Source organism: Copadichromis virginalis, linkage group LG7, assembly GCF_057382275.1.
Source record: "Copadichromis virginalis isolate Kocher_CV1m ecotype Utaka linkage group LG7, C_Virginalis_male_GT1.1, whole genome shotgun sequence".
Classification (NCBI taxonomy): domain Eukaryota; kingdom Metazoa; phylum Chordata; class Actinopteri; order Cichliformes; family Cichlidae; genus Copadichromis; species Copadichromis virginalis.
Genome location: NC_140624.1, coordinates 16,355,394 through 16,594,231, shown reverse-complemented (window position 1 = coordinate 16,594,231; position 238,838 = coordinate 16,355,394). Strand labels below are relative to the sequence as shown.

General features: G+C 40.7%; 7 protein-coding genes and 1 long non-coding RNA gene across 11 annotated transcripts in view; 5 read left to right on the top strand and 3 right to left on the bottom strand.

The window, feature by feature from the left end:
• Positions 1-29,549, bottom strand: part of reln (reelin) — a 105,696-nt gene extending 76,147 nt beyond the window's left edge. For all 4 annotated transcript variants that reach the window (XM_085462180.1, XM_085462181.1, XM_085462178.1 and 1 more), the window contains exons 1-2: positions 29,022-29,549; positions 5,566-5,673 (exon numbers count right to left, since the gene is read on the bottom strand). In XM_085462180.1, coding sequence (XP_085318306.1) covers positions 5,566-5,673; positions 29,022-29,274 — 361 coding nt within the window. In that variant the 5' untranslated portion in view covers positions 29,275-29,549. The remainder of the gene's footprint in view (positions 1-5,565; positions 5,674-29,021) is intronic.
• Positions 29,550-72,197: 42,648 nt separating this feature from the next.
• Positions 72,198-99,984, top strand: LOC146704800 (LHFPL tetraspan subfamily member 3 protein-like). Its single transcript, XM_085462177.1, has 4 exons — positions 72,198-73,497; positions 91,920-92,156; positions 93,991-94,019; positions 96,779-99,984. The coding sequence occupies exons 1-3, from the start codon at positions 73,071-73,073 to the stop codon at positions 94,005-94,007; spliced, it is 681 nt and encodes a 226-aa protein (XP_085318303.1). The 5' UTR covers positions 72,198-73,070; the 3' UTR covers positions 94,008-94,019; positions 96,779-99,984.
• Positions 99,985-103,446: 3,462 nt separating this feature from the next.
• LOC146704799 (uncharacterized) lies at positions 103,447-107,024 on the bottom strand. Its single transcript, XR_014921219.1, has 3 exons — positions 106,799-107,024; positions 105,537-105,659; positions 103,447-104,274 (listed from the first exon to the last, which is right to left on the bottom strand). It is a non-coding gene; the product is annotated as an uncharacterized LOC146704799 (long non-coding RNA).
• Positions 107,025-107,610: 586 nt separating this feature from the next.
• Positions 107,611-115,037, top strand: LOC146704798 (tripartite motif-containing protein 14). Its single transcript, XM_085462176.1, has 7 exons — positions 107,611-107,915; positions 109,616-110,559; positions 111,910-112,005; positions 112,922-113,170; positions 113,273-113,295; positions 113,656-113,810; positions 113,949-115,037. Exons 1-7 carry the CDS (start codon positions 107,666-107,668, stop codon positions 114,491-114,493), a joined length of 2,262 nt encoding a protein of 753 aa, XP_085318302.1. The 5' UTR covers positions 107,611-107,665; the 3' UTR covers positions 114,494-115,037.
• Positions 115,038-133,260: 18,223 nt separating this feature from the next.
• On the top strand, positions 133,261-176,491 carry LOC146704797 (tumor protein p53-inducible protein 11-like). Its single transcript, XM_085462175.1, has 7 exons — positions 133,261-133,437; positions 166,801-166,938; positions 171,307-171,365; positions 171,523-171,571; positions 171,896-171,992; positions 173,460-173,561; positions 174,065-176,491. The coding sequence occupies exons 2-7, from the start codon at positions 166,810-166,812 to the stop codon at positions 174,196-174,198; spliced, it is 570 nt and encodes a 189-aa protein (XP_085318301.1). The 5' UTR covers positions 133,261-133,437; positions 166,801-166,809; the 3' UTR covers positions 174,199-176,491.
• A 1,332-nt stretch (positions 176,492-177,823) lies between these two features.
• cd82b (CD82 molecule b) lies at positions 177,824-201,567 on the top strand. The gene is made up of 9 exons (XM_085462174.1): positions 177,824-178,002; positions 186,321-186,393; positions 187,465-187,537; positions 192,177-192,301; positions 194,091-194,165; positions 195,684-195,779; positions 196,554-196,727; positions 198,055-198,138; positions 199,590-201,567. Exons 2-9 carry the CDS (start codon positions 186,331-186,333, stop codon positions 199,665-199,667), a joined length of 768 nt encoding a protein of 255 aa, XP_085318300.1. The 5' UTR covers positions 177,824-178,002; positions 186,321-186,330; the 3' UTR covers positions 199,668-201,567.
• Positions 201,568-219,583: 18,016 nt separating this feature from the next.
• On the top strand, positions 219,584-221,961 carry LOC146704795 (uncharacterized). The gene is made up of 2 exons (XM_085462172.1): positions 219,584-219,761; positions 220,398-221,961. Exons 1-2 carry the CDS (start codon positions 219,640-219,642, stop codon positions 221,635-221,637), a joined length of 1,362 nt encoding a protein of 453 aa, XP_085318298.1. The 5' UTR covers positions 219,584-219,639; the 3' UTR covers positions 221,638-221,961.
• A 49-nt stretch (positions 221,962-222,010) lies between these two features.
• Positions 222,011-224,327, bottom strand: LOC146704794 (uncharacterized). Its single transcript, XM_085462173.1, has 5 exons — positions 223,522-224,327; positions 223,277-223,389; positions 222,912-223,069; positions 222,689-222,821; positions 222,011-222,615 (listed from the first exon to the last, which is right to left on the bottom strand). The coding sequence occupies exons 1-5, from the start codon at positions 223,658-223,660 to the stop codon at positions 222,157-222,159; spliced, it is 1,002 nt and encodes a 333-aa protein (XP_085318299.1). The 5' UTR covers positions 223,661-224,327; the 3' UTR covers positions 222,011-222,156.
• Between the last annotated feature and the right edge of the window lie 14,511 nt (positions 224,328-238,838).

The following is a 238,838-nucleotide window of genomic DNA, read 5'->3' as shown; positions in this document are numbered from 1 at the left end:
GAATCCATAGGTCCCTCATCCTATTCATGTAGCCCCTTCCGCCGGGGTTACTTGCGTAGTAGCATTCCAACAACGCCCTGTTTTCGTCCCTTGCCCACCGATGCCTTCTTGTTCCAGTAGCCCACTTTTCGTCAGGGTGCCCTGGTTCCTCAACACCTGACGCGGACCTTGTTGATCCGGGCGACGTCCGAGCCGGCATGCCTTCATATTTATCTGTCTCGCTCATGTCTGCGGTAGGCTTGCTTAGCATAGGGGGTCTAGCCTTAGGACCCTTACTGGATACAGACGCCCCAGGCAGGAATCGAACTTGCGATCCTCTGTTCCAAAGGCGTGTAGTTTAACCACTACGCTATCCAGCTGCTTGGTACCAGGAGTGGTACATATATATATATATATATATATATATATATACACATATATATACATATATACATATATACATACACACATATATATATATACATACACACATATATATATATACATATATATATATATATATATATACACACACACACACACACACACACACACATATATATATATATATATATATATGTGTGTGTGTGTGTGTGTGTATATATATATATACATACATACATACACATATGTATATATACATACACACAGACATACACATATATATATATATATATATATATATATATATATATATATATATACACACATATAATAACTGGTTGTGACACCAGAAGAACTGCAATCGAGTGTTTGTAATCACTGTCTGTGAGTCTGTGGAGGAATCTTGGCCCACTCTTCTGTGGAGAATTGTTTTAATTCAGCCACATTGGTTGGTTTTCGAGCATAAACAGCCTGTTTGATCAAATTTTAAGTTGAACTGTGACTATGTCACTCCAAAACATCCATTATATATTTTGATTCATTCACAGTTGAACTTGCTGGTGTGGTCTGGCTCACTGTCCTGCCACATAAAGTGAGCATGAACTAATAGATGGACATTCTCCTTCCTGTTTTTTTGGTATAGGGCGGAAATCGTGTTTTAAATGAAGTCATCCAGGTCTTGAAGCAGCAAAGTAGCCCCAGACAATCACACTACCACCACCATGTTTAACTGCGGCTCATGTTCTTTTTATGTGTTATGTGTGTTTCATGGCAGATGTGGAGTGAGTCAAACCTTTCAAGAAGTTTTTTTTTTTTTGTCTTGTCAGTCTACAGAATAATTTTCCAAAAGTTTTCGGGATCATGTTTTTTGAGAGACGAGACTTTGTGTTTTTTTGGTAAACAGTGGTTTTATCCCCTGTAACTCTCCCGTGGAAGTTATTTTTGCCCAGTCTCTCGAGTGAATGATGAAAACTGACCATAACTGAGGCAAGTGAGGCCTGCAGTTCTTTAGATGTTGTGTTTAGATGTAGCCGTCCTGGATGACTTGCTCATGCACTCCTGGACTAATTTTGGTAGGCCGGCCACTCCAGTTGAAAACTGTTTTTCTCCATTAGTGAATAATGACTTTCACCATGATTCCCAAAACCTCAAAAATAGCCTTGTAACCCTTTCCAGACTGATAGACATCAGTGAAACTGTCAAATCTCTTCTTGAGTTTCTTTAGATTGCAACATGAAGGACTGCTTTCCGAGATCTTTTTGCCTTCTTTGTTTTGTCAGACATTAAACACGCCTGAGTGTGGCTTTAGAAATTGAGCTGAGCTTTCCAAAAAAAAGTGGTTAATCACAGTTAATTCATGATTTAGCAAGAAAAGCCAGTAATTTCTTCCACACAGGGTCAGAGAGCTTTGGATAGCATTTTTACTGTAAAAAACATAACTGTGCACGTTCTATTTATTTTTGTCCAATGTTAGTTTTGTGTGATGATCTGAAACATAAAAGTGTGTGAAATATGAAAAAAGAAAAAGGAAATGAGGAGGTATGTACACATTTTTCCACTCTCACACTCATTCCTCAATCTCATACACTTTCTCAGTCCATTATTGGCCGTGTTGCTCTAAATGTTCAAAGCTCTCCTTTTCCTTCAAGTGCCTGTTCATCATTGTGATTATAAGTTATCCGGACACATTTAGAATGAATACTTGCTCTGTCTGTCTTTGTGTTTGAATGGATAATGATGTGATGGGAAACATTTTACTATCAGGGAATACAAATCAGACCACATGTGACATTACTTTCCATCCAGGCTCTGGCCTATGGGTTTTAATATATCACCTCATTACTGCTATGTGACATGTAACAGCAAGCAGATTTTATGATACATGAAACAAAAATCAAAATTATGACAATATACTTCCGTTATTGGTTTCATCATTTAATCTTTCTGGTTGCCAAGCTGAAAGCTTCAGAACGCCAAGAGGGCGGATTGGAAAGAAAGACGTCTTAATGGAATAAATGTCAAAGAAAGGAAAAACACTGAGGAGTTGGAATTCTTCGGCTGCTGAGTCCAGACTCATGTTGCATTTCTGGCAGTGTGTACAGACATCCGTTTTGACCACGTTACATTCAAACATGCATATAAAGTCTCCATGTTTCACTCTAAAGTGTTTCAAAAAGTCTCTAATGAGTACTTGGGTTGTCAAAATCGACTACAAAGTAGACTCAAATGAAGCTGCACGTCATACCTCATCCATTAACTGTGAGTTGTAAGTAGTTGAATCCCAAAATGAAATGTCAAGTCTTTCCTCTCAGCTTTGGCACCTTGAAATAAATGCACCCAGACTAGTTTTGCTAGCCTGTGATCGCTACATTTACGAAAACCACAATTAATTTGCACTCCCGCGTTCTCCCTGTATTTAGCAGGCATGGCTTCCAAAGCACAACATTGTTTTTAGCTCTAGTTCATCTGATTCTGCACTTGCCACAGCAGAGCAGTTACAGCATCGTAAAGGTCTGTGGTTAGCCCGCCAGCAGCAAGTAGAAGGTCGCTTGCCTTTAGGGAGTGGAGGAACCAGCCTTGAGCAACTTGAACCACAACTCAGCGCAGCAGCCGAAAACATGGCATTCCTTAGACTACCTTAAACTGCCCTGCCGACTGCTTCCCCACACATCGGTTACAGTAATTTGACAAACAGTGGGCGACGCTGCAGTGAAAACCCTCAAACTAAAACATATGTGCTACAAACGAATTGCAGTGCTCTTTGAACTACAAGTGGAGTGGAAGACAACATAATGAAAAAATCACTGCTGTCTTCATGTTATGGTGTTTGTTTCTTAAAGTTATAATTGTAACAGATCAACAAAAAGAAAAAGGAGTGATAAACACACACACACACACACACAAAGAGAATTGATGAAGCATGCAATTCCGTCATGCTCACATCCACACTGTTTTTATGACGTGTAAAAAGCAACAAAGGATGACACAGAAGACTGAGGGGATTTCTCTCTGTAGAGGCTATTGGGCAGCCATCGTGTCTGCTTCCTACCACAGCTTTGACCACACCAACCACTGGACATCCCAAGGCAGCGAGTAAAAACACTAACCTCTGTGTCCACAGCTCCCTGACTTTGTCTATTTAGTCCACTTTACATCTTTTTTAAAACCATTGATTCCTTCTTTGTCTCTCTCTTAGGATCTCTTTGTTTTGCTCTTCACCTCCAACAACACAAACACAGCCAAAAACAAAAAGAAATCTTCTCTCACGCTTCATCTTAAGCTGCCGTTTCAGTCTTTCAGTGATTTATTAGCGATCTTCTCGCTACAGTGGTTTCATTCTCCCTGTGCTATAGTTCATGCTAGTTGCTGGACTGATACATCTGCCAACCACATGTTCCCCCCAGCCAGCCAACACTTCACTTCAGCTGAACAGTTGGACTGTGTGTGTGCTCTTGAGTGAAAGTTGGTGGTATTTCTATTGAACGTGTGCATACGCATGTTGCAGTCCATTGTGTAACCGTGTCCCCCACGTGGCTTCATTCAGAGGGATTAGAGCCCCACCTTATCCTGCTCATAAACACTATGTTCATAAAACTCCCTGGTGGAGTTGCGTGACCCTCTTGCGCTCAAAGGCACATTTATATTTGTCACAACACTGGACATGAAGAGGCATCACACTGTATTATTGTTCCACTGCATTATCTTCAAAGCATTTTGGGAAAACGCTGGCTCTCTGTTAAGTCACCAAGTTTCCATGAGCTTATTAATAAAGGACGTTCTCTTTAGGAGAATGTCTTCAGCCCTTCCAACGCTGAGCAGCCTTCAACGGCTAAGTGGACCACCATGTTCTGCAAAGTTTCTATCACTCGATCATAAAAAAAATCCCAGTGTACCTCAAAAATGCGCAGAAAAATTAATCGAAGGGAAAATAAAACCATAAATCTATTAAATCGTCATTCAGAATCTCCTCTATGACAAGACTGCTTTTGCATGTGCCTGCTGCTCCATGGAGTCCTGAATCCCACAGTGGGAGGGGTGGCTGGAGAATTAGAGCAGAGAGACAAAGTGCAGAAAGCTCTTCAGCTGAGGACCAAATGTCTAACTGGCACTGCGAAACCCAGACAGATTACACATGCTGTAACGGAAGACTTTGTAGACTTACTTAAACACACATCTTACAGAAAGTCACCGTTCCACAAGCTGCTGCCTATCAGGGTAGGCGTATCCTTAAAACTTTTCAAGTAATTAGAGTGAAGCTAAGGTGACGCAATCCGTGCTTGGATGCCTCCCCAGTAAACAGAGCTGCCAAGAGTGAAGAACTGCCCTGGCCAGAGTGAAGTCAAAGTCTGAAGAACAGTGGAGTTAGTCAGGATAAGGGAGCCCACTGCGCAGCAGTTCTGGGACACTAGCCCTGTTCTCTAAGGAGTTCTTTATAGCTGTTCCACTGCACCAAAAGAGCCCCCATCCGTGCACACAAGGGCTCCATCCGCAAATACTTCATCTGAGTCTACAAATCTTGGTTGTGTGTCCAAAAAAGAGTTGCACTTAATGCATTTCAGTTGCATGCTTACAGTGTAATTCGATTACAGTTGTCAAAAGTGTAAAGACTTATAAGTTTAGCTTTAATCTTTTAAGGATAAAGAGAGATTCAATTTGTATCATTAGAGCAGAGCATGCAGACAATGCAAAGGAAAGGCGGACAAAGAATAAGATAAGTTGTTTGCAAACTTCATCCAGTTTAATAGCAACATCTACCACCTAAACTGTTGCTATATTTGCATCTCTGGATAAAAAAAATTGTAAATCAGCCCGTCCACTGGGCCTTTACTCCAACATTTGGCAAGCTGGCCTGGTGATCACTTGTTATTTTAAGTTTAATCTTTTAGAAAGCTCTACATTTGCTGCTTTGCTCTTCATATCTATCTCATATTCAGTTTTTTTTTTGTTCTCTCAAACATCAATGAAAACCCATCTGACCGAACCCTTGATCACATCATCCTGACTCCTCATCCATCACGACCTGTCATAACCGGAGAAGGGAAGTGGCCTTAGGCTGAGTCTGGGAACGGATGTGGATCACTGAGCTGGATCGTAATACTCCGTGGTCCCAGCAGACACTTCTCGGGGTATCTGAGGGTTTGCTAGTACTAAAAAGCATAATAAAAAAAAGCAGCTTGTATTGGCAAAAGAAACAAGACTCACCAAAGCCAAAAGCAGCTGGAGCAGGAATGGGAGCCGACTGGACTGGTGTTGAGGTGTAGAGGCCAGTCACCAGGAGACCATCGAAGGATACACTGGTGGAGATGGTTACTGAAGAGAGAGAGAAAAAAGGAACATGCTTACTGCTGGTGAAGCTGAGAGTTACTCCCAGAAACATTTTAAATATAATGCATCCAGCTGTTATTTGTTTCACCACCCCTGTATTAACACCTCAAATGAATACAGGAAGATGAACTGTGAACGCCGATTAGGTGTCAGAGATCGCAATTACTAAGTTGCATTTACGCTTCATTTGCAGGCTAAGCAGATAATTAGCAGGCGTGATGTACGTGTGTGGACAGGATGTTTGGAAGTATGTAGAGCAGCTCACTAACGTCCTGCTGCTAATCACATCAGGTGTTAGCACATGGAAAGGTAAACTGGCCATTAAATGGGATGCCAACAAGACCAAACACCCTGCAGGAGGAGAGGAGAGTGCATGGAGGTGTTAAAGCAAAATCTAGAAGGTCACTTGCACACATATATATATATATTCAGACAGAAGTAGAAGCATTATTAAAACATGTGCTAAACCAGGGTATGAGTTACTTTAAAGGTTGCTGAACCAGAAAACAGCAGAATATCCCCACCTCACCTTTTACAGAGAAAAATGGTGGCAGAATGTAATCTACCTCATCCTCAACAAATCACAGTGCTTTAATCAAAGCCTGTCGTATTGACAACCATATTAGAACAGACTGATGAGCTAATTGGCTGTAACCCTGATAGCTTTGCTAAGCCTTTATTCTTCCCAGCCCACCACAAACAGCCACAGATCAGAAAACTCCCGGGAGTGTGTTATCCAGCTGAACACATCTACAGCTCAGTGCAGCACGTTAACTATTGATCCACCCGGTAAACAAGGGCCCTGAGTGATGGGACCACAGAGTCAGCTGCATCACTGGAGGAAGAGGGCTCAGTCACTGGACTGTTTCCAGCCAGACAGAGCAGAGTACAAGGAACAGCCCGTGGCTCAAAGGAGGAACACACACACCCCACCAAAAAAAAAAAAAAAACAGAAGACAAAACCATTTTACACATCAGGGAATAAAATCCTTTGCGGCTGAGAAAGATGAAGGCATTGTTGTTTCCTGACCCTGGAATCCCCCTGCTTATGGAGGAAAACTGAATGGGAAAATGAGGCGACACCCACAGCGAGACTGTGTTTTAGTAAGAATAGCAGCATGTCAGTTGGGTCTCAGGGTGTTCATTCTTCTGGGTTTGGTGCGTTACACTGTGGAATTCTGGGCAGAGCTGACTCCTGTGTGGCCCCGTCTGCCTGCCTGGCTGTCTGACTGGGCGACTCCATTAACATGTCCTCGCACAAGACGCTTGTGCGTGTGTCTCTGAATGTGTGTGTTCGCCGCATGTCTGTGTATGTCGGACGTGTTACACCCTGTCTTAGGAGCAGAGTTCAGTCCATCTCTTCCCTCCCTTTCTCTCCTCCATATCAAACCCTCAATAATTCATCCCACAACACTCCTTACTGTATCCGGACGTTTCCTCCTTTGTTTTTCTGTCGTAACTTTTGCACAGGGATCCAGCACTCCACAAGAAGTATATACAGGGTTTACTAATAGTATACACACTGTACATACAACTTCTCTCTGCTCCATTACAGTATAAAACAGTCGGTTTTGTACTTTTTTATGTTGCTCTGATGATTTCTCTGAGAAACATCCACTCAAGTAACAGGATCTAAAGCTCATTTCAAGGACTTCCACTTTTTTTTCCAGCTGCTGGCATCTCCTCACAGATAGGCTTTTAGTTCCAGTTCTGTGACACACTGTTTCTCAACTTGTCGCAATTTAAATGTAATGAGTGAGCCTAATTTGGGTTGAAAGGGTTAATGTTATGAAAGGCCTATTTTAAAGCAAACCATGCAGGTAACTAAGTATTTTGTCATGGTCCCCTTGGTCTGCTTTTTGAGTCGCTTTACACTTTTTTAAATTTAGTTTGTTTTTCTAGTGCTTGAGGTTTTTAATTATCGTTAACTTGAGTTTTTGTTTCCTGTTTTGATTTCTTTATTATTCCAGCATACAGTGAGTCTTTGTTCTTGTTACTGTAGACAGCGTGTTTTGGTTCATGTTCTGTTTTTTATTCGTTGTAGTTATTTTAGTCGCCTCAGCTTTTCTTTCTCTGTTCCTTCTGTCTCATCTTTCTGTTACTGTTTCTGTGGCTGTTATTAAGATCTAGTGTCAGTCTTATCTCTGTGTGTAGCGTCTCGTCTCTGGATTACTTCCTGTTTTACTTTGACGGTTAGTTATCCTTCATGTCCTGTGTTAGTTCCACTTCCTGTCTTCCCCCCCCCCCCCCCCCAATTTGTTTTCAGCTGTGTCTCGCTCTCCACCTGTCTCAGTCCTCCATGTATATACACAGTTGTGTCTTACCTTTTGTCCCTTTTTGAAGTAACATATTTTCCAGAGGCTCTCTCTAATCCCAGCCCCAATTATTACTTTTGGACTTCTGTTTGTTTCTCTATGGTTTTGTAATTTGGGACTTAATAAAAGGTTTGTTGTTCTTGTTATCTAACTCTTGGTGCCTAAACATAACCAAATACTTTTTGCTGTCTAAACCTAATCAGAGAGTAAAAGCAAAAGTTAAAAAAATAAAAAGAGCGATAGACTGAAAACAAAACTAATTAGAGAGTGGAGGAAAAAACAAAGTGCAAAACAGACAGCTCACAAACCAGACACAAACCACCGTCTCCAGTGATTTAATTCACTGCCAATTCGCCAACCTCCAAATGAGGATTTTACCGCCCTATAAAGAAGGAAAATTACGTCTCAGCGTCCGCTGAAGCCATCGGACTGCACAGCTCTGCAACCCCAGCCGCATCTGATGGAAAGACTGTGATGCCCTGGGATGAGAACGCGCTCAAAATGATTGCGTTATTGACACTTCCTACATAGCAGTTCATATTATTAATTGTGTATGGAAGAGTAATTTTTTTATAGTCCCTGTCATCCACTCCACTTTGCAAACTTCTACAGCACAGTGTAAACAAGATATAAAAACACCAGTTACGCTTTATTTCTATTTCACACTTGATGACTGAGTGGTTTTTTCATGGTATCGAGATTTTGTTTATTTGTCTTGACCACATATCTGCATGAATGTGTATGTGTAGATACTGATTTGTTTGTTTTATATGTCAGAAATAAATGTTATCATGGTCGCAAATATTAACCAGTCAAAAGGGAGAGCTGTCTGCAGTCCCTCCTGGTCAATATAAAAAGCCTTACACTTAAAATATAGACGATTGCTTTTTTTAAAATTTAATATTAGAAATGCTTGGTTGTCCACAAAAAGAAAAAAAAAATAGCTGGCTCTAATAACACTCTGTGAGCAACAAGTAATTTCCTTTTGCTTGTCTGCTCTGAGCACTGCCAAATTCTATCAGCATGTACAGCGTGTACACGAAGCTGTATTTTGAGAAAGATACATATTTTGCTTGGCAACAGAAGCATTATCATATTCGCTCCATGTTGCTCAGTGCACCTCTAACACATCCCTATCTGCAGAATGCAAAGAAAAGGTCTTTCTTATTAAAAAAACAGAAAGAAAGAAAGCAAAAAGCAGTTATCATGTTCATACTATGCATAAATGTCCTCCTCATTTGTGCTATTTTTCTATCCCTCCACGAATACATTACCCATTCAACAAATCCGTTCCACTGTGTGGTTAAGACATGTTATCAGTCTTTACATTATGCAGTATTGATCCAAGGCCATGGCATGAAGCAGTATTTAATGGAGTAATGACTGAGTTTAATGGACTAAGTTGGACCAGGCTCAGTACGCACAAAACGCTCATTTCTGCACTTCCATTGACCTGCATCACCAAGGTTACGCACACTCCATTACTCTCCACAGACAACTTTACATGTGCTGCACAAATACAGCAAACAAAAGACTTTTTTTCCCCCTGCCTTCATTGTGCCGTTTCTCTCTTTAGCCGCGCTTTACACCTTTCCTACAGCTTCACTCCCATTGAGGAATCGCTGTAAAAGAAAAATCCTCTTCCCTGCACTTTCCCCATCAACTCCTTTCTCATGCATTTTCTGCTCCCTCGCAGCAGTGTACCTCTGTTTGATGTAGAGCATGGGGTGGGGGAGAAAGAGTGGAGAGGAGGAAAAACAAGAACAGGGGTGAAGAAGGATGGAGAAAGAAGGGGTACTGGAGTGGCCCGTGGAGAGCAGCACTACCTGATCAATACAAATCCAGGATCTAAATTATTTAGAAAGGCCTCTAACAACCTTCTCTCACTCGCCTGTGGAATGCATCAGACAGCTGAGCCAATCAGATCAGATCAGATCAGATCCAATCACCTGTGGGGCTGCTTCACTCACGAGCACACACACAGACACGCACACAGATCTAAAGGGAGGCCTTTGATGGTAGCCTTAACATTCTTGTCCATACTTCATTTCTGAGCAATGTTCACTTGGCCGAGGGGGATGAGAAGCCATGAGGCGGGCAAAAGAGGTGAAATTAATACCAACAGTCTCATTCAACACGTAGGCAGGTTCTGTGTTTTTGGGTATGTATTTTTCCATGTGCATTGTTTCCTCACATATGAACAAACCAAGTGTCAGGCTAGTGCTGTTCATGCAAACTTCTATATTGAACTTTAGGCTTTTTCCTGTAGTAAGGACTAATCTTTGGTTTACATGTCAAGTGCACACTTAAAAAAAAGAACAATACGTGTGTGTTAACTCTGTAGTTGCTGTATCAATTTTGACTGCTAGCTTAGTAAATGGGGATAGGTCAGTAGATCTTTAGCATGCTTTAGCATGTGTCTGAGCAGTTTCTGCTGTGTGCATGTCCTCGCTCAATCCCGTGCAGGATACAGGAAAACCCTGCCTTAATGTTTTCTTTTGCTAAACCTTTGCTATTTAATGCTTTACAACAAGTTGGTATTTTACAGCATGTGGGCCGGCCGCTACTTGTTTTTTAGTGCTTCTGTTCTTAATTAAATTTTGGTTATGTGATTCTTGTTGTGTTTAGGAAAGAAGAAGAAGGTTTCTACAGACAAATGAGCTACTAAACATTAACAAGGCCTGCATACGTTGGTGAACCTTCATGTTTCAAATTTCAAGAGGCACACGCTAGGTCCAAGTGTCATGCCTGCAAGTGCTCTTGACTTAGATCTTGCAAAATCCTCATTACACTGTATGCATAGCACTCATACCCACATACAGATTCTCATATTTTATACTGGAACACACCACAGAGCACATCTCTTGGCCCTAAGCCAGTATGTAATATTGATGGTGCGATGTGGTATGCCTCATTATAGACACACACAACCGTGCTACCGCTCAACTATTGATGGGCCCAGGGCTTTCTTCACTTCCTGGAATCCACCAGGAGTAATGTTAGGGCACGAAGTATCAGAGCACCACACAACGCAACAAAATACACATCCTTTGCTGACAAGTCTCTCAGAGATCAAGTAGGCACACACACACACACACACACACACACACACACACACACACACACACACACACACACACACACACACACACACACACACACACAGAGAGAGAGAATGATGACTAACTGGTAATGTTAAACTAATCTTCTGTGACAGTCTACTCTGCAAAAATATGTTCACGAAAAACTGCGAGTAAATAAAAGAAAAGCCTACTTTTCATTTAAATGTATGCATGTGCTAAACACTACACTACTTGTTCTGTCTGAGCAAATCTTGGTTTGAATTTGTATGATTAATTTTTCACCTAGGATTCTCGATGAGTTCTTGTAGCCAGCTGCTAACCAAGAACAACAGGGCTGCATTATCATATCGCCTGAGTGCATTACGCTCTCCTGAATCCTATAAAAGCATTCTCAACGCGGGAACAACAAGGCACTGGAAGAAGACAGTGAATAGGTATTTACATTTTACAAGATACTACAGTATGGTTTTACACTAGTCCCAGAGGTGTGCTATTGCCTTTAGACATGACTGTAACGGTGCTAGACAAAGAACCTGGTTTTTTCCCCCTATATATAGTACAAACAGTGAGAGGAGAGCCATGAATGATAGAAGGTTTGGCCAATTCCTTGAGAAAAAAAAATGGGTGTATTAAGCTGTCAAACACAAACCAAATGCTCATGTTGGAAATTCCAAACTAATGTGAACGGATCACTGTATGCTGGGTCAGCAATTACAACAGGGTCCAGAAAAATAGCACCCAGTGGCATTTTAAAAGCCATGGTAATGTCTCCTTATGGTGCAGCAAAGCATAATCGGTACTGTACTTGGCAACATGTGGCATGAGCTCATTCTTAGAAATAAAGAAAAAAAAGTATGGGAAGGGATTAAACTAGAGCTGGACAGGAAGTCCTGGAGGTCTCAAAGAAGACCTGACTTACATCACGGACAAGTGTGTTTGCATTGAAGTGGCTATGTGGTTGGCATGGCCTGAACAGCTCCTTTCTGCTCTTTGTGTACAGACACACCCACCAGTCTTTAGCCTCACCCAATTTCACTTCACTTGCACAAGTCTCAAATAAACCTATTGAAAATACCTAAAATGGAAAGAAATGACTTTAGAAGGAGGTTCTGACAAAATCTGATACAGCTGCTCCCTTTTATGCCAGGGGCTGAAAGTACAGCTTAAAGAAGCAAGAGTCTGAAAAAGTCATTTTAGCAAGACATCAGAGTACAGACAGTGCAAGAGAATATATTATCAATGAAATTCCCTCCATCCCAGGAGGATGCCCTTTTTGTTTCCAAATGGATGGAGGTTTTCCTGGCAACGATCTGGATAAAGATAGCCGACCATCTGACCCATATCCCACTGGCAGACACACACGTGCCCCAGAGAGGACCAGGAAATGGAGGCCAGATCACAGGGAAGCTATAGTTCCATCTGTTTCCATGGCCATGCCAGTGTCGGGGTGCCACTTCACTCTGAGCTTCCTGAAATGGTTCAAACTGTCAGTCACCTGACCGTGACACCATGAAGGATAGGTTGCTGTTACCAATGACAATGAAGAAAGCAAAGATTGGAGCTTTAAATGGACAGCGTGTTCGTGGCCATCTGAATTACCCAAGTCTAAGTCTCTCCTTACAGCTTCAGAAGATTGTGTGGGAAGTGTGTTTCTGCACATATATGTGTCATGTGGCGTTCGAGTCAGGTTTTAGAGGCATCATTCCATTGCGTAACCTTCTGGCACCACCCTGGCCTGCTGGCACCACCATCTGCTGCTGTGAAACACTAGATCACAGACGACCTATCAGCCACAGAGCTTCTACAGGTCTGCTTAACTACAACATGTATAACCTTTTCTGCAAAAAGGCTCAGAGAAAGCAGTTTTTCCTCTTGGGAGCAGGATACGTGTCCTTTCATGATCACTGCCAGAGATAACAGCCAATTTCTGTTCTCGATCCAGTTTCTTCTATTGAGGTTCTACTCTGTTTACCAAAGAGGGGAGCTGAAGCCTTTACTGCCCGCCTAACTTGGCTTCACCCCTGCAACAGCCGTGGAGAAAAAACAGGAGCGAAGAGGCAGTTCTGTCACAAGCATCCTGTTCCTCACACATAATCTGCCTCACAATCACACTTCATTGTGCAGCTCTCATACAATGCATACAATGTTCACTGTGAAAACATGAGCAGGTGTGTACGGGATCCACCAAAAGGATCCTTGGTAAATTATTTTACAATAATCGAAGGTTTTCACATTGTAATATTTATGTTTCTACTTTAGGGGCTTTTCCTTTGTTAAGTACCACTTCCACCATCTGTAAGTGTTTTATGTCCTTTTTATTCGTGGTGCTAAAATGCTTACACTGGACTTAGAAGGAATACACAACCCCAGTGGGAAGGCATGTCCACCAATCAGCGAGGCAAAATAAGTCATGACAGAAGAGACTTCATAGCTTAGACAACGCAAAGGCTGTTCTCTTTACCTGAGATTAGCTTTGATAGCACATCATCTCTCTGAGCTTTTAACATTATTCATTATTTCATTGTACAGAGGCCTCAAACTGCACGCAGATCCCGTATCATTACCCAGCTCTGCTTTGAGACTCATAATTGGTTTTGATAGGTTGCACTTCTGTTACCTGGTCTTCATCTTGTTAAGAAATTTTCATATGATGAGAAGCATGAGATAAGAAAGTGATTGTATGTACAAGGGGAAAAAAATGCAAGAAATAGCCTAATACAACTGTAACCTAAAGCAGCAGGCAAGTGTTATATAAATATAACTGCTAAAACAAAATCCAAAACATTCGCCATGAAGGGAATGTTGTTCAGCGTCAGATGCATAATTGGTGGTTGCTATAAAGGGTTATATTGTAATCGGGTTCAAGAACACCATGATTCTTTCCCTCTGTAGCGTGGTGGCTGCCAGGACTGGAGAGTGAGCTGTCCTTATGATCAACACCATGTGTTCTGTAGACAGAAAAAAGCTTCAGCTATCCAGGCCTGACAAGCAAAGCGTCTTCCGTCACTTGTCAAAGCCATCCTGAACATGCAAACGTGACATGAAAAGCCAAGGTGATCAAAATGCTAATCATGAAACTGACAAAATATAATCACATTAATGTTGGTAAAATGTTACAGAGGGAAGCTGCGACTGCATATGCCTTCCAGAGAGAAAATCCAAGGAATGCAGGAAAACATTAAAAGCTGAGTTAGCCTGAAAAGTTGGGTAAAACCCAAACCACAACTTCTTGCATATTGCTGAGACACACAACACACACTGACAAATCTGTACTGTAATATAATCCAAACTTGACTCTAAACTCATCAAAAAGACACCTGATCGTACAGTAATCTGCTTTCACAGCAACATACAAACAAATAGTAACCACAGACAAAAACACAGACCAAATCCAGACACTGGACATGCACAGCACTGTTGCATAACTCCCTTTCCATCTCACCTGCTCCACTGGGAGCTACCCTATAGGAAAAAAGGAAGGAGACAATGAGGGCCAAGCTGTGAACTGTTAGGCATAACGTCAATGACAGTTTTGATGTCCCAGTCAGGGACACCAGGTTGCTTTGTTTAACCCTTGTATGGTGTTCGGGTCTGTGAGACCCGTTTTCAGTTTTTTTCAAAAGAAAAATTAAACAATTAATTATTTTTTCAACCTGAAATTCATTGGCTTTGGCTTATTTTCTGTGAAGAACATAAATCCGAACAAATTTTCAATGGCCTCATACTGTACCTCCCCCCACACATTTACATTACATACAAGGTGTTCGGGTCCACTGGACCCAGGTCTAATAAAAGTGTTGAAAGTGTAGGTCCTGTGTTCCCACACTCTGTCTTCCTCCTTTCTGGTGCTGCTGATAGTGTTTTCTTCCCCTCCTGCTCCCCCACAAAGTTGCAACATTGTTGAAAATTCAACTATCAACACCGTCTGCTCTTACACCTCACACATTTTACCCTCTTTCTTGAGGGATCCAAATTTTATTTTCTCATACCCTGTCCCACACTGGCAAATTAGGGGCATAAATATTATAAATAAGACTTTGCCAGTGTGGTTCTTTATCACAACTGAACAAGATGGCAAAAGATGGCGAGGGCCATCCAATTGATTTTGGAAGAGAGAGGGGCTTTTTATAACATTTTATAAAAAAGAAAAAAAAGAAAAAAGAGAAGCACATTAATTCATAAATGTGATCTAACAAAGGTAAAGGGAAAAAATTAACCATGTTTGCTGTTCATATGGTTTGTAATTGGGATGAAGTAAACATCTGTTGAGTAATTTAACATAAAATTGTTTGATAGTGTTAATTTGGAAAGCCAAAACTCTAGCGGGTCCACCAGACCAATGAACACTGGCTGAGTAATAAAGATATGAACACCACACAAGGGTTAAAAGTTGTTTATCACATTTCCACAACTGGTTTATCTCCCACAAGGAGTGTAAACTAAACTGTTTCACAACTGAGTCATCTGTGCCAGGAAGGCATCTGTCAAAGCAAGGCCTTGAGACTTTAGCCCAACGTAGAGCAGGGATTTAGATGGGCATTTAAAATGACAGAGACTAAAACTAATGACTGAAACATTTATCTGTTTTGTTTGGCCTACCAAACTACAACTTTTTTTGACATGCCAGGAAAAAAAAGTAAAAATTATGAAGCACAAACTTTGTACTCTGTCCAGTCAATCAACCAACCAATGGTTGAAACACCAAACACCAAACCTCACATCAAATGAAAGTTAAAGCATTTCAAAGGCTCTAAAATTTCCTACAGGCCTGCATATCCAAAACACTTCTGTCTTGCATCAATGCATCAATATAAGTGACAAGGTGGTAAATCCAAAGTAAGACAACAGAATTTGTAATGTATGTGTGTTTTGCACTCTTTGGTGTGAAGATGCTTAGATTTGGAAATCAGTATCTCAATCTTCATCATTAAGTGGAATCAATTACAAATGAAGAGAAAGAAAAAAAATACTTTCCTGGGTAATAATTTCCTGGGTTCAGTACAGATAGCGCTATAAACAATGTATGTGTCAGGACTATTGGAACAGTTGAGACACATTTTTTCTAAACACAGAGTCTATGTGGCTTCTAAACCCCAAAACACGTTGCGCCAAAAATTAGTCCACCCCAAGGATCGTGTCTGATTTATACATCGGGGAAACCAAACAACCTCTGGCAAAGTGGATGGCACAACACAGAAGAGCCACCTCGTCAGGCCAGGACTCTGCAGTCTATTTACACCTACAGGCCAGTGGACACTCTTTCAAGGATGAGGATGTACACATCCTGGACAGGGAGGAACGCTGGTTTGAGCGAGGAGTCAAGGAGGCCATTTACGTGAAAAGGGAAAGACCATCTCTGAATCGAGGAGGGGGCCTAATGGGAACATATTTTGCAATCTTACAATGCTGTGATTGCAGCCATTCCCCAACTCTCTGTGAATGGTACTCATGGCCATTGATCAGTGGTCTTTGATCAGTGGTCTTTGATCAGTGGTCTTTGATCAGTGGTTGTTGATCAATGGTCATGAGAATTTGCATATTAATGATCAAGGAACTGACCTCACAGCCCATTGTTCCTTCAGTGGGCTGGTTTCAGTCATTGTACAAATGTACTGTTTATAAGGTTGTTGAAACCTGTAGTCGGCTGAGACTGAAGAAAACGCTACATCCAGATGAACAGAATCAACCTTTTGGGATGTACGCAAAGAGTCAGGTAGTGAAAAGTTTTATTTGAGAGATAGTGTGCTGTTGGAGACACACAACACAGACTTCACTTCACTTTCAAGGAGACAAATAGACAAAACCTTATAAATGCCAGTGTCTTGGAGCCGTCATGTTTTATTAAAATGAAATCACACTGCTTATATTGAATTATTTCCAACTGAGATGAAATAGCCTAAAAAGTGAATATTTTCATATTGTTTGTGAAAAAAAAACTTTTTAAATAAAATCCTGCTGTTTAGTGTTTCCCTGAATTTACATCCTCATATTTCCAACATTACATATTCCAGACTCACTAGGGCTTATGAGATGAAAGAGAATAAGTAACACCAGGTGCACCTGCCCTCGTCTTAGCCATCCTCATGGGCTGACACATCAAACTGCAGTTTTTAATCAGGCTATGAACGTGGACTTTTGAACAGTTTGAGCCTCATCAACAGAAAAAAACCACAATGTGCCCACTTCATGTTGAACTTCAGCTGTTATGACTTCCAAAAAGCAGGTCAGCTCTCTGTCCATGCAAAATTCATGGCTTTTAAAACTCAGAGTTTTTACACAATACAGTTATGTCTTCTAGGGAAAGCTCTTGACACAGAGTGATGGAAAGTAACAATGGGATATTTTATTAACCAAGGCCAGGATAAAAAATTATGTATTTTTATGTTTTTAATCTGATGCACAGAATTCGTCTACAATGGCTCTTTTTTTCCTACCTGTGCCTGTAATACACTAACCTAGCTTTTAATGCCTACTGCCCAGGAACATCTGGACATGGCTTTCTGAAAACACAGCTGTTCTGCTACTACTGCTACTGTACTACTACTGGATGCATGTGCACACAGGAGCTCAAAAACAGTATGTATACATCTGTGCTCCGATATGTGCACACAGGAGTAACTCACACACATGCTTAGTGTATTCTCGGCTAACAGCAGTCCCGACCATATTCCTACTATCACAGATTTAATAGCGCTAATATGAATAATGGAACTGTCATTTCACAGAGGTTCACTTTTCATCCCAGCTCTGTCACTACATCTTAGCGTCTTTTCCACACCCACTTTTCCTACGCCTTTCTGCTTACACAACATTTTCCTCTATTAATAACACTTGTTCTATGTATATACTTGGGAGATCGTGTTTATTTTTTAACTGTGAGTTATTTTGTAGATTATGCTTCTTTTATTCAGAACAGCAGTACATTACATAACCATATGCTTCGTCAACACGTCGGCTTATCCGTGATTTTTTTTATGGATCAAAACAGTTAGATTTATAATGACAGTCATCAAAAAGTGTCCTCTGAACCTACAGGTCTCTTCCTGAAAATATACAAGTGCACACAGCCAAAAGACAACATGATAGCTGTTATTCATCTGGCGAATATGAATTCCAATTGTCAAAGTCTTTCAAGAACTCAAAGACTTCCTGGCAGCTGGAAAGGAAGTGCCACGCTATTTTGCTCTCAGCTCCCTGCTCTTTCTTGGCGTGAAAGTTACAAATTATGGCCAGCTAAGTGAAAAAGTACTGACATCAGTCAAAGTCTGACACGCCTCTGTAGCTTTTGGGTATGAATGCTTGGTGGAAGGAGAGTGGCACGCTGGTGGGGAAGGGGCTTGCATAGAGCAGAGGGGATGATTGATTTCTAATTAACAAGCTGGTTGCCATAATGAAAGACTAGATGGTCTCTACTGGCAGCGGATCAATGGGGAGTGCTTCCTGTGACATCCAGTCTTAATCACACCAGCACAGCTTGCTAAGAATGCACTTATTGCTGAAAATTAATGCTTTCATACTCTCACCATCTCCCCTTTCTCATCCCCACCTCTTTTCTGTCTTAACTTCCACCTCAGACCTCTGCTTTCACTTGATAACAGGGATCACTCAATTACTATCGCTCTGCATGTGACAGTGACGTGCAAATAAGCTAATGTGTTGAGTCATTGACAAATGCGATGTCTGTGTTCAGACAAAGTGGAATGTGCTAAGCTGGTGCAATAGGTATCTGGTGTGTTTGCAACCATAAGTATTTCGGTTAAATACGGTATTATGAAAACAAGTCTAATATTCCAGTCTGCGGTAATTTAAAAGTGACAGTATGGCTCTGTTTCTGGACCTCCCTGCCCTTCCACACGGAAAGCTGGAGAGCAGTAGAGACACCGAGAACAGAACACAGGATCATGGACTAATAAACACTAATGAATGATTAAAATGACACTTTTTAAGTCAGATACAGCACGAAGGAAGGAGCTCTGCTAGGGGTGGGCTGCAAAGTGGCTTGCAGATACACAGCAAGTTCAAGCAGCTTAAAACAGCTTAGATAAAATGCTCTACATGAATTTTGCATACAAAAGTATTACCTGAACTACCAGCTCATGTGGACTGACACTGAGATCAGCTGGTCTGATTTTTGGGCCCTCCAAATAAAAAACACTATGCCACATTTCTGAGTCATGTCTTCTTTCCCTGTGGCTCCAAATCACCCCCAGCTAGCTACGATCCACTGAATGAGAGTCAGGAAAACAAGTATTTCCCTGGGATTTATTCTAACTAACACGTTATTTAAGTTAAACCTATTATGATTATTCCACTGAGTGAACACATACGATGTAAAAAAATAAATGTAATCTCGAGAAGGAGCTGTGGCTTCGGGAATGCTAAAGTTGTGTTTACCGCGAGTTCACACTTTCACTTTATTTATTTTTTTAAATGAAAAATACAAGGGTGAGAGAAACTGTGTCTTTTTATTGGATATTGTCAGTCTCCCTCGAGTGCAGCAAGTCTGGAAGGTGAGGTCTCACTTAATCTTTAGTTTAGACCTCTATCATTCTTGATTTCAGTTCCCGGTTCTCCCTGACAGGCAAGATACAATCAAACACCTGATCCACAGGGGTGTACGACACAGCTCAACTGGGTATTCCTTGGCAAAAAGAGACCTTGTTTTATCTTTTGAAAAAAATATGTCACTGGCTCATTGATATTCCATGTTTTACAGGCTTCTTATCTACTTGGACAGATTTTAAAGACATTCTTTTCTTAAGACTTCTTGAGTAAGTAATGACTAAAAGTGATCTTGGATTTCAGAAATGTAGCTGATGAACCACCAAAAGCAAAAATAGATGTTTGTTGTTGGGGTCCACAGGAAAAAGCTCTGAGGAAGTTTCAATTTTCCTGAGTCAGAACTCACACATGGCGTAATGGAGGCTGGAGGTTTGAGGTTGCATATTTGGGAACAGCGGGGAAATGGGAAGCATTTTCAAGGACGGAATATGTGCTTTTCGATGTGCCGATCTGTAATCTGTTTCTGCCAGCCTGCTGTGTTTTTCTGGGCAGAGTGGGATAGTCGTTTGAAGGAGGCTGATGCTGAATGGGTGGGGGGGAAGGGGCCAGGGCTGGGACTAATCCGCCTGTGCCACACGGCGTGTGCCCAGCACCCAGCCAGTTGCACCAAGCCGCCTCCTCTGTAGTGGGCCCATTGGAGCGCTACAAGTCCCTCTGAATGCTATCAGCACAGACGACACACTGCCCCCCAAGCAGGGATTACAGTTTTCTCAATGAAGCTGCCAGGAGGAGGGTCTAGAGCAAAAAGAGAAGTAGAAGAAAGAGGCGGAGGTGCACAGTGCTCCATCAGCAGCCTCCTTTCTCTTAAAGGAAGAGGCCATTGGCAAAACTGAGAGCAGTTGGTAAAGGATCCCAAGAGAACAACAGAAGGATTCATCACTTTTCTCATCCAGTTTTGAGCCACTTTGTACCCCTTGATGAGAATCACCAACACTGTTGTGAGGCAAAGTGGTAAGGGGGAGTTTGAATAGACACAGAGAACTCTTAATGCCACGTGTAGCCCTGTTATCTGAGACTTGAGAAGGAAATAACTTTGTAAATATATTTACAACCACATGTTAGTTGAAAGTGAACATCAAAGAGGCAGAGGAAAAGGGAAAACTGGAGTGTGCAATTATAAAATAATACAAATAATTTGAATAGACTGCAGAAGGGTGTGTCACTCATGTTTTCTATTAAAACAACTTGAGCAGTAAATACAATGCGGTTGATACTCTCCCTCCCTCAGGGTTTCGAGTATTTTGGCTATTTGAGTTGACGCTCTGTTTCTCATTATACTTTATCATAGAAACTGATACATGCAGCTGCCCCAGGAAGTATTTACGCAATTGAACTTCACTTCTAAGACACGAGATAATTGCATTCGACGACAACATGTGAAAGCAAATGGCATTTGTGTTAAAAAATGAACAACAACTGTGAATAAAAAACATTCTGCACAAAGAAGTTGTGCAAGAAGTTAAATGAGAATAAATAGAAATAAAACATACAAAGAGGGTAAAATGTTTTGTCATCCAATACCAATGCCACTAAAGGCAGAACGGAATTTCAGTCAATCAGTTTGACTGGTTGACGTTCAGCTGAAACAGTTGCGCTGAAAGTTTTCTCCATGTTTTTTTTCTCCACAGTATACAATAGGTGCTCGATGGAAATAAAAGACTTTAATTTTCTCCTCAGCAGGGGTATGCTGGAAACCCTTTCTGCAAAAACCCCCCCCAAAAACCCAAGTCTCTCACTTGAATAATTTTAAAAATGATTTAAATTTATATTCAAAAATCCCCAACGCACTTCAGAGTTTTTATGAATTCATCAGACTTTGACATTCTCTCTACATGTTACCAGATTTCTTTCCTTTACTTATTGTTCAAAGTTCTGTGTTTTTGCAAAGGTAGTTTTCCATTCCTTGAGCATGGTTTCCAAAATGGGACTTGTACCCAAAATGGGTGTAGACAGGGGATAAAGTGGGATTTGGTATATCGGAGAACCCCCATATTGGGTGTAGCAGTGCAGGGAAAAGAGTACATAAAAATAAGTCACATAATAACTTGCATTGTGAGTTACTGTAGATTTCTCTTTGTGCACAGGCTGTCATCAGCTGACCTGCTACTCTAATATTCACTGTTTTTTTGTGGATTAAAGGCTGATTTCCAAACCCTTGACCGTATAATGTTTGTATAAAAGGTAAATTAGGTGAGTGAAACTAATAAACATCATCCCATTAAATATTATATATAATAATAATTGCTACCTTTGATGTAACCATACTGAATCACAGTAAACCTGAAACACTGTTGCAAACTAACCTGAATATCCGGCAATAAACTGCCTGGTATTTTCTTTGAATAACACAAAATTATTATACTTCAGTTTGTGATGTTTCACAAAATGGAAGAACACAACTTCAGTAACGTGTGCTGTACACATCCAATATCCGACTTAAAACCTCGAAAATGAATGAGGACATTAAATAGAAGCTTCACATTTCCTCTTTATCAAATTTCACGTGTTGAGCAGTTACTTCTGAAAGCAAGCTCTCTCCCATCTCTCCACTCCTGTCTTACATCTTTCTCCATTTCTGACACTGTCACATTTTCATCTCCCCGGAAAGTACAACAGCTGCTGATTTAGCTGGCAAAAACGTTGCCCAGAAAGTTTGTGTGTCTGGTGATATTTAGAGCTGCTCGAAAATTACATGACATTTAATAAAAAAAAAGAAAAAGAAAAAAAACTGTACTCCATTTATGCTTGTTCCTCTTCTGTGGAGCTAGCTAGTTTCTTAAGTATCTAACTTTCCTCACATCTGCACCATGAACACAGGGATGAGATGAAAGAAAGGATGTGTTGAAGTTGTTAGGAGGCTGTGGGATGTCACTCTTGTCTTATTACTGAGTAAATATCTCCAAGACATAAAAAAAAAAAAACCCTAATTTGACAGTAACCAGCCTATCAGAGCTACAGGTTTATCAACTGAAGGTGCTGGAGCATCCGCTTTAAATCTTAGATGTAGGTCTAGCATGCTAGTTTGGGTGGCTTGGATGCTTGGAAGACATTTTGCTCTTTATTTACTGCTTAAGAATCAAACATTGAACATGTTTGATTCTTCCTCTGTGCTGTCAGAACCCACAAACCCTCTTGCTAAACAGATCTATGGAACTAAAATTGGCATGTTACTCAGTGCACAAACTTTTCTACTCCACATGAACTAGGAAAAATAAAGAAGACAGCATATCCGAAAAGGACTAGTATGCCAGCATTTTAAAAGAATCAACAATGACTTATATACATAAGACACCAAAAACTTCCAGATGAAATCAGAGCAAACACATGCAGAGAATTGTGAGCTGAAGCGACACGCTTTGTGTCAAAGCAAACATAAGAAATCAAGTTTACAAGTAACATGGATAAATAAACTTTTTGTGCAAATAGAGAAAGAGGGACGCTATTTTACGCAGTTTTAAAAATGAAGCTGCTCTGCTGCAAAATGTCTTTTGTACTTTTTTCTTTTCCTTTGTCCTAATTCTTACATTAAGAATAATGACAAATTAGACATGCCTGAATGCGTTTTTAAGCAAATAGCAATCGTGTTCACAAAGTACAGTCATTGTCTTCCCACACTGTGGCTTCCATTAGCTTTGTTTACTGCTAAATCCTGAGAAAGTCACCACCAAGAATGCTGCTAAAGTGCATCAAAGGTGGAAAAGCTCATAATGTCACTATAATTGATGTGGTTTACGTTGGCTGCAAAATGTGTGCCAGGAGTGGAACATGCTGGTATTTGTGCTTTCTAAAACAGAAACCCACACACTTCAGAAACAGACACATGGGAAATGCACTATTTGAGGACACGTTAGGACAACGGGAGTCTAGTTTCTGCACATCACATCTCGTATTATCAACATACAGACACTCCAAATCAGCCCCCCCTCTGCCTCCCAACAGACAAACATGCACTCTAGCATCCTGAAAATCCTTACAGCCACTCATCTGCCCACTTGTGAAAGTTAATGAAAACACAACTCACATGTGCTTGTTAGGAGCTTTCTTGTTTTGGCTGGAAAATGAATCCGTTGAGGAAATTGAAAATAAAAGATGTAGCAGTTCTGTGCCGCTTGGCCAGATAAGACTGGCACAGGCGCGCACCTCTGCCTGGCAGGGATCCACTCACTGCCTTCAATTTTAGTTTTTCTACCACACCTGGCACCACGCTGGCATCATTCTGGCACCAGCCAGGCAACGGCTAACAATGTAACTGCTATCTAAGGAGATTTTCTGTGCTCTGATGCAGTAAATCAATTTTCCAGAAATGTAGCTTATAGGTGGCATCTGCGCCATCTCAACTATCACGGCTTGAATTTCTCTGCTGCAGCCTTTCATTGACTCTTTATGAGAAAAAAGAAAACAAAGGCGGCAACAGAGAAGTGTGTTTGTCGCTGCAAGTTTATTATTATTTCTGCAATGTCATGCGTTTGTACAGTATGTTATAATAGCTTAAGAACATTAATAAGGAAATATATTGGCATAGCAATTTAGCCCATGACAGCAGGAAAATACTAACTTATGTTGCGATGTCATTTTGTAACACCGCCACAGAGAATTGTAATAGCCCGCTGATCAGGACATTTGTGTTTAGCCAGCGGAACATCTGACCTGTCTCTATGTCATGATGGATCACCCACCAAGAGCTGAGTGCTGTGCACACAGCCAGGCGTGCATGTGTGACAAAGGGAAGATTCCCAATGAATATCCATTCTCATTTCTCGCCCATCTGCTCCTTGATATAAAGGAAACTGGCATAACTCAGAAAGCACAATGGTTTTTAAATGGTTCATCATTCAGTGTCCACAAAGACAGAACACCCAAACACACCCAAAAAAGCCCATACAAACAGTAATACACTTGACACACTTCTCTCTACCCACTGAAGTGACCTATTCAAACACAGCAGCAGGAGGCAGAGAGGCTGAAGGGCCGGGAAGCTAATGAATGCACGGGTTTGGACCACTTGAAAGTGCTTGTGCTGTCCGCATGTTGCTTTTTGCTCACAAGAGAGCCCTATTAAACCATTAGCCCCTCGCCCCTCACTTCTTTCCCCAGTCTTGCTCACGTTTACGCTGTTCCCAAAACTGCATAAAATCTAGGACAGTCTTTAAATGGTTTGCTGACCAAGGTTTCTTCAAGTTTTCTTAGTCTTGTGAAGTGACACATACAAAATATTACATGTAAGGGGAACAGAAATGTAAGGTGGACAGAAAAAAAAATGTTCTAATCTAATCTTCCCAGGAACAGAACTCTAAACAATGCAGCACTGACAAGAAGTGGTCAGAGGTCAGAAAGCAGACACTTAACAGTCCTCAGAGGTTAAGTACTGCAGAAGGTGCTGATGACATCCAAGCGGCTGCCATAGTCACAGCAGATTGATGTCATTTGGCCATTCAATCTGAAGCCGGCGCGTGCCTGTTTGGATAGTCTAAAGATGGGCCCTATGTTTGCAAGACATCTTTCTGGGGGTTTACTAGCATAATGTGATGTAGGCAAGATAATATTTGCTTTTCTACAACCCTTCTGGGGCCTTGTTCTTGTGACCTTCAATTCAACATGTTGTTCTACAGACATCAGTCAACAGCACACTTGCAGAAAAACTCCCCCAACCATGACGAGTAATCAACTTTGCAGATAGATAATGGCCTCTTTCACTTTGCGAGGCACAATGAGCTGTTTCTGGCGACTGACAGGAGAGCGGACAGAGCAATTCACTAAGCCTAATCTCATAGGTTATCGTGGCATGAGCTGATGGCATTTTGTGAGGATGAATTTATCGCCAAACTCCCACTAAGAATGTCATTTAGTGGCAACGTCCAAATCTCCTTGAAATGTTGATTGTTTCTCTGGCTTTTTCAATCATTTGCACATGGAAAAGGTCCACGGACTAAACCATAGACAGATTAGGAAAGGCTGTTTCAGCATCTACTGACAACTCCTTTTCTAAGCAGCCGTCTTGTTTTGCCCCTTCCTCCTCCTGAGCGACACTGAAAAAGACCATTGTATGGGCTGTTTGGAACCTGCATGGTTGCGTGAGTGGCTCAGTGCTTCACAATGATATCAAGAACTGTGCATATAAAAGCAAGCTCTAGACAACTCACTCACACTTTCAAGTGGCACAAACAAAACGCAGATGTCCATACGAAAAGTCGTGGTACGATAAACATGACTGTGGGGTTTTTTTCCAAGAGTGTACGGCCATTAACACAAACAAATTGGTGCAAACACCTTGACATGAAAAAGACCCCAATCAATCTCACTGGCCCCATTTCTACCTATATACCTCCATTTGTCTGGCTGTTCTCTGCTGACTTTCAGAGGACACCACACAGCCCTTCTGTCCCCTCGCCAATCTGTGCTTTCTAATGAAGACCCAAACGCTCCACGATCCGGTGAAATGATGTCCCTTCAGTTCCGGATTTAAATCTAATGCTCTGTTTAGATCAAATCTGCCTGTTCCTTTTCTTCTCTCTGCTGTGTCACCGTGTTTTCTTAATGTTATTGTTCATCTGTGAAGACGAACACGCAAGATTTCCACAGCAGGGTGACGAGAAATGACAGAAATGCAAAACAGCTTTCTCTGATTAACTGTGTTTAGAAACCGTGCTCTGGGTTTTGTATTCTGATGTTGCTTCTTATAAACATGTGGTTGCTGTATAGAGACCGTCGCTGACTCCCAGAGCAGTGTTAAAAGAGGCCAGGCGGCAAATGAAAAAAATGTTTTAACATCATTGAAATAAAGAGAGCTGCTTCCCGAGTGTATCAAGAGTAGTTCAAAAGGGTCATTTGGTTATTTAGAGGACAGCCTTAAATCCCAGTGTGACCTCACTTTTTTTTTCTTTTTTGCTTCTGTCTCTTTATTAAAAGATAAGGCTCTACGTAGGCAGTATGTGCACACTTGGCTTCCATTTGTCTGGAATAAGAAGCGACCCTAGAGTCTGAATGTGAGCAAACAAATCTCAACAGACCTTTTCATTTCTCCCCTTTTGTTTCCAAGCAGTTCAGAAAGTCCCAACAGTGCTGTATTTCTGTTTTGTCCACAATGACCCTGCCAGTACACCCACCCTCTCAAACATTTCTCAGCCTCTCTTGGTCATTTCATTCTGATAGCTAAACACCGTAATCTTGTCTACACATTCAAAAGTACACTGCCCACACATGGTCTTATCACTCAAAAGCAACAGAGAAGCAAGAGGCAGTGAGGTCAGGTTGGAAACTCAATTACTGTGCGGCCACACTGAATCTTCCTCTTGCTCTGCGCCAAACGCTGAGTTAGATTTCTGAAACACTCACCTCCTGTCTCTTTTATAAAAGATCATCTATCTCTTTCCTTTTCTGTAACTTTACCTCCATCCACTAACCTCTACCTCTTCTCCTTCACAGTCTTTCTTCAGTTTTCTTTTCTACAGCTTCTTCAACAAGCATACAGCCAGAACCTCGAATACTTTCCACCCCCATTTCGTTCAATAGTTATATCACACATTGCTTTAGAAGATTAAACCAAAATCTAATCCAAAACTAACGTTCAAAAAGCACAGAAAAACAGGGGAAAAATATAAACCACTTAAATACACAAGCTTATTCCCAGAAAACACTTTGCCTGCTCTATCATATAACGAGAGGATGTCATTTTTTTGTCTTTTTCTATCACTCCACATTTAGCAGGGCATGCAGACAGATGCCCGTCCTCAGTCTCACTGCTGTGTATGTGTAGCCCCTCAAAATCCACTCAATTCCTACCACGATGAGCCTGGCAATGGCTGTGGTAAGAACATGCAAGGCTGGCTGTAACCATCAAGGTTTGAAAAGATGAGAGAGGTGGAAAAGAGACGAGACTGGGATTGCTCACGATTGCACAACTATGCACACAGCCAGCAGCATTTCACTTGCTCGCTTGCCATTTTTCCCTTCCATCCCCAAGCAAACTCAGTCAAAACCCTGGAAATGTAACAATGACCTGCTGCCATGTGCCAAAACATGGGACAGAGGCGGGGGGGGGGGGGGGGGGGGGGGGAGAAAAAAAGTGAGCAGCTTGGAACCCTGTCATTTTTCTGTGCAAGCCCTGCTGCTGGTATCTTATCGGCTCAATCCTCTCATCGTCATTTAAATCTCCCCCTACTCCATCCGATCCCAGTCTTGGCCCTATTTAAATCCCTCCCTCCTCCCAGTCCACCACATTTCTAATGCTAATTATCTAAACCTCTCTGTGCGCGCTTTCCCTCCCATCCACCAGCTAGTTATTCAAATCTCTCCCCACCCACTCTCCCTACAAGCCCGGCCCCAGTTAAAGGTGCTTGACTGAAGGGCTGATCCGGGCTGTTATTTTTCCGACATAGAATAATACTGCTTCATCCTTTCCTGATCTGTTTTCCTGCCCTTTTTTTCCTTTCTTCATACAGTTACACAAACTCTGAATTGAGAGTTAAGATAACTGGATTCCGTCGTCAACAATAATGTATTAAATTAAATCAAATACATCAGCAAAGTGCACGCAATGCATGTATATTTAGGAAACCGTATATGGTGGACACATTAAAATGTGCATACATCAATTCTCTGTTAAGATGATAGCTGCGTGGGAATGTAACCTTAGTCGGTCTGTGGTGGCCTGTTAGGGTCACCGTCCCCAGTGTTAAGTAAGGCGAGAGCGAACGAGCAGAGTTTGGGGAGGTCAGAGGGGATCTGCTTTCCAGGACCAGGTGCCGGCACAACAGTGTGGGAAAGGGGACACAAGTATCTGTCTCCTCTTCTAGTCGAAGCACGATTCACTGATTTCCTAATCTTTTCTCCCTATCAGTCAGAGCATCTCTTTCTGTGGTGCTCCGTTTTGTCCATTCGCACTCGCAGCCTTCACACTCTCTCTCACTCTCATTCAGTTGGAGGGATCTCGCCGTTAGTCCTGTGGAGAAGCCACCTACACATGGAGCATTGGGATCAGAGGAGTCCCACTCAGCATCACTATTTATTACAGTTACATAAATGCTGGTTTCCAACAACAGCCACCTCACAGAACCTGTTAACTCCCATGTGCACACGCAACAGCCGCACGAAACACCTGCACGAAAAGGAATTAACTGCACCCGCAGTGTGCAAAATTCTTGTTCGATAAGTTCGTTGTATGTCTTACTGCAAAGTGCATATTATGCATATTGCATTTTTGTAGAAATGAATCATCAAAAAGAGATTTTTTTTAAAATACACAATTTTATCAATTCAAAGCATTTCTATTTTACTGATTCCTTATTGACATCAACATTGCTGAAACAAACACATCCCATTCTCTTTTCCATGCAGAATTTTTTAAAAAAGTGGACACCTTAGGGGGTGTGCTCACCTTGATACTCCTGTCCAGGGGTGTAGGTGGTGGGGTTGCCTGTAATTTGGAGGGTGAGAAGCACCTCTCCCCCACCTTCTGCTATCCCGGCTCCCTCCAGCTCACCGTGGTGGGTGCACAGGAAGAAGAAGGGGTTGAAACGGGGGTAGAAGCTTGCAGGGGGAGCCCCGAAATCCATGTTGCTGCTCCCCAGGACGAGGGCAAGCAGGGCACAGCCTAAAGCACCCCCAAGAGAGGCCCGCGCCATGGCCATCTGCCCTCACACCACGCGAGGGGCTGAGGGAGTGAAGGTGGGTGAAGTGGCAAGGAGAGTGATGGCTGGGAGCAAGGGAGGCGCGGGTAGAGCTCCAGAGGACAGGTTTGGAGTCCAGAGATGAGTCGAAAGTCCAAAAGTGTGTGGGTGAGAGTGTGCACGTCTTGTGTGTGCTTGTATGTGCAGTATTTCTGTGTCTGAGTGTGTGGGCTTGGTCGTCAGGAAAACTGCTCTTCTTTTTCCTCTCCCTGTCCTACCTCCACTCTCGGGGAGTTCAGAGCTTCGCCTGTGCTGTCCTGCTCCGGCGTTTAAATACCTCACCCCCTCCCTCTGTTTCCCTCTCTCCTCCCACCCTCCCTCCCTTCCTCTCTCTGTCTCTCGTTCGCTCCAACACCAGCTCCACGCGTGCTGTATGCGCTCTACAAGACGGCCTCCCTCCTCTCTCTCATCCAGCTCTTCTCTCCTCCCTCTTCTCCGCCAGTCTATCACTCTGAATTTTTCCTTAATCTCGTTCTCCCCCTCTCTTATCTCCTCCTTTTTACCTCTCACTAAACCATTCTGTTACTCCATATTGCACTCTTGTATCCCTCTCTGGAGACCTTGGCGGCCTTATCTCTATGCATCTGTTAGTTTCTTCATCCCTAAGCAGCCCTCTGACAGATCCCTTTCACTCTTCTCTTCCTTTGTCTTTTTGCCCATCCACCAGACTGTCTCCTCCTCTCCCACCCACTATCACACCTCCTTTCTCCCTCCCTATTAAGCTCTCTTCACCTCCCTCTCCTTCCCTTTCTCTCTTTCTGCTGTTCTCCCACTTTGCCCCTCAATCTCCCTCTCCTTCTTCTTTCAAACCTCTACCTCTCCGTCTCTTCTCTCATCTTTAGAAGTGCTCGGCATTTGTTTTTCTTCTTCTCCTCTGTCGCTTTTTTTTCATGGGTTTTCCATGAGAATCTCCTTTTCCACAAGATTCTCCAACTTTTTTTCCCCTGTCAGACTAGCCCGCGCCACCGTTCCACCCTGCATTACTCCACCACCAGCTGATGGATAAGTATTCGTCCAACACATGCATATCTTCCCTTTTCACCTGCGAGTAAATACAAAGAACCTGTATTACAGCCATGCGACTCTCTTTCTCTGCCCATCTCTCTCTTGCTCTGTGTGTAAGTGATACACTTTGCACCCCCCACCACCCAACAAGCATTCCTTCTTCAGACCTTGTGGAGACAAAAACATTTTCCAGATATATGACAAACACATAAAAATTGTCTCAGTGGCCGCACAGTTCCTTTCATGGCACACGGCCAAAGACAAAACAGACACATGAAATAAATTATTATCAAAAGGGGGGGGTGGACGTAAAGAAGCTGTTGTTACCACCAATTATTTCCTCTGGTGTTTCTCTTTAGCTGCCTGCTGGGTTTGTGTTGCATCAGTTCCTATTGCAGACATAAACACTCCCAAGCCAGCTAGGTACACACAGACACACGCACACTCACACTCAGCAGCTTCATGTCCAAACAGCCTGACTGACCCACAGCAAGAACGCACAACCAGTCCTGCATGGGCAGCTGCTTTCACAGCTTAAACGCTGCACCAGACACACATATGTATGCACATATACAGATACAAATACACAGTTGCACAACGAATCAAAATGCACTAAAGAGTACTCTTGTTTACAGACAAACACACAAAGAAATATAGTAAGTGGTTCTATCAGTTTCTTGTTATCTCTATGTTGATATAATGACTTATATTTGGCTCTTGCAAAGTTATTCACCTGCCAGGGCAGCTGCAGCTCACAGACCAGCTCCAGTCAGCGTGTTTATCCACATTGCAGTCCAGACATCCAAGACGGCTGGGCAAAAAGACAAATATTATGCAACTGTAAAGGGAAGCTTCACTCACTTTGTGGATTTCTATTATAGTGGTCAGTCTGATTTATAATAACTTGTGAAAAGTGCCAGACAAAACCACAAATCCCAGAGAAGCTTCAGCTACACTTACATCCAGCCTGATAATGAAGGAAAACATGACATGGTGTGAAATAAGCTTAATGCAAACTGTACTGTCAAGCTTGAACAAAAAACCCTCTTTCTCTGTTAAATTCAGTGCTCTCCTCGCCATTTTTTTAAAAACTTTTTCTCTGTCAATACTCCACTAAGCATAGTTCATGCTATATGAGATCATGTGTTTGAGTTTTAGTTCTTTTTTTAATGCATGGGCAAATTATAGAGACTCTCTCTCTCTCATAACCATTAAAAAACTCTTAGAGTGCTGTGGAGTCACACACAAACACACATTTCCCTCATATAGGATCCAAGATAATCATGTGACCAGACTGCTGGGACAACACATTAAAAGGATGACTAAAGTGCATAGCAGCAACTTTACCATGAACAGGTGTACTGTAATGCTTTGTTTTGACACGTTCACCGCAGAACTGCGATGGAAAACAAGTACATCGGGACAGTGCAGGTAGTTACTGGACGGCAGCAACTTTTTAGAAACAGCGTGTGCCCTCCCCAGATTCTTTATAAGGTCAGCTCGGCGGACCTGTCTGCCGAGACTGGAGAGTGAGATCAGAGGTTATCACAGTCCTATGCTGTTCCTCTCAAACAGTCTGCAGTTGCCCAACAGCTCTGTGTTGGCTTAATGAAGCACTTTTAATTAAACTAAATGCATTAAGTCACTGGTGGGATTTCTTTTTAGAACTTAATTCCTTAAGTGCAGTTACAGTAGCATTTTGCACAAAATGATGCTTTGCTGTAGTTCCAGCCTGAAGTATGCAGTGAAAAATGTACTCCTTAAGTTTATAGTTTTAAGAAAATAAAATATTTGAAAAGTCTGAACAAGAGGTGAAAATTGCTCCCAACGAAAGCCAAATCGGTTTGTACTGCTGCGTCACTTGGAACAAGATGTTGCTTTTGAAGTTTTCGAGGAATGGACAACAGAAGGAGGGAATCGCACAAAACCAAGAAGAAACCAAGAAAACATCTTCTGGTTTCCTCAAAGAAGTTCCAGTAAAGCATCAGCGGGCCAGGATGGGGGTAACAGTTTGGGGTAAACAGAAAACTGTAAAGTTCATGAAGTGTAACCTCTTTATTTGGTTTATATAAAAACTTGTTTATATCCTAGATGGATAATGCAACACAAATAATTAAGTAGACGGCTGCTCTTTCCACAGTATAGTTTACATGACCGGTACACTGACGGCCCACGCAGCTCATTATTTTTAATTAGCCCCACTTATTTAGACAAAAGCACAGTGTGCGAGCCCTTTCATTCATTTCACTGCGACGACTGCATTGACACAATGGGTTTGCTGATGCAGTGGACTCAAGGGGGAAAAAAATCAGTCTAGCCAAGGCACCAGACAAAATTTTCCACTGGTACCACTGGTCCTACAAACTTTCTCAGTTGAGCACACCATCTTGCTTTAAGTTTAAAATCAATTTTTTATGACAAATTATTATAAGAAACAGAAAAGAGACTCAACACTTTGTGGTTTTGTCGGGAGTGAAGTAGAGAGGAACTCAAAATTTTGGTTGACGTATTAAATGATGATGTATTGAAGCTTAAAAGTTTAAACTATGTTTTTATGACAAGGAGTTTAGCGATAGCAGCTCCCTCTTACTGTAATTACAGGTACTACAATAGCTGTTGTGGTTGAAAACATAGACTGTACATAAAAGATCAACAACAACAACATCAGCTTTATATGCAGAGTTAAGTCAATGCAGAAGTGCCTTAAACCTGCATTCTTATTAACAGCCAGAAGGGGGCGACTCCTCTGGTTGCAAAAAGGCTTGTGCAGAAGTTTAAAGCAAAATTGCCCTTGGATGCCTCGCTGTATGACTTAAAACTTTCCTGTTGATTCAACTGGTAGTTTTAATTCACATTTAATACAATGTAATGTTCACCTGCTAAATTAAGGTCATACTTAAAAGGATGACACAGCATAGCATGCTTTAGGGCTACGTTGACAACTCGCTAGTATATGAGAGCCCGTCTAAATAACTGCATACTTTAGGTATAAATTGTGTCATAGTTCATCCTAAACACTGACTACCTTTCATGAAAAAAAGAAACAAACAAACTCATACTCTCACAAATACATCTGCACAAAATGAAGAATTTAACTCATGACTAAAATCAGAGCGCTCTAAGACAGAATGAATACTTGAACAAGTGTTTCTGATGCCGGTGGCGCGCTCGAGGATAGCCATTTGTTACCTGTAGCAGGCTTTAGTAACAAACACTCACACCCCTGAACCTGGTGATCTCTCCATATTCCTCATGTAGGTCCTGTCCTACATCTATTACACCGTGGCTATTGTACAGCCCCTTCCCCTATGTGCACACACAGACGTATTAATACACAAAACACACACACACACATACACAGAGTGCGACTGGGGGCTATCGTTCTCCATTATGAAAACTAGGTCGGGGAGGAGTGGGCGAGTAGAGTGGGGCAGTAATTATTTTTATCATTATTAATTTCCACCTCAAGCTTGCGCCGGGGCTTTTTTGTCTGCTTCAATCTTCATTTCAGCCCCCAACATCCACACATGCACACACCACCATCACTACCAGTGTCTTTGAAAAGGCTACGTGCCAAACAAGGCAGAACAGAGCATGGGGGCACAAAAGAGGAAAAGAGCTCAAAGGGATAGAAAGAGTTTGACAGAGAGCGAGAGGGGCGACAGGGGAAGCCGGAGGGGTCGGACGTGTCGCCTCATCACTCACCGGACCCTAATTTACACTAACAGGTTGTTTACTTGATATGGCGAATGATAATAAAAGCCTGGGTGTTGGATGAGGGGAGAAGGCAAGGAAAGAGAAAAATTGAAAGCGAGGCCCTGCGGGAACACTTCGGCGCTGTGATGGCTTGCACACTCCAATTAGTCCCATGAAAAGCTTCTCTCCCTAGAAAGGAGTTAAGGAAGGGGTGAGTTGCTCATTGCGTAAATAAAAACAGCCATATTCACCCCAAAACTCTCTTGCTGGGCCACTGCACAAGGAACAACTTCACTGGTTGTTGGGACTCAGCCGTGGCCACGTACAATGAAAACACAGTTTTCAAGTTTGTGTTAGGGTCCCTGGGTCGTTGACCCAGTGTTTTGTGTTTTTGGTTTTTTGATTTTGTTATTTCATTATATTCTAGCTTTGCTTTACGGGTTTTAGGATTATTCTTAGTTAAGGTTCTCTGGGTGGGGTTTGGTTAGAGCTTTAGTGTTCTGGTTTTCTGTCTGTGTAATCCTTAGTTGCTGTCTCCCCTGTCTGCTATATCCCCGTGTCCAGTCAGGGTCTGTGTCTGCCCTGGTTCCACGTCTCTGTTCCCTCTGTTGTAGTGACTGCATGTGAGTCTGTGTCTTTTGTTCAGTCTCTGTTATGTTTCCTGTTTTACTTTGAAAGTCCATGTCTCATGTTAATGTGTTTGGTTTTGCTTCCTTTGTCTCATTAGGCCTGATTTGCCCCAGCTGTGTTTCCCTCCTGTTACTCATTCCCTGATTGCTCCCTCTGTGTATTTTAGCCCTGTGTTTCTCTGTGTCCGTGTCGCGATCTACCGTTTATTTTGCTGTGTGTTTTGTCATTCCGCCGGTGTTAGTTTAGTTTGATTTTTTCCAGTTATGTTTGAGTTCAACATTAAAGCTGCTTCGGTTTAAGTTTGTCTCTGGAGTCTGCACCTTGGGTCCTATTCCTGTCTGCACACAGCCGTCACTTAACAGTTTGTTTTGTTAATGACACTAAATTTGTTATTTGTACTGTACGTATTACACGTAGGTTCAGCGACCACAAAAAAATAAATAAATAAAAAACAACCAAAAAAAAAAAAAACGCTGCTGACACTCACTAAATAAATGAATGACTTGAAATGCACCTTTAACCATACATAGTCCATAACAGTGTGCAAAGACTGCAAAATCAATGTAGTGATTTACTTCTGCTCCAACTATAAATAAATATTAATCAATTTAAAACTGTTAAAAAAAGCAGTGTTTTCCTTTGGATCATTTGAAGGTCTAGTTCTGTTACTGCTGTGTGCTGTAGTATCTATTTCCATCTATCCATCCAACTTCATCCGCTTTATCCGGGGCCGGGTCGCGGGGGCAGCAGCCTAAGCAGAGAAGCCCAGACCTCCCTCTCCCCAGCCACCTCCTCCGGCTTTTCCGGGGGAACACCAAGGCGTTCCCAGGCCAGCCGAGAGATATAATCTCTCCAGCGTGTCCTGGGTCTGCCCCGGGGCCTCCTCCCGGTGGGACATGCCCGGAACACCTCACCCAGGAGGCATCCTTGTCAGATGCCCGAACCACCTCAGCTGGCTCCTTTCGATGTGGAGGAGCAGCGGCTACTCTGAGCCCCTCCCAGATGCCCGAACCTCTCACCCTATCTCTAAGGGAGAGGCCAGCCACCCTTTGGAGGAAGCTCATTTCCGCCTCTTGTATCCACGATCTCGTTCTTTCGGTCACTACCCACAGCTCGTGGCCATAGGTGAGGGATTTCCATCTATTCTATACCAATCATCCTCATGTAGTCTTTGTTATGCAGGTCAAATTTATGCATCTCTGATAAAATTCAGCCATCTGATAGAAAATCTTCCTCTTGATTTTTTTCGCCTACAGTAAAACTTTTTATTAGACTTATCTTTGGTGCAACACTTGAAATATTATATGTGTGAATGTGTGCGTGAATGGGTGGATGGATGACTGGATATGTAAAGCGCTTTGGGGTCCTTAGGGACTAGTAAAGCGCTATATAAATACAGGCCATCTACCATTATAACAGGGTCTCCTCCTGTCTTTTCATAGAAGATCAGATTACTACGGTTTTCTCTATATTCTTATAAGATCTTTACCTTACAAAATAAAGCACCTTGAGGTGACTGCTGAGCTGAACTGAATTGAAAAAGTTAATCTTGTATTTCATTATAGTTGTTCATTGCACTGGGTTGTCAGAAGTTACGTGATTGAATCGGTTTATTTGTTTGCTAGCAGGATTATTCTTTACGTTATAGATGGAATTGGATTAAAACTTGATCAGTGGAGGAGGTTGCCTCAACATCATCATATCAAATGTAAAGCTTTGATATGGATCTAGATGCAGGATATTTTGTACCATTCTGAGATAGCGTGCCCACTGGACACTTTATTTATAACATCTTGTTCCTACTGGGTTGGACCATGTTTTGCTTTCAGAACTGCCTTACTTCTTCGTGGCATAGATTCAACAAGGTGCTCAGAGATTTTGGTCCATATTGACATGAGAGTATCACACAGTTGGCTGCAGACGTGTCATTAATACATCCATGATGCAAACTTCCAGTGTCGTCACATCCAAACGGAGTCCTCTTTTGGACTGTCATCTAATTGCTGTGGAGACCATTTGAGTACAGTAAACTCATTGTCATATTCAAGAAACCACTTTTTGATGATCCCAGGAGATCAGCAGTTTCTGGAATACTCAGAGCAGACTGTCTGGCACCAACAACCATGCAATGTTCAAAGTCACTTGAATTGGATTTTTGCCCATTCTCACGTTGGGTTTGAACTTCATCTTGACTATTTCTACATGCCCCCCTCCCCCCAAACAAAACTGGGGTGCTGAAGTAGGTAGTGGGTGTATGTATAAAATCGAAATAAGAAAAATCATATTGATGTTCTTAAGAAAATTTCACAAGCTAAGCTAGCTAGAGACAACCTTTTAGATCTAGACATTCATGCGCTCTCTGCTTTAACAGATGAAGGCATTAAATACTCAGATTTTGTGTTCAGACACTAAGACAGAAGTTTTCCCTCTTAAAATCAAGCATAAGTCCTCATGGCTGCTAAAAACAAAAAAAATCCCATGTCCTCTGTCCTCCACTCCTCAATTAGGACAAAAATCTCTGGAAGTGGCTACACTGACACCTTGATGAATGAGTAAGCCATGCAGAGTAAGTACAGCATCATCCTTTAAACGACAGTGGGATCAACATTCCCCACATTCTATGGTTCTCTTCTACCACATAAACAACTGAAAATCCAAACTCAAACCTGCTGTTTGGACAAAGCGAGATAAAGGTTGATGTATAAAAACTCGCTTTAGTGAAACATCTGTTCATGGAAATGTCTGCAGACACAATGCGTTAACAATTATATGTAGTATAAAAGTGACAGGAAAAACAAGAAAAGCAAAAAAAAGATCTTCGACAAAAGAACTCTGTTCATTCACACAGTTCAGGGGTGACTCAGTTGTTTTTGCTTTCCACTTTAGGGCCACATTAATCTGCCAGCAACCAGTGGAGAGTAGCAGAATATGTGTGGGACTCTGTGAGGCCATGTTACAAACCAAAACACTGGACAGAACAAAAATGAAAAAGAACGTAAAATGGTATTTAATTTGTTATGGTTAAAAGCAAGTAAACATCTAAGACTAATTATTCAGTTATACAAGAGTAGGTTTTGAGACTAGCTCACAGGTTCCTAGACTGTACACCATGGAACTTATATCAAAGTACTTCATTTGAATTTCCTGTTGTGCCCTTTCTCCAGAATTTCTCTTTCAATACTCACATGTGAACCAGTTTCCATGAATTCTCGTTGAAGCATTATTAGCCAGAAATACAGTATGCACTAGTTTTTGCGCTGGCACTCAGCAGAGTTGTTTTTCTTTGCGAGAAGAAAGCCCAACACTGTTGCTACCAAGGTCAAGTGCATTTTCAAGCTAAACGACCGGCACAAACATTTTTCTTTTTTGTTGCATGACTAAAAACCATGTTGGGGAAACATGCAGGTATTGCTTTGAACTTGTGTGCAGCCTGAAGATCATTAATCTAAAGCAGCTTTCAGTTTTGGACACCTGTCATAGCTCATCTGACTTTAACAGTGCCATTTGCAAACCTTAACCTATTTTGAGCTGGGCTTTTATTTTTCTTGTAATTAAATTATAAGAATTACCAAGAGTATCCAACATGAAATATACAGATATGATGTTCTTACTTTTAAACAAGTTACTGGTATTAAATTCCTCATGGTAGTTGTTTTTATTTTTTTGAAAAATGACAAATGAAGTATCAGCAATTAGCAGGACCCTGAGAGATGCTGCTGGCCCTTCAGTTGATCCATCTACCGTTCACTCAAGCCTCATCTCAAATGGTCATTCTTAAGGAAGGGAAATTACCCAAGAACTGGACTGAAAATCAGTGCTAATGCGCCTTATATAGAGTGACAAATCCAAAATTTAAAATCTGTTTCAAATTGTCATCAGTATGTGTAGACGTGGTCAGGAGAAGGGTACAATAGTGTGTGTTTATAGCCATCTTTGATACGCCGTGGAGGCTCTCAGCTTGGGCTTCATTTCAGGAAGCAGTGTTTGGGATCTTGCCAGTCCTGAGATGAATACAGAAAAATGCCATGAGAATGTGATATACCATGCAAAACCATCTGGAAAGCATTTGATTGAAGCAGCTTTGTTATCATTGTGTTGCTGAAATATAAACATATCGCTAATGCAGTCAGTCATGGATTGGCCTCCCCAGAGCCCAGACTTGGCAGCGTACATCCAAAAAAGAGCTTTGATTGTCCTTTCAGAAGCCAGAAGATCTCTTCCTGAAGACTATTTAAAGAAATTGCGAAGAAGCTTGCTTCCAATGGCAGAGACCTTTTGCTTGTCAATCACTTGGCAAGCAAAAGGTTGCTGGTTCGCTTCCAGCTGGAGACACAAATCCCCCTTGGGGTTGTGTCAGGAAGGGCATCCAGTATAAAATTCAGCCAAATCAAACATGCGACCCCTTGTGGCAAGGGAGCAGCTGAAAGTAAACAACTTCTACAAGAAAGCATGCCTAAGGGTTCAGGCTGTGAAGGATGAAGGATAAAGGTGGTCATACAAAATATTGACGTTTAAGCTCATTAGAATGAAACTCTGTTTTGCCTTGTATGTTTCCACATCTTTAAATAAATTGTTGTTCCTATTTGCCATATTTTAGGAAAGCATGAAGAAATAAGGTGTAACTAAAGACTTTCCCCCAGCACTCTATGAACCACATTATGTGTATGTACACATATCACTGAGCACCTGAGGTGTTTAGAAATATCAACATTTAAAGCTGAGTTTAAGATTAGAAAATGCAATGAAACAATTAAAATGCAAATTTCTTAGGAACATGACAATGATTTTATCTGTTAGATTGTATGTTGCAAGTTTTTAATTAATCAAAAGAATATCATCACAAGAGTCTGTACCCTATATAACCCTTGTTAATTTTTAACACTCAAAGCAGACATCGGTTGGTGTGTTTATAATGTAATTTTCCAATCATGACAACAGTAAGATACAGTATTTTTTAAATAATTGCACATCAAGCATTTGCTGCTGAGAAATGTGAAGAAAGGTACGTCAATTTGGCTTGAAAGACATCACAGAATGAAGGTACATCACAGTGATTAGAAATCAAAGCTTTAAAAGCCTTCAAACATATGCTCCCAGTCCTGTAAAACTCATACAGAGATGCTATAAACCAAATAAACTGTCGTGTGCAGCACATACTGCACGCAACTAATTCAATGGTAAATACTGGTGGGGATAATAAATGCCTCTGCTTCAGTTTGGAAATATTTGGGGTTTAGATCAAATAACACACATGAGCCAGCCTGCTGCATGACAGCACAGACCATTTCTGGCAAACGCTCCAAGTTACTGTTTTTCTTTCCTTTTTTTTTTAAACAAGCAACTTACTGATTAGTAGAGATTTAAGAAAACCGTCAAAAGACCTGCTACCTTAGCTAAAATGCCTTTAACTAATAATAATTGAATCTGTGTGCATTTTCATACTTAAATAAAAGGTAAATGTGTGGCTGTACTCATGGAAAATAACTTTTCCGCTGATTTGAAGTTGTGTTTCTGGGATCTTCATGAATGGTAAATGTAATAACTGCTGTCTGTACTGAAGCCTGACGGAAATATTAAAACGGCTAAGTGTTTGGTACTAAGAAGGTAGTGTGCAGTAAGGTTTTACAGCTTTTTGATGAAAGCAGTGGTTTTCTGCAAATGAATGCTGTGAGAGTGATAAGAATGACTCATAGCAGGTTGCAAGCTGGACAGCTTAATGATGCAATGTTGCAGTTTTTGGCATTAACTGCAGGAGCTTCGTTCCACTGAACAAAATCCACACAAAAAGAAATGTCAAAGAAAAATAAATGCAGGTGCACATGTCCCGATGTCCTTTTTCTGCACACTTTCTAGCATAATGCCATCCCGCAAATTTGCTTTAAATATATCAAATAGTCAAACACTGGGCTGTCTGCGTTGAATACAGTCTTTATATATCTGTGAGTTTAAATGGTGGAGGCACATGGCTTGGCACCATTTAAGTGTGATACATTTTTCAATAGCTGTGAGTCATAGTTCTTTCTGAGTTCTGAGCAAGGCAAAGTGCGTCGCTCGGGGCTGCCTCCATCTACAGACCGTTAGCTTCGTACTTCTTTTGCATTTGTTAGACGCAAAATCTGTTCTCCAAACTCCTCGCTTTCAGTTCAGCTCCCAGTTCACTGTCATCACAGCAGCCCCCTCCCTTCCTGCAGTCATGGTAACGGAGCTGTGAAAGAACAAGCTGAGGAATATGAGGCATGGAGGATGACAGACACATGGCCACATTGTGACAGAGACAGACGAAGAGAATGCCGAGTGGTTTGACACCACAGACAGCGATTTCCCCATCCTGACATCCAGCATGCAAGCAATTAAGAAGGACATGAGGCAGAAGTTATGTGGGACACAGCAAGTCGAGAAAAACAAGATTTCTAGTATTTGCAAGGCATTCAGCAGCAGAGTGGAAGTTCTTGCTGGACACAGATTTTATTGTTTGGAGGCGAATCCGTGTACTTTAGGGTCCCGTACTGTCATTCCTTCGTCTGTTGCTGAGATCAGACTTGTTCACTGTACAAATAAGATCAATGAGTCGACCTCCTGGCACAAGCTTTTCAGAGTCTAGAACTCAGGAGAAAATAGGCTATCACCATGGCTGAAAATCAATTTGATAAATGATAGAGAGGTGTTCTAGCAACTGAAATCCTACACGCAGGCCATCAAAAAGCCATCTCTCTTCACATACATTCTTATGGCCTAATAGATACAGTATTGATTTTAGTGTGGTTGGTGGAAATGCCAATGTGAACTTGTAAAAAAAAAAAAAAGTAAGACAAAACAGCTCTTGTTCTCACTCCGTGGCATAATCTGAGCTGTTTTCGGGCACTGCGCTCTTCAGCAGCTAGGATAAGTTGCTTCTGCTTGTGTGTGTGAGAGCTGCACAGCATGGCTGGCACACACATAATAAAACAGATCTATTCCAAAAGATACCATTCATCCCTGGACGGCCAGCACAGACTCTCACTTCTTACAAATAAACACATATGCAGTGATAACAGTCGCATGTAGCAGTAAACACTGTTGAGATACGCAAAAAAGTCTTACTCACACAGCATTCGCACACATGCACAGTCAAACAAACACTGGCAGTAGTAGTAGAGGTGTAAATGTGCATGAGCGCACATACACACACACACATATTTGCACTTGCAGATCCACTCACATTAGAAACACAGAAGAAGGCGGGAGGAGGGGGAAGGGGGCACTGAGGCCACAGAACATACAACAAAAAGCAAGCAGACAGCCTTGAGCTATGAGCGCAGCTAAATAAATAAATAAATGAAAATCTCATTTTAAACCAGAAGCTTCGCACCCCCTCTTGGAGCCCACTCCTCCTCCTCCCAGCTCTCCTCCTTTTTCCTCCTCCTCCTTTCCATATCCCAGATCAAGGTTTCATTCTGAAGAAGCACAAAGACTGGCTGCCCAGCATCCATCTCTTCAACTCCATCCATCCCACCTATCGTAGGGCTCCAGAGACATGGATGTGCTGGCTCTGCTTTCCATTTTCTTCCCCCCTCCACAGGATGAGCTCTGACAGTACCCAACGACACCAGAATCTGGCAATCAACCGGCAAAAGCGCCAGAGGTTGTCAGACCATTGTATCTGTTTGTGTAAATCTACTGTAACAAATGCACCTGGCTCCATTTTATAATCCAGAGTTTATGTCAGGCTTCGTGGCAGGTAGGATGATGCCAATTAGAGAAAGGCATGGCTGTCAGGGGAAGCACATAGGTTTAGCCTGCTGAGACACTACAGCATACTAACTGATTTAAGCCAATTTGTCGCCATATCCATATTGTGCTTGACTGTGCAAACAAACAGATATAAGTAGCGGCTGTGGGCATGTGGATCTGTGGGTGTGGATGCTGGAGAGACACAATAGATGGTTGTTTTGGCGTATAAACCCCACACAGATGGATGAACATCCTGCTTTGGATTGGTTAAACCAAACGTACTGAGGCAGACATGACACAATATCTTTTAAACTGTGCACATACTCCAACTGTCAACAACTGAAGAGGGACCAGGGATGTGAACAATCAGTCGACTAGAAGCTTAAGCTCCCTTCACTAGTCGGTACCAGAAATACTCATTTGTTCGACTAATTGCTCAGATTTCACAAAACGAGCTGTGGGATGTCATGCAGTCACTTACAACAATGTCTTCCCCTTTCTCTCGGTGATGAAATATTCTAAACAAGCAAGGTGGAAAGACAGATGACATCTTGTAAAACCTGTGTGGTTTGGCAGTATTTTGATCTAGAAAAGAAATGCTTGGGTCTAGGCTGTGTCAGGCTAGAACCACTGAACCAGAGCAATCTGTCACCCACATTCAATACAGCCGTGTGGACACTATCCTGCAAGTAAAGAAGGCTGCTGGTGGCAGCACACTCGCCAAGCCAAAATGACATGTGCAATGATACAGACAGCAGACAGCTCCATACATTTCAGAGGCATTTTAAATATGATTTGATAACAAAAGGGTGGAATTAACAGAGTGAAATGGCTATGCACACAATACTTGTACAAAAGTAATTACATTATAGTCTTAATCATTTCTCAAACATTTAATTGATAATGAAATTAGTCACAAGGAACATCCCTTGTATGGAGAGGAGGACAGAGTGAGCCAGATGATACAGATGATAATGTGACCTTCATCTTTGTCACTATGAATAGAAGGAGGAACCCCTGTGGCCTTAATTATATGGGTCAGCAGACCAGGAGCTGGTGGTCCCACATTGGGGGTATCAACAAGTCAAACAAATGCAGACATACACAGAGAGCGAGTTGATTCGAGTCAATCAACGATGGGGCCCTGTTTTAAGAAGAGAAATGCAAATTGCAAATACAACACACACACATGCACACAGTCAAATGAATGCATTTCCTCTCATAATAATGACGCATTCATGAGCATTTTACAAGACAAAATGTTACAAAGCAAGACAGGAAACAGAAGGAAACCAGCGGCCTTTGTTTCCTGACTTTATATTCAGCTTTAGAATGATGTTGTGCACTCGATGTTTACTCATAACAACCAAGGACAATCGTTTATGTGCAACGCTGTACCAATGACAAAGAGAAAAGTGCTTCTTGCACACCTGCTCCACCATCATCATGATGGCTAGAGACTGTAATTAACGGCGAGGTTTAGGCGTACGTTACAATTAACACATCCATGCAGATATGCACACAATTTACACAAAATATAATGGTCCATTGAATCCTCCACTGTAGGTCCTTCAACACAGTGTTCCGCACACTCACTGATCCAATTACAGGTCAGAGGTCACAAGACGGTCCCATCCTACCACAATATACAACAGGACCTCCCCCCACTCACTTCTCCCCATCCTCCCAGCATTCCCCTCATTCATTTATCCTCCTCTCTTCACACCCTTCTGCTCAGCTGTCATCTCTCACTTCGTCTCCTCTAAATGGCTATTGACTGTGCTCACAGGGCTGTCGTTCTTTGTCTGTCCCCCATCACAAATGTGTCTGCCAATCACTGGCTCACTGCTCTGAGTGATCCTATATCTTATAAAACAAAAACAGCACTGTTGCTTTCATTTAAAAAAAAAAAAAAAATCTTAAATCTCTTTTTAAAAATTTTTTAACTTCTGGCATTCCACACTGCTCCCAGTGTTGTTGCTGCAGTTCCTCAGCTAATCTATTTTCTCTGTGGTTGCCCTTTTCTCAATGATTGCCCTCTCTCCGAGCTTTCTCTCCTACGCTCCTCCACTGTTACTCGCTTAGACTCGCTCCTACTCTCTCCTTTATTCTTTCCTTATTCTCGCTCCCTATCACATGTTAAAACTCTAGCTTACGCCCTAAGGGAAGTTCTCCCTTTCAACTCACTGGACCCAGAGACAGGAAAAAGCTATTCCTCCCTACACCGTGTGTCACTGCACTGTATCTGTTTCTGGTAACTAGCTGGGTAAGCCGATGTCATCATGTTACTGTATCACTGTGTCAACAAAAGACTGGCTTTATTGTACATTGTATGTAAAGATTAATCTTCAAACCTAGGCCAATCTGGTATTTATTACCTCTGCAACAAATCATATGTGATTGGTTGAGTTTGTCTCCTGGTTGTTAGCAAAATTATTCAGAAAGTTCAATGAACGTGTTGCCATTGATGGGGCTTAGCCCATCGTTTGAAGGTGCAGGTTGGGGTAAACCTGCAAGACAAGCAAAATTCAACTTTAAGCCCATTTTTTTCCAAACATATGCACTTTGTTTTGTAAGGAAAATTGGAAAAAGATGCAGCATATTGGATTTATAATGCAATAAAGTCATTGTCATGCTGAAAAATAAAGCTGTTGCCAATCAGGCACTTTTCAGACAGGTGAATCAAAATGTGAAAGCACTTTTCTGTGTTCATAATTCAATTACAATAATTACATTTTGACAACATCCACAACACGAGCACCCCTCACTAAAAACTGAACCAAACTTTTGGGTCTTTCACTCTGTTGCCACTGACTTCCAGTTCTTGTGTAATTTTCCCTTCCTTAATATTGGCTGCCCTTCCATTGACACCAAATCCAATGAGGCTTCAGTGAATAGCAGAGGAATCAGCTGAAGGGCCAGATACATCTCTGTCCGGTGTTGGGATTTTTTTTTTTCTATTTTTCCTATTTCTTACAGACATGACTTTCAAAAACTGTTCATCTTCCGTAGATAGTTTTTAGGCCTGTCACTTCTTCTTTTTGTCCTCTACTTGTCGATTTTTAAGGACACAGTGCAAAATGCTGAGATATGTCAGGTTTGTCTCCTAAAATCGCCTGACTGGTGCAAAAGAATACTATTTTATGCCTGCCAAACTGTTATTGTTGCCATATTTTGTAGATTCAACATCGATAAATGGAAATAATGTGTGTAAAATAAACACTGAATCCTTTCTTGAGTTAGGTGCATTTTTTTAATGTTTGAAATGATTCATGGGTCAGCATGAAGTAGAATGACTGGTATTAAAATTTGTGAAAAAAGCAGCCAAGACCACTTTAAAAAACAAGTCCAAGAAAGTCTGGCTCCTTGGAAACAAAAAATAAAGAAATGACAGATGGCTCGAGACTTTTGTACAGAATTGTATTAAAATGAAATAAGAAAAAAAAATGGGACACATTCATTTTGCAGTTAAAAACAGCAAACTAGCTTGCATGCTTGCTGATCCACACAGGTATGCACACATGGGTATTCACAGACGCGGACTAAAGCTTTCTTGGCTGCTGCCTCAAAGCACACTGTGCGCTGTCTATCTTGCGTGCTGCACAATATCGTTTATTATTTAGTAAATATTGATATCTATGACTAGCTAGTTTATTGTGATGGTGCTTTGTTTTCTCTATTATTATGTTGCTCTTTGTTGTTTGCTGTCTCCTCTGTTTGTTTTTTTTGTTTGTTTTTTTTTTTTTTTTCTCCATACAGGTGACCCAGGAGTTCTTTTTTTTTTTTTTTTTCCTCTCTCTCTTCCCCCCCCCCTCTCACCGTCTCTTCTCCCCTTTGGTTTTCTTTCTTCCTCTCCCCCTCTTTCTCTCATTCATTCCCCCTGTCCTATTTATATAAAAAAAAAAAAAAAAAAAAAAATGACAAAGGATGAACTGAAGCTCTGCCATCACGTAATGTCGCATACTGCTGTTTCTGATCTCATTTAAAAAAAAAACAAAAAAAAAAAAAAAACAGCAAACTAACCCAGATATCCTTCTGGAACCAGGTATTCAGTTCATGCTTGTTATGGTCTTTTCAGAGGTATACACTCTCAGACTCATCTTGTGGCTTAATAAATATTCTAACCTAAGTGTACATTACTTTAAACAAGAGATAAGTCAAAACATAACAAATTCCAAATAACTGGTGGCAAAACCATCTACAATCTTGGGTAAAGGGACCTATAGTTTGCCACAAAAAGGCTACAAAAACCATAAAATTTATTTCCTCCATACAGACAACCACACACCCCACAAAGACAAGGTCATGCCTCATTAATCCATCACTCCAACAAGCTCCCCCATCAGCCTCATTCCTCTCCTCCACCACGCACTTGCTACATATCCTGCACGAGTGCCCGAGATTTACAGCTGCTCTGGCTCATGGGCAGAGGTTTGGCTGATATACAGTGAGCAGTGAAAGAAGAAAAAAAATGGAAGAGGCAGAAAGAGATGAGAACTGATATTTCAGCCCTCTAATCCCTCGGCACCTCTGCTGATGAGTTTTGCTCTCCTGGCATTAGTTTAGCTCAAGCACAAAAACTCATCACCTCTCTGGGCAACAGCAAAGGTAATTATGACTAATGAAGTGCAGACTTTTATGGCCAAACATGGGCCTAACTGCATTTGTGCTCATAATGGCATACAGAAAGAGACACCCTCTGCTTCACTGGCATAAACATTACGCAGACGCAGAATCAAGGTCACCTCAGCAGATTAGCACAGCCTGTAAATGAGTTCAATTAAACAAGTTGCTAATGGCTGTCAGCTAATGGCCAAGTTATACCCTGGCAGCTCAGTGACAGCCGATGCAGGGCAAAGACTTTGCATAAGCTACAGTGGGTGGCAGCAGGTCCATCTACGGATAGGCCTATGAAGTACCTTTAGATATTGAATATTTTATATCTTAATATAATTTGAATGAAACATTTATTTGATATGCTTTACAGTCCCTGAATATTACACAGAAGAGATTTAATGAAATATTTTGCACAAGTGGAATAACAACGTGTCAAGTGCTCAGAAAACAGGTTAAAAAACAACAACAAAACCAAAACAAATGACTAATTCCACTTTAGACAATGAAAAAAAAGAGGAAGCATTTTAATCATCTAAAAATCTAGTTACAATAATTAAACATGAATAATGAGCTCCTCCATAATTAACCTGCTCCCCAAGCTACACTCCTCTCTATTAGAGAGAAGATCAACACAGAGCACCAGAGACAGAGAGATATGAAGTGCTCAAACAACGATGAGTGAGATCAAACCCATTTGCTTGGACCGGGATGGAAACTTTCCGTGCAATTAAACCGCATTTCCAATCATGAATTGGGAAAAGCGATCTCATCATCTGCAGAGGCGGATAGATTACGCTCATGAGACTGCGCGGTGCTGTCACAGGGCCAAACCAGACTAACTCACCCCAAACTGCCCCTTTGCTCGCCATCATTTACAACCAAGCTATTTACAAAACCATTACAGCGTGCTATTACACTTGACGTCACGGCTGGACGTTCGACCTGGAGCGTCATGTGGAGGTGAGGTTAGAATGAAAATTTAAGAATCATCCCCGTCCTCAGAGTCGGAAGCAAAACACAAACACACTATGGTAGCGCTCAAGTGAAGAGACTATTTTCTCTTTAAAAGAGATAAGAACCAGAAATCTGTCCACATAATTATCAGCGAGGCCCCAACAGAAACAGAAGTAATACCTCATATGCACAAGGGAAGCAACCACATAATGAGAGGTTAAAGGTCAGCCCACACACAGGAAGAGACAAATCACTACTTAGGAGCCAAATTGTGTAAGCAGCTAAGATTATTTAACCCCAAAACAAATCTAATATATTCTGTAGACTTTCACACATATTTAAAAAGACATAGACTGCTGAAAAAATTACATTACAAAATTTTTTTTTTTTTTAATCAGAGTATAGCATCGAGGCAGTGAAACAGCAGAATAATAATGGATTGCATTTTTATAGCGCTTTTCGAGACCCTCAAAGCACTTTACAATTCCACTATTCATTCACACACTGGTGGAGGCAGCTACAGTTGTAAGTAAGTAAGTAAAATTTTATTTATATAGCACATTTCTAGATAGAGATCACAAAGTGCTTTACAAGATATAACAGATTAAAAAGACAAAATACAAACAAAGTTAGCAAAAGGCAGTTTTAAAAAGATGTGTTTTTAGTTGTAGCCACAGCTGCCCTGGGGCAAACTGACAGAAGCGAGGACGCCATATCGCGCCATCGACCCCTCTGGCCAACACCAGTAGGCGGTAGGTGAAGTGTCTTGCCCAAGGACACAACGACCGAGACTGTCAGAGCCGGGGCTCGAACCGGCAACCTTCCGATTACCAGACGAACTGCCAACTCTTGAGCCACGATCACCCGTAGAGGCAGAGGATATTGTTAGTTAGCTATAGTTATGTTAATGAAATTAACAACAGGTGCAGGAGGGGGACAACTATGAGACAGCCCCCACAAACAGGTGGAGGCCACTGACATTTTTTTTCTTTTCTGGGTTTATTATAACATTATAACATTTGGCCAGGGTCAGTGTCACTGGTAGCAGGAGGTGATACCTGAGAGGTCACACAGGTAGTTCACCTGTGAAAAGGATTTATACCACAGCCTGGCCCCCCACGCTAAAGCTAACAAAGCATCTCTGGGACACCATGTTGCACCTTCGACTGTCCAGGTGCTCAGGGATGCCTTGGCCCAGATCTGAATTCATTTTTTTCATTTAGTAGACTGATCAACTGCAAAATTTTCACAATAATTATAAATTTTATAAATTTTATACAAATACAATACACACTCACACGTGACTAAACTGTTTTAGCTGAGTCACGTGTGAGTGTGTATTGTATTTGTATACAATACAAAAATATTGTATTTTTGTATTTGTATTTTTCTAAAATACAAATGTTCCACCTCCCAATAACTGTAGAGTGGTTATTGACCCTTGTCCTAGAAATTCACCTCTGGTACTTGGCAAGCGTTCGTCCAAGCCACTGCAGTGTGGAAGCAGACAAACTTATCCATACCGTTTCAGTTTCATCGCTTTGGTGGTGCCAGGTTTCAGTAATATACCCCTTCAAGGAGATTTTAAAAAAAAGTACAGTGGCTCCGTGTGGAGGCACTCTGTGTAGAGTTTTGGGTCTCATCCAACATTATTCCCCTGCTGCAGAACTCACTCGATAAAAACTGGCCTCCTTACCACAGCTGACAAACCGCCCCAGTCTGAAAATTTCTCACATGTGGGAAATTTTGGGTCACATTCTGAATGACATGCTGGATACAACCTGCAAATTTCAAGGTTGTACACAAAAAGAGGTGAGTTTAAAGTAGCAAAGGTTCATTTATTTTTTACTGAACATCAAAGAAGGGATTTCAAATTGGATGGATGTGGAGGAACAGGAAGCACCACTCTGTGTTCTTGTCCTCCCTGCTTCTTTCCTTGGTTGCTTATTGAGGCCAAGGCAGTGTTGCTGCACACTGGCTCAGCAGCAGGCCTCTCAGAATGAGCAGTAAAACTAACCACCAGTGGGAGGTTAAGCTACTCCAGTGTCACTCAGGCAACCCGCGGTGAAGCCGACACACTTCCTCTGCCAAGGACAAAAAAAAAAAAAATGTTTCCCAACTTGTCCACTGAGGTCTGAGTCTCAAGCCATGGATGAACAAGCTGAATAAATCATACAAGTATGACTGAGAGTGTGTACACCCAGAAAGCCTGAAGGAACAACAGAGTGGGTTCTGAGCTTCTTTCATATTAGCAGACTGCTGGCCACATGGCTGGGGGAGCTGAGCCCTTCGAAGCTCAGGCTGTTGTGAGAGAAATACTGAATTATGCATCTGAGAAGGGAGGGGAGATTGGTTGCTGGCTCCGATACCACCCCCCCCCCCCCCCCTTTCTTCACCTCCTTTCCTATTCACTGACAGATAGATGAGGGCATCTCAATGAAGTTTCGCAGGAGGTCAGCTCCTCAGATTCAGCACTGACAGACAGTGGGGGGCGTGTCCCTGTTTCCCGTTTTCTGCACCATTTCACAGAATTGGGAGAAATGCCACTCTCCGCCCTCTCATCCGAATGGGGCGGGCAGGTGGGGAAGGTTCCGTCGCCTCCAGCAAAGATGTATGCTCGATGACACACTGATGACACATTTGCGCCTCTGAAATCGGCCGAGGGTGGTTATGAGGTACGCCGCATCGATTCTCGGTGGATGAGGACCATCTCCTGCCACACCCACAGTGAGCAATGGGGTCAGGAGGTCACCCTTTTAACTGCCTGCCAAAAATCAATTCCTTATTAGAACTTCATTGCCATGGGAGAAGGAACGAAATGGCGCTAAAATGAAGACAGAAGACATTCACCTTTGTCAGATAGGATTATGGATGTTCTCTGGTTCCCCCCTGTTGTTATAAAGGAATCTCAGTGGTTCAGTCCCTCTTTCATTTTCTGGGCCTATACTGCTCCTCCTCCTCTTCATTTGAACCTCTTGCTCCTTGTCTCTTGACACTTCATTGCCAGGCTGCTGGTTCTATTTCTGTCCATTGCCGCAGGCTATACATTCTGCATATTGTGTGTGTACAGATATCCACATATGAAACACCTGCTTTCTACACTGTATTCAGCACGAGACCTTACTGCAGCACGTTTTGGGTTTTTTTTGAACTACAAAAAGAAGAAATCTCTTTTACAGCCTGGTAAACTATTAATTATTTTTATAGATAAGGTGTGTAGCTGAAAGACATGAGTGATTTTTCTATTACTCGTCTTGATTGATCATTGTTTGTCCATTAGTTAGCTTGTGAACCACACTGTACACCACAATCCTAATGTCCTTCAGTTCTGCTGCCTCTGGCTAAATGGGGTTTACACAGAGACACTGTTATAGATGAGGGTCGGTCCCTTAATGGATCCTCTTGACTGTCATAACCAGCCAAGGCCTGTGGCGGAAACTGCCTTCAGTTTGAGTCCTGAAACTAGAGCAATGGACCCCTCCCTGCCCCTGTCCTCTAGACTACCTCGCTGGGCTTGATGGATGGATGGATGGCAGTCAGCGATAAGCTGTGCAAGGCAACTAGAAACTGCAAAGCAACCAACATTAGAGGACCAAATAACAAGCATATAGCATTCTTCATAAGTGCCACCAATGCAGAACAGACAGGATGTCACTGTGGGAATCGTTACTGATCACACACTCACATGTAAACTGTTGCATATACATTACACACACACACACGCATAAGGCATTAACTTCACATTTGAGATTACAGTAATGTATATTACATCAATTTGCCCAGGGTGGATTTATAAACAACAAAAAGATGTGGCCAATCTGTAAACACAATAAGCTCAATGAGAGCATAAATATAGATGACATGCTCCAGGCTCCATGGTGAGAATATATGACCCTCCCTCAGGCTGTAGGCCTATTTGTGCTTCTTCCCCCACCTTGAGCTTTCCAATGTACATATGTATGGAAAAGGATGGAGGAGGACACACTGACGCTTCATCCATGGACTCAAATTTATGATCTGGATAACCAAATGAGAGCAGTTTACCCAACTGGTTCCACACTGGCAACATATATCTTTCACTAAGCTCGCTGTGCTGCAGCTATAGAATGCATTACATGCTCTCTTTTCTTTGCCTCGGGTTGCTTGTCTATTGGCTGTCAAACTGCAATGAGTGATGCACCGCATGCAGACATCATGAAAATATGTTCAGGATTTTCTGCATTTTGCCAAACCATAAATCCACTTCTCTAGTTGTTAGTAGCAAACAGCCAAGATGGAGTGCAAGCAGGACAACACCTTAACATATATAATCCCATGATTGTTCAATTGTTTTTCCTAATCATACTTACTCCCACTCTCCTCTCGCTTTCCTGTCTTCCTGGAGCCAACCAGCAAGGCATGAACTTGTATGAGTTACTCAGTCGCAGGTATGTGTGTCTCTTAACAAAGACTGTCGCCATTTCATAGAGCTGAACTCGACTTGGTTGATATTTGATTTGGTGAGAGAAGAGGTGAGAGTGGGTGCTGGGAGTGATGACAGGAGAGAAACATGGTACAACACATTCTAACGCCAGAACACGAGGGTGAGGTAAATTTCATCAGAAGACGTTCCCAGACTTTTTGAACTCCAGCTGTCCACATGCCTGCCTAGTTTTTGTGACCTCACTGCAGTGACTACAGCAGGTCTGCAGCTGTCCAACAGACGATAATCCAGGCTTAAGATGTTTTATGGACGCAAATATAAACATCAAACTGATAGACACACTTCCAGCTGTGGAAATGACATCCTGTGCCTTTAGGTTTACACAGATATCTCTACTTAAGAGTATGTTGATGACAGACCTGTTCCACTAAGTGTGACAATCTGAAGTTTGCCATGTTTCTTTTCTGCCACTTGGAGAGCTTTCTGGTGGTAGAAAATGCCTTTTAGAGACATAGTAAAACTGTTTTTCTACAGATCAAATACCAGGTTTTAGTGTTTCATTAAATAACCTAATGAATCCAAAGGAAGGACACAATTTGCACTGCATGCAAAGACAAAAAGCTCTGTTTTTCAGAGCTCCACAGAAAAAAATATATCTAAATGTGGGGGTTGAATAAAATTTTTCCCACCTAGCGTGGACATGGTTGAAATTTGCTGATAAATATTAATCCAACAGTTGGAACGTAAATTTCCGGTTCTGATTGTGTAGGTAACTCTGAAATGTATTTAGCACCCCATAATGTGTCAAACAACAGCATCCCATTGCAGTGTCTTGTTAGTCACTCCAATCCCCTACATTGAAGTTGGGACAAATTTAACTCAGGACGCACCCACTTTGCGTCACTAGGAGTTATTTCACCCGGCTTCACTACAAGTTGCCCCCTTTCCTCAAAGGTGACATCCACAGTCACAGTCACTAGCTGTTTCTTCTTGAGTGGACTCCCATTTAACTGTCGAAAGATTTTTTCGGGGGATTTTTTTGCGATTTCTGTTGAAAACGGGATTTCACTCCATGATTTTCTTCTTCGGTCTAGCGTCATCTCGTGACTTGGCGTGTTGTGTCCTGCTAAAAGTTTACCAGTTCGTATCGCTCAGATGATACATTTTTTATACCGGGCATTAAAAATTCAAAAGATCTGCTCCCCTTCTTTATTCTGAGACCCAAGGAAAAAAAACAAGTCTCAATAATGGATGAGAGAAAGGTTTGCTAAGAAAAGAGAGCCAGTACGGTGCGATTGAGCTGAAGGGAAGAGAGAGCGAGAGGTATGATGGGAATGATGTATGTAAGTAACTAGCAGAAAGGATAGAGACAGATTGAGAGGAAAAAGAAGCTGCTGACCTGCAGTTTATAGACAGGAATAGGAAAGGGGACTGTCTAAGTATGTGCAAGGTGATCTGACCTGGTGTGATGAAACCTTCTTGTTCCACATGCAGCCTTTATCCATAGGTACATACAGCTGACTGCTCCCACTGCTTGTCTCTTAATCAGTCATGCAGCAGGTGTGCAACATTAAAAAACACACATATGTACACACACATATAGAGAAATACGCAGAGTTCTCATCATCTCACCTCGCCACAGAGAATGCTGTATTTATCACTATAAAGAAACCTCCATTCAAGGGCTTGTATATCACAGAAAAACATTAAAAATCCCGCTTTATTACAATCCTGAAAGCCAAATGCAATAATTGTCAGAGCCTCGTTGGTTAGAGTAGATGGAGCCCCTCCACGCAAATGTAGAGAGCTGATAAACAGCAGTTGTTTCGCAAAATTGTCCGTCTCTGGAAGCGCAGATAATCACAGAAAACAAAACTTTTAGTTAAAAAAATAGAATCGCTTCCTTCTTTTTCTTTAACAGTCAATAACAGCAAACATCTACTGTGAAAATGCCAAGTTCCTTCATCTCTATCACTTAACTCTCCAGATGGAGATGTAGACGTTTGAACTGCCAAAATCTGTGCAAAAGACTTCTCATTATAATAATGCAAGCAAATAACAAACAAAAAAAAACTCCCAAGTGTTTGTGCTTTGATAGATCCAAAAAAATGCTGCACTAGACGCAAAGGAACATAAAGGCAATATTACAATCATATATTAAAGTGGCAGAAAAGGCCTACAGCAAATCGAGCAGTTTTAAGAACAAATAAAAAATACACCTATGGAGATGAGCGCTATTTTATAACATCCCTCTTGTAGCCTACACTACAAACAAAACAGTGACGCTGAGATTACAAAGGCTTCTCTCGGGATGCCATCTAGTGGTACATTACATGACATACACTCTGTTGTTTTTGAAGGAATCCAGAGAATTGGAGTTTGGAGATACTGAATAACATGCACTATTTTCCTGTTAATTATGTGCTGATGTCTGTGGTACTATGGAAGATGCTAAACCTATAGTAAATGGCAACAGTGTCCTAAGGGTTGAGCAATTAAATTTCCCATACAAACACCCATCGTTGTACACGTCACGTTTACTCTGATCAACCGCAATCAGTTAAGAGGTAACAACACTGATAACACCTCTTCTATATCAATCTTACCCTAATTCATGAAACTCAAATCAATTTTAATTTAAAAGTGCAAAAATAGATTTTTTTCCCGCACATACAAAAGCAAACTGCACAATCATGAGCACACAAACACACACACCGATGTTGCGAGACTCATTAGTATGGCACAGAGTGTTATCAGTCTAATGAGACCAGTGTAAACATTTTAATCAGAGGGAGACAGCGTCTTGGAAGGCAGACTCCCTCATCACACGAGGCAGCGAAGAATGGTACGAACATATTTAACCCGTAAAGTACAACCAGGCCACATCTTATAACTGTCAACAAGTCCAACAGAAAAGATGAAACCAACAACACCAGAGTACACCTGTCATTGCTTTTCATTTTCCCTACCACGTCTGTCATCACAAAGTAAATTAATTCCAAGTAAAGTCAGAACTTTATATATAAAATTCATGCATATCTGACAACATAGCAGATGCACACGCTCTCACACGCGTTCCTCGTCTATAATCATAAAATTCCAACACCAGCCAGAATTAGACAGCACCCCCCCCCCTCCTACCAACAGTCCCTCTCATTGTGTTAATGTTACTCCCTCGCCAGCTTTCATTTCGGTGTTTTATCTTTTGTTTACTGGTGTTTTTTGTTTTTTTCTCAGCGGCTCGGGGAAGCAAAGTGTTGGCAGTAGCTCAGTTTGATCTGCGGTCGTGGATGAAAAGAGCCAGTGGGGGAAAACAAGGGCATTTTGGAAATATAAAAACACTGCCATGTAATTACAATAAAAATACATAACTATGAGTCCTGCTGACAGCGAGGGAAAGTGCCAGTGTCAGCATTGTGATGGTAAACAGTCTGTGAGGGAGTGTTTGTGTGACACAGTGGGGGTCACCTCTACAACAGACTTTCAGCTGAGAGTTCGAAAAGTCTGGAAACTTTTCTCAGAAACCAAACCAGCTATTTTTTACATTTATTTTTATGTTGAGTGGACAGAAAGAAAATTAAAACACAAAGAAAACTGATTTGCTGAACATTAATGATATTTTGTCTCACAAAGTAGATAAAAGCAATTTTTTAAGATATGTGTTTTTATGTAAAGTAAAAAAAATCTTCGGGCCACCATTTCTTTCTTGTTATTTTTCTTCCCAGTAGCCAGAGTTTCCTGTCATTTTTAAAGTGGTCTTGAGCAATGGTTTCTGAAGGTCTTTTTCTTTGGACACCGGCTGCTTTTTCACCCAGTTTCAGTTTCCAAAGGAATTTTTTTGTTTGTTGGAAAGCCACACAACACTGACCTATGAATCATTCGAGCATTAAACAAAAAAATTTACTCTGGGGATGAACTGATGTTGTGTCTACACATACAGGATGCGACAACTTTCCCTTTTCTTAAATCTACAAAAAATGCCAAAGAAAACACAATTTGACAGGCATAAAACAGTGTTTATACACCAAAAAGTTGAATCACAAAGAGCTATTAGCCAAAAACAATAGACTGTGCAGTGTGTCCTCAAAAAAATCTGAGGAAAATGGACATGTGGAGGACAAATAAAATAGCAGGAATAAAAAAAAATATCTACAACAGATGAACAGTACCTCTTTAAGAAATAGGTAACGGGATCTGAAAAATGCATCTGGCCTTTCAGCTGATCCATCTTCTGTTTGTCAAACTCTTATCAGAAATGGTCTCAGTGCAAAGGGTGGCTGTCAAGAAGCTATTCTTAAGGAAGAAAAACAGGGGAAAAGTCTGAGATCTGACAAATTACGCACGAACTAAACTGAAAATCAGTGGCAAGAGGACTAATAGAGCGAAGAATCCAAATTTTACATTTTTGGCCAAATTAACATGTATGTAGGAGATGAGGAGAAAGGCACAACAGCGAGTGTCTACAACTATTTGTAAAACACGGTCATGTGTCATGGTTTGGGGCTACATTTAAGTCGGTGGTGTTGGGAATCTTGTCAAAATTGATGGAGTGCAGTAAAGTACCATCAGATTTTTGATTCAGCATGCAGTACCATCTGGAAAGTGTCTGATTGGCAAAAGATTCATGTTCTAACGTGACAATTATCCCAAACACACTGGCAATGCATACCTGGATAGAAAAAACATGATTCTGCCCATAAAACAGCAATATATATATATATATATATATATATATATACACACATACACATACATAACACCCAGCACGCCCCTGCGGGCGGTTTATCCTTCAAGCTCGGGTCCTCTACCAGAGGCCTGGGAGCTTGAGGGTCCTGCGCAGTATCTTAGCTGTTCCCAGGACTGCGCTCTTCTGGACAGAGATCTCCGATGTTGTTCCCGGGATCTGCTGGAGCCACTCGCCTAGCTTGGGAGTCACCGCACCTAGTGCTCCGATTACCACGGGGACCACCATTACCTTCACCCTCCACATCCTCTCGAGCTCTTCTCTGAGCCCTTGGTATTTCTCCAGCTTCTCGTGTTCCTTCTTCCTGATATTGCTGTCATTCGGAACCGCTACATCGATCACTACGGCCGTCTTCTTCTGTTTTTCTACCACCACTATGTCCGGTTGGTTAGCCACCACCATTTTGTCCGTCTGTATCTGGAAGTCCCACAGGATCTTAGCTCGGTCATTCTCCACCACCCTTGGGGGCATCTCCCATTTTGACCTCGGGACTTCCAGGTTATACTCGGCACAGATGTTCCTGTACACTATGCCGGCCACTTGGTTATAGCTTTCCATGTATGCCTTGCCTGCTAGCATCTTGCACCCTGCTGTTATGTGCTGGATTGTCTCTGTGGCATCTTTACACAGCCTGCACCTGGGGTCTTGCCTGGTGTGATAGACCCCAGCCTCTATGGATCTTGTGCTCAGAGCTTGTTCTTGTGCTGCCATGATTAGTGCCTCTGTGCTGTCTTTCAGTCCAGCTTTGTCCAGCCACTGGTAGGATTTCTGGATATCAGCCACCTCCTCTATCTGCCGGTGGTACATACCGTGCAGGGGCCTGTCCTTCCATGATGGTTCCTCGTCTCTCTCCTCTTTCTTGGGTTTCTGCTGCCTGAGGTATTCACTGAGCACTCGGTCAGTTGGGGCCATCTTCCCAATGTATTCATCCTGGACTGTGGTGCTGACACTCACCAGTCCCCGGCCCCCTTCCTTCCGCTTAGCGTACAGCCTCAGGGTGCTGGACTTGGGGTGAAACCCTCCATGCATGGTAAGGAGCTTTCTTGTCTTTATGTCAGTGGCTTTTATCTCCTCCTTTGGCCAGCCTATTACCCCAGCAGGGTACCTGATGACGGGCAGGGCGTACGTGTTGATGGCCCGGATCTTGTTCTTACCATTCAGCTGACTCCTCAGGACTTGCCTGACCCTCTGCAGGTACTTGGTGGTTGCAGCCTTTCTAGCGGCCTCTTCATGGTTCCCATTTGCCTGCGGGATCCCCAGGTACTTGTAACTGTCCTCTATGTCTGCAATGTTGCCTTCTGGTAGTTCAATCCCCTCAGTTCTGACTACCTTCCCTCTCTTTGATACCATCCGACTACACTTCTCCAGTCCGAACGACATTCCAATGTCATTGCTGTATGGCCTGGTAGTGTGGATCAGTGAATCGATGTCTTGTTCACTCTTGGCATACAGCTTGATGTCATCCATGTACAGGAGGTGGCTGACAACTGCTCCGTTCCGTAGTCGGTATCCGTAGCCAGTATCCGTAGCCAGTCTTGTTAATGATCTCACTGAGGGGGTTCAGGCCTATGCAGAACAGCAGTGGGGACAGAGCATCTCCTTGGTAGATCCCGCACTTGATGGTGACTTGTGCTATGGGCTTGGAGTTGGCCTCTAGTGTTGTACGCCACATCCCCATTGAGTTCCTGATGAAGGCTCTTAGGGTCCCATTGATCTTGTACAATTCTAGGCATTCCAGTATCCAGCTGTGGGGCATTGAGTCATAGGCCTTCTTGTAATCAATCCAGGCAGTGCACAGGTTGGTCAGTCTGGTCTTGCAGTCTCGGCTGATTGTTCTGTCTACCAGTAGCTGGTGTTTTGCGCCTCTGGTATTCTTGCCAATTCCTTTCTGTGTCCCGCTCATGTATTGACCCATGTGCCTGTTCATCTTAGCCGATATGATGCCTGACAGGAGCTTCCATGTAGTACTGAGGCAGGTTATTGGTCGGTAGTTGGAGGGGACCGGTCCCTTCTTGGGGTCCTTGGGGATCAGGACCGTCCGGCCTTCAGTTAGCCATTCCGGGTGTCTTTCGTTAACTAGCAGCTGGTTCATTTGTGCTGCCAGACGCTCGTGGAGTGCAGTCAGCTTCTTCAGCCAGTAGGCGTGAACCATGTCGGGCCCTGGTGCTGTCCAATTCTTCATACTGGAGACCCTTTCTTGGATATCTGCCACTGTGATGGTTACTGGACCCTGTTCAGGGAGGTCGCTGTGGTCTGCCCTCAGATCCTCTAGCCACTGAGCATTGCCGTTATGGGTTGCGTCCTTCTCCCATATGCTCTTCCAGTATTGCTCCGTCTCCAGCCTGGGTGGTGCTGTTCTCTTATTGTTCCCTTGCCACTGAGAGTACACCTTTGCTGGTTCTGTGGAGAACAGCTGGTTTATTCTCCTGCCTTCGATCTCTCTGGTGTACCTCCTCAAGCGGCTGGCCAAGGCTGTGAGTCTTTGCTTGGCAGTTTCCAAGGCCTCAGGTATGGACAGCTTGCTGTATTTCTTAGGCACCTTATTTGTCGCACCTTTCTGCACCTCCGTTAGTTGGCTAACCTCCCTCCGTGCTACTTTGATCTTGCCCTCTAGCCTCCTTCTCCATGGAGGGTACTGCCCCTTGTCGCTGTTCAACTTGTAGCCAAGCATCTCACTGATCACTGCTGCCGTATTGTAGATCAGCTTGTTAGTGTCGGTAATTGTGGTTGTAGGTATTGCCCGTAGTGCTGCATTAACATCATCTAGCAGACCTTCTGAGGGTACTTCACGTAATCTTGGTAACCAGCTACGGGGATCCAGGTTTCAAGCTTGGCCATGATCCTATTTTTCAGGTCAGTTCCTCTCGCACGCAACGATCCTTCTCCTATCACACTTGGGGCTATGTACCCAATCTCGGGTGGGGGTGATGATATCTCCCCCCTGACCTGGCGTCCTGACTCCTCCTTGCCGTAGCATTTGTGTTGTACCTCGTCAATCTCTAGCTGTGAGAGCAGTCCCTTCTTTCGAATGTTGGAACACTGAGCTACTAGTTGTTTCGCCGTCATTGTGGATGTTGGGTATCGAAGAATCCATAGGTCCCTCATCCTATTCATGTAGCCCCTTCCGCCGGGGTTACTTGCGTAGTAGCATTCCAACAGCGCCCTGTTTTCGTCCCTTGCCCACCGATGCCTTCTTGTTCCAGTAGCCCACTTTTCGTCAGGGTGCCCTGGTTCCTCAACACCTGACGCGGACCTTGTTGATCCAGGCGACGTCCGAGCCGGCATGCCTTCATATTTATCTGTCTCGCTCATGTCTGCGGTAGGCTTGCTTAGCATAGGGGGTCTAGCCTTAGGACCCTTACTGGATACAGACGCCCCAGGCAGGAATCGAACTTGCGATCCTCTGTTCCAAAGGCGTGTAGTCTAACTATATATATATATATATATATATATATATATATATATATTAGAGATGGCACGATACCACTTTTTTATGTCCGATACCGATATCATAAATTTGGATATCTCCCGATACCGATATGAATCCGATATAGTGTTTTTTAATCAACAAAACTGTTTTTTAAATATCTTGCTGCATTTTGTATAAGTTCATACTCAAGTTTAAAAAAACAACTACACTAAAGCTATTCTGTTATACCTGTATGCAAAAAAAAAATTTTCATAGTTCAGCAATACTGATCAATCTAATAAACTTAAACCTACACCATCCTCCCTATTCTGGTATTTTAAAGAGTACTTAGCATAAATATTAAGCAACCTAACTAATAGGGTTCCAACTCCCAGCAACAACAAAAATAAATAAATAAAAAATAGGGAACCACCCCTCACGCTCCACCTCATGATGCTTAATCGACGTAATCAACCTTAATTTGATGCAGTGTGAAAAAAAATGCACAGAAATCAATTATTTTTCAAGAAATATTAAATAGATTCAACATCTTTCTTCAACAAAATTGCAGACTGCACAGATGGTACCTTCCCAAAGGAAAAAGTACTATAGCTTACTAGGGTATATATATTAAACTTAATAGTCACTATATACAGTAATGGACTTCTATTCATTTTGCATCAAATTAAAACTTTGGGTGTCAGATAATTATTTATTAAAAGCTAGACATTTTAAATGAGAATAAGAAAGAAAAGTATGTCTTTGTGCCCCCTTTTCCCTGTTAATGCCCTATCGGCCCCCCTGGCTAAACTTTGCTAGATCCGCCCCTGCACAGTTACCAGCGTCAGCTATGTAGAAAAAGATCCTCGAGTAGAAACTAATATTAAATACATTCTAACAACAGCTGATCAAGCTTAAACGTGCTGCTGTTGTTCAGCCGCTGGTTTCCTCTTTCTGGTGCAAAGTGGGCCAAAAGCAAACTAGAGACACGGACTCGCGACAGAAAAGCCGATCAGCTGATCGTTAAGCAGTTTCATGATCGAAGTAGCAGCAGGAGAGGCAGTCGCTCGTTAAGCTTAACGCAGGAATGCTTTACAAACATTCAGAGATGGACTTACAAACTTGCTTTACTTCTCTCGGGATAACTTTGTCGGAGATGAAATGCCGGGTTGCTAGCGAAGCTCCACATGCTATCCAGACCACCACAGGTCCCGCATGCCACAGCCGCTCTATCACGTGATGCATACTGCTCCGACGTGCCAACGTTCTGAGGTGAGTTACGGCGTGTTGCAAGTTTTGTGAGGTGCTTTCGTGATATTTAATGGATCGGATTACATTTTTTATTTTTCTCCGATATCCGATCCAGTAATTTAGGTCAGTATCGGACCGATACCGATACGTAATATCGGATCGGTCCATCTCTAATATATATATATATATATATATATATTCCCTTCGAGCTCAGCTAACTCTGTCTCAGACTGACCAAATCAGAGACCAAACAGCAGTTTCCAGTGGAAGAACCCACAGTTGGAAGAACCCACACCAGAGATGGTGCAACAGGTCAGGACAACAAGCAGGACAATTTGCTTTGTTTTTTTTGGCTCAGCACAGCACATCCAATTCAGAGCAAATGACTTTGAGTGTTTTGTGCCTGCTCACAGCAAAACAAGAGCACTGGAATACTGTCCAAAATAGTCTCAGCACAGGATTTACGCAATGAAGTGGACCTGTCAGCAGTGACTGCAGCACCGCCGCAAGAGATCATGAACATGTACTATTCCCAGAATAAAGATGATAAGATAAACATTTGTGACTACGCTTAAAAATAACAAGTAAACAACATCAGAAAAAACAAACTCAATTCCTGGAGAAAAAAAGAGCTTGTGGGATGCAGAGGAGAAGCAGCAGATGGAGGGAGAGAGAGACTGAGACACGGGAAGACTCTTATCGAGAATGGCGCCATTGTGGGTCGACATTTCAGAAAGAGCTGTTTGCAGCCCCGTATCACTACACAACAATTAAACATAACCATAATGTGCTCATATGCCCTGAAAACAACAACCGCCCAACGACCAGTGCTTATCTCAGCATGCCCAGGCTCTCTCTTTTTGGCATTCACTCACTCTCTCAAACATGCAAACACAGACACACACACACACACACAAGCCTATCTTTCATCCTAAAATTGGATGCAGATCTCTCTTATCCTCCACCAACCATTCTTTCTCTTCAACTCCCACAGGCACTGTTCCCAGCCTTGCCTCTAAGTTCTCCCCGATTTCCAAGCCAACACTGACCGATTCACAGTCATAACACACTTTGCATCCTTTCCTTTCTCTACCTTGTCTCAGCCCACTTTCATTTTTCATCTAAAGTAATCTAATTTAACTGCGGAAGCCTTGTGAGTAGCTTGACTTTTCTCAATACCAGACAATTCTGACCCTGCGAGCATCCGAAATTGCATGTTTGCTTTGCACCACGTGTCCAAAATCATGTTAATTGTGATGTCAACACCCTGCAGGTTGCTACAGTACTATTAACTGCTCTGTGTTGCAGATTATCATTATGCAATGGAAAGGAAAGTCAAGTCTGGTACCAAATAATTTCTTTATTCCGATATTGTTCTGCAGCGCACCAGGCTTAAAGAAGCGCCATGGCCCAGAAGGCACAGAGCACGAAGGGCACGACCTTTCTATCTGAGCCACAACTCTCACACAGAGCAGATGATAGATTACAAGAGATTAGTGACATCATAAATCATCTTCTAGAGAGAGCTTCATAAAGCTTGTCACACAAACAGTTTTGCACATTAGTTATTCTGTATTTGAGCTCTGGCAATAATGTATATCTGCAATCTCTGAGTCTACCGTGTGCAGCTATCTAATGCTAGGCTATACTGATCCCTGGTGGTGAGAAGAAGTATTGCATCAAGCTGCAGCTGATTAAAGATCTTAAAAAATGTTTGAAAATCTCTTTAGAACATTTTAGTATATTTATATTCAAATAAATATATTAAATCTAAAACCCAACACATTTTTACCTCGGAATGTAATTTAAAAAATAATGGTCAGATTTAGAAACAGTAGGAAAGCACTATGTTTGGCTATTCTTTCTACAAAGCTGTGAAAAAAAATACTTTCATCACAAACGGAGAGACACGTCAGAAATGGTGTAATTGTTTTTCAGCAGTTCGTTTAAAAAAAAACAAAAAAAAAACATGACACTCTGAAGGAAGCTTCCAAGGGGAGCCTGATGACAGAGGTTCTTAAAACAGCAGAGCCAGATGAAGAGAGCACAGGAGCGGAGGGAGACTGATTTACTTTATAACTCTTCCACAGCCCTGTTAATCTTACCCCTCTTTTGTGATTATATGCCCCCACCCCGATTAGTCTCACCTGCGTGGCCTTCCACATCTGTCTCCTATTAGCCAATCACTGCCTTTTGCTTTTCTCCAGTAAAGCTTTCCAGATTTTTATTTTGTTCCCTGTTTCGTGAATTGTTTAAATTCTCATGATTCGTCTGCTCCCACTTCATTGTTAACACCACTGTGTGCCTCCTTGCCTATAAATTAAAGATTTGTCTCGTTAGACACCTGTGTTTACAACTTCAAATATCAAAATAATTGCTGCGATAAAGGGCTAGCTTAATGTGATTTGTTTAAAACTGTGTTCATGTACTCCAGCATAAGAGACTTTTTCTATCAAACTGTCAGAAATAGCACTAAAAGAAAAGTCTTGTGTGTTTTTTTTAAAATTATTATTATTTTTGTCAGCAGACTAACATGCGAAACAATAAATACATACATAAGGGTACCAGGTAATTAACTAATACATGTGTTTTTCTTGCTCTAAAACGTCCGGCCAACTCTTAATTCGGTTGTTCTGAAAACCAGCAGCTGTGGCTTAAATCTGGTGTGGTGGAAACACTTGTCAGCATCCATTAATTAGGCAAAAGAAACAAACTTGTGATACTTACCTTCACAGGCTCTTTCCACGGCTGATGAAAATCATGATTGACACGTTTTCATTCGCTGAGTTAGCTTAAATGTTTGTTTTTCTTTTTTTTAATATAAACTCTGAAACGTCGTGCAGGCTTGACAACACTTACCTGCATTGTGGAGACATTTTGGACACACATTTCCACTGTGGCACAAGCGATTATCCCTCCCTTGCTAAAAGTTAGCTAAATGCAGTCGTTTCCATACTGTGGGTGGCGCCCCTGCAGATGGATAAAAAGCTGAAAACGCCAATTAAAAATAGTAAATGCATATTTTTTACGTAATTAAAAAACGTTTACTAAAAATTATATTGTACAGTATTATAATATGCGCAAATAACTCCAAGCTAAGCTTTGCTCCAACCAGTCCGCTCGAAACTTCAGTGGTACAGCAGGGCTGACCTACGCTGCAAATTCCCATCCTCAGCACACTTAAATTGTAAACATTTCTTACAAAGCAATATAAAAATTAGGCAAATCACGGTCAATTGTACACAATATGAGAGAATGGCAGTTAAAATTGGCAAATACTATGTCATGTATGCAAGACATAATACTATACTATAATACTGCTTTTTTATTAAAAAGTGCAATAAGGCATTCAAATGTGTGGGTTAAAACTGGTGAGATGTTCAAGCCTATATGAAAGCAGATGGTGACCTGTAACATTAAAATAAACCGTAGCGCTCAGCAGAGATACGCGTTACTGTAATCTGATTACTTTTTTCAAGTAACGAGTAAAGTAAGGGATTACTATTGCAAAATCGGTAATTAGATTACCGTTACTTTCCCGTAGGAACGCTGCCTTACTGCGTTACTAAAACCATGATTTTTTTACGAGAATGTCTCATGACAGTGACGTAAGCAAGTGTGCCGTTGGTGACAACAGCTGTGTGCAGATCGACAATGGATCATATATCTGTGGGAGAGAGTATGAGCGTGCAGCGTTTAAAGTGTGGAAGTACTGACCTTACTTTGAGTTTGATTCCATAAAAAGTGAAAAAAACATTAGCATCCATCGTGCGTGGGAAGAAAACTTTTTACAGCAAAAAAAACTCCTAAACTTCCAAGCAAGCACCGAGTGCACAACGACATAATGGGAAACTCACAGAGAAACTCGCGGATTCTTCAACTGACCGCGGCACACCTGCACCAGGGTAAACCTCCGCCTACCCCCAGTCCTGCTTTACAGGTGAAAATAGAGCGACAGGACCGCTGAGTCTTTGACTTTATTTATTTTCTGCTGTGTTTTACTTGCATCTATTTGAAAGAGTGTAAACACAAAAAATATTTTATTTTATGTGCTGGAATGTGCAGAAAATGTCACGATCTGGTACAGGGATTCAAACGCAGAGCGGTAAGGTATCTCCAAGGTGTAGTTTATTTACAGTGCCAGTGCAATATATGTACAGTGAAGGGATCCAAAACTCCGGGGGAATCACAGGGTAACTCGCTCACGTCTTCTTCGCTCACACTCACACGCGTTCCCGCAGCAGGGAGGTCGCAGGTCCGGGGGGAAGATCTGAGGCAGACGAGAAGGCAGGTCACCAACTAATCACAAATATGAAGCACAAGAGCTGTGAGAACACTAACGTTGGGGGTACAATCATCCAGCAACGAGAGGATCTGTGTTCCAGCCTCAAATAGTGCTCCCGGTGATGATGGGTGAGTGTTGTCAGGTGTGTGTGTGGGCCAAGGGCGGGAGCCCACAGTGAGCTCCGCCCAGGCAGAGAGGGAGAGAACAGAAACAGCAATTGTAGCCTTGTGGGGCCGACCGGGCAGGCACGGAGACCATGACAGAAAATAGGTTTAAATGTTAAACTAATTTATTCAAGTCAGAGAATGTTGCATATAATTAAATTTTTGCTTGATGCATAAAGTTAAAAGATTAAAACTGATAAAACAAGTTAAAAAAAAGAGACTTTTCCATTTGATTACATTTTGTATGATGGATTATGTAGAAAAAGTAGAATTGGGCTGAAAGATCTATCGCTTTATCACCTCTTCAGGTTGTAAATCGTGTTTTTAAAAACTAACTAAGTAACTAAGTAATTAATTACTTTTGAAAACAACTAATCAGTAAAGTAACAGGATTACTTTTTGGGGGGAGTAATCAGTAATTAGTTACGGATTACTTTTTTCAAGTAACTTGACCAACACTGGTGCTCAGTAGGAAATAAGGACTGATTTAATACAGGGAGTGCAGAATTATTAGGCAAGTTGTATTTTTGAGGAATAATGTTATTATTGAACAACAACCATGTTCTCAATGAACCCAAAAAACTCATTAATATCAAAGCTGAATGTTTTTGGAAGTAGTTTTTAGTTTGTTTTTAGTTTTAGCTATTTTAGGGGGATATCTGTGTGTGCAGGTGACTATTACTGTGCATAATTATTAGGCAACTTAACAAAAACAAATATATACCCATTTCAATTATTTATTTTTACCAGTGAAACCAATATAACATCTCCACATTCACAAATATACATTTCTGACATTCAAAAACAAAACAAAAACAAATCAGCGACCAATATAGCCACCTTTCTTTGCAAGGACACTCAAAAGCCTGCCATCCATGGATTCTGTCAGTGTTTTGATCTGTTCACCATCAACATTGCATGCAGCAGCAACCACAGCCTCCCAGACACTGTTCAGAGAGGTGTACTGTTTTCCCTCCTTGTAAATCTCACATTTGATGATGGACCACAGGTTCTCAATGGGGTTCAGATCAGGTGAACAAGGAGGCCATGTCATTAGTTTTTCTTCTTTTATACCCTTTCTTGCCCATCAAGCCTCACTCTCATTTCATCAGTCCATAAAACCTTAGAAAAACCAGTCTTGAGATATTTCTTGGCCCAGTCTTGACGTTTCAGCTTGTGTGTCTTGTTCAGTGGTGGTCGTCTTTCAGCCCTTCTTACCTTGGCCATGTCTCTGAGTATTGCACACCTTGTGCTTTTGGGCACTCCAGTGATGTTGCAGCTCTGAAATATGGCCAAACTGGTGGCAAGTGGCATCTTGGCAGCTGCACGCTTGACTTTTCTCAGTTCATGGGCAGTTATTTTGCGCCTTGGTTTTTCCACACGCTTCTTGCGACCCTGTTGACTATTTTGAATGAAACGCTTGATTGTTCGATGATCACGCTTCAGAAGCTTTGCAATTTTGAGACTGCTGCATCCCTCTGCAAGATATCTCACTATTTTTGACTTTTCTGAGCCTGTCAAGTCCTTCTTTTGACCCATTTTGCCAAAGGAAAGGAAGTTGCCTAATAATTATGCACACCTGATATAGGGTGTTGATGTCATTAGACCACACCCCTTCTCATTACAGAGATGCACATCACCTAATATACTTAATTGGTAGTAGGCTTTCGAGGCTATACAGCTTGGAGTAAGACAACATGCTTGAAGAGGATGATGTGGACAAAATACTCATTTGCCTAATAATTCTGCACTCCCTGTAAGCACCATAAAGGTGCCAAAGCACTTTCTCAGCCTCTAAACTCATTTAGTAAGGAATTCGTTACTGTGTAAGCATTTTTAATACTACTTTAATAACTGCCAATAATTATTTTGACTTTTTCCTCTTCTATCATTATTTCCAAACTAACTTTAATAATTTGTTGCTCTAAATCTTTAACATGTCTTTGTTTGTCACGTTCTTTTCTTTTTTTTATTGTGGTTTTCTCCACAATATTGTAGTCTGGACATTACGTGGTCAAGCTACTTGAAGTAACTTTTGTTGTCATTTGGCACTACATTAATAAACTTGAATTGAACTGAATTGAATTGAATCTGATTTGATGCCCAACTGCTTCAACTATATGTTACAGACTTGAATTTCCGATACTGTTCATCTGCTGCACAAAGTCTTTGTTGTTGTTGTATTAAGACAATTCATTTTTTGTCTTTTCACTCATGAAGAATGTTGATGCATAAATATTATTTTAAGTCTGTCAGACGGTGTTATTTTTGGCATTTTCCATAGATTCAGTTGGCAAAGAAATGGGAATAAATTATGTGTTTCTGCAGTTCCTAAAGGTACTGGACCTTTGCTAAGTTTTTTTTTTTTTTTTTTTTTTTTTTTTGTGTCAATACAACAAAACTTCAACTGATGAGTTAGGTGCCTTTTTCTGCTTGAGTCATTTATTGGTCAAAGTTAAGTGGTTTACTGAAAATCTCCAAGTGTCCAACTTTGGAAGACCTGCAGAAAGCCTGGAAAACTATTGGGCAAGACCAGGTGTACAGTATTTTATATCATCTTAAAAGGAAAAGACTGTGGTACAGGAACTAAAGTGGACGATGGGCAATAGCATGCTGGTGTTTCAACTTTTGACTTTAGGTTCAAATTCAACCTTCAATTTCATGTCAACTGTGCAACTGTGAAATGCTCTTACTGTGTTCATTTATATATCCTGGTGTTGAGTTTTAAGTTCAGTTTCTGGTTTATGTCTGCCATTAGTTTCCTTAATATTTCTTTGTGCTTCCCTTTGTCTTATGTATGCCTTGGTCCACCTGTGCTTAATGATCATCTGTTAATATGCATCGAGGATTGAGAATTAAATATTTACATATGCTAACATCGTTATTTCTGTTGTCCCGTCTTAGTTTTGCTTCCTCTCTGTCCAGTTCAACTTTTTACAAATTTATATCAGATTTATCTATGTAACACCAAATCACAACAATGATTACCCAAAGGTACTTTATATTTTAAGATGAATACCCTACAATAATATAGAGAAAACAGAAAAACAACCCAACAATCAGGTGACCTCTATGAGCAAGTGTTTTGGAGACAGTGGGAAGGAAAAACTCCCTTTTAACAGGAAGAAACCTCCGTCATAACCAGGCTCAGGTAGGTGCAGACGTCTTGCATGACAGAGAAAACAGTTGGGGGTGAGGGGAAGAAGACAGAACAAAGACATACTGTGGAAGAGAGCCTGGGATTAATAATAACTATTTTTTAAATGAAGAAAGGTGTGAAAAAGGTGAGTGAAGAAGAAACAGTGCATCATGGGAAGCCCCCAGAAGTTGTGCCCTGCTGCAGTGTAAGTGAGGATTCAGGGCCACCTGATCCAGCCATGACTACATGTGCTAAATAACTAGATATGAAGAGGGAACGATTTAAGCCTGATCGAGAGGAGGTAGAGAGGATGCCTGTCCCCCAAATCCAACCTGGGAGCTGGTTTTCAGCTTGTTCCCTGTGTCTGGTCTCATATAGCCCAGTCTTTCCTGGTTCCTTTGTTTGGTAACAAAACAGACATCTGTTTTGTTCCCCTCTTTCCTTCAGCCAAGTTGTTTCTGTGATGGGCTTTGGATTTAATCTCTGCAGTGTGCTTTTGGCTTCTCTTTCCTGCTTTTAAGTCCTCACTACACAATGCTCTGACATTATGCTGCTGTGAATGTGTAATTTAAGTGTAATTTCTAAAAAGAACAAAACCTGAAGTTTAGCCGTTTATGCTGTATGCAGTTTTATATATGTAAAAATCTCTCAATAAAACTTTCAAGAATGCATTTTAATCTTAACAAAACATTCTTCCATCATTGCTTTTAAATCTCTCTGGCATCCATTCAGAGGATGCCTGCGTTAGGCTAATGCATCCACGGGATATGGAAGATGAAAACACATATACTCACTGTTCATTTCACAACAGGTGGAAAATGCACAGATTAGCTACAAGATTAAAACCACCTACATCCCCTTTGTGCTACTGAACACAGAGTATGGACAGGAGATCTGCACCAATATTTCTGGAGGTGGTTTTAGTCAACATCTATATGTATTCCAAGATTTTTCACTCAATCATCATAATAATGTAAGACTATCAGTTTTATTTACTTCATCTGTCAGAGATTTTTATGTTGTGGCTGAATTATGTGTTTTGCCTTTTTGTAGGAATAAAACATCAGCGGGACGTGACACCACTAATGTCATGAGGCAGCATCTCAGCCTGATGAATGCACAGCGTTCCGTCTGTGCTTTCAACAACTCTGCATTTAACAGTAAATCCTTTAAACATTAATCCCTTAGCAATGTGCAAGAGAAAACATAAATGACCATGATTTCTATGCAGAATGTAGCTTGTATTGGAGAATGACTTAAAATGCATTCATGATAGCTGTGTTAAAGTGGTAAAGAAGTGCTAATGTATTTAATTCTACTAAAAACCAGAGGCATAAATGCATAGATCATAACATGGAATATCTACACTAGTCTGAGTTGTTGTTTGTTTGTTTTTATTTTTTGAACCTGGTAGATTTTATTCATTGTTTTTTTTTTTTTTTTTAAATAAAAAAAATTGCATAATTTAATTTCACTGCATTCATGTTATTTTTTACTCTATCATTAGAGTGCTGTAAAAAAAAAGTGCCCTCTTCCTGGTTTCTTATTTTCTGCATATTTGTCACACTTGACCTAAACAGAGTACACTGTAAACCCAAATACTCAAAGTAATTAAATAAATTAAGTAATGTAACCTTTTTTTTAAACAGGCCTACTAGCTCAAATAGCTTATGCTCATCTAACATTTTCCTCCATTTGAAATAGTTCAACTTATTATTTTTGATCCACTCTGATCAACAGTTATTTTTGCATAATTTCATTTTACTTATTTATTTAAATACCGTGGCAGTCATATTTGGGAAGTTTTGATTCCTGAGGTCGATTTGACCCTAAACCTGAAAGTTATTAAATTGTTTTTTTTTCCCCCTTCTTTTTTGCTTTGTTGTTTTGGGTTGCATTTTAGGTTATTGTAGTCAAAAGGTGGATGTCAAATATAGTCAAAATATTGGAGTCTGGATAAGCTTCACCTTTTAAGTTCATCAGCTTAAAAAACCTGAAGAAGCTCTGCTAACTTGTTCAGGTTTACAGTGTAGCTTTGCATAATTCACAGTTCAATGTAAGCCTCATAAACCTTAAACTAGACCTTGATGTAGCCCATCAATTCATCCACTGTCTAAAAATAAACTCCTTTCAGCTTCCTCCCTTCAGGTCAGCTTTCTTCTGATTGGTTGTTGATTGGTTTGCTGAATAGGTGTGTGGCCTGTTGTGCTGACCATAAGAAAAGAAAAGAAAAGAAAAGAAAAGAAAAGAAAAGAAAAGAAAAGAAAAAATGATCATGTTTTGGCTCACAGGGATGATTTTTTCATAGGCTGACCTCTTTATTTGATAATTCTGCCAGGCTTATTATAGGTATCCAACAATATATGACACACATAGCTTGCTGTGCATGTTGCTGCTCATTTTAGTTCCACAGCGGCATATTTGAATTGTTTTAGTTGCTTACTTGCTTTGTTTTGTTGTTGTTGTTGTTGTTGTTTTTTGTCTTACCCTGAAACTACACAAAGGGTGGTGTTAAAAAAAACCCATCATGGCAATGTGCTCTCTAAGTTTATTTCACCTGATCATTTGATCGTTCCCTTAGTTCCCAAGAAGGGGGACTTGTAACAATTTTTCCCCCTTTTTTAGTATTTAATCCATGAAAGTCAACATGGCTTTGCAATTTTATTGCATTTTCAGTAGCAAAACACAAACTGTGCATTAAGCTGATCACCCCCCTGTTTGCAGTTTCATGAACTGTTACATAACCTCTCGGCATTAGACCAGCACACGTCATGAAACCGAGGAGTGTTAGTCGTTTTTCTCCTTTCTTTGCCCCTCCCCTGCAAAACGGCAGGTGCCTCTGGTAGCAGGAGGTCGGGAGGATGGCGGTGGAGTATCATCCAGCAATAAAAATACATTCATACGCCTTGAATCTTTCCACTTTTAGACCATTAAAGTCGCACTCATATTTCGTCAGTCCACTGGCCGTTGACGCAGCGTTATCCAGAAGGTGTGTGTCACTATGTGCACGGACTGCCTCTGCGTCGTCTCTGCGCCCCTCCCTCTCCGAGTCCCAGCATCACCGACAGCCCCGCGATGCTGTCATAACCAACACGTTTATCGTTGACGACGCAGAGAGGGGCTGCCGTGTTTTCTGAATGGTAACTGTGATCGGGTTGCATTGATTCCTAAGCAGAATAAGGGCCTTATGTATGTATGTGCGACCACCTTCGGAGACATAACGGGCTGCTCGTTACAGGCTGAAGCCGTTTCTTCGAGGATACGTGCGCGTCATATGTTATAGGCTATAGCTGAGGTCCATGTGAATACATGCCTTTAGATGTCGGGAGGCTTTCCGAGGGCAGTACTGAGCTATAAAAGTGCGGCAGCGATGTGCACGTCCGACGGCCACACGGAGCGAGCGCAGTGAGAGACCGTTTGTTCCACTATAGTCTTTGACTTTTCAGCTGTCGGTCACGGGCAGGGTTCAGGCTCTCCGCTTCAGCTCCTCACTTGGTTCACCGCCTGGTTTTATGCGACGTCATGAGTTGATCGCGCCTGACAGATGTTGCTGTGTTGCAGATGCACAGGCATCGCTCCTCACGTTCTTCTCGCTGCTGTTTAAGCGTTGATTAGGTTAAATAATAATAATAATCATAACAAGAAGAAGCTGATTATATTCTAAATGTTAAGCCCTCGCTTTGCTCTCGGACAGATCGCAGCGTTCATTTAGTCTTCGTGATTGCATAAAATGATACCTGGATCCGCCGCATCAATGCTACCGTCAGCAGAAGCCGCGAAACTGTACCAGACCAATTACGTCCGCAACTCCCGTGTGATCGGACTTCTGTGGGCCATCTTCACTATTCTGTTCGGTATTGTTAACGTGACCATCTTCTCGCAGCCCTATTGGATTGGAGATGGCATGGATACGCCGCAGGTCGGCTACTTCGGCCTTTTTCATTATTGTATTGGAGACGGAGTCTCCAGAGACCTGACCTGCCAGGGTAGCTTCACTGAGTTCTCCGCTATCCCCTCTGGTGCGTTCAAGGCCGCTTCCTTCTTCATTGGAATGTCTATGATGCTGGTCGTCACCTGCATCGGCTGCTTCAGTCTCTTCTTCCTCCTCAGCACATCCACCGTGTACAAGATCTGTGGCTGGATGCAAGCAGCATCAGGTAAGTGTCCTTTCGGAGGCTAGCTCACCGCCACTGCTTTTTCTTTCTTTTTTTTTAACGTATTTTTAAGTATGAATATATTGCCTAAATGTAAAATGCCTGCAAGAGCTTAGAAGCTGGCCAGCTGTTTTCTGTGTATGCTCTGCTAGGCTCAAAACACTGGGATGGATCGAATTTTGATTGATGAGTTGATGAGATAAATTAATTGGGAGCGGCCAGAGTGAAAATAAACAGTCTCCAGGATCTCCCCGGGAGCTGGCAGTCAGCCCTCCCGAGCAGACCGTGCTGTCCATGGTGCTGAAGGGCTGCTGAATGCATGACCAACATCGCTGGGGTATTTACAACCCGAACAAGTTTCTTTCTGAAAGCATGGATTGGATTACAGTTTTAGTAACATATGAAACATTGTCCAGCTCATGATTAAAAATAAATAAACAAGGCTGCTTATTATTAATAACTATTAAAAACTTTGATTCATTTTCTTCCTTGTATTTGTCTTACATTTGAACAATTTCAAAAACCTCGTGCCTGCATCAATGAGAACCTTTGGACTTCAAGTTTAATCCAGTGTTTTGGATTTCATGGGATATATTGTAATAATATAATCACAGCAGAGTCTCTAGTGTTTTAGCGTAAGCAACTGAAAATGTTTATATGCGGTCTTGTCTTATTTGTAATGCAAAACCACATGGAAAGTGCACACCTATTCCCACAGTGATTAGATAGCTTGGTGCATGAAGCTTGGCGGGCACACACAAATTTAGATTAAAAAGTTTCTTTTAGCTAAAGGCCACAGAACAACATAACATAAGCATTAAATCACATGCTATGTTGGTAATATAGCACATCACATGTATAGTTACAATGCAGCCCAATTTAATGTAACTTGTTATATGCAAATGATCTTCAGCCTGCCCTCGCAGCCAGAAGACGTGTGTGCTCTTATATGTCAGAGCTGGTTTTCAAAATAAGTCGAGGTCAGCCTTTCAGCCGCTGGCAGTGTATTCTCACTAACGGTGGGCTGATGTCAGCGGCAGCAGAGGCCTCGATCATCTGAAGAGTTCAGATGCTGCCAAACATCGGTCCTAGCTCAGCTGCACTAGTGGTCAAAGCAGTCGGCTTGCTGTTTGCAACAAACAGAAATGAGGCAAAGTGGAGGGGAGGGGGTATTTGGAAAGGCTCCAGCTCAGTGTGTTATGTTTGGGCTGAATTAACGCAATAAGCCTGTCTAATAAGAAGACCGCTGGGCTTTGTGCTTCTGCAGCTAAGAGATGAAAGAGAAAGCCAAAAGGAGAGACCCTGACCACAGAAAGTTGGCACAGCGATGCCTAATGAGCAAGTGTGACTGTTTAGCACTGTCAAACTTTATTACGCTTAGAATCAGCTTAACCTTCAGCTGGCTTCACTTATAGAAGACAGGTGGCCCACTGGCAGTTCCTGTGCAAGTCATAGATGGTGATGAATGGCAGCTCAGTACAAAATAAAGTGAATACAAAAGGGTTCTTCATTGAATTCTTTCCTTTTATCTTATTCTTTCACTTTAAAACATTTTGGTAGCTCAGTATATGACAAATCTCATACCTGTAAAGCAAAGTGAAATTAAACCTGTCAGCTGGTCAGCGGTAGCTTGTTGTCACCCATCCCTGCTGCTAGATTGGCCAAGGACACAGTCAGTATTCAGAGCACTCTCCGCTCCATGGCACCAGCCTTTCTCTCTTCTCCAGCAATCATCCTTATGGGTGTCTTATAGACATTTTTACTGGGTGATATGACTGGTATGAAAACACAGCATGTAACAGTACCATGCCTCATTGAGTAAAAGGTCTATTCAGGCACACTAACTGAAAATCAAGGTCATACTTGACGCGTATACGTAATTTAAGTGGTACTCTGTATGCCGGTTTTGCAGGAGCTTTCATAAATCCCCTTGGGCTGAGGTCAGAGGATGGTGGATAAAACACTTAACATAGAAAACTCACGCTGTTGCACAATGCTCCTCGCCAGCGAATCAGCATGTGAGAACGCATCTCTAGCCATCTTTTCTGTGAAGTCTAGGTAGAAACATTGAATGTTTGATGAGAAAGTGAACCAGCAGGACACATTAGAAGTCTCAAAATGCCCACCGTGGCCAAACAAAGCTGAGTGCAGAGAGTGCTCAAGCATCCAGCCGGCCTTTGATGGGCTCGTACCCTTCTACTCTCCTCAGCAGAGCCATTTTTGTCTGTGCCCCTGCAAAAGTTCATGGCATGTAATTATAGGTGTGTACAACCTTTCTACCCCCCCTCATAGAGCTTAAAGACAGCAAAATATATGATGCACGCTTTTCTGGCCTTTAACTGCAGTTCTTCAGGGGTCTGCACACCAATTAACTACATATACAGCGAGGTCAGCGATAATTACTTCACTGTTTTATAGACTGACGTGCGTACTTTGCCTTGTCGGCCGGGCTGACAGACTTTTTCTGTAGTTCGCGCTGCAGTGTCTGTTTTTGAGAAGAAACAGTGTGAGTCATACACGTGAATGAGCAACACCAAAGCTCTGTAAAGCAGGAAATGATGTGCAGACAGAGGGTGACCTATTTGGAATAAACAGGTTCGTTTTCAAAGGACTGCAATTTCATAAAGGTCAGGTTTCTACTTTCTGACTTCTTTGTTTATTGTAATATTTCTTTCTTTGTTTTATTGATACTCAAGAATAACTCAAGAACAAGAAATCATTCCTAGTAACGTATGTGCAAAATTGTGTGCTTTTTGTAGTATTTGCATAATTACCTCTGATGATTAATTGATGCATAAATGACACACTTTGCCAGGAGGACCTATTGCACAATCAGGAGTCATGGGTTTTCAAGAGGTTTTTATGTTTTATATTGAGGTAGTTCTATTTTGCATAAGATGATGCTGTATCACAATAATTAAAAATAATAGTTAGGGCTTGTATTCCTGCTTTCCTAACATGGCAAGTTAGCGGTCCATAAAAAGACAGTTTGTGCTTAATTAGATCAAATATTTAATATATACACTCACTGGACACTGTATTAGATAGAAACCAGGTTGGGCCCAATTTTGCCCAATCTTTCATGTTGTTTATGCCAAATTCTCACACATCTGAATGTTTTAGCAGAAATCGAGACTCATCAAACCAGGCAATGTATTTCCAATCTCCCGGTGTCCAATTTTGATGAATCAATGTGAAATGCAGCTTCAGTTTCTAGATCTCAGCTGACAGGAATATATCACCCACTGTGCTCTTCTGCTGCCATAGCCAGTCTGCTTTGAAGTTGTTATACATTCAGAGATTTTCTTAATTTTCTGCATGACTTGGTTGCAAAGAGCAGTTATTTGAGCTGCTGTTGCCACCTTATTTTTAACTCAAAGCAGTCTGGCCATCTTCCTGTAACTACTTCACTTAGGTATTATTAGTAAAAGTGGTTTTTCAACCACACCCCAAGTTTAGTTTTCAGCTCCTGATTCAGACATTCTCTTCTGCTTGTCCTTGTCAGGGTCACGGGGGGTAGAGGGATGGCCATCCCAGTTGTCTTAGGGCAAGACGGCGGTTACACCCTGGACAGGTCGCCAGTCTGCCACAGGGCTAACACATAGAGACAGATAACCATTTTGGGCAATTGAGAGTTACAAATTAACCTATTGCCACTAACTGCATGTCTTTGGAATGTGGGAGCTGGAGTACACGGAGAGTTCCCACCATGCCACCATGCTGCCTAACTAACTGGCAACTCCTGATCCATTCGTTAATAACTTTCTCACTGAAGCACACTGAGTCACAGTAGTTGAGCGTGAGTCACAGAAAGCTAGAAAAGGAACAAAGTGTCACATGTTGAATATGGGATTAGTTTCTCATCAAACCAAACTCACCGAGTTCAAACAGATCAAACAGGATCATCACATCAAAACTTCAAACCTCTATGCTTCAAGCAGTGGTGAAAAAGGACAGTGAGAATATTAGGAACACGCGAGGTGATGAGAAAAAGAAAAAATAATAAGGACCAAATAACAAAAGGTTTTGAGGTAAACAAAAAATCCAGGTCAGAGACAGAAGGCAGACAGAAAACAAATGAGACGACAGAGCTCAGCGAAGACGAGCTGGTCTTTCTGGTCACCTCAGTCTCTCTCCACATATTTCTCTTTGTATCATTATCTCCGTTCGCTGTTGTTGGCTTTTACTCCCATAGTCCATCTGCTCTATTGAGAGGCTTGTTGTGAAAGGAGCTTTAAATCCTGGTTGAATGTAGAGGTGGAAAGTGGTTGGAGCTCAGCATGAGAGCAGCAGGCATTGAGCTGCACTTGTCACTGCCACTGGACCAGAAATGCTCCAGCTCTCTGGAGTAAACGCTGCAAATGAGAACTTTTGTCCAGATACAAATCAGACTTTCAAAAGCAATCTGAGGAAAAGACTGATTTTGATGCTTTTTCTAGACATTTCAGATGTGTTCCACTTCTCTACATGTTAATGCATGTCCATCCCTCCTCGGGGACTGATACACTTTTTTAGCATTGTGCTAAAAAGGTCCAACTCCTTCAAGCTGCTGTTATGAATCACTATGTTATAGCAGCATACAGCATATAAAGACCTCCATTTATATTCAAATATTAGAAGTTTTAAATTTAATTTCAAAACGTGATAATACATTTTCTTCAAAATTATACATTCAGTTTCAGCATTTTCAAAGTTTTTGATCACTGCTTGCTGCAGGTTGAATCGGGTTTATGGCACATTACAGCTGTCTCCCGGCAACTGTTGTTTGTCCATTTTTGACATCTCTTTTTTTTTCTATCAGTATTTTATGTCATCCACACAACTCCATTTGTGTAACTATGATTGCAGCTGTGACAGAAACGTATCCTTCTTTAGCCCTTTTTGAGATTTTGCTGCAGTCTGTTAAACACGTGACAGAGACAGCCCTGTGCCCAGTCACTTGCACTGCTGCAACTCTGTACTAAACAGAGTAATGTGTCTCAACAGTACATTAAAATAGATACCCACTGTGGCAGATTTGAGAAACAACATGAAACAACACAGGACAGCACTCTCTGCTGTTACTGCAGTAACACACAGTAGTGCCTTTCACTATAACACCAGTGAGAAAGGAAAACTTCATACCTCTTTATGCCAGGGGACCGGGAATGAAATGACAAATGAAAGGAGGAGATCTGAGAGATTTCGAAACAGATATATGAATCTTTTTCAGACTAAAAATGGCTTGAAAATTGGCTGAAATCTACCATGGCCGTGTGGGAACATTGGCAGTAGCGGTGAGGTCGTAAAGGGAAACAAACTGGCTCAGGAGTTACAGAACTGATTTATCCTCTTGCTGTTTCTCAGCGCAGCAGTGAAACTCAACCTTTTTGCAGCAAAATAAACTGGATGCACAACACTGTTTATGCACTAATCCACACCTTTGCAGCACCCGGCTCAAGAGTCGAAGGTGAAACAGTCTGTATTTAGCTCTGTTTCTACGCTGTTATTTGGCACACTCGTCTTCCTTGCACATCAAAAAATCAAGGAACGATCTGCTTGCTTTCTTACCCATTTTTCTCACGTCCACCCAGGTACTTTGCTTTCAAATTACCTCTCCGTTAACACTGTTCCATCCCCCAGTTTTTTGTAATTAAAAAACACACGGTCACTTGAACCATCTAATTATAGTCAGAGGAAGGCAACTAAACTATCATGTATGCAGCTCACACTCCTGCTGATTGTGGACAGGCAAAGAAGATCGATGAAGGATATTATCCTGCGTGGTGGTGCAGTGGTCAGCACTGCTCCCTCACAGAAACAAGTGTTCTGGGTTTGACCTTCCAGTGTGGACACTGCATGTTATCCCTGTGCCCACGTGGTCTCTGTCTGGGTGCCCAGATATCTTCTCACAGTCCAGAGACATGTTTGGTTAACTGTTGGCAGTGAATGAGCGATGAACACAGTGCATAGATTAAAGTGCTTTGAGTGGTCAGTTAGACTATAAAAGCCCCATATAAATGCCAGTCCGTATCTACACACCACCATGCACATTGCACATTGAAGCATGGTAATTTGCATGCATGCAATGCACTCGCTCCTCTTTGCAGTGATTACAGCACATACGGAAGCGAGGTCTATGCTGTTTTTGTAATGCATACTTGCTGATTTAATTCTACTATGTGGTTACAGAACAGCTGGTTTAATTTAAAAACCGTAAGACTGCCTATCTGGAGATAAAAACCAACAGATCAATGCTGATTAATTAGCCCACACTTTGTGACTTTGAATGTAGCAGCGTGGAATACAAAACTCAAAATGCCAGCCAAGTCATCATCATGACTCCCCTGTGTTCAGTGTCCCTGTAGCGCTGCAGGGTGTGGAGTATAGATTTGCCGGAGTTAATCTCTGTGATCTCAGAAGTGGCCTAGCTCAGGCCAGAGCTCCGGCAGGGGAGGCTGCTGATTTATTCCACAGGGGGAGGGATGAGGTGGGATGGCAAGGGCACAGTGACCTAGAGTGTTAAAAAAAACTTTGCATGCTGTAGTGATGAATATGTGATGCACATGTAACTTCTGGGTGCATTTGTCTAACAGCTAAAAATAATATTTGCTTTGGAGGTGCAGATGCAGCATGTATGTGTGTATATATATATATATTAGGGGTGCAACGATACACAAAATTCACGGTTCGGTTCGGTTCGATACTTTGGTGTCACGGTTCGATATTTTTTCGATACAAAAAAATGTTCATGCCTTTTTAATTTGTCATTTATTAAAATTATAAATATATATTTTAACTCAAAAGTACAGTTTTTAAATTTAACCCTAACCCTTGTGCGCGTTTTTTATTTTGACAGCGAATGCGCACCTGCGGACCACTTTTGTGCACCCCTGGTTATTTAGCTCGTCATATTGCAGCCACAGAAATTCTTTTGTCCATGAAACCATAAAGCTGCACTTTCTTTTTGCGTTATAGTCTCATTTGTCATAACTTCTCCGTTTTGTGGTAAGCTTTTCTTTGGCTGTCACTTCTTCACCCCGACCTGTCTTATTTGGCTCAGCAGAACTAAAATATATATACTGCTACTTTTACACACGGACTCACATAAGCTCAGCGATTCTCTGCGCGATCAACCTCTCACATGTTTAAGCTTGCTGCGGGAGATTTCACTTGTCATGTTTGCATAGTAAGCTAACGATTAATAAGACGATGTCAGAGGAATTGGTGCGCAAATTATCATCACTCACCAATCAGTGCTGTCGCTCTCTATACACAGTTCGCACGATTGCAAAGTGAAAGCAAAAAAACAAGCGCAAATTCAAACACGATTTCAATATGTCACATATTGACAGTGGCTCACCGATGCCAATGACATAATTACCCAGCTACATTTCTGAAAGAATGCAAAAGCATTGACATATATTTTTCCTACAATAGCCCGACGGGCAGGGCAGAGAGATTTTTGTAGCCCGACTGGAAAGATCGCTAGCTCCGGGACGTCGGGCTAGCGATTTTGCAAGCCCTGTATCTGATTGAGGAATCACTCATCTTTGGAAAAGAGAGTTTATTACAGAGAAATGTCTCTTTCCAAAATAAAAGCTATACTATCCGCTTCTTCTGGGCTATATTCTCAGCAGCATAAGGAGAATCACGTGCTAACAGCTGTCTAAATGACTCGGCTAAAGTTAGTAGCATGCTTGTTGTTTTTGTCTTTGCACTAGGATGATGTCGGCGTAAATGTGCAGTCATATTCGTTGTGTTCCCACTAGTGCTTTCAGGTTAATCTCGTTGAAATGACCTTAACGCCACAACACGGCAAATCTCCGTTAACGAGCTACCGCCGATCGCCCCGTGCATGGGGCTAGACGGCTAACACGTTAACGAGCTAACTGCGCTAACACACTAGTTCACACCAATGTAATTAAGCATTGCATGGCACATCCAACATACTGTTTTACTTTAGTCCATGACTCGCTTACCTTCAGGGTCATACGTCACATGAAAACCAAAATAATTCCAAACGCCAGATCTGAATGAGGGTGGGGGAGGTCCATGTTGCAAGGAGAGCTTAACTTCTGTCTCGCTAGCTTGCCCTGCGCTCTTCCTCCTGACTATGCTGTCTGTGTTGAGCGCTCAGTGGATCTGCGCTCGACAGTGCAGCCTAGGCGGAGTAGTCGAACGCAGATTCACTGAGCGCTCAACACAGACAGCATCGTCAGAAGGAAAGTTGATAAAATAAATTACAAATGTTGTATTGTTCGATACATATGCGTACCGAACCGAAAGCACTGTATCGAACGGTTCAATATCGATACGAATATCGTTGCACCCCTAATATATATATATATATGATAACATTAACACTGACCATGCATAATCAGCATATTTTAATCAACATGTTTTTCTCTCTACAGCAGGCCTGACTAGTCTATTTTCATTTTCAGTTCATCAGTGTTCATTAATGCTTTTTAGCTTTGGTTTATTTACACCAAATGTGTTCTTTGGCACATCAAACACCGAGTAACAGCATTAGTAAAACAGGTATGCCACTCTCAAGTCACCACTTTTCAGTGAGCTTTGACCAATCCCATCCATCCATTTTCTTCCACTTATCCAGCTGAAGCGTATCCAAGGTATCATAGGGCAAGACAGACACAAAGATACAGAAACACACTCACAGCTATGGTAACTTTAGAATCACCAATTAACCTAATCCCACTAACTGCATGTTTGGACTGAGAGTACTTGGAGAGAAACACAGAAAAGCTCTGGCCAGATGATGGATTCCAACCCAGGACCTTCTTGCTGTGAGGCGACAGGGCTAACCACTGCACCACAATGACCAAACAATGATCTCTTCTTGAAAATAGCCAAGTGGGTTTAATTGCTTAAACCGACTCAAGTAAAACCTGACCTAGGGATGTTCGATATAATGATATATATCGAATGACGATATAAAAACGTCTATCGTTTCATTTTACGCTATCGTTTCTTTCGTGCTGTTGCAAAATAAACTGTTTACGGCAATATTTTTTCATCGTTTTGATGGTCACTGTAGTGGTTATATTAATTTCTTAAAGTTCTCTCTTTCTCTTATATTTAATATAACCACACTACAGACGGACAAGCGCCTGTTTTTATGCGTTGTTGTTAGCAACAACAACGGTAAAACCATCACGTGTCCGCTTGTTTATTTTCCACATAAACCTTTCACAATAAAGCTCAAGATCCTGTTGAGACTTTTCAAAATAAACTGAATCACGTGAAAGAGTATGCAGAGTATTTACCGATGAGAAGCAAAAAAGGAGCCGTCAGGTGCTAAAAAATAAACCTTAGACTCAAACGTTAGAACAGGCTTTTCCCCGCAGCACGCTGTGTAATAAATACTCACAAAGAAAACGGCGGCCTTTACAACCTATGTCTAAAAATGTATAGTTTAATGTATCGGTAAAACACTCGACTCCAGATATACGACGCCCAGCTACCCGAGATTCACAGAATTTACAGAAAATGTTACATTTTTGTGATTTATATCGTTATCGGACGATAGATGTTTTATATCGGGATATAAGATTTTGGTCATATCGCACAGCCCTAACTTTGGTCTCTAATCCTAATCAGTGAGTGAAAGTGAAAACCTAAAAAACTCAGCAAGAGGAAAAAAGCTAAGCATACCCAAAACAAAAAGGTTCCAGCTGGGCTCAAACCACTGTCTCCTGGCTGGATGATGCTCTGTCCTGGACTCTCATTCTGTCTTGGGTGAATGCTCCCATTGTCAAATGTTCACTGAGAGATCACAGTCCTGCCTAAGCCATTGCTGTTTTGCCTCCATGGTCCCCGAACGGGTGACCCAGTGAGTATTTGTCACAGAGAACTCAAAGGTCTCTTTTGATCCCCATTGCCCTTGCCAATCTTTATCCTCTGTGGAGGTACAAGCTGCATCTGGACCTGTTACATAAGCCCATCACCCCAGCCTGACTCCCTCCTGCTCTGCTCACTGCAGTTTACTCCGCACTCCTCCCATGATTCCTCTCCCCCGCTGCCTGCGTTCTCTACCTCTGTATCCTCACCTAAGCTGCCATATCTCTTAAGTGCAGTCAACTGATAATTTCCAAGAAAAGCCTTTTCTACTGTATGTCTAGCTTGCTGCAGGGCATTTACATGCTGATCTTCTTTTTAACTTCAATTGATGTGTAATAATGAGGCTCTGACCAGATGGCGTAAGAATCAGGGGACATACACTCTGACGGGGAGGAGGGATTTAAACAATATCCTAGATAGCTAGACTAACAGTTACTAAGAACTGAACCCTTTAACCCCTCATCTATTGTTTAGTATATCTACTTTATTTAATAAAAATTGCATCACTGATGTTATTGAGCCTGAACTGCAGTGCTTTCAGATTTGATGCAACAGAAAATTAAGCGCACCGTACATTTATTTTAGTCATAGTAATAGTGGGTAGCCTCTTATGGGAATGTTCAACCTTTGAAAATGATGCATTGATATAACAAATATGACCTTGACCTTGACCCAAAACAAGGGCTCTAGGGAGGAATACACACACACACACACACACACACACACACACACACACACACACACACACACACACACACACACACACATACACACACACACACATGCGCACAATAGAGTTATTATTCAGTGCAATCCAGCTGCCTGTTGTAAGTGATTGACTAAATGATTTTTTTGTGTATTAGCACGTAGGTGGTGGAAGTGACACTGCATCTTTTTTGTCCTCTCTGCTTACACAGAGATGCTTTTTTACCCCCATCTCTATTTTTTGGGATTCAGGTTTATTCTGAAGCTGTAGCCAAAATTATATTGGGAACGATTTCCTTCTTGTAGAGTTTTATTCCCTGTAGCAGAAGTCAGAGTGCTTGCCGTAGCATATCCTGTATGCTGTAAATGCAATTTGCTCTTGAAGGAAGGTTATTTGCTACATTACAAGATGGTTAAAAAGTATTTGCAAGACTTGCCCTGACACAGAACGGACATAACGCGATGAAATAAGCCATCGCCCGCTCCTTCTAATCCTTTCAAATGAATTGATAGGTAAGCTGTGGGTATTATGTGCTCGATGTGCAGAAAATTGCTGAAGATGTTGACAGAGGGGAATACTCAGAGTGCCTGGAAGCTCCTTGCTCCCCTCCAGCAACCATCAAGTTTTGCCAGCAACTGAAGCAGAAATAGATTTGGACTGTAGACAGCTCATCTCGATGAGCATGTCCCTCATCTTCCAGGGGAGCTCGTCAGAGTAAGTTTTAAAAGTTTATCTCGCTCCACTTTCCACTGTATCCCAGACACTTTGGAAATATGTTTTTAAAGAACTTTCTTATATTTGTGCCCAGCTGGGGTGTCTTAAAGTATATCAAGATCCTGATATAAGAGGATCAGTTCTCCTACAGCCACATATAAACGCTGCAACAGTAACACTTTCTATCTAAATATTATTAATAGCTCTCTCATTGCATGTATAATTCCTCCTCATAAACCCGCATCATGAAGCAAGCTTATACTATGTGGAGACACACTTTCACACTCCATTTAGCCACAATATATGGATCATACATCCTTAATTACCCCAGTTATCTAATAGCAATTATGGCATATCATTGTCATGGTTTTAGGCCATCTTTCTTGGGTACTCATTCACTCGTCTATAGAGCCAGAGAAAAGTCTTGTCAAGTGTGAAAAGGGGTTTCATCATGCCCACATTAGAGGCTGAATTTGCCATGGGAAAGATTGTATTAATCAGTCTCATTTTACACCCTCGTCATTTGAAAATTAAGCTTACAGAATTGGACTGAGTAAATTAAGTATTAAATTATGACAGTGCAGATCATCGTCACATGGATATCAAGGCCTACATATGTTTCTTTGTGATCATTCAATGGTACCGTGAGGCATCTGTTATCTGTTTTTACTTGCTCTTGGATTCAGATGTAGAAGTTTTGACATTGATAATCTGTTGAGATAAATGAGATGTAGACTACAAATGAAAATACAGCGCAGTGAAGAAGTATTTACCCCCTTTCTGATTTCCTTTTTTTTCTTTTTGCATGTTTTTTATTCTTACTGCACTGATATCCAATTGTTGTTGTCATCATAATGATGTTGATCCAGGAAAAAATTGCCACTGACCAATAACGTTGTCTGAGCATGTGGTTAGCATTAGCCCAGAGTCTGGCTAATACTATTAAAAACAATCACGAGAAAGCCAAGACGAGTAACGTAAATTAGACTAAAACCAAACCTAACTTGATAATATATTTATTATATTGTATAAATGAATAAAGAAAACACTTGAAATAGTTGCCATTTATTCTATAAGAGAGTTTTATATAAACAAAGGATTTTTTCCCCCTACAAGGCAGGAACAACACCACCACAAGGATATCAGATACACCAACACACATATGTTTCAGATGACCAAATTTTAGTATTAGAAAAATATAACCTGATTAAATACAAAATGTAGTTTTTAAATGATGATTTTATTTAAGGGACAAACACCTTCCAAATCTTCCTGGCAATTTCCACCCATGTCAAATCATGAATTAACTGTGATTAACCAAATTTTGGGGGAAAGCTGAGTTCAATTTTAATAGCCAAGCCCAGGTCTGATTATTGCCAGAGCCGTTGAATAAAGAGGTCAGTTAAATAAAAACTGTGTGAAAGTGAAGCAGGTTAAAAGATCAGCAACACATGACACCAAGATCAAGAGAAGCTTAAAAGCAGATTAGAAACAAGGTCATTGACATCTATCAGTCTGGAAAGGATTACAAAGATATTTCTAAGGATTTAGGATTTATCAAACCCCAGTGAGAGCCATTACACTGAAATAGAGAAAACTTGGAACAGTTGTAAAACTTACCAGGAGTTGCCAGCATACCAAAATTACTCCAAGAACAAAACAATCCAGGAGGTCACAGAACAGCCCAGAACAGTGAACCAGAAAAGACCTTAACTTTTCTGAAAATATTCCGTGGACTGATAAGACAAAAGTTGAACTTTTTGGAAGGTTTCTGTCCCGTTGCATTTGCCTTAAAACTAAAACACCATTTCATAAACAGACCATATCAACAGTCAGACATGGTGGTGGTAGTGTGATGATCTGGGGCTGTTTTGCTGCTACAAGCCCCGGACGATTTCCTGTAATTAAACCATGAATTCCGTTCTCTACCAGAAAATCCTGAAGGTGAATATCAAGCCACTAATTCACGCCCTGGAGTTCAAGAACTGAAGTTAAAACAAAACAAAATGAAGGTTTTGGAGTGGCCTAGTCAAAATCTGGACCTTAATCAGATTGACTTGTTTTTGCATGACCTTAAACAGTTCATGCTCAAAAACCCTCCAATGTGGCTGAATTAAAACAATTCTGCAAAGAAGAATGTGAGCCAAAATTCATTGATTGCTGTTCTTGCAATCAGCGTCACAGTCAGCTGTTACGTTTAAGGGACAATTACTTTTTCACACGGGGCGACTCGGTAGGTTTGGAGAACCAGCTTGGATTTAAGTCATTATGTTGCTTCCACTTTAAACATAGTCGATTTCTATATGAAAGAGCATAAAAGAGTGTAGAATAAACGCCTTGAGCAGAACTAGATTTTCCTCAATAATTAGGTCACCATTTCACTAATGTAAGTTCTGGACCGACACTCATCATCGGGGTTTGATCGTTGTGAAAAAGACATTAAGTGTTACTATGTTAAACGAAAAGAAGCGTGCACGTGTTCGATTATGTGCGAGGGTCATATCCACATGCAGCGTCAGATAGCACAGTTTACTATGCGTGCATGCATAATTAAGTTTGTCGCAGCTGTTTAAATGAGGAGAGGAGAAAACACATTCCACAAAGGACTGTGGGAGCTGAAAATTGTCAATCCCTTTTCATGGCTTAGATATGTCGCAGGCGTTTGAGTGATGGAGGGAGTTGGGAATACACACAACTGTTTAGTTCCAGGTCAATCAATGACATGCCGTAACAGTGAAATGATGCAGTCAGACATGCAGCCGCATTGACAGCGTTACAGCAAAACAGATTACAGGTTTGTTTTTCTTTGTTCTCGAACCAGATGCACAAATCCAATGAAGCTGCCGCATTGGTGCCGCATTTAAGAGTCTGCTCACCTTGACTCTTAAATGACATGCGGAGATTATGAAAAGGGAAAAGTATAAATCAAAGGTCTTTCCGTATCGATGGGATTTACTTGTCTCTTTGGGAAAAATGAGCCAATGTGCTTCTGACGAATCTGCTGCCATCACACGGCTCTGTACCATCTGTCGGTCTGCTCTCAAACTCTACTGTAGTGCTGTTTGCACCTAATCTGCCCTACCTACAGTCTCTTACGTAAGTTGCTGTTAGCCAACAAGCATTTCACAGTCCAGTTTTACACTTGCCTGATCCCAATTTTCCCCAAAAGGAGAAGACAAACAGAGGAAGGCGTGTGCTTATGTGGAACCTGCAAAAAAGAAAAAAAAAACCCTCCAAACAAAAACAAGTAAATGCTGAGAATAGCTCTGCTTGTCGAGGGGCTCCAGCATATGGTAGCCAGCGCTCATGACGTTGGAGTGGTGCTGGGTACTTGCTGGCGGCTACACACAGGAGTGGAACATGGCAAGGGTTCAGTCTCTCACCACGTCCCCTCCTCCATCCTCTCCCTATATATCTCTGCGTGCCTCTGCCTCGCCCTGCCTCATCATCCGTCTCTCCCTTTCTCTGCGCCTGTCTGACGCTCTGGAACGAGATGGAGACAAGGAAAAAAAGCCAAAAGGGAGGATAATGCCCGTCAGTTAATGTCTCGTCTCCGCTCCGACTGACAGCTGCATTCTGTTAGGTGTGCTGCTATTTCTGTGGCGAGGAGCCGGAGCACACCATTTATTACTGCAGCATGAAGTTCTGCTTCAGTGCAGTGCAAGCGGGTGCAGCCAGCAGATTCACAGAGATAATGAGATGGTTTTTGTCTCTCTTTTTTTTTTTTTACTTTATGAGAGCCTATTTATCATTCATGGGCAGTTTATGAGCATTCAGCAAATTTATTTTTAACCCACTTTAATATATCCGCAAGCCAACCCTGTTTTTAATGAATTTATTAACCGTTTATGAACTTCGAGTGCATGGCTACAAATTGCAGACACAGTTTTTAAGGTGATGTGTTTTTACTGGTTTGTCCCATTAACAGTCCACAAACCAAACACTCAACACCCAATTAGCATCACATAAAACAGATCAGATAAAACATTGAAAACAAACAATCAATCAGGTTTTCATTTATTTCATGTGGTTTATATACAACTTTTTTTTTTTTTCTTTTTGAGAGTTGCATATGGAAAATGTATATGGAAAAACAATCCTGGTGCTGTCCCTTTGGGGAAAGCCAAAACCTTCCATTACTCCAACATTTTTTGTCTGTCCTTTCATTCTATTTCGCCAGTTCAGGGTTACTCGAGGGTTGAACCCCATCCCAACTGGCATAGGGCGTTTAACCATGTCATAATTTTTTTCTCTTTTCTAAAATTCCTGTGTTAATGAATCCACTGTCACTCTCTAGAGCCCATAATTACAGCTAAAGCACCATTACATGTATTATTTACATATTACTTCTGATTAATAATTGATCCACTAACAGAATTCCCACATGTCTTGTAGAGCATTCGTAAATCATATAATCTTTTTTTTAATTATTATTAAAGGCCTCTTAACTGAAAGAAGTCAACGCTCTTGCTTATTTTGGTGTTATTATGATATGGGTGTAGACTGCTTGATGGTAACCTTTATGGGAATCCAAATTCACAGAAAAGGTCTCATTATGTAAGCAGTGCTGTGCTGGATGGGGCTTCTCTGTAGTGTTGTGTGATTATGGATTAGTTCATAGCAGGCATTCTGTTACAGTGCATGAAGGGAACATGTGCTCCTCCTCTAACCACAAGCTGTTTCTGGAAACAAGAGTGACATATGTGGCACCCTCTGTTGGTATAATCCTGTCCAGTGCATCCCTCTGAGATGATTATCAGCAGAGGCAGACTTGGTAGTAAATAGAGTTCAGTAGTGACTGAGACATATTTTACTGTGAGTGTTATCTTTTGTCCTTCTTCCCATCACACGTTCAGTATTTGTCTCCTATTCCATCTTACTGGCAACAAAACTATTAAGAGGGATCCTCCTGTGGTTCAATCTAATATTCATGATCCTGTTGAACTGAGCCAAAGCGACACAGGAGACAGCCAGAAAGATCGAGAAAAGTGCTTGCTACCTTTGTAGCAAATACATCAAAAAGGAGACAAAGAATAGTAATGCGTGTTGACTGGGTGAATATCGAAAATGGCCTTCTCTGGTACTCCCTCTGTTCGATGAATGACGTACACAACACACCCCCTGCTAGGAGAAGCACAGTTGGTAAGAGTTCACTGATTTTCTTTCTAAAAAACTATAGCTGACTGTGTACACAAACAAAAATCAACTTTTCTTCACTATAAAATAAGTAAAATTAAATAAACAAGAAGGTTCATAGTAACATAAATGATTAACCATTTCCCTCAAAACTACACTAGTTTACATGATCTGTTTTCACTTAAGTACAATTGAAAATAAAGTGCTCTGCAGTCAGAAAGCGGTACAAATAATTAATGGAAAATAAGCTGCTGTACACTCGCTGCACCTAGCATATTTTACCTTACCAAACAAAAGCAGGTGCAACAGATTTATGCAACACCCCATCAGATAACAGACACCCACCTTTATTTTCTGCTTTATACCTCTCCATAATTTTCCTTATAACATTTTTGATCCTTTGCTCATAACAAGGCTGCTAGCTTCTGACTGACTCTGAATTATTTAGCTTTAGCCACTTTCCCTTAGTTAGCGTCTTTAAAATGCTAAACTTGGCTGGTTAAGGGTGCTTTCATTAGGTGTTTGACCAGGTTTAGTGCACTTTGGTGAACTGGTGTGTCTTCGCTTACAGTGAAAACCTTCCTTGCTAACGACATGCTAGTGTGTGGCTGTGCGAGTGACTGTTAGCTGCTATGCACAGGCTGTGCATACGGGAAACAGATCTGACATAAGCACAGATGTTACAAAAACATAGATGTAGCTTTGGTTTAGAAAAATAACGTTATTTAATGAAGTTAGTTAGGAAATAAATATTTCAAATGGGAGTATTTGTGGATCTGGGGTACAAAACTGCACGCTCATTGGCTAATGGTTTGTGAATCGCCAATCAGTGTCCAGTTTACCAGTCAGACCTGCCATTCCGTTTCACATCTGGTTTTTCACAACCAAGTAAGAAATGCTCATCTCTTTCACAGTAGCTACTTAAGTCTTTTATACTAATCACAACCAAACTATTATTAACTATTATTACAAACTATTATTATCTTTTCTGTGAGAAGGCAACATCAGTCAGTTAAACAACAAACCAATCAAAGTGTGAACATTTAAGAGTTAAAGCAAACTGTCATATACCCCAGATTTGGTTATATATTTTTTGTGTTTTCTTTTTAAGGGGGAAAATATTAAGATAAGAATTTTCCAAAATGGCCACAGGAATCAATCAACTAAGAAAATGTGAGTCTAAGAGTCTTAAATTCAAGCCAATGAAACTCAGAGGCAGCTGTAGTTCTTTTCTTTTACGCCATCAGCATCAAACTACCTCTCGGAGATATTTGCTGCTGAACACAACTCTTCGTGTTGTGAATCAAACAAATTGTAATGCTCTTTGTTACCTGTAGTGTAACAAAGAAAAGATCACCCTATTTTGTAATACCATACTAAACCTAACAGTGGCACACACATATTGCAGGTAAGTGTTTGAAAGTTCATGGGTAATAAACTAGAAAAACGCTCAAAACCCCCAAACCTAATACACAAACAAACAGCATTCAGGGGCAAAACATTGAAAGCAACTAGGTGTTCAGGGAATAAAGAAGTGGGGAGTCTGTTTTATTATTAATGTGCAATGCGCTGTGGATAATTGTGCAGTCAGCTTTTTTTTTTCCAGGTCTACTGCTGCTCTGCTGCAGCACCACCTCAGAGGAGGACCTCATTCAAAGTGAAGATGAGAGAAATTTTACCCTTTGGGCAATAAGTGAGAAAGAATTAGACGGGCTCCTCATTTTCTTGTGCTTTTCTGATGCAACATTACCTTAGAGAAGAATCTGTTAGGTTAAATTAAGTTAAACACTTTGGGACAAAACAGAGAATTATGAGCAATAAATCTAATATTATCACCAATGTAAAAGGTTGAGGATGCTGGGAAATCCATAATGTTTTGAGTAGTCAAAACACTTTAAATCTGTCACTGCTATTAAACACCATTATTCCCACCCTTATATTCTCCTCCTTTATGCTCATATGTATTCTTGGCTTGTCCTTATTTTTCTTCGTTTGATTCATGTTGCCCATCTCTGCCTCCGACTAGGTGTCTGTCTGGTGCTGGGTTGTATGATCTATCCTGATGGATGGGACAGCGACGAGGTCCGGCGGATGTGCGGAGAGCAGACTGACAAGTACAGCCTCGGCGCGTGCTCCGTTCGCTGGGCTTATATCTTGGCTATCATGGGCATCCTGGACGCCCTCATCCTCTCCTTCTTGGCTTTCGTCCTGGGGAACCGGCAGGACGGCCTCATGACAGAGGAGCTGCTGGCTGAAAGCAAGGGTGAGAATAAGACATGACTGACTTCCTTTGAAAACTTAAAGCAACATCTTACTCATAAAAGCTGATGTGAAAAAAGTTATTAAACCCATCATAGTTGGAGAAGTTTCCTCATCCATGACGCATCAAATAGCTGAAGCTCATTTTTCCTTTCTGAAAAATGTATTTAAACTTACAGTAAATATTTCTAGAACTAGGCACTGATCCCACTAAATTTCCAAATATTTTAACATTTTTATCATTAATTGAGAAGTAATCAGTTTTTCTTTCTCGTTGTTGTTTTTTTGGCAGAGCGGTGCCATATAAATTGCTCTGAAAGTGCATCTTAATGCAGTTTGTGTTGGTGGGGACTGCCAAATGCACACACACACAGAGCAAGAACGTTTTAAAGCTTGCTTCAAGAGTCGGCTCGCGATTCATCACAGCCCAAGTGACTTTCACCAGACTGAAAATAGAAAATGCACATTCATTAACAAGGTGACAAAATATAAACAAGGCTTGAAAAGAGATGAGATGAACTAAATCCATGAAAGGATTACAGTCAGTGCACTCTTGCGTTCACGCCCAGTAAAAGTTTTGAAGTAATGAGCTTTTGATGCAGCCTTTTTAAAAGCAAAGCTAAATTTAGAAAGCTTCTGATGCACACTTTGAATATAACGAAGGGACTGGCATAAGCCTTCTTTCGGATAATTACAACCATTAATGAGCACCCATTTTAACCCCTTAATAAGCTTTTTCCCCACCACATCCCTGCGAGTCAGGCAGCTAAAAAAATGATTCTTGTTCTCTTTTGATTACAGTTATGAACACTGTCTCTTCTGCAAGAGAATGCCATTGTAATCTCTTTTGCTAGTTTGTTTTGCACCTATTTGTCAAGGTAAATGAATTATTTTAAACTGATCTCTATTATTGTTTTGGGGATATTATAACAGGAGCTTTGAGCTTCTGAACATGTGTGAGGATACAGTCAGATATATTTCCAAATTAGTCAAACTTGCAAGTCACATTTCTGCTGCGTCTCCAACGGTTTTGTGACTGTGTGAGTATCTGGCAAACTTCTTATCAAAATATAACCTCACTTTCTTACGAAACATGTAGAAAAGGCCTGTCTTGTACTGGTAAGCATGCATGCATACTGTATGTAATTCTGCATCACGATCACAGCTCGACACAGTGAGGTACTGTGGAAAGGCCTGGGTAAAGGAATGTCTCCCAGTGGGAAATGCGATTTGCATGTCCATGCCCTGTAGTCTGTAATGGAACCAGACAGCCATGGGCAAACTGTTAAAGAGAGGTGAGGAGGAAGGATGGACACGAACTAGTAAAAGAAAAGACTTGTTAATCAGCAGAAGGGATTGGTGAAAACTGGCGTGTGTAACATCATCGGGTGCTATGTTTGATGGCCTGTGAATGCAGCTGGTAATAATAAAAACAGCAATCATAATAAATAATTCAGATCTGCAATTTATTTTATCTTGTCCTAAACTCTGGTGACCTTCGAGTTACAGTTAAAGGTAAAAATAAATTATAAAAGATTTATAGACAAAATCATAGAAATGAAAACTTGGCATTATCATTATCATTAGCTTTACCATACCAATAATACTCTGATGATGATAATGCACCACTTACTTCTCTCTTACTTCAGGGCGTGGGAGAATCTTTTCATTATAGCTCAAAAATCTTTAACCAGTTCTCTCATCCCTGGTGCCATCTACTGGTGTCTGTGTGCAATGCATCAAATCATATGCGTGGCATTGGTTGGACATGCTTTCATATATTTTTTAGAAGTGTTTTATATTTTTCTCTGGTTTTTTTTGTTTGTTTGTTTTTTCAGATGGAGGGAATGCCTAATCAAATCATTAGGTGAGTAAGCACAAACATACATCTTTAACTGTTATATTACACAAGCCTCCTAAATGAACTGATTGTGCTTTAATGTTTGAAATATTATCTGTGTCCTTAGGCACCATAGAGGTGTAAATCCAGTGTAAATGAAAAAAGTAATTTACATTTCACTCCTTAATGGATCGTTAATTTAAAGTACAATAACACGATATTTCAAATCAATGGAAAGATCTTGGGTTATAAATGTTTCTTGGCTAGAAGCATCAGTAGGTTCCTATTTGAGGTTGCTATATTTTCTGTGTTTTGGTTGCCTCAGTGTGTCCTTATCTGATCCCGCGTGTCCCGTTCGGTGTTCATGCGTCAGTCCCTTTGTGTTTCCCTGTCCCCGTACTTGTTGTAAAGTGTTTGTATTTAGATTGGTATTCATCTCTGCTGGTTGTTTCCCTTTCTTTCATTTCCTGCATCAGTTTCGTTCCCTCACTGCCTCCCTTGATTCCCTGGTTATTTTTACCTGTTGTTAAGTGCATTTTCCTTCCTACTGTTTCCCATCAGTAATCAGATGTTTGTGTTTAACTATTCCTGTCTTCTCTGTGGCCTTTGTTGGATTGTGTGTTGTTTATTCCTTCTGTGTCGCTTGTGGGTTTGTTTGTATTTAGTTAGGTTTGAAGATATTTTTTTGTTTATTTACCTGGTGGTGCTTTCTCATGAACTCTCAGGAGAGTTGCAGTACAGCTTGCTTTTTGTTTCTTATGCTGTGTCCTGGGTCCTCTAGCACAAAGTGAGTTCAGCATACCCAGGATATCTTTCTGTTATCTGGATTCACTTAGCCTAACAGTGGCAATCAGGATAAGTGCTCATTGTTCTGTTTTCAAGCTGATTATCACCCTGATAACGTTAACCCAGTTAACCGACAGTTTCTCCTGCACATTCACATGAAAGAGGTGACACTGGCAACATCTAATCCAGGGGTGTCGGACTCCAGGCTTCGAGGGCCAGTGTCCTGCAGGTTTTAGATGTGTCCTTGATCCAACACAGCTGATTTAAATCGCTAAATTACCTCCTTAACATGTCTTGAAGTTCTCCAGAGGCCTGGTAATGAACTAATCATTTGATTCAGGTGTGTTGACCCAGGGTGAGATCTAAAACCTGCAGGACACCGGTCCTTGAGGCCTGGAGTTCAATACCCTTGATCTAATCAACCAAGAATGTCACACAAGAAGATAAAACTGTAATATATGAAGAGGTTAAACACATAAAATAGTTTGCAACACAGCTGCTGCTGACAAATCGTTGATATAACAATGCTTCTTGGCAATAAAACTACTATTGGAAATCTATTTATTCCCCCTTAAATGGTGTGACATATGGTTAGGGTTAGGGCGATTTAAGTCTGAGGAAACAAGAGACATTGGTAACCTAACAATTGTATTCAATTACCACACAGCTGCCTCAGTAGCATGTGGAAGAACTGTACACAGCCACAACAGCCTGGCACCTCCTCCTCATGCTAAGATGGTAAATGGACTGGTTCTTATATAGCGCTTTTCTACTCTTCTGAGCACTCAAAGCGCTTTACACAACTTGTGCATTCACCCATTCACACAAGCACATTTTTCTATGTGTTTTCTAGGTAACATTCACACACACTCATACTCCAATGGATGCATCGGAGAGCAATTTGGGGTTAGTATCTTGCCCAAGGATATTTGGCATGCAGACTAGGGGAAGCCAGGAATTGAACCACCAACCTTCCGATCAGTAGATGACCTGCTCTACCGCCTGAGCTACATGGCATCCCATCCTTCAACCAACATTTGTTTTTAAGTCAGCCAGTGTGGCTTTGTTGGTCCCTCTGTCATGAACTGCACATCTAAGCTGGTTGGTGGTTCGATTCCTGGCTTCCCCTAGTCTGCATGCCAAATATCCTTGGGCAAGATGTTAACCCCGAATTGCTCGCCAATGCATCCATCGGAGTATGAATGTGTGTGAATGTTACTTAGAAAGCACTTAGAACAATGTGCTTGTGCGAATGGGTGTGAGTGGGTGAATGCACAAGTTGTGTAAAGCGCTTTGAGTGCTCAGAAGAGTAGAAAAGCGCTATATAAGAACCAGTCCATTTACCAAAAAGAACCCCAGTACCGTACAAATGTACTCAAAAAAACATTTTAATGTCTTAAGACAAAGATGCACGTGCAGGCAATATATAGCAAAAACATGGACAGCGAACTGAGAAATTAACTGACATAAATGGCTCTAATGTGTCAGGACGTGTCAAATGAACCATGCTTTATGCATAAATACGACCACTGCAATTATGAATATAAAAAAATCAGTGAATCAGTGCAGCTGCAGCACGTCAGTGGTTTGCATTTATAAAATTCTATAAAGTCCTACCGATGTACAGTGTTTAAGCTATTCAAAAATGAGTAATACCTTACTGAAAGGATTAAAAAGAAGCATGCAAGCAACAGTTCACAAAGCATGCAGAGTAACAATTAAAAGCAACAAACAGCTCAGTGATTATTTTCACAATACTCTACATGCAGCCATGCAAAACAGAACAAAGACAAATGAGCAACACTGCTGATTAAGCATAATTTGCACACATTTGCTCTGCAAGGCAATGAAGTATAGATAAAATGCTTTTTCCCTATCCAGAATTATTCATCTTAACAAGGTCATGGTGTACGTATGTGTAAGCATAACTCTTGAATAACAATTGTAAAAATTGGAATAGCTTGCAAAATACACTTTGTCTTTCACTTTCTTTGTTGCAGGTTCCCGAAGATCCACGTGTCTGTTTTCATAAAGTACCAGTCGATCAACATCAGCTTAAAAAGGAGGGAGGCGGTCCGAGTGTGTGGTGGAAAGGAATTCTGTTGAACCAGCCAGCCTGCCTTTTGCAACTACCTGCCAAAAAACCCCAATGTAACCTACCTTTGATGTTGTGCTCACCGTTGTGCTCACAGTCCTAACGTCATCCCCAGCATTTAGATGGAGCCCAAAGCACTTCTATCCTAATGTGTCCGAGCCTTGCACAACATTTCATAGACCATGGCAAGGGGCAGAGACTGTTAATCTGTCGACAAGTATATGGACTACCCACTACCTACCTGCAAAGACACAGGGTTGACATTGTACACTTGCATTGTGAGCACAGACAAAACACAAACACACACTCACACTCACACACACACACACACACACTACAACCAATGTTCCCTCTAATTTTTCACGTGTCTGAGCGAACGCACAAACTCCCTGAGCGGTCCCTTGGACCTCTGTGAGCAACAGCAGACGTGTGCACTGTGGTCACGGCAGCATTGAATCCATCCAAGTTACACGGTTTATTAAAATAATCAAATTACAGCATTTATGTTAGACTACTTTTAATTAACTGCTTTAGCCCACTTACAATGAAAATTAAAAAGAAATCTTGTTCATGACCTGTGTAGCATGTTAACACTATTGGAAGTAAAAATAACTTGAACTCCAATTTTGAAAACACAACTTTCTTTTTTTTTCTTTCTTTTTTTTTATAAAGCTCTGACTTGTATTATGAGTATGAGTCTGTGGTCTGGGAGAGAGTCCTGTAAGTCTCTGTCTGCAAAATACAGTATATAATGACCAATGTTGGGCAATTAATTATATAGTTACTTCTTTAAAAAAGTAACAGAGTTATGCAAACAACAACATTTTTTGCAGCTGTTTACCCAAAATGCAGCCAAGGCGGTTTTTTAAATAAACAAACTATTTACAGAACAATCAGCTGTTCTGCATCAAATCTGATGCCACACAAATCATTTGTGCCACTCCAACAAATAATTTCTGTCCACTATGAGATAAAGGAGAACAACAGCCTGATAGCTGCAGGCCTGACAACAGGAGATGTATCACTCCTGTAACACCTGTAACATTCAGCAGTCACCTCATTGTTCTGACGCACACAACAAAACTATTGACTACACTACACACTAACTGCACAAGATTTGCGCTAAATGTCGCAAATCTCTCACATCTCAAAACACCGCCGTCACTCCTAAAACTTCCCTCTTCCTAAACAACTAAATGCCATGTTGCCATATCATTTTTTGATTGGTCGACATGGTACATTTTTCCACCAATAGGAAGGAGTGGGGTTTTTTTGGTTTTGTTTTTGCTCACAGGTGGAGAGGGCTTTCGAGCGTTTTCCTTATAAAACGCAGTTTTTACCTTTCTTCCTACACTAAATATAAACAACGATAGTATTCAGGAAGAAAACCAAACATTGCAGATATTTTTATCAGAACTCTGGTTTTACATGGCCTATCAACACAATTTAAAAACTGGTATAAAGTCAACACTTTTTCCGTCAATTGTTCCATTTGTCCTGCTCACATCTCCAATGGTTGTACACGTTGCCATTGACGCCATGCCGCTTTGCTAGCTAAAACACCGGTGTCGGCACATAAGGACGCTGTCATAGCCTGTCAGCGACGTTGATTAGCTTTGTATATACAAATGTGAATCACATTATTGGCTGGACTATGGGATAAGGTGGCATCGTTGTAATCCCATACAGGAGCAGCCAGTACTTACTGACTAACACGGCAAAACAGAATTGTTAAAGTATTCATTTTAATTTCATTCAGGTTAGATTTTTTTTCTGTGTGCAACGCAGATTTTCTGTGCGCAGAGACCGTGCCAGCAGTGCGCAATTGCGCACCCGCGCAGCTTAGAGGGAACATTGACTACAACTCATACACAAGATTTTACATTCAAACAAAAAATAAACAAAATTCTGTAATTACAAGTATTAAAGTATGTTAACACTTAGCTGTGTGTGTCAACGTCAGAATGCCTATCATGTTTTATTTGTGAAAAGAAGAAACTTCTCATTTTCAGATAATATCGGGTTTATGTAAATCTGTTGTGTTTAGGTTTGACACTTAAAAGAGAGTTTTATTTGCTTATGTGCCCCCACCCCCCTTGTTCCCCCTCACTTTACTAGAGAAAAGGATATTTAAGACTCTTTTATAAGAATATTGTCACCTAAAACAGACACAACTTGTATTACAAAGTATGTACAGTAAATATTTAAGATGTTATAGGTATTTTAACTAAGTCCATTTAATGCCCCGCTAGCTAACTTTGCACAGCGCTTCAGTTTAAGAAGAAATCTAATATTTTATAGTTTGTGTATCTACACTGTGATGGTGGCTATTAGGACTGCTGCAGGACTCCTAGCTACTGTATGACTGTGTGGTTCTGTATGAGTGCATACCGTAAGGAGGTCAGTGGGTATTTGAGGGAGTGCATGCACGTATGTGAGTGCTGGTGTGAATGTGGTGTGTGCAATAGTTTGTTGGTCTAGTGAACCAATATGCCAGCCTCACACACAGTTGTCCTGTTGTTAATCTAAATCTGTGGGTCTATGTCTTAGTCCAGGTCTCTTTCTGTTTCTCCCTCTTTGACTCCTTTTGTCTCTTTGCTTTGTTGGGACATACAGGGTAACATAAAGGGGGTGGGAGTATAACGTGGGGTGACTGGTGTGCCTGAGTATTGAACTCAAGTAATAATGAATTAGTAAGGCCTGTCCCAGCCTCACCTGTGGGTGTGTTCTTGTGTAAATAGATATTCTGTAGATGCCAATTAGCAAATATGGAAAAGATGATTAACTTACAGCATTGGAAGAGGTTCCTTAAAAAATAATATTAACACTTAATAAAGGTTTTCACTGTAAATCTCTGTTGTGCTTTTTAAAATTTATTATTTTAACCAAAGCTATGAAGTTTTTAAAGGGCAAACCATGTAAATGGATGAGACATGTGACAGTATATATAATAATAAAAAATACACATTATGGTTTATTCGCTGCTGTTTAAATGGCTAAAGCAGCCTTGCACCCTCCCCCCTGTCCGTTCATTTACCCACTGTATCATTTAGGTTATGCAGATTTAGTTACTAATAAAACTAAAACTAGCTCACTTTTGAGCATCTTTTCTCCTGGGACTTGGGCTTCTCTGTTGCATTGTATACATTTAGATGGTTAGTAAGTCTCATTATTACTTGTTCAAATCTGCTTGGAGTTTGGAAGAAGGATTCAATTAAACTGTATTTTATTTATATAGCACCAGATCACAACAGCAGTCACCTCAAGGCACTTTATATTTTAAGGTAAAGACCTTACAATGAGACAGCCATCTGCGGTGACCAGCAGGGGGTGAGGGGAGAGATGTAGGACAGAAGACATTTTGTGGAAGAGTAGGAATCCAAACTAGGAGCTGGTTAAACAGAAGACAGGCCTTAATTCTACTACTAGACAAACTCAGAAGTACAAGTCAGCCAGTAAGCTAGGATCAAAGAGCTCTATTGGAGGGATATGGTATGGATGAATGCATAATGGGTGCATTGTAATGTACAGTGTTGCAGAAAAGTCAGTGTGGTCACAAAAGATTAATGGGTACATGGACATCTATGCAGAGTTTCACTTTCAGGCTCTAGTGATGAAATTTACTCAAACCCAAGTGGACTCGCTCAACTCAGTGACACTAAAAATGTAACACTTGCTTTAAACTTCTTAATTGACTCCATATTGGAGCTGCTCTTCCTTTGCAGGTAGAATTTCCACACTTATTCCAGTTGTTTTACAATCCAACCAATCTATGGTAAGCTTTCAATAGCTACTAACAAAACAAACAATCACCATCTTCCTGTTTTGGTTTTGCAATCATTCCTTCATTTTCCAGGAGCACAGAGTGGCAGAAAGAATTGCTGTTTGAAGGATTGGGACTTACAAGGAACTAATATCGAACCAGTGTCATAGTTTTAAGGGACTGCATTTTTCAGTAGGGTTCTCTTTCATAATTATAATTTTTCTTTTGAAAAGAAACAGAATTACATCAGTGATATGGTCACATCTGCAAGTGCACGGGGTACACTTGGGTCAGGTCTTGTTTCTGGAAATTTTCTTTGCGACAGCTACACTCTAAAAAAAACTAAATGCAAATAGAAGTTAAGGAGCCAGTACACTGAACTCTTTATCACTGAATGAGATAAAGCTGCTACTACAAAATAAAAGCTTTGAAAGAACAAATTTAGATTTAAAAGAAGGAAAATTATAGAGTGTTTAGCGGTTGCATTAGTATTTGAAAATAAATGTATGTATGTATTTCTTTATTTATATTTATGTTTATTTATTTATTTATAAATGTAAAAGGGTAATAGTTTTTTCCCAAATACTCTCCTTAATAATTCAGCTGCCATAAAAGGCCACGTCTCACTTCATGTTGTAGGCAACCCAAATGAAAAATGCAGTTATGTTTGAGAGCTACAACCACTATGAGATTATGAAAGATTAACCTCTCACTCACAATAGTCCGTTTTTATCCGTCTCACATGTTTTGAGCGCAAAAGCAAAAGAAATTCCACGCAGAAAGAAAGAAAGAAGAGAATTATTGTTCCCATCTAGTGTTTTAACACCAACAACCCCCTTATGGCAGCTCAGACTTCAAGCACTCAGTACTGCCAGATTTTCAACTCAGGAGTTGTGCTGTGTATGGCTTATGTGCCTTATGGGAATCTGTGGGGTATACGGGGGTGAGATGAAGAATAGCTTCATTTAGATTTAATTATATTCCAGTGCAGCTCAGTGTGTGAGGGCATAAAATCACTGCAGTAATTCTTATTTTAACTGAATGATCAAGTGTTATGTTGAGCTTTTCTGTCACTGTACATTTCTTTTCTTTTCTTTTTCTTTTTAAACACAGATCATTTAATGTAAAATATAGTTTCTGTCAAACTCGCTGCAACAGGATGAGTCATGAAGGAAACGAAGAGAAAAACTGGAAGGAAGTTGCACAGGAACTAGGGCGGCAATTTCCCAACAAACTAAAAGTAGGGCAAGCGTGTGTTTGTGTGGGACAATGTGGGATACATCAGAAAAATAAACACACAACAAAGTATGTGTGTACAGCTTTTGCATTAGTATGCCAAAGACATGTATAGGTCATTTAAATTCAACTTTTCCAACACCCTTGCTAAGTAAATAAGGATAACAGGAGCTCTTCATATAGTCTTATTTTTCTTATGCTCTTACTGTTTTGAATTCTGGTAACTTATTTCCAGTGGCTGTTCTGTCTGATAATCAACTTTTTTTTCTGCATCTCTTTTCAACACATTTGTCAGTTCTAACAATTTAGAGCATATTATGAAACTCACACATAGTGTGTTTCTTTTCGACATACCTACCCTTGTGCGAAATCAAAAAAAATAACTAGCAAAAAACCCCAAATACTCTGAGAATTTCTTTCCACTAACTTAAGTCAGTTAAAACCAGTACCTGGGTATCTGTTGTCACCTCAGTGGTTTTTCTTTGGGGTAGTTTTCATCATATTTGCTCAAGTACAGCTTATGACCTTGTGGTGACTTGCAAGTTCACTCACTGGACAGAGAATTGGACTCATGGACTTAAACCATGATAAAGGTCTTAAATTGTGGAACAGGGAGATGAGGGACAAAACTCCAATACAGTCCTATACCTCGGCATCCTATCTGAGATATTCTAGACAAAGATAAAAAGTGCTGCTTACACTGTAAAAAAATATTCCGTAGAAAAACGGAAAATGTCCTGGTAATTTTCTGCCAGTACATTTTCTGTTTTTTTACGGAAGTTTGACGGACTTTTCTGTAAACGATAAAACGGAAAATTCTGTAGATTTACAGTATACTCTCTGTACTATTTACGGACATTTCCTTCAGCTATAAAACGGAAGATTCCGTTTATTCACAGTATATTTTCTGTATCATTAACTGATATTTTCCGTAAATAGAAAATTTGAAATTTCTGTTTATATTACTATTTCCAAGCACTTCTTTTCACTGTAACTCATTAAATATAGTTCTTTATATCCTTAAACGTACATTTCTATGCAATTACAACCTAGTACACCATGTACTCAAAAATTCATAAATTAAAACTTAAATTAATTTGTGCTTCGTACACAACAACATTGGTACAATTAATGTTAAATATTCTTTTATTCTCCTCAACTCTAAAACTATACTAAAATATAATGACAGCATCCATCTTGTCATAAAACTACTAAACAGCTGATACATGAACAAAATAACTCACAAGCTTTCAAATTTGAGCATTTTTATTTCCTTAAAATCAGGTTGCCCTCATGTAAATGTGTTTATTTACATTCATTCAAGTGGCTACCAAGTGTTTTCTTCAAACAGGACACCTGACAAACAAAAAATGTCATATTTAACTATATGTTCACATTTAATAATATCCATAGTACCTTTTAGTTAGAATCACTGCCTTGTGGTAGTTTTGCCTCAGCCAAATGGTTAAGGTGTGGCTTACATCCATGTCTGTCCACTTATGATACAGTATACACATGTAGTCAGTTATAGCCAAACACCTTTGATTACTGAATGACATTCACTTCATTAATGAAGTGAATGTCATTCACATTTGTGTGAACATTTGTCTGAGAACAACTCTTTACCTTAAAATATAACATACTTGAGTCAAAATTTGTTGACTGTTTAAGTGGTGCCACATGAATAAAACTGAACAGATCTAAAGAAGATGTTCCTGAACTTTGGGTTTATTCGAACAGGACGGATGGATAACCACAGGACTTTTCACCATATGATAACTAAAACACAAAATAAATTAAGACAGATCACTGTCCCAAACTTAAAGATAAAAGTGTATTTACTGGACTTGTTTTGTCAGTGAGGAGCAAAGTACAATTAGAAGTGCTTGTTCTGATGAAAAGTTAAACTGTAAACAGCAGCGTAGTGAATAAGGATCTGTGTCATCCTCAGCAGTGACAACACTTAAACATCATAGTTCAAAATCCTTAATGCACACCTTTTTCTCCATGGTGTTCAAATGCTCTTAGCTGTTTAAGTAGAGGAAAAAGTCTGACATATTTCATGACCATTAAATGTTAGACAAGGCTCTGAAAACAAGGTTACGGTTACAAACAAAAACCTCTGCTTGTGCGCACAGACCCTAAATCACAACAAATAAGACAATAGTAAGGCAAATTACTACAAAGTCTTGTTACCACTCTTCATATACCAGTGTGACAAAGTCCTGAATGCAGCCTGCATGTTAGTCCATCAAGGTCCATCTGAGCTTTAAGTAAAATACACTCAGCTTTTCCTTTGATTTTCAGAGTTGCTCAGTTCATACAGGAACTGCAGCAGTCGGGATTAACGTGTCGCTGTGTTGCTCCTCCAAGTCAGCCATTGAGACTAGTCGCAATTTATTCTGAGAAAAAAAAGAGAAACAACAAGTCATTTTTAAAAAGTTTGTATTTTTATTTTATTTTTTACCTAGAACATAAACAACATAAACAAAAAAGGATTAGGGCTGTGCGATATGACGATTTATATCAGATGACAATATAAAAATGTGTATGTTTCATATTATACACTATTGTTTGTTATGTGGTGTTGCAAAATAAACTGTTTATGGCAATATATTTTTCATGATTTTGATGGTCACTGTAGTGGCTATATTAATTTCTTAAAGTTCTCTCTTTCTCTTATACTTAAAATAACCACACTATGGACGGACAAGGGACTGTTTTTACGTGTACTTTCGTTACCAACAATGACGGTAAAAACAATGCGTGGCTCCGCCGTCCGCTTGTTTATTTTCCACATAAACCTTTCACAATAAAGCTCAAATGATGTACATTATTCCCAAACATCAAATTTCAGAATATGCATCAAACAAATGACCTCAAATAAAAACATGAAGTGACTATAAATGGCGCTTACAGTCACCACGCAGATGAAGGCACAGAGAATACCAGCATGACCAGCGAGGATGAGGCAGAACCAGCTAGCTCCATCAGAAGGACCAGACAAAAGAAATCGAGGACCTTATTGTTAAACGAGGGGCTACCTCTGTAGCATGGACATGGTTTGGTTATGAAAAGTCTGACACGCCCCAGAAAGCTATACTATGCAAATTATGCCACAAACTGGTCCCCACCACCACTCAAACACGACAAACCTCTTTAACCACCTACACAAGAATCACATGAAAGAGTATGGAGAGAGTTTACGAATGAAAAGCAAAAAAGAGCCGTCAGGTGCTCAAAATAATCCTTAGACTCAAACGTTAGAACAGGCTTTTCCTCGCAGCACGCCGTGAAATAAATACCCAGAAAGAAAATGGCAGCCGTTTAAACTCATGTCTAAAAATGTATAGTTTCATGCATCGGTCAAAACACTCGACTCCAGGTACACGACGCCCAACTGAAAACACTTCACATAAGTCGAGTTGCCCGAGAATCACAGAATTTACAGAAAATGCACTATTTTGTGATATATATCGTTATCAGGAGAGAAATGTCTTATATTGGGATGTGAGATTTTGGTCATATCACACAGCCCTACAAAGGATTATAATTCACGTAGAGTTGCATACACATAACACCATTCTGTTGCAACAAAAGCAGTTTATAATTAAAGTAACATACATACCTTGAAAAACGAAATCAACCACAACATTAAACTCACCTTGTGTTTGTAGAGAAGGTGGTCAGGGTTTTTCTTCATTTCCTGAGACCAGCTGCTCTGGATTATTACCAGCTTGTATCTTCATCTTTTTTTTCACTTGGTGAAGTCTTTCATTGCTCTGCACTGGAAAACCAAAGTGTGTGATCAAAGGTGAAATAAGGGATATTTTTCCACTGCAGGACTTAGAGTCAAGTAGTGATAGCTGTTGAACCATTTCTCAAATAATCTGTAAGGATCTGGATTTTTAAGAAAGATACAAATATCTCTGCTTATATTTGGCTAAAAGCTTGATATAGACAAGGCATATAAAGCCCCTGCACACCAGCACTGCGCTTACATTATAGTTCAATCAAGAAATAGTTATTATTGATTTATTATTGAATTTTTTTTAGTAATAATTATTAGTATTTAATCATATTTGCACAGTGGGGTGACAAAAATATTCCACATACTAGAAATGCTGCTCAACATTTCATAAATTACATTTTCAACAAATGCTGGAGTAAAAACACAGTTACAGGGAAAATGTGTCTGTCTATAAATATTAACTAAACATTTCTATGTGCTACAAAATAGACATGTGGTGAGGTGAAACTATACTTTCAATAATATTACCACTACAGTCTGTTAACCACCGAAATAATCTATGCTGGTCAGCTAGCTAAAAGTATTTACTTTAGCAGCCCAAATCAGAGTGCTGCTAAAGTATCATCAGCAAAAGCTAATGCTACATTAGCATTTGCTAGCGTCAGCCGGGAAGGTCTGAGGGTTAAACTAGGGTTAGTGTAACTTTGCCCGAAACCCTTTAAAGTGTACAGTAGAGCCAACTGTAAAACACGGGTATTGATACAGTACTTATGAGAGTCCTAGAATAATTTCTAGGACCATAAGTTCTCACTTTCCCCAGTTATCCACATCGCTGACTTTCGCTAATTAGCTAGTTAGCAGTCACAGCTGTGTAATACCCAGAGAGACACAGACAGCTAACTATAATATTTATGAAAACTGGTTCAGCCACTGAAGGGCAAAACTGGTGGTATCACAGTAAAAATTATTTTAACATTAACTAAAATAAAGCTTAAGTCATGTTAAACCTAAATAACAATTATTTTTTTAAAAATGAGTCAGCAAAATATTCCTGACTTGTCTGGAGACAGCCGAAACCAGTTAACAAATAAATTAACAATTCTTTCTAAATAAAAACGCAGAGTCTTTTGAAAATTATTATTTTGATAAAAGGAAACATGAGTTTTAATACTTACCACAGAAATTTGAAGGCAGTTTCTCCAACTTCAGAGTCCAAAATCCAGATGAAGCCTGAAAGAAGCCTAATGGCTGCTCTTGCGCTTACTTTTCCCTCCTTTTTGGGTTCTTTTTCCCACAATGCATTGCAGTAGTTGAGAAATACAGAAAAATACCTGTAAATGACTAATACGGAAAATTCCTTCACGTTTATACAGTAGATAGTACTGTATTTTTACGGATTTTTTTTACAGTGTACTTCATTTTAGTTTTTTAAAATATCGCACAACATAAAAGACCCAGTTGCCTTAAAGCGCTTTATGTTGCAAGGTAAAGACTCTACAACAATAATGAAAAAACACCAAAATTCAGATAAACCCTTAAGAGTGAGCACTTGGCAGCAGTGGGAATTAAAAAAAACTCCCTTTTACCAGGAAGAAACCTCTGGTGGAACCAGGCTCTGGAAGGTGTAGCCGTCTGTTTTTGGGGGGAAGGTTGGGGCTGAGAGGAGAGATGCGGGACAGAGAGCACACTGTGGAAAAGATATCCCACAGAATGAGCTTGGCATAAAAAGGCTGTATTCATATTCATCTTCTGAGATATTAAATTGGGTGGTGTAGCACCGGATGGAGAGCAGGCCATCTAAGAAGGTTGATGACTTGGTGAATGAGGCATGTTGTATTAAGCGCTTCAGTGTTTAAGTAGAGTAAAAAAGTGCTAATTAAATTAAGATCAAACTTCAGAGCAGATATCACATCTGCATGCATCTGCATTCGACAGACTGTACCTTTAACTCCCTGCCAAAGGGGGAAAGCGAGATTCAAATATCTGGCTCCGCCTCTGCTGCATGTCGTCGCGGAAATAGAAAGTAAACAGGGCAAAACAAAATGGGAGCATCGTTGGATACTCCAGCGAGGTGCCCTCTCTGCACCGAGCTGACCCGGGACCCGGTTACTCTGAAGTGTAACCACAGTTTCTGCCAGCGATGCATTGGAGACTTGTGGAGCATTAACCCGAACGGGCCGTACCATTGTCCGGAGTGGAGGTGTAAAACCGAGTACCAGACTTTGCCGTTTCATAGCAGTTTGATACGGTCACCAACTCCCCGAGGACAAGCACAGCCTCGCAGCACTGCAGGTACTGTTAAGGTGATTAGGTTAACATTTAAATTGTAACCGGACGAGTGAAATAACGGCCCTTAAAACTATAAACGTGAAAGCGGGATTATAAACTAATGCTAGCTAGCTGCTAACGTCAGAGGTCTCCCGCTCACAAGCAAAATGGGCGTTACGCATATGTTCAGTACTGTAAACTAGACAACTAGACAGACTACTGCATACTTATAATCGCATTCTAGCTGTAGCTAGTAAATGTTCACTAGTTTACTTCTAATCCAAAGACCTTAATAAATAGCAAATAGGTTGCGCTTTCTAAATGGAAGATACCATTTGATCAACCTTAGGGGACGTAAAAGTACTATAAAACTAGTAGCACATGATGGTCTAATCTTTAATTTGCGGGAAAAAAGGTTTTAGCAAACCAGAACTTTGTTATGTGCATGTATGACCAGTGACAGATAAAGTAACATATTTTTCGATTGTATTCATTTATTGATGGATTATGTGAAATGAAGAACTCACAGTTTAGGTTAAAAGACTATATTTTTGGTGTCTTTTTTTTTTTAGAGCCCAATTGTACCAGTGGCAGCTTCAGGTGAACGCACCACTTGTCTGTTGGTCATGTAGTCGAGTAGGCATGCACATCCCTACTGCAAACAGTGCTAAGTTGTTGCGTTTTGTGTCATGTTGTTTGGCCAGGTCTCATCTGTAAAACAAATCTGATCTCAATGGGATGTGCTGGTAAATAAAGGTAAACAAATACATGTGCTTAACAGTGGATGGAGCCTGCAGGAAAGAAAATCAATAATACTATTTCTAGCATTTCTTTGGTGTTATATTATGTTGTTAAAAAGGACAACAGACAGAGGACTACCACTCTATCTATGATACATTATACATCATTGCCAACTGCTATACCATTTGGGCTCTAATCTTCTAATCTGTCGTAGTTAGAAATATTCATATTTAACTGTTTTTGTGAGACTGTTAGATTTAGATTTGAGTACTAAGCAACAATTTTCAGCATTTCAATGTCCATCCATTTTCTTAACTACTTATCCGACATAGGCCTACGGGAGTGTTAGAGCTTATCCTTAACCCTTCTGACAACGAGTGAAAGACGAGGTACATCCTGGTTGCCAGGACTAACACAGAGCGAGAAAGCTGTAAATAGTTAAATAACTTATTCACCTAGTAATCACCAGTAAAATGCCTTTCATATAAAAGTTGGGGGAGTAAAAACCCATAATGCATTCTTAAATAAAGTCTAATTGAAGTAGTATAACATTTAACACTCAAGTGAAATACAGGTACCTCAGAATTTGATTGTATTACAGTTCTTGAGCAAATTTCCTTTGTTTCTTGCTGTCACAAGGTTTAAAACAGAATATTTTAAACAAAGCATTAGCTCTTGTGTAATTTAATGGGAGCAGTGTTCGGCATTTGTTTACAGTGTCACAGATCAAAGTCCAATTAAAACTCTGAGATCAAAGTTTGAACTCTTTTAAAGCAAATAGACAGCAGGGTTAAAAGTCTGTTTCTGACGTGTGATCATGAGTGTAAGCAGCACCTTTAAACCTTTAATGCACTGAACAGTTACATCTGTGTTGCTTACCTTCCTTCCTTACAAGGCAACATCATCACAGAACTCCTAAGTAGTTAGTACAAACTCAGCCTTCTTTAAAAACAGTTTTACTTATATTTTATTTATTTTTTAAGGTTCATCCACCAGTAACAATGAAGAAAGTACATCTGACTCGAGTTTAAGGAGGCCATCGCTCACCAGCCGACTCCTCGGAAAGAGGAAGGCCAGCGCACCTGTACCTGAACAGCCTGAAGCAAAGAGAACAACTGTCGAGAGCCCCCGTGCATGGCCCAGTGACACAGAGATTCCCACCACTTCCTTGTCAAATAACACTGGGAAGTCAACTGCCGTGGAAACATCTAAGAAAGTAGTAGAACCAGAATCTTCCCAATCTAAAGAGGGTGATGGCTCAACCTCCGAGGAGAACTCTGACAGCAATGGAGCATCTGCAAGCGGTGGGCCACAAGCCATCTCAGTCCAGCATAAATCAGAAAAGGCCATCATACTGGATGACTCTGACAATGAAGTCGACATATGTGATGCACCTCCTCCTGCAACCCCCAAGAAAGACCCGCAAGTAACTGGGGTATGTGTGACACCAAAGAAGCCTTTGTCAACTCCCACCTTTCCTGCAACCTCAACTCCAGGAAAAGATAAGCCTCCTGTGCACCATGCTGGCAAGTCATCTCCGATTCCAAGCAAAATTAATTTACCTGCTTCAGGATCCTCAAGTCATGTTGGCATCTTCTCCAGGGCAGAAAACAAAAGCGCCAGCCCTGTGCCCTGTCATTATTGTCCTAAAACTCGGTGTCAGTCTGCAGTGAAGACTTGTCTGGTGTGCGGGGCCTCCATGTGTTCAGAGCACCTGCGGCCCCACCTGGACACCCCAGTTTTCCAAAATCACACCCTGGTTTCTCCAGTGGAAGACATTTCCCTCTGGAGGTGTCAGGATCACCACGAGATAAACCGTATCTACTGTCGGCAGTGTGCAGTGTGTGTGTGCACTGTGTGTACCGTCATAGGTTCCCATCGTGACCACGAATGCATCAGCATCAGGGAGGCAGAGAGAGAGCTCAGGGTGAGTGCTGCTGACTTAATGCACGTGAGATCTGATTTCAATGCATAGTACCTGAAGATAATCGGATGAGGAATACTTACACAGATACACATGGGGTAAAAACAAAAATATAGTGTTTTGTGGGAAATCCCTTGCAGTGACCGAGCATCTGAAATATTTGATCTGATAGATATCAGAAGATGAGGTGCTGAGCTGGGTTAACTTTGGACTGGTTGCGTTAATGCGCCCCTGGAGTATAAAAGAAGCACACATCCAAAAATATTTCAACTCATCTGCTTGTTCCGACAAGCATAACGTTAAAACAAACACTGCAAGAATAACGCAGTCTAACACACAAACACAAGGCAGATAGGCAACAAACAAAATCATTACCACTGTAATCACTTTTTGTGCCCATAATGATCTGTAAGCAGGGTTATATTTGGCAATGGTGAGCCGGTCTCTAAAGTAATCTTTGCTTCTGTTTCCTGATATTTGGTTTCTTAATTTTATTCAAAATTATCTAGTTGTCTCTCGTCTTTCTGTGTGGTCATGTATCTTCAGTCTTTTGTTTGACCATTTATGATAGCGGATTATTTGAATATAGAATGACCGTTCCTATGAGTTTACTTGCTATTTTGACAGCCATTTTTAACTAATCATTCGTCATGTAACTTCTAGATGTATTGTAGGAAGTCTGTTATCTTCCAATTTACACTGTTGCCCCTAGCAGATAAAACACAGGTCTGTTTATTCACATGGAAAATGTATATGGTTCACAAAGTTGAGAACATGACAATCAGAGATTAAGAGGGATACCTTAATGGTTTTACAAGCAACAGCCATTTGTATCTAATTTAGTACAAAATAATGTTTTTCAGTTGATCTAAGCTACCAGCTTATTAAAAATAACCCTCATCATTTTAGGCTTTTCTCAAAATACGTCTTGGGACTTTATATTTTGGAGAATCTGCTCAAACTACTTTGCTTCAAATTCAAAGTGGCGAAGAACATTATTATTATTATTGTACATTATTGTACTTTATTGAGCCCCGTGGGGAAATTGCTCTCTGCATTTAACCCATTCACTCAGTGAAGCAGTGGGCAGCCATTGGGCGCCCGGGGAGCAGTGTGTAGGGACGGTACCTTGCTCAGGGGTACCTCAGGGTAGCTGTTAAGGGGAATCGAACCCCCGACCTTCCGATCATGGGGCAACCACTCTACCTACTGAGCTATCCCTGCCCCTGCCTGAAGAACAAAAACATGTAACTATCCAGCTGTGAGCATACAGCACTTGTGGCTAAATATAGATATAATCAAAGCCATAGACTCGTGACTTGTTTTTAAATCTTTGTGGACATTTTTCCTCAGGGAAACCTGAAAGAAGAGATCAAACAACTGCAAGAGGCTGAGCAGCAAGTGAAGGACCGAGTGACTGAGCTCGCTCAGAAGAAAGAGACTTTCAAAGTGAGTTGGCTAAGTATGTTGTTAAATATACATATGTTCGTTCTGCTTAGCCGCTAAGAATTACAAGAGATTTTCTTTCACACCCATTGCATTGAAATTTAAGGGGTTTTTATAGAATTGCATATAATTGGCTAAAATTAGTTAATAAACTTCTCCAGTTCTTTGTTTCATGTCAGAATAGGAAGACTTTATACAAGTAATACAAATATTAGGCGGCTTTGTTTGAGAATGTAAAGAAATTAAGCTTAAGGTTTTCAGGTTAGGGTTACATGGTTGATTGCTGCCCCCAACTAAATACTTCTCCTTGAGTAATAGTCATTCATTCATTCATTCAAGTGATTAATTGACGAGCTGTTTTTTTTTTTTTTTTTTGTATTTTTAGGGCACTAGTCCCAGGGTGCTACATTGCAGCACAAAGCTTTATTAAGTTGCAGCAACTCTTAAATAGAATCTAACACTGAAGTGAGTGGCCGTACTAAAGTAATTCTTTTTCCCATCTGCAAGTATGCTAAAGTCCAAGTGGGATAAATGTTACCATGACTGTGAGGGTCCATGCAGATGTCCGTCTCCCTGCCTGTTATTTTGACCGTGCAAACTCTTCTGCAGAGACCATTCTGTTTACGACTTACCGAGTGTTGCCACTTCCTTCCGACTCTTAGGAGGCAGCCTTGAGTCATTTCTGTTGCTCAATCTGGATTTTATTTTGAGCTGAGGAAACCAGTTAATACAAAAAAGGAAAACATAAAAATGCCATGTTTGAAATTTAAATAGACTGGAAAAGCATCTTACGTTGAAATCTTTGCATTTCTGAAGTGTTGTACGGTGTACTAGTAATCGGAAATGAGTAATAACTAACAGCAAAGAAATGCAATACTACCGCAATACTACTACATATATTTATACTGTGTCTGTCTAGGAGGTTTTGCGTGAAGCACAAGCAGGAGTGAAGCAGCAGTACAGTACCATCAAAGAGGCCTTGGAGCAGGAGGAGCAACTGGCTCTTCAGTGTGTGAAGAAGGAAGAGAACCGAGTTTTGGGGGGACTAGAGGAGAAACTCTGCCACCTCCATAGCTCCCTTCAATCCATCCAACAAGGCCTTCACACGCTGGAGAATCTGGCTGACACCAGAGGCGACAACTCTTTTAAGGACCAGGCCTTCATCATGGTCAGATCATTTTTGTTGGCTTAAAAAATATATGCATATATTTACTGCTGAATTATTAATGTTTGCATAGTAAAATGCCTTTTCTTTTTTCTGACATTGCAGGAATACAGCAAGATTGCCCAGCTGTAAGTAATATGCTTTTAACTTCTGCTTTGCAGCAGTAAAATTGTCCGCTTGTTGAACATTTCACTAGCTGAATGTGCTCCCAGAAAATCAGTTTTGTAAACATGCTGCATAGTCGTTTATTTTATTTTAATGAAAGTACTAGTTAGCTCACCCTAGTTGGTAAAAGCTGACTTTAAAAGTTCTTTTGCAATGCAATCAGCAGGGATGGTGATTTGGAAAGCGATGTGACACTTTTGTGCTGTGGGTACAAATCCCACACACTAAGTACACACATCTAAGAAATGGAGATTGGATTTATATGTGCAATTTGCTGCACGATAGTCTTAGGGCTCATTACTGACTCAGTTCTCCTTCATCAGGAGTGGTGAGATGGGGAGCTATGTGGAGCAGTTTGAGGCCACGGAGGAAGTGAATCGTCCCCGGCTGAGGTGTCTGCAGCAGTGGACAGAGAAGCGACTGGACACAGTTGTCATCAATACACAAAGCAAAGATAGAGATCTTAACAGGCTCCTCTGTAAGTCATGTCTTGTTTATACTACTGTTTATACAGCTCACACAGCTAATTACGCCACAGCACTAAATACATGTGTTAGGATATTCAGTTAGTCTTAATTTTCTCATCTAAATTCTTCCTCTTTAATCGTGTACACAGATGGCACCATACCCCTCTTGGATTCAGATACGGCCCATCCTAAGCTGCAGCTGTCTGATAACAGCAGAACGGTGACCTACAGCGATGCTCAGCAGGCTTACATGGAGCACGAGGCTCGCTTCAGTTCCTTCCCACAGGTCCTTTCCTCATTAGCACTGGAGGGGGGGCGTTGGTACTGGGAGGTGAGCGTGTCCGTGGATGATGGTCGATGGAAGGTGGGGCTGTGTGAGGCTCAGATGGAGAGGAAAGGCCAAAAGGACAACTCTCGTCTGGGGTTCAACAGTTACTCCTGGTGCCTGGCCTGTGACAAAAGGAAGGTAGAGGCCCTCCATAATAAAGTATCAGTTCCTGTGGATTCAGATGGACTGCAAAGGGTAGGAGTGTTCCTTGACTTTGAAGATGGTATTTTATCATTCTTTAATGTGACACCAGGGGGCAGTCTAGCTTTAATGCATTCCTACAAGCAGAGGTTTACTAATCCTCTTTACCCAGCCTTTTCTGTGTCTAAAACACACTTGTCTATCTGTGATTTGTTCGAGTCTTAAACTGCACAGAAGCACCATATCAGTTCTGCTGATTGATTTACAAACTTCATCAATCTGTGGTGCCTTTTTTAAGTGTTAATCTATTTTAGTAAAATGTGCTGTTGTGTAACTTTCTCATGGATGATAGATCTGTCCTACACTGCATACAATCCCTGACTTCTGCAAAGATCTGTAAATGTGATTTTTACATCATTTGAAAGAACTGGAATAAATAGAAATCCTATTCAATATACCTTACATGTAACAGCCAATCACTGGTAGTATATATATTTTTTTAATAGAAAGACCACACTTTTTTTAATCTTTTTTTTTTTTTTTTTTTTTTTTTTTTTTGAGATGATGTATCAACAAATGAGAACGTTTTTAAGTGGTAGGCAAGTTATCAATGATGATCAATACACAAATATTTTGGATAGTGTTTCTATTTTGAATATTTGTTTTTTTTTTTAAATCTTCAGATTGTACTTTACATATCTCGTCTTTGTCATCCTTATTGCTCCTGTTGTGACTCATTTGTCTTTCTACTGGAATAAACTGTCAGAGTTTCCAAAGCTGCGTTACTGCGTGCCATGATTCTTCCCATGGGCCTTTAAATAGAAACACAGGTGTGCGAGTGGGTGATGTGTTTCCCCACAACAGGTGACAGTTGGCGTGTTAACTTTTAAATTTCACTGCTCCCACAGCATGGGAGCTTTACTGACAACAAACACTGCCTTTGACACAAACCCCTGATAGGATGGCAGACCGAAGCAGATGCTAAATTGTCCTTTTCTTTGCAAAGTCTGTGGCTCATTTATTCTGACTAGGGGTCTGCGCAGTTGACGTCATTGAGTGGGATCAAAGTGGTATTTACATAAACTCCTTCTGGATGATTGGTCGAGCGACTGAATGCCAGTGGTTCAGGGACAGCTGTCTGTGGATCACAGTGGATACAAACTTATTAAAGTAGCAAATGTAATATAACTGAAAACGAATCAACGTCTAAATGGGGCCTGGGGAAAACTGCTACAGTTCTTTTTACATAGTTGAACAAAAACATTTCCCCACAATGTTAACAGCTTCTTCTGACTTTTATTGATGTAATTTCAAACATTTAAGAAACCTGAATCTGAGCAGGTGCTCCAGCCAAGCATGACAGCAATTTCACACTTGCAGACACACGATCCAAAGGTAATCACAAACCCTACGTGGGTTTTGCTTTATTTCTCAGTCGTTTCTAGCCTGCACACGGAGGCAGGATGCGAGACATTTCTGTGAGAGATCAAGAGGAGGAGGAGGCTTAAACAGTCGGGATAATTAAATTCTCCTCTCCCTGTCCATCTAGTGGTCTGTCAGCCACGCTCAGCAAGCTTTTCTGGAATTGTTATCCCTCAATAAGATAAGCTGAGAGCACATAGTGTGTTGGTGTAGAACAACGTGGCACATCTTCTTTAAGAAATAAAATGAATGTGATGTGAAGCCCTAAAAATCTCTGTGTGGCTAAATAAAGGGACGGGGTCTTCATTAATGATCCCCATTGTTTCCCACATCTAAAACATAACAGCCAAAGTGTCTACTTGTCAAAATGTCTTCATATTAAGATCCCCTCTTCTATATCTGGCTGCTGTATCTATGGGAATAGAATCAAATCCCTTAATTACCATGTCAGTGGCATGTCAGTGCACGGTAATTACTTAATTCCGTCGATATGACTGAAAAGGCACAGAAATGACTATAAGCACTTGGAAAGTAATGAGCTTACTTTGGGAAATGCATTGTTTGTATCCAATAGTTTTTTGACTTAAACAGATTACCTACAAAGTAAAGAAAGCCATTCGCATGGCTATTTACATTCAATTTCAAATCAGCTTTTAAAATCAATACTTAATTCGAAGAGCTCTAGACCTGGGGAAGTATTAAGAAAAGTCTTTTGCAATAATCTCCTGTGCAAATGTAGGAACATGCTTCTGTTCTGCTCGTTCATAGTAAAGTAGCACCATAAGTGGGTCAAAACAGGTCTTATTTGCAAGACCTCCGACTTCTGACTCGGCACTCTCCCTTTTTATGGCAAGCTTTTATCTATCATCATTATCAGGGAAGAAAGTGGAATGGCATGAAATTATTGAGGGTCAGAGATGGTCAAACAGATGGAAGGCAGCAAGACTTCCACTTAAACTGTCTTCTTAATGCCACAGAATGTCACTCCTCCTCCGCTGTGTCTCTCGCTCCTTTTTTGTTTTTTATTTGCTGGTGACCTTGTGCTAGCCCCCTTAAAAGTTAAACAAGCTCGCTTTCAAAGTTTGATATTTGGTAACATTTAAATTTGTTCTAGGTCACATCAAAGGTTGTTCTTTGTGGAACTGGAAATAATAGGACCGTGCAGCACAAATTGCCTCATTTACTGAGCTAGGACCAGTAACCACTTCAATTTGCATTTTTCATGGGGCAATGTGCCTGAGTCGACCTTTACCTCTTGGCTCAAAATAAGTCAAACACTCTCATTATACTGATGGGGATACTGTAGCTCCCTGGAGCATATGAAAATCTACATCTATGGTACAGTAACATGGCATAATTAGGTGTCTCTATGGTTTTTCTTTACACTTCCTATGTATAACCTTTCAGTATGAATCACAGAGAAACAGCACTCACTGTCGTCCTCAAGGTTTTTCCTCAATTATCAAACACTTTTCTAACAATCTGGATGCAAAAAGTATTCTCTGCAACAGAAACGTTCTCATGGTGCAGCTGTGCTTTCTAATCCATCTATCAAATACTCTGATTATTTTATATTTAAGAAAACTTAGCTACTGTAGCCAAAGATACTAAATTTCAGTTTTGGTGTAAAGAAGACACGTGTGTCATGGGGTGCTCGTTAAAAAAAGTCTTTGATCTGATGTTTTCCTTCAAACAGGCTGAATAAACGTCTTTTTAATTGAATGCATTACTGGCTACTGTAGTGCCTGCTAGTGATGTGCAAAGACTAGAGCATAACTACAAAAAATAGTCTTATCCTAAGAATCAAGCTAACCTTAAAGAACTCATTCTTGTGTTTAAAATTGTATTTAATTCTGCTCTGCTACTGTTTTTGTTCTGTTACAATGAAAACTTCATATTATGTGACCAAATTTTCAGACAGGAGGTAGTTATTGTGACCCCTCTAAAGGTTTTGATCTGTCCATCATGCAAAGCTACTCTAAATAAATATCACGATGTAAATGACTATAATAAGTCACCTTTAAATCATTTTTATTTTAACAAAATGGTCCAACTACTTTGAACTAGATGTGCAGTCATAATACAAGTGCACCCCACAATTCAGTAACTTGTGTAACCACCTTTAGCAGCAATAACTTGAAGTAATTATATTCTGAGTCTCCCTTTACTGGACCATTGCAAGACCTTGATTATTTTCTTTTCCGCCAATCTGTTGTATATTTGCTGCTTCATTTCTGTCCTTTCTTCTGTTCCTTGACCTACTTTAGGCAAAGCTTTAACTGTCAGTCAGATGACCTCACATTGACTCTAGAGTACTAAACACAGGAGTTAATGGTCAACTCAGTGATCTCAAGGTGGCCAGACCCTGTTGCCGCAAAACAAGCGCAAATCATCACCCGTTCACCACCGTGCTTTACAGTTGGTATGAGATGTAGATGAGATGTCCAAAAGACATTCTTCCAGAAGTGCTTTGTTCAGATGCAGCTTCTTTTTTGAGAGGCAAGTCTTTCTCTAGTACAATTAGAAAAAGACTGCTTGTTCAATCTTTTACTGCCATGAACCTCAACATTCAGCAAGGTAAATTGAGCCCATAGAGTCTGAGATGTAGCTGCTGGGTTTTTTGAAGGATTGTACAGTCTGACCTTGGGGTGATTTTGCTGGGAAGTCTGAAACTCTTACAAAGATTGGCAGTTGTCTTGAATGTCCCCCACTTGTGGATTCCCAAATTGGTGGGCAGCAACAATTGTTTCTCAGATTATTGCTGATGTCTTTCCTGCTAATGATCAGTTAATGAATGAATGCACTTACCTTTTTAATTCCCATGAAAAAAGTCAGGGTGTGACTATCAAATAAATCATGGTTTGATATGTTATGAGCTCTTTATCTCAGGATATAAATTTAGTACCTGCTAAGGAAATATCATAGGCAGAATACTGGTCACATAACTCTTTAATGTTAGAGTTACACACATTCCCCAAAAACATTTTTTCTGTGTTGTGTTTTTCTGTGTGAATTTTAACCATAGAATTTTTGGAACTATAAAAACTTAATGTGAAGTATGACCAGTGGTTGGTGCAGTCTGTACATTACCCATGTGGCCATGTCTTCTGTTGGCATGGCAACACTTGGTGAGCTCAGGTGAGCTGGGAGACTCACGTGTCTGACTTGGTCATCTGCCAGGCTTGGAACAGTTCATGGAAATCTGAGACACAAGAAATGCTGAGCCTATTGTTGAGTGGCGTGCCTATTTTCTTCCTTCACCTTTCCCCAGGCAAATCAATTTACTTTCTACAGAATGAACGCCTTACGACTTTCATGAGAAAGTCTATCGCTGCATCTGTCCGACAGGCAGGGCTGGGCGAGTGATAAAAATCCAAATCTCACATCTGTTTGCATGGCTGGTCGCTATGATGGAAATGTACAAAGAACGTTTTTATTCTGTATTCTGTGGAGAATTAAGAATCACGCACAGTGCAGACACTCGAATGGCAAACAATAAGATTCTTTATAATGTAAATTTATTTCTGTCTTCAACGATTGACATGGTAGCAGATTACAAAGAAACAGCAGCACCATTAGTTACCCTCTTTTTGTTGTCAGCTGCGGTGCCAGTTTGTCTCCTCATCCGACCTACCGTCCCACTCTCCCAGTCTATGATCACTCAGAATATCAGCAGTATCTTTCACATAGTTTATTTATATATGTGTCCTGCTGCTCTTTCACTTTGCCCCTCAGCAGGAAGGTCAGAATACAGGTCAGAGGCTCAGACTGAGCCTCAGGAAGTGACTGGGATTCAGTGTCTCGTTCAAGGACGTGTTAGTAGAAGGGATTCAGGCTGTCTCGAGAGGTTGACGTTCAGTATGCTTGATGTTTTATTTAGTTACATGTTGCTGCCTGTTATAGTTTCTAACTCTGAGATTAAAAATTCTTAGTTTTTGGTTGTTTTGTCACATTTGCAAGTCACACAATTGCTCTCATACCCTTCAGCTGTTAATTGGAAACGATTGGGAATTAGCTTCCACTTTGTTTATTAGCTCAAGAACAGTGCGTAGAGAGCTTCGTGGACTGGGTTTCCATGGCCAAGCAGCTCCATCGCAGCCTCATATCACCAAGCAGAATGTCAAGAGTCAACGCAGTGCTGTAACGTACGCTAACACTGGACTGTAGAGCAGTCGAGACGTGTTCTCTGGAGTGACCAATCATGCTTCTCTACTCCTGCAATCTAACAGATGAGTCTGGGTTTGGCGGTTTCCTTGTCTGACTGCATTAAATATAAGTATAAATCTGGTGGAGGGTGGATTAAGATGTGGGTTTGTTTTTCCGGCTTGACCCCTTAGTTCAAGTGAGAGGAACTCCTAATCCTTCAACATACCAAGACATTTTGGATAATTTCACGCTCCCAACTTTGTGGGAACAGTTTGGGGACGGCCCTTTCCTGTTCCAATATAACATGATCTAACCAGTGGATGAAGCAAGGTCCATAAAGATATAGATGAGTGAGTTTGGTGTGGAAGAACTTGACTGGCCTGACCTCAACCTGTATTTCTGCCTTCTCCACTTTTCATGTCCAACTGTCCTGGAGCAAAACAAAACAAATCCCAAAGTGCATGTATGAAAACTCTCCCCAAAACTGTGTATACATGCTGTCCCTTATACATATTTATTTATTATTGCTTTCTGTTGTGATACAGCATTGTGTCTCATGTTACATTTTACTCCCGTTCATCGTTGGCTTTATTGAAAGATAATCCCTATATTATGCTAAGAAGAAGAATATTGTCTTCATATGGCGTGCCAAATGTGCTGGGTTTAATCCATGATGATAATTACACTTCATTGAACTGTCAGTCAGCGAAGAGTTGGACAGATTTTCTTTCCAACCATCTGTGCTCCTTTATAAACTTTTTGGCTCTTTTTGTCCATCTGTTGTCCTTTGGCACACTGCACTGACCTTATTAGCATTTAATTAAACAGTATTTGCAGAGATGAGGCTGTTCTTGGCACTTAATCTTAATCAACTTCATTTCCAGCAGCAGAAACAGGAGTGGCTCTTGATGTCTCTGCTTTAACCTCTAGAAGTGTGTCTTGTTCTGACCAAAGCTGGCTGTTCCATACTCAGATACAGAGAAACAGACCTTCTGTGTCTTTCTACTGTTTTATGTTTCCTGTATTGGGTTAATTGTTGACTGTCTACGACTACATTCACAAATAAAAATGTCTCCACTACTGTTAATTCATTAATATGACAGTCAAAGACAGAGTGTCTTAGATGAGTGACCTTTTATAATTTGCTATTTCAATCACAGACATGGACTCCTATGACCTGCATCATGAAGTCATGTGAAAAGTAAGATCATCCATGGAAATTGGAAGCAGGTTTATACCTTTTATCCTTACTTCTTGTACTTCTTGCCTTTTTAATGGCTCTGTGACATCAGTTAACTGGACATTTTGACCAATCCTGCTTTAAAGATCCCCTCACCTGCAAGTTTGATGTTTTAAGGGTGTTGTATTCTTGCATTTTAATTCCCAACAAAACATTTCAACACAATTTCATGACCCTCCATTTATTCTTTTTGATGCTTTTCTTGGTGGATTTTCTAGTGTGCTTATAATCCTGTTGAAAGCTCCACTTCTGCTTCAGCTTCATCTTTCAGACAGACAGCCTCGTTATTTTTAAGCACGACTTGATATGACAAAATTCACAGATGAATAAATGACTGCAGGCTGTCCAGTCCCTGAGGCAAAGAAGCAGCACCAAACTGGCCTCAAATTATATTAGTTTATTTCCTGTTACTGTGCCTAAACACTTTTAAAATTTGTCTGTCCAAAGAAGTTTTCTAAAACGTTGGGTTTTTAACATATTTTTCTTCTTTTTCTTCTAATCTTCATGTTTTGACAGCAGTTATTTTTTGCCCTGGCGCACCTCCCAAACAGTTTAGACTCATCCAGTTTCTTTCTTGTTAAACAAAAATGCACTTTGACACCAAACATTGTAAGAGTTACCTCTAGTCTTGTGAAATTTTGAGGTTCCTGGAAACTTCTTTTTCCATCAGTCTGGTCTTGGGCTAATTTTGCATGATGACTGAAATCCATATTGATTTATTTGAAATAATTTGGCGATCTTTTAAAAGTCTTTGCCAGACTCAAGTATCCTTGGAGAGCTCTTTAGATCTTGGCGTGATGGCACCACATACTTCAGAGCAAACAGAAAACCAGACCCTGGATATAAGAGAGTTTAAAAGGCAGATTTCACTTCATGAGTCTAACCTTTGGCACCCAATCTTATTCTAACTTTATGGATATTTCCATGTGATTGATTTTTAACATTTAAAATCTGGCAATGATGTGTTTGAGTATATAACTTTAGAAGGAAGAGGGCCTGGAAGGTATTGGCATTGACTGCTTTCAACTTTAAAAAGAACTTTATAACAAATTTATAAAATTCATACTTCAGAGATTGTATACATTTGTGTATTTTGCTATTTTGTGGAAGAGGCAAGCTGCAGCCCACTACTTCCAGTTTATTTGCTTTGCTAAGCAGTCTGGTCACTGGCTGTAGTGAACAAATGAGACTGCATTGATTTGGAGACTGACTCAAGCCCTGCATAAAAATGCATTTATTCATTAGAATAGGACCCAGTCTGTTGACACAGCAGTGTACGAAAGCCTTTGATGAAATAATGCAGCGTCATCAGGCAACAAGTGTAACTTTGCTAACTTTTGCTGCAGCTAATTGCAATGTGGGCTGTGCAGCAATGTGCTTCCAGGTGCTTGGATTATACCTGTGCCCATTCATACCTCCTGGAATGTCGTGTTTCTATTCTTTACGTGACAACTTTTGTGATGAACAATACAACAGGAGTCACTTTCCAGAGCTGCAAAAACCTACTGGACTGATTACGCCTTTGTATTGTACAGCTATGTAGTGGTACATGCTGATATTAGACATAGGCCAGACTTTCAGATCATTTCAGAAAGTTTTCACAGGACTTAAAACTGGAAAATGTTATCAGTATCTTACATGTGGAGGTATTTTTTGATGATTATGTTTCGTGAGATTTGCAGGCATTCCTTTATGCACAGCTCAGGTTGATGTTTGGATTTTGTGCCATTGTAACAGTTTGATTCTTTTCTCTTTTTTTAGTCATTCTGCTGCCGTCCTCAGGATCATTGTCTTGTTGCAGGATCCAAATTCTACCAAGCTTTAGCTGCCGGGCAGGTGGCCTCACATTGGCTCTAGGATACTTTGGCATACAAAGGAGTTCATGGTCAGCTCAAAGACTGCATGGTACCCAAGTCCAGTCACTGCAAAACAAGCCCAAATCATCACCCCTCTACCACAGTGTTCAACAGATGGTATGAAATCTTTGTGCTATGCTTGGTTTTTGCCAAACATGGTGCTGTGCATTATATCCAAACATCTCCACTCTGTCTCGTCTGTCCAAAGGACATTGTGTCAGAGGTCTAGTGGTTTGTTTAGACGCAGCTTTGCAAACCTAAGTCATGCTGCCATCTTTTTTTTTGTTATAGAGAGAAGAGGCTTTTTCCTGGTAGCCATTCAAAACAAACTATACTTATTCAATATTTTTCTAAAGAAAAAGATATTGTACGGTTCTGAACTTTAACATTTAATATGCCAACAGAGGCGTTTAGAGTTTGAGATGTAGCTCTCGGTTCTTTTTGATGTCAAACAGAGCAGAAAAAGTAATCTCTGTCACACAGCTAAGCTCCACCCACCCTCTGTACAAACCTCCTATTTCCCAGAGGCAACCAATTAGGGGAAAATTGACTTAAAGGGAGAAGAATAAAACAAACAAACAGAAAAATCCTGCGTGTTTCTGAGAGTGATTAAACTGTGCGCTTTCACCAAGATCCAGTGAAACATGGTACAGATGATGTTGAACTGCGACACAAGAAAAGTTACAGCTGTAGAGTTCAAGAATTAAAATGTGAAGGCTGAACTGAGCATAATAGATCCCTTATTATGCTCATTTCAAGCTATTAAGCACATTACTTTGACTCTACTACCACACAAATCATCTTTAAGCAACAAACCATCCTTGCAGGGCTATTTCAGTCTGAATCCCCTCTAACTCCTGGCGAGGAATTCAGCATATTCCAAACATGTTACAGGTGGACAAAAGCATGTTATTAAAAGGCAGACAGGCCAGTGTGTCTGTAGACATTTTAGGTACTGGTTTCTGCAGTCTGGCGCTCACCCGCTGGATGCTTTGCATTTGGTCTAATAATGTTTTAAAGTACTTTGGGGAACAACATGCAGGGTTATATCAGCTATGATAAATCAATTACAGTAAACGAAACAATCAATACACGCAAACGCTCGTTGATTACACGAACATAACTCTTAATGGGAAATCTGGGAGAAGTATTATCACATTTATCTCACACCTACACCATCAAAATGTCAGTGATGAGACCTCTTCACTCGAAGCAGATTGACAAGCGGTAAGAGATGCTGTGGATGAAAAAATGTTTGACATTTCTACACACAGCAGCATTGTGACCGGGAGATGAAGCCATCAGCTCTGGCCGTTGCAATCAGGCCTCTTTTTTTTGGGAGGTGTAAAAGCAATACATCCTCAATCACCATTTTTATTTCCTCCTGCCTGCCTCCGGAGCCTTCTTTCAACTAGCCGGGATGTTTTTCTATTGCTGATGGAGGCGAACAGCTTCCAGTTTTCTAGGTAATTGGCATGTTGCTTAGTGAGCCTGCAGACGGAAATATTCGATATGAATCATGACATTATAGCTGTCTATATGAAAAGCAATAATTCACATATTGCAAACAGATCACGTTAAGTCCGGCCTTTCAACAGCTACCATTCAGTGGACTGTGGAGTATTTGTCTTTGTAATACGCAGATGTATAATCAATTCTTAAAATGAAGCAAGCTCATTAGAATGAAATCTTCACCTCTCCTGCTATTTCTCCCCCTTCAAATATCTTTTGGCCCATTATGAATTCTCACAGTTCGCTCGCTCTTGCTTCCTCTTCACACTCTCATTTATCTCCTCCGAGCTTTTGCTGACTTGAGTGATTTATTCACATCTCAAATTTAGCCTCTTGGTGAAATGTGAATAATGTCTGTGTCCCCGAGGGCAGCTGGCTGGTCACAGCTGAATACATTCTTAGCCCACGTTCTTCCATCCCTGCCTGTCATTTATATACCTGAGAATGAATAAAAATCACCTCTACAAAGGAGAACGAGCTGGCCAGGACCAGCGTGGCAGCATCAAACTGCATGGGTAGATTTTATTGCACTTCAGCAGCTGCACAAAATATCTTTTTATTTCAACTGACTTTATCACAAATGTGTAGGTGGTGTTTGCCACACAGTATGGCACATTGGAGTGCCCTGAGTGCCTTACCAATGCATTAGGCGACAGATTTTATGTAAAAGTAATATACTTAACAAAGCACTCAAACAGCACTCATCTTAACAACCTAAATCACAAAGTAGGGCAGTGAAAGAGGCAAGTGTTGGAGCATCGGGTTGCAGACGTAGATATGGATGCTGTCAGAAAGGTAGAGCAGTGAAGTATTTTGTTGATTTGACTCAGTATTTTCACATTTAATGTTTCTGCATATAAGAAAGTCTCAATAGCTGCTCCTGGAGGATAAGATTCTAAGCTTAAAAAGCTCACGGTCATAATCTGAACGTGTTGATGTTCTGCAGCTAGTCCTTTTTTTGTTCCAAGCACCATCTAAGTTTAGCACGTTAGCATGAAGACATTGGACGGTTGTAGTAAAACATAAAGTGCTCAGGCTGATCACAGTGGGATGTTTTTTATGTGTGGATCTAAACCTAGAGAGGGAGACACCACAAATGTCTGTGCAATATTTGCTGAGATATTTCACTCTGAAGGACAAAGCACATATTTACACTACAACCCACAGAACCAAGCCACGAGTAAACATTCATGTTTTTGTGTATTTTTCTATTATTCATGCAGCATTGTTTCTTGATATCAAGACAGTTATTGTTTCCCTGCCAGCTTCTGTAGTTTTAAAGCGCTCGAAATTTGATTTGACATGCTTTTACTGGGGAAAAAAATGAAAAATATTCCATTCTGTTGAGGTTTATACAGACTCAGAACTATTTCCAAATATGGTTCGACCCAGCAGCAGCAGCCTGCATGGACTTTGCCTTTAGTTTTTACTCTGCTCCAAAGGAGCATCTTGACCTGCGCATAAAGAACTGCAGGGAGCGAACTGAACAACAGACTGTTCTCTCTGTTGAGGTCAGGAAAGCGATTCCGCTCCCTGAAGACCAACACAGAGAGACTGAGGAGGAGCTTCTTCCCGCAGGCGATACGGTCTCTCAATCACACCACCACACAGTACTGACCCACACATATGGTTCTTACACACACACTGGACTTTCTGGACTTTGGTTTTGCACAACACTGGTCACTATATTCTTCATTTCCGGTTAATACTTGTACAGCTGCTGTTATTGTGTATATATTTATTTATATTTAGATTTCTTCATACATTCTTATATAGTTCTATATTGTGTATTTTGTTGTACAGTTATTTTATTTTCAACTTTAATTTATATATTTATCTTTATCTTATTCTTCCCAGTTAAATTTACCCTTCATTCTAATTTGTGTTGTACAGTTATTTCATTTTTAACCTTAATTTATATTTTATTCCTTCCTAGTTAAATTTACCCTTTTTAATTTTTCATATTTATTTCCTATCTTATTCATAGCCTTTTCCTTTTTTGTTCTCTTTAGGTCACGAGCAGTTGTCCAAGCATTTCACTACATATCGTACTGTGTATGACTGTGTACGTGACAAATAAAATTTGAATTTGAATTTGAATTTGAAGTATATGATAAGACTCCTGTCCCTCTTTATCCTTGTAGAGCTGTCATATATTCCACCAGGAAGCAAAGGGACCTGCAGAGTGTCAGCCTGGATCTTATTTCACCTCCTGTTGGAGAGGAAAGAAAGATACAGTTCCCCGAGTCTTCGTATCCTCATCAATAAAACGCCCGCCCCGTCAGCAGGGTACAGAACAAATCAATGTGTGCCTTTACATGAGAACATCTTTGATGAGTAGAGGTTGTCTGAACCCTGCTCAGCTGTATTTCAAGGCCCAATTTGGGCCTGGTGGAGACTTAAAGGTTCTACTGACTATTGTGTTCCTGAAATGCAGATTTTTTTGAAAGCGTTTACTTTCTGAGCTTAAGTAAGATGAAATGCAACTTTACACGTTTGTTTGTGGACCGAGGCAAAATGCCACTTTCCTACTGATGCAAACAGGACTGAACTGAACTGTGAAGTGTTTGCTGAGGTGTGAACTCTGACAAAGAAAACCTTGTTCAGACACTCACGGCACCAGATCGAAGCTTGCAGGTCTGTTCCTATTCATCCCCCCAACTTTAAAAGTTCATCGTGGGCGCCAGGCTGGACTTTTTAAAAAAAAAATGTTTTAAATCTGCTATATTCTGCTGCTCGCTCTTATCTTCTTGCCTCACTGGTGTCTCACTGACACATATTTTATACTTTTATTTGGTCTTAATCAAATGCTCACTGATTGCTGATGGAGGGCTACATTATTTCCTTCTTTCCTGCATACATTTATCATCCAAGCACTTTCACTTGTTGACAATTCAACCTATTAGCTGCTAACAGCTGTTTGATATTGAAATGACACATTAATGTTGTGTGTGCTCATGCAGGCGAGTTACTCTATGGCTACATTAGTGGCTCCGCGGTGCTTTGAACTAAATAATAACATGAACCATTAACCATCTCCCAGTGATATTGGTGAAATAATACATGGATTATGCGGTGACCATGCACCAATCGGCGATAACATTAAAACCATTCATTTTGTCATATTACCCAAGTAGCTCACATGTCCTCAAAGCACTTATAACCCCTGTTGGAATAGCCTGACATTGGTAGCTGATCCTCTGAGCTGGATGTGACCTCTATAGACAGGTCAGGTAGTTCTGAGGCAAAGTCAACAACTTGGTCCCCTTCTCTTATTTTGGCTGATTTCTTTAGGGGGGTCATCAGGCACACATTGATTTGTTCTGTACCCTGCTGACGGGGCGGGCGTTTTATTGATGAGGATACGAAGACTCGGGGAACTGTATCTTTCTTTCCTCTCCAACAGGAGGTGAAATAAGATCCATCAGTAGCATCTTCCTTCACTACATCCATGAACCACTGAAGTTTTCAAACTGTTTTTGTGTAGTTTTCCCTTCCATGGGTGGTCACATCCATATGAGTGCCAGGATCCAAGGTTTCCCAACAGAACATTGCACTGAGAGGAGATAACCCAGGTTATCGAATGACCTGTCAGTTTTAATGTTTTGCTGAAAGATGCACATTTTCAACAGGTATATTTAAATACCTGATCTTACTTGACACTAAACATTGTTAGTTTTTGTTATGCTTTTTTAGAAAAAATTAAATATTCCTAAAATATGTTGCTCAACTTTGGCTATGTGTAAACTTTAGGACAAGCACGTAGGTGGCTAAGAGCTGTGGAGACATTTTTCTAAACAGCGGAGTTATCGTGGTGGGCTGACATGAAACGTGAAGCAGTCATCAAAGTGAGCAGAAAGGGGGTGGCTTGCCTGTCTATCCGTGCAGTATTTTCCAAAGTATTTTGGTCTAGTCTCAACAAAGTGGTATCTCGTTAAACACTGTGTTGTAGCCTACCAGCAAAACAAAAGTGGCCTAATAAAATATTTAAACGGCTCTCCGTTTCCGTGCATGCTGCATTGGTGTTCATTTATCCTCTGTGCTTTTGGAAGGAGTGGAGAAATTTACCGACATTGCCTGTGAAATGATCCACCAAGCAGTTTTCTACCTTAATGATGAAATATTAAGTAAACAACGCATGTAGCTGTGTGCAGGAAGTCATATACTCATCCTAGAAGGCGATGAGCGTGTTGATCCATTAGAAAACACTGCACAGCCCTGGCTTTATTCCCCCTAAACTGAACAAATATTGGTATTTTAAGACTTAAAAATATCTTTTATACCTGCATTCATTGCTTTAAAAAGGTTCGAACACTGTTGGTTTTTGTAAGCTTTGAGTCCAGCCATTCAGCTGGCACAGTCTTTTCATTTCAAACTGGAATTAATTAGAATTAATCTGTTTTTAATTAAGTTGTTAGCATTTCTTACCGGTGAGATGTGTAGGCACCTAAAATGAAAGAACCCATTTTTCTTGTTTGTTTGTTATTTTCAATTTTTTTCCTAACGCTCTTGGGAAATTGCTCAGCTCGTTTCATACATCATATAAAATGTGATTCATCATCACATTAAATCTAAAGTAGACCTATGTTTTTGCTAATATTTTATCCTTCTTGGAACAAATAGGCACACGAGTCTCAAAATAGCTCTTGGCTGGAGTAAAGAGGAAATTTAATTACACTTGAAAGAGGGAACCCTATTGTTTCCATAAGAAGTGAAGCTTAAATATTTAGTTGGATTCCCCCCCAGCAGCAGCACAATACGGCACACCGAGCGTTCATTTTTGTATCGAAACATTATTTCCATGTGCTTGAAGTCTTTTTAAATGAACTCTGTTGTGTAATCTCATTGGCTGCAGATCTCTGGCTTTTTGGAATACCTCATCTGTGTACTCCAATGATAACTGCTCCAGCATTTCTCTTTTTCTTCTCTGTCACCTTTTGTGTGGACACTATTCAGTGGAGCAGTGATTCAGCTTATGACCTGATTATTATTGAATTTATAGGTTCTTCCAATTCACGCCAGGATCAGATAGAGAAAATAATGATTAATCTGAAAGCAAAGAATGAGCCAAGGAAATGATTAACTCGCTGTGCGCTGGTCCAACCTGGTGGGAGAGGGGTCAACAAGCTTGTAAGCAGAGAGAATGGGTGGGGAAGAGGCACTGTAGCTCAAAACTGCATTTAACTAATACTTGACCTTTGCCTCTTTTCACTTTTGAGCAGCTATTGGACCGAAGTCGAGCCTCGTGAGCGAGTCTCTCTGATAAACATCCAAACCAGCAGAAACCTCTCCAACCCTCTTATTTGTTATACAAGAAAGAGGAGACCGGGACAGTTGTATTAATAATTAGAAATATCGGGTATTGCTTCTAAAAACAAGGAGGTTTATCCACCAGAATCAATAACTTCCAGTACATTTGCTCAAAAAGTTCACATATCAAATCACCTCTTCCTTTTTTCATTGTCTTCTTCATCATATCTTTCAGCTTTCATTATTGGCTGTGGACAGTATTGGCTCCTTTTCAGGAAGTCACTGTTCTCATCGATTTTGCACAGTTTTCCTGTTGCGATGCTTGCCTCAAAATAAAGCAAATAGCCCATCACAGCATTGCTCCTTAACAGCATATCCTGCTCGCTATAGAAAAAGGGAAGGATTAAGGGGAAAGGAAGATTTTTTTTATTTTTTTGGAATCTCTTCATACATTTTTAAGGGAACAGGATTACCATATGCGAGGAGTCATCGTGCTTTTTAAAACACCCTGGAATCGTAGGACATGAAGTGAGATGAAGCACAGCAGGAGAATTTAGGACTAATGCCTGAGAGGCTGTCAGACTTGATTAGATGAGGACGTAGGGTGCCTGGAAGAGAGCTGATAACAAGACCCCAATGTTACCTGGGGCTGTTGAGGTGTTTAGTATATGATGCTTATGGCCTAAGTCTAGTCTTTAAGGATTTGTTATCTGGACCATGTGTGCCCCATCATTGTTAATGAATCTTGTTAGCCTTGTATCCTCTTGTTTAGTAAAGAAATCGAGCTGTCTTGGCTACAAACCCTGATTTTCCAGGATTACATGATATATGTTTTATTTTAATCTTTTTATCTTCAGTGAAAACAGAAAACTGTTTCTCTTCCCGTTGCCATCCCAATTGCTTTGTTGACGTGAACCCTACCTTTTAAAATCAGTGAGAGAAAACAAGATAGGTTTTAAAGCCCTGTGCCTTTATCCACATTCATCAAACACCTTGTTCCAGTCAATCCCATATGGAAAAGAGTTGGCAGGAGGCAGAAACATTGAGTTTTGTGATACTGGAACCTGATTGGTTCGCTACACATTGGGGGTGTAAGAAGAGTGTTGTTTGTTTGACAGGTTTGAGTGTGGGTGAAGACAAAGCACACATGCCTCCCCCATACCAGCCCCTTTTCTTAGAGCCCATATTCTCTTGTTCATTGCTCAAATTGCACACAGAACATGCTTGCATTCCTGTGTCTGCAGGCTAAAAAAGGCACGCACTGAAAAATGGACAGGATAAAAGAGAAAAATCTCTATTTCAATCCATTGTGGCTTTCCATCAGTGTCTTCTCCCTCATTATGTGCCCATATCTTCAGTCCTCTCACACCAATCTGCTCACTCCAACACCTACCATCTTCTTCCATTTACCTGTAACAACCAGTCCTGTCACTGCTCAGTGTCAAATGTGACTGTTTCCCTTGAGTAACCAATATCCGGCTGAACCGTGGAACTGCATGTGTGTGTGTGTGTGTGTGCAATAATCAGGCGAGCAAAAATGCCACAGAAATAAATCTGATCTGCAGAGATGTTTTCCATGACTGCGATTACTAGTTAACGTAAACACCCTGCTGTGTTTAAGCGAACATTTTTTGCTATTAATGGAAGACGATATCTGTCTCACGTCGGCTTCGAGTCTGTTTTCAGTGTTTAACTGGAGTTTACGCGAGCAGTCACAAATCAGAAATGTGATGCTTGGCATTTTTCATGGAAACATGAAGGGGGGGGGGGAATATGCACCAAAAGTGACACATCCAGTTAATTTCGTCTTTCTGTGGTGTTGCAATAAAATGTACAGAAACCTGTGTTTCCTGTGCTGTATGTGAGAGAAATCTGTGTGGGCTACGTTGCAACGTGAAGCCGCTCTGATTAATGTGTGCTACTTCACTTCTGGCAGCTACATCAGGCAAATCCTCAGAGATACTTCCTCCAACACTAATTCAGCACCTCAAAGCTCGCAGCGTGTTTTATTAGCACCTGGATGAGTATTGTTGAAGCTGTTACAAAGGCAGAAGATAAAAACAAATAAACCTGCCCTTTTCCTTGTAAGCTGTGAAAATAGTATGAGGAAATAGGAGGTTGCAAAATTGTACATATGTGTACACATATAGCTTGTAAAGTATGAGTAAAGTACGAGCAGAGAAATGTTATTACCAAAATGAAAGTGTTCATAGTTCTGCAGAAGCATGCCATCAGTGAGTGCGCAGGGTGTTTTTTGGGATTGGGGTGTTTACTTTATTTCCCAACCTAGGGGAAAAGCTTTGAATCACAACATAAATATGGGGGAAAACTTTGAGGCAAAGGAAGCAACTCGCTTTCTCTCTGATTTCTTTCGTATCATAGGCTCTATACAGTATAGCCTATTTATGTTTCTTAGTGTTGATTTTTTTTTCACTTAAATAACATTCGGAGTTTACACAAAGTCTTCAGCAACTGGAAAAAACCCATTTATCTAGCATATTCTTTGGGCAGGCTAATCAATGTGAGCCTTTCTTTGAGAGGAAGGTTCTCTGATCAAATAGTTGTGCAAACTGTTTATTCAGACGAGCTAATAATAATAATAGTTTATCTCCATATATGCTTTCTCTCTATGTGCCTAGTTTTTGTGCGTAATTTATTCTGGAGCATGCATTCATTTTTACTCTATTTTCTCTACTTGGGTATCTATTTTGGCGATGAGGCAGTTTAGCTTAATTCCAGTAAACAGCATGAAAGTGAAGGGCTGCATAGTTAGTTTATAGCATTTGCTATTGCTCTGTGATTCTGAAAAACAGTAATATTAAAATGGCAACAGCTCTGATGTGCGTTTACCTGACACTTTACCTCTTACTGTGAAAGATTTAAGGCCTGTAATGACTTTAATTTTATTTTTTATTTCTATACATAATAGGCCTTTTGGGAGATTTTCCTCCATCCCCAAGATTTTTATGGAGCTTCAAAATATATGAGCCTTATAATGAAGTTGAAGCAGTCTATTAAGCATGTGTTTGTGTACTCGCCATGGTAGTTCAATGACCTTGAACTTGAGAAGTTTCTTTGATGGGAGGTGGAAATGTCTTCAAAAAACTGAAGTCCAGCAGCTTTCTTTTCAAGCTGCTTAGCCTTACAGAATTAAGGCTGCTAAATGTCTTATAAGCACATTTAGCACATTTAGTGCCACCTACATTTTGTAGGTGGCACTTATAATCTTTAATCGCATATGACTACCCTGCAGTGGGTTTTATGTGATTTTTTTGTACTTTAACTACGTTAATGCCACATTTCTCTTTTTTCCCCAAAGTCACAGGGAGCCACTGGTCATCTACTAGACTTAACTTTTCTAAGTTAAAGACTAACTTAGGAAAGAAACACAAACAAATGAAGTAAAAATACTTTCAAGGTTTTTTATGTTTTTACTTACCGCGAATAACAGATCAGCACACTCATTAAACCATTCTTTATTTTGCTTTTAAAATTTTTGGCCTGTGGATCACTCTGGCGGGCTTTTGCTACTCTGTGTATTACGGTAGAAGAATGTGCGTGTGCGCCCTGGTGTGAGCGCCGGTTATTACGGTAGCGCGGTTGACGATTGTTTGCTGCTCCGGGGTCTGTGAAAGCGCCGAGCGCTGCGATGAACCTCCACAAAGCCCGCTCTGCTCTCCCGCTGTAACCGCAGCTTACGTCTCCCTCTGAGGCAAACTTTGGATACCGCTCCGCTTCCAGCTGTAAGTTACACACACGTCCTCGTGTTTTGGGCACATTTCCCGTCTTTCCTCTTCCTTTTTAACGAACTACAGTTTTACTTTAAGATGCTTCACGCTTTGTTTTCGTCTCGGAGAGTTAATTGTTAACTGTCAGATAAAATAGAAGTCATTACGCGCTGCATGACTCGGAAAGCTTTTTTTCCTTCCTGAAAGAGGTTTATTTTTTTATTTTTTTTTAGATTTTGTTCGCACCCGTTAGTTTTTTTCCCCCTGTTGTATGAGTCGTTTATTTCAACTTTCTTAAAAGCTTTAATAGTATGCTACCACAGCCGGGGGACAATGAAGTTGAAAGTGGTGAACAGTTCTGTCAAACCCCACCTCATTAAGTTTAACGCTATTCCTAGCGTAGCGTTGAAGCTATAAGGATAAAAGGCTGTGTTAGTATTTAATTTTTAGCTATACATTAGCTTCCTAACTATCTGTGGCAACGTCTGAGCTGCTGCACCCCACCCAGTACATGTTTGGGAGCAGCTAATAATTGTTTGGTTATCCGGCTTAAAAGCATTTTACTGTCGTTATTCAACACGACACAGTCTATACTGTATTTCTTTTGGCTTGGTTTTAAATAGCAGTCTTCCAAGTTTATGGATTTCGTTATACATTTATTATTATTTTTAAACAAGTTAAGGCATTGGCTTAATGACAGAGGTGGAAACTCATTTTAACTAGAGTGGTTGGGCATTGAAAGCCACAACAAACTAATATCTTCCTATACTGGCAGATTAGAATGACATCTAAATGTGTTTTCTTGAGAAATGCCTCAGAAGCAGCTGTGTTTATTATAAAGAGAAGAGAGGACACATGCATGCATGCCTCAGTGTGCTGCAGTGTTTGTAATATAAAAATGAAAGGAATTTCTGCAAGTGTACACTGTCCACATTTATGCTTTCTTTTGAAATTGTAATTAAGATGAATTAAGATGAAGCATGGCTACTGATTTGACGTGTGTTTAAAGAGCTGCCCCTCATTGTAGGAAATTAAAAATCCCTCAGTGTGTGGGAGCCTGCTTAACGCCTGCGGGTCACATTAGTAATTGGTGTGTCAAGACTTGTCCCAAGCAGAGTTCAGCAATCCCTCAGTAGATGCTGAATAAACAGTCATGCTGTGAGTGTTTAGTTGTCTGAGGGGAAAGTCTCGCTTCTTTTTCTCCTGAGAGTTGCTGATTGAAATCTAAACTAAAAGTGCGTTTTCCACTTTCTGCCTGCTGAATTTGCTGAACATGTTGAGCTGGAAGGGTAGATGGTGAAGAGTTGTGTGTGTGTGTGTGTGGGGGTGGGGTTTCTTTTGTTTGTTTGGTTTTTTTTTTTTTCCCCCCTTCCCCTCCCTCAGTGATACCGCTACTCGGTTCATGCGTGCTTATTGACACGCCCTTGTTTGCAAGGCAACAAGCGATTGAACACCTAACTCATGATGCTGGTATGAGTCAGACAAAAAGCAGCATGATGAAAGCGCCTCAGAAGCTTTTGCAAAAAATCTAATATTTCAAAATGTCACACGAGGAGACAAATGAGGGCTTTTCCTCTCAGCTTGAAGCCTTTAAAATTGCATCACTGGATTGCTGTTCTCATGAATGGAGCTCCCCCCCCCCCCTCCCTTTTTGCATGCATTTGAGTCGCACTGTTTTCCCCCTAATCATCTTGCACTTGGACATCTCATCCAGGCTCTCTGTGTGGGCAGTGGTTTCTTATTGGTCAAGGAAATGGGAAATGGTAAACTGCGCTTCGATCTTTATTCTTAGTGGTCATGGCGACAAAGTTCCCACCTTTGTGAAATTTAAAAAAACAAACAAAAAAACCCGCAACAAAAACCTGATGTTGAGTGGGCAGCACTGGATGCCTTTTTGTGATACTGTGGCTGTATTGATGTAAACATGTTTTCCAGCTGAGGTACTTGCTCAGAATTAGCCAATCTTTTAAGCTAAGTGAGGATAATCTAACCATCAGGTATTTTTATTGTTAACATAGTAGCACTCTGAATGAAGTAGTGGCTCTAGTAAAGAGGTCAGATGTGGCTCGATGTTGACCTTTTGGGCAATTTGCCTTTCCTGTGAACGCTTCTGCCTGCAGGATACCGTCACCTTAGCTAACCCTCAAAGACTGTTTTGGCTTTTGTTGCAAGCCCTTCTCACTAATGGCTCTCATGCAGAACAATATCACGGTTCACTGTGTCACACAGAAGTAGCACACACTGTCATGCAACTGTGCTTATTATCTGTCTGACCAATGAAATCCTGAGAGGAGTGCCTGCAGTGCAGAACTGCAGGTTTTGATTGTGTCCCTGTGCACTCCACCAGGCTGGATAGGGAGTTGGGCTGGTCTCAGTGGAGTTGGGCTGCGAGGCCAACATCATCCTGTGAGAGTTAAGCAGAAGCATATGTAGATGTGTTTATGTGTCTGTGTAGTCTTATATCAGAGCGCACTGAGACAAGCAGCAGCACAGAGTACAGCTCTGGGCAGTCCCACAGGCACATAAACATTCTTGTTTTACTGTCTGATGGGTAAGAAAAGCACATGGTAACATTTTTTTGTATTAACCTCTCAGTGATTTTAAAAATATTTCAGTTCACAACACTGTGCACCAGCATGGACCCAAACTAGCTATTCCATTTTTAACACAGAGAACATTTGTTTCTATTGCATTATCCTTTAAAAATGAAAATGTAGCACACGTTGTTGCTGTAGGGGAAAAATCAGAGTTTTGCCTTAAGCCTTGTTTTTAAGTGTTATGTAAATGGTTAGAGTAAGAATTTTGTTCAAACCACATCCCTGAATAAAGGCATCTTCTACTGTGCTCCTTTCATAATCGTCTCTTTAGATGTAGGCTATCCTCAAAATAGCAACAAATATGATTTACTTGAGCGAAACTGTGGTAAGCTATATTTAGTTTAATCTTTTTCTACTGACTTCTGGTCTGTCTCCAGGGCTTACTGTGCACCAGCAATATTGTCATGCCAGTGAAGATGGCTTTCTTCCTGGTGTCTTTGCTTTTAATTTCCTTCTGTCTGCTGTGACTCTGGGTTAGCAGACTCAGCAGATGAGTCCCTGTTTATTCCTAGTGGACAAGATTAGAGAAGCTAAGACTCCATGTTGCTTTTTAGATTTTGTCGTTTTATGGAGGTTGTAGACTTATTGATCTAGGAAATGCAGAAAAGTGGTTCTGTGGTTGAATGTTGGCAAAAGACTGGACAATTTTAGTGAATATTTGGCAAGGCCTTTCATTTTGAGAATTCCACACAGACTCTACAAAATCTCATCCTGGGTCCATTTCCTTGATGAGCACTGTAATTCCTTCTGCAATATTACTGTAATCTTTTGTCAGACTCACTTGCATCCTTATGCTCAAGGTGTGACCACAGCTAATAGTATTTATAATCAGGAAGTAGAGTAAAGCCTCTTACACACAGGCTACGTTTTTTTTTTTTTCTTTTTTGGTTTGTTTGTTTGTTTGTTTTTTTGTTTTTTCTGAAACAGCGATGCCATTCATTATCAGTTTAATTGTCCACAACTCCTGTCTCATTTTTGCTGCTAACCTGCTCTCCTCTGCCCTTTGTTATGCCTACGGAGTGGCTTACTGGACAGTTTGATTCAAACACCTCCAGTTATCCTTTAGGCGTTTTAAGAGAGGATGTCATCTATCTATTATCTTGGACTGCAGCTGGTGATGGTAGTCCTTGTTCTGCTCGGAGCTCCACAGGGAGCTAGGAGGCCACTCTAATCAGAACTGGCAGCAGGTGGAGAGCTGGTTCGTGTGCTGCTATGCCAAGCTTAGCAAGACTGCTGAGCAGAACAAAGACTGCCATCGGCAACTGCAGTCAGAGACGGTGAAGATTGAATTCATCAGCAAGATTAGAGGCTTACAGAAGAGACCCTTGATTATATTGCTCTGTTTTTGTTTTTTTGTTTTTTTAAAAGCTTTAAGCCTGTTTGATTACAGCAAAAATCATAATCACAACTATTTTGGTCAGTCATCTTGATTATTCATAAACTTAAAAGTTTTGCACTATATATGGGTAGGGATGGGTATCGTTTAGGTTTTATCCGATACCGGTACTTTTGAAACGGTGCCGGTGCTCAAACGGTGCTCAAACCGGTGCTTAAAGAATGGAGAACACAAAATTGGTCCAAAAACCTCTCATGTTCAGCTGTTTATTTTTTTGTAAAAAGATAACAATGTTAGCCTTTTCTGCAGCTATAGGGCATATATGGTATCACTCTTGGCTGGAAGCAGTGCTTAAACAATGGAAAAAACACAAACTTTGTCCAAAAACCTCTCATGTTTAACTGTTTTCCACTCTTTCTTTGGTCATTTTAGCCTTTTTGTTTTGGCCAGGGTGAAGGGAGTATCTGCCATCAAACAAGAAGACAGCCACATGTAACTATGATGACGTTTGCTAGTTCACCTTACATGCATTAATTTATTAACGTGGTTAGCCTACTCAACGTAAATTACACACGAACAACATTAAGCTACTCACGCAGAGAAGAACGGCTGCTGCTGCCATCATCATCCGTCATCATTTCTGCTACACTGGCAGGGCTAGGGGCCAGGACTCTCCTTTTCGGGTTTTTGGGGATGTTGCAAACTCCGGGTCTGATAACAGGCACCACACCCGCAGTAGATGTGCTCGGTGTGAGGTCTCGCAGCAAGCTATCAAATACGGCACATTTCTCGGCTTTTAAAAAAAAAACGTTATGCGTCGCCAGGTGTTTCATCAGATTTGAGGTGTTACCTCCTTTGACAGTATCACAGTATCAGCTTAAAGCACTTGTTGCAGGCTGCTGAGTTTGCATCTTTTGCTGTGAAGTACAGCCAGACTTTTGACCACTTTGCCCTGGGCGTTTTTAATCTGTAGCTCTGCTCTAAAAGAACGTACGTACCTGGACCCGCCTACTATCCTTGGAAATGTAAAATGATTGGCTAGAATCTAAAGTGTATCACAGCTCAGGAAAAAAAAGCACCGAAAAAAAGCACCGAAATGTGCGCTGCTTTTCGGTCTGGTTACTACCGTTTATGTCAGAACCAGTGCCATGATGGCACCGGATACCGGTACCCATCCCTATATATGGGGGATTTCCTTATACTTTTAAATATAATTCGTATGTGAAAAACCCCCCAGAAAAAACAAAACACATGTGGGCTCCAGAGGACACAGGGTTATCTGACTGGGACTTCTGACTCTAAAGCCCCTTCACCCCAACCAGTGGTGCCTGTCGGTCCACAGCCTCCACTGTGGGAATCCCTAGGGTACAAATGTGGTTATAAAGGGCCCCCTGCAGCAGCAGACTGGCTTGCATAGCAGCGCAGGGGTGAGCGACAGAGTACAGAAAGCAGACCATGTGAGAGACCCTGAGCGATCTGGGGACAACAAGTTAATAATGGAAACCTTGTGAGTTTTACTTCCTTTAGAAATAGCTTGTTGACTGAGATTTCTCTTTTAGTCATCTTGGTTGAATCTGTGATGAACAGTGAGCAAGTGTACACGTGCAAGCATGCACAGCTGTAACAGAACAGTATGCACCCATGGGTGTGCATATGCTCATAGAATAAATAACCAATAGAATCTAAATCTGTGTTAAGCACTACAGCTGGTTTGTTTCACTCCTGTACAATAGCACAGGAGTGAAAGAAGTCAGCAGTGAAATGAAACAGAAATGAGTATGTCTGGTAAAAGACCTGCTGCCTTTCACAATAAGAAATAATTCATGCTGTGCTGGTTAGCTGCTCACAGAGCTATGCTGTGGAGTTGGGTTAATTGAGTCTGTGCGTATTCGTGCTCACAGTGGAACATTGTGATTGTTTTGGCTGCTCGTATGCGCTCCTGCATTGAGACATTCCCCCCCATGGTTTCACCTTTGCCATTTAAACAAAGTCTCCATTCATTTATCCTCAGGAGCACACAGACATTACGTCTGACGTTTTCAACACCCTCGTACAGTGGGGCAAAAAAGTATTTAGTCAGCCACCGATTGTGCAAGTTCCCCCACCTAAAATGATGACAGAGGTCAGTAATTTGCACCAGAGGTACACTTCAACTGTGAGAGACAGAATGTGAAAAAAAAAATCCATGAATCCACATGGTAGGATTTGTAAAGAATTTATTCGTAAATCAGGGTGGAAAATAAGTATTTGGTCAATAACAAAAATACAACTCAATACTTTGTAACATAACCTTTGTTGGCAATAACAGAGGTCAAACGTTTACTATAGGTCTTTACCAGGTTTGCACACACAGTAGCTGGTATTTTGGCCCATTCCTCCATGCAGATCTTCTCGAGAGCAGTGATGTTTTGGGGCTGTCGCCGAGCAACACGGACTTTCAACTCCCGCCACAGATTTTCTATGGGGTTGAGGTCTGGAGACTGGCTAGGCCACTCCAGGACTTTCAAATGCTTCTTACGGAGCCACTCCTTTGTTGCCCGGGCGGTGTGTTTTGGATCATTGTCATGTTGGAAGACCCAGCCTCGTTTCATCTTCAAAGTTCTCACTGATGGAAGGAGGTTTTGGCTCAAAATCTCACGATACATGGCCCCATTCATTCTGTCCTTAACACGGATCAGTCGTCCTGACCCCTTGGCAGAAAAACAGCCCCATAGCATGATGTTTCCACCCCCATAGCATGATGTTTCCACCCCCATGCTTCACAGTAGGTATGGTGTTCTTGGGATGCAACTCAGTATTCTTCTTCCTCCAAACACGACGAGTTGAGTTTATACCAAAAAGTTCTACTAGAGCTGGGTGATATGAGATTTTTTCATATCACGATATGTTTTTTTCATTTCAGGCGATAACGATATCTATCACGATATAAGCCAAATAACTATATTTGTAAGATTTAAATGTGCCGTTGCTCACAAGTAAAATGTGAAATAATCAGCAGCTTGTTTTTATTTAAATATTTATTTCCCATAATAAGTTCAACAGGGTAGATGTACTTAAGGAACATGAGACTTTTTCAGATAAATAAAGGCAAATATTGCAAACTACACAAAAGGCAGCCGCTAAAGCGTTTAAGTTTCAAAATAGAACAAACAAAACAGACTAAATTGTCAATTCCACTTAGAAACAAAATATTAATTCTAAAAATAAATCTTAGTTTGTTTTACAGAAGAACAGACAAAACTGACTAACTTTTGTCAATATCAAATAAACTGAGAACTAAAAGGAAATTCTCAATCTCTCCTTGTTGTATAGCTTAGCTTTTCAAACAGTTTTAACAGTTACTTTAGTCTGACAAAAGCCGAATGACGAATTAGCGCTTCCAGTCAGAGACACGTACACGGGTATTTTTGAAAACGGAGATTTTCCGTTTTTCCGTTTTCGTTTTAAAAAATAATCCCGTCCACACATAAAGGCAGAAATGAAGGAAAACGCTGCTATGAACATGCCAAAGCAGCAGGTGGCGCTAGATTCCTAACCGTGCCGAAATGTCGGCCAATCAGAAGTCTAGAAGCCTCGGTGGGAAAAAGTAAACAAAGCTGGGGCATAGAAGCAGAACCGAGTCGTATGTGTGGACGGACAGTAACTGTGTGTATATGTAAGCATTTAAACACTGCAGAGAGTAGAATTAACAGTAACAGTATTGTAGAAATTCATTTCACCGAAACAATAACGTGGCGCACAGTGTGACGCATGCACCAGTTCATTGTATTTCCAGACTTGCTTTCGGCACAATTTACAGTGCACGCTACTCTGTTTTTTGTCAGACTTGAAATAGCCGAAATACCTTCACACTACGGAACTTCTTTGGCTCTTCCGTTTGACAATCTCTCCGGCATTGGAACCATCATCTGTTTTCTCTTCGGTCACGCTCGGTTGATTTTTCTAGTCGGCACACTCATCTCCTCCATTACCCGCTGGCTGCTTCCCAAACAAACACACGTGCGGCTTGGCACTTGTGCTGTACGTAACAAGTCACGCGACGTGACGCTGCGGCTGTGATTGGTTCGGCTCTGCGCTACTTAGTTTGGATTGGCTGACCTTTTTTTTTTTTTTTTTTTTTTGAGGACAAGAGCGGCGAGGTCTATCGCGATAGCTTAATTTCTCTATCGAGTAAAAGTTATATCGCGATACGTATCGTTATCGTTCTATCGCCCAGCTCTAAGTTCTACTTTGGTTTCATCTGACCACATGACATTCTCCCAATCCTCTGCTGTATCATCCATGTGCTCTCTGGCAAACTTCAGACGGGCCTGGACATGCACTGGCTTCAGCAGCGGAACACGTCTGGCACTGCGGGATTTGATTCCCTGCCGTTGTAGTGTGTTACTGATGGTGACCTTTGTTACTTTGGTCCCAGCTCTCTGCAGGTCATTCACCAGGTCCCCCCGTGTGGTTCTGGGATCTTTGCTCACCGTTCTCATGATCATTTTGACCCCACGGGATGAGATCTTGCGTGGAGCCCCAGATCGTGGGAGATTATCAGTGGTCTTGTATGTCTTCCATTTTCTGATGATTGCTCCCACAGTTGATTTTTTCACACCAAGCTGCTTGCCTATTGTAGATTCACTCTTCCCAGTCTGGTGCAGGTCTACAATACTTTTCCTGGTGTCCTTCGAAAGCTCTTTGGTCTTGGCCATGGCGGAGTTTGGAATCTGACTGTTTGAGGCTGTGGACAGGTGTCTTTTATACAGATGATGAGTTCAAACAGGTGCCATTCATACAGGTAACGAGTGGGGGACAGAAAAGCTTCTTACAGAAGACGTTACAGGTCTGTGAGAGCCAGAGATTTTCCTTGTTTGAGGTGACCAAATACTTATTTTCCACCCTAATTTACGAATAAATTCTTTACAAATCCTACCATGTGAATTCATGGTTTTTTCTTTTTTCACATTCTGTCTCTCACAGTTGAAGTGTACCTCTGGTGCAAATTACTGACCTCTGTCATCATTTTAGGTGGGGGAACTTGCACAATCGGTGGCTGACTAAATACTTTTTTGCCCCACTGTATGGCTGGTTAGCTGACTTCCTGGCACCCTTTTACTGCTAGGATTCAAACCTACAGTGTGATGAAAGAAAAGAAAGGATCTCCTCTGCTAAATGTTGAGAATTAAGGCAGCAGCTTCATCTCCCTGTAGGATCAGTGTCACATCCATGCCACCCCTGTGGAGGTTCAGTAATCCCTATGGTATGGTTTGGTTTCTTTATTCACTCACAGATTCCTCATCATAAGTTCACCACTGAACATTTGGATTCTGCTAAACTCACAACTGTTACTCTTTTACTTCATTATGCATTACTTTCACGTTCCAGGTTCATCTAAAGGTCTTTTCACTGAAACAGGTCTTCTACCAAAGTCACTAGATTTCTATTCCAATAGCAAACTTGGATGATTAATTTAAGTATTGTTGAGCAACATTTAAGATAAAGTTTTCATTAATCAATTGCTTCTTTTCTTGTTTACTTGATTTTTCTGGACAGTAGCCAAAGAGTAAAACATGTCTTTATACCTTTTTTCAAAGTTGTTATGTTTATATTGTTTCAAATAATTGTTACAAATAATTAAGCAGTTGTTAATTAAAAGGGACAAAGTAAGCCTAAAAGGCTGGAATTATTGCTTATAAAAATGTTTATCATCCAGTTTTCCTAAGCTGCCTATTACTTTTAGGCAAACACATCTGGTAGCGACTGTGTTTGTCAGCAGAAAAGATGTCCCTGGTCCAAGTTGGCCAACCTTTGTTCAGCAGTGAGTGACTTTTCCTGCTGTGATGGTTTAGATAAGGATGGGAGTCTCATTTCCTATGACGCGATTCACAAACTTTGAGTTTGCAAGTTGGTGTAATCACACAGACTCTTTCAAACGCAAATTGTGTGTTTATATAACTGTCCAGGCTACAGCCAGTGCTCTCTTGACCAGTCTAAATACATTTATTAGTTACTTGATTATTAATTCTGCCTTAAACTTTAAATGTGTAATGAGCTAGCATATCATATTTAGATTATTGTTATTTTTATTAATTAGATCAGAGCACAAGCATAAAGACAAGTATCAAGTGAGCATTGACCACTTTGTTTTTCGACTGCATAATGCACATGCAGCTCATATCACAGTGGTCACAGCAGGTCACTATTTAAATTGGTTAAAGACGAAGGCTCATTTTCTTCTTCTTTAGCCATTTGTGCCTGTGGAAGTAGGCGCCATCAGCAAGAGGCCTTTGTGCCTTTGCCTCTAGCTGGCTCCAAGGAAGATCTATTTTCTTGGTGTCTGCTAAATAATAATAATAATAAGAAGAATAATGTAAATGTGTTAGTCCCTGTAGTGGACTAACATATCCCATGTGCTACTCTGCATTTAACCTATTCGCCCAGTGAAGCAGTGGGCAGCCACCAATGCAGCACCCGGGGAGCAGTGTGTAGGGTCGGTACCTTGCTCAGGGGTACTGCAGGGTAGCCGTACAGTGGAGTCAAATCCCCGACCTTCCGATCATGGGGCAACCACTCTACCTACTGAGCTATCCCTGCCAAAGGTGTCTTTACCACGTGCTTCTTGGATGGCTGGCCCTGCTCATGGCTTGGGGGTGTTCTATGTCAGGGCATGCATGGCTAGTTTTAGTACCATGTTCCCAATTCATCCTTACCACCTTGTTCCAGTTTCTTTTTCTACTGACACTTGTTGTGTCTCGCTCCTCAGATCGACATTGCTCATTTGGTCTGGCTAGTGGCTCTATTAAGAATTCTTCTCAGATGACTGCTGATAAAATGTCAAGCTGAGGGTAGTCTTTGTCATCCTGCATATTAAAGCTCAGGCTTGTCACCCTGCTTATTGATGTCATTCCCCTATTTTGTCTAAAATAGGCAAATAACTCCATTCTGTTAGGGTCTGAGTGTGACAGTTCAGACAATGACTGTGCTGTGATTATGGCTGTATTTACTTGTAAATTGCTTGTGATTGCTCAGAGAGAAAGTTAGACCTCTCATTTCTTTTCCCTCTGAATCCTCACCCAAGAAGCACAGTAGAGAAAGAAGGAGAGCAAGGCACCGTTGCAAAGCAGTAGGACAACCACAGTTTTTGGGTTTTTTTCACTTGTTCTCAGATATTTTTGAGTTCATGTTGATTTCGTTTAAATATCATCGATCGTTTTGATAGCAGCCATTAAAACCCTGATGTGTGCACGAAGTTGCATAAAATCACCCAATTTAAAGTGCTTACTTTGAATAGCACTTCATAAGTTTGTTTAGAGATGAAATCACCAGGAATAATTCTTCTGTATGTTAAAGTAAAAAGTAGAAACACAGTTGAAAATGAGAATCCAAATTGAGTGAGATATGTCTCCAATTTGTGTGATTAAGCTCTACAGGATGGTTATTGGTTGATTACATTACAAATTATGCAATCAGTGCAGCGTGACATGATGTGACAGGGAAGAGTTGTTGTTGTTTTTTTTTTTGGTGATTGTATGGGCCATCAGATATTATTTTTGTATTACCAAAATGTACATTCATCATTTTGAATTTCTTTCACTATTTGACCTGCTGTGATTAAATCTAAAGGGTATCATAAACATTTCTTAATCATGTTGTCCAGCTATAATGGTGTTATACTTCTGTCTGCACTATACCTGATGTGGTTTGCTGACATTGGTGAGGCAAAATGACAAGACTCTTCTTTCTATTGAAAGGTTTAATTTTCTTCTAAATGGTTTAAGGCAGTGCAGTCACAACTAGACTTTTGCCAGGGGAATAATTGAAGTAAGGACTAGGAGATAAATGCAACCTTCTTCATGATTAGATGTCTACCTCATTGTGCTTGGACATCAACCATCTTATGCAAGCATTGATTTGCTACTGGCTAAGGTTGATTCCCTCATTTGTTTCTGCGTAAACTCAGCTGAGCCCACATGGTCTTTGTGGTGTTCAGTAAAAACCTGATTAGCGAGTTGCTCAGATGTGCTTACATTTATTAGGAAGTGGTTTTGGTGTATACAAAGATTGCAATGTAGAGATAGGAATGGGGACAAAAAAACTCTGGAAAAACTGTATAAATGGCTTACTATACAGAAATTGGATCAGAAGTTTTATGTGTAGGAATTTACTGACAGAGAAGAAAGTTAAAATGTAATGTTTTAGGCCTAATGGAATAAAGACTGAAATATTAGGATTGTTGCTAGGTAGCCTACTAATGTTACTACGAGTTACAACGTTGCATTACATTAGCTTAAGCATTTATAATACATTAGCATTATATAAATTCTTATGGAGCGTAATTGATATTACACTGACAAGTAAGGAATAATAACAGAAAGTACTTTTATGTTCTACTTACTGCCTTCTTTATCAGTGAGTCAGGGTGGCAGTTGCACTACTTGCTATCTCTGTGTGTAGTATTTCCTCTTGTTGTGGTTGTCCATCTTCAGCATGTAAAGAAACAAAAGTCATAGGCTTACAGTGCCCCTCTCAGTTCTGGAAGAAGGAAAAAAACAAGTACAGTCACTTTTTTCTTTAATATAATTTTTGTATAGAAAAGTATCGTAAGCATCTCTTCTAGTGACATACCTACTCTGCAGTGAAATGTTCATCTTGGACTTGGAGCTTATAAATGTTAAACAACAGTTGCTTTTACTGAAATCCCTTTTGATTTGTATTGCTTGCTAGTCACTATACATTGTTTACTTCTCTGGGAAAGTGTACCTTAAGCTACAGTGTAGGCTATGGCAAAGGGTATAGAGCCACTTGTTGCTTCCACGTGTGCTAAACATTTGGCTGCATGGTCTTGCCATTAAGTGCCAACATCATATACCTGAGCATAGACAGTGACAGCATTGTTCATTGCCCATTGGTTTTACTGTTTATATTCCCCCCAACCTGAAAGTAAAAATCAATTTAATTAGCTGTTGGTCTACACAGATTTCTGCTACTGGCGAAGTTTATTGAACACGATTTAAGTAAGTGGCTTTGATTTTTCTGGCACTTTAATAAAGCTTAAAAGCATCTGGGATAAAAGGGTGATATCCACACATCAAAGGCCTCACACACACTGAGTTTGGGGACATTCTGACGACTTAGAGCAAAGCTTCAGTCAGATGAAACCAGTAGCCTTTGAGAAAAAAGTTAATTCCTGTTAGTGCCATTTGTTAAATTGGCAGCATATAGTCATTTTGACTGTAGGCTGCTTTAGATTTCTCAAAATTATAATCTCTGATCTGTCATCTCATAATTATGGCGATCGTGGCTCAAGAGTTGGGAGTTCGCCTTGTAATCGGAAGGTTGCCGGTTCGAGCCCCGGCTTGGACAGTCTCAGTCGTTGTGTCCTTGGGCAAGACACTTCACCTGTTGCCTACTGGTGGTGGTCAGAGGGCCCGGTGGCGCCAGTGTCCGGCAGCCTCGCCTCTGTCAGTGCGCCCCAGGGTGGCTGTGGCTACAATGTAGCTTACCATCACCAGTGTGTGAATGGGTGGATGACTGGATATGTAAAGCGCTTTGGGGTCCTTAGTGACTAGTAAAGCGCTATATAAATACAGGCCATTTACCATTTATGTCCAATTTATTGCTGTCTGCTAACAAAGTTTATTTATATAGTTGTCTGTGTAATTAAGAAGTTAGAGTAATGTTCGCCTTATCACTGCATTTGTAAAGACTGATTTGTACTTTCTGCATAGAATTGAGAGGAAAGTTGAAGGCCATTTGTAAAATGCATTGTTCGAAGTATTGATTTTCTGCCACAGAGAACCTTTATCATTTGCACTGAGTCTGCTGTGTGGGAGCAAGATCGACAAACCAGTCGCAGAGTCTGAATATTAACAAGAATGGTGTGTGAGTCTGTTGGCATGGACCGCTAATGTGTATTGCTCTATCATTGGAAGATGGCTTTCTTACTGACAGGGGAAATTGATTCAAGTATTTCTGACAATGAGTCAGAGCTTGGTTATGTAGAACCATTCATAATTTGATGAAATGTTTAAATTATTATTATTGTTGTTGTTATTAATGCGGTGAGGTGTGGTTGGTGGCTCAGCTGCAAGGGAGGGGAAGAGCAGCAGTCGAGGGAGGCTGGTCATCACAGCTGGAAAGCCTTACTAATTGTGCCTTCCCTGTTTTAGTAGCCGCCAGGGCTGAAGAGGAGCTGTGGGCAGGAACAGTAAGACAAAAGTAGCTGAAAACCTGCTTGTGAAAGCACAAGAGTACTGAAAAGCACACTGTAAGTAAAGAAACATCCATGTAATAGTGAAATTTGGGTTCGGAAAAATTTTTATTATCAGCGTAAAAACAGACATTTCACAAGTATTATTTCTGTCAGATTTATCAAGCAGGTTTAGTAAAAAGTAATTTATTCATATAGCCCCTACAAAAAGAACAGTAGTATACATTAGCCATGCTTGTGGGACAAGCAGTTTTCAGCAGTGCAGAATTTAGGCAAACATATACAAAATTATCACATAATGAATGGAATTTAGTCTATTTACTTCATCCAAATTGTGCTCAGGGTCATGTGTTGCTTCATGGGCACTTTTCTCCCCGTTTTCAGAAGAATCACTCCTCGTCTTAGAATAATGGTCAGATTTGAGTGAAAGTTGGACACAGTGATTACCTCAGGGGATTCATCCAAATTGTGTTAATCCAAGGTCGTGTTTGTTAATTAATGGGAAGTAACTTGTGACATGTGATGGATCTTTAGGTGGATGAACCACTGCATCAATGACATTCTGGTTGTTTATGTCGGTGTATTTTAATAATCAGGGTGTAGGCCTCTTTCTGTGCTCATTAAACCCTGTTTTAATGAGCATCGTTACGGTCACTGGCCCTACTGTAGATTAAACAGCAGTGTATTTAAAATTAACCTTTAAGATTTTTATCAGCAACATTAATCTTTATGAAACTGCCATGGATCACTTCTCTGTAGGACGTACTTTACTTTCGACATTTTAGGTTTGCTAATAATACACAGTGGTTTATAGTGTTTATAGTGTGAAACGGTTAATTTTTATGATCACTGTAGAAGCAATAATCATAGCAGTTCTTCAGACTAAAGAAAGCTGCAGAAGATTGTCAGCATACATAAAAGAATAAGACAAGCAGCTCAAAATAATGAAATGGTTTGTTACAGCCGTGACCATTGTTGTCCACATGCGCTTAACTTGATTTAGTTAAGCACATGTGGGCATGCTGTACAGTCCCTCATCTGTGACAATAGTGCCAGTCACTCTGCTTTCTGGTTGCACTCGCTGAGATTGGCAAGGATCCCAGTCCATTCCATCAATTAGTGGACCTACCTGGTTGATGTGCCCTTTAAGCCCAGTATATGACGTTAGAACCAGGATTAACAAAAGATGTGAACGTGAGAAAGGTAGCAGTGTGTGACGCTGCTCTCCCATATGGAACAAAATGGTAGTCAGCTTTTCAGTTTCAGGGTTGTTTCTCTGTGTTCTGAACTCTTATGTCTCTAAAGACATTTTTAAATACTGTGTGATTTTATTTATGTATTTGTATTTTTTTATTTTTTTATTTTTTTTTGTGAGCCAGCCAAAGTAATGCTTTCTTGCTTGAATAGTTTGGATAACACCTAAGATGTGCACTGAGTCTGCTAAGATTTAAATGTGCTGTATAACTGCAGACCATTTCACTTGTTTTGTTTGACATTTTCTTCATTGCTTGTTTAGTGTGAGCCCCAGAACATGGTGATTGTCATGCTGCCAGGTAATAATGGTAACGTCAACATCATCTTGTGCTTCAAAAGACTGCTTCCCAGTTTATGGCACAACAAGGAAGTTGTGCTTGGTTTCACTCACCTATACATACTCGAATGTGTTGCAGGGTAGTACTTAGAGATGGAACAAAATATTGATATGGCAATACATTCTGACTTCCTCTTTCAGTATGGCTGTACACTGAATAGATATTTTGCAGCCACTTGTCTTAGAGCTGCTGCTTTATGGCGCCCTGCATCACTCATGCATGTCAGTTAAGTGAAGCTAAACTAAATGAAAGGTATCCACCTTGTTGTTGTGAAGAGGAAACTCTTATCAAACTATTATCAAAATGGAATAATAATGATGCACGAATGTAATGCATATAAAATGCAGTGCTTGTTGGCTTTTCTAGGCCTATTTTTCCTTAGTCACTTTACAGATATCGTGAGGTATCACTGATAATTGCCTTGCAGTGTATTAAGTGTGATAGAATCACTATCATCATAACAAAATTATCATGGGAACCTTAATAGCTTGGTAAATCCTGATTTACCTTTATAGCCGATAAAAGTGGACACATTTCTGTGGAAACCAGCTTATGTGTGTTTACAGTCATTACTAGAACTACTGCTTTCGCTCAGGATGCTAAATGAGACCACAGAGAACATAAATGCACACCTTTGATGTACTAAAATACATATTAATAGATGTTGAAATAACACCGTGTTGGGTACTTAAAGAATTTCTATTTTTATCTTTATTGAGCCATTAATTCCACGTGGACATGGTTTTAGTGACGCAAGTTGAAACCTCAAATGAGTACACTTCGTCATCCAGCAGTGCTGCTTAGCAACCAGGTAACGCTTCAGAAAGCAAGACGTGCTGAGAAAGCAAGGATCAAGTCGAAGTCTTGAAATACTGTGCCAGCTGAGGGATCTGTCCTCAGAACAATTGATTAACTGAAATACTTTAAAACTAAAACTTTGACATACCGTTTATTTATCAGTGGTCAGTACAAAAGGGAATAGTAAGGTTTTAAATTTTTTGATGTTTTAATCGGCTTAAACTCTTCGTCTATAGAAATCAACCTCTTAGTTTACTCCGCGTCTGATTGGTGAGTATTTGCTCGTTGTTTGTTGAACTTGAGGATGACTGAGAAAAGGAGAATGCCAAAATGTGATAGAGATTTTTGTACGTTGTGCTTTAAACCTTGAATATTAATTTTGTTAATATTTAATAGCCAGTGTGGCACATTTACATACCAAATGAAAATTCTACCCACATTTGGCATTTACCAGGTGTTGATTTTGGACCTTGTTCTCATCTGGACAAAGTAAATGTTCTCAACCCTGTGTTTTTCCTGTGAGGGCGGTAACATCTGCTTCACTTCTAGAAACTGCAGATTATCATACTCCATTTTTAGCTTCTCTGCACAAAAGCAAGATCAAAGAAACACAGAAAATGTCAACAGGAAAGTTGGACTAGCAGGACTTTATTTAAGATTAAATTGTTAGACAGCCTGTGTGGGTCTTCCTTAGGTTTCCTAAATATGCTGTGCAAGTATAATATTGGAGTATCAATGTAGATCATACATTGTTCCACATCAAACTACTAAAATATCTGCTGTGTCTCCTGGACCTGTGTGGTTTGTTTTCTTTAGTTTGTTTCTCTCAGTGGTGGAGAATAAAATGAAAGAACTTCCAGTTTACTTACTGCTTATGTTTCACTGGTAACACAAAGTTTTAATAAAGGAGTTCAATAAAGTATCCCAGGATCTTTTTCTCAAGTGATGGAGATGGAGCTAGAGATTGGCCATCTGATTGGTGCTTCCTTTAACTCTGTGGAGACGAGAGAACGGAGCTAGAAGGCGATGTTTCTGCTTAACCAGCCAACCTACTCTCCACCACTTACCACTCGGAGGTCATGAACTCTGAGTAGTGGCTAAAAGAAGGGGCTGCAATATTCAGTTGTGCCATAGGGACACCAATGTAGGACACGGCATTGAAAGCAGCCAGCTGAGCTGGTTCAGGTATTTGACCCTTTGGCAGTTTCCTGCCACACCCAGCTCACAGGAGACCCAGTGGATGACCCAGAACTCACTGTAGAGATTAGATATCTTGTCTGGCCTGGGAGTGTTTTAAAATCCTCCAGGAGGAACTATAACGTGTTGTTTGGGGGGGGGAGAGAGTCTTTAATACCCTATTTAGCCTGCTCCCTCCCCAAGCTGAATGACTTCCGACCGGTGGCACTGACGTCACATCTTATGAAGACTCTAGAGCGGCTCTTCCTCAACCTCCTCCGACCACAGGTACAACATGCCCAGGACCCACTACAGTTTGCATACAAGGCGGGTGTCGGAGTGGAGGATGCCATCCTGTACCTCCTACACAGAGCCCACTCACACCTGGATGGGGGAAAAGGCACGGTCAGGATCCTGTTTCTTGACTTTTCCAGTGCCTTTAATACCATCCGGCCCTGTATGCTTCAGGAAAAACTGAACAGGATGGAGGTGGACCCCTGCCTGGTGGCTTGGATCTCTGACTACCTCACCGACAGACCACAGTACGTCAGGCTGAAGGACATCACGTCTGACACTGTGGTCAGCAGCACAGGAGCACCACAGGGAACTGTGCTGTCCCCTCTTCTCTTCACCCTGTACACCTCTGACTTCGGCTACAACTCTGAATTATGCCATATTCAGAAGTTTGCAGATGACACGACCATCATGGGGTGTATCTGGGATGATCAGGAAGAGGAGTACAGAAGTCTGGTGAGGAACTTTGTTGCATGGAGTCACACAAACCACCTGCAACTCAACACCTCAAAGACTAAGGAACTGGTTGTGGACTTCGGGAGGTCCAGAGAAGGTCCACTGCCGGTTCAGATAGAGGGGGAGGAGGTGGTCAACAAGTACAAGTACCTCGGGCTGTGGGTGGACAATAAACTGGACTGGTCATGCAACACAGAGCACCTGTATAAAAAAGCCCAAAGCCGACTGTACTTCCTCAGGAGGCTGAGGTCTTTTAACATCTGCAGGAAGCTCCTGAGGATGTTTTACCAGTCGGTGGTTGCTGGAGTACTTTTCTATGCTGTGGTGTGCTGGGGGAGCAGCACAGCAAAGAAGGACTCATCCAGGCTGGAGAAACTGATCAGGAGGGCTAGCTCTGTGGTCGGCATGAAGCTGGACACTCTGGTGACAGTGGCAGAGAAAAGGACACTAAAAAAACTGCTGGACATTATGAACAATGCTGGGCATCCTCTGCACACGGCCATAAACAACCAGAAGAGTCTGTTCAGTGACAGGTTGCTTCTCCCCAAGACAAGAACTAACAGACTTAAAAACTCCTTTGTCCCACACGCCATCAGACTGTTTAACTCCTCTCTGGAGGGGAGAGGGAGGGGAAACAGGAGGACAAAGGAGGGGGGAACAACTAAGCTGTAGTGCCTCTTCACCTCACTGTACAATACCTTGTGCAATACTTTTTGTAAATAGTCAACAGTGCAATAGACTCAATACTTGAAATGTGCAATTCACTTGTATTTTTATTTTTTATTCCTATTTATTCTATTTATCCCCTTTGTATATTTTATTTATATTTGTTTATATTATATGTGTGTATATATGTATGTGTGTGTGTATATATGTATGTGTGTGTGTGTGTGTGTGTGTGTGTGTGTGTGTGTGTGTGTATATATGTGTGTATATATATATATATATATATATATAAAATATAAATAAATAAAAAATAACATTCTGTAACTGTAACTTCTGTCGGTGCTGTGCTTTTTTTGGAAATCGAATTTCCCAGAGGAACCCACCCGAGGGATTAATAAAGTTCTATCTTATCTTAAGCTGTCTTCAAACAAGCGAAAGAAAAAAAGTAAAGCGTACAGGATTGTAGTTAGTAAACTGTTATCATTATGGATGAAGTGATTTAACTCAACCCTTTTTTTACTTTAGTGCTTTAATGCTGAATCATTTGGAGTTTCCCATGAAATACTCAAAATTCTCCTGTAATGTGGCAGTAGTCTCTTGGGGAAAATTGGGCATGCAGAGTTTTAGCCACTAATAACCATTTGTAGTGCGTCATTAAAGCTTGCCTCATTAGCTCGTTTAATTATGGTTGGCTAACAGTTACTCTGGACAACAAGCATTTGACATCTGGTATTTCAAGCTACCTGTGGTTGTGCTACACCACCAGGGCCTTCAGTTCTCCTGAGTAAACTCTCCAGATTTCAGAGTTGCCTGTTTATTTGGTACGCCTGTTTAAAACTAATGTAGTACAGTCCAAAAATCATAGTGTCAGTGTAATAATATGCTGCTGCTGCACAGATGAGCAAATTAAACAGCAAAAATAATAATTATGTGTAAGTAGTAATAATTACTGGTTGGTGTCTTACAGCAGAGACGGCGTCATAGAGCATTGTGTTATTTTTGTCGTGTGTACATTTAAAGGCGGGAGCTCGTTCATTTCATCCTTTTTCCGTGTGTGCTGAACACCCCCCCCCCCCCCCCCCCCTCTCCCAGGTGTGCGTGTACACCAAGTGTCGGCACTCTATTCTGCAGCTTCTGCGATAGCTTCACAGTTAGCCTGCTGTGTAAAGAGTGATTCCAGAGATAGAAACCCCAACAATGCCTGGCAGCCCTCTGTGGCTTCATATTAGAAGAGTCTCTCCCTCTCAATTTCATCCCCCACATTGCCCCAGTGTAATAGATGGTAAACATAAGCCACCTACCTTACTTGCACACCGCTGTGTTGCACATTATTTGATAAATAACAAAGCTTTTTCACTTGTACTGCTGTCCCTCACTGTTCTTTTTTTTTGTGGCATGCAACTAGTAAATTGGGCTGATTAGATGAAAATATCTGGCAGAAATTATTTTTGAAAAAAGAGCGGGTGTGTAATATTCAACTGTGATACATTCATATATTATACATCTATCTATTTATGCATATGGATGTTGCAAAAGCAAACTACAGCAACTCTGTGCGTGAATGTAAACACAGATTCATGTGCGTCATAAGTAGGGCTGCCACGTCGACTAGTCACGATTACGTCGACTATTAAAATCTTTGACGACTAATTTAATAGTCGAAGCGTCGTTTGAAGCTTTGTAAGATCCCAAAAGACGCAGGAATAAGTAGTAGGATTTAAGAGTGTAATAACGGACTGAAACAGAAGATGGCAGCACTGCATGTACGAGGATGCAAGCGGCCGTTAAACCTCGAAGAAGAAGAAGCTGTGTCCGGTATCGTAGCTGTGTCCAAATTCAGGAACCGCAAACTCGTGTGCCCGCAGGCAGATTACTTTACAGCGACACGACAAATTCGAAGACTCCGACAAATGCGGCCGACAAACGCGCCCTTCATTTCCTCAGATTTGAAGGATGGGTCGCTTCGTGGCCCAACCTATCCCAGAATTCATAGCGTGGCCCTGCTCAGTTTCCAACAATGGCGGCAACTAGTTAGGTTTAATATTACTCTTATTATTCTTTCTGGGTCACAAAATAAACGTTTAATATATTTTCAGGCAAGAATGTAGCTGTGTAAACCTCAAATATCTGCTCAGTTTATCAAGACACCACATATTTTCAAAAGCGCTCCAACGCTTTCTGAGACGTCTGTTACCCACCAGCTCGATAGTGAGCCGGGGTTCAAGGCTCACTAGAGCCGGCGAGAACACCGGACTCCCGGCAAATCATTTTCAAACCCACCGCCATCTTTCGCTACTCAGGTTAAACGTGATGTATAAGTCACTTAGATAACTTAAAACTGTTATTGTTTGGCTTTTTTCAGTATTTTATTTGTTCCTGAGTAAATCGGTTTGGCTGAGATTAAAGTTATAGTTTTTACACAGCTGAATAAACGTCAAGCAGACAACTGATTATCAGAAGTGTGAGATGCTCGGGTGGTGGTGCAATAAGCTGTACGTTTTACGTCCAATGGACGCATGATCTGATTAGTCGAATATTCGCAAAAATAATCGGTGACTAGTCGACTATCAAAATAATCGTTTGTGGCAGCCCTAGTCATAAGACGGAGAGAAAAGGAAGAATAGCTTCATGGCTAGGGATGGGTATTGATAAGATTTTCACGATTCCGATTCCATTTTTGATTCTGTTTAACGATTCGATTCTTTATCAATTCTTTTTAAAAAAGAGAACACTAAGGTCGATTAGCTTAGAACTTTGTTTTATATCTTCTCTTTGAACAAGATAGAAATTTCGGAGTAACATGGCCTTACAAACCCAGCAGTGAGATCTTAAGAGATCCACAGCCTACGGCTCTTCAATGGGGTGTCACAGGGTCCCCGGGCAAAGAAATTGTAAATGTAAAATAATAAAATAAATATTCTTCTGTAGCAATAACAAAGTATAACATAAATTATTCTGTAGCAATTACACAAGAATATTCAGTAATGTCCCTGCCTACAATTAAACACATTCACTTACCGAAAATCGGGGCATCTGCTGTGGCAAACAGATGCAAGCCTTTTACCACAAACTTAGTCACTGCTCGGTGACATTCGTCTATCCTGGCCTGAAAGGAGACGCTACCGGTAGACTGCAGCGAGAACTGCCAGCATCAGAGCCAGCCAGACTCTGTCTCTCTCATCATGGTCACCTAAATGCACAGCAATGGCAGGTTTTGTAATAAGGCAGATCGCGCTAACATAATATGCACTGTTAGTTGATTAGTTACCTGCCGCATTAACGGGAGAGGACGTGCAAACGTTACCGCTGCTGCTGGGTTGAGATTCACGAGTCCGGAGCGGAATTAAAAACACGACATTCATTTAACGTTATCACGTGTTTTGTGAGCAAATGCTTTTGCATATTCGTAGTGTTTCCTCCCTTAAATGAAATATCTACTTTGCAAGTATTGCAAGTTGACGCTCCGCAACGTGGTGACGTCATTCGGGGTGACTGGAATCGATAAGGGAATTGTTTGCAAAAATGGCAAACAATTCCAAGGAATTGAAACAGTGGGAACCGGTTCTCAACAAGAACCGGTTTTCGATACCCATCCCTATTCACGGCATTTTTCATGGTAGTGTAACTTTGGTTAACTGTGTTTACCTGTGTCCCTGTCTAAGGGGGGGGGGGGCTAAATAGAATACATAATATGATAAATATATCTATTTTACTCATAATGCAAATGCATATGTTACAGATTGATGAGTCTGCTTGGCTCTGAGTGATGTGAATCCTCACTTTTGTGATGTCTGCATTTATTTGTCATACATGGAGAGAAAACATTATAGTACACAAGCTATGCATGAACCCTTTAGTTGGACTTCAATCAAACTTCAAAGAAGCATGGACTGATGGTGTCTCTAAGTATAAGCTCCACTTCATGCTAGGGCTGTAGGTGCTGAGCTGCTTCACAAACCTTAAGTGTAAAATAGTGCATTCTCAGTTGGATTTTATTTGTTAAAAAAGTGTTTAACTATGTAACATTGCAACTTGTTTGAGTAAAAGAGGTAGAGGTTACTCTAAGTCACTGTACAGAAAATATTAACTGAGCAATGTGTTATTCTAATTAGAGAATCAAATTAGAGAAGAAGTTTAAAAATTTTGAGTGCACGCTGACAGTAATGGTTCTTAGAAAATCATGGTGAAAGTTGCAGGTTAGCCTTTATTAAAAAACAAAACACAAATTGTAGTCGGTGCATCTCCTATCATTTGAGAGCAGGCATTAATTTGGTACTGGTTCCAGACTGTTCAGTACTGGAGTATAAATAAGGGCCTTGACAAACTGTGCCGCAATTAGAATTAATGCAAAGTAAATTTATTCTAACATAGCTGATGTTCTTCTCCCAGTAATGAAGCTGCTGGTGTTGAGAGATCACATTTGATATTGCTTTGTGTTTACAGCCTGTGCTCTCAAGTCCAGGGCTGATGAGGCAGAATGTTCAAAATTGATTGCCACATTTATTAAATAATATGCATGCATTATCTGCCGTATACATGGGCATGAGCCAGTGGTGAGGAGAGTAACAGCAAGACCAATTGAATCAAACAGCAAATGTAGCAACAGATGTTATTGGTTTAAATCAGGTATTCATTAACGTATTAACATATTTTTATAGGGGATTTTCTTTAACTTTAGAGATCATGTGAATGACATGCAAATACATACATTTGGGGGTTTAAAAAAAAATTAGGCTTTGGCTAAGGGGTGTTTCTTAAAATATAACCAACCTATCAAGGCCAAGTTCAGTCCCTGCCTTCACTGCGGGATATCCATGGATGCAGATGGGAGCGAAGAGAGCCTCAGGCACCATCAGACCTGTTTACTTCAGGAGACCTGCACATTAGCCACATAAGAGACAAAGATCACAACCGACTGTTTCGTGCCACCAAAAATGGACTGAGAGATTGAATGCTCCAGAGACAAAGGCAGCTACAGGGAACTCTTAATGAACTTTCTAATGGTTCATTGTTACAATCTTTAGTTTTATTTCCTTTAGATGGATCTTCTTGATCAAAGACTTTTACTTTTTTTTTATGACCAGGGGGGTCATATTAGCTCAAACTGAAAACAGAGAGAGAGTTTGAACAATAATTATTTTTGTCCCAAATATTTTGGTTTCATAACCACTGGAAGCCAAAATTTATTGATGCACTCTTTGATATATCACAATATGTGAGACCAGGTTTTACAACAGATTTATACTGTTTAAAAAAAGATTTTGTGGTAACATCTTACAATAACAATGATGACTGGGACAATAAGCTTCCCTTACGTAATTGGGATGGAGTAGGTCATCCTATAAAAGAATATACTCCCCCCTCCGCTAGGTTATGTAATAACTGAATATTGGACAGGGAAAGTCCAAATCCCAGAAATCATTAGGGCAAGTTCATTCCATGGTAACTGTCCTCAGATGATCTGACAGTAATCATCTGTTTGAGTCAGCACAATAATCCATTGATAGTAACCGAGGAGCTTTTCTGTTCTCAGACCAACTGTGTACAGATCTTGCCTGTGCTATAAAGAGTAAAGTATCCAGGGCCTGTGTTGGTGGTCTGTTTTGACTCAAGACAGGAATTTTTGGCCTTCTCGATTGTCCTTTGTGTATCACCAGCTATCAGTTTTGTTGCTTCCTTGCCCATCTTCTTTTCTCTGCCCTTTTGCCACACAACTGAATCTCATTTGCAATTTCATCTACATCAGAGCCAGCATTGGTCAAGAAAGGGAATAATTACTTTGAAGAAGTCTGAGTTTTAATGTACTTGGATGTTGAAGCTTTTCTTCATACCTTTGTCATTATAGATTATAGATTCTGGTTACCGGTTTGTGTTTGGTGGATATTGGGGAGTAGTCCCTCAAAGATTTCTGGTTTAACTCAACTGTGCGAACATGTTGTAGGAAAAAGAGCAGACAGGTGTGTGTGTGTGTGTGTGTGTGTGTGTGTGTGTGTGTGTGTGTGAGAGAGAGAGAGTCAGGTGTGCAGTGGCTCCACTCACATGAGTTTGACGTCATTGTTTAGCAGTGCTTAACTTTCAGGAAAACATGTCAGCACGGATTCAAGGAATTGGGCAATTTGGTGGCGGCTCTTAACTGGAACTGGTCCTTATTTTCCAACCCTTACCGCTGGATATTATAGACATATAGTTGGGATCCATGTCCCTCCACTTATAAACCTAAGAGTTTATCTGGTAGTGTCATCAGTGATGATAGCTCATTGGATGGGGAGGTGATAGAAAATTCCCTTATTTTCTTTGAACTTATAAATGCTGTTGGCTGCACGCGTCAATGAAACGGTGAGTCTGTAATTTTTTCCTCAATATCAACAGAAATATTGTAATCGCAAATTTTTTTGAAATCACTTAGCTCTACCACTGATGATGGAATCATTAGTGTGCTGTAATTAATTGTAGTCAGGTATAGTTTTATTGAGCAGTTAAAAATGCTAAAGGAGCTAGCTATAAAACTGAGTGACTGCTAACAGGAAGCTACCATCCTAAGAAAATGGTTACAGGTAAGAGTACTGATAATGTGTAAATAGTATTAGTAAATCCAACTAGATCCATTTTAGTTCTGAATGTGTCAGGATTGTGTTGATTTATCAACAAAATTAAATGGAGTGTTTTTAAAGCAGTTAAAACTCAGAATTACTGAGTTTTTCGCCACTTTTTTTTTGTTTTATATCACAGAAAGCCAGTACTTAAAAGTAAGTGTATTATATTCCTTAGTTATTTTTTCCCCAAAAATAAATCTTTACAAGGGAGAAATTGACTAAATAGCTTCTCTGATAGAGATCAGCTAAAAAGGGAGCAGATCAGAAAACAGTAAGGCTTTTATCTGCTTTGTATGAATAGTTGGAACCAAACTGCAGGCGTTTACTGAACCCTGGATTAATGTACTCTGAAGGCAGTTTGCAGTTCAGCTATGGGTTATGTCAAAACACAAAAGCCAGTAGAGCTAGTCTCCCTGGAATAAACCTTGAATATCCAACTCGTAGTCAAACCATAAGTAGATCTGTCCACAGATCTTGTGAATGTTTCTGGGAGTTTGCTGGAGTGAATTATCTCATTACCATTAAGTAACTATCTGAGAGTGTTTGGGAAATACTGAACACTTAAAGACGAGAGACTGGAGCACTAGTCTGCATGAAGGAAAACCTTTTTGCCCTTTGTCTTCCCCAGAAATTGGATGTGGTCACACATAATCAGAGATACCATGATGCGGTAATGCAGTTACAAATTGTTGTCAGAATAATTTTCCACTTACTTTGTCCTTCAACAAGCAAATCAGCACATTTTTAATTTGTCTTTTTAGTCACTAAGAGGTGATAATGCATGTTAATAGTAAGACATGAAAGCGCCAGATGTCATTTTGATGTAAACTATTTCATCAATGAGTGGGCAAGATGAAGAGTGAGGCTCTGTGAGGTTATAATGCTCACTGTAAAATATAAAAAAAAAATGTAAGAAGAAAGGAGCCACTATACTCTGACAGAAATGAGGGTCAGATAGTGGAATAGCTTTGAATCCCTCAAGGCCATCTGTGTGATGTACACAAGTGAGGAGAGAGAGGCTTTCTTTGATTCCTGACACAGTCTATCTCTTCTTATGTAAGTAATATAAATGGATTCTGAATCTGTCTCAAAATATGAGTTATTCCCATATTCAAGCATATTGTGTGTTGCCTGTGGCTTTTAAGTTGGCCTTTTGAGTCTTTTTTGCAAGGAAGTAGAATAAATAAAACTAGGACTGTGGATCAGGCTCTAAAGTTCAAAAACATTAACGTCTGCACAAATGTCAGTGAATGACAAGTCACTAGGGGATACCTGATACCTGAATTTGTATAAAGTTTTGTAATGGTGTAATGGTGCCGATTACATGACAACTTTGACCTGCCGATGCTACCAGAGAAAGTCGGTGCCGTTATTTTCAGTGTCGGCTCTTTCTTGACAGAGCTGTATGTGAGAACCAACTGATAAAATAGTCAGTGCTATAGTAAAAGGTCTAGTGAGTGAGCGGGAGTTATGTCTTCTGCTTCCTAATGTCACTCCTATAGCCTAAACCAGAGGATTTCCACCTGTTACTAAGTATGTAAAATGAACTAGGGCTGTGCGATATGACCAAAATCTCATATCCCGATATAAGACTTCTATCGTCCCGATAATGATATAAATCACCAAAATTTTACATTTTCTGTAAATTCTGTGAATCTCGGGCAGCTCGACTTGCGTGAAATGTTTCCAGCTGGGCGTCGTGTACCTGGAGTCAAGTGTTTTAACCGATGCATGAAACGAAACATTTTTAGACACACGTTGTAAAGGCCGCCGTTTCTTTGTATTTATTACACAGGGTGCTGCGGGGAAAAGCCTGTTCTAACCTTTGAGTCTAAGGTTTATTTTTTAGCACCTGACGGCTCTTTTTTGCTATTCATCGGTAAATATTCTGCATAATCTTTCACGTGATTCATTTTATTTTGAAAAGTCTCAACAGGATCTTGAGCTTTATTGTGAAAGGTTTATGTGGAACATAAACAAGCGGACACGCGGTGGTTTTACCGTCTTTGTTGCTAACACAACGCATAAAAACAGGCGCTTGTCCGTTGGTAGTGTGGTTATATTAAATATAAGAGAAAGAGAGAACTTTAAGAAATTAATGTAACCACTACAGTGACCATCAAAATGATGAAAAAATATTGCTGTAAACAGTTTATTTTGCGACACCACGAAACAAACGTTAGCAGAAAATGAAACGATAGATGTTTTTATATTGTCATCCGATATCGAACAGCGCTAAAATGAACTATGCTTTGTTCTGGATCTAATTCTCCATAAATGGTCTGGAGTTCATTTGCAAAAATGTCTCAGAATTAACACGTTCCAGGTTTGAATATCTCTGACAAATTATCTGCCAGTTCATTCAGGAGTCATCGTGATATTTCACTAACAAAAGAAAAATAGCACAATAAAGTTGTGACTGTGACATTCTTAGTCTGGAAAAAATTTCTGAATATCTGTTGTTCATCTTCTGGTAACTAATAGCAGTCGTCCTAAAGTGTGAACCATGCGACTGACATACACCGATTAGGGCTGAAGCAGTATCCTACTTTCAAATCTTTGCGTTCCACTGTTACAACCCCCGCTTCTGATTTTAGTCACCACTTTGCGGCTCCAAATTCAAAAAAAGACATGTAACTCTAGGCTTAGAAGATTTGAAGTCCAATAAGGGTCTAGGAAGTTTTATCTTAGTTGGCGAGAAAAAGACTGTCCTTACCTTTGTGGAAGCAGCAGTTTTCATCAGAGCAATGAGAAATCAATGCAGTAATATGTTTATGAAGATCTGTAAATGATTATTGGTGGTTATAAGAGATGGACATTTCATTGAGGGGAAAAACTACTCACTCTTGTTTCTAGAGTCTGTTTAGTGGAGGCTTTAATTTGTGTGCTGTCTGCTGTTGGCACTATATGGTGCTGTCGATATTCAAAATGTGGTGGTGAGGGGATTTGGAGGCTACTGAGCAACTGTATCTTCTGTTATTTGTGGAAAAAGAGAAGAAGAGCAGGCTGTAAGATCTGCTTTCTTATTTTGAGTAGCACATTTGTTCACAGTTGCTCCTTCACACCCACACATTGCTTTGTTCCTATGATACAATTATATTTTACAGAGCATCTTTTTAGTTGCTAACCAGAGATTTGTCCGGAGTTCACACCTTTTCCACAATATCTTCCTCCGTGTGTTTAGCAGCTTTTCGTTTCTACGGCACATGTTCTGTCACAAAGCCTGCAAATGAACTGAGAGGGTTTTGTTTGTTTCTAATATTGCTAGTCCCAGACTATGGGAGATTTGGTTCATTCTTGACTTCTGGTAGACTAATCTGGTCTTTCTCCTGACACACACCTGTTGTGTATTAAATTCACATGCCTATAAGTATTGTAAAAATATAATATCACAGTTTCATGAGCTCTTCTTGTGTTTGGGTCCATTGTTTCACTGTTAGGTGCCAAAATAATAAACTTGTATCTGTTTTCTTTATTTGTGCTTCCCAGCTTGCTTAATAATTGATTATTTTTACATGACCCTTCCTTCGTCGTTACTTTTCATACTTCTCTTATCTTGGTGTCCTGCTGAGTAACTGAGATTACATGTGAACTGTTAAATATTATATTTAATTTTAGCTGTTACAAAGTACCTAATTTATTCAGTCTTGTTTCAACTTTTGAGATTTAAAGAGCAAGTATTTCCACTTTAAGGTTTTTGGTTGTCACAAGAAGCCACTCATCAGGACATCATGCCTCCAATGCAGTTAATGGGATTCGGATCAAAGTCTCTTTAAAAATTCCTAAAATGTCACTTCCTACATCAAGGAGAATGACGGCAGAGACGTTGTCATCAAAGGTGTCTTCAGTCATGAAAGGTGCTTTCAATAATGAAGAAGCAATTGGTCCATTGGCAGTTGCTAAGCAACTGCATCGGCATTACACTTGTAAGTCAAGGAGTGCCTGTAGGGAGATCCAAAGGGAGAGACATGCAGGGACATTATTGCATGTGGGAGAAATGTGGGATTTACTAATGTATGCAGTGAAATGCGCTTCATTTACTGCTTTATTACAGATATTGATAGGGTCACGATAGTGGAGCAAATCAACAGTCGAGGGGCTTTAGAGCCATTGCTTAGGTTTTCCATCATTTACAGGGACATGATGCAAGGTCTGCTTTCTCTTTGTGGCTCAGTCGAGTCCACATGAAAGTTGAGCAAATGATTTGCCCGGTTACTTTTTCTGTGAGTGAGAAGTACACAACAGAAGTGGTCGTATTTCTGTACTGAATGAGAATAGGGCATAAGGGTAGAATAGCCTGAACAATATATTAACTAAACTATAATTTAACAACTTGTGGCTGTGCAGTAATCTAGTAATCATGTTACAGTAGCTGCACTGTAATTTGGCACACTGGGACCATCATCATACACCAACAGTTTAACTTTGCTACTTGGAAAGTAGAAAAGTTGTTTTGTTTTTTTCAGGGGGGGTGTAAGTAATCTAATTGTGTATTTCCCCAGAAAATATAATTAAGCCTGAGGCAAATGTCTCACTGCAATTATTCTGAGTGGGCACCAGTTCCTTTAAGCATAAAAAGCAAATGTGTGAAAGCACTAATGGATTTTTGCATCAGACTTTACAACTGGCAAAAAGGAAAGATTTGAAAGAGAACTGAGGAAAAAATATTCCTCTGTTCTCGTGAAGTGTTGTGATTATCGGTGTGTGGAACGGCTGGAATTAAAGCCTGCATACTTCTTTTGCTTCAAGTTCCAGCCATTGTATACAGGGTTTGGGGAGGCCCTTTTATCAGAAAGATTACCCCTCTCCATTGTGAAAATAGATTTACCTGCACTGATTACTTTCCATTCCCCGTTCTTTCTTTCTTGCGCCCCTCCTGTTGATTGTTACAGAAAAAGGGGAAAGTCTTGTACTTCGCTCACTGTGTGGGGGACAAAATGGACAACAGAAGCCTGTAAACATGCTGTGTAACCTTTACTGACCTTTGCAATCCTATTCTGTGTGTGCATACCAATACAAGGGATTGCTGCCATGCCCTACTACACATATCTGACACAGGAATGCACTTAGACCAACACCTTAGCATATAACTGTTCTGGGTATGCCACACAAAACTAAATATCAGAATTATATGAATTGACAAAATACAAAGGAATACGAATTGCATGTAATGAATCAAGACAAGTTAAAGTGATTACATGTGTGATTTGCCGTGTTGCTTTTTTTATTTTATTTCATTTTTGAGATGATGGAAAGGAAAGTAAAACTGAATAAAAAGTATTATTTTTAAGATGACAATTTGGGAAGCGGAACAAAAATTTCTCATGGTAGAAATGTGGAAAAACTGATTCTTTAGTCACACACTGCAGCTACTGGTAAATTAAAGTTTTCTCCTTTTCCTAAAATATATATTAGATACATTTATTGCTATTATGTGTCTGTCTAAGACACAAGTTGTTTACAAAACTACAAAGCTTCATAAATTAAAAGGTTGGTATGCTTCCTGATTTGTGTCATACAGTTGTTCTATATTTTATTGCTGAGGTGTGTTGAAGTGCTTTGGCATGTGTGAGTGTTAACAATGTGTTTGTACGTTGTAAGTGGTTCTGTGCAGCTTAGCTTGCCAGTGTGACCTTGAAAAAACCAACTGTAGTAGTTTTATAACTCAGATTCTGCCTTGTCAGCTTAACTGTGATGATATACTTCCCAGTGGGTGGAAAGCTGAATACTTTGAGCTGTCTCCTGTTGGTACAAATTGTTTTCCTTTCCTGTGGACAAGGCTCTCTGTTAAAGATTCTGTCTTTGTAATTGCTCTCATCGGACTTCTCCAGAGAGCTGCCCTGTAGAGAAGCCATCAATTTTCGGACGGGCCGTTCCATCGTGTACATGTGTGCATATCTCTTTGCTTCCAGTTTAATCACTGTGGAGGTTACGTTATTGAGTCCGTGATGATGACTTTTGATTTGCCTACTGGTTGCCCATCGAGTCTGCAGCCACTTCTCATTAATGCTGATCAATAGGACTGCTGCAGTGTAACCTCCTGTCACAGTCCATAGCCAGCAAGGGCAAGAAATGAATTACATGTTTGTTTGTTTTTTGCCACTGGCATTTACATCCACTCTTGTGGACAGTAAGTGACGTCTGCAAGATAATTAACACATGTATGTGTGCAGGGGCGTCGTGGGGGAAGTGGTGACTTTAACTACCAAGGGTTAATTTCAGCTGAAGTGGAGTTGCAATGAAGAGTTTGATTGTGTTTGATTTTTTTGTTTTGTTATTTCTACACAATTAGCAATAACTAAACTGCCTGAATAAATTGAGACAAAAAAAAAGCTTTCATTCCACTTTCACCTGTTACAAATTACAGATTGACCCCCACTTGACTCTCCTTTACACCATAGCTAATTTATTCTATCTAGGTGACTGCTAATGCGCACCGTGTCCAAAAAGAAACTAAAGAGAGGAGACTGTTAACATTTAAAAAAAAAAAAAAAAGCACGTGTTAAACATTGAGCCACTGCCAGATGTAACAATATAGTTCTCAAAATGGACCAGCACAACTTAATACCATAATTTTATGTAATACTTAATCATCTAGTATCTGCAAGAATATCAGACCGACATATATGACATCTTTTGTGTTTTATGAGCTCAAAGGAACACTAACACGAAATCTCCATTTTATGTCCTATTTATAAAACTAATTCAATCCAGTGCTTTTTAAAATACTGTTATTCTGCCTACTCCCACCAAGAGCTGTAATTTTACTGTTATAGCTTCATAAACATATATTTTTGGAGATTTAATTGAACTTTCACATTTATTAATTATAGGTCGATTGCCTTGACCTGTGGCCTGTGACTTGCTTTAGTGCCAAAAACATTGAAAACTGTATTGGGCTATAAAGCAGGTTAATATATTAACCTGTATCAATCCTGTATGCTTTACTCTGTGATGAAGCATACATGCAGTGACGATGTGATAAAGACTACAGTATATCCAGATATTAAGGTTGAATTCTAAGGACGCATCATAGGTTGTTCATATACCGTATATGAACAGTTCATTGGGGGCTACCCTAATGAACCCTACAGATTACTGCATACAGTGGTTGGCTTAATTAATTAAAATGTAAAAAAAATAAAAATAAAACAAGGAGAAAGAAAGGGGGTTCACATAGACTGCTTATGTGCAGGGCCCAGAGTTCTGTGCTACGCCCCTGTGTGCGCGCGTGTGAGTCTATATGTGTGTCACTATTAGATGCTGTGATTCTCTAAGCAGCCACCTGCGTCTGTTGGGCTCTCAGCAGATACAGGGGGCAGCTGGCTCCTGCTTCCAGTCTGACTTAAGAGGAAGGTTTTATGGCTTGCCTGTATTTGTTACACCCGGATTACGTAATTGTGTTGCATAAGTCACATCCTCAAGGGAATTATTTGTAGATTGGTTGATGCCTATTCCTGCCCCATGTGATAGCGATGTCGTCTTCAGACAGAGGCGTAAAATGATGACGGGAGAACTCCACTGATGTTTATTATATAAATGGTCTAGGGAAAAACAAAATTAAATCCATCCTCTTTCATTCCTCTTTCAGTCCTACTTATTAAGTAGTAATTCATATTATTTTATCTCCTCTAACGACACCATCCATGTGTCTCCTTTTTTATTTTCGTGTCAGGTGTGCACCATGGCATCTAAACCTCCTGCTCCTCTAATGAAGAAGCACAGTCAGACGGACTTGATAAGCCGTCTGAAGAGCCGGAAGATCCTTGGAGTCGGTGGCGAGGACGACGATGGCGAAGTGCACCGCTCAAAGGTCAGATTACATCATATAAACATATTCCAGCGAGTTTGACTCAATCTAAGCGCTAATGTACAGTCAAATGGCTTGTGCATTAGTGCAACAAGCAGCTTGGTTAGAAATGAGTGCATTAGTTAACTATCACCAGTTAAACTACTGGAAAAGCAAAATGACTTTCCACCACAAATGTGTTTACTATCCCTGAGAAGAGCTATGGATTCTTTTTAAAAGCCACAGTGGGCTGCTAATTGGCTCATCACTCTCTTCGTGTCCCATTGTCTGCATTTGCTCTTTATGGATCAGTAAATCTAGATCACGTAATCCAACAAGCTCTGGCAGCTCCACTGAGATGTGGCTTGGTCCCTTGAGAGACTTCCTGCCTCTTGCATCTCATATGTATTCTCTTTCTGCCTCCCATGCATTAGCACATCAGTATAGACGGTGCATACCAAAACACAACAGCACACAATCAGATATATGTTAGGAGACAGAGTATCATATTTGAATATCAAGTTCCACAGTTGCACACTGACAATAATTTATTCCATTTCACTGAGCTCAGATTTCAAGATTTCAGATTATTATTATACATTTTTGTCATTATCAGACCTCATTACAGTGAGCATAGGCATAGCAGATTGTTCCTCACTGAAATATTCATTAACATGCAAGTGTGAAAAAGGGACAGAACAGAAGGGAGCAGGCATACGGTGGTGGCTGATAGTTCGTGATGTGATGTCAGCCCCCTTTTTCTCAGCTCTCCTGAGTGTTTGTTTTCTCTCTCAATGTTTTAGCACGGAGCCTAACCCTGACATCTGCCACTCAGAAACCTTTCCAGGACGGTATGATAAAGACAGAAACGAATGTGGCAGTTGCTCCTCTCTCTTGAGTCTTGGGGTTGCATATTCACTGTAATGGCTGAACCAACAACAGGGTATACAAACCACAGTAAAACAACAGTTTGGTTAATGGAATCTACTGTACGTGCTGTTTTGAAAAAATGTGTTTCCCTGTTTAACTTCGACATTGAACTAAATTAGAATTTAATTGTTACTGTGACAGTATAATTGTTCACTTATTCTACTCCATTGTGCTTACTCTTGTTGTTCCATTTATCCTTGCCATACATAGTTTTTTTTTTTTATATATAGAGGAAACAGTTGACTCCATCCCGGTGGTTTAAGTAAACAATGGAAGGAAGTGCTCCTGCACTCTGTTCACTGTGCCTTCCTGCTTCTTCTACTACTTAGAGATAAGAATACTCTTCCTCTTTAAGGGACAGAAAGACAGTAGTGCATTACTGCAATGCTTTATCTAGGTGCTACTGTGCAAAAAGATAATGCCTCACCTGGCTGCACCATTACTGACAGCTTGTTTAATTCAGTGATCCTGTATTTAAGTGGTAATGGGATGTTGCAACTGACAGATACTGATATTTCAGAGCACTGCTACTCTAGTTGGTATTAGCTGAATATTTTTCATCCTCTATGGCTGAAAAGCTGCTCATTGTTTACTAAATAGCTGAAGGAGTGATTGATGACAACTCAAGGCCACAACAGCTGCACTATAGCTTCTCTCTGCACAAACAACATTGTGTATTTCTTTTCCTGTTTCTCCCTCTTTCCACTCAACTGCCTTCTGCAATATTCTGCCCTAAGCCACCATGGTACCATCAATTGATGCTCAGTTTTCAGAGTATGAATATTTCTCATGCCAGTCATGAATATTTATGTGTTCTTGTCAAAAACGGCCCCTAAAACCAAAGGCACAGGAAGGGTGATTCACCTGGTTATGTGACCACAGCTGGCACAGATGGATTCGTGTACAGGTGCTTCAGTTGCACTGCAATGAGGGATGTACATGTCTACCCCTAAATTAAAGACTGCAGCAGACATTGGGAATTTAAGAATCTTAAAAAGAAAAATCCCCTTCCCCCATCTTACTTCAAGCACATGAAGTCTTTGTTTTCCTTTCTGCTGCTTTTGAACACGGGTTCTCTAAAGCTACTTAACAAGTTCAGGGCCATCAGTCCTTCTGTTTGTGTATACATCAAAGATTGATGCAAATGCACACACATGAATCACTACCCTTATATATTTTGTTTAAACGTGGTGTGTTTTTTATCTGCATCTAAAGTCATTGCCATGATGAGGTTATTTTTATATGCCAAATTACTGTGTATTACAAATAAATGTCTGGTTGCAAATTACATATTTAACTTAGGAAACTCTTCAAACAAACACAACAGGTATAGTTTTTTGACAGAAGTGCTCAAAATGGTGACATTTGAAATTCACGTCATGATGTGAATTTCACAGAAAGTCAACAGACACGTTTATAGTTGCATCTCGGCCCCGAGGGCAAAAAGGAAAAGTCATGTTTAATGATATCCTGGAAAAAGCTCTCTCCAGCTGCAGTGAAATTGGGTCTTGCTGATATTGTTATATTACATAATAAGTATGATGTAATGCATCAACTCTTTGAAATACACTTTCTTTTGAAAATGGTCCAGATATTGCACTTATTACCATGCACCTTGTGGGAGATGGCAGAAGGTAAAAGCCAGTGAAAACCCATTTTTTGATATGACATCGATCATTGTTTCGTTCACATTAAGTTTTCACAGGCTTATCAAACAGAAAGCTATTCCGTGTTCCTTGTAAACACTCGTAGCCAGAAAATGATTCATCTTCTCTTCTTTAGAGCTCTTTTGCTTCTGTGTATTTTTAGTTCTGTGTGATGCTACATCTGGCTCCAGCACCGGAACCCTTTGAGGGAAGAGAATGTTTTATGATGAAGGGAAATCATTCATGTTAAGGATATGATGGAACCTGAAGGGTTTTAGATGAAGGAATTCAACTTCACAGCCAGCCAACAGTTGTAAATTCTCTGTGGGTTCCTGTCCGTTCAGGCAGAAAACTTGGTTTGTTTATTAATTTATTTTCACTCTCTGTGGTTATCTGGGACAGTTTGTTTTCCTTCCTGCTCATGAGCCTGACCCTGAATCTGTTAACAACATTTCTGGGCTTGTTTCTCCTGTTTATTCTTACAGGAAAAAAATTACTACGAATCCACATTCTGTAAACACATAACACTAATGTAGTGCATTGAAAAGCAATTACCTTGGTTTGTAAAAGCACAAATTATTTATTTCAATCTAACCAACAGTCTGAACAATGCAGTATAGAATTACAATGAATCCTGAAAGAAATACATGTTTTCACTTTTTTCTTTGATTAAATTTGAACTATTAGCTTCCTTTCATATTTTTTCATATAGTTACTGTTCCAAAGGTGTATGCTAATATTAAATGTGGTCAGGCCTTCAGATAATAAGGTCAGCATATGTGCAAGTAATCCCTCTGAGCCATGAGATGAGGCTTCAGCCTGCTGTAAATGCTTTCAGATGTGTTTTTTATGCTCTAAGATTTTTGTGATCTCTTTATGATAAAAATGATCTTGTGAGGCACATACGAGCAGAAGCACATACAACACCCCATCAGAAGAAGGGGTGGGTGAACAGAGATGTTGCCGTATAGATAAATAGGCCTTCTTAAAACAGCACTACAGCAATTTAAAATAAATGAAGTCGGACATGAGCATAATGGGTCCCTTTTAAGTGATTAATTGATTGTCAGATGTGTGTAGCATGCTAATGAATTCGTTTTAAATTCCAATAACTCTTGGGTCCTTTGAGTTTGAAAATATAGTTGCTGCTTATTAGGATTCCAGGGTCTACTCTCATCTGTAATAAGAGATGCTTATCCTATCAGATATTGTATATCTTCTGAATATTGCTGTGTGATAAGATCAGTTTGCATGGCATTTCATGAAATATTTACTGCTATCTGTCCTTGTAGTCGGCTTGAATGAACACTTGGTCATTAAGAAATGGCACGTCACACTTAGTTTTCAGTTTGTCAGACATTTTTCCCACTAACGATTTCAGGCTTCCAGGATTATAAATTGATTATTATGTGCTGCTACTGTTGCCAGCAGTCATTTGTTGCAGATGATGCTTTTCTTGTGGCATTGACATGGTAGTCAGTTATTCGTCTAGAATTCCCTAAAAGATATTATGACATACAGTGAGTCTTAAGGAGGCGATTAAAAAGGCGAGAACATTTACAGTCTCTAATTAACATTAAGAGATGCTTCTCTAACACTCAGCCGCTCTGTTCCTTTCTCTTGAACACTCTGTTTTGTGTGCTTCTCTCCATTAACTACTTTAAATACACCTCCAGAGTACTCTTTCTTCCTGGTTATGTGGGGTTTTGCTGAAGGTGATCATAACATGTATTTGTTATGATGACATGATTGTGATTGCATTTACCTTCTCATCACTCATTTCCTGTTTCTTTTGTCTTGCCTCGTTTGCTGATAGATCAGTCAGATGCTCGGAAATGAGATGAAGTTTGCAGTGCGAGAGCCTTTCGGGCTGAGGTGAGATTTCAGCTGCTCAGTTACTCAACATCACAACAGTCACAGTTAACACAGCAGACTGTGTAAGGTCATCCGTGCATCATTGCTAGTCTTGCAAAGTCTACAATCTGTAATTTTCACAGGATGGGTGTAGCATTTCATATTTCTCTCTTTTTAGGGTGTGGATACTCATCTCTGCAGTGGGTTTCACAGCTATGGCTCTGATGGTAAGATGTTTTGCACTGATAAATTTCAAAGTCTTTTCATTTTCAAATGTAAGGCAGAAAGAAATGTATCTTTTTAGAAGTGTGAAAACCACGTTATGCAAACGCAGCGCTGAGTTACTGTAGGTTCTGTTCCAAGATATCAGTGAGGGACATCTGGGGAAACAGCTCCGCCTTTGTTAACCTCACCATCTACATTCACATTATCCTCCAGGGCATTCCCTGTGATACTAGCTCAAAAATAGGGAGACTTTGGGAAGCACACAGTGCTGTTTTGCTGATATGACAAAGCTATGTTGTGCTTTTTCCTTTTTTTACCCTACACAGGCTCTGGTGTTTCCCAACCAACTATATGAGGTCGTTTTTGAGGAGGAGCTCTCCACTACTAACATCTCTGTTCGCCTTTACGGAGGAGCATTGCTCAGTAAGTCCAAAGTTTTATGAAAGCTGTGCAGCTAATTCATTCATAAAGGTATTTATGCTACTGAGTGTGAATATACTTGCATGAACAAGTGCATTGACCGTGCAGCACTGATGCAGACACGATGCTTTAATATTTATTTATTTACATGCTAAAAATATACACTGCCTCACTGCACTGCACTGCCTCTTGTGTTTACAGCTTCTAATGTATTCATTTTGAGTCAAACACTTCAAGCACTCATTCAGATACTGTAGAAAGAGCTCTCTTCTTGCATTCAGATACTGTATAAAGGAATCTCTTCTTCCTCCAAAATCCTTCCTTCAGGCTGCAAATGGTGGCTCTATAATTCAAGTTCTGTTTCTCTATGAGGTAAAAGACTAGTTCTCCAGAACGGCCACAGTCACCTCCTTTTTGCAGCTTTATATATAAGATTTGGATCCAGTTGGTACACGGTGGCAGAACAGTAAGTTTGTGTGTGCGAATGAGGTGCCCTGGAACTAAAAGAGGAGGCAGTGTATTACTCTACATTCATATTTTGCAGTTTTCTCTTTTGCAGTGACTTAAAAATGTTTGTTTTTTTTAATGTCACTTCATCAACGAGACAAAGTGCCATTTTTGCTCAGCTCCCACCTCACGCATAGCATACAACGTGTCTGAGATGCGAGCAATTATTTTAATGGGTTTTGACTTGAGACAGAGCTGTCAGTCGGGTGATCACAGGGTTTGTAATGGGAGATGGGAGAATATGCAAAGGACAGACAGAGAGAGTGAGAAGGCTTAATGTTTAAGTACAATTTGTGAGGTTGTCATTTTAATTTAGTTTACTAAATCAGTCAAAATGCTAGCACCTAAACTTCATATAGGCATTCAATAACATGAATACTAAGGGAAAGACTTAATACTATGTTTTATGCATATCTTGATAAATCAAAAATGTAAAATCTGAACAAATCCCAGCTAAACCACTACAAGAACACATGAATGAACCAGCTTGACCTTCTTCATTATAAATGTCATTCACACTGTGGGGATTAGCAAAAGAGGGTGATGGCCTATCAGACTAGGTGCAGTAAGGGGGCGGATGATGGGGTCTCATCTGCTGCACAGATGGAACCAGGCAGGGAGAGGATACAGTCCATCAGCCCTCCCACCTTTCAGCCTACCCCTTCTTGTTTCCATAGCCTCACTGTTCTCTGCAGGTGGGAGTGAAATTCAGGAAAATGAACAGGAAGAAGAGCAGGCACTGAAATGATTGCACGCAAGCCCGTCATCACAGACAGAGAGTCAGAGCTGAATCAACAGGCCCCGTTAGCAACATGTGCACATGGTGTCAAGATTCTTGTAGTTTTATTAGTGGAAATTCTCTCGGACATGTAGGAGTCTTCCTTCCCGAGCTTGCTCTTATTTTCTGTTTTCATTCCCATGCCCCTGAACCTATAAATTCCCTATTTTTGCATTCTTTTCCAGGCCTGTCCCTCATCATGTGGAACGGACTCTACACAGCAGAAAAGGTCATCATCCAGTGGACTCTACTCAGTGAGGCTTGCTACTTTGCTGTGCAGTTTTTAGGTGAGTTTTCCAACACAGATTACAAGTTATCTTCATCTTGTTTTGTTTCATCCTTTTCTGCCTCATGCAGAAAAAGGATGGCTACTTTTGTCCATGTGGGAGTGTTTGCAGAAAGAAAAATGTGCAGGTAGTGCCCTCTTGTGTTCAGTGTGAGGTGTCACATCCTTGTATTTCAAATTTAGACACATTTTTATTTAAATCTTAAAACGGTACTTTTAAGCTCTTATGTACAATGAAGCATTGTGTGTATGGGTATAAATGGTGCTGTTTTTGTGTGTGTGTTTTTTCATAGTTGGCATAAGTGTCAATTTTCATGTTGCTCTCTTTCATAGCTGCTCAGGTAATTAATACTTTATGAAAAACAAGCAGGGAGTTTGCATATACGCACTGTCTTTATCAAAAATTTACTGATAATTGTGCTGATTCATGCTTTTTTTCAGAGGCTATTGTTGTTTATTATCATTTAATATCTAATTTAAGTAAATTTCTATTTGTGGTTTCAGTGACGTCCATCACTTTAGTGGAGATCGGCATCCTTCCCAACGCCGCCATGCTGCTTCTCCTCAGTCGAGTACTCTTCTTGCTGGTCACCATGGCTTACTACTACCACCTGGGCCGTAAGCCAAAGAAGATCTGAGCTGACTGTGTGATAACTTCCAGGGTGGGGACAGTTAAGCACAGATCACAAATGCGGGGCCAGAAGGTTTGGATTATGATTTGATTGGGGCTCGGAGCATTACTTTGCCAGTCAATGCCCCCTGCCCCCTTCCACAGGACCTAGCCTAATGTAACCCCCAGTATTTAACAGATGGGTACAGTCTCATATTCCAGACTCTGCAACAAGAACAAGAAACCTCATAGTGAAAGTAAACTACTTTCACTGGGGCTGTGAGGTCCAATCCTGTATTCCTTTGATTTGTAATATTAATTAACATTACAGAGTAGTTCTAAACACCTGAATCTATTGTTCATGTACAGCTCATGATTTCCCGACTCAGTATTTTGTGTCTGATAAGAAGTTGCATCGACGCCGTTTCTGAATCACACTCGAGGACCAAAAGTTTGTGCTGTCATTTGTTTGTTGTTTTGATGCTGTTGACGTTAAATCACACTATGTACTCTAATAACTGAGCTTGTGCATGCTTTCTGACGGCTTTCCAGTGAACACTCAAAATACACAATCCAAGGTTTAAGATTCGGAAAAAGCCAAATGAGTGACGATGAAATCTGTTCTAAACTGATAGCTTTCACACTGAAAAAAACAGTTAAAGTTCAGTGTTTACTCTCAGTTATGGCCATTAATAATATTCAGATCTAAATACTTTTCAGGGACTTATTATTATTCCTTGAGTGGACTATTTTGGACTATATTTTCACTACTGACATTAATACATGCAATGTTGATGAACACGTGAAGTTACTCATACAAGAGGAGCAGAGTAGTTCTCTCTTTGCTGTGTGTGCACTACAAGATGGGACTCTTTATCCCAAGTAACATTCAGACTACCTTAAAGCTAGTGTTACAAGACAACCACATCAGTGTGCAGGTAAACAAATCTGAGCTGGCTGTACTTTGGTGATGTAGCACAGTTTTCTTTTTTTATATACACCATATCGTTAGTCTTGCCTTAAAACTACTTAAAAGAACAGTCATCTACACTGCATCCTGCTCCCTGTACATATGTAAATAAAATTATTTACTATTCTGTGCTGTTCTTGTGAACCAAACAGGGAACTTTTTCAGTATTGGGTAAAATGATTTTCAATTCTAATCCTCCACCTAATTATGGCGTGTCTTATTTTGTACCTATTTAAGTGACATTTGTGTTTTGACATCATGCATGCGATGTAATCCACCGAAAGATCTATAATCCATAAAACTTTGTAGCAAGTTGCCACAAACAGAAGACAGCAAAGCAGTAAATGGCTGAATGAACCAAAATGGCAAAAAAACAAACCCTAAAAATGAAAAGCTGATTGATAAGACAGTTATACTGTATGTGCTTTAAAACAAATATATCATATATTTGACAGTTTTCACCCGTTGCTGAGTACATTTCTACTTCCAAATCCTCAGCATGCCCTCAGGTACATCATAACTCAGCTTGGTTTTGAAGCGGTGCCAGCAATCCAGTTTGTTGACTCAGCAGCACCTAAAACCTGATAGAGACACTCCCAAATACAGGCGACTCATTTGTAAGCTCGAATTTTAAAAAAAGGGAGCATACTGTAGGTCTTCAAAGGTGGTCTGTATTGTTACAAAAGACCACACTGAGTCCTGCCCTAGAAGGGAGTGACCCGTGATTGTGGGTTTGCAGTCCAGTGCTGAAGGCAGATGTGCTCGTTACTTGGGGCGAACTTTTAGTTCAGATAGGGAACGCGAAACACGGGTGAGGTCTCCTGTACCCCTGAAAAGTAGTAATTATCCTTTTTGCCAGGGTTTAATTAGATGTAGCTCTCCCGCGTGACGTTCTGTTCCTCAACCTGAAATGCTCTGTCCTGGCTAGCACGATAATTATGGCGTGTAAGAGAAATGCCATTCCATTTCCCTCAATACTGCGAGGCCTCAAATCATCAGCCTTACGAAAATGTTCAAAGCTCTACAAAGCAGGTTATTTTTGAAGTGATGGGCAGGCAGGAGGAGGACGGCAAAGACATGGCTCTTTCATCTTCTGGTTCTCTGACATAAATTAGCCAAAACATTCACAAGCAGCCAGTGTTCTTTGAGTTTGAAGACATGGCAAGTTGAGCTATTTATTCCCTCCTTCACCCATCATGCGTTATACAGTTGTGAATAGCATTCCTTACTCTGTTTCACGTTGTAGCATTGTTTTATATGTATTTATGTGGTATATTGTACCTCAAAAATGCATTGCTATTGATTTTGCATTACAAAGTGTGAAATAAAGAACACCATTGTTTATTTTGAAGACTTGACAATGTATCCAGTCACCTTGTTTTTTGCTGTCCTTGCAATATATGTATAGGGCTGTAAATATACCGTATGTCTTAAATCACAAAGGGAAAGGTTTGGGGGGTTTTCTTAGCAATGGACTATTGCAGTTATTTAACAAAAGTATCCTCACATTTCCTGTTATTAAATCTAATGGCAGATCAACTTCAAATATACCTGCCTACCTAACGCCCAGCAGATAGGGAGCGACTTCTGCGCACAGGTAATGCTAGGGTGCAGTCTCTACACATCCCATTCACTTGTCTGACACCGCCTTTTAGACCCTTCAGCAAAACATCCCGTTCAACTTGGCCAAACGCATCACCCAGCAAAAGACGAGCTCCACGCGTTTGTTTTAACGTGTTTAACCAAGAAACTTAAGAGGAGCTGCGCAAGCCCGCGCTTTGTTTGGTGTTTTCTGTCGAGCGTGTCACAACACGATCATCTGCACAAATATAATTCGGTGAATTCCAGCTCGACTACATACTATTCCAGGTCTCACCTTTTCCCCGGGCTCTTCTTACCTCTTTACACACACGCACAGCGTGCAAAGGCTGAAAAGAGGGATTGTGTGGCTGTGGAAACGTGTGCGTAGTTAGGGTTGTTTATAGGCAAAAGGCTCCCATGTGCCCCGGTTTTGTATGCATTCGCCCCACATTTTCCCATTTAATTTATTGAACCCTGGTTTACTGCTTGGGGGTGACATACAATGACTCATTTAGAAGCTGTGTGAAATGTTTCGTCAAGTTTAACCATCAGCACGTGTGCTGGTATAATCTGCATTACTTTATAAAGTCTTTGTATACAGACAATTCTCTAAACGAGAAAATATCTAGACTGATATTTTCTGTTGGGGCTTAAGTCTTTTTCTCTCGTGAGAGTTTAAGAGAAGTTGCAAAATGTCTGCAAAACGCACAGTCTTGACGCTATCAGGGTAATAAGATTGATGATAATCAGAAGACGGTGCTTCGTCTAATGCTGGGCCCCACATTTGGCATCCGCTGCGAATGAAACTGCAGTTGCAACCGCAGAAAAAGCCACGAAAATCCTTTACTGATTGCTAAGGTGTTACAGGTGTTACACTGTTTTCTTAGATGCCGTTGTAAACTGCGCAAATGCAATGTCTGACAGGAAGTTGAATGCGGTTTGTTTTTTGGGTTTTTTTGTTGTTTTTTTGTTTTCTCCTGATGAAGAAAAGAAAACAATGTGCCCGTTGTGTAAATGAGACACCCACAAAAGAAAAACTCACAAGGTTGAGGTTGTGAAATTGTAATAAAAGAACTAAAAAACACACCTGCAGTTGTGTTGCACCAGGAAGGCAGGAGAGGGTTAAAAATGTGGGTGTAACGAATTTGCCCCCTCACGCACATAAACCACACACAAACCAGTCAGACAGACACCATCATTTGTTTCTCTCACACTCCGAGACCAGACTCTGTTTCAACGGTAGACTCCTCTGTCAGCTCTGAGCACCTCCAGAGACGCAAAGTAAGTGTTTGCGATGTTTTTGTGTATCTAGCTAGTAATAACCCCAGAGTTACCCGCGCTAGCTTGTGAAAACACGCCGTTGGAATGCCCCCTTTTTTTGTACTTTGTTTGGAGACCTTTTGTTTAGTTTACAACGGTCTTTATGGGCCGTTTATTTTCTGTTAAAGTTGCTGGAAACTTGTTAATAGAGTGAGTAGTTAATTTTGTCGGGGAAATTTGAGGAGCTGGTCAGTGGACGGTCAGCTAGCCGTGAAAGACACGAGATGCTGTGTTCAGTGTCAGGCAGAGCCAGAGTTTCAGTCCCAGGAGTCATTCAGATGTAAAAATACTTTTTCAGCCAGATTCAAGTCCTCGCTTTTTGTCGTTTGTGCACGTTTAATGCTGGTGTATTGACTTTAATATGTTGTGTGAGAGCTGTACGTGTTTGTTGGGCAAACGTTAAAACAGATGTTCAAGGTTCTGCTTTCGACATGGTGTAATTACATTATTTCGACCTTCCTGGACACTGAAAAAATGGCTGAGTGTGGATAATTGTTATGATTGGTATTTTGTGATTATTTTTTTAGACTTTACACTTGAGCAAATGAAAAAAAAAAACTAATAAAACAACTCCCCCCCCCCCCCCCTTTTTTTTTTTTTAAATGAGGCAACGTAATGCAAAGTTTAAAGCGTTTAAGACCAGTGACGTACCTATGAAATCTGGGGCCCAAACGTATGTGGTCTCACATGCCAGATCGGTATAATAAACACGTGAAAGCATGTGAAGTAAAGCTATTATAGTTCACTCAAATATATTTTCACATCTAGTTTTAGTTAACTGAAATATAACACAAAACAAAAATGAACTAAAATAGAATTACAGGGAAAATATTTTTAGTTTAGTTTAGTTTTTATTTAAATTTGGCAAAGACATTGATAGATGTGTTTATTGAGGCTCAACTGCATTTAAAAAGGGGATCAGCTTTGGGTTAGTATCTTGCCTAAGGATATTTGGCATGCAGACTGGAGCAGCCAGAGATCGAACCACCAGTCTTCCAATTAGTAGATGACCTGCTCTACATTCTGAACTACAGCCACCCCTAAATATTAATAGATCAGTAGTGGCTAAATCCTGCCTCTGACATTTTCCATTAATACAGTTTAAAAATTGAGAAAAGCTAGTATTGAAACGAAAAGTAAACAAATTGCCAAAAAACAAGAATTAAACTGAAAGTAAACTGAATTGAAAGCAAAGTGCACATAAAACACATACTAATCAGAAAATTATAATAACTGATGTGAAGTGGTTATTAGTTATCAAGATTATCAGCATCAAAGTCTTTTTAAATATGAAATTTGAGCACAGTTCATCCCCTTAATGCAGTAATTACAGTGTGAAGCTTCAGGGTAAAAGAGTTCAAAGTTTTCACGTCTTTGTTATACTGTGAGCACAAAACATACAGGTGGAAGCCTTCTACATCTGGCACATACACAGAAAGATTACAGAAAATAAATCCCTAAATAAAATGAATTGTAATTAAAGTAAATTAGTTTCCAACAATTCCTATCAATCTTCTCCCATGTTGATCTTAATAAATCCCAATAAACTTGTGGTCTGAATATTCAAAGTAAAAAAAACAAAACAGGTGACGCACTGACACTAAAACGTATTATTTACACAGTAGCCAGTATTCGTGGTGGATATAAAATAACTTTTAATTACCCACTTATTGAGTCGGTGTCTGATATTGTCTGTAATCTGAGAAGATGGGGCTGTTTTTCGAATTTTATACATTTCTCTTCATTAATCCAGCTAGTTAAGTGCTCTGATACTTGTCTATGGAACAAGAAGAACAAGAAGAACCAGAAACATTTTTGGCCATTCTCCAGCAGGAGTGGCCTAAACCTTTTGCACTTTTCACCGTGGAGGCTCTGTGGGAGCACTGGGGGGGAAAAAAAAAAAAAAACACATCCAAAAAATGGTGCTGTAATTCCAGGGTTTGGGTGGTCCTTCCACATGTTAGGGGCCTAGTAACTGTTTTATTTCTCTCAGTGCAACAGCCCTAATTGTAAGCTGAGATAGTTTGAAGTGGAAGCAATGAGTAAGCTACTGAAATTCTAGGTAACATCCAGTTAATACAGTCTTGCAGTCTTTCTGCATTTGTGGTATGCCTTTAAGCAATTTTGTGGTGTACGAGAAGAAGTTGAAGTCTGAGTAGGCAAATGAATTCTCAGTGCCTGCCTGGGCTCAAACGCCTCTCTCTAAAGTTTAATGTAGAGTAGAGTAAGGGACTATTTTGAGTGTTTGCTTATTCTGGAAGTATTTGTGATTGGACAAATTGTTAAATTTGTTAAACTGTACTTCAGGGTTTGGAGAACAGTTGTAGATTGACGTAATCGAGTTACTCAGTGGTTTTGTTGGACCTATAGAGCCTATACAGAATAAAATCTAATTTTGGAAGCACCATAACAGGTATTGATGACTCGCTGTAAAGGTCATCAGCAACTAAGAATATATGCCAGCAGGGCTTTCTAAAAAGTGGACCAAACTACCAATGAAAACTAAAAAATGATGTATTAGAAAAGAGAACTTTCTGGCAAAATACCTCCCAGACAGAAGTCTCTCTAAAAAAAAAAACCCTCTCCCACTGCTGTTGCACCACAAATCATTGTGTTAATAGATTAGTAATTACAGTTTTGTTTTTGTTCTTGTTTTTTTTTCTTTGACTCTTCTTGGTCTAAGGATGTCAAAAGAATTTCTGCTGGTATTAAACTTTGATATTTAATTCTGTTAAAATTAGATTCCTTTCTTCCCATTCATTATTTTTCATTCGGCTGCTGTTATGTATCATTGAATTTAGAGTTTGGTGGGGTTTTTTGCTACTCTGTTTTGTTTCGTTTATACACAAAATGATTGTCTCGTTGCCATAAATGCCTCATCTTTTCTACTGAATAGTGGGGGATTTTTTTTTTTTTTTTGGTTTCTGACAGTTTAAATGTCACATAAGTGGAAATTTGAAATCTGTCATCTCACAAAATTCCATTCATCCATTTTCTATGACCTGTAAGGGTCCGTGTCATGAGGACAGCAGTGTAAATATAGCTCTTCCTGTCCATCCTCACTGTCTTCAGCTCTTCTTGGTGTTCCTAAGCCAGCTGAGAGACGACATCTCTGCTGAATGTCCTGTATCTGCCCTAGAAAATCTCTCAAACACCTTGACTAGGATGGGACAAGGAGGCATCCTAGTCAGATGGCCGAACCCCCCCCCCCCCTCCCCCCCCTTTTGTCTTTTCTGATGTAGAGGAACGTTGGTCATACTCTGTCCTCTCCCGAGTGACTGGAGTCATCACGCTATTTCTAAGGGGGAGCTCAGACACTTTAAGTCCTTTCTACTGCTTGTATCTATGATTTTGTCCTTTCTCTCATAGCTCACAGCCCGTAGATTGTAGGAATCTTGACCAGTATATCGACATTTATTTGACAATGCTGGACTCCACTGTTTCACCACTTGTATAAATACTTAAAAGTTGCTACCTCAAGTAGAGGAGCTTACTTTCAAACCGGAGCAGGGATTTGACCACTTTTCCGGCCAAAAACCATGACATCACAATTAGAGGTGCACATCTCACCCACACCACTTCACACTCAGCTTTGAATAGAAAACCAGAAACAGTAGAACCCCACCCCAGAAAACAAAGACGTAATTCTGTGATCACACATCTGATAACCTCAACCCCTTGGCTGTTCTTAGAAACCGAGAAACGGGAACAAATCTCTCTGATTTATTGGCAATGATGTGACTTGATATGGTTGGATGGGTGGATAAAAACATTGTCAATTACATGATATAGTGACTGTAGACCAAATCTGTGTTTAGTCTTGTTGCCACAGATGTGTCATCATTTTCATTTACGTGGGTAGGTACCAGGCACCCAACCACAGATGGGGAGTTTACTGATTTCTTTTGCCATACAGCTTGTCATTACATAGATGCAAAATGGGAAATCCCCTCCATCCCTGAAAACCCACTGAGGTGTATCAACTAATAAAGCAACTGAACTGATAAAACATCGTCTATATTACCGACACCCCATGACTCAGGCGAATTAAAAACTTTCATAGACATAAAAAATAACATGTTGACGAAAGCTATCAATACTAGCAGCTCTGATTCTCTGACCAGCAGACCGCAGAGGCGGATTTTACTCCAGGGGCTGTTTCTAGGAATGCATGCATTTTGAAGATGTTTTCTTTTGTCACTGAAATGCAGCAGTAAACAACCTACAACCTGTTCGTGCATGGTGATCAACAGTTTTTGAAATGTTAAAGCAGGATTCTGGCACGATATTGAGAGCTTTAGTAGTACCAGGATGGTGTCTGGTTCATTCGTTCCAACACTGTGGCCTCACAGATGCGTAAGTGGGTCATATTAAATGGGAATATGACCCATGTTAGGAGGAGGTAGTAGAGGGAGCTTGGCACACTGCCTGACGTTTTGTGTTCAACACGACCATAGCTGATCAATGCTGGGTCCATTTCAGACACAGTTGCTGCCATCTGCCATTCGTGCTGTCTCGTCTCTGTAACCCATGCTTGTGAACTGACCCTTTGTACAAACACTTATTTCAGCGTAATGCTTTTAACCTTTTATTGCACCCAAAATACTGTTAGTAGGTGTTCGCACCTTACGCCAAACCACAGGGAGGGAGATGGAGGATGTAAAGAGGGGGGAAAAAATGTGTGAGATCACAGGGCCGGGAAGTTCAGGTAATTCTGTCGCGGTTTTATTCAGGGGAATTTTTCTTTTTTCTATCCTGCACATTGTTTTTACACCAAGCTGAGCCTTCACCTAGTTCAAATTGGAGAGATGAAAAATAACCTTTCAAGTAAACTGCCTTTTGACATCAGCAGCAGCATATATATATTTTCTACTTGTAATGAATGGTTAAAATCCCACTCCTGGGTGGCTGTTTAGCTCCACTTCCCATTCCACTGCCGAGCCTTTATTTTCACATGCTTCCAGGAAGTTAACTGTGATTGGCTTTGACTGTGTAAGCTACGCAATAAGAATTCTCTAAATGCATTTTCAACTTGATCTTGTCAGTGTGCGAGCTTCTATGAAAGCTATACTCCCAAAAGAGTATAACCTCAGTTACTGCCTCGTAATAAATTAGGCTAGCACTAGGGCTGCCACAAACGATTATTTTGATAGTCGACTAGTCACCGATTATTTATGCGATTAGTCGACTAATCAGATCATCATCCACTGGACGTAAAACTACAGCTTATTGCACCAGCAGCATCTGCTCTTATATAACTATCATTAGCTTACAGCTTTAAGCTTTTAAGGTGCTAACTAAAAATAAAGACAAGATGATAGTTTATTCAATTTTAATGAAATTTGCAGATTGTTTCGGTAAAGTTTAATAAACTCCTTGCTATCTAAAATATAACAGGACACCGGAGTATATTCTCCAGCATCTCACACTTCTGATAATCAGCTGTCTGCTTGACGTTTATTCAGCTGTGTAAAAACTATAACTTTAATCTCAGCCAAACCGATTTACTCAGGAACAAATAAAATACAAAAAAAAAAAAAAAAAGCCAAACAACAACATTTTTAATTTATCTAAGTGACTCATATATATTTAACCTGAGTCGCGAAAGACGGCGGTGGGTTTGAAAACAATTTGCCGGGAGTCCGGTGTTCTCACGGCGCTAGTGACCTAGCCCCCGGCTAGCTATCGAGCTAGTGGGTAACAGACGTCTCCGAAAACGTCGGAGCGCTTTTGAAAATATGTGGTGTCCTGATAAACTGAGCCGATATTTGAGGTTTACACAGCTACATTCTCGCCTGAAAATATGTTAAACGTTTATTTTGTGACCCAGAAAGAATAATAAGAGTAATATTAAAACTAACTAGCTACCGCCATTGTTGGAAACTAAGCTGGGCCGCGCTATGAATTCTGGGACACAGCTGCTTCTTCTTCTTCGGGGTTTAACGGCAGCTGGCATCCTTGTACATGCTGTGCTGCCATCTTCTGTTTCAGTCCGTTATTACACTCTTAAATCCTGCTATTATTCCTGCGTCTTTTGCGATCTTACAAAGCTTCAAACGACACGTCGACTATTAAATCAGTCGTCGACGATTTTGATAGTCGACGTAATCGTGACTAGTCGACAAATCGTGGCAGCCCTAGCTAGCACGTTATCTTATTTATGTTTGTTGTTTCAGAAATATAATAAGTAGCATTGAGGCATTGTTGGGAACTGTTTTAAGATGGACTGGGGGCTCAGTCAGCAAACAATGGTTGTCATAACTAAGCCTTTTTTTAATCCCCGCTGCTGCTCACCATCTAGACATAAAGACCAACAATCTCCTTTAAGGATTATCTACTTTGCAAGGGTATCTGCTGTGTGGTTTGGGCTTTGCATTGTGTGTAGCTTTGTAAATATGAAATTGTGTTGGTATTTCTATCAGTATTTTTATGCTACATTTAATAAGTAATAATATTGAAAGGCTTTTGATAGAGCTGCTCTACAGACTGTGTATCTGACAAACAACTTAAAACCACGAAAGCATGTTGAATCTGAAAGTATTCTTCAGAAAGCAATCTGAAGTATTTGTTTGTCTGTGTTTATGTTTGTGTAGTCTAAGTAACTCACTCATGTGATAGTTACCAGCAGTTCAAATGAAATTTGATGGTAAAACCAGTTTGAACTACACTGAACAGCATCAAAGCTTTGGGGTTTGGTTGTTTTTTGCTGGGTTTTTTTTTTTTTTTTTAAGTCTGTTTTGTAGCTTTTGGCTTTATTTGTACAGTGAAGGAGATAGACAGGAAATGGGGGAGGAGGAGAGAGCGAGGCAGTGACACGTATCATAGATCTGACCCGGCTAAGTTTAACTAACAACGAGTATTGTTGAGCAGAACCTATTTTTCATATTATCTTTAGGCTATAATTAATTTTCATGTTCTCTTCTTTGACATACACAGTGTCTGGAAAAACACGGCAGCTTCCTTTATGCGTAATCTGTAGACAGACTTCTTATCAAGTGAAGAGGAAACGAGATGTGATTAAGAGATGTCAGCAAAGTAAATAGTCTTCATTTGCAAGTCATTTGAGTGGATTTACAAGATACATATTGTTAATTTGAACTGTTGGTTAACATAGGCAAAAGAAAAAAGAACTAAATACATGATTACTTGTTACAGATACTGGAAGAAGGTTTAGATGAAATAAGTGACACAGGAAGAGAGAGCTTGTCATGAGATATACAAGTGCCTCCATGTTGTATCTCAGACTCCTCGAATAACCACAATAGCTGGTTATATTTCCTGTTTTTCCTTAGTATGAGAAAGCTGTGGTGAATATTGTCGTTGGACTGGTTCTGCTCAGGCTGAATCATGTTACCAGGGAGGCTTCATGAAGTGTACCGAGTGTGTGGTGCTGGCCTGGCCTACTTTTTTTTTCTTTTCTTTCTTTTTTTTTTTTTTTAAAGGGAAAAAATTACTTTGAGAAAAGTCACCAAGTGCACTCTGTGTATGTATGAAACCCAAACAGGCTGCATGTGAGCATGAGGTAAACTACTGTAAAACAGTGCAGCTGATGATATTCTATTCTAAAACCAAGAATATCAGACAGTGAAGGCCTTTCCTCGAGGATGTGATCACAGCAGTGTTCGGTCGTGTGTTTATTGGTTGTAGTTTTATACCATATAGGCTCCTTCATAAAATTCACTGCAAAAAAACTGTTGCTAACCAAACTCGTTGTTTCCGTGTTGTGTTATAGCAGTTGGTAGGTTGGTCTAGTCTCTCTCGATTTGAGATAGTAGTACACGTAACCACACGAGCCGTCATCCTCTCCACATAGCCGTCGTGACTTCACCACTCATCACTTTGTGGTGGTCCTCCTGCTGCTCTTTCCAACCAGGGTGGTTCTTCTTGTTTGTCAAGAACGCAACTGCATTCATTAACAAGTGTTACTGTGAAAACACGATATTTTCCAACAACAGGGCAGCAGTTGTCGCACAAAAGAGGGAATAAGTTGGTCGGTTGAGCTATTTAAGCCTGGAGAAATGTGACTGTTTAAAAATGAACTAGGCTGACGCTGCTTTGAAGATTTGAAGCTGTGTTTAATCAGGAATCCAGCTTTGCAGATTTCTCGACGTCCTTGACTCAAAGCTAACTTTCCTTGTTGTGTCTTTTCTTCATCTTGAGTCGGTTTGTGATCTCTCTCTCTTTTTTTTTTTTTTATTTTTTTTTAATGTCTTGCCCACGCTTTACTGTGATATAACTCTCTGACGTTAATAGCCAATAAATTCTCTTTTGTCTCCCAGAAACACAGCCATGGGGAAAGGATGCGTTGCAGTCACCAAATACTTTCTATTTCTCTTCAACCTCCTCTTCTTTGTAAGTATCTGCACATGCATTGCACACACTGTTAGAGTAACCCAACTTTCACCTTGTCAGCAGTTTTGTTTAGCTAAGCTAGACAGACGAGTATGCTGCATCCTACACTTATGACGCACTTAGAGTTGCATGATGTCTTTCAGGGTTATATTTGAATAACTGTCAGATGCTGCCAGGGGATGGTAGAGATACACAGGGAAATGTCGCTGTGACTCTCTCTGTGATAGGAGATATGAAGTTCGGTCAGGTCTAAATTACAACAGATGGTTTCTGTTTGTTTCCTAGTCGCTTGGGCTGGTCACAACATAAAGTCCAGAGGTTCATACAACCCCAGACTCCTAAAACTGACTCTGCGAGGATGTCCAGACCTTTCTAAGGGTCTGTGGCTGTAAACCTGATGCAGACCTTTTGATGTGAATGCGCCACTGGTGTCTAATAGGAAGCGTGTGTGTCTGTGTCAGTGTTTGTCCATGTGGACAGATTAGTCTAGGGGAGGTTAGGGGAAGCCAGGAAGTGGAGGGCTAATGATGGCTGCCGGGAGCACAAGAGTCTCTCTAAATGAACGGCTCTTAACGAAGGCTTTAATTACTGCTGGGAGGTTGGGGAGGGGCAACGATACAAGTGGATAGCTGGGGAATCAACAGAGCCTCTTATTTGAGAATTTTGCCCCCTCTACAGTGCCCCACAATTTCCAAACAAGGCCCCGCTTAATTACATTGATAGTCTCAGCTTCATAGCCTCATTACAAGGGTATATAAAGTAAATCTGATAATTTTTGGAGGCTTTAAGGAACCAATTACACTATGTTCCAGTTTCCAGTTCTGTTATGAATACTGATGTTAATTGTGAGAAAAGCCTGTGGAATGACTGCCTCCACATCCTGTTTCTTTCCAAATGTTGTTATGAGAGAAAGAGAAAGGCAGACAGAAACACAAGGGACAAGATGCAATCAGATGTATCCCACATGTGACAGACCAAGAGGGCAAAAAAGAAAAAAACAAACCAACTACAAACCGTGTGTAAGACATTAGAGCACATATTGTGCCTGATTTTTCTCTGTCACCTCCACAGGTGTTTGGAGCCCTTATCCTGGGCTTTGGACTGTGGGTTCTGCTTGATAACAAGAGCTTCATTGCTGTCCTACGTAAGTACCTCCTCTCTACAACTAATGCAGATTTTATCCCCTGAGGCGCATTCCTAAAAGGTCACGAGGGTCTGCTCACACCTTACTAAAAGTGTGACTCACATATGAATGTTGATGACTTCCTGTGCACCCTGTAGAGATACAGACACACACTGATAGGCACATCTGTGAGAAGTGGGTTACTCAGGGGGGATGACGGGCTCTTGATTACTAGGGCATCTTAAAAGGTTTCATCTTAGGGTGGAAAATGGCAGTTGTATCCCCCTCCTCCACTTTCCACACTTTGAACTTGCCCGTTTTCTTAGTCCTACAGATGGCAGAGGTGCTAGATAACATTTCCCACTTGTACAGATGTTCTCACATATCTACTTGTAGACACTGCATAGTAAGAAATACGTTATTATTGCAGTTATCAGCTTTCTTAAAGATAGAAACGTCTCCAACTACTGTGAAGAAGACTGGAGAAAGCATAATGAAGCCCATGTCCAGATTTGCCTGAAAAAGCAGAGAACCACGGATGGAAACTCTTAGTTGCCATAAATCTCTTTTATAAATGCTTTCAGTGTATTCATCCCAAGTGGAGCATTTCCAAGAGCAGCAGTCAAGTTTTTTTCTCAGTTTGTAAAGAGAAATTCCTTCTTTTTATTGTCTGGCAACTTGGTACATGTTGGAAGTCAGATGCAGCACTTTCTTCTACGTGACTCTGATACCTCTTTCCTATAGGAGATCTGCATATGTCGTGTTTGCCAAAGCAGGGTCTAATGTTCCATTTAACTCAACCTCTGATGAGTGGTTGTGACCTGATTCACTGTGCCAGGCTAGAAGGGCTGTGAGATTTACTGCTCTTAGACAGACTCAGTTTGAATCAGTCAAAATAGATTAATTACTGTTTTGTTAATTGTTTCGGCGCCTTGCATTGTTTGGTTTTACGGCATCGGCTGAACTTTCCAGTGATTTTTAACAAGTACGATTAATGGACTAAATAGAAGTCTGAATGATCAAAAATAAAAGTTGAGTTCTTTGATAATGAGATAAGAAAATTCTAGGTCAAGTAGAGCAGAAGTCATCTGTATTTTGGTTGGAAGTTTGGGGTTATTTTTTCATTTGCTATCTTGATCGGTTGTTTGTGAAAAGAGTAGAGTTTGATCAAAACAATCTCTAGAATTGACCTTTATTGTCCTAAAACTTAGTGAGTCCAAGGTTGTTGTTCAGCTGAGTTTGGTTATCTCAAATTAGGCCTTCAGGAAATAAAGGCAGTAGAGTGTGCATCATCCTTTTCAGCCTCAGGCCTATTGTTGTGATAATCCAGCTGTTCCCCAAGAGATAGCATGATTCATTCATACCTTATTCGTGCTAGGAGGAGTCTAATGACCTCCCCCCCTACTTGTATTTATGTTCCCTATACCATGGACTGGTCAAACTCTGCTCCGCCTTGGATGTCTAACCTCACAGAAAATATCGTATCACTCTGCAGAAGAACAAAAGCTCCAGCCAGCTCTGTTTATTGACTCTTGTGCATTCCCCTCAGAAGCTTGGTCTGCCTATAAACAGGATCTTTGTGTTTTTAGTTTCCATTCTTTATGAGTTATATTAGCAAAGGCCTTTGCAGCTGTCCCAGTGACTTCAGGCAGGGAAACTATGAGGATGTTGTGGTTTCAGGCGCCCCTGCCCCCCCTCTTTTTAAGTTAAAAAAGACATCTTCCCCTCACTATATACTCGCCTATATCAGAGCACTGATGTTAATAGTTTACTGTAACATGATGCCTTCAGTTTATCTTGCTGGCGTTTGCTAAAATACAGCGTGCATATTATTTAGACAAGTCAGCCTGGGAGTCAGGGAGAAGAGGTATGTGAGACGGAGAGCGCGCCAAAGCACTGTTTGGAAATGTGCTTCATATTAATTCCGAAACTTTTACAGAGGCACAGGGAGAGAAAAAGAGAACATGCTGGAAAAAGATTTTCTTTGGACTCTTTCAACTCAGAATTCAGCAAAGTAAAGGAAAAAAAACTTGATCTGCCTGTGTTTAATTTTTAAACCTGTGCGTATAGTCAAGTATGACTTTTCGCCATCTGTATGGAAGCTCAGTGTGTGGCTTCGGTCATGTTTACAGAAGGACCTGCAGCACCAAACAATCCTAACTCCTGCTCTCCCTCGCCAGCCGTCTTGAAGGGCACCATGAGTTTTCCTTCTTTAAATGGAAAGTTCCATGGAAACCACTGAAGTAACTATTTTAGAATATCTAACAGAGACCTACATAGAAACTTGCCAGAGTAGATGACAGAATAGCACAGTAACCAGGCTAATACATGCTGACTGCAGGAGGATGCTATGTTTTTGGTATTACTCCAGAAGCACACAGATGCAGGAAGCTTGTAAAGAACAGTTTCTGTTCTGCTGCTGCAACCTTTGAAACACCTGCAACTGGTCTTAGGAGTACAAGGAAACTGTTGTTTTGTTTTTTATTTAAAAAGGCTTCATTTTTCTAAATGTGTGATGAAAAGATGGAAAGAAGAACTAAGCAGACTCAGTACCCCGATTGTGTTTTTCAGTTAGCTGCTGCCAAGGTTTTTGTAGTGAGTTATGTTAACAATCTAAAACTAAGTGTGTTGAAACATTTCCGTTAACTGAAATTAGCCTGCATTTTATACTATGCAGGCTAATTAAAATATACAGCTTTAATTCTGTTTGGTGACATTTTTCATACAGAGGCTTGGATGTCTACATGATTGTATAATTCTGTTTGTGAACTAAAATGTTGCTTCTTACAAATACCCATGTTATTGCATTAGAGTTGCACTGCAGTTCCTCAAACTTCTGGGTGTATGTTATTAGTTTGCGTAAACACCGGGCTGCATGAAAACCACACACAGAACATCTAATTTAAACTCTGTAGTTAATAATCATAGCACACCGGTTTACCATCTACATGGAAAATACATGTTTGCGGTCCACTGTAGCTGCATACTCTTCAAGTGAACCTTCAGTGCGTTGAATTACACTAATAAATGTAATGATGACAATATAGGAAGCAAAATGTCGGCACATATCTTGCTGTGTCATGTAACTTTTTCTTTGCTTTTCTCTCTCGTCTGACTATGTAAATGTTGATTTGTTGCACCTCTAACTAGAGCCTTAGAAATCTCTTACATGCATTAATATATTTAGTGTTGCTAAATGTTCTCGCTCCGGCTCCTAACTGTACCTACTGTATACTTTTATGCATGTCCCTAAATCCCTCAGGTTAATTACTGAAACCCGTGGACATCTGTTGCTTTTGCAGCTACTAGTTGGTTGCGTGTGTGTGTGTGAGGGGAGGGTTGGGCGTGCGGTTATGAGAAAGACAGAAATAACATGCCCCAGCTGAATACCGGATATAGAACATACAACATGGTTGTCTGCCTCCCTTTTAATGTTACCTCATAAACACTCGATACACGGTGACCTCATCACTTTCAGAAAGTATTCTTAAACCACCACAGCATACACTGTTATGGTAGCCCATGTCGAATCAGCAGTGTACATGCATTCAGTCACATCTTGTTCATAGTTTTGGTAAGTTTATATCACGTATTTAAAGGTGTTTCAGTACTAACAAGAAATTACTGTAAATGCTGTAAAGGCTTCCATTTAGTGTTCTGACAAGTTGCGTGAGCTATAAAATATTATTTATAGTTAAGACAGGATATGAAAATGTGCTGCAGCCATAAAGATTTTCTATTTATTTTTGTTTAATGATGCATCCTGTTCCGATAAGTGCAGATGATAAAGTGTATCATGGAGGTTTTCAAAGTAACATGGTGCTAGTTCAAGAAGAGCTAATGTTCCTTCTTTGCAGTCATAAAGTAGAGTAATAAAGTTTAGCTTGATTTTAACAATCTTCAGAGATATTAATATTGACTGTGCATCTGACAGAGCACATATAAAGAAAAGCAACACAGAAATATATTCACAGGTATTAGAGGTGAGGTGTCAGAGCCTTTCTGTCTGTCAGCTCTTTTACCAAACTGTCGCGAGTGAGTTATCTGATTTGCTGTTTTGTTTGCTTGGCCCAGGAATCCTTGATAAGATGGAGCCATTTGACAGAGCTCAAAATCTAGCCTCATCCGTGGATTGAGCTTGGAGTCTTTGGAGCTCTTCCAAAGCAGATAACACACAGAGTCACATAATGGCTCCAATTTATCTCCTCTCCAACCTTCCCAGTGCCGGCCCCCTCCTCCTGCAGAATCCCTCCCACTCTACATACCAGAAAGGGAAATCAATTTATCTCGCCACACACTGACTTGTCTCAGTCTACTCTGAGAGAAAAACCTTTTGTGTGAGAAAAGAATGTGTTCTCACACAAAAGCTTGCATGATTTCAACATAGAAAATTTGCTCGGTGAACGAGGTTTGGCTAACCGTAACCTGTGTGTGTAAAAATGTGTTTGCAGAAGTAAAAAGGCCCCCACTTATGTGGTGCAAAAGTCTGTCTCATTTGGCCTGCTAGACACAGTTGCATTTGTATTACAGTTAGTGGAGAAAAAGAACAGAAGTCAGGGGCCTGTCACCATAAAAATCATGTTTGTGCCACCCTTTTAGATCTCAGGAATTCTATATGTTGATCTCTTTCTGTGCCCCTGATTGTTTCCATCTTCTCCAGAGGAATCATCAGATACTGTGAAAGTGGCCTCATACATCCTCATTGGAGTGGGTTCCCTGACGATGGCCATGGGCTTCTTTGGCTGCATTGGATCCATCTACGAAGTCCGTTGTCTTCTGGGTCTGGTGAGAAGCTACACTGACTTTAAACTCTTTTTAATCTCTTTTGCCTCTATCTGCAATCGAGTGCATAATTAAAACAGTAAATACTGTTCGAGGTATTGTTTCCTACTTATTTATATTTATTCTCTTATCGTTTTAAACACACAGAAGCTTAATTTTATTTAATGAAACATTCACCTACCTGCTTGAGCTCTCAAGGCTAAGAACATGTGGTATATTCCTGCTGACATTAAAACCCTTCAGCATTTCTGCTAAATGTGTGCTGCCAGGCTATCACAGCATGTGTGGATTTACAGGTGGTGGGGTGGGGGGGATGGGGATAAAGCCAGTAAAATGTAGGGGATACAACAAGAGTGGGGATGGGTGCGTGACCTACAGTGTTAAACCTGCAAGGGGTTAACTGAATAACTGCTGTGACCTACTTCTTCCAGTGACAGTGACCAGCTGGCAGTAGAGCCTCTCTCTCTCTCTCTCTCTCTCACTCACACTCACACTCACACACACACACACACACACACTGAGGAAAGACTGGAAAAGCTGGATGTGTCTGCCCAAAAAGTGTTTTTCTCTTATTCTGTTTTGTTTCTATTTGTTACATGTGAATAAATTTCCATTTATTAGAGTTGATAATTTGTTTACTTTCTATCTATTCAGTACATTAACTGTGTGAGGATGAGATGCAATAAAAAAAGTTAAGAGAACAGGTCCAGATTATAAACATTATAAGCTTTACCGTTGGCTGATCTCACAATCGTCTCCTACACTGTTTTCAGCACGGCTGCTATCTTAGTCGAAGTCCTGTTATGACTCTACATTTATGTCTCTGCAATATTCATTGGATCACCTCCTGTGTGTCATAACAGTGGACCTGCAACTTGATTGTCATTTTCGTGAAAAGGATGAAAATGTAGGGAAGCAAAACTGGTGAGCGGTCCAGAAACTTCTGCGTTTTGAGTGTGCTCTGAGCTGACAGGAGATGGCTGGCTGACATGCACCATAATTCACATCACTTCTGCTGAATGTTCTTCTTCAGAAGCCCCAGAAAGTTCGAATAGAGCTCCACGTTGACAGTTTCACCGCAGGGAATGAATTCACTGTGCACCATGTTGGAAACTAAAGTGACTAGTATGCCCTCGGTCTCGCACCTCTCCCCACACACTTGCCTTAGGGCTTGGAAACTGTGGAGTCTGACACAAACTTCAGGTTGATTTGAAAAGACAAGTTAAAGTTTGACCTCTGTGCAAGTTTGAGGTCTGTGGTTTAATCATAGAGCACGGAATAAGATCTAAAAACAGCATTCATGCTGGAACTTGTCGGGACCAAAGCAGCCATGTCTGAGAAGATAAGCTTTAACGTGAGATTGGCCTCATTAAATTCTTCTGAATCTGTTTTTAGAGGGGGGTTTTTTCATTCAGAAAAAGTGTCAACACTTGTTTTGGTGTTTTGGCTGCCCAAAAATAACCGAGTTTCATGATATTCAGGACTTAATAATCTATTTTCTATCTATCAGCTGCGTGTGGCTGGATATGTTAGTGTTCGTTGAAAGTCTTCCTGCTGCTACTAATTAAAAAACCTAAACTAAACCAGCAGCCTATAATTACCTGAAACTTGCTGTGAAACTGTGCAAAGCTGATGGGAACTACAGATATATGTTCACCAATACAAGCTTTCTTACTTCATTCACTCCTGTTAAAAAAAATAATTATTTTATCTGCTTTAAGATTTGCATCGGTGTTTTTCATCTCTTATCAGTGGTTATGTAAAACTGACATACGTCTTTGTCCCCTCACAGTACTTCACCTGCCTCCTCCTCATCCTCGTTGCCCAGATCACTGCTGGAGTTCTCATTTACTTCCAGAGAGATCGGGTAAGAAGCTAGTTTAGTTGATCCTGCTTTACTCTCTTCCCCTATATTTTTTTTTCACATCTTCTTTCTTTTTGTGTTATATTTGTTTCCTTTTTTATTTTTACCATATTTCCTAATTTAACCTGTTTCCCCCGCTTCTCGTGCATTCTACCACCTACCACTCCTCCACCCACTAGTACAGTTTGGGCCCACTGGGTACTTGTTTCCCCTTCACAGCTTTCGCTGGCTGTGTGTACATTAACCTGTAAGGAATCCAAAGTTCAACAAATGGAAAGTTTCAGTTTGAGTTTGTGTCATGTGATTGGATTGTGAAAAGTGAGATAAAGAAGGAGGACAGGAGACATGTGATAACAGTACCGGAAGTAGTTTGTAGGTTGCTGTAATCGAAGGCTTTCGTCATCATATTAGTGATGTGGAGCGAGTGTGCTGGAGAATCGCATTAAATGATGTTTTTAAAGCTTTAATCATATGAAATAAGTCTGTCTTCATCTTCTATACGTTAGTACTTTTCACCCCAGAGGCAGAAATTGTCATCGTATTAACTATCATGTCACCCATTTCTGGGTGAAAAAAAAGTTTTAAACAACAGCAACCAAACTGTGGCAAAGTTTAATCCTTTGATAGATGTTATTAGCTCGGCAGGGGGGCTTGAATTAAAACACAAGCTGGCTAAAATAAAAACCATGACAAACAACACCAAAAAACAGCTTAAGATTTTCAAAACGTATTGGATTAAATTTTAAAAAGCTGTTGCGTAGCTGTAAATGTGTTTTTCTGAACTCCTGATGTTTTAATGTTTTCCCCCCTTAAAACCTTTCTTATACAGGTCAAACCAGTAATAGCACCACCTTTGTGTTGTTCTAAAGGGAGTGTTAAGTTGGAGCACATAAACATCTAAAACCGGTTTTGTTCTCTAAACATGGCCTTTCTTTTCCAAGACATAAAAAGCCTTTCCCTTGATAAACCTCACCACTGCGCTCAGGATAGGTGGTGGCTATTTCAGCCCTCCAGCATTTATATGCATGTATGTGTACGTACATGTGTATCTGCGTATCTGTAGCCCAAGACACCCTCCCTGTGTTTAAGGCTCACCACAGGGCAGGGTGGTGCCCATTCCCAGAATAGGGCGAGGCTCTCGCTGTAGAGCCTCAGAAGCTGCATCTCTGCCACCGCTCTGTGGTCGTACACACATAAACACGGAGTCGTTCTCTTGCTAAGCTGTATTTGAACAATGTTTGAGCCCAGCAAGAGACGTCACATAGAAGAACCGACTGCGGCGGTGCTCGAAGAAGCATAAATTTAAAATTTGGAAAAGAACGATCATCTGTGGGATTTGTGGGGGGTTGTTGCTTGTTTATTTGCTTTCCTTCATCACCACTGTTTCACTTCCCCTCTCTGGCTGGTGTTCAACCTTTTTTTTTTAATGCCTAAAATAAAAAGCACTTTTATTTACGTACAGCCATGGTGTGTTTTCTGATTCTTAGACACTGATAATAATATACTCGTATTCAATTCCAGTTGGCATATGAGATGGACAGCATTATTAAGACTGTGATCATCACCTACCCCAATAACAGGACCACAGAGCACCCCTTGGACTACATTCAGAGGACGGTGAGTTGACGCTTCAGTGTGTTTCCACGCCTTCTCGACCCCCCCCCCCCCCAAAAAAAAAAACCAAAAAAAAAAAAACCATTTGTTTAGATTTCAGTTTGGATTGTTTTGGTGGCAGGCGTGATTACTCTAAATAATTCTTCAAGAATCACATTACAATACATTATAAGCAGCTTTTCTATCCTTTTTAATGCGTAACTCAGTCAATCAACAATTATCATGCAAGCAGCTAACGGTGTGATTGCAGCTTTCCATACATCAGGAGAGACTAATTGTGCTGAATAGTTGTAGGTCTGTAACCTGCAGCCTTCGTCTAACTTAACTTTCATCCAATCCGGTGGGCTCCCTAAGTTCCATCACATCCACCGTTTTCTGGAGACAGCCTTTTCAGAACTATACAAATAAAACTGATCTGAGGGATACGTGAAAATATGTGTATGCTTTGCACTTTGGATGAACTAACTCATTAAACTAATCAGCCTGTACCCAGTTTCTTCCCTCTCTTCTTCCACCTTTCCCTCTTTCTTGCCAAGCCTCTTTCCTCCTGGTCTTTCTGAAAGCAGCAGCCAAGAATACATTGTTCTCAAATATCATAATACAACTACTCATTCACAGAGCCAAGGGATTTGCTAATTTTGGATCCAGTTTCATTTCCAATTCATTTTTGTCTCTTTTAAAGAAATAAAATGCAGCAAAATCTTTTCAATCCATCCTCTGTGGAGGTTTTTGTGTTTCTAACTTGTCTCACATCCTTACTTTCTCCCATATTACCAGATGAAATGCTGTGGTTTTACTGGGCCGGGCAACTGGTCTGAGAACCCTGTGGTCAAGAACAGCACCCAGGTGCAGTATTCCTGCTCCTGTCGTAATGATTCCTTGCCTGGAGTGGATAAGGCGCTAGCAGGCCTGTGTTCAACCTTGTCCTCGGATCCACCTGTTTATGAAACGGTAAATAACACAATGTAAAGTCTGCAGCCTCCTGTCTGTGCGCTAAGAGTTGAAAATTAGGCGAGCAACTGTTAAATTATACAACCTAGACTGAAATTGTTTTATTTCCATACCATGATATTGCTGCTTATACAAATTATTATTATTATTATTATTATTATTATTATTATTATTTTTGGTATTTTCTTTAATGTTTTCTCCAGGCAGTGGGACAGCCCCAAAATACTGTAGTAAAATTAATAATATCACAGTATTTTTAAAAAAAAAAAAAAAAAAAAAAGGAATTGATGATCTGCATGTTTGATTCGGCCTTTATACGTTAGAGAGGCAGGGCTGAGATGGTTTGGACATGTGCAGAGGAGGGTTAGTGGATACACTGGACAAAGGAAAAGAGGAAGGACACAAAGAAGATTCATGGATGTAGTGAAGGAGGACGTGTAGACGGTTGCTGTGACATAGGCGAATGTTGGGGATGGGATGAAATGGAGGCAGATGATCTGCTGTCATCAGAGTTTTACTACAGTTATTATCACTGCATTTAAAAAGTATCTTACTTACTGATTGGATGTGTACTACAAGAAGTATAGACTTATTTGAAGTACTTTGCAGCTGCACGTAAGCATAGGAATGATTTTTAATTTATGATTCTTTGTTTTAGGGAATTTAACGATTTTTAACACTTAATGTTTGTGTCTGATAAGGCCCAATCAGCATTAAGGTAAAGTAGATGTCGGAGTTGAATTTTCCAGTAGTCTTAGCAAACAGATTACTGAAGCTTTCAGACTAAGACTGGGTGGAGATCTTAAAACACAACTCTGTTTTAAGGGTCCTAAAACTGTGGAGCAGAATGGACAGTAGACATAAACAGAGCAAAAGTTACACGTTTCAAAATGAAAACCCACCAGTTTGGATTTTTGTTTTGTTTTTAAGTCTAGGCCATGGTTAGGGAGATGACACAGACGTCACACCTTTAATCTTTACAGAACTGTTTGACTAAGACTGGCAGCTCAGTGTGCGACTGTGGTTAAACTCAATCAGCGCCGTGATCGGTGGCAGCCGAGGCAAATTGTTCATACTGCTCTGATTTATCCAAACAGCAGTACAACTCCACCGTTCTGTTGTTTGGTCTGCGTGTTTGAGAAACTTTACACTCCCCAGTCGCTCCCTTCCTCGGCTAAGCTAAACCTGTTATTCTTCCCCTCACAGGCTCAACCCAGAGCTAACAGTTGTGCTTTCAAAAGGCTCAGTTCATGTCCGGCTGTGATCCTGTAATCATTCATCTCTCTGCATGTCCCCCCCCCCCCCCCCCTCTTGTTCTCTCCTGTAGGGCTGTAAAACCACCATAGAAACATGGCTAAAGGATAACTTGGGAGTTATTCTGGGGATCTGTGCTGCCGTGGCAGTCGTGGAGGTACAGTATCCGCCTCTTCCTGTTCTGATTTTTATCAAGAGTGCCTTAAGGCTGCCAGTATATTTGTTTTTAACTGCACCATGTCTGCGTTTGCTTGGATCGTAGCTGGTATACAGTTTCAAGTTAGGTCAGGCAGACACAAGATAAATAAATGCATTAAATTATGTTTGTTCATTACAACGATGGCAGAAAGCAAACATATGTGTTTAGATTATCGTAGTAGATAGACTTTATAATCCTCCATATATACTGCTATAGGCTACTTTTAACTCCTTCCTCATTCACAAAAGGTCACCAAAGTGGGTTTGAGTTCGAGTTGAAGATCTGTGCCTTCTCTCGAGGTCTTTCCTTTATGGATCTTTTGCTTGTTTTGTTAGGTGAATGTGTAACTACACCGACAACAGCAGCTTAATCCTACACCCAGGTGCCACATGTACTGTTCCTTTAAAAGTTTGGTCTTCATTACCACACCTCTGGCTTCAGCCAGTTAGCTTAGCTGGAAGCAGAGTGAAACAGCTGGCCAGCATGTGTACATAACTCTTGTAGGCAGAATCTAGTTTGGTTAAAAAGAAAAGCTTCTCCTTCCTCTTTAACTGAATGTCAGAGGCACTAAAAGGAAAGTGAAGAAGCCTTTAGAAAACAAAACCTCCAAAGTTTTAGGAAAACCAAAAACTTATTTATATAGCTTACCTTTTTTGAATAATATATAAATGTAGGTGGAGGAGAGTGTTTGAACCTTTAGAATTTGCAGTAAAATTGAAGGTGAAATTAGAATCTGGCTCTTTACGTTAAAAAAACTGGGAGGTATTGAAGTACGATCCTGACATCTGAGGTTGTGAATCATGGCTCAAAAGCGAGAGGCCTGAGGTCCTCAGAACAGAAAGCAAGCAGTGTTTATTTATGTAGTATCTGTCCCTGCTTTTTCTATATAATAATGTTTCCAGTAGTCTCAGTTTCTGCCGTTTTAGACTAAAACACGGTGCTGTCGTTTTCAAACTAAGACTGGATATGTAGTGTTTCCAAAACGTCTCACAGACAGGAATCACAAAGTGCTGACACAATGCAAAATTTTAAAAAGAAAATAAATCGAACAGCAGATTAAAAAATTTTAAATTAAAAGACAGTGTACAATATTTTTAAAAAATACCCTTTTTTTGAAGCTAAACTAGGGTTAAGGGTACATTACATTAAAGCAGAATTTGGGGAAACACGTTTCTCATGCCAGCGTAAATGGACATGTGCGGTTGAAGCTCTGCAGTGGACATAACTAAAGTATGTGAATATTGTTTCAAGACAGACTTGGAGAAAAAAACAAAGCCTGTGGTTCAATAATTGTAGCCTGTTGTAAATACACAGAAATTCTTTGGTTTTATCACCTGCATGTTTGAGTGCACACTCTGCTCATCAGTTTCAAATGCAATATCTAAGCCGACAACTCCTCTTTCCTCCAGCTCCTCGGGATGATCCTCTCCATGTGTCTCTGCAAGAACGTTGGCCGGGAAGATTACAGCAAAGTGCCGAAGTACTGAGCTGATGCTGGAGCCAGCTTCACATCACACACACAGATGGACGGACTCTCCCTCTCTCTCTCCTCACAGCCCAGTCTTACACACACACACACACACACACACAGACAAATGACAGCTGTCTCCACCATTTGAGCTTCTCATGTCTGCACAGCTGTACAGATTTCTCACGCCCACATGTACACAAACACACACACACTTCTCAAGTGTGATATATTTGTGGACCGTAAGTTGAAAAGTTACTTAATTTTCCTCATTTTATTTGTTTTTATTTTTGATGGAAGCTTCTGGCGTTTGATACTATGCAAGTGTTCATTTGTATGTCGTCGTCTTTTTTCTTTTTTTTTGTGTCCCCTTGGCTGACCTCAGTGATGCGCTTAACCCTGTAAAGTCATAAGAAAACTGCCAGAAAATTCTTCATTTATTGTGTCTTAATTGAAAATTCAGACACATTTTTTTTAAATAAAAGGAAGTATTAATTTGCGTGTAAGCATTTAAATTGGTATCATCTTTGCCACAGCCATTTTTTATGTTTAAAAATGTTCTGTTGCTTTAAAAAAAAGTGCAATGCATTGATGATGTAGAAGTCTCAAAAACTCATGTATCAAATGTACACCTGGCGCTACAGGGTTAACTGGTGAGAGAAAGAGAGCACTTTAGTGATATTGAGTTAGCTGAGAGCCAGTTATTCTGACTTCAAGGCACGGAGATGAGAGGAAAATGGGAGGGCGCATGCTACTATCTCAAGGTATTTTTGGTGCAGTGGGTGGAGGATGGATGCAGGGCATGGCTGCTGCGGTGGAGGTTTTGGCTTCTGTCGTCAACTCCTCGTACCTAGTAGCCCTCTGTTGACACCCACCACCGGCTCCACCTCATGCCTACCCATCATCTCATGTCTGTCTTCCTTTCGGGTACGCATGATTCGTAATGAGCGGCTCTTCGAAATGAACTTTTCTGTTTGAAGTACGTATGCGTATGATGTGTTGAGTGAATATTTTATTTCTTTATGTTCTTTTTTAGTATTTTCATGTTATCTGTTCTTTTTTGTTGTTTTTAAACAGCTGTATATATGACTTTAGATAGTGATCGTGGCATGTTGAGTGCTCGGTCAGCGTTTTATATGGGAAAGCTTTCACCCACATGTTCCTGTTTTAAGACGTCCTATTGTTCTTCGGTTCCTTCGGTTCTTGATGAAGAGCAGAGCACGGCTGCCTGTCAGCACTATTTTGGTCTGAATCGGAGAAATTGGATCCCTTGGTAAATTGTCATCAGTCTTAAAGCTATATTTTCATTTCCTTAACATGGCATGGTTGTTTTTGAACTTACACACAGCTCTTGGCTTTTATTTTGAAAAGTCATTTTTTCGTGTGTCTTTTAGCAGCTGTGTGACCACAGTGGATTTCTTTCAGAGCGTGACTGTTTTCCAAGAAGTTAGTTTATAGTATCAGTCCGTGAGAAAAAGGAAAGACAAAAAAAGTTGTAAGTTATTACATATTCAGAAACTGACTCTTCTCCCACTTATACTTTCTTCTCTAAAAATACTTTTTACAAAACCTCTTCTCTTCCTCATTTGTTTTTTTTAGCCGTCTTCTCCATAAAATCCCATCTTTTCACTTCAATACACTATTATAGCTCAATTTATGGTTAATGAGCACTTTCATGAGCCTTCGAAAGCGTGTTCAACACGCTGTAATTACAGAGGATTAAAAGCTGTTACAGTCAGCTTCTACTGCGTGAGCTGCCAAATTGAAAACATTAATTTAAGTTGAAGAAAAATGAAGGTTTCCTTAATGTTTAGAATACTTTGTACACTTTTTCCTTTGTGGAACTTTTAAGCCATGTTAGTAATTAATTGTTTCTTTTTATTACTGAGAATTATTAATAAACATGAACCCACTAGAAACTGTTGACTGCTGATTTCATTTTATTTAAAACTCCAGTTCGAAGTTGGTACGACTTCACGCACAGACTGGAGTCAATCTTTCGCAGGCTGCTTGTTATTTGTGTGTTCAGATGTCACGTTTGTTTGTTTTGTGTTTTACTCAAAGCAACCAGAAGATGGCAGTGTACACCTAACATTTGCACTTGGCTAAAATGAGTAAATTTCCCTGTTATGGCGTTTTATGTGTAAAATGAAAGACTTCTCATCACTGGATTAATTATGCTCTAAAACCCTGATTTATAAAAGCTACAGGTTTAATTAATGGGATTCATCCAGATTCTTATGAAATTGGTTATTTCACTACCTTTCCAGTTTTGCACCTCTAAGTTAATTAATTTCTTTTTTTTTTATCGTTTCTTTTCTTCGTTTTTTAAAAAAAAAAATTATGTTAATTTAGTCTCACTACCCCGTGGCTCAATACAACAAAAAGCTCCACACGCAGAATTTCGCTGCTTCAACAGGATTTTTCCCCTGTAAGATTGTCTCATGAGATCTAAATGCAGTGACTCTTATCAAGGAAAGCGAGCCCCATGATGTAATGTCATACCACAAGCTAATACCTCACCACTGCCTTTGCTGCTTTTAAAGGAAACATGACAATTACAGCACAGACCTTGCTGCTCTAATCCACTATTGTCTAAGGCACTTAACCTCAGTGTAATGAGTACAGCTTAGTGTCCTCTCAGGAGGCTGCTTTTACATCTCATCAGTGAGCTTCAAGAGGCAAACATCACCTTATCATTTAAAGCACAACACTGAACTTAAACAACTGTGGCTGCTGAGAGGGCAGACCAAAAGGAGCGAGAATTAAAACTTCCAAAACTTTTCTAAGATTTTCATGCTGGCAAAAACTCACTCATCCTAGTTTGTTAGGTACGCCTGTTCAACTGCAAATATCTAATCAGCGAATGTCATGGCAACAACTCCATGCATTTAGACATAAAGACATGGACAAGATGACCTGCTGAAGCGCAAACTGAGCATTAGAACTGAGAAGAAAAGAGACTTTGAATGTGGCATGGTTGGTCTGAGTATTTCAGAGTATTTCACTCCTGTCAGCTGATAACAGGAATCTGAGACAACAATTCAAACGGAGGACTGGAAAAATGTTGCCTGGTCTGTTGAGTCTTGATTTCTGCCTCAGCATCCCGATGGTAGGATCTGAGATTGAGGCAAGAAAGCATGGATCTGTCCTGCCTTCTATTAATCCTTCATGCTGCTGCTGGTGGTATAATACGATAATTAAGTGTAATTAGGCTTGATGAAACCCCACAGCCATGTCCATCCATCTATGACCATCAGTGTACCCATCTTCTGATTGCTGCTTCCAGCAGGATTTCACATCATGTTACAAAGCTCAAATAATTTCAAACTGCTTTCTTAAACATGTACTCAACACTATTCACTGTACTCAAATGGCATCCACAGTCACCAGATCTCAATCCAGTATCCTTTGTGATGTGGTGTATGTTTCCAGCTCCTTGTTGAAGCTGTGCTATGAAGAATTACATGAGTTCTCAAGGCAAAAAAGGAGTTTAAGCAAGGCGTAACCGTTGAAGAGGTTAATAGGTGTAGGTGTAAAGCTGATTACATCATTTGGGCAACACTATTAAATCACGGTAAAAAAAACATATATAATATGAGCCCGTCAGGTGTGCTCAGATATGAGTGTAGTTACAAGAAAGGCAGAGAAATCACAAAGGAACAAAACGATAACCATGCTGACAATTAGTCACACCGACGGAGTCGTTCAGCTCGAAACAAAAGACTTTTTTTGCTTGAAAGTCATATAATTACATTTGTCCTAACATTAACAGTTTTGCATCGCAGAAGATCATAAATCAGAAAGCAATCTATCCAGCACGTTTATCAATTATTTAAATGTTTGCAGTTTTCAGAGGCTGAGGAATTTCATCATTTTGCTGTTTTATGTCGGAATAAAATGATAAAAGTTATGAGGAACGGGGTTTACCTAGCAGACTGGATCGCTGGTACAATCGGACGAGGTGATGATCCCAGCCTTCTTAAATCGTTTTGTTGTTGATTATAGGGCTGCAACAAATATTTGGTAACTATTTCATAATTATTTCACGAGTCATTTAAACTCTTTAACATGAAGGTGCTTTTCACCGTTATCTAATACACCAAATAACAAACTGATTATTCCAGGCTCATCTATTCCCACACGATTCTATAAAATAAACAACTACTGACAGAAGCCCTACATGTTATTCACATGTACAGTTACATACATTTCATTTTCTCTGCTACAGGCTGTGAGAAACAGGTCTACAGACCCCTGTAGAGCAGGGTGGTGCGCTGCTGCTGCTGGTTCATCAGATCACACACCCACACTCGCATTGTTCTGGTCGAACACAACGAGGAAGGAAACGTTCCTCTGTTTTTTTCCACATAGCTGTCAATCAGCGAGCGGAGGTCAAAGGAAGTGGGAAAGATGATGATGCCACTGAGACTGCATGAAATGAAAGAATGATTGATGAAGGACTTTAAATCCATCTCTTTGTTGAGAATATTTGATTAGGAGGCATTTTGGTGAATACCTACTTTTGTAAAATCTTGCCACTTCATTCATCCCACAGGATGTTAAATATATTTACATATAAAAAGATGATTGAATATATTTGTCATATCAAATGTGTGTTCTCTGCAGTCAACACACACAAGGTCTGAAAAAGGAACACGGTCAATTGCTGGGGTCTCTCTGCAGCCGCCCCTCTGCCTGTTTCCCCCTCATCCTGTTCTGACTGGGTCAGGGACATGCTCAGGCAAAAATCCCTAATCGCCCCTTAGTCACCCGACGCCGGACCCCACCTCCACCTGCACACTGACCCCCCTCGCCAACTCCCTTCCTCCTGCACAGGCCGTGACTGTCTTTCCTGTTTTTAATCTCTCTAAGCGATCATACGTAAACAAACTGTGTGCACTCAGTCTGTTGCACACGTCCGCCTGAAAGATATGTTTAATAAAATAACTAGCTGGGTCCATCCCCTGTCTGGTGCAGAGCACTTGAAGCCCGAGGAGCTCTAATCAGAAATGAGGAGCATGAGTCACGGTGCCCCCTGTATGGGATCGAAAGAGGTTCGGCCCAGTTCCATTAGCTGTTTAAATTGTTTCTGTGATAGGCTGATAGGCGGCAAGTGGCGGCAGGTCAGCGGGTGTCCTCTGCCTCATTTCCTGCCCAGCAGCTTGGCAGGAATCAGAAGAATGATACTCTGACTCACACTCTGAGCCACCTTCCTTCCTCTCTCCTCAGCTCTTTATACCTCTGTCTCTCCCCCACCTCTGCGGGCAAATCCAGCATGATAAGGGCAAGCTCTCCTCTTCATGTGGCCTCTTTGGCCTGTGGAGAGTTAAGACTGCTGAAATCACTCTGGCACTCCGCTAACCATCGGGAGCCTGTGAAAACTTATTAAAGTCCAGTGAGATAGAGGAAAGGGAAACTGGCACGGAGAGAAAAATCTTGGCACCAAGTGTGGAGGAAGAGAGAGAAATAAGAAACTACAGCTGGACTCTGCGGTCAGCTGCCCTGTCTAATATTTTCCAGAAAAGCACCACATAAACTTTACTTCCGCTGGTGAAATTTTTGAAAAAGTACAACTCTTAAGCACTTATTTTTACCTGACACTTTATATTTTAAACCACTACATTTGAGGGGATTACCAGCTGACACAGGGTGAGATAGAGGGTGTACAGCGGACAGGTTGCCAGCCCATCACAGGGCAAACAACCAGAGACGTATAACAGCACACTCTCACAACCACTGAGCCTAACAAGCATTTCTTTGGACTTTGGAGGGGAAAAATCCCCCATGCAGAAACAAAACAGATATAAAAACCACAGAGAAAGGCCTCAGCTGACCAGATGGCTCAAACCCAGAATTGTTTAGCTGTGAAGCAGCAGCCTGTCCATAAGTACTTAAAAAAAATATCTTATTTTCAACATTTCATGTTGATGTGAACAAAAAAAAAAGTTTAAAGTTAAATGGAAACCTGATTTAAGCCCAATTATAGCAGATGAAAAATGGGAGGAAATGTCTAAAGGTGGACGTAAATTCCCAAATAGCCCAAGATGGAAAATCAAAATCAAAATGAGACGTACCAATTATTACTTCAAAATATAATAACTCATCTGAACTTTGTTGGAGGGGTTGTGGCTAGATCGGGAATTTGCGATTAGCCTCATTTATTGATAAGATGTTCAAGAAGAGATTAAACAGATGTTGGGAGTTGATGCTATGTTAGATCTGTTACTTTATATATTGAGCATATGAGTGGATAATATAATAAATGTGAAATTTATATATATATTAAGAATTATGCCACTGTGAATGCATTTTGTTTTTGTCCCCAATTTTTGAAAAATTATCAGTTCACTGCAACAAAATCCTGCAAGAACGTCCTCACAGGCTGGATTACTCTGCCTCTGACGGTCTAGAAAATGGACTTTAGGTTAAGTGGTGATTCTTAATTGGCAGCAGGTGTCAGTGACTGTCTGTCTCTCTGTGTTAGTCTATGATAGACTGGCAAATTGTCCAGGGAGTGAAATGACCTCACCCAAAACCTAAATCTTACCTAAAAGTGTGAAACATTAAATAAACCCTGTGATTTAGCAGATTGTAGAACCACGTGTATCAGAAATAACTTGGAGTAATTGTTTTCTGTATGACTTTATCAGTCTTTTACATCGCTGTGGAGGAATTTTGGCCCACTCTTCACCACAGAACTTCAGTGGTGTTGAGGTCTGGACTTTGGACCATTGCAACACTTTGATTATTTTCACTCTGATGTAGATTTAATGCTGTGCTTGGGATATTTGTTCTTTTGCATGACCTAATTTGGGCCAAGCATTAGCCGTCAGGCAGATGGCCTCACATTTGACTCAAGGCTGCTTTCGTATACAGAGTCACTGATTCATCGACTCAATGACTGCAAGATACCCAGGTCCTGTGGCCCTCAGTCATTGTGTTTTACAGCTGGTATGAGGTGTTTTTACTCATATGCTGTGTTTGTTTTTTTGCACGGTCTGACCTTGAGTCAGTTTGCTGGGACGTCCACTCCTGAGAAGATTGGTAACTCTCTTGAAAGTGTTTCACCTGTAGAAAGATGGTTTTCATCATCCTTCTCACCGTAGAAGGATGGTTTTCAAATTGTTTAGAAATGTCTTTTAAACCCTTTCCAGACTGATGGGAAGATCGGTGCTGATGCCTTTCATCTTCACTAACCCACATCTGAATGTTTCAGACCAGAAAACTGCAAAACTACTTTGAAAGTTCTCCCACTCGTCAGCTCCTGGTTCCTTGTTACCCTCTTTCTCTCTCCCCCCCCAACCCCCACCCCCCCCCCCCACCCCCCCGCCTGTCCCGTTTGGTTCTTTTGCAATCAGAATTATTGTCTAAAGGCCAAGAAAGATGCCCAACGGATTTACTTTACCAAATGGACCATCCCGGCCTTGCCGTATTGGTCCATTTGATTGACCTTTGTTTTTATTGTTTATTTTATTTTATTTTCACTTGCTACACACGGGACAGACATGACTGGGGGAAAGAAAAGGGAGAAAGAAAGAGGTAAGGAAAGAAAAAAAGCGGGGAAGAGGAACGGTGATGAAGGGCAAAAAACAAAAACAAACAGACAAAAAATACATATATCACTCACCTGGATCACCTGTTGAGAAAGAAAAAAAGAGAAAACAAGCAAAAAAAAGAGAGCAATTTAATAAACAACATCATCGCGATGATCTATGTGAATATAACAGTAAATACTAAACTTTGAATATTATTGTGCAGCACGTCAGCGCACAGTGTGCTTTGAGGTAGGAGCCAAAAAGGGTGCAGTTTGTGTGTGTGAGCACCCGTGTGTACACCTGTGAGCATGAGCGCGCTTGTATTTAAAAGGTTCCTTCATGTAATGATCTGCTAGAGGGTGTGGGGAGCCATAGGGCATGAAGCAGGTATGGAGGAGATCAAAACTCCAGACATCCAGAGACCCTCAGAGCACAAGAGACCAAGGAAGACCAACGGAGGGGCAGCCGCGCCACTGTCTCGGAAAGAGCTGAGGAGAGCCCCAGATGAGGGGTCACTCAGCAGCTGTGGAGCAGAAGGCAGGGGGGGTAGCAGTGATGTGCCCGTGAGCTCCGCTGGCAGCGAGCTGTGCCAGAGTGACCGAGCCCCAGGCCCAGAGGCCGAGGGCACCCCCCCCCCGAAGGGGCCTGAGCGAGCCCCAGGCTCCAGGCCTCAACAAGCAGACACCAGGAGTGAGCCAGTGCGTACCTGAACGCCCATCCCCGGACACCAAGAACCACCAATGCACCCATGTCTGAGGGCGTCTGCCACTGGCAGGGGGAGTGGTTGGGGGGATACCCCACCACTATCCTCTTTCTACCCTCATTCTTCCTATAGAAGCAGTAACATTGTACTTAGTTTTTCTGTACACTTCCTCTGCATTTTTTCTTAGTTTTGTTAAAAAAAGAATAATAATTACACGGTGTATTCAGTCATGTGTGGTTGTTAATTTGAGGTTGTATTTGCCTGATTTTAAGGCCTATTAATGACCGTGTTATATTTATTACACATGATACATGTACAATAAATACAAACTTTGGAACTAATAGAGTTCATTTTCTTTTTTACCATGGCTACAGCATTAGATAGAGGCGCTGGACTCATAAATACAGTATTTTATACTTTTTTTTTTTTCAATATGGAGGTTTAAAAAAATCTGCTCTCATCCAACCTGAGTCAGCAATAATTTAGAATCAGATGGTGACTTATTTTCATCTGAGACCACCAATACACTCCTTATTAATTAGGTTTCATGCAAAGCTTTGACTGCTTTGAAACACGATTTTGTAGGGTTGTAGAGAAATAATCAAGATAGCTTGCATCTTCCTATTTGAAAGCTAGTATAAATGTGCTAACCGTACACATGTGGTTGACAGCAACTTTATATAAAAGCTAGATGTAGCCACAGTGACATCGCTTGTTGGGTTTGCGATGTCCCATTGTGAAATCTGGAGTTTGGTTTTGGAAACCAGATGTCACAGATGAGGTGTTCGCTTGTCTCTCCCCATGCCCTGAAACTTACTCAGGATTACTGTTTGTGCAGGCAAAACGGTGTTCATCGTTTGAAAGAACACAGGTTTAAGACATTCCACTTGTTGGTTTCCCTTTTCAGACCAAGAGGAAACAACCATCTTTTACATACTGTTTATGTATTTTCACTCGGAGTGCTATGTCTCATGCAACATCAGCTCTGGCGCTTAGGATTAGGAAGTATGGTGGTTAACACTGTCACCTCCCAGCAAGAAGGTACAAATCCTCAGCAAGAGTTTAAATCCTCAGGCCTTTCTGTCCAGTTTCTCTCTGGGGACTCTGGCTTCCTCCGACAGTCCAAAGACACACATGTTAGGTTAAATGGTGATTCTAAATAGACTGCATAGTCGTCTGTGCGATACCCTGGAGGGCCAGTGCAAAAACTGAAAGAGAATATTACACTACATTAATGCAGTCACTCTAACTCATAATCAAAATTTGATTGTGCAAGAAAATGTAATTGGAGGATCTGAATATTGAATCTATCATCTACAAAGAAACTGCAGACTGCGGTAGCACCTGTAGCTAACACATCTTCATGATCACACCTGACAGTTGTGCTTGAGGTACCAATTATTGTTCATTGTGTCCATAAATACCTCATAATAACACTGCAATCTTCTGCATCAGATTGCATTCTTCATCACTGTTTCCCTCCAGCTGTAATGAGATAACTCTGAATTGAATGTTTGAGGGTGTTTGTGTACGTGCCTGATGTGTTGGTATACTTTAAACATCTATGTATTTGTGAGTGTGTGTCTGTGTGCGTGAGTATTTGGTGCTTGAGTGGGAGTTCATGTCTGATCTGATTGATGGAGGCTGCAGTTGAGGCAGCACTCCCCCTGATTGCAGCTACAGGCAGCACTAGACTTCTCATTAACCTATGATAATGCACCTGTCACCCTGATACGAAAGCCTTGCAGCACATTTGCTGCGGATGACTGTTCTCGCTTCTTCTTCTTTACCCCCCCCCCCCCCCCCTTTATTTTGTTTCTTTGCCCGGTTTCCCTCCCTGCTTCATCCATCTCCTTCTGCCTGTCCTTTCTTTCTCACTTTCTTCTACATTCATGTTAACACACACACACACACACACACACACACACACACACACACACACACACACACACACACACACACACACACACAAAGTAAGCTCTACCTTTGGAGAGCCTTGTTGACTCCTTGCCAAAATTGACCACAGCAGATGGAGGTTAGCACCCTCCCCTTCTCTACTGAATAGAGCAGCAGCTACAGTATTTAATAGGATCTGTGCTCACTAACCTATCGGGACAGGGGCTGATACGAGATCAACCGTTCCAGCTTTTGTGTATGGACTACAAATGTGGCAGCAAGTATGTGCAGCAGTATGTGCTTTCACACAACATAAGCCATCCGAGTTGACTTATTTTCTGGCTGGTAGAGACGTGATCTCTCCTTCTGGTGAATTTGAACTCTGAATGAGATAACTTTTCTTTCAATTCAAACACATTTGGTTATGCCAGGAATGTACATTTTAATCCAAATTTGTATCTAAAGTCTACAAATAAGTGGTAAGTTTGGAGTAACAAATAACTACAGTTCTGACTACAAAGGCAAGAAACTAACAACAAAAAAGAAGTCTCTGTACCTAATTTATTGTGTCATGATAGGGTTAAGGTTTTGCTTGAGATATACTTTTTCATTAAAAAAAAAAATTATAATAATAATATTTCATTTAACACATTTCAATAGTCTATGTACTGAGCTTGGAAGATAGCATCAAACTATCAGTCCTATCGCGCTAGTATTAAGCTGATACCAATACCAGGATTGCTATCGATACTATCGATTGATCCACACCTCTAATTTCTAAAATATTTTTGTTTACTAGTTTTTATGACAGGTGATTTAATAAATGTGTCAAGCACTGTATATATAACTGACTTATTTCCATTTTATTAAGGTTTAAAATCAGGTGTTTTAAGAAAAGGTAGGTCCCAGCTAGGCTGCTAGCTGCCCTAGCTAGGCTCCTCCTCAGCTAATTCAGGTCACTGAACTGGACCTATCAAGTGCACCTGTGGTGTTGGGATCTATTTAAGCATTTCTGATGCAATTACCTGCCAAATAAAAGTAGCTTAAGGTGCAGTGGTCAACACGTTCAGCTTACACACAAAAATACCCTGAGACACAAATCTAGCATAACAGGGTCACAAGCTAATGTACTCATAGCGCTGGCCCAAAACCTGGATAAACAGGAGGGGTGCATCAGAAAGAGCATGTAGTGTGGCGACCACTTAAGAAACAAACCTGATAAATAATATGGTTTGATTTCAAGTCACTTTCAATTTCACCCCATCTGTGAAATCGCTACTTCAGTTTTTTGGGGAGAAATCATGCATTTGATTTCTACATTAACACTAATAAGCAGATGTCTGTGCAATGCACCCACACAATCTGTGGCTAAGTTGCTAAGCATTTGCTAGCGTTTATGTTTGCTACCATTACCTGATAGTGGTCCACCTGTCTCATCAAAAGACAGACTCTGGAATATGATAGCAACAGCGATAAGGCAAAATTCAAAGCCCTAAAGACGGCACTTGATGAACTGGAAGGTGATGAATCAGTGGCGAAGTATATCTTTTACGTAGGCTAGCAAAAAACCCACTCTACACGCGGTTTGTTTAAAGTCTTCATTTTGTATTTAGTGGAGACTCGAATAAAGTTCCTTCACACATACAGATTTTTGTGACCACTAAACCACATACGGATGACACACTGAACTTGACACATGAAGTAAATGAAAAATGAGAACGTTACATTAAAGGGATGATGAAATGAACATAAAATAGGTATGAAAATTAAAAGAGTTGTGATTTATAAGTCTTCTTCAAAGACATCAATGTTAAGAATCACTGTATGTGTGATGTTCATGCAAAGTTTTGTTCAGATTGTCCCACCTGTTAAGGAGGAGATAGGGTGCACAGAGACATATGTAGCAATCAACATGAAGTCAACACAGGCCTGCCTCCTTTGAGGGGTGAACATCAGAATTCTCAAAAATTCATAAAAATGCCAAAATGTTAAACATATACAGTTTTATATTGGGTCAGATGTGCTTACCGTATATTATCATTTTCACACACAAGTTAGCTATGTGCACCTGACACTTGGTAAACAACATCTCTACCCACGATGCGGCTTGTGTTAATTTTGTGATGTGTAAATATTGTTTTAATTAGCACTTCCATTACATCTGAACTCAAGGCGAGCTGGCACAATCATCTCCAGTAGTCAGTGTCTTATAATAATGTGTCTCTATAAGTCATTTTCTCCTCAGCAGACAGGCTCCAGTTCCTCCACCAGATGTCTTCTTTATTCCCTGTAGCCCGTTCCACTCGGTTTCTCTTTTCTCCAGAGGGCCTGTGTGTGATTTATTTATCATATCTGCACATTTAGTTAGAGCCAGGAACACGCCCAGAGAGCTCGCAGGGCTGCGTGAACACGCTCTCTCGAGCTGCTGGGGAGTGTCGAGAAAGGGAGGACTTCAGAGGACAGGCTGTAAATCAGTGTGTCAGAACCGTTGCGTGTTGAGTCGCGGCTGTTTCACAAGGACATAAATGGAGATTCTCGGTCTATGAATTTGTTGAGCATGTTTAGGTTTGGGTCTTTTCGGCAAAGAGAAGCTTCAGCGGCTCCCATAAGGCACAGTCATAGGCTAGAGAGACCTTTTGATGCCGAGCGTCCTTTGGAATTCAGATTTCCCAATATTGGCAGGACTTGATCATGATTAAAGAATGAGCATGTGTGGTGCTGGGAATGTCTCTGGCATGACTCTTTGCTTCCAACCTCTAATCTCCTCTGTTTCATCTTATGCCACACTCATTTCTCCAAGGACAATCAAACATTGCTTGAACTGTTAATGTCTCTGGACAATAGCCTGAGTTTGTTTGCGTTGGATACCAGCTGCGCTCATTAAGGAAAAGCACAGGGATAATAAAAAAAGAGGAACACCCCTGCTTTGACTCGGACCTTCCTGTTTAACAACCATTCAGCTTCCCGTTGTGGTCTCTGTCTTGGTTTTTTTTTTTGTGTGTGTTCTTTTTGTCCTTTGACTCCCCGCGGTTAAACTGGCATAAATATCCTGCCGTCTTTTTGCTTTTCATCTATAAGCGGATCATCGAGATGTAACAGAACCCACAATCACTTACAAATGAATTCACACGTTTCAAATTGTCAGCAGTGACACGAGTACCTTTTTGAAGTTATTTGGCTGTATTTGCCCAGCAAGCTGTCATTTGGAAAATGCACATTTTCAGCACAAGTGCTCATTTATTTCCACTGCTTACCGAGTGGAGCAAAAAGTACTGGAAAGCAAGCCTCTCTTAATGTGACGAGAGCAAAGTGGATATCTTTAACATGGCAGCCTGCTGTGTTTAACATGTAAAAAAGAGGGAGTCCACGCTGGACATAATTGAAGCTGAGAACAGACGCTGCTTTCTCGAGGAGTTTAAATTAGAACCCTTTATTTTTTTTTTAAAAAAAGAAGAAAAAGGTAATGGTAAATTTATGTATCAGAGTAATCAAAATGAGAGGAAGGAGGTTGGGAGCAGAGCGGATGGCCTTCAGTGGAATATTCTCGGCTGCTGATTAGAGGAGCCCTGTTAATGAGATTCACTGACAGACTAATACGGAGAACAGCATGCCCCCTGCTGCGGCTGTCTGTGTCGTCCCTTTCTCTCACTCCCCATCTTCGGCTCGTATTTTGCTCTTTTTCTCAGTTTCTTTCTCTTTGCTTGTCACGTCCTCACAGAGGGAATCGTGTTTTCACTGGACTGGGACAGCAGGGGATCCGTCTGTTTACCACCAAGTTCTTTAATGATCCCAGTTGAGGAGTTCTACTTTTAACAGCACACGATTCTCACAGTCCTCCTGTCTTCTTCAGGAAGGAGAGACAGGAGGACTGTTCTTAGCAGCCCACCACACACACACATGCACGCTTACGCACAAAGTACCTTGGGATTTGGGTACGGGTGGAGCCATATGAAAGGCAGGCAGAAGGCAGCTGGGTCACATTAGCAGGAGTAATGACAAACGGGCGATTGCTGTTGGTTTTCTCATATATAAACAGTAAACTGCAGCTCTCAGGTACTGTCACTCAAAGGAGTAACCCAGTATGTGTCTTTTAGATGTATGTGCTTGTGTACACTTCATATGCAGCCACATGCTAAGAGGTCCATCTCAGGGCTCAGTGGAAAACTGTGCAGAGGAAGAGGGAGAGCCAGCTGTTTTAGCTCAGTAAGCTGAAAGATTAGTTCATGGGGAGAACATCTGAGGCTTTCAGCTCTGTTGACCCCCGAAGAAAGTCTTAATCCAGACATTTTGTGTGCATATGTGTACAGTGAACACTGAAGATGAAACTATTGTTCAGGTGCTTTGGGTCCAATAAACTGTGATCTAATTGCCATTTTGCCATAATGATACTTCAAAACAAAAATAATAAGCCAGATGTGGAAACAAATGCGTTGGTAATGCCTGTGGCTGTGTGTGAGAGAGTCCGATAGAGAGGGTGAAACGGGGTCTTAAGGAAATAGTTGAGAGTGTGATTGTGCCAGACAAAAGTGTTCCCTATTAAGCAGAAGCGTGTCTGTGTGCGCAGGCTAACAGCTTTCACTACAAAAAAAGTCAAGCTGGAGTTAATGGCCTTCCTCGCATCTCACGATTCCCCTTTTCTGTTGGCCCAGCAGCTGCAGCCTCAGTGTTGTGACAAACAGGGAGAGAATTTAGCAGAGGTCAGATGGAGGGATGGCTCGCAGGGTGCGAGTGCCCTCTGGTCGCATCGCTTACCTTCCCCCAGCTGAGGAAAAACAAATTCTCTAAACCACAAGCAAACACCCAAAGACCCCCCCACCACACACACACACACACACACACACACACACACACACACACACTGTACTGCTGCAGAGTCTGTGGTCAACCTCAATGCCTGTATTTAAAAGATGGACACAGTCACAATGACTACGGTCTCTGAATTTTGACCCCTTAGCATTAGCATTTTTGGCCCCCATTATTTTGTCTTTTTTCTTTTTTTAGGAGCCAAAAACGACCGTATTTACACAAGAGGGTGTAAGTTTCATTCATCAAATCTGGAGCACAAACCTGACTGAGCTGCACCAAACAAGAGGCCATAACAGTTTCGGATATGACAGCAAAATCCATCCACAAGCCTTGGCATCCTTTTTAAACGAAGTTAAGTTAGGCACTCTAACGTGGAACTTCATGGGAACTGACTTGCTTCTTGAGTCTGCCTCACTGGCTCAACAGGAACTGCAGTTTTTGACACACTGTTCAGCTCTGGGGGGTGCTTGGTCATACACAGCTGATTCACTTTGATCTCTCACTAGAGTTCTCCTCAATTCAACTTTTTTCAGCAAACCACACACCTAGATTATCATCAGGTCAGTCTATGTGTGAACTTTTCTGTAAGTTATGATCGATTTATTTGTGCCCAGTGCCTGATGTCTATTTAGATATGCCTGTTTTGCTGTCCTGTAAGCTAAATATCCCTCTTTGGTCAAGGAAAAGCTGTAAAGTAGACACAATTGACCAAAGTGGAAATGCAAGAGAATGTCAAAAAAAAAAAACCCCATACAAACACCAAGGAAAATATGCTCCAAATATAAAAACTGCAAGAATACCAAAACCCTAGCTAAAAGGGAAAACTAAACACTAATGGAAAATGCTACAAAAAGACTTGGCTGCGGTTTGATTGGGTATGACTGGCTCTTTTGCAACTTTCTTGTGGCATTACAATTTTTTTGTGACCGTGAACAATATTTCCCTAATGTTTTTTCTTTGATCTCTGATGACCAGGAAGGAGGACAGGATGAGCTCATCTGTGAGGCTGTGAACCACTTCAAAAACCAACAAATCACACCCCTTGTTTTTAAGGTTTCAGCCAATCACTGCACCAGTGGACAGGGGGGTCATGTGAGACCAGTTAACTCTTTTACGAGGCCCTACCAGACAGGGGGGAATGGGATGGAGAAACGCTGTCTTTTAAGGGTTACTGGGGGATAGTGCGCTTCCATCTCAAGGTTATTAATAAAGAGCTCGGCATGCGCACTCTCTTGCAACCTGTGGGTGAAGCCTGCTGCACCTGGGCTCAGCTAGAGAAAGAAGCTTAACCCCTGGTCTCCTTGCTCTGGTTGTCCTGATGCTTCATGTTTTCATTTCAGCCCTTATAGATTGTTTTCCCAGTTTGCAACTGTGTCAGAATCAATTCTCCATCTCAGTCATAACTCAGTCTAAACTGAACATAGAGACATGAGAAAGAAGTCTTCATACTTATATCTAAATACCTTTATATCTAATTACCTTTGTGCGAAGTATTTGCTCAGAAATCAGAGATAAGACTCATAGCTTGACATGTATTTCTCAAAATTATTGTAATTCAGAGATTGCATTCACAAGTACACTGCAAATAGAAACTACTAAAGGTATGTTTACATCAATTTAGTAAAGGATATTCAAAAAAGTAAAAACAAAAAAAAAGATTTATACGGCAAAGCTATTGGCTGGACATCATCAGTATACTTTCTTTTTGCACATTCTATTCACACAGTCATGTTCTTAAGAAATAGGAAACATTCCACCAAAGGCCTGACAAAGAACCTAAGAGATTCATCTGACCCTTCAGCTGATCCATCGACCGTTCACTGAAGCCTCATCAGAAATGGGCTCATTGGAAGGGTGGCTGTCAAGAAGCCATATTTACAAAGGGAAACGGTAGAAAAGGCAGAGCTATGCCACATTACACAAGAACTGCACTGAAAATCTGTGTTAGTGGGTCTTGTGGTGTGATGAATCCTAATTTGAAATTTTTGGTTGTATATATGGAGTTGGTTAGGAGAGAGGTACAACTGCAGCCATCTCTAAAACACGATGGAGGCTTAGTCCTGTTTTGGGGCTGCATATACGTCAGTGGTGTTGGGGATCTTTGTAAAACTGATGGATTATGAATGCAGGAAAGCACCATCTGATTTTCATACATCATGCTACACCATCTGGAAAGCGTCTGATTGACAACAGCATCTCAATGATCTCAAACACAGTGCCACTGAGGAAATAGCACACAGTGGAAAACAATGTGTTTTAAACTCTGGGATTTCCCCCCTCAGAGCATGAACCTTAACGTATCTGAAGTAACCTGAGAAAACACCAGTAACTATGTGGTGTATCTGAAGCGAGACACAATCAGTTCATCTTGTCAGATGACCTATGGACCACATGCATATAGTTTTATTTTGTTGTTTTTTTCTAGTCGCAGCACAAACAGTAAAACTGAGAAATAGTTCTGCATAGAGCATGCTGTGTACACTTGAGGTTCTCATTAGATTGAACTCTTCAGGCATCTGCAGCGATAAATGAACACACTTGAGTTTTAGAGATCTTCCTCGTCTCTGTTTCTTGGTCTTTACGATACACGTGTGCCCTCACATAAAGTGAAAGGACTGGGAAGAAGACTAGTCTAGTAAACCAGGATTTGATTAACTCCTCCACAGGGAATTGGTGGGGTGGGGGGGTAATATAGACGGTACATCTAACTGAATTTCACTTTTTAAATTTCCCTAGCTTGTACTCCTGTATCCGGTCTTCCCGAGAGCTGAGCAGTTTACAGCCAGCAAGAGAGAATTTGTCGCCAGATTGGCTTTGTCATTTTGATTCATGTGGGGCTCACTGCCGAGTGTGTTATTGTGCAATCCTGAGCCTATTCTCCTGGCTCACCACGCTCTCGTCTGGTTTTATTAACTTAGCATCTTAGATGTGTTCTGTAAGAGACGAGTAGTCACGGGAAGACTTGGAAAATGATAAATTGATAGAGAAAATTTTCTTTTTTCTACTCCCTGAAACTTGCTGCTGATTGAAGCCTTGAAGTCTTTACATATTGTACCCTCTGCTGTGAGCTGAAGGTAGGTGGATGACAAGAGAAACACAAGGGGAAGAAGAAAGAGTGTGGAGGAGAAGGTACAGGAGACAAAACAGTTAGCAGTGCATGATGTAACAGCCTCTTTTTTTTACCTTTCCCTTTTTCTGCAGCCACAAGATTTCTGTCACCCACATGGGAAACTGAAACAAACTATTCACAAGAGATCTGATGAATAATTCATGATTCTGTTGGATTACCAGTGGTATTTTTTTCATATGACAGAACCACTGGCATCCCATGACAGCATTCTGAGCCTGTTTCATGTGCAGATTGCTTTGACATTGTGGTAAAATTAGTATATTTGCTTTGTTTTCAGGAATTACTGTTAGTGTTGTCCCTTCAATATAAGCACTTTGATCCTGGACCATCAGTGCAACTGGCCAGTCATGCTGGTTGTGATTCCATAGTTCTAACTCAAAGAAAAGAGACTGGCGCATGGCCATAGAAATTCTATAAAGATGGATGTAGCCACTGTGGCCTGAGGTTGACGTGTTATCAGCTAATGCTATCAAGCCTTGATACAAAGCAACATTCATAACATGTATGGGTGCAGGGCAGAAGCACAAACTCTCACTATTCAGTGCTCAGTAATAGACTGTTAACAACACTAGAATTATATTCACCAAAAGTGAAGCAGTGGGTTCAACTACATTTGACATAATAGATAATTCCATGAAAAGGCTCCAACATGGTAAAAAGGTCCAGTTCAGTGTCACCAATTAGCGGAGATGAGGCCTTGGAGACAGCTACTGGCTACAGCGGCTAGTGTCGAGACATCTGCTAATCAAAGCTGCCGAGTCCCTTCCTGTCAGACCTCTACGGTATCCAAATGAACTTCTAAAAATTGTCACGCATATTATGTTATAAAAGGAGAACCATCGATCCAGACGAAAGTGTTTATGTACCAAAAAAGACATGTTTTCACAGCTGAAATTGGGCATTTTAATCGAGGTTTTTCATGTGACATCATGTGCACATTGCTCAGTAGTGGTCTGTCATACTGGCTGTGATACAGTCACCAGTTGGTTGGGAAAAATGTTCATTCACTGATTGGTTGGCAGTGGTTCCTGGAGGTTGCTGGGCAAAATTGGTTGAAAGAAGATGCTGCAGCAAAAACCTCCCAGCATTTTTTTTTTGCTTGCAAACAGATTGCCACGGTAGTTTTTACCCCTCAGCCGTAAAAGGGTCATGGCGTATTGTTGTCCAGGTCACCCACCTACCGTGGGTGGCGTGAACGCCCAAATTTGTGTATGCAATAACTTGAGAACTAGGTGACAAAGACACCATAGAAATAGACACCATAGATCTACTAGGAGTCTTGGGGTCAGCATTGGTAGCCATCAGTTTGTCTTTAAACACTTGCAAACTAGTGGCCAACCAGTGAAAAAATGTGATACAAACTGGAAATGGAAAAGGTTCACCTTCAAAGTAAAAGTTGTGTTTTAGCTCTGCAGGTAACATGTTTCAAAAGGCGCCACTTTTAATTCAACAGTAAACAGTCTCCATTTCCGGCTTGTTTCACGCTTTCCACAGTTTCACTAAAGCTTGGAGAGTGGCTGGACCGTGTTTGTAGACAGCTCTACCACCTTCCTTCAGTCTGCAACTGCACCAATATGCTAGCAAGCAAAGCAATCACAAGTCTTTGCCAACAGATTTGGGGAATACAGGTTTTTCCCAAGTGACCAGTGGTTAACAGGGGGGCACTGAACCCGTCTGTACTCTTGCCTGCATGACTGAGGCTTTAGCATCATTTTTCCTGCAACTGCCATCAAGCAGTTTTTGGCAATTCCAGATTGGCCTATTTTCTTAGGCCTAAGGTTTCCACTTCTCTTTAAGGTTGTGATGGATGAAATACTACTACTAATAATAATGGATTGCATTTTTATCCGGTTGTTCAGTGATGACGCGACGAATCCGACGAATCCTACTTCCGGGTCTAAACGCTCCTGTGTTCAATATGACACAATGCTGTGTTCCTGGTTGTTTTAACCAATCTGGCTCAAAACAACAGTCTAATCTGTCATTTTACCGGTTTCCTTGTGAAAAGAGAGAGAAGAGGAAGTGGCTGAAGTTGATAAGGTATGTTACAACTCGTAAGTGAATGAATAAATTTGTAAGATAAGAGCTAGTGGGCTCTTACTTTAGTTAGCTAATATAGCTAGTGATGAACAATTAAAACCCGCTACTAAAAGACAAACTGGCTTTTACGAGTAATTGTACTTATATAGACAATGGATTTTATTGTGTTTTTTTTAATACAAAGACGTTGCATTTTTGAAGTCATTTTTATTTCTCCAAGCAAAGATTGAGAGCTAAGGGTCACTTCGCTATATATATGAACCTTAGTTAGCTTTCGACGCTCAGAGGAATAAAAATTACGTCCAAAAAGCGATGTCTATGTAAGAAAATACATTACAATCCCCAGCCTATGTGCCAGTTAATTACCAAAATAAAGACCTAACCAACAAATAGCTAGCAAAGGTTGCCAGTACTTATCTTTCTGGTAAGCTTAAAAGCAAATTAGTACAACGATGTGTAAGAAAAGCATCTGGACTTCTTTAAGTTTTAAGTTTCTTGAAGCTTCTCTCATCTGGATGAAAGAAGCTTCTCTCTATTATTTATCTCTATTTTTTTTTTTTTTTGTATTAATCATAACTAATGGAGGGCTAGCGTATGATCTGAAATTTCTCTCTGTCTTTTTAAACACTTCCACAGACGTGAAAACTTCACCCCAAACTGCAACTCAAGAGTCTGCAGTTGGCACTTCCCTCAAGGAAAAGCTGCGGGGCCAACAAGATTTGCATGGAACGACGGGAAGTCTTTTCAGTTCCCAGATGACCACAACCCTGTTAGAAAAAAGAAGAAAAAAGAGCAGGTCCCGGCTATTGGTGAAAATCAGAGTGAAATATCAGATGAGCCACATCATTCCAACAATGCAGCTACACAGACAGATACTGCAAGTTCCACAAGTTCTTCCCAAAGTCTTCTGGTGCTAGAGATTCAGAATGACATGCTAAGAATAGAGAATGAAAAACTTAAAAAACAAGTAGAGAAGCAGAAGCAGACTTTCTCATTCAGTCAAATATCTGACAATCCTGAAAGGGTCCAGTACTATACTGGATTGCCCGATGCTGCTTCTGTCCTGTTTTTAGAAGCGCTTCTTTCCAGATTTGATCTTAAATATCATTCTGATTGGACTGTCCAAATGATGCCCCTAATTGACCAGTTATTTCTAACCCTGATCAAGCTTAAACTTAATTTTGGTCATGAAGACCTTTCAATAAGGTTTAACTGCAGCAGAGGCACAGTAACTAATGTTTTTACAACAATTGTTAGTGCACTGTATGACATTTTGTATGTTGGCATGCTGGAAAACAACATTCCCTCGAGAGCCAAGAATCAAACATCGCTGCCAGATTGCTTCCAACCATTTCCTAACTGCAGGATTGTGCTTGACTGCACGGAAGTTTCTGTTTGTAACACAGAGAGACTTGACACACAAAGTCATTTGTACAGCCAGTACAAAGGACGGACCACACTAAAGGCTCTAATTGGTGTGGCTCCTAATGGTGTAATAACCTTTGTAAGCAACTTGTACGGTGGAAGTGCCTCAGATAAGGCCATAACAGCTGACTGTGGAGTACTGCAACATCTACAACCAGGTGACATGGTCATTGCAGATAAGGGCTTCACAATTCGGGACATCCTACCAGAAGGGGTCTCACTGAACATTCCGTCCTTCCTCACCAACGGACAATTCACACAGGAGGAAGTGAACAACAACAGGAAGATTTCCTGTGCAAGAATACATGTAGAGCGTTCCATTCAAAGACTGAAAGTTTTCTCAATTTTGCATCACATCCCATATCAGTTAAAAAAAAATATTAATAAGATCTTGAAAGCATGTGTGTGTCTTACAAATTTACAAACACCTATTCTCCGTGAAATTGAATAAATTATACCTGTGAGAGTTCAGAGGTAAAAGTACATTGTGTCATTTTCTAACTACTTGTGGACCAGAAAACACAACTGTTGAATAAGTTTACTTTTATTATTTATAACTCCTAAGTGGATTGTTTTGTGTGTATACTCAGGATGTTACAACATAAAAACAACTTAGTTGCATAGTTTCAAATTGAGAATGGTCTCATTTGTGATTCGTATAATGTTTTACTCTGTTTTTATCAATGGCTTGTTACATTTTTCATTCCATTCCAGCTTCCTGATTACTGCCTAGTTTTCTTGCTATGCATTTTCAATTAAAATGAAGAATACCAGATACATGTGTTACTCTTTATTTTCAGGAACAGTTTGTCCAAAACATTTTATTTTTTCAAATCAAAAATTAATATAATTTAAGAATTTATCTGAATATATTTACAAAGTTACAATGACAAAAAATGTACAATTTCCAAATAGTTTTAAAATTAACTATAAACATTTGGACTGATAAATTACTCATGCTGATATGAATTCAAAGCTGCGATAAAATATGGGGTAAAAAAACTTCCCGGTAGAACGTTTCCAACGCTTCAATGTTAACAGCCCAAGTTTGTTCTCTATCCACATGCAAGATGAAAAAGTCACATGGAGTCCAAACAATAAAGTGACAGCTTTTCGCCCCTGTGAGATAGAGGTTGCCCTGGATCTGATGCCAGTAGTTGTGATTCTTTTTTAATACCAGGGAACCACTTGCCTCATCCAGCTGTAGGAAAAAGTCCTTCCTTTCTGCAGCCTCCAATACAGTTTTGGCTCTGGCTGACCATGGGCATTTCACCTCAATGATGCACTCATTAGAGACAGTCCCATCTGGAGAACCACCAAGCAGGCCACTGTTAGATAAAAACAGTCCCCTCTCCTTGATAGCTGCACCAGTACAGTCAGTGTACAACTGCTTGGCCTTTGGCTCATGAAGGATCCCCCAATCACATGCCTTTGGGGATGAAAATACAACTTAGTCATAAAGGAATTCTTAGATGCACAGACCCTTTTTACTAACAACTTACTTTAGATCCTTCTGTCAGGTTGTACTGTCCAAGCAGAGTCTTAAATAAGGAAGGGGGGTATGAGCGCCGCTGGACTGCACTCAGGACCAAACCGAAGTTGCTGGCTGTGATTCTCTTCTTGCGATATGCTGACCTTTTATAAAGAAACACAAATTAAGAGACACAGTTAACTAAAATTTCCTACTTAACACTTAACAGAATTAATTTCAAAGCACTTTCTTACCACAATGCATTCTTCGTTTGCCCAACTGTTGCTTCCTCAATCTGTTTCTTCTCTTCGTCAGACACAGCCAGTGATGCCAAGAGATAACGAGCCTTGTCTTCTGCTTGGGGAAATCCCAGGTTCCTCAGCACTTCATCAAATGTCTTGGCTGGTTTAGCCTAGATTTAAAGCAAAAGGATTTTAAAGGTTTTAATGGAACCAAGAAATTTTGACCACAGAATAGACAAAGTCAGGTACAGAGTATATAAAATACATGTAAAAAATAAAGTGGGGACAGTGGAGGCAAACAGTCTGCTGTATGTAATTTACAAGAGTTTACATACATGTACAATTTATACCACATGTTAAAGTAAATATCAAAGTACCTGAGAGCATTCAGGACTCAAAATCCAACCCATCCCAGTAAAACGTTGCAATTTCGATAGGGATGCCACTGCCCATTCCTTGTCCTCCTGGGAGACAGGTCTTTCGATTCCAGCTGAAAAAAAAAAAGCTTTTAGTAATCTGAATAAATAATAATTTTAGCATATAAAACACAATGCTTTTTAAAAAGTTAAGAAAATAATTATTATAATTAATTCAAAGGGCAAATTTTAAATAAATAACTGACCTTGTGTTGTTGAGGGTGTCATCACAGACACTCTCTTGGCAGTAATTTCTTCTGCTTTGCATGATTTTACCCTCTTCCACACACATTCCACGTCAGTGCGAGACACATTCTTCTCCACCCAAATCAACAATGCCGCCATATGATGGCACTTATCATTGCCAATCGGGCACTCACAGGAGCTGAACCTGACTGACTGACCCTCAACATGCACCTACATTGAAAGAAAGTTAATGCTTACCCTAATGATGTTCCTTCCTTCCTGATGTTGTAAACCTGCTCAACATTTGGCAATAAAACCCTTTCTGATTCTGATTCTAAACATTCTAACAAACACTTGCAGCGCTGCTCTGTGTACTGGTACCAGGTTAACTAGGCTAATATAACTGGTACTAGGCTAACATTACTAACTCTCCAAAACCTCCATGTTATGTAGATTTTCATCTTCGTTTACTTCCACTGTTATAGCATTGCTGTACGTGTGTGTGCTTTATGAAATACATCAGAATACAGAATATCTCATGTTTAATCGTCGGCTAGCTAGCTTACTCCTAGCTCACCTCAACATTGTAAATCTTCTTTTTCATGGATGCCTGGACACTTCCCTTTATAATTCCGCCTGGGAGAACGGTTACACTGACCACTTTACTAGAGTTGAAGGAATTAAGACCCTTTTTAACCCTAATTGGTACTTCGCTAAAGAAGGAGGTAATCGTGAACAAAGTCACTGGCTCCGCCATCGTTGTTTCTTGAGGAGCACTTAGACCCGGAAATACCTGCAACGTCATCCGTGACGTCTGACTGAACAACCGGATAGCGCTTTTCGAGACCCTCAAATTCCACTATTCATTCACACACTGGTGGAGGCAAGCTACAGTTGTAGCCAAAGCTGCCCTGGGGCAAACTGACAGAAGCCAGGCTGCCATATCGCACCATCGGCCCCTCTGGCCATCACCAGTAGGCGGTAGGTGAAGTGTCTTGCCCAAGGACACAACGACCGAGACTGTCCGAGCCGGGGCTCAAACCGGCAACCTTCCGATTACAAGACGAACTGCCAACTCTTGAGCCACAATGCCCCCCCAAAAAGCATGGCTTTGTCTGAAACCAAAAGTAAACATGGCACTACTTAAAGCAGTTTTCAGTCGCACATTGGTTAGGTGTAACAGAAAAAAAAAAGCCTCAGTTATCTTAAGGAAAAGATAATGGTTTCAATTAAAATGGATGCTTCACAACATTAACTATCTATTGAAAAGGTCTTGGTGCTTGTTGAGAGTGCACTGAAGGCCTTCTGGTGTAGTCTTTTTTCCCTGACTTTTGTAATGTTGTCACATTACAAAAACGTGATTGGCCAGTTCCAGACATGGTCTTTGTTGTTTTGGCATGTTTGTTTTTCTATAGTTTAAATAACAACATATAGTGTGTTACTTAAAGAGGCTTATATTTACTGGGTTAATACTGGTTCAGGTCTGTGTGCTGAATCATGCTAATCAGCTGCTGGTGATTCACATTTACCATACAATCGGAAGGTTGCCGGTTCGAGCCCCGGCTTGGTCAGTCTTGGTCGTTGTGTCCTTGGGCAAGACACTTCACCCGTTGCCTACTGGTGGTGGTCAGAGGGCCCGGTGGCGCCAGTGTCCGGCAGCCTCGCCTCTGTCAGTGCGCCCCAGGGTGGCTGTGGCTACAATGTAGCTTGCCATCACCAGTGTGTGAATGTGTGTGTGAATGGGTGGATGACTGGATATGTAAAGCGCTTTGGGGTCCTTAGGGACTAGTAAAGCGCTATATAAATACAGGCCATTTACCATTTACCATACGACACAAGAGTAGAATCAGTCTTTCTGACACGCACAGGAAAGTGGAAAAGCAAAACTATTTTTGTAAGTCAGATAAATGCCATATAAAAATTCATGCAAGTTATTCATTCAACTCTCTGTCCCTGTGCCAGGAGTCCAGTTGGTTTCTTCCTTCCTCCTCTGCTTGGCTGCAGTCTGGACTTGTGCGCCATGTGCTTTGTGGTCTGTGGATACAAGAGTGGAAGTGACAGGGTGGGACAGCAATGTCCCCAGAGGGACCTGACGTCCTTCTGCCTCAGCAGTGAGCGAGACTCAGCGAATCCTAAATGAAATGCTCAGCCCAAACTCATCGTGACAGAGAGGACAGAGCCTCAGCTCAACCCTGAAGGTGACTGGACTCTCGCTGTGGTCAGAGGCCACATGTTTACATGCAACACTGCACCCATATGATCTGAAAAAAATACCTTTGGGATCTGAAATATGTTGGAAATCCATCCATAAAAAGAGAGAATCATGTAAAACGGCTTTGACAGCACAGTCGCCTCAACAGGTGCTACGAGACTGGCTCAAAGCCGCAGCCCAATCGTCTGTGATGGCGAGACAGACGATGGCAGCAGCAAAGCTGTCCAAGTGTCATTATAAATCACTTATAGATGAGTTTTACTGGCTCGTCTGGTTTTGTGCATATGTAGTTGTGCTGGTAAACCCCAGAAGTCTACTTTGTGATTGGAGAGAGAAATGATGGGCCTCTTGGTTAATGGCGAAAGCAACTGGCGTTGGAAGCCTGTGTTTTTCTAGCTCATCTGGCTTAGATTAGAGCACGCCTGCACTCCACTGTCATAGTGAGAGTGGAAAGGAGATAGAGGCATTAAGAGATGAAGAGAGCACAGAGTGAGGAGGGAGGGGACTAAGGGACGGGTCTGGGCGGTGGGAGGGAGTGAAAACAATAATATAGAGAGCAGGGAGGAAGGAGGGGTGAAAAAAAAAGCATTTGCAGAGGTTTTTAGGATTTGTGATGAGCAGTGTCACCCAAAGTGCTTAGCTCAAGTCAGAGGCATAAACCCTTTAGATAGGCCTTGTGAAACAATGAAAAAGGGGGAAAGCTTTTAAGACCAGGCCGTGAATGAAAACCGAGAGGCAGGGAACAGAGCCAAACACCACTGGTTGCCCCTGGCATGTCCTTGCCCGCTAACTAAAGAGTGCACGCCCATTGCGGGAGGGCAACTTTCACCCTTTTCACCTTCAGAACATCCTTCTGCCTCCACATCCGCCTCCTTTGCTAATACTCTCACTTAGCTGACAGTCGCTCCCTACACTCCAGAAGAAAAAAGCAAAACACAGGAAGAAAAAAATAGTAGGCAGGGCATCCATATCACTCAGTGCAGGTTAGAGTACATGGTTCACCAGCTTTGTGTTGTTGTTGTCGTGCACCTGCAGAGTCTCCGAAACAAGTTATAGACATGCTGGAACTAATTATTTCTTCTGCTGACAACAGCACAGTTTCACAATGCCTTAATTACGTCAGCTCCACCCATATCTGTTTCTTGTCTTGCAGTAGGTGCATCTGCAAATCTGCTTTGTGGCTCAAGAGATTTATTTTAAGTTAACTGGCCTTTTCTGTCTGTATGGATTTTGTGTCGTAAATGCTTGTACCCTTTTTTTTGTTTTTGTTAGTTAATCCAGTCTCCTAGACAGCGAGCTGAGTGGAGGGATTTTGAGTGTTTTGAGCCCGTCAGTCTGTCTCAGCTTGTTGTGCACCCTGCGTGCAGACAGGCTTTCTGGGTCATGCCTAATTGACAACCTGTATTAGTAACAGTGAGCAGCATGTGCATGCGTGTGTGTGTGTGGATTTATGTGTGCATTACTGTCCTGGTTTTTGCTGTCTCACTGTCCTCAGGCGCAGTCTAGAGCTTTACCCATACAAAGATACAGCCCATCACAGAAGACCACCCTCTGATCCTCCACCCTTTCTTGTTCCCTGGGGTTCCTGCTAATTTTTGGGCTACCCGGGATGACACAGAGGGGGTGTGTGTGTGTGTGTGTGTGTGTGGGGTGTATCACGCTGTCACTCCAGACTGGCCAGCCTTCGTTCACGCTCTTACTTATTTTGTCTCTACATGGGGTCGGTTTCCCTCCCGAGCTGGCGTGGGGGATGTTGGGAGGGGTTGCAGTCTGAACAAACAGCATCCCCTCTAATGAGCAGAGAGTACAAAGCAGTGTTCTAACAAGAACCAGGGAAATGCGAATACACTGGCTGCTGTTGTGTAGGTGCAGTCATTATTTCAACTAACTGTTAGTTTCACGTTCACCACAAGCCTGTCCTAAAGGTGAGGGAAATATAACAACAAGGTCACTGCTTTGATGCCAAGACATTTGCACTAAATCTTGATTTCTCCCATCCATGTGAAACAGATGCAGGTGCAAGGATTTTAATCTCAAATGCTTAATCGGCCACCTTATCATACTGCTGTGATCATGTGTAGAGACTGAAGAGTGAATATGAGAAGGACATTGCTACAATACAAACGTCTCCTTGAATAAATTGAGGGAATTTTTAAAAAGGGTGGGTGGGGTTACTCAGTCAGACAGTTTTAAGCAAGCCAAAAGTTACGCCCAATTATCTAAAACTAAAACAAGAGTTCTCAAACTTTTAACGACTCAAAGCCAATTTAGTGAGTGAGCATATAATTGAGGCCGGCGCTGAAGAAATGCACACATCAAACAGTTTTACTGCCGGTAATGTGTCTGGCTTGTGCTATAATCAAAATGTCAGGGCTCCTTCATGTGTATACATTTTTTTAAACCCCATTGACAGAAGTATACTTGTCAGTGTTAGGAAGGTTTACTCTTTATGTTGGCTGCAGTTGAAAGTAACGAGACAAATGACCATTTCTTTCTCAAATCGCTCGACATTCTTTCTTCACCGTGCTTTCATTCAGCATCAAATGTTACTGATCTGCACCAAAGCGCTGCCAGTTTGAGAACCCTAAACCATCTGATCTAAACTATTTTATTTGGGGGTCAGTGTTGGATCTGATATGCTCCACATTAATGTGTAACCAGGGGTTTAAGTGGGCTGGAACAATCTGGAACAGCGTTCGGCCACCTTCAATAAACGAGCAATTGAATCTCGTATGAAGGCTAATACATAATACAGTTAGAGAGTTAATTTTTCCTGGTGTTGTTTCCAGCTGCTAGCTGTTAGCTGTTTCCATTGAGATACTTGCTCAGTAATAAAATAATGACGTCCCACCATCCGCTTACACCTTCAGCTCATCACTTTTTCCTTCTCGTCCCTGTGATGGGTTCATGGTGCAGATGTCAAAGTTACGTTTGTGGCGCTTCAGCATCTAGTTAGCACAACCGTAGAGGAGTGAGCATAAAAGGGACAGCTTTATGAAGCGGCAGGCAATTTAAGGTGTAACTTTTCAATCAACTCGGCAAACATGAAGCATTTCATGTTTGCTGAAAACTTTTTAAAAACACATCAATGTTTGATACTGTCACTTGTGGGCAAAAATAAGAGCGAAACAAGGGGGTGAGGAAAAGGAATTAGTTAAAGACTATCAGATTTTTTGTCTCTGTACATAATGTGTTGCTAAATTTTGTTCTTCTGAATTTCATGCAAAACAAACTTAAGTGTGCTCTTCTTGTGTTATCCAAATTTTGCACAAGTATACTGTACTAACCACTTAGTCTGCAGCTCTGTAGTGAAGTTTACAACAATAATTACAACAACACTGGTACAGAATAGGTTGTGGTGTTCATGGTAAATGCTAGGCTACATCAGCTAATTTAGATTTAACGTATTGATGCTGGTTAGATTCATTCATGATTCATGATTTTACCTTTTGTACTTGGTAAATGGTAAATGGCCTGTATTTTATATAGCGCTTTACTAGTCCCTAAGGACCCCAAAGCGCTTTACATATCCAGTCATCCACCCATTCACACACTTGCGCCATATTGTCTAAGGGTGGGAATCCAAGAAGATAAAAGCAGAAACACATCCCCCAAAGAGCAGCAGAGCAGGTCACATGATGACAGCCTGCACACAGAATGAAATCTACTTTATAATCGATGTGACTTATATCTAAGTGATTCTTTGCCCCATGCTGCACCTGATCATAGGATTTACCTACCTGCCAAATCTCACATTAAACCCTTTGTGTAACTGTAATCACAGTGCATTTGGTAACAAGTTGGTAACAACTGTGTTGTTACCATAGCTGGACTGGCCATCGGGCATACCGGGCATTTGCCCGGTGGGCCGCTGGCGATTTTTTGTTTTTATGGGCCGATGGATATTTTTTTTTTTTTTTTTTTTTTTTTTTTTTTTTTTTTTTAGGAAGGGTATATATAATGAAAGGTGTTGGATTGGCCAATTGGTCATGATCGACTCTGGGCTGGACCAATTACAGCCGAGGAGGCTGGATGCACCCTCCCCCTTGTTTAGCAATCACGTGATTTTCGCGCATTGCATGCCGGGAACTCGTGGCAAAACAATCCAAGTACCGCATCAAATGCAAGCATTTGCAGCACCGCAAAACGTTCATTCTCCGGTTCCAATACCTTCTTTTTTTTTCTTTGCCGCACAAAAAAGGAATGTACAAAACAAAAGGAGAACAATGCCGGTCCGTACAAAGACAGACTCGACGAAAAGACAAAGAAAAGATACGAGGAAAAAATCAAAGGAGTGAAAGGGTCAGACCCTTACGAGCACACAGAGTGGACAAAAGACGTCAGTGTGCTGCCAACTTTCACCACGCTCAGATTTATAATTACACGGTTCTTGGAGTGAGTGCATACACTCATGAAGTTTAGTAACTTCAGGTCACTGCAACAAGCCCAGGTACAGTTTACCGACGGATGGGTGCAGGACCTTGAAATGCACTGTGTAGGACGAAAGACTATTGTACGTATCATAAGTTTACCAGTCTCACAAATCGTCTTCATAAATACACATTCATTAACAGTTTATTAATAGGACCTTTGAGCTCAACGGTAATTAATTAGTAGTGGAAATAATTTCTGGTAGTGTAACAGTGTTTGTGGTATTATTCCACTTGCCACAAATATCAGTGTAATGGGGAAACAGCGCCCCCCCGCTCTCAGTGTGGCTGGTTAGGTGAGGCTGGCTGCAGTAATCGCTGGCAGTCTGCCGTAGCCATACGAGAGGTGAGTTGTATTGTTCCGCACACAATATAGCTAAGTAGTACAGACACATAAAACATGTTTGATTAGCTGACGAGCACCGAGTGTAATAAGTGCTTAGTGGACACATGTCCAACACCAGTTTTATGTACTTTTCATTTGTTTATTACAGTTTTTTACAGACGCTAGGACACATTTCTCAATACTTAGGTCACGTTTGCAAAACTCCTCACACAGTGAGCACAACAGAAGTCTATGTGGGCTAAACTGAGGACCAGTTATCATTGTTTTGGCACAAAATGCATTCAATGACTACATCTCTCAAATTACATGAATCATCTTCTCACTCAGACACAACAACTGCCAAAAAGCTTTGTACGGACAGGACATTTTGCATGTGCTTACATACTGTTTTCAAAACTGTTAAACTCATGGTCAAAACAATAACACAATGCAAAACTTGAAAAGACAGCAAAATCCAACGGCAATATTTTATTGAAACATATTTTAAATCTAACAATGCAGTTTAACCAGCCACAGCTGATTCTCATTGTGGATGAACATCTACACAGTTGTTACTCCTTCAATTTTTCAACTCCTTCAATTCTGGCATGCCAGAAGATTCTTTCCTAGGTGTGTTGCCCTAGATGACATAAGATGTGATGTGGATGAGAACCTGTGGCCAAATGGAGAAGACCGAGTAGATTAGCATTACTATTGTATGTGTATCAGTGGATGGTGTGTATACGAATTCTTGTATTTTGGGATTACTTAGTGCAAAAAAATAAAAATACATAAACATAAATACATGATGTCTGATTCATTCCAGTAACATATATTGAAATTATAAACAGAGATGTGTCCTTGTTTTACACAGGAAAACACTGTGTAATGCTACATGTTGTTAGTGTTTTTTAGGTCATTGTTTTGTGGGTGACAAAGTGTGTTTGTCGGCTGTCAACCTTTGCTAGTGTTCTGGAGGAATGTTTTTATTTGAGACCTGAATGAAGTGTTTTGGTAGTTGTAGTGCATTTTGAATGTGGAATGAACTGCTTTGCCAAGCTGAGGGTCAGTTAGGAGAATTGTGTGAAGAGTTTTGCAAAAGTGACCTAAGTATTGAGAAATGTGTCCTAGCGTCTGTAAAAAACTGTAATGTGTGAAACTGTATGCTAAAGCGGAATGCTAATGAGATGTTCTGCCGTAGTGTGCTGTGCGGAGTGGTGTGTGGCGAGCCTGTGCACTGATAATACACCGTTGTTTCCATTCAGGAAATAAAGTGGCAACGATCGATCAGAGACTCCTTGTCTTTTTAAAAACACTACACAACGCAGAGTCGAGGAGTCTGTTTGGGCCGAACTGTTGCAGCGGGATGAAGCAGAAACCGGTTACAGTAGCATTACAGAAATGTAGCAGTGACAATAATATTGTATGTTGTAATCGCAATGGACAATAAGTGATACAAAACAACTGTTTTATCCTGTGAATAAAAGTATATGTTTTTGTCAATGTACCATGGTAATAACAGAAGCGAAACACAATATTGTGTCAGGACAATTTACTATTTATGCACAATAAATAAAGGAGCATAGCGCGACAATTTCTGTTCAGCGCCAGACTTGCTTGTAACCTATATCACCAATTATGTTAAGAAAAATGACGTATTAACTACTAAAAAACTCTGACCTTTGTGGGAATGCTTGGAGCAGACTAACATGTGAGCTGGAGTGTTCTGGGACGTTATATTTGGTATATCCAGACCATCCGTCGGCTCTTACTTCGGAAACATGGCTTAAAAAATTTCTCTTCAACGACGTAATCCGATAAAAAAAAAAAACGATCTCTTTACCCATCGGCTTCCCGTGGCTGTCATGCGACCGGCTATTGAAGTTAATAATACAACAGCTTCTTGCCATTTTTTGGGTTTCTTTTTATCGCTGTGTAACTGAGTTCAATTGAAAGCCTGCGTGCGCTAGTACCTCTTGCCACAAGTTCCCAGAATCCTTTGCGGTTTTATCCCTGAATGACGTCACATTTTCAATCTTTATCCTGGTGGGCCGGTCTCTAGTCAAAATGCCCGGGCCGATTTTTTGTCCCAGTCCAGCCTTGGTTGTTACTTGCATAATTTCTTTGATTATCTGCAGGATAAGCAAAGAGAGAGAGAGAGCCCTTTTCCTGGAATCATCTGACCAATTCCTGTGCAGGAAGAAGAAAATGGCAGTGGTCTTTATTTGTTTAGCACAGCACTTTTTTTTTCTTTTTCTTATGTTTTGCACAAGGACAAGAATGGCAGACTAAAGCACAAACCGTGTCCTGTTTGGAAATACAGCATGCTAACACAAAGCTACTAGTGTGGAACCTGAGAGTCAGAATGATGTTCAAGCTGTGTGTATGTGGATTTAAGCCAAGCAGCCTGAGCTCGATATTCAGCAGGTAAGAAAAGTAACAATAAGCAGCCAGCAGCATTAATGTATACACACCAACATATATATTTAGGTTTCTGGTAATTAGGTGGGAATATATGCTGTGGGATTGTACAACAGCAATGTCATATGTAAAAAGGAAGGAAGTAGATAAGCAATTTTCCAGAGTAATGTGGAATGCATTACTTTTTTCAGTAATAACTAGAACATGAATGAAACCCTTGTGAACAGTTTATATGGAAGCCAACCCATAGCTGTAGCACGATGTCAGTCTATGAGCTGTGACAAAGATTTACAGGGTGTGAGACGATGTTACTGTTCACATTTTTCTATATTTACAAATCATTTCAGACTGATTGTTTTGCAGTCTGACCGTTTTAAGTGAAGTCATCACGTCCCATGATTACGGTAGCTAATCTGTTCGGTGCAATCTTGCTATAATCAATAGACTTAAATCAGTGGATGTGGGGAACTCCAAGAGGATTGTAAAGTTGAGCTGCGATATTAAAAAGTGTACATTGGCAGATAGAGACCATTTACACCAACAAACTTACATGATGTCTCCACTGCCCCCTTCCACAGTTTTGTTTGTTTTTTTGGCAAAGACAAAGGTAGCTCATTCTTATTTATTGTCCTTTGGGGTCTTTGGCTGACACACTGAGTTATGACAATAGTGAAACGGCTCTTTTCTTTATATTTTGTTTCCAAGGAGCCCGACTTTCTACATTTTTTTTTCAATCCAGTCATTGTACCGGATCATCTTCAGAGGAATGTTTTTCTTCTTTGTTTGCTAAAAAGCTTAAAACCTACTAAAAATCACTCTGGTATATAAAGCAAATAATGAATTTTAATTGTATCTTTTAGCACTTTGTTACCAGCAGCTTGTTGCTAAAACACATCATTTGTTACATTTTCTTCAGAACAGTCTATAAAAAATGCCAAAGATAAAACAGTTTAACCGACATAAAATAGTATTTTTATGTCATCAAGGTGATTCCCAAGGAGCTATTACAACCCTAACAACAGACAATATCTCAGCACAGTCTGCAGTGCGTCACTAAAAAAATTGAGGGAACTGCACAAGTGGAGGACAAATGAAGAATTGGCAGCAGATGAACAGTATCTGAAGGTCATGTCTTTAGTAAATAGAAAAAGAAATCAAGCACAATCTGAACCTGAAAGATGCACTTTTGCTTTTAGATGATCCGTCTACTGTTCATTGAAGCCTCATCAGAAATAACCTCTTTGGAAGGGTTGCTGTCGAGAAGCCTTTTTAAGGAAGGAAAACAGGGTAGAAAAGGCTGAAGTTTGCCAAATTACATAAGAACTGGACTGAAAATCAGTGCTAACAGGTCTTATGGAGTGTTGAATCCTAATGTGAACATTTTGGTGGGGGTCAGGAGTGAGGTGCAACAGTGAGTGTGAGGCTCTGTCATGGTTTGGGACTGGATTTCAACCAATGATGTTGGGAATCTTCTCAAAATTGATGGAAATGAATTCAGAAAAACGTAGCGAAAATTCCTAACCTACATTAACCCAAATATTAATCTTTTCCTAAACCTGACCCATGTGTTCTTGGTGTATAAATCTATACAAGCATAACAAGCATTTGACTATAAACGACTACTACTAAAGACATAGACTACCTTCTGCTGACTTAAAAACGTTGGTACTGGCTCTAAAAAGATTGACTAGCCCTGCTCTAAATATTTACAGTTGTTTATTAAGTGTTGCTACTGATTTATATGTCTCTTTATAAATCTGCTCAGTTAGATACTTGACCCGTGTATTTGCATGTCATTTACTGTCTCCTGGAAGTATCCAGCTATTCAACTTCAAGTTTGAAGCAGGAAAAAACGTGGCTGTTATGCAACATCATCGGTAATGGTGCTAAACAAAGAATAAACTTGATTCAATTGGGCTTCACTCTCAGGGTCAGATCTTTGAGTACAGCAAGAGCCAGACAGTTAAGAAACACAACTTTTCTTCTTCTTCTTCTTCTTCACACAACGAGCAAACTTTCTTGTTAATCTTGCAAGAGGCACTTTGAGCTGATGCGTGCGTGTTTGCTGAGTCTGGAAGTGAAAGCCGTGTTACCTTGAAAGTCTGTACGCTCTACTCTCTGGGGCAAAGCGCTCCTGCTGCTCGGCCTTCTAATCTCTCGTGGAGTGTGCTGTGTTCAACGCGCACTCTAACAACCCTCTGCTCCTGTTTTTCTCACGCGCGCCTCAGCTTTGTTGGTGCTTCCTGTCTTTCATTTGTGCCTCATCCACTGGCTAGACCTGGAAAGAATCCCGCTTCGTTCTCCTCCACCTCACATCCCAGTAATGTTGTTGTTCCCAAGAAAGATATCGGTGCAAAGAGAAACGGTGTCCACGTTCACAAAACGTCAACACTGACATGATAAACGTCCAAGGCAACAGCAACAACATGTATATGTGTGTGGGAGAGAGCAAAAGTAAAGCAATGGGGAAATTATTTGTTTGTTAATGAGACCGAGTGCGTTCATATGTGCAGTCTGATGTGACTACTTTAAATCCCTCCAATCGACCCTTCTGACTACAATAAATCTTTGTCTCCTTCCTAAGATAATGTTTTGGACTCGGACTCTGGTGCACTATGGTCTGTGGAATTTAAATGTGAGAGCTTGTAATTTCTCACATCTGCTTTTCTCATGAGTATCCACGTCTTTATATGGTCAAACTATTCCGTGCAGCTCCTGCTACTCAGTAACAACATTTAGAAATGGCCTGAGATCATCTAATTACGTCCATGTCCACATGCTGACGGAGCGGTGCAGCCTGTTTAGAGGCGGCACTGAAGCGTGCTGTTCAAACTCTACTTCTGAGATGAATGTCTTCAGTTTAAGTAGCTTCAAGTGAACATTAACATGCATTTTGTCGCCGGAGCACACTTAACGCGCACATTGTTTCACCTCTCCATGACAGTCGTGCTGCTTCTGTGTGAGCAGACTGACGGGGCCACGTCCTGCTCGGCTGGCAACACTGAACTCTGTTGTCATGGCGACGGAGACGTCGTGGCAGTTGGAGTGCATCTCCTTCGAAAATAAGACCAGCACACAGCATTATGCATCTACGCGTACTGCCTCTTTACTATTAATGGACATAAATATTTATACGGTTTGGAAGATATTTTCACGGTGGAGGAGAGCCAGTGGCCTGTGGCGAGCATTGTCAGACATTTGTGTCGGTGTGCCCATGTGTGGAGGCGCAAGTGCATTGCTCAGCGCCATACTGTATAAGAATAATGATGCTGGGTTTTATAACATGCAAATTAAGCACTCATTGTGCTTAACATACATTTGAATATCTTCAGTCGTGCTCCGTATTTGAACAGTTAATCTCTGCTGCAGAGCCGTGGTAATGAAGCGTTCACAGTATTCTTTGACTGCAGTGAGCAAAGAAAAAAAAAAAACAGCAGTTAGTTAATTGATTTGGCAATTTATACAACAAAATACTGACAAGTTACAGAATCCAGACTCTCTGTTGTTTCTTCTGTTTTATATCAGGTTAAGCGATGGGCTGGGCAGGGGGTATGATCAGTGTGGGACATAATAAAGATGGTGTTGAACTTTAACTAACTAATAATAATCTCACGCAGGTGTAGGTTTGTCTGTTTGCGTTAACCTACACCAGGGGTGTTAAACATAAGGCCAGGGAGACTGAATCAACCCGGCAAAGACTCCAATCCAGCCCAACACAATATATGAACTCACAAACACACTTTGCCATCTTAATTTATGTTCCACCTGCATCCTTACATGCAGTGAATGGGTCATTTGAACAGCACCTCCCCAAGAGACCCCTCACAAAATCAAGAAACTGAAGCTGTTTCACTTTGATATATAAAATAAATTCATACAAGAAAAAAATGTTGCTGATTTATCACCACATAGTCTACCTGCACATTAGTGCCTGTATTGAGCAAATGCTTAGCTAACCCAGATAAATTCACAAAGCATGAATTATGCATCCCAAATGTAACAAGTAAGCCTAATTTCTCTACTTCTAAGTGGATTCACACAGACGGGCGCTGTCTGCACCAAGCAGTGCTAGGGTTTGGGTCACTTACATCCTTCATGCTCTCTGGAGGAACTGAAAAACCTACAGATGACAATGACTAACAGCCAGTTAACCACAATGCACATTGGGTGAGAGTAAGCATCCCTAATTTCCTTAGGGATTAATAAAGTATGCTGATTCTGATAGTCCTGTCTACTGTCTGCACGTAAATACAAACCAAGAGTTTTTATCAATATAAACTGAGAAAAACATGCATGAAAAAAATACTAAATATTTGAATAAATACTGACTATCTTTAAGCAGGTTTTTAGGGTTTATTAAAGTGAGATTTTAAAAAAAGCATCTGAAAATTTAGTTCTGTTGTCAGACCTCCACAACCTTCCACGTGCATTGGTGGAAAGCTGCAGTCATGGAGACACACAGCAACACCTCCTCTGCTAAACAGCGGGCATATGTGACAACAGACAGGGCACTGGTTGGAGCTGGGGTTGAGGTGGCTTGCAAATGTGGAGCAATTGTTGCTTGTATTTGCCAATCCATCTGGCAGTTGGATGCATGTATGGGTTTCAGATAGGTAGTTAGCCAATGTGGGTTGGCCATGGGATTGGTTAATCTGCTAAGACTGTGACCAAGCTTTCTCTCATATTTTTTGAGCAACAATACAACATGTAAAGAAAAGGTTGGATCCACTCTAATGTCCAATGAACATGTATCTAGAGCATCAAGATGATTAGCCTAGCTTAGCATTAGGACTGCAGATACAGCTAGCCTGACATCAAAAGTCTCTGAAGTCTCGTGGTGTAAATCATTATGTTGCTCTTACACTTCAAATAAACAAAATGTGATGTGTTGTACTTTTAGAGGCATTTATTGGCAGATGTATCTGACAGGACCAGGCTAACTTTTTTTCCACTGCTTTGAGAATTTACGCTAAGCTAAGAAAACTGGTTGCTGGAACTTGTTTAAGGTGCAGACTATATGGCATCAGTCTTCTCATTGATTGCAAAAATAGGTAAGTCAATATAAGAACAACAATACCCATGTGTTTTTCTTTTATTTTTTTACACTGAAAACTGATAAATGTTGCTCACACTACTCTTAAATTTAAAATATAGATCTTGTTCTCTGGCCATGTGGAAACAGAGCTGAAAAGCAGGAAGAGTAAAAAAGGCTTACTTTAAATGAACACAGTCCAATCTTACTGTATTTGCCTTTTCATTCTGTGTTGATAAATTGCATTCCCTGGCTACAAGGTCACCCTGTCACTTCAATGTGCATAAGATCTATATTTTATTGGCTTCTGTGCCGCCTGGATTTCACACTCGGCGCCCCGCTTCCCCATTTCTCTCTCTCTCCAGCTTTGTTCTCTAATGCGCACATCCTCTTTTGTCTTTGCACTTTCTCTTGAAGTTCTCTTGAATCTGTAACATTATTTCTGGTAAAGGTTCAGCATAGAGGCTCCCACAGTGGGCTCAGATTTATAGCAGATTAAATTATACGTAGAGTCCTTGGAATCTAAAGGGAGGGGAGAAAAATGATCCTTTTTATATTTCATTTGCATGCTTTCCCCATCTTTCCTCCAGGCCTTTTGGTTAACGTGACCAACCTCCCATGGCTGTCTCACAATCCATCTTCTCCATAATGACTAATTTAAAAGGCTTTGATAATCCGTTAGTACAATGAATTAAACAGCCATTAAAAGAGGGTTCACAGGGAATGATGTGAATAGAGGATGGTCCAGTCCTCCTCCCTATCTCACCTCTCACTCTGCAGAAAAGTCTTTTTTATTTATTATTTAAAACATTCAGTTTCTCTTATCATTCAAAGCTGGTCTTTGGATGTCTTTAATTTTTAAATAACTAAGTTTATTACTCTTTAGAGCAGCTGTAGCTATACGTTTGTCTTTTAAA

What these genes read in the sequence shown, in the direction of transcription:
- LOC146704800 (XM_085462177.1), top strand. Translation starts at nt 73,071, where the DNA reads ATGATACCTGGATCCGCCGCATCAATGCTACCGTCAGCAGAAGCCGCG. An exon ending in CTGGATGCAAGCAGCATCAG is followed by an intron (nt 73,498 to 91,919) that starts GTAAGTGTCCTT and finishes GCCTCCGACTAG; the next exon opens with GTGTCTGTCTGGTGCTGGGT.
- LOC146704798 (XM_085462176.1), top strand. Translation starts at nt 107,666, where the DNA reads ATGGGAGCATCGTTGGATACTCCAGCGAGGTGCCCTCTCTGCACCGAG. An exon ending in AGGCAGAGAGAGAGCTCAGG is followed by an intron (nt 110,560 to 111,909) that starts GTGAGTGCTGCT and finishes ATTTTTCCTCAG; the next exon opens with GGAAACCTGAAAGAAGAGAT. An exon ending in TACAGCAAGATTGCCCAGCT is followed by an intron (nt 113,296 to 113,655) that starts GTAAGTAATATG and finishes CTCCTTCATCAG; the next exon opens with GAGTGGTGAGATGGGGAGCT.
- LOC146704797 (XM_085462175.1), top strand. Translation starts at nt 166,810, where the DNA reads ATGGCATCTAAACCTCCTGCTCCTCTAATGAAGAAGCACAGTCAGACG. An exon ending in GCGAAGTGCACCGCTCAAAG is followed by an intron (nt 166,939 to 171,306) that starts GTCAGATTACAT and finishes GTTTGCTGATAG; the next exon opens with ATCAGTCAGATGCTCGGAAA. An exon ending in CGAGAGCCTTTCGGGCTGAG is followed by an intron (nt 171,366 to 171,522) that starts GTGAGATTTCAG and finishes CTCTCTTTTTAG; the next exon opens with GGTGTGGATACTCATCTCTG.
- cd82b (XM_085462174.1), top strand. Translation starts at nt 186,331, where the DNA reads ATGGGGAAAGGATGCGTTGCAGTCACCAAATACTTTCTATTTCTCTTC. An exon ending in TTTACTTCCAGAGAGATCGG is followed by an intron (nt 194,166 to 195,683) that starts GTAAGAAGCTAG and finishes ATTCAATTCCAG; the next exon opens with TTGGCATATGAGATGGACAG. An exon ending in CTGCCGTGGCAGTCGTGGAG is followed by an intron (nt 198,139 to 199,589) that starts GTACAGTATCCG and finishes TCTTTCCTCCAG; the next exon opens with CTCCTCGGGATGATCCTCTC.
- LOC146704795 (XM_085462172.1), top strand. Translation starts at nt 219,640, where the DNA reads ATGACACAATGCTGTGTTCCTGGTTGTTTTAACCAATCTGGCTCAAAA. An exon ending in AAGTGGCTGAAGTTGATAAG is followed by an intron (nt 219,762 to 220,397) that starts GTATGTTACAAC and finishes ACACTTCCACAG; the next exon opens with ACGTGAAAACTTCACCCCAA.
- LOC146704794 (XM_085462173.1), bottom strand. Translation starts at nt 223,660, where the DNA reads ATGGCGGCATTGTTGATTTGGGTGGAGAAGAATGTGTCTCGCACTGAC. An exon ending in CAAACGAAGAATGCATTGTG is followed by an intron (nt 222,822 to 222,911) that starts GTAAGAAAGTGC and finishes TCTTTATAAAAG; the next exon opens with GTCAGCATATCGCAAGAAGA. An exon ending in ACCTGACAGAAGGATCTAAA is followed by an intron (nt 222,616 to 222,688) that starts GTAAGTTGTTAG and finishes TCATCCCCAAAG; the next exon opens with GCATGTGATTGGGGGATCCT.